This window comes from Protomyctophum parallelum (assembly GCF_964188405.1).
Source record: "Protomyctophum parallelum genome assembly, chromosome: 4".
Taxonomy (NCBI): Eukaryota; Metazoa; Chordata; class Actinopteri; order Myctophiformes; family Myctophidae; genus Protomyctophum; species Protomyctophum parallelum.
Window position 1 is genome coordinate 8,072,387 of NC_139700.1, and position 265,115 is coordinate 8,337,501.

A 265,115-nucleotide genomic window follows, 5' to 3' on the forward strand; every position below is an offset into this window, starting at 1 on the left:
GTGACTTTTGACGTGCCTATAGAGCTGCCATTGAGCCCCATGTTAAATGTCTCAAATTTGAAAGCACTATATTTCTAAAACTATGAAACATTTCAAAGATTCCTTTTCAGGCAAACATGTCCACCGTAAGATGAAGCTAAGTAGGCTAGAATGGGGTTGCTAGGTGTAAGTATGTAGGACTAGTAGCATGGCAAAGTTTGTGCTATTGCCATAGAGAATGCATTGGGCGTTTAAGTTAAATAACTCATAAACTACAAAACATAAAAATAAAAAAAAGTTCCAGCATGTGTCTCCACAGTAAGCTGAATAATAAAAAGTGTGAATGGAGTTTCTAGGTGAAAGTGACTTTTGACGTGCCTATAGAGCTGCCATTGAGCCCCATGTTAAATGTCTCAAATTTGAAAGCACTATATTTCTAAAACTATGAAACATTTCAAAGATTCCTTTTCAGGCAAACATGTCCACCGTAAGATGAACCTAAGTAGGCTAGAATGGGGTTGCTAGGTGTAAGTATGTAGGACTAGTAGCATGGCAAAGTTTGTGCTATTGCCATAGAGAATGCATTGGGCGTTTAAGTTAAATAACTCATAAACTACAAACATAAAAATAAAAAAAAGTTCCAGCATGTGTCTCCACAGTAAGCTGAATAATAAAAAGTGTGAATGGAGTTTCTAGGTGAAAGTGACTTTTGACGTGCCTATAGAGCTGCCATTGAGCCCCATGTTAAATGTCTCAAATTTGAAAGCACTATATTTCTAAAACTATGAAACATTTCAAAGATTCCTTTTCAGGCAAACATGTCCACCGTAAGATGAACCTAAGTAGGCTAGAATGGGGTTGCTAGGTGTAAGTATGTAGGACTAGTAGCATGGCAAAGTTTGTGCTATTGCCATAGAGAATGCATTGGGCGTTTAAGTTAAATAACTCATAAACTACAAAACATAAAAATAAAAAAAAGTTCCAGCATGTGTCTCCACAGTAAGCTGAATAATAAAAAGTGTGAATGGAGTTTCTAGGTGAAAGTGACTTTTGACGTGCCTATAGAGCTGCCATTGAGCCCCATGTTAAATGTCTCAAATTTGAAAGCACTATATTTCTAAAACTATGAAACATTTCAAAGATTCCTTTTCAGGCAAACATGTCCACCGTAAGATGAAGCTAAGTAGGCTAGAATGGGGTTGCTAGGTGTAAGTATGTAGGACTAGTAGCATGGCAAAGTTTGTGCTATTGCCATAGAGAATGCATTGGGCGTTTAAGTTAAATAACTCATAAACTACAAAACATAAAAATAAAAAAAAGTTCCAGCATGTGTCTCCACAGTAAGCTGAATAATAAAAAGTGTGAATGGAGTTTCTAGGTGAAAGTGACTTTTGACGTGCCTATAGAGCTGCCATTGAGCCCCATGTTAAATGTCTCAAATTTGAAAGCACTATATTTCTAAAACTATGAAACATTTCAAAGATTCCTTTTCAGGCAAACATGTCCACCGTAAGATGAACCTAAGTAGGCTAGAATGGGGTTGCTAGGTGTAAGTATGTAGGACTAGTAGCATGGCAAAGTTTGTGCTATTGCCATAGAGAATGCATTGGGCGTTTAAGTTAAATAACTCATAAACTACAAACATAAAAATAAAAAAAAGTTCCAGCATGTGTCTCCACAGTAAGCTGAATAATAAAAAGTGTGAATGGAGTTTCTAGGTGAAAGTGACTTTTGACGTGCCTATAGAGCTGCCATTGAGCCCCATGTTAAATGTCTCAAATTTGAAAGCACTATATTTCTAAAACTATGAAACATTTCAAAGATTCCTTTTCAGGCAAACATGTCCACCGTAAGATGAACCTAAGTAGGCTAGAATGGGGTTGCTAGGTGTAAGTATGTAGGACTAGTAGCATGGCAAAGTTTGTGCTATTGCCATAGAGAATGCATTGGGCGTTTAAGTTAAATAACTCATAAACTACAAAACATAAAAATAAAAAAAAGTTCCAGCATGTGTCTCCACAGTAAGCTGAATAATAAAAAGTGTGAATGGAGTTTCTAGGTGAAAGTGACTTTTGACGTGCCTATAGAGCTGCCATTGAGCCCCATGTTAAATGTCTCAAATTTGAAAGCACTATATTTCTAAAACTATGAAACATTTTAAAGATTCCTTTTCAGGCAAACATGTCCACCGTAAGATGAACCTAAGTAGGCTAGAATGGGGTTGCTAGGTGTAAGTATGTAGGACTAGTAGCATGGCAAAGTTTGTGCTATTGCCATAGAGAATGCATTGGGCGTTTAAGTTAAATAACTCATAAACTACAAAACATAAAAATAAAAAAAAGTTCCAGCATGTGTCTCCACAGTAAGCTGAATAATAAAAAGTGTGAATGGAGTTTCTAGGTGAAAGTGACTTTTGACGTGCCTATAGAGCTGCCATTGAGCCCCATGTTAAATGTCTCAAATTTGAAAGCACTATATTTCTAAAACTATGAAACATTTCAAAGATTCCTTTTCAGGCAAACATGTCCACCGTAAGATGAACCTAAGTAGGCTAGAATGGGGTTGCTAGGTGTAAGTATGTAGGACTAGTAGCATGCCAAAGTTTGTGCTATTGCCATAGAGAATGCATTGTGTTGCGGAGGATGAGAGGAATGGTCTCATCCTCCGCAACACCCATTCTCATACACCGCAATACACCGCGAGGATATGGGCTATAGCCCATATCGTACGGCATACTATACTGTAGCACGCCGTTTTTCATCATTTTTGAGGATTTGAAAAAAATGAAAAAATGAAAAAAACGATGGGTTATAGCCCATTGTTTTTTTTTAATTTTTGAAAAATAAATTATCCTAATTTTTCATCATTTTGGACCATATCATACGGCATACTATAGCACGCCGTTTTTCATCATTTTTGCCATTGAGCCCCATTGTAAATGGAGAGAGAGGGGGAGAGGGGGAGAGAGAGACAGAGAGAGGGGGGGGTGGAGAGAGAGACAGAGAGAGAGGGGGGGGGGGTGGAGAGAGAGGAGAGAGAGAGGGGGGGTGGAGAGAGAGAGAAGACAGAATACACTTATTACACTATTACACTAATACACTAAATACACTTATTACACTATTAGACTTATTACACTATTACACTACTATTACACTTATTACACTATTAAACTTATTACACTTCTTACACTATTACACTACTATTACACTATTACACTATTACACTATTAGACTTATTACACTACTATTACACTACTATTACACTATTACACTACTATTACAATTATATTACACTATTATTACACTATTACACTAAATACACTACTATTACACTTATTACACTATTACACTACTATTACACTTATTACACTATTACAAATGTAGACTTAATACACAATTTCACTATTACACTATTGCACTACTATTACACTTATTACACTATTACACTACTAATACACTATTACACTAAATACACTTATTACACAACCTAAGTAGGCTAGAATGGGGTTGCTAGGTGTAAGTATGTAGGACTAGTAGCATGGAAAAGTTTGTGCTATTGCCATAGAGAATGCATTGGGCGTTTAAGTTAAATAACTCATAAACTACAAAACAGTTCCAGCATGTGTCTCCACAGTAAGCTGAATAATAAAAAGTGTGAATGGAGTTTCTAGGTGAAAGTGACTTTTGACGTGCCTATAGAGCTGCCATTGAGCCCCATGTTAAATGTCTCAAATTTGAAAGCACTATATTTCTAAAACTATGAAACATTTCAAAGATTCCTTTTCAGGCAAACATGTCCACCGTAAGATGAACCTAAGTAGGCTAGAATGGGGTTGCTAGGTGTAAGTATGTAGGACTAGTAGCATGGCAAAGTTTGTGCTATTGCCATAGAGAATGCATTGGGCGTTTAAGTTAAATAACTCATAAACTACAAAACATAAAAATAAAAAAAAGTTCCAGCATGTGTCTCCACAGTAAGCTGAATAATAAAAAGTGTGAATGGAGTTTCTAGGTGAAAGTGACTTTTGACGTGCCTATAGAGCTGCCATTGAGCCCCATGTTAAATGTCTCAAATTTGAAAGCACTATATTTCTAAAACTATGAAACATTTCAAAGATTCCTTTTCAGGCAAACATGTCCACCGTAAGATGAACCTAAGTAGGCTAGAATGGGGTTGCTAGGTGTAAGTATGTAGGACTAGTAGCATGGCAAAGTTTGTGCTATTGCCATAGAGAATGCATTGGGCGTTTAAGTTAAATAACTCATAAACTACAAAACATAAAAATAAAAAAAAGTTCCAGCATGTGTCTCCACAGTAAGCTGAATAATAAAAAGTGTGAATGGAGTTTCTAGGTGAAAGTGACTTTTGACGTGCCTATAGAGCTGCCATTGAGCCCCATGTTAAATGTCTCAAATTTGAAAGCACTATATTTCTAAAACTATGAAACATTTCAAAGATTCCTTTTCAGGCAAACATGTCCACCGTAAGATGAACCTAAGTAGGCTAGAATGGGGTTGCTAGGTGTAAGTATGTAGGACTAGTAGCATGGCAAAGTTTGTGCTATTGCCATAGAGAATGCATTGGGCGTTTAAGTTAAATAACTCATAAACTACAAAACATAAAAATAAAAAAAAGTTCCAGCATGTGTCTCCACAGTAAGCTGAATAATAAAAAGTGTGAATGGAGTTTCTAGGTGAAAGTGACTTTTGACGTGCCTATAGAGCTGCCATTGAGCCCCATGTTAAATGTCTCAAATTTGAAAGCACTATATTTCTAAAACTATGAAACATTTCAAAGATTCCTTTTCAGGCAAACATGTCCACCGTAAGATGAACCTAAGTAGGCTAGAATGGGGTTGCTAGGTGTAAGTATGTAGGACTATAGTCCAGGCAATCTAGCCCATTTTAGACCCAAAAAACAGACTAATTAAAATAGTTTTTTTTTCAACAGATATCATTTCTATGAGGTGTCTAGAATAACATACTAAAAGTCCTAAGAAATCCTAGATGCGGAAATATGTTTAATTCTCATCAATTCAAGATGTGTGATAATACCTCGAGAAAACTAAACACCCTAATGGGCTTTTTTTTTTCTTTTGTTCTATCACAATGAAACTTTCCACAATGAATCTTAACCTGAAAACTAAACTTTTTTGTATTACAAGTTTCTCTGAAACTTAATTTGAATATGCAAATTAGCTTAATATATATTGAATATGCCCACATTTGCATATCACGAAAATTACTTTTCCCCAAAATGTATAATATTTACATTGTTGTTTGTTAATGATATCAAACACACTGATCAGACTTTCATGAACCATTTCATAAAAATATTGTGACTTCATATAATAACATCAAAAACATGTATGACAAATGCATAAATCCGTCAAATCTTCCTCCAACCATCCTACTGCTAATGGTTGATGGCAATGCTGCTTTTGGACTGGCCTCTAACCTGAAACCTGCCGGGCTTGGTTGTACCTACCGGGGGCATAACCCCCACCGGTATAGTCCTCAGGGTCACAGAGGCACACAAGCCTCCCCACCACGACAAGGTAGCAACAACAGGGGAGGTTCCCCTGCTAACGTGGCCCAGGAAAGAGAAGTCTGGAACTCTATGCAACCCGACTTCGGATGAGCGGATGAAGATGAATGGATGGATGAATTTGCAAAACATTAAAGGGATTGTGACATTAAAAATAAATGAATTAATGTCACATGTGAAACCTTTAAGGAGTAGGAAAGACACAACATAATTGTAGCGACAGCTGTGTGATGGAGTCTACCTGGAGGAGACAGAGCTGTGTGATGGAGTCTACCTGGAGGTGACAGAGCTGTGTGATGGAGTCTACCTGGAGGAGACAGAGCTGTGTGATGGAGTCTACCTGGAGGAGACAGAGCTGTGTGATGGAGTCTACCTGGAGGAGACAGAGCTGTGTGATGGAGTCTACCTGGAGGAGACAGAGCTGTGTGATGGAGTCTACCTGGAGGTGGGAGAGCTGTGTGATGGAGTCTACCTGGAGGAGACAGAGCTGTGTGATGGAGTCTACCTGGAGGAGACAGAGCTGTGTGATGGAGTCTACCTGGAGGAGACAGAGCTGTGTGATGGAGTCTACCTGGAGGTGGGAGAGCTGTGTGATGGAGTCTACCTGGAGGAGACAGAGCTGTGTGATGGAGTCTACCTGGAGGAGACAGAGCTGTGTGATCGAGTCTACCTGGAGGTGGGAGAGCTGTGTGATGGAGTCTACCTGGAGGAGACAGAGCTGTGTGATGGAGTCTACCTGGAGGAGACAGAGCTGTGTGATGGAGTCTACCTGGAGGAGACAGAGCTGTGTGATGGAGTCTACCTGGAGGTGGGAGAGCTGTGTGATGGAGTCTACCTGGAGGAGACAGAGCTGTGTGATGGAGTCTACCTGGAGGAGACAGAGCTGTGTGATGGAGTCTACCTGGAGGTGGGAGAGCTGTGTGATCGAGTCTACCTGGAGGTGACAGAGCTGTGTGATGGAGTCTACCTGGAGGTGGGAGAGCTGTGTGATGGAGTCTACCTGGAGGTGACAGAGCTGTGTGATGGAGTCTACCTGGAGGTGGGAGAGCTGTGTGATGGAGTCTACCTGGAGGTGGGAGAGCTGTGTGATGGAGTATACCTGGAGGTGACAGAGCTGTTTGATGGAGTCTACCTGGAGGTGAAAGAGCTGTGTGATGGAGTCTACCTGGAGGTGGGAGATGGCCTGCAACAGCTTCAGGTGCGTCTGCAGAGTACAGGAACAAGAAGACTGGGATGGACTGAGACACTGCTGCAGCCAGGGGATGTCCTCCCAGAGGTAGGTCACCTGGCCTCTGTGACCCTGAGGACTATACCGGTGGGGGTTATGCCCCCAGTAGGTACAACCAAGCCCGGCAGGTTTCAGGTTAGAGGCCAGTCCAAAAGCAGCATTGCCATCAACCATTAGCAGTAGGATGGTTGGAGGAAAATTTGACGGATTTATACATTTGTCATACATATGAATGGTGTTTTTGATGTTATTCTATGAAGTCACAATATTTCGATGAAATGGTTCATGAAAGTCTGATCAGTGTGTTTGATATCATTAACAAACAACAATGTAAATATTATACATTTTGGGGGAAAGTAATTTCCGTGATATGCAAATGTGGGCATATTCAATATATATTAAGCTAATTTGCATATTCAAATTAAGTTTCAGAGAAACTTGTAATACAAAAAAGTTTAGTTTTCATGTTAAGATTCATTGTGGAAAGTTTCATTGTGATAGGACAAAAGAAAAAAAAAGCCCATTAGGGTGTTTAGTTTTCTCGAGGTATTAGCACACATCTTGAATTGATGAGAATTAAACATATTTCCGCATCTAGGATTTCTTAGGACTTTTAGTATGTTGTTCTAGACACCTCATAGAGATGATCTATGGTGAAAAAAATTCTATTTTAATTAGTCTGTCTGGAAATGCTACTTTGCCTGGACTACTAGTAGCATGGCAAAGTTTGTGCTATTGCCATAGAGAATGCATTGGGCGTTTAAGTTAAATAACTCATAAACTACAAAACATAAAAATAAAAAAAAGTTCCAGCATGTGTCTCCACAGTAAGCTGAATAATAAAAAGTGTGAATGGAGTTTCTAGGTGAAAGTGACTTTTGACGTGCCTATAGAGCTGCCATTGAGCCCCATGTTAAATGTCTCAAATTTGAAAGCACTATATTTCTAAAACTATGAAACATTTCAAAGATTCCTTTTCAGGCAAACATGTCCACCGTAAGATGAAGCTAAGTAGGCTAGAATGGGGTTGCTAGGTGTAAGTATGTAGGACTAGTAGCATGGCAAAGTTTGTGCTATTGCCATAGAGAATGCATTGGGCGTTTAAGTTAAATAACTCATAAACTACAAAACATAAAAAAAAAAAAAAGTTCCAGCATGTGTCTCCACAGTAAGCTGAATAATAAAAAGTGTGAATGGAGTTTCTAGGTGAAAGTGACTTTTGACGTGCCTATAGAGCTGCCATTGAGCCCCATGTTAAATGTCTCAAATTTGAAAGCACTATATTTCTAAAACTATGAAACATTTCAAAGATTCCTTTTCAGGCAAACATGTCCACCGTAAGATGAACCTAAGTAGGCTAGAATGGGGTTGCTAGGTGTAAGTATGTAGGACTAGTAGCATGCCAAAGTTTGTGCTATTGCCATAGAGAATGCATTGTGTTGCGGAGGATGAGAGGAATGGTCTCATCCTCCGCAACACCCATTTTCATACACCGCAATACACCGCGAGGATATGGGCTATAGCCCATATCGTACGGCATACTATACTGTAGCACGCCGTTTTTCATCATTTTTGAGGATTTGAAAAAAATGAAAAAATAAAAAAAAACGATGGGTTATAGCCCATTGTTTTTTTTAATTTTTGAAAAATAAATTATCCTAATTTTTCATCATTTTTGACCATGGGCTATAGCCCATATCGTACGGCATACTATAGCACGCCGTTTTTCATAATTTTTGAGGATTTGAAAAAAATTAAAAAATTAAAAAACCGATGGGTTATAGCCCATCGTTTTTTGAATTTTTGAAATTTTTTTTTTAATCCTTGTTTTTCATCATTTTGGACCATGGGCTATAGCCCATATCGTACGGCATACTATAGCACGCCGTTTTTCATCATTTTTGAGGATTTGAAAAAAATGAAAAATTAAAAAAAACGATGGGTTATAGCCCATCGTTTTTTGAATTTAACCTTGTTTTTCATCATTTTGGACCATATCGTACGGCATACTATAGCACGCCGTTTTTCATCATTTTTGCCATTGAGCCCCATTGTAAATGGAGAGAGAGGGGGAGAGGGGGAGAGAGAGACAGAGAGAGGGGGGGGTGGAGAGAGAGACAGAGAGAGAGGGGGGGGGGGGGTGGAGAGAGAGGAGAGAGAGAGGGGGGGTGGAGAGAGAGAGAAGACAGAATACACTTATTACACTATTACACTAATACACTAAATACACTTATTACACTATTAGACTTATTACATTATTACACTACTATTACACTTATTACACTATTAAACTTATTACACTTCTTACACTATTACACTACTATTACACTATTACACTATTAGACTTATTACACTATTACACTACTATTACACTATTACACTTATTACACTACTATTACAATTATATTACACTACTATTACACTATTACACTAAATACACTACTATTACACTTATTACACTATTACACTACTATTACACTTATTACACTATTACAAATTTAGACTTAATACACAATTTCACTATTACACTATTGCACTACTATTACACTTATTACACTATTACACTACTATTACACTTATTACACTATTACACTAAATACACTTATTACACAACCTAAGTAGGCTAGAATGGGGTTGCTAGGTGTAAGTATGTAGGACTAGTAGCATGGCAAAGTTTGTGCTATTGCCATAGAGAATGCATTGGGCGTTTAAGTTAAATAACTCATAAACTACAAAACATAAAAATAAAAAAAAGTTCCAGCATGTGTCTCCACAGTAAGCTGAATAATAAAAAGTGTGAATGGAGTTTCTAGGTGAAAGTGACTTTTGACGTGCCTATAGAGCTGCCATTGAGCCCCATGTTAAATGTCTCAAATTTGAAAGCACTATATTTCTAAAACTATGAAACATTTCAAAGATTCCTTTTCAGGCAAACATGTCCACCGTAAGATGAACCTAAGTAGGCTAGAATGGGGTTGCTAGGTGTAAGTATGTAGGACTAGTAGCATGGCAAAGTTTGTGCTATTGCCATAGAGAATGCATTGGGCGTTTAAGTTAAATAACTCATAAACTACAAAACATAAAAATAAAAAAAAGTTCCAGCATGTGTCTCCACAGTAAGCTGAATAATAAAAAGTGTGAATGGAGTTTCTAGGTGAAAGTGACTTTTGACGTGCCTATAGAGCTCCCATTGAGCCCCATGTTAAATGTCTCAAATTTGAAAGCACTATATTTCTAAAACTATGAAACATTTCAAAGATTCCTTTTCAGGCAAACATGTCCACCGTAAGATGAACCTAAGTAGGCTAGAATGGGGTTGCTAGGTGTAAGTATGTAGGACTAGTAGCATGGCAAAGTTTGTGCTATTGCCATAGAGAATGCATTGGGCGTTTAAGTTAAATAACTCATAAACTACAAAACATAAAAATAAAAAAAAGTTCCAGCATGTGTCTCCACAGTAAGCTGAATAATAAAAAGTGTGAATGGAGTTTCTAGGTGAAAGTGACTTTTGACGTGCCTATAGAGCTGCCATTGAGCCCCATGTTAAATGTCTCAAATTTGAAAGCACTATATTTCTAAAACTATGAAACATTTCAAAGATTCCTTTTCAGGCAAACATGTCCACCGTAAGATGAACCTAAGTAGGCTAGAATGGGGTTGCTAGGTGTAAGTATGTAGGACTAGTAGCATGGCAAAGTTTGTGCTATTGCCATAGAGAATGCATTGGGCGTTTAAGTTAAATAACTCATAAACTACAAAACATAAAAATAAAAAAAAGTTCCAGCATGTGTCTCCACAGTAAGCTGAATAATAAAAAGTGTGAATGGAGTTTCTAGGTGAAAGTGACTTTTGACGTGCCTATAGAGCTGCCATTGAGCCCCATGTTAAATGTCTCAAATTTGAAAGCACTATATTTCTAAAACTATGAAACATTTCAAAGATTCCTTTTCAGGCAAACATGTCCACCGTAAGATGAAGCTAAGTAGGCTAGAATGGGGTTGCTAGGTGTAAGTATGTAGGACTAGTAGCATGGCAAAGTTTGTGCTATTGCCATAGAGAATGCATTGGGGGTTTAAGTTAAATAACTCATAAACTACAAAACTTAAAAATAAAAAAAAGTTCCAGCATGTGTCTCCACAGTAAGCTGAATAATAAAAAGTGTGAATGGAGTTTCTAGGTGAAAGTGACTTTTGACGTGCCTATAGAGCTGCCATTGAGCCCCATGTTAAATGTCTCAAATTTGAAAGCACTATATTTCTAAAACTATGAAACATTTCAAAGATTCCTTTTCAGGCAAACATGTCCACCGTAAGATGAACCTAAGTAGGCTAGAATGGGGTTGCTAGGTGTAAGTATGTAGGACTAGTAGCATGGCAAAGTTTGTGCTATTGCCATAGAGAATGCATTGGGCGTTTAAGTTAAATAACTCATAAACTACAAAACATAAAAATAAAAAAAAGTTCCAGCATGTGTCTCCACAGTAAGCTGAATAATAAAAAGTGTGAATGGAGTTTCTAGGTGAAAGTGACTTTTGACGTGCCTATAGAGCTGCCATTGAGCCCCATGTTAAATGTCTCAAATTTGAAAGCACTATATTTCTAAAACTATGAAACATTTTAAAGATTCCTTTTCAGGCAAACATGTCCACCGTAAGATGAACCTAAGTAGGCTAGAATGGGGTTGCTAGGTGTAAGTATGTAGGACTAGTAGCATGGCAAAGTTTGTGCTATTGCCATAGAGAATGCATTGGGCGTTTAAGTTAAATAACTCATAAACTACAAAACATAAAAATAAAAAAAAGTTCCAGCATGTGTCTCCACAGTAAGCTGAATAATAAAAAGTGTGAATGGAGTTTCTAGGTGAAAGTGACTTTTGACGTGCCTATAGAGCTGCCATTGAGCCCCATGTTAAATGTCTCAAATTTGAAAGCACTATATTTCTAAAACTATGAAACATTTCAAAGATTCCTTTTCAGGCAAACATGTCCACCGTAAGATGAACCTAAGTAGGCTAGAATGGGGTTGCTAGGTGTAAGTATGTAGGACTAGTAGCATGGCAAAGTTTGTGCTATTGCCATAGAGAATGCATTGGGCGTTTAAGTTAAATAACTCATAAACTACAAAACATAAAAATAAAAAAAAGTTCCAGCATGTGTCTCCACAGTAAGCTGAATAATAAAAAGTGTGAATGGAGTTTCTAGGTGAAAGTGACTTTTGACGTGCCTATAGAGCTGCCATTGAGCCCCATGTTAAATGTCTCAAATTTGAAAGCACTATATTTCTAAAACTATGAAACATTTCAAAGATTCCTTTTCAGGCAAACATGTCCACCGTAAGATGAACCTAAGTAGGCTAGAATGGGGTTGCTAGGTGTAAGTATGTAGGACTAGTAGCATGGCAAAGTTTGTGCTATTGCCATAGAGAATGCATTGGGCGTTTAAGTTAAATAACTCATAAACTACAAAACATAAAAATAAAAAAAAGTTCCAGCATGTGTCTCCACAGTAAGCTGAATAATAAAAAGTGTGAATGGAGTTTCTAGGTGAAAGTGACTTTTGACGTGCCTATAGAGCTGCCATTGAGCCCCATGTTAAATGTCTCAAATTTGAAAGCACTATATTTCTAAAACTATGAAACATTTCAAAGATTCCTTTTCAGGCAAACATGTCCACCGTAAGATGAACCTAAGTAGGCTAGAATGGGGTTGCTAGGTGTAAGTATGTAGGACTAGTAGCATGGCAAAGTTTGTGCTATTGCCATAGAGAATGCATTGGGCGTTTAAGTTAAATAACTCATAAACTACAAAACATAAAAATAAAAAAAAGTTCCAGCATGTGTCTCCACAGTAAGCTGAATAATAAAAAGTGTGAATGGAGTTTCTAGGTGAAAGTGACTTTTGACGTGCCTATAGAGCTGCCATTGAGCCCCATGTTAAATGTCTCAAATTTGAAAGCACTATATTTCTAAAACTATGAAACATTTCAAAGATTCCTTTTCAGGCAAACATGTCCACCGTAAGATGAACCTAAGTAGGCTAGAATGGGGTTGCTAGGTGTAAGTATGTAGGACTAGTAGCATGGCAAAGTTTGTGCTATTGCCATAGAGAATGCATTGGGCGTTTAAGTTAAATAACTCATAAACTACAAAACATAAAAATAAAAAAAAGTTCCAGCATGTGTCTCCACAGTAAGCTGAATAATAAAAAGTGTGAATGGAGTTTCTAGGTGAAAGTGACTTTTGACGTGCCTATAGAGCTGCCATTGAGCCCCATGTTAAATGTCTCAAATTTGAAAGCACTATATTTCTAAAACTATGAAACATTTCAAAGATTCCTTTTCAGGCAAACATGTCCACCGTAAGATGAAGCTAAGTAGGCTAGAATGGGGTTGCTAGGTGTAAGTATGTAGGACGAGTAGCATGGCAAAGTTTGTGCTATTGCCATAGAGAATGCATTGGGCGTTTAAGTTAAATAACTCATAAACTACAAAACATAAAAATAAAAAAAAGTTCCAGCATGTGTCTCCACAGTAAGCTGAATAATAAAAAGTGTGAATGGAGTTTCTAGGTGAAAGTGACTTTTGACGTGCCTATAGAGCTGCCATTGAGCCCCATGTTAAATGTCTCAAATTTGAAAGCACTATATTTCTAAAACTATGAAACATTTCAAAGATTCCTTTTCAGGCAAACATGTCCACCGTAAGATGAACCTAAGTAGGCTAGAATGGCGTTGCTAGGTGTAAGTATGTAGGACTAGTAGCATGGCAAAGTTTGTGCTATTGCCATAGAGAATGCATTGGGCGTTTAAGTTAAATAACTCATAAACTACAAAACATAAAAATAAAAAAAAGTTCCAGCATGTGTCTCCACAGTAAGCTGAATAATAAAAAGTGTGAATGGAGTTTCTAGGTGAAAGTGACTTTTGACGTGCCTATAGAGCTGCCATTGAGCCCCATGTTAAATGTCTCAAATTTGAAAGCACTATATTTCTAAAACTATGAAACATTTCAAAGATTCCTTTTCAGGCAAACATGTCCACCGTAAGATGAAGCTAAGTAGGCTAGAATGGGGTTGCTAGGTGTAAGTATGTAGGACTAGTAGCATGGCAAAGTTTGTGCTATTGCCATAGAGAATGCATTGGGCGTTTAAGTTAAATAACTCATAAACTACAAAACATAAAAATAAAAAAAAGTTCCAGCATGTGTCTCCACAGTAAGCTGAATAATAAAAAGTGTGAATGGAGTTTCTAGGTGAAAGTGACTTTTGACGTGCCTATAGAGCTGCCATTGAGCCCCATGTTAAATGTCTCAAATTTGAAAGCACTATATTTCTAAAACTATGAAACATTTCAAAGATTCCTTTTCAGGCAAACATGTCCACCGTAAGATGAACCTAAGTAGGCTAGAATGGGGTTGCTAGGTGTAAGTATGTAGGACTAGTAGCATGGCAAAGTTTGTGCTATTGCCATAGAGAATGCATTGGGCGTTTAAGTTAAATAACTCATAAACTACAAAACATAAAAATAAAAAAAAGTTCCAGCATGTGTCTCCACAGTAAGCTGAATAATAAAAAGTGTGAATGGAGTTTCTAGGTGAAAGTGACTTTTGACGTGCCTATAGAGCTGCCATTGAGCCCCATGTTAAATGTCTCAAATTTGAAAGCACTATATTTCTAAAACTATGAAACATTTTAAAGATTCCTTTTCAGGCAAACATGTCCACCGTAAGATGAACCTAAGTAGGCTAGAATGGGGTTGCTAGGTGTAAGTATGTAGGACTAGTAGCATGGCAAAGTTTGTGCTATTGCCATAGAGAATGCATTGGGCGTTTAAGTTAAATAACTCATAAACTACAAAACATAAAAATAAAAAAAAGTTCCAGCATGTGTCTCCACAGTAAGCTGAATAATAAAAAGTGTGAATGGAGTTTCTAGGTGAAAGTGACTTTTGACGTGCCTATAGAGCTGCCATTGAGCCCCATGTTAAATGTCTCAAATTTGAAAGCACTATATTTCTAAAACTATGAAACATTTCAAAGATTCCTTTTCAGGCAAACATGTCCACCGTAAGATGAACCTAAGTAGGCTAGAATGGGGTTGCTAGGTGTAAGTATGTAGGACTAGTAGCATGGCAAAGTTTGTGCTATTGCCATAGAGAATGCATTGGGCGTTTAAGTTAAATAACTCATAAACTACAAAACATAAAAATAAAAAAAAGTTCCAGCATGTGTCTCCACAGTAAGCTGAATAATAAAAAGTGTGAATGGAGTTTCTAGGTGAAAGTGACTTTTGACGTGCCTATAGAGCTGCCATTGAGCCCCATGTTAAATGTCTCAAATTTGAAAGCACTATATTTCTAAAACTATGAAACATTTCAAAGATTCCTTTTCAGGCAAACATGTCCACCGTAAGATGAACCTAAGTAGGCTAGAATGGGGTTGCTAGGTGTAAGTATGTAGGACTAGTAGCATGGCAAAGTTTGTGCTATTGCCATAGAGAATGCATTGGGCGTTTAAGTTAAATAACTCATAAACTACAAAACATAAAAATAAAAAAAAGTTCCAGCATGTGTCTCCACAGTAAGCTGAATAATAAAAAGTGTGAATGGAGTTTCTAGGTGAAAGTGACTTTTGACGTGCCTATAGAGCTGCCATTGAGCCCCATGTTAAATGTCTCAAATTTGAAAGCACTATATTTCTAAAACTATGAAACATTTCAAAGATTCCTTTTCAGGCAAACATGTCCACCGTAAGATGAACCTAAGTAGGCTAGAATGGGGTTGCTAGGTGTAAGTATGTAGGACTAGTAGCATGGCAAAGTTTGTGCTATTGCCATAGAGAATGCATTGGGCGTTTAAGTTAAATAACTCATAAACTACAAAACATAAAAATAAAAAAAAGTTCCAGCATGTGTCTCCACAGTAAGCTGAATAATAAAAAGTGTGAATGGAGTTTCTAGGTGAAAGTGACTTTTGACGTGCCTATAGAGCTGCCATTGAGCCCCATGTTAAATGTCTCAAATTTGAAAGCACTATATTTCTAAAACTATGAAACATTTCAAAGATTCCTTTTCAGGCAAACATGTCCACCGTAAGATGAAGCTAAGTAGGCTAGAATGGGGTTGCTAGGTGTAAGTATGTAGGACGAGTAGCATGGCAAAGTTTGTGCTATTGCCATAGAGAATGCATTGGGCGTTTAAGTTAAATAACTCATAAACTACAAAACATAAAAATAAAAAAAAGTTCCAGCATGTGTCTCCACAGTAAGCTGAATAATAAAAAGTGTGAATGGAGTTTCTAGGTGAAAGTGACTTTTGACGTGCCTATAGAGCTGCCATTGAGCCCCATGTTAAATGTCTCAAATTTGAAAGCACTATATTTCTAAAACTATGAAACATTTCAAAGATTCCTTTTCAGGCAAACATGTCCACCGTAAGATGAACCTAAGTAGGCTAGAATGGCGTTGCTAGGTGTAAGTATGTAGGACTAGTAGCATGGCAAAGTTTGTGCTATTGCCATAGAGAATGCATTGGGCGTTTAAGTTAAATAACTCATAAACTACAAAACATAAAAATAAAAAAAAGTTCCAGCATGTGTCTCCACAGTAAGCTGAATAATAAAAAGTGTGAATGGAGTTTCTAGGTGAAAGTGACTTTTGACGTGCCTATAGAGCTGCCATTGAGCCCCATGTTAAATGTCTCAAATTTGAAAGCACTATATTTCTAAAACTATGAAACATTTCAAAGATTCCTTTTCAGGCAAACATGTCCACCGTAAGATGAAGCTAAGTAGGCTAGAATGGGGTTGCTAGGTGTAAGTATGTAGGACTAGTAGCATGGCAAAGTTTGTGCTATTGCCATAGAGAATGCATTGGGCGTTTAAGTTAAATAACTCATAAACTACAAAACATAAAAATAAAAAAAAGTTCCAGCATGTGTCTCCACAGTAAGCTGAATAATAAAAAGTGTGAATGGAGTTTCTAGGTGAAAGTGACTTTTGACGTGCCTATAGAGCTGCCATTGAGCCCCATGTTAAATGTCTCAAATTTGAAAGCACTATATTTCTAAAACTATGAAACATTTCAAAGATTCCTTTTCAGGCAAACATGTCCACCGTAAGATGAACCTAAGTAGGCTAGAATGGGGTTGCTAGGTGTAAGTATGTAGGACTAGTAGCATGGCAAAGTTTGTGCTATTGCCATAGAGAATGCATTGGGCGTTTAAGTTAAATAACTCATAAACTACAAAACATAAAAATAAAAAAAAGTTCCAGCATGTGTCTCCACAGTAAGCTGAATAATAAAAAGTGTGAATGGAGTTTCTAGGTGAAAGTGACTTTTGACGTGCCTATAGAGCTGCCATTGAGCCCCATGTTAAATGTCTCAAATTTGAAAGCACTATATTTCTAAAACTATGAAACATTTTAAAGATTCCTTTTCAGGCAAACATGTCCACCGTAAGATGAACCTAAGTAGGCTAGAATGGGGTTGCTAGGTGTAAGTATGTAGGACTAGTAGCATGGCAAAGTTTGTGCTATTGCCATAGAGAATGCATTGGGCGTTTAAGTTAAATAACTCATAAACTACAAAACATAAAAATAAAAAAAAGTTCCAGCATGTGTCTCCACAGTAAGCTGAATAATAAAAAGTGTGAATGGAGTTTCTAGGTGAAAGTGACTTTTGACGTGCCTATAGAGCTGCCATTGAGCCCCATGTTAAATGTCTCAAATTTGAAAGCACTATATTTCTAAAACTATGAAACATTTCAAAGATTCCTTTTCAGGCAAACATGTCCACCGTAAGATGAACCTAAGTAGGCTAGAATGGGGTTGCTAGGTGTAAGTATGTAGGACTAGTAGCATGGCAAAGTTTGTGCTATTGCCATAGAGAATGCATTGGGCGTTTAAGTTAAATAACTCATAAACTACAAAACATAAAAATAAAAAAAAGTTCCAGCATGTGTCTCCACAGTAAGCTGAATAATAAAAAGTGTGAATGGAGTTTCTAGGTGAAAGTGACTTTTGACGTGCCTATAGAGCTGCCATTGAGCCCCATGTTAAATGTCTCAAATTTGAAAGCACTATATTTCTAAAACTATGAAACATTTCAAAGATTCCTTTTCAGGCAAACATGTCCACCGTAAGATGAAGCTAAGTAGGCTAGAATGGGGTTGCTAGGTGTAAGTATGTAGGACTAGTAGCATGGCAAAGTTTGTGCTATTGCCATAGAGAATGCATTGGGCGTTTAAGTTAAATAACTCATAAACTACAAAACATAAAAATAAAAAAAAGTTCCAGCATGTGTCTCCACAGTAAGCTGAATAATAAAAAGTGTGAATGGAGTTTCTAGGTGAAAGTGACTTTTGACGTGCCTATAGAGCTGCCATTGAGCCCCATGTTAAATGTCTCAAATTTGAAAGCACTATATTTCTAAAACTATGAAACATTTCAAAGATTCCTTTTCAGGCAAACATGTCCACCGTAAGATGAACCTAAGTAGGCTAGAATGGCGTTGCTAGGTGTAAGTATGTAGGACTAGTAGCATGGCAAAGTTTGTGCTATTGCCATAGAGAATGCATTGGGCGTTTAAGTTAAATAACTCATAAACTACAAACATAAAAATAAAAAAAAGTTCCAGCATGTGTCTCCACAGTAAGCTGAATAATAAAAAGTGTGAATGGAGTTTCTAGGTGAAAGTGACTTTTGACGTGCCTATAGACCGATTCCGTACCGGTTTCATGGTTGCAGCCTACGTATTTCCTGTAGGCGGACTCGACATAGCTGCGGGAGTAAAACCCTCACCAGGCGCACCTCTTCCACTACAGTGAACGGCAGAGTGACTGATGTTAGTTTGCCTCAAACTTTACTCCTTTACCTGCTTTTTTACTAACACTAACATTACAAAGATGCCCAGAACATCGAGATGAACCTGTGTAGTTTATGGCTGCTCCAACAGTAGTGGCAACATAAAAAAAAAAAAAAAAACGGAATGTCTAATATCCACCTCGGTGGCGGAGACCAGAGCCATTGAGTAATGGTTGAGACAAAGCAGTGAAGGGTCCTGAAAGATACGTAATTTCAGTCTTACCCAATACCCAATCTTTCTGTTTTATGAACACAAGGCTGCTGTATTTTATACCTCATACTAAGCATTTAAAGTATGAGGTATAAAGTACAGCAGCCTTGTGTTAATAAACAGAAAGATTTGGTATTGGGTAAGACTTGCGTTATGTATCTTTCACTGCTTTGTCTCAACCATTACTCAATGGCTCTGGTCTCCGCCACAGCGGTGGATATTAGACATTCCGTTTTTTTTTTTTTTTATGTTGCCACTACTGTTGGAGCAGCCATAAACTACACAGGTTCATCTCGATGTTCTGGGCATCTTTGTAATGTTAGTGTTAGTAAAAAAAGCAGGTAAAGGAGTAAAGTTTGAGGCAAACTAACATCAGTCACTCTGCCGTTCACTGTAGTGGAAGAGGTGCGCCTGGTGAGGGTTTTACTCCCGCAGCTATGTCGAGTCCGCCTACAGGAAATACGTAGGCTGCGACCATGAAACCGGCACGGAATCGGTCTATAGAGCTGCCATTGAGCCCCATGTTAAATGTCTCAAATTTGAAAGCACTATATTTCTAAAACTATTAAACATTTCAAAGATTCCTTTTCAGGCAAACATGTCCACCGTAAGATGAACCTAAGTAGGCTAGAATGGGGTTGCTAGGTGTAAGTATGTAGGACTAGTAGCATGCCAAAGTTTGTGCTATTGCCATAGAGAATGCATTGTGTTGCGGAGGATGAGAGGAATGGTCTCATCCTCCGCAACACCCATTTTCATACACCGCAATACACCGCGAGGATATGGGCTATAGCCCATATCGTACGGCATACTATACTGTAGCACGCCGTTTTTCATCATTTTTGAGGATTTGAAAAAAATGAAAAAAAAAAAAAAAACGATGGGTTATAGCCCATTGTTTTTTTTAATTTTTGAAAAATAAATTATCCTAATTTTTCATCATTTTTGACCATGGGCTATAGCCCATATCGTACGGCATACTATAGCACGCCGTTTTTCATAATTTTTGAGGATTTGAAAAAAATAAAAAAATTAAAAAACTGATGGGTTATAGCCCATCGTTTTTTGAATTTTTGAATTTTTTTTTTTAATCCTTGTTTTTCATCATTTTGGACCATGGGCTATAGCCCATATCGTACGGCATACTATAGCACGCCGTTTTTCATCATTTTTGAGGATTTGAAAAAAATGAAAAATTAAAAAAAACGATGGGTTATAGCCCATCGTTTTTTGAATTTAACCTTGTTTTTCATCATTTTGGACCATATCGTACGGCATACTATAGCACGCCGTTTTTCATCATTTTTGCCATTGAGCCCCATTGTAAATGGAGAGAGAGGGGGAGAGGGGGAGAGAGAGACAGAGAGAGGGGGGGGGTGGAGAGAGAGACAGAGAGAGAGGGGGGGGGGTGGAGAGAGAGGAGAGAGAGAGGGGGGGTGGAGAGAGAGAGAAGACAGAATACACTTATTACACTATTACACTAATACACTAAATACACTTATTACACTATTAGACTTATTACATTATTACACTACTATTACACTTATTACACTATTAAACTTATTACACTTCTTACACTATTACACTACTATTACACTATTACACTATTAGACTTATTACACTATTACACTACTATTACACTATTACACTTATTACACTACTATTACAATTATATTACACTACTATTACACTATTACACTAAATACACTACTATTACACTTATTACACTATTACACTACTATTACACTTATTACACTATTACAAATTTAGACTTAATACACAATTTCACTATTACACTATTGCACTACTATTACACTTATTACACTATTACACTACTATTACACTTATTACACTATTACACTAAATACACTTATTACACAACCTAAGTAGGCTAGAATGGGGTTGCTAGGTGTAAGTATGTAGGACTAGTAGCATGGCAAAGTTTGTGCTATTGCCATAGAGAATGCATTGGGCGTTTAAGTTAAATAACTCATAAACTACAAAACATAAAAATAAAAAAAAGTTCCAGCATGTGTCTCCACAGTAAGCTGAATAATAAAAAGTGTGAATGGAGTTTCTAGGTGAAAGTGACTTTTGACGTGCCTATAGAGCTGCCATTGAGCCCCATGTTAAATGTCTCAAATTTGAAAGCACTATATTTCTAAAACTATGAAACATTTCAAAGATTCCTTTTCAGGCAAACATGTCCACCGTAAGATGAACCTAAGTAGGCTAGAATGGGGTTGCTAGGTGTAAGTATGTAGGACTAGTAGCATGGCAAAGTTTGTGCTATTGCCATAGAGAATGCATTGGGCGTTTAAGTTAAATAACTCATAAACTACAAAACATAAAAATAAAAAAAAGTTCCAGCATGTGTCTCCACAGTAAGCTGAATAATAAAAAGTGTGAATGGAGTTTCTAGGTGAAAGTGACTTTTGACGTGCCTATAGAGCTCCCATTGAGCCCCATGTTAAATGTCTCAAATTTGAAAGCACTATATTTCTAAAACTATGAAACATTTCAAAGATTCCTTTTCAGGCAAACATGTCCACCGTAAGATGAACCTAAGTAGGCTAGAATGGGGTTGCTAGGTGTAAGTATGTAGGACTAGTAGCATGGCAAAGTTTGTGCTATTGCCATAGAGAATGCATTGGGCGTTTAAGTTAAATAACTCATAAACTACAAAACATAAAAATAAAAAAAAGTTCCAGCATGTGTCTCCACAGTAAGCTGAATAATAAAAAGTGTGAATGGAGTTTCTAGGTGAAAGTGACTTTTGACGTGCCTATAGAGCTGCCATTGAGCCCCATGTTAAATGTCTCAAATTTGAAAGCACTATATTTCTAAAACTATGAAACATTTCAAAGATTCCTTTTCAGGCAAACATGTCCACCGTAAGATGAACCTAAGTAGGCTAGAATGGGGTTGCTAGGTGTAAGTATGTAGGACTAGTAGCATGGCAAAGTTTGTGCTATTGCCATAGAGAATGCATTGGGCGTTTAAGTTAAATAACTCATAAACTACAAAACATAAAAATAAAAAAAAGTTCCAGCATGTGTCTCCACAGTAAGCTGAATAATAAAAAGTGTGAATGGAGTTTCTAGGTGAAAGTGACTTTTGACGTGCCTATAGAGCTGCCATTGAGCCCCATGTTAAATGTCTCAAATTTGAAAGCACTATATTTCTAAAACTATGAAACATTTCAAAGATTCCTTTTCAGGCAAACATGTCCACCGTAAGATGAAGCTAAGTAGGCTAGAATGGGGTTGCTAGGTGTAAGTATGTAGGACTAGTAGCATGGCAAAGTTTGTGCTATTGCCATAGAGAATGCATTGGGCGTTTAAGTTAAATAACTCATAAACTACAAAACATAAAAATAAAAAAAAGTTCCAGCATGTGTCTCCACAGTAACCTGAATAATAAAAAGTGTGAATGGAGTTTCTAGGTGAAAGTGACTTTTGACGTGCCTATAGAGCTGCCATTGAGCCCCATGTTAAATGTCTCAAATTTGAAAGCACTATATTTCTAAAACTATGAAACATTTTAAAGATTCCTTTTCAGGCAAACATGTCCACCGTAAGATGAACCTAAGTAGGCTAGAATGGGGTTGCTAGGTGTAAGTATGTAGGACTAGTAGCATGGCAAAGTTTGTGCTATTGCCATAGAGAATGCATTGGGCGTTTAAGTTAAATAACTCATAAACTACAAAACATAAAAATAAAAAAAAGTTCCAGCATGTGTCTCCACAGTAAGCTGAATAATAAAAAGTGTGAATGGAGTTTCTAGGTGAAAGTGACTTTTGACGTGCCTATAGAGCTGCCATTGAGCCCCATGTTAAATGTCTCAAATTTGAAAGCACTATATTTCTAAAACTATGAAACATTTCAAAGATTCCTTTTCAGGCAAACATGTCCACCGTAAGATGAACCTAAGTAGGCTAGAATGGGGTTGCTAGGTGTAAGTATGTAGGACTAGTAGCATGGCAAAGTTTGTGCTATTGCCATAGAGAATGCATTGGGCGTTTAAGTTAAATAACTCATAAACTACAAAACATAAAAATAAAAAAAAGTTCCAGCATGTGTCTCCACAGTAAGCTGAATAATAAAAAGTGTGAATGGAGTTTCTAGGTGAAAGTGACTTTTGACGTGCCTATAGAGCTGCCATTGAGCCCCATGTTAAATGTCTCAAATTTGAAAGCACTATATTTCTAAAACTATGAAACATTTCAAAGATTCCTTTTCAGGCAAACATGTCCACCGTAAGATGAACCTAAGTAGGCTAGAATGGGGTTGCTAGGTGTAAGTATGTAGGACTAGTAGCATGGCAAAGTTTGTGCTATTGCCATAGAGAATGCATTGGGCGTTTAAGTTAAATAACTCATAAACTACAAAACATAAAAATAAAAAAAAGTTCCAGCATGTGTCTCCACAGTAAGCTGAATAATAAAAAGTGTGAATGGAGTTTCTAGGTGAAAGTGACTTTTGACGTGCCTATAGAGCTGCCATTGAGCCCCATGTTAAATGTCTCAAATTTGAAAGCACTATATTTCTAAAACTATGAAACATTTCAAAGATTCCTTTTCAGGCAAACATGTCCACCGTAAGATGAACCTAAGTAGGCTAGAATGGGGTTGCTAGGTGTAAGTATGTAGGACTAGTAGCATGGCAAAGTTTGTGCTATTGCCATAGAGAATGCATTGGGCGTTTAAGTTAAATAACTCATAAACTACAAACATAAAAATAAAAAAAGGTTCCAGCATGTGTCTCCACAGTAAGCTGAATAATAAAAAGTGTGAATGGAGTTTCTAGGTGAAAGTGACTTTTGACGTGCCTATAGAGCTGCCATTGAGCCCCATGTTAAATGTCTCAAATTTGAAAGCACTATATTTCTAAAACTATGAAACATTTCAAAGATTCCTTTTCAGGCAAACATGTCCACCGTAAGATGAACCTAAGTAGGCTAGAATGGGGTTGCTAGGTGTAAGTATGTAGGACTAGTAGCATGGCAAAGTTTGTGCTATTGCCATAGAGAATGCATTGGGCGTTTAAGTTAAATAACTCATAAACTACAAAACATAAAAATAAAAAAAAGTTCCAGCATGTGTCTCCACAGTAAGCTGAATAATAAAAAGTGTGAATGGAGTTTCTAGGTGAAAGTGACTTTTGACGTGCCTATAGAGCTGCCATTGAGCCCCATGTTAAATGTCTCAAATTTGAAAGCACTATATTTCTAAAACTATGAAACATTTTAAAGATTCCTTTTCAGGCAAACATGTCCACCGTAAGATGAACCTAAGTAGGCTAGAATGGGGTTGCTAGGTGTAAGTATGTAGGACTAGTAGCATGGCAAAGTTTGTGCTATTGCCATAGAGAATGCATTGGGCGTTTAAGTTAAATAACTCATAAACTACAAAACATAAAAATAAAAAAAAGTTCCAGCATGTGTCTCCACAGTAAGCTGAATAATAAAAAGTGTGAATGGAGTTTCTAGGTGAAAGTGACTTTTGACGTGCCTATAGAGCTGCCATTGAGCCCCATGTTAAATGTCTCAAATTTGAAAGCACTATATTTCTAAAACTATGAAACATTTCAAAGATTCCTTTTCAGGCAAACATGTCCACCGTAAGATGAACCTAAGTAGGCTAGAATGGGGTTGCTAGGTGTAAGTATGTAGGACTAGTAGCATGGCAAAGTTTGTGCTATTGCCATAGAGAATGCATTGGGCGTTTAAGTTAAATAACTCATAAACTACAAAACATAAAAATAAAAAAAAGTTCCAGCATGTGTCTCCACAGTAAGCTGAATAATAAAAAGTGTGAATGGAGTTTCTAGGTGAAAGTGACTTTTGACGTGCCTATAGAGCTGCCATTGAGCCCCATGTTAAATGTCTCAAATTTGAAAGCACTATATTTCTAAAACTATGAAACATTTCAAAGATTCCTTTTCAGGCAAACATGTCCACCGTAAGATGAACCTAAGTAGGCTAGAATGGGGTTGCTAGGTGTAAGTATGTAGGACTAGTAGCATGGCAAAGTTTGTGCTATTGCCATAGAGAATGCATTGGGCGTTTAAGTTAAATAACTCATAAACTACAAACATAAAAATAAAAAAAAGTTCCAGCATGTGTCTCCACAGTAAGCTGAATAATAAAAAGTGTGAATGGAGTTTCTAGGTGAAAGTGACTTTTGACGTGCCTATAGAGCTGCCATTGAGCCCCATGTTAAATGTCTCAAATTTGAAAGCACTATATTTCTAAAACTATGAAACATTTCAAAGATTCCTTTTCAGGCAAACATGTCCACCGTAAGATGAACCTAAGTAGGCTAGAATGGGGTTGCTAGGTGTAAGTATGTAGGACTAGTAGCATGGCAAAGTTTGTGCTATTGCCATAGAGAATGCATTGGGCGTTTAAGTTAAATAACTCATAAACTACAAAACATAAAAATAAAAAAAAGTTCCAGCATGTGTCTCCACAGTAAGCTGAATAATAAAAAGTGTGAATGGAGTTTCTAGGTGAAAGTGACTTTTGACGTGCCTATAGAGCTGCCATTGAGCCCCATGTTAAATGTCTCAAATTTGAAAGCACTATATTTCTAAAACTATGAAACATTTTAAAGATTCCTTTTCAGGCAAACATGTCCACCGTAAGATGAACCTAAGTAGGCTAGAATGGGGTTGCTAGGTGTAAGTATGTAGGACTAGTAGCATGGCAAAGTTTGTGCTATTGCCATAGAGAATGCATTGGGCGTTTAAGTTAAATAACTCATAAACTACAAAACATAAAAATAAAAAAAAGTTCCAGCATGTGTCTCCACAGTAAGCTGAATAATAAAAAGTGTGAATGGAGTTTCTAGGTGAAAGTGACTTTTGACGTGCCTATAGAGCTGCCATTGAGCCCCATGTTAAATGTCTCAAATTTGAAAGCACTATATTTCTAAAACTATGAAACATTTCAAAGATTCCTTTTCAGGCAAACATGTCCACCGTAAGATGAACCTAAGTAGGCTAGAATGGGGTTGCTAGGTGTAAGTATGTAGGACTAGTAGCATGCCAAAGTTTGTGCTATTGCCATAGAGAATGCATTGTGTTGCGGAGGATGAGAGGAATGGTCTCATCCTCCGCAACACCCATTCTCATACACCGCAATACACCGCGAGGATATGGGCTATAGCCCATATCGTACGGCATACTATACTGTAGCACGCCGTTTTTCATCATTTTTGAGGATTTGAAAAAAATGAAAAAATGAAAAAAACGATGGGTTATAGCCCATTGTTTTTTTTTAATTTTTGAAAAATAAATTATCCTAATTTTTCATCATTTTGGACCATATCATACGGCATACTATAGCACGCCGTTTTTCATCATTTTTGCCATTGAGCCCCATTGTAAATGGAGAGAGAGGGGGAGAGGGGGAGAGAGAGACAGAGAGAGGGGGGGGGGTGGAGAGAGAGACAGAGAGAGAGGGGGGGGGTGGAGAGAGAGGAGAGAGAGAGGGGGGGTGGAGAGAGAGAGAAGACAGAATACACTTATTACACTATTACACTAATACACTAAATACACTTATTACACTATTAGACTTATTACACTATTACACTACTATTACACTTATTACACTATTAAACTTATTACACTTCTTACACTATTACACTACTATTACACTATTACACTATTAGACTTATTACACTACTATTACACTACTATTACACTATTACACTACTATTACAATTATATTACACTACTATTACACTATTACACTAAATACACTACTATTACACTTATTACACTATTACACTACTATTACACTTATTACACTATTACAAATTTAGACTTAATACACAATTTCACTATTACACTATTGCACTACTATTACACTTATTACACTATTACACTACTATTACACTTATTACACTATTACACTAAATACACTTATTACACAACCTAAGTAGGCTAGAATGGGGTTGCTAGGTGTAAGTATGTAGGACTAGTAGCATGGAAAAGTTTGTGCTATTGCCCTAGAGAATGCATTGGGCGTTTAAGTTAAATAACTCATAAACTACAAAACAGTTCCAGCATGTGTCTCCACAGTAAGCTGAATAATGAAAAGTGTGAATGGAGTTTCTAGGTGAAAGTGACTTTTGACGTGCCTATAGAGCTGCCATTGAGCCCCATGTTAAATGTCTCAAATTTGAAAGCACTATATTTCTAAAACTATGAAACATTTCAAAGATTCCTTTTCAGGCAAACATGTCCACCGTAAGATGAACCTAAGTAGGCTAGAATGGGGTTGCTAGGTGTAAGTATGTAGGACTAGTAGCATGGCAAAGTTTGTGCTATTGCCATAGAGAATGCATTGGGCGTTTAAGTTAAATAACTCATAAACTACAAAACATAAAAATAAAAAAAAGTTCCAGCATGTGTCTCCACAGTAAGCTGAATAATAAAAAGTGTGAATGGAGTTTCTAGGTGAAAGTGACTTTTGACGTGCCTATAGAGCTGCCATTGAGCCCCATGTTAAATGTCTCAAATTTGAAAGCACTATATTTCTAAAACTATGAAACATTTCAAAGATTCCTTTTCAGGCAAACATGTCCACCGTAAGATGAACCTAAGTAGGCTAGAATGGGGTTGCTAGGTGTAAGTATGTAGGACTAGTAGCATGGCAAAGTTTGTGCTATTGCCATAGAGAATGCATTGGGCGTTTAAGTTAAATAACTCATAAACTACAAAACATAAAAATAAAAAAAAGTTCCAGCATGTGTCTCCACAGTAAGCTGAATAATAAAAAGTGTGAATGGAGTTTCTAGGTGAAAGTGACTTTTGACGTGCCTATAGAGCTGCCATTGAGCCCCATGTTAAATGTCTCAAATTTGAAAGCACTATATTTCTAAAACTATGAAACATTTCAAAGATTCCTTTTCAGGCAAACATGTCCACCGTAAGATGAACCTAAGTAGGCTAGAATGGGGTTGCTAGGTGTAAGTATGTAGGACTAGTAGCATGGCAAAGTTTGTGCTATTGCCATAGAGAATGCATTGGGCGTTTAAGTTAAATAACTCATAAACTACAAAACATAAAAATAAAAAAAAGTTCCAGCATGTGTCTCCACAGTAAGCTGAATAATAAAAAGTGTGAATGGAGTTTCTAGGTGAAAGTGACTTTTGACGTGCCTATAGAGCTGCCATTGAGCCCCATGTTAAATGTCTCAAATTTGAAAGCACTATATTTCTAAAACTATGAAACATTTCAAAGATTCCTTTTCAGGCAAACATGTCCACCGTAAGATGAACCTAAGTAGGCTAGAATGGGGTTGCTAGGTGTAAGTATGTAGGACTAGTAGCATGGCAAAGTTTGTGCTATTGCCATAGAGAATGCATTGGGCGTTTAAGTTAAATAACTCATAAACTACAAAACATAAAAATAAAAAAAAGTTCCAGCATGTGTCTCCACAGTAAGCTGAATAATAAAAAGTGTGAATGGAGTTTCTAGGTGAAAGTGACTTTTGACGTGCCTATAGAGCTGCCATTGAGCCCCATGTTAAATGTCTCAAATTTGAAAGCACTATATTTCTAAAACTATGAAACATTTCAAAGATTCCTTTTCAGGCAAACATGTCCACCGTAAGATGAACCTAAGTAGGCTAGAATGGGGTTGCTAGGTGTAAGTATGTAGGACTAGTAGCATGGCAAAGTTTGTGCTATTGCCATAGAGAATGCATTGGGCGTTTAAGTTAAATAACTCATAAACTACAAAACATAAAAATAAAAAAAAGTTCCAGCATGTGTCTCCACAGTAAGCTGAATAATAAAAAGTGTGAATGGAGTTTCTAGGTGAAAGTGACTTTTGACGTGTCTATAGAGCTGCCATTGAGCCCCATGTTAAATGTCTCAAATTTGAAAGCACTATATTTCTAAAACTATGAAACATTTCAAAGATTCCTTTTCAGGCAAACATGTCCACCGTAAGATGAAGCTAAGTAGGCTAGAATGGGGTTGCTAGGTGTAAGTATGTAGGACTAGTAGCATGGCAAAGTTTGTGCTATTGCCATAGAGAATGCATTGGGCGTTTAAGTTAAATAACTCATAAACTACAAAACATAAAAATAAAAAAAAGTTCCAGCATGTGTCTCCACAGTAAGCTGAATAATAAAAAGTGTGAATGGAGTTTCTAGGTGAAAGTGACTTTTGACGTGCCTATAGAGCTGCCATTGAGCCCCATGTTAAATGTCTCAAATTTGAAAGCACTATATTTCTAAAACTATGAAACATTTCAAAGATTCCTTTTCAGGCAAACATGTCCACCGTAAGATGAACCTAAGTAGGCTAGAATGGGGTTGCTAGGTGTAAGTATGTAGGACTAGTAGCATGGCAAAGTTTGTGCTATTGCCATTGAGAATGCATTGGGCGTTTAAGTTAAATAACTCATAAACTACAAACATAAAAATAAAAAAAAGTTCCAGCATGTGTCTCCACAGTAAGCTGAATAATAAAAAGTGTGAATGGAGTTTCTAGGTGAAAGTGACTTTTGACGTGCCTATAGAGCTGCCATTGAGCCCCATGTTAAATGTCTCAAATTTGAAAGCACTATATTTCTAAAACTATGAAACATTTCAAAGATTCCTTTTCAGGCAAACATGTCCACCGTAAGATGAACCTAAGTAGGCTAGAATGGGGTTGCTAGGTGTAAGTATGTAGGACTAGTAGCATGGCAAAGTTTGTGCTATTGCCATAGAGAATGCATTGGGCGTTTAAGTTAAATAACTCATAAACTACAAAACATAAAAATAAAAAAAAGTTCCAGCATGTGTCTCCACAGTAAGCTGAATAATACAAAGTGTGAATGGAGTTTCTAGGTGAAAGTGACTTTTGACGTGCCTATAGAGCTGCCATTGAGCCCCATGTTAAATGTCTCAAATTTGAAAGCACTATATTTCTAAAACTATGAAACATTTTAAAGATTCCTTTTCAGGCAAACATGTCCACCGTAAGATGAACCTAAGTAGGCTAGAATGGGGTTGCTAGGTGTAAGTATGTAGGACTAGTAGCATGGCAAAGTTTGTGCTATTGCCATAGAGAATGCATTGGGCGTTTAAGTTAAATAACTCATAAACTTCAAAACATAAAAATAAAAAAAAGTTCCAGCATGTGTCTCCACAGTAAGCTGAATAATACAAAGTGTGAATGGAGTTTCTAGGTGAAAGTGACTTTTGACGTGCCTATAGAGCTGCCATTGAGCCCCATGTTAAATGTCTCAAATTTGAAAGCACTATATTTCTAAAACTATGAAACATTTTAAAGATTCCTTTTCAGGCAAACATGTCCACCGTAAGATGAACCTAAGTAGGCTAGAATGGGGTTGCTAGGTGTAAGTATGTAGGACTAGTAGCATGGCAAAGTTTGTGCTATTGCCATAGAGAATGCATTGGGCGTTTAAGTTAAATAACTCATAAACGCCCAGGCCGTAGCGTAACGGTCTGGGCACCGGACTGGTAATCCAGTCGCAGTGTGCCGCGGGTTCGACTCCCGGACCCGACACGGCCTTTACTGCATGTCATCCCCCCATCTCTCTCCCGTTTCCTGTCAGCCTACTGTCTGTCCCTTCAAAAATCAATAAAAGGCGTAAGCCGCAAAAAAATATCTTAAAAAAAAAAAAAAAACTCATAAACTACAAAACATAAAAATAAAAAAAAGTTCCAGCATGTGTCTCCACAGTAAGCTGAATAATAAAAAGTGTGAATGGAGTTTCTAGGTGAAAGTGACTTTTGACGTGCCTATAGAGCTGCCATTGAGCCCCATGTTAAATGTCTCAAATTTGAAAGCACTATATTTCTAAAACTATGAAACATTTCAAAGATTCCTTTTCAGGCAAACATGTCCACCGTAAGATGAACCTAAGTAGGCTAGAATGGGGTTGCTAGGTGTAAGTATGTAGGACTAGTAGCATGGCAAAGTTTGTGCTATTGCCATAGAGAATGCATTGGGCGTTTAAGTTAAATAACTCATAAACTACAAAACATAAAAATAAAAAAAAGTTCCAGCATGTGTCTCCACAGTAAGCTGAATAATAAAAAGTGTGAATGGAGTTTCTAGGTGAAAGTGACTTTTGACGTGCCTATAGAGCTGCCATTGAGCCCCATGTTAAATGTCTCAAATTTGAAAGCACTATATTTCTAAAACTATGAAACATTTCAAAGATTCCTTTTCAGGCAAACATGTCCACCGTAAGATGAAGCTAAGTAGGCTAGAATGGGGTTGCTAGGTGTAAGTATGTAGGACTAGTAGCATGGCAAAGTTTGTGCTATTGCCATAGAGAATGCATTGGGCGTTTAAGTTAAATAACTCATAAACTACAAAACATAAAAATAAAAAAAAGTTCCAGCATGTGTCTCCACAGTAAGCTGAATAATAAAAAGTGTGAATGGAGTTTCTAGGTGAAAGTGACTTTTGACGTGCCTATAGAGCTGCCATTGAGCCCCATGTTAAATGTCTCAAATTTGAAAGCACTATATTTCTAAAACTATGAAACATTTCAAAGATTCCTTTTCAGGCAAACATGTCCACCGTAAGATGAACCTAAGTAGGCTAGAATGGGGTTGCTAGGTGTAAGTATGTAGGACTAGTAGCATGGCAAAGTTTGTGCTATTGCCATAGAGAATGCATTGGGCGTTTAAGTTAAATAACTCATAAACTACAAACATAAAAATAAAAAAAAGTTCCAGCATGTGTCTCCACAGTAAGCTGAATAATAAAAAGTGTGAATGGAGTTTCTAGGTGAAAGTGACTTTTGACGTGCCTATAGAGCTGCCATTGAGCCCCATGTTAAATGTCTCAAATTTGAAAGCACTATATTTCTAAAACTATGAAACATTTCAAAGATTCCTTTTCAGGCAAACATGTCCACCGTAAGATGAACCTAAGTAGGCTAGAATGGGGTTGCTAGGTGTAAGTATGTAGGACTAGTAGCATGGCAAAGTTTGTGCTATTGCCATAGAGAATGCATTGGGCGTTTAAGTTAAATAACTCATAAACTACAAAACATAAAAATAAAAAAAAGTTCCAGCATGTGTCTCCACAGTAAGCTGAATAATACAAAGTGTGAATGGAGTTTCTAGGTGAAAGTGACTTTTGACGTGCCTATAGAGCTGCCATTGAGCCCCATGTTAAATGTCTCAAATTTGAAAGCACTATATTTCTAAAACTATGAAACATTTTAAAGATTCCTTTTCAGGCAAACATGTCCACCGTAAGATGAACCTAAGTAGGCTAGAATGGGGTTGCTAGGTGTAAGTATGTAGGACTAGTAGCATGGCAAAGTTTGTGCTATTGCCATAGAGAATGCATTGGGCGTTTAAGTTAAATAACTCATAAACTACAAAACATAAAAATAAAAAAAAGTTCCAGCATGTGTCTCCACAGTAAGCTGAATAATACAAAGTGTGAATGGAGTTTCTAGGTGAAAGTGACTTTTGACGTGCCTATAGAGCTGCCATTGAGCCCCATGTTAAATGTCTCAAATTTGAAAGCACTATATTTCTAAAACTATGAAACATTTTAAAGATTCCTTTTCAGGCAAACATGTCCACCGTAAGATGAACCTAAGTAGGCTAGAATGGGGTTGCTAGGTGTAAGTATGTAGGACTAGTAGCATGGCAAAGTTTGTGCTATTGCCATAGAGAATGCATTGGGCGTTTAAGTTAAATAACTCATAAACGCCCAGGCCGTAGCGTAACGGTCTGGGCACCGGACTGGTAATCCAGTCGCAGTGTGCCGCGGGTTCGACTCCCGGACCCGACACGGCCTTTACTGCATGTCATCCCCCCATCTCTCTCCCGTTTCCTGTCAGCCTACTGTCTGTCCCTTCAAAAATCAATAAAAGGCGTAAGCCGCAAAAAAATATCTTAAAAAAAAAAAAAAACTCATAAACTACAAAACATAAAAATAAAAAAAAGTTCCAGCATGTGTCTCCACAGTAAGCTGAATAATAAAAAGTGTGAATGGAGTTTCTAGGTGAAATTGACTTTTGACGTGCCTATAGAGCTGCCATTGAGCCCCATGTTAAATGTCTCAAATTTGAAAGCACTATATTTCTAAAACTATGAAACATTTCAAAGATTCCTTTTCAGGCAAACATGTCCACCGTAAGATGAACCTAAGTAGGCTAGAATGGGGTTGCTAGGTGTAAGTATGTAGGACTAGTAGCATGCCAAAGTTTGTGCTATTGCCATAGAGAATGCATTGTGTTGCGGAGGATGAGAGGAATGGTCTCATCCTCCGCAAAACCCATTCTCATACACCGCAATACACCGCGAGGATATGGGCTATAGCCCATATCGTACGGCATACTATACTGTAGCACGCCGTTTTTCATCATTTTTGAGGATTTGAAAAAAATGAAAAAATGAAAAAAACGATGGGTTATAGCCCATTGTTTTTTTTTAATTTTTGAAAAATAAATTATCCTAATTTTTCATCATTTTGGACCATATCGTACGGCATACTATAGCACGCCGTTTTTCATCATTTTTGCCATTGAGCCCCATTGTAAATGGAGAGAGAGGGGGAGAGGGGGAGAGAGAGACAGAGAGAGGGGGGGGTGGAGAGAGAGACAGAGAGAGAGGGGGGGGGTGGAGAGAGAGGAGAGAGAGAGGGGGGGTGGAGAGAGAGAGAAGACAGAATACACTTATTACACTATTACACTAATACACTAAATACACTTATTACACTATTAGACTTATTACACTATTACACTACTATTACACTTATTACACTATTAAACTTATTACACTTCTTACACTATTACACTACTATTACACTATTACACTATTAGACTTATTACACTATTACACTACTATTACACTATTACACTTATTACACTACTATTACAATTATATTACACTACTATTACACTATTACACTAAATACACTACTATTACACTTATTACACTATTACACTACTATTACACTTATTACAATATTACAAATTTAGACTTAATACACAATTTCACTATTACACTATTGCACTACTATTACACTTATTACACTATTACACTACTATTACACTTATTACACTATTACACTAAATACACTTATTACACAACCTAAGTAGGCTAGAATGGGGTTGCTAGGTGTAAGTATGTAGGACTAGTAGCATGGCAAAGTTTGTGCTATTGCCATAGAGAATGCATTGGGCGTTTAAGTTAAATAACTCATAAACTACAAAACATAAAAATAAAAAAAAGTTCCAGCATGTGTCTCCACAGTAAGCTGAATAATAAAAAGTGTGAATGGAGTTTCTAGGTGAAAGTGACTTTTGACGTGCCTATAGAGCTGCCATTGAGCCCCATGTTAAATGTCTCAAATTTGAAAGCACTATATTTCTAAAACTATGAAACATTTCAAAGATTCCTTTTCAGGCAAACATGTCCACCGTAAGATGAACCTAAGTAGGCTAGAATGGGGTTGCTAGGTGTAAGTATGTAGGACTAGTAGCATGGCAAAGTTTGTGCTATTGCCATAGAGAATGCATTGGGCGTTTAAGTTAAATAACTCATAAACTACAAAACATAAAAATAAAAAAAAGTTCCAGCATGTGTCTCCACAGTAAGCTGAATAATAAAAAGTGTGAATGGAGTTTCTAGGTGAAAGTGACTTTTGACGTGCCTATAGAGCTGCCATTGAGCCCCATGTTAAATGTCTCAAATTTGAAAGCACTATATTTCTAAAACTATGAAACATTTCAAAGATTCCTTTTCAGGCAAACATGTCCACCGTAAGATGAACCTAAGTAGGCTAGAATGGGGTTGCTAGGTGTAAGTATGTAGGACTAGTAGCATGGCAAAGTTTGTGCTATTGCCATAGAGAATGCATTGGGCGTTTAAGTTAAATAACTCATAAACTACAAAACATAAAAATAAAAATAAGTTCCAGCATGTGTCTCCACAGTAAGCTGAATAATAAAAAGTGTGAATGGAGTTTCTAGGTGAAAGTGACTTTTGACGTGCCTATAGAGCTGCCATTGAGCCCCATGTTAAATGTCTCAAATTTGAAAGCACTATATTTCTAAAACTATGAAACATTTCAAAGATTCCTTTTCAGGCAAACATGTCCACCGTAAGATGAACCTAAGTAGGCTAGAATGGGGTTGCTAGGTGTAAGTATGTAGGACTAGTAGCATGGCAAAGTTTGTGCTATTGCCATAGAGAATGCATTGGGCGTTTAAGTTAAATAACTCATAAACTACAAAACATAAAAATAAAAAAAAGTTCCAGCATGTGTCTCCACAGTAAGCTGAATAATAAAAAGTGTGAATGGAGTTTCTAGGTGAAAGTGACTTTTGACGTGCCTATAGAGCTGCCATTGAGCCCCATGTTAAATGTCTCAAATTTGAAAGCACTATATTTCTAAAACTATGAAACATTTCAAAGATTCCTTTTCAGGCAAACATGTCCACCGTAAGATGAACCTAAGTAGGCTAGAATGGGGTTGCTAGGTGTAAGTATGTAGGACTAGTAGCATGGCAAAGTTTGTGCTATTGCCATAGAGAATGCATTGGGCGTTTAAGTTAAATAACTCATAAACTACAAAACATAAAAATAAAAAAAAGTTCCAGCATGTGTCTCCACAGTAAGCTGAATAATAAAAAGTGTGAATGGAGTTTCTAGGTGAAAGTGACTTTTGACGTGCCTATAGAGCTGCCATTGAGCCCCATGTTAAATGTCTCAAATTTGAAAGCACTATATTTCTAAAACTATGAAACATTTCAAAGATTCCTTTTCAGGCAAACATGTCCACCGTAAGATGAACCTAAGTAGGCTAGAATGGGGTTGCTAGGTGTAAGTATGTAGGACTAGTAGCATGGCAAAGTTTGTGCTATTGCCATAGAGAATGCATTGGGCGTTTAAGTTAAATAACTCATAAACTACAAAACATAAAAATAAAAATAAGTTCCAGCATGTGTCTCCACAGTAAGCTGAATAATAAAAAGTGTGAATGGAGTTTCTAGGTGAAAGTGACTTTTGACGTGCCTATAGAGCTGCCATTGAGCCCCATGTTAAATGTCTCAAATTTGAAAGCACTATATTTCTAAAACTATGAAACATTTCAAAGATTCCTTTTCAGGCAAACATGTCCACCGTAAGATGAACCTAAGTAGGCTAGAATGGGGTTGCTAGGTGTAAGTATGTAGGACTAGTAGCATGGCAAAGTTTGTGCTATTGCCATAGAGAATGCATTGGGCGTTTAAGTTAAATAACTCATAAACTACAAAACATAAAAATAAAAAAAAGTTCCAGCATGTGTCTCCACAGTAAGCTGAATAATAAAAAGTGTGAATGGAGTTTCTAGGTGAAAGTGACTTTTGACGTGCCTATAGAGCTGCCATTGAGCCCCATGTTAAATGTCTCAAATTTGAAAGCACTATATTTCTAAAACTATGAAACATTTCAAAGATTCCTTTTCAGGCAAACATGTCCACCGTAAGATGAACCTAAGTAGGCTAGAATGGGGTTGCTAGGTGTAAGTATGTAGGACTAGTAGCATGGCAAAGTTTGTGCTATTGCCATAGAGAATGCATTGGGCGTTTAAGTTAAATAACTCATAAACTACAAACATAAAAATTAAAAAAAGTTCCAGCATGTGTCTCCACAGTAAGCTGAATAATAAAAAGTGTGAATGGAGTTTCTAGGTGAAAGTGACTTTTGACGTGCCTATAGAGCTGCCATTGAGCCCCATGTTAAATGTCTCAAATTTGAAAGCACTATATTTCTAAAACTATGAAACATTTCAAAGATTCCTTTTCAGGCAAACATGTCCACCGTAAGATGAACCTAAGTAGGCTAGAATGGGGTTGCTAGGTGTAAGTATGTAGGACTAGTAGCATGGCAAAGTTTGTGCTATTGCCATAGAGAATGCATTGGGCGTTTAAGTTAAATAACTCATAAACTACAAAACATAAAAATAAAAAAAAGTTCCAGCATGTGTCTCCACAGTAAGCTGAATAATAAAAAGTGTGAATGGAGTTTCTAGGTGAAAGTGACTTTTGACGTGCCTATAGAGCTGCCATTGAGCCCCATGTTAAATGTCTCAAATTTGAAAGCACTATATTTCTAAAACTATGAAACATTTCAAAGATTCCTTTTCAGGCAAACATGTCCACCGTAAGATGAACCTAAGTAGGCTAGAATGGGGTTGCTAGGTGTAAGTATGTAGGACTAGTAGCATGCCAAAGTTTGTGCTATTGCCATAGAGAATGCATTGTGTTGCGGAGGATGAGAGGAATGGTCTCATCCTCCGCAACACCCATTCTCATACACCGCAATACACCGCGAGGATATGGGCTATAGCCCATATCGTACGGCATACTATACTGTAGCACGCCGTTTTTCATCATTTTTGAGGATTTGAAAAAAATGAAAAAATGAAAAAAACGATGGGTTATAGCCCATTGTTTTTTTTTAATTTTTGAAAAATAAATTATCCTAATGTTTCATCATTTTGGACCATATCGTACGGCATACTATAGCACGCCGTTTTTCATCATTTTTGCCATTGAGCCCCATTGTAAATGGAGAGAGAGGGGGAGAGGGGGAGAGAGAGACAGAGAGAGGGGGGGGTGGAGAGAGAGACAGAGAGAGAGGGGGGGGGGGTGGAGAGAGAGGAGAGAGAGGGGGGTGGAGAGAGAGAGAAGACAGAATACACTTATTACACTATTACACTAATACACTAAATACACTTATTACACTATTAGACTTATTACACTATTACACTACTATTACACTTATTACACTATTAAACTTATTACACTTCTTACACTATTACACTACTATTACACTATTACACTATTAGACTTATTACACTATTACACTACTATTACACTATTACACTTATTACACTACTATTACAATTATATTACACTACTATTACACTATTACACTAAATACACTACTATTACACTTATTACACTATTACACTACTATTACACTTATTACACTATTACAAATTTAGACTTAATACACAATTTCACTATTACACTATTGCACTACTATTACACTTATTACACTATTACACTACTATTACACTTATTACACTATTACACTAAATACACTTATTACACAACCTAAGTAGGCTAGAATGGGGTTGCTAGGTGTAAGTATGTAGGACTAGTAGCATGGCAAAGTTTGTGCTATTGCCATAGAGAATGCATTGGGCGTTTAAGTTAAATAACTCATAAACTACAAAACATAAAAATAAAAAAAAGTTCCAGCATGTGTCTCCACAGTAAGCTGAATAATAAAAAGTGTGAATGGAGTTTCTAGGTGAAAGTGACTTTTGACGTGCCTATAGAGCTGCCATTGAGCCCCATGTTAAATGTCTCAAATTTGAAAGCACTATATTTCTAAAACTATGAAACATTTCAAAGATTCCTTTTCAGGCAAACATGTCCACCGTAAGATGAACCTAAGTAGGCTAGAATGGGGTTGCTAGGTGTAAGTATGTAGGACTAGTAGCATGGCAAAGTTTGTGCTATTGCCATAGAGAATGCATTGGGCGTTTAAGTTAAATAACTCATAAACGCCCAGGCCGTAGCGTAACGGTCTGGGCACCGGACTGGTAATCCAGTCGCAGTGTGCCGCGGGTTCGACTCCCGGACCCGACACGGCCTTTACTGCATGTCATCCCCCCATCTCTCTCCCGTTTCCTGTCAGCCTACTGTCTGTCCCTTCAAAAATCAATAAAAGGCGTAAGCCGCAAAAAAATATCTTAAAAAAAAAAAAAAAACTCATAAACTACAAAACATAAAAATAAAAAAAAGTTCCAGCATGTGTCTCCACAGTAAGCTGAATAATAAAAAGTGTGAATGGAGTTTCTAGGTGAAAGTGACTTTTGACGTGCCTATAGAGCTGCCATTGAGCCCCATGTTAAATGTCTCAAATTTGAAAGCACTATATTTCTAAAACTATGAAACATTTCAAAGATTCCTTTTCAGGCAAACATGTCCACCGTAAGATGAACCTAAGTAGGCTAGAATGGGGTTGCTAGGTGTAAGTATGTAGGACTAGTAGCATGGCAAAGTTTGTGCTATTGCCATAGAGAATGCATTGGGCGTTTAAGTTAAATAACTCATAAACTACAAAACATAAAAATAAAAAAAAGTTCCAGCATGTGTCTCCACAGTAAGCTGAATAATAAAAAGTGTGAATGGAGTTTCTAGGTGAAAGTGACTTTTGACGTGCCTATAGAGCTGCCATTGAGCCCCATGTTAAATGTCTCAAATTTGAAAGCACTATATTTCTAAAACTATGAAACATTTCAAAGATTCCTTTTCAGGCAAACATGTCCACCGTAAGATGAAGCTAAGTAGGCTAGAATGGGGTTGCTAGGTGTAAGTATGTAGGACTAGTAGCATGGCAAAGTTTGTGCTATTGCCATAGAGAATGCATTGGGCGTTTAAGTTAAATAACTCATAAACTACAAAACATAAAAATAAAAAAAAGTTCCAGCATGTGTCTCCACAGTAAGCTGAATAATAAAAAGTGTGAATGGAGTTTCTAGGTGAAAGTGACTTTTGACGTGCCTATAGAGCTGCCATTGAGCCCCATGTTAAATGTCTCAAATTTGAAAGCACTATATTTCTAAAACTATGAAACATTTCAAAGATTCCTTTTCAGGCAAACATGTCCACCGTAAGATGAACCTAAGTAGGCTAGAATGGGGTTGCTAGGTGTAAGTATGTAGGACTAGTAGCATGGCAAAGTTTGTGCTATTGCCATAGAGAATGCATTGGGCGTTTAAGTTAAATAACTCATAAACTACAAACATAAAAATAAAAAAAAGTTCCAGCATGTGTCTCCACAGTAAGCTGAATAATAAAAAGTGTGAATGGAGTTTCTAGGTGAAAGTGACTTTTGACGTGCCTATAGAGCTGCCATTGAGCCCCATGTTAAATGTCTCAAATTTGAAAGCACTATATTTCTAAAACTATGAAACATTTCAAAGATTCCTTTTCAGGCAAACATGTCCACCGTAAGATGAACCTAAGTAGGCTAGAATGGGGTTGCTAGGTGTAAGTATGTAGGACTAGTAGCATGGCAAAGTTTGTGCTATTGCCATAGAGAATGCATTGGGCGTTTAAGTTAAATAACTCATAAACTACAAAACATAAAAATAAAAAAAAGTTCCAGCATGTGTCTCCACAGTAAGCTGAATAATACAAAGTGTGAATGGAGTTTCTAGGTGAAAGTGACTTTTGACGTGCCTATAGAGCTGCCATTGAGCCCCATGTTAAATGTCTCAAATTTGAAAGCACTATATTTCTAAAACTATGAAACATTTTAAAGATTCCTTTTCAGGCAAACATGTCCACCGTAAGATGAACCTAAGTAGGCTAGAATGGGGTTGCTAGGTGTAAGTATGTAGGACTAGTAGCATGGCAAAGTTTGTGCTATTGCCATAGAGAATGCATTGGGCGTTTAAGTTAAATAACTCATAAACTACAAAACATAAAAATAAAAAAAAGTTCCAGCATGTGTCTCCACAGTAAGCTGAATAATACAAAGTGTGAATGGAGTTTCTAGGTGAAAGTGACTTTTGACGTGCCTATAGAGCTGCCATTGAGCCCCATGTTAAATGTCTCAAATTTGAAAGCACTATATTTCTAAAACTATGAAACATTTTAAAGATTCCTTTTTAGGCAAACATGTCCACCGTAAGATGAACCTAAGTAGGCTAGAATGGGGTTGCTAGGTGTAAGTATGTAGGACTAGTAGCATGGCAAAGTTTGTGCTATTGCCATAGAGAATGCATTGGGCGTTTAAGTTAAATAACTCATAAACTACAAAACATAAAAATAAAAAAAAGTTCCAGCATGTGTCTCCACAGTAAGCTGAATAATAAAAAGTGTGAATGGAGTTTCTAGGTGAAAGTGACTTTTGACGTGCCTATAGAGCTGCCATTGAGCCCCATGTTAAATGTCTCAAATTTGAAAGCACTATATTTCTAAAACTATGAAACATTTCAAAGATTCCTTTTCAGGCAAACATGTCCACCGTAAGATGAACCTAAGTAGGCTAGAATGGGGTTGCTAGGTGTAAGTATGTAGGACTAGTAGCATGGCAAAGTTTGTGCTATTGCCATAGAGAATGCATTGGGCGTTTAAGTTAAATAACTCATAAACTACAAAACATAAAAATAAAAAAAAGTTCCAGCATGTGTCTCCACAGTAAGCTGAATAATAAAAAGTGTGAATGGAGTTTCTAGGTGAAAGTGACTTTTGACGTGCCTATAGAGCTGCCATTGAGCCCCATGTTAAATGTCTCAAATTTGAAAGCACTATATTTCTAAAACTATGAAACATTTCAAAGATTCCTTTTCAGGCAAACATGTCCACCGTAAGATGAAGCTAAGTAGGCTAGAATGGGGTTGCTAGGTATAAGTATGTAGGACTAGTAGCATGGCAAAGTTTGTGCTATTGCCATAGAGAATGCATTGGGCGTTTAAGTTAAATAACTCATAAACTACAAAACATAAAAATAAAAAAAAGTTCCAGCATGTGTCTCCACAGTAAGCTGAATAATAAAAAGTGTGAATGGAGTTTCTAGGTGAAAGTGACTTTTGACGTGCCTATAGAGCTGCCATTGAGCCCCATGTTAAATGTCTCAAATTTGAAAGCACTATATTTCTAAAACTATGAAACATTTCAAAGATTCCTTTTCAGGCAAACATGTCCACCGTAAGATGAACCTAAGTAGGCTAGAATGGGGTTGCTAGGTGTAAGTATGTAGGACTAGTAGCATGGCAAAGTTTGTGCTATTGCCATAGAGAATGCATTGGGCGTTTAAGTTAAATAACTCATAAACTACAAACATAAAAATTAAAAAAAGTTCCAGCATGTGTCTCCACAGTAAGCTGAATAATAAAAAGTGTGAATGGAGTTTCTAGGTGAAAGTGACTTTTGACGTGCCTATAGAGCTGCCATTGAGCCCCATGTTAAATGTCTCAAATTTGAAAGCACTATATTTCTAAAACTATGAAACATTTCAAAGATTCCTTTTCAGGCAAACATGTCCACCGTAAGATGAACCTAAGTAGGCTAGAATGGGGTTGCTAGGTGTAAGTATGTAGGACTAGTAGCATGGCAAAGTTTGTGCTATTGCCATAGAGAATGCATTGGGCGTTTAAGTTAAATAACTCATAAACTACAAAACATAAAAATAAAAAAAAGTTCCAGCATGTGTCTCCACAGTAAGCTGAATAATAAAAAGTGTGAATGGAGTTTCTAGGTGAAAGTGACTTTTGACGTGCCTATAGAGCTGCCATTGAGCCCCATGTTAAATGTCTCAAATTTGAAAGCACTATATTTCTAAAACTATGAAACATTTCAAAGATTCCTTTTCAGGCAAACATGTCCACCGTAAGATGAACCTAAGTAGGCTAGAATGGGGTTGCTAGGTGTAAGTATGTAGGACTAGTAGCATGGCAAAGTTTGTGCTATTGCCATAGAGAATGCATTGGGCGTTTAAGTTAAATAACTCATAAACTACAAACATAAAAATAAAAAAAAGTTCCAGCATGTGTCTCCACAGTAAGCTGAATAATAAAAAGTGTGAATGGAGTTTCTAGGTGAAAGTGACTTTTGACGTGCCTATAGAGCTGCCATTGAGCCCCATGTTAAATGTCTCAAATTTGAAAGCACTATATTTCTAAAACTATGAAACATTTCAAAGATTCCTTTTCAGGCAAACATGTCCACCGTAAGATGAACCTAAGTAGGCTAGAATGGGGTTGCTAGGTGTAAGTATGTAGGACTAGTAGCATGGCAAAGTTTGTGCTATTGCCATAGAGAATGCATTGGGCGTTTAAGTTAAATAACTCATAAACTACAAAACATAAAAATAAAAAAAAGTTCCAGCATGTGTCTCCACAGTAAGCTGAATAATACAAAGTGTGAATGGAGTTTCTAGGTGAAAGTGACTTTTGACGTGCCTATAGAGCTGCCATTGAGCCCCATGTTAAATGTCTCAAATTTGAAAGCACTATATTTCTAAAACTATGAAACATTTTAAAGATTCCTTTTCAGGCAAACATGTCCACCGTAAGATGAACCTAAGTAGGCTAGAATGGGGTTGCTAGGTGTAAGTATGTAGGACTAGTAGCATGGCAAAGTTTGTGCTATTGCCATAGAGAATGCATTGGGCGTTTAAGTTAAATAACTCATAAACTACAAAACATAAAAATAAAAAAAAGTTCCAGCATGTGTCTCCACAGTAAGCTGAATAATACAAAGTGTGAATGGAGTTTCTAGGTGAAAGTGACTTTTGACGTGCCTATAGAGCTGCCATTGAGCCCCATGTTAAATGTCTCAAATTTGAAAGCACTATATTTCTAAAACTATGAAACATTTTAAAGATTCCTTTTTAGGCAAACATGTCCACCGTAAGATGAACCTAAGTAGGCTAGAATGGGGTTGCTAGGTGTAAGTATGTAGGACTAGTAGCATGGCAAAGTTTGTGCTATTGCCATAGAGAATGCATTGGGCGTTTAAGTTAAATAACTCATAAACTACAAAACATAAAAATAAAAAAAAGTTCCAGCATGTGTCTCCACAGTAAGCTGAATAATAAAAAGTGTGAATGGAGTTTCTAGGTGAAAGTGACTTTTGACGTGCCTATAGAGCTGCCATTGAGCCCCATGTTAAATGTCTCAAATTTGAAAGCACTATATTTCTAAAACTATGAAACATTTCAAAGATTCCTTTTCAGGCAAACATGTCCACCGTAAGATGAACCTAAGTAGGCTAGAATGGGGTTGCTAGGTGTAAGTATGTAGGACTAGTAGCATGGCAAAGTTTGTGCTATTGCCATAGAGAATGCATTGGGCGTTTAAGTTAAATAACTCATAAACTACAAAACATAAAAATAAAAAAAAGTTCCAGCATGTGTCTCCACAGTAAGCTGAATAATAAAAAGTGTGAATGGAGTTTCTAGGTGAAAGTGACTTTTGACGTGCCTATAGAGCTGCCATTGAGCCCCATGTTAAATGTCTCAAATTTGAAAGCACTATATTTCTAAAACTATGAAACATTTCAAAGATTCCTTTTCAGGCAAACATGTCCACCGTAAGATGAACCTAAGTAGGCTAGAATGGGGTTGCTAGGTGTAAGTATGTAGGACTAGTAGCATGGCAAAGTTTGTGCTATTGCCATAGAGAATGCATTGGGCGTTTAAGTTAAATAACTCATAAACTACAAAACATAAAAATAAAAAAAAGTTCCAGCATGTGTCTCCACAGTAAGCTGAATAATAAAAAGTGTGAATGGAGTTTCTAGGTGAAAGTGACTTTTGACGTGCCTATAGAGCTGCCATTGAGCCCCATGTTAAATGTCTCAAATTTGAAAGCACTATATTTCTAAAACTATGAAACATTTCAAAGATTCCTTTTCAGGCAAACATGTCCACCGTAAGATGAAGCTAAGTAGGCTAGAATGGGGTTGCTAGGTATAAGTATGTAGGACTAGTAGCATGGCAAAGTTTGTGCTATTGCCATAGAGAATGCATTGGGCGTTTAAGTTAAATAACTCATAAACTACAAAACATAAAAATAAAAAAAAGTTCCAGCATGTGTCTCCACAGTAAGCTGAATAATAAAAAGTGTGAATGGAGTTTCTAGGTGAAAGTGACTTTTGACGTGCCTATAGAGCTGCCATTGAGCCCCATGTTAAATGTCTCAAATTTGAAAGCACTATATTTCTAAAACTATGAAACATTTCAAAGATTCCTTTTCAGGCAAACATGTCCACCGTAAGATGAACCTAAGTAGGCTAGAATGGGGTTGCTAGGTGTAAGTATGTAGGACTAGTAGCATGGCAAAGTTTGTGCTATTGCCATAGAGAATGCATTGGGCGTTTAAGTTAAATAACTCATAAACTACAAACATAAAAATTAAAAAAAGTTCCAGCATGTGTCTCCACAGTAAGCTGAATAATAAAAAGTGTGAATGGAGTTTCTAGGTGAAAGTGACTTTTGACGTGCCTATAGAGCTGCCATTGAGCCCCATGTTAAATGTCTCAAATTTGAAAGCACTATATTTCTAAAACTATGAAACATTTCAAAGATTCCTTTTCAGGCAAACATGTCCACCGTAAGATGAACCTAAGTAGGCTAGAATGGGGTTGCTAGGTGTAAGTATGTAGGACTAGTAGCATGGCAAAGTTTGTGCTATTGCCATAGAGAATGCATTGGGCGTTTAAGTTAAATAACTCATAAACTACAAAACATAAAAATAAAAAAAAGTTCCAGCATGTGTCTCCACAGTAAGCTGAATAATAAAAAGTGTGAATGGAGTTTCTAGGTGAAAGTGACTTTTGACGTGCCTATAGAGCTGCCATTGAGCCCCATGTTAAATGTCTCAAATTTGAAAGCACTATATTTCTAAAACTATGAAACATTTCAAAGATTCCTTTTCAGGCAAACATGTCCACCGTAAGATGAACCTAAGTAGGCTAGAATGGGGTTGCTAGGTGTAAGTATGTAGGACTAGTAGCATGGCAAAGTTTGTGCTATTGCCATAGAGAATGCATTGGGCGTTTAAGTTAAATAACTCATAAACTACAAACATAAAAATTAAAAAAAGTTCCAGCATGTGTCTCCACAGTAAGCTGAATAATAAAAAGTGTGAATGGAGTTTCTAGGTGAAAGTGACTTTTGACGTGCCTATAGAGCTGCCATTGAGCCCCATGTTAAATGTCTCAAATTTGAAAGCACTATATTTCTAAAACTATGAAACATTTCAAAGATTCCTTTTCAGGCAAACATGTCCACCGTAAGATGAACCTAAGTAGGCTAGAATGGGGTTGCTAGGTGTAAGTATGTAGGACTAGTAGCATGGCAAAGTTTGTGCTATTGCCATAGAGAATGCATTGGGCGTTTAAGTTAAATAACTCATAAACTACAAAACATAAAAATAAAAAAAAGTTCCAGCATGTGTCTCCACAGTAAGCTGAATAATACAAAGTGTGAATGGAGTTTCTAGGTGAAAGTGACTTTTGACGTGCCTATAGAGCTGCCATTGAGCCCCATGTTAAATGTCTCAAATTTGAAAGCACTATATTTCTAAAACTATGAAACATTTTAAAGATTCCTTTTCAGGCAAACATGTCCACCGTAAGATGAACCTAAGTAGGCTAGAATGGGGTTGCTAGGTGTAAGTATGTAGGACTAGTAGCATGGCAAAGTTTGTGCTATTGCCATAGAGAATGCATTGGGCGTTTAAGTTAAATAACTCATAAACTACAAAACATAAAAATAAAAAAAAGTTCCAGCATGTGTCTCCACAGTAAGCTGAATAATAAAAAGTGTGAATGGAGTTTCTAGGTGAAAGTGACTTTTGACGTGCCTATAGAGCTGCCATTGAGCCCCATGTTAAATGTCTCAAATTTGAAAGCACTATATTTCTAAAACTATGAAACATTTCAAAGATTCCTTTTCAGGCAAACATGTCCACCGTAAGATGAACCTAAGTAGGCTAGAATGGGGTTGCTAGGTGTAAGTATGTAGGACTAGTAGCATGCCAAAGTTTGTGCTATTGCCATAGAGAATGCATTGTGTTGCGGAGGATGAGAGGAATGGTCTCATCCTCCGCAACACCCATTCTCATACACCGCAATACACCGCGAGGATATGGGCTATAGCCCATATCGTACGGCATACTATACTGTAGCACGCCGTTTTTCATCATTTTTGAGGATTTGAAAAAAATGAAAAAATGAAAAAAACGATGGGTTATAGCCCATTGGTTTTTTTTAATTTTTGAAAAATAAATTATCCTAATGTTTCATCATTTTGGACCATATCGTACGGCATACTATAGCACGCCGTTTTTCATCATTTTTGCCATTGAGCCCCATTGTAAATGGAGAGAGAGGGGGAGAGGGGGAGAGAGAGACAGAGAGAGGGGGGGGGTGGAGAGAGAGACAGAGAGAGAGGGGGGGGGGGTGGAGAGAGAGGAGAGAGAGGGGGGGTGGAGAGAGAGAGAAGACAGAATACACTTATTACACTATTACACTAATACACTAAATACACTTATTACACTATTAGACTTATTACACTATTACACTACTATTACACTTATTACACTATTAAACTTATTACACTTCTTACACTATTACACTACTATTACACTATTACACTATTAGACTTATTACACTATTACACTATTACACTTATTACACTACTATTACAATTATATTACACTACTATTACACTATTACACTAAATACACTACTATTACACTTATTACACTATTACACTACTATTACACTTATTACACTATTACAAATTTAGACTTAATACACAATTTCACTATTACACTATTGCACTACTATTACACTTATTACACTATTACACTACTATTACACTTATTACACTATTACACTAAATACACTTATTACACAACCTAAGTAGGCTAGAATGGGGTTGCTAGGTGTAAGTATGTAGGACTAGTAGCATGGCAAAGTTTGTGCTATTGCCATAGAGAATGCATTGGGCGTTTAAGTTAAATAACTCATAAACTACAAAACATAAAAATAAAAAAAAGTTCCAGCATGTGTCTCCACAGTAAGCTGAATAATAAAAAGTGTGAATGGAGTTTCTAGGTGAAAGTGACTTTTGACGTGCCTATAGAGCTGCCATTGAGCCCCATGTTAAATGTCTCAAATTTGAAAGCACTATATTTCTAAAACTATGAAACATTTCAAAGATTCCTTTTCAGGCAAACATGTCCACCGTAAGATGAACCTAAGTAGGCTAGAATGGGGTTGCTAGGTGTAAGTATGTAGGACTAGTAGCATGGCAAAGTTTGTGCTATTGCCATAGAGAATGCATTGGGCGTTTAAGTTAAATAACTCATAAACTACAAAACATAAAAATAAAAAAAAGTTCCAGCATGTGTCTCCACAGTAAGCTGAATAATAAAAAGTGTGAATGGAGTTTCTAGGTGAAAGTGACTTTTGACGTGCCTGTAGAGCTGCCATTGAGCCCCATGATAAATGTCTCAAATTTGAAAGCACTATATTTCTAAAACTATGAAACATTTCAAAGATTCCTTTTCAGGCAAACATGTCCACCGTAAGATGAACCTAAGTAGGCTAGAATGGGGTTGCTAGGTGTAAGTATGTAGAACTAGTAGCATGGCAAAGTTTGTGCTATTGCCATAGAGAATGCATTGGGCGTTTAAGTTAAATAACTCATAAACTACAAAACATAAAAATAAAAAAAGTTCCAGCATGTGTCTCCACAGTAAGCTGAATAATAAAAAGTGTGAATGGAGTTTCTAGGTGAAAGTGACTTTTGACGTGCCTATAGAGCTGCCATTGAGCCCCATGTTAAATGTCTCAAATTTGAAAGCACTATATTTCTAAAACTATGAAACATTTCAAAGATTCCTTTTCAGGCAAACATGTCCACCGTAAGATGAACCTAAGTAGGCTAGAATGGGGTTGCTAGGTGTAAGTATGTAGGACTAGTAGCATGCCAAAGTTTGTGCTATTGCCATAGAGAATGCATTGGGCGTTTAGGTTAAATAACTCATAAACTACAAAACATAAAAATAAAAAAAAGTTCCAGCATGTGTCTCCACAGTAAGCTGAATAATAAAAAGTGTGAATGGAGTTTCTAGGTGAAAGTGACTTTTGACGTGCCTATAGAGCTGCCATTGAGCCCCATGTTAAATGTCTCAAATTTGAAAGCACTATATTTCTAAAACTATGAAACATTTCAAAGATTCCTTTTCAGGCAAACATGTCCACCGTAAGATGAACCTAAGTAGGCTAGAATGGGGTTGCTAGGTGTAAGTATGTAGGACTAGTAGCATGGCAAAGTTTGTGCTATTGCCATAGAGAATGCATTGGGCGTTTAAGTTAAATAACTCATAAACTACAAAACATAAAAATAAAAAAAGTTCCAGCATGTGTCTCCACAGTAAGCTGAATAATAAAAAGTGTGAATGGAGTTTCTAGGTGAAAGTGACTTTTGACGTGCCTATAGAGCTGCCATTGAGCCCCATGTTAAATGTCTCAAATTTGAAAGCACTATATTTCTAAAACTATGAAACATTTCAAAGATTCCTTTTCAGGCAAACATGTCCACCGTAAGATGAACCTAAGTAGGCTAGAATGGGGTTGCTAGGTGTAAGTATGTAGGACTAGTAGCATGGCAAAGTTTGTGCTATTGCCATAGAGAATGCATTGGGCGTTTAAGTTAAATAACTCATAAACTACAAAACATAAAAATAAAAAAAAGTTCCAGCATGTGTCTCCACAGTAAGCTGAATAATAAAAAGTGTGAATGGAGTTTCTAGGTGAAAGTGACTTTTGACGTGCCTATAGAGCTGCCATTGAGCCCCATGTTAAATGTCTCAAATTTGAAAGCACTATATTTCTAAAACTATGAAACATTTCAAAGATTCCTTTTCAGGCAAACATGTCCACCGTAAGATGAACCTAAGTAGGCTAGAATGGGGTTGCTAGGTGTAAGTATGTAGGACTAGTAGCATGGCAAAGTTTGTGCTATTGCCATAGAGAATGCATTGGGCGTTTAAGTTAAATAACTCATAAACTACAAAACATAAAAATAAAAAAAGTTCCAGCATGTGTCTCCACAGTAAGCTGAATAATAAAAAGTGTGAATGGAGTTTCTAGGTGAAAGTGACTTTTGACGTGCCTATAGAGCTGCCATTGAGCCCCATGTTAAATGTCTCAAATTTGAAAGCACTATATTTCTAAAACTATGAAACATTTCAAAGATTCCTTTTCAGGCAAACATGTCCACCGTAAGATGAACCTAAGTAGGCTAGAATGGGGTTGCTAGGTGTAAGTATGTAGGACTAGTAGCATGGCAAAGTTTGTGCTATTGCCATAGAGAATGCATTGGGCGTTTAAGTTAAATAACTCATAAACTACAAAACATAAAAATAAAAAAAAGTTCCAGCATGTGTCTCCACAGTAAGCTGAATAATAAAAAGTGTGAATGGAGTTTCTAGGTGAAAGTGACTTTTGACGTGCCTATAGAGCTGCCATTGAGCCCCATGTTAAATGTCTCAAATTTGAAAGCACTATATTTCTAAAACTATGAAACATTTCAAAGATTCCTTTTCAGGCAAACATGTCCACCGTAAGATGAACCTAAGTAGGCTAGAATGGGGTTGCTAGGTGTAAGTATGTAGGACTAGTAGCATGGCAAAGTTTGTGCTATTGCCATAGAGAATGCATTGGGCGTTTAAGTTAAATAACTCATAAACTACAAAACATAAAAATAAAAAAAAGTTCCAGCATGTGTCTCCACAGTAAGCTGAATAATAAAAAGTGTGAATGGAGTTTCTAGGTGAAAGTGACTTTTGACGTGCCTGTAGAGCTGCCATTGAGCCCCATGATAAATGTCTCAAATTTGAAAGCACTATATTTCTAAAACTATGAAACATTTCAAAGATTCCTTTTCAGGCAAACATGTCCACCGTAAGATGAACCTAAGTAGGCTAGAATGGGGTTGCTAGGTGTAAGTATGTAGGACTAGTAGCATGGCAAAGTTTGTGCTATTGCCATAGAGAATGCATTGGGCGTTTAAGTTAAATAACTCATAAACTACAAAACATAAAAATAAAAAAAGTTCCAGCATGTGTCTCCACAGTAAGCTGAATAATAAAAAGTGTGAATGGAGTTTCTAGGTGAAAGTGACTTTTGACGTGCCTATAGAGCTGCCATTGAGCCCCATGTTAAATGTCTCAAATTTGAAAGCACTATATTTCTAAAACTATGAAACATTTCAAAGATTCCTTTTCAGGCAAACATGTCCACCGTAAGATGAACCTAAGTAGGCTAGAATGGGGTTGCTAGGTGTAAGTATGTAGGACTAGTAGCATGCCAAAGTTTGTGCTATTGCCATAGAGAATGCATTGGGCGTTTAGGTTAAATAACTCATAAACTACAAAACATAAAAATAAAAAAAAGTTCCAGCATGTGTCTCCACAGTAAGCTGAATAATAAAAAGTGTGAATGGAGTTTCTAGGTGAAAGTGACTTTTGACGTGCCTGTAGAGCTGCCATTGAGCCCCATGATAAATGTCTCAAATTTGAAAGCACTATATTTCTAAAACTATGAAACATTTCAAAGATTCCTTTTCAGGCAAACATGTCCACCGTAAGATGAACCTAAGTAGGCTAGAATGGGGTTGCTAGGTGTAAGTATGTAGGACTAGTAGCATGGCAAAGTTTGTGCTATTGCCATAGAGAATGCATTGGGCGTTTAAGTTAAATAACTCATAAACTACAAAACATAAAAATAAAAAAAGTTCCAGCATGTGTCTCCACAGTAAGCTGAATAATAAAAAGTGTGAATGGAGTTTCTAGGTGAAAGTGACTTTTGACGTGCCTATAGAGCTGCCATTGAGCCCCATGTTAAATGTCTCAAATTTGAAAGCACTATATTTCTAAAACTATGAAACATTTCAAAGATTCCTTTTCAGGCAAACATGTCCACCGTAAGATGAACCTAAGTAGGCTAGAATGGGGTTGCTAGGTGTAAGTATGTAGGACTAGTAGCATGCCAAAGTTTGTGCTATTGCCATAGAGAATGCATTGGGCGTTTAGGTTAAATAACTCATAAACTACAAAACATAAAAATAAAAAAAAGTTCCAGCATGTGTCTCCACAGTAAGCTGAATAATAAAAAGTGTGAATGGAGTTTCTAGGTGAAAGTGACTTTTGACGTGCCTATAGAGCTGCCATTGAGCCCCATGTTAAATGTCTCAAATTTGAAAGCACTATATTTCTAAAACTATGAAACATTTCAAAGATTCCTTTTCAGGCAAACATGTCCACCGTAAGATGAACCTAAGTAGGCTAGAATGGGGTTGCTAGGTGTAAGTATGTAGGACTAGTAGCATGGCAAAGTTTGTGCTATTGCCATAGAGAATGCATTGGGCGTTTAAGTTAAATAACTCATAAACTACAAAACATAAAAATAAAAAAAGTTCCAGCATGTGTCTCCACAGTAAGCTGAATAATAAAAAGTGTGAATGGAGTTTCTAGGTGAAAGTGACTTTTGACGTGCCTATAGAGCTGCCATTGAGCCCCATGTTAAATGTCTCAAATTTGAAAGCACTATATTTCTAAAACTATGAAACATTTCAAAGATTCCTTTTCAGGCAAACATGTCCACCGTAAGATGAACCTAAGTAGGCTAGAATGGGGTTGCTAGGTGTAAGTATGTAGGACTAGTAGCATGGCAAAGTTTGTGCTATTGCCATAGAGAATGCATTGGGCGTTTAAGTTAAATAACTCATAAACTACAAAACATAAAAATAAAAAAAAGTTCCAGCATGTGTCTCCACAGTAAGCTGAATAATAAAAAGTGTGAATGGAGTTTCTAGGTGAAAGTGACTTTTGACGTGCCTATAGAGCTGCCATTGAGCCCCATGTTAAATGTCTCAAATTTGAAAGCACTATATTTCTAAAACTATGAAACATTTCAAAGATTCCTTTTCAGGCAAACATGTCCACCGTAAGATGAACCTAAGTAGGCTAGAATGGGGTTGCTAGGTGTAAGTATGTAGGACTAGTAGCATGGCAAAGTTTGTGCTATTGCCATAGAGAATGCATTGGGCGTTTAAGTTAAATAACTCATAAACTACAAAACATAAAAATAAAAAAAGTTCCAGCATGTGTCTCCACAGTAAGCTGAATAATAAAAAGTGTGAATGGAGTTTCTAGGTGAAAGTGACTTTTGACGTGCCTATAGAGCTGCCATTGAGCCCCATGTTAAATGTCTCAAATTTGAAAGCACTATATTTCTAAAACTATGAAACATTTCAAAGATTCCTTTTCAGGCAAACATGTCCACCGTAAGATGAACCTAAGTAGGCTAGAATGGGGTTGCTAGGTGTAAGTATGTAGGACTAGTAGCATGGCAAAGTTTGTGCTATTGCCATAGAGAATGCATTGGGCGTTTAAGTTAAATAACTCATAAACTACAAAACATAAAAATAAAAAAAAGTTCCAGCATGTGTCTCCACAGTAAGCTGAATAATAAAAAGTGTGAATGGAGTTTCTAGGTGAAAGTGACTTTTGACGTGCCTATAGAGCTGCCATTGAGCCCCATGTTAAATGTCTCAAATTTGAAAGCACTATATTTCTAAAACTATGAAACATTTCAAAGATTCCTTTTCAGGCAAACATGTCCACCGTAAGATGAACCTAAGTAGGCTAGAATGGGGTTGCTAGGTGTAAGTATGTAGGACTAGTAGCATGGCAAAGTTTGTGCTATTGCCATAGAGAATGCATTGGGCGTTTAAGTTAAATAACTCATAAACTACAAAACATAAAAATAAAAAAAAGTTCCAGCATGTGTCTCCACAGTAAGCTGAATAATAAAAAGTGTGAATGGAGTTTCTAGGTGAAAGTGACTTTTGACGTGCCTATAGAGCTGCCATTGAGCCCCATGTTAAATGTCTCAAATTTGAAAGCACTATATTTCTAAAACTATGAAACATTTCAAAGATTCCTTTTCAGGCAAACATGTCCACCGTAAGATGAACCTAAGTAGGCTAGAATGGGGTTGCTAGGTGTAAGTATGTAGGACTAGTAGCATGGCAAAGTTTGTGCTATTGCCATAGAGAATGCATTGGGCGTTTAAGTTAAATAACTCATAAACTACAAAACATAAAAATAAAAAAAAGTTCCAGCATGTGTCTCCACAGTAAGCTGAATAATAAAAAGTGTGAATGGAGTTTCTAGGTGAAAGTGACTTTTGACGTGCCTATAGAGCTGCCATTGAGCCCCATGTTAAATGTCTCAAATTTGAAAGCACTATATTTCTAAAACTATGAAACATTTCAAAGATTCCTTTTCAGGCAAACATGTCCACTGTAAGATGAACCTAAGTAGGCTAGAATGGGGTTGCTAGGTGTAAGTATGTAGGACTAGTAGCATGGCAAAGTTTGTGCTATTGCCATAGAGAATGCATTGGGCGTTTAAGTTAAATAACTCATAAACTACAAAACATAAAAATAAAAAAAAGTTCCAGCATGTGTCTCCACAGTAAGCTGAATAATAAAAAGTGTGAATGGAGTTTCTAGGTGAAAGTGACTTTTGACGTGCCTGTAGAGCTGCCATTGAGCCCCATGATAAATGTCTCAAATTTGAAAGCACTATATTTCTAAAACTATGAAACATTTCAAAGATTCCTTTTCAGGCAAACATGTCCACCGTAAGATGAACCTAAGTAGGCTAGAATGGGGTTGCTAGGTGTAAGTATGTAGGACTAGTAGCATGGCAAAGTTTGTGCTATTGCCATAGAGAATGCATTGGGCGTTTAAGTTAAATAACTCATAAACTACAAAACATAAAAATAAAAAAAGTTCCAGCATGTGTCTCCACAGTAAGCTGAATAATAAAAAGTGTGAATGGAGTTTCTAGGTGAAAGTGACTTTTGACGTGCCTATAGAGCTGCCATTGAGCCCCATGTTAAATGTCTCAAATTTGAAAGCACTATATTTCTAAAACTATGAAACATTTCAAAGATTCCTTTTCAGGCAAACATGTCCACCGTAAGATGAACCTAAGTAGGCTAGAATGGGGTTGCTAGGTGTAAGTATGTAGGACTAGTAGCATGCCAAAGTTTGTGCTATTGCCATAGAGAATGCATTGGGCGTTTAAGTTAAATAACTCATAAACTACAAAACATAAAAATAAAAAAAAGTTCCAGCATGTGTCTCCACAGTAAGCTGAATAATAAAAAGTGTGAATGGAGTTTCTAGGTGAAAGTGACTTTTGACGTGCCTATAGAGCTGCCATTGAGCCCCATGTTAAATGTCTCAAATTTGAAAGCACTATATTTCTAAAACTATGAAACATTTCAAAGATTCCTTTTCAGGCAAACATGTCCACCGTAAGATGAACCTAAGTAGGCTAGAATGGGGTTGCTAGGTGTAAGTATGTAGGACTAGTAGCATGCCAAAGTTTGTGCTATTGCCATAGAGAATGCATTGGGCGTTTAAGTTAAATAACTCATAAACTACAAAACATAAAAATAAAAAAAAGTTCCAGCATGTGTCTCCACAGTAAGCTGAATAATAAAAAGTGTGAATGGAGTTTCTAGGTGAAAGTGACTTTTGACGTGCCTGTAGAGCTGCCATTGAGCCCCATGATAAATGTCTCAAATTTGAAAGCACTATATTTCTAAAACTATGAAACATTTCAAAGATTCCTTTTCAGGCAAACATGTCCACCGTAAGATGAACCTAAGTAGGCTAGAATGGGGTTGCTAGGTGTAAGTATGTAGGACTAGTAGCATGGCAAAGTTTGTGCTATTGCCATAGAGAATGCATTGGGCGTTTAAGTTAAATAACTCATAAACTACAAAACATAAAAATAAAAAAAAGTTCCAGCATGTGTCTCCACAGTAAGCTGAATAATAAAAAGTGTGAATGGAGTTTCTAGGTGAAAGTGGCTTTTGACGTGCCTATAGAGCTGCCATTGAGCCCCATGTTAAATGTCTCAAATTTGAAAGCACTATATTTCTAAAACTATGAAACATTTCAAAGATTCCTTTTCAGGCAAACATGTCCACCGTAAGATGAACCTAAGTAGGCTAGAATGGGGTTGCTAGGTGTAAGTATGTAGGACTAGTAGCATGGCAAAGTTTGTGCTATTGCCATAGAGAATGCATTGGGCGTTTAAGTTAAATAACTCATAAACTACAAAACATAAAAATAAAAAAAAGTTCCAGCATGTGTCTCCACAGTAAGCTGAATAATAAAAAGTGTGAATGGAGTTTCTAGGTGAAAGTGACTTTTGACGTGCCTATAGAGCTGCCATTGAGCCCCATGTTAAATGTCTCAAATTTGAAAGCACTATATTTCTAAAACTATGAAACATTTCAAAGATTCCTTTTCAGGCAAACATGTCCACCGTAAGATGAACCTAAGTAGGCTAGAATGGGGTTGCTAGGTGTAAGTATGTAGGACTAGTAGCATGGCAAAGTTTGTGCTATTGCCATAGAGAATGCATTGGGCGTTTAAGTTAAATAACTCATAAACTTCAAAACATAAAAATAAAAAAAAGTTCCAGCATGTGTCTCCACAGTAAGCTGAATAATAAAAAGTGTGAATGGAGTTTCTAGGTGAAAGTGACTTTTGACGTGCCTATAGAGCTGCCATTGAGCCCCATGTTAAATGTCTCAAATTTGAAAGCACTATATTTCTAAAACTATGAAACATTTCAAAGATTCCTTTTCAGGCAAACATGTCCACCGTAAGATGAACCTAAGTAGGCTAGAATGGGGTTGCTAGGTGTAAGTATGTAGGACTAGTAGCATGCCAAAGTTTGTGCTATTGCCATAGAGAATGCATTGGGCGTTTAAGTTAAATAACTCATAAACTACAAAACATAAAAATAAAAAAAAGTTCCAGCATGTGTCTCCACAGTAAGCTGAATAATAAAAAGTGTGAATGGAGTTTCTAGGTGAAAGTGACTTTTGACGTGCCTATAGAGCTGCCATTGAGCCCCATGTTAAATGTCTCAAATTTGAAAGCACTATATTTCTAAAACTATGAAACATTTCAAAGATTCCTTTTCAGGCAAACATGTCCACCGTAAGATGAACCTAAGTAGGCTAGAATGGGGTTGCTAGGTGTAAGTATGTAGGACTAGTAGCATGGCAAAGTTTGTGCTATTGCCATAGAGAATGCATTGGGCGTTTAAGTTAAATAACTCATAAACTACAAAACATAAAAATAAAAAAAAGTTCCAGCATGTGTCTCCACAGTAAGCTGAATAATAAAAAGTGTGAATGGAGTTTCTAGGTGAAAGTGACTTTTGACGTGCCTATAGAGCTGCCATTGAGCCCCATGTTAAATGTCTCAAATTTGAAAGCACTATATTTCTAAAACTATGAAACATTTCAAAGATTCCTTTTCAGGCAAACATGTCCACCGTAAGATGAACCTAAGTAGGCTAGAATGGGGTTGCTAGGTGTAAGTATGTAGGACTAGTAGCATGGCAAAGTTTGTGCTATTGCCATAGAGAATGCATTGGGCGTTTAAGTTAAATAACTCATAAACTACAAAACATAAAAATAAAAAAAAGTTCCAGCATGTGTCTCCACAGTAAGCTGAATAATAAAAAGTGTGAATGGAGTTTCTAGGTGAAAGTGACTTTTGACGTGCCTATAGAGCTGCCATTGAGCCCCATGTTAAATGTCTCAAATTTGAAAGCACTATATTTCTAAAACTATGAAACATTTCAAAGATTCCTTTTCAGGCAAACATGTCCACCGTAAGATGAACCTAAGTAGGCTAGAATGGGGTTGCTAGGTGTAAGTATGTAGGACTAGTAGCATGGCAAAGTTTGTGCTATTGCCATAGAGAATGCATTGGGCGTTTAAGTTAAATAACTCATAAACTTCAAAACATAAAAATAAAAAAAAGTTCCAGCATGTGTCTCCACAGTAAGCTGAATAATAAAAAGTGTGAATGGAGTTTCTAGGTGAAAGTGACTTTTGACGTGCCTATAGAGCTGCCATTGAGCCCCATGTTAAATGTCTCAAATTTGAAAGCACTATATTTCTAAAACTATGAAACATTTCAAAGATTCCTTTTCAGGCAAACATGTCCACCGTAAGATGAACCTAAGTAGGCTAGAATGGGGTTGCTAGGTGTAAGTATGTAGGACTAGTAGCATGGCAAAGTTTGTGCTATTGCCATAGAGAATGCATTGGGCATTTAAGTTAAATAACTCATAAACTACAAAACATAAAAATAAAAAAAAGTTCCAGCATGTGTCTCCACAGTAAGCTGAATAATAAAAAGTGTGAATGGAGTTTCTAGGTGAAAGTGACTTTTGACGTGCCTATAGAGCTGCCATTGAGCCCCATGTTAAATGTCTCAAATTTGAAAGCACTATATTTCTAAAACTATGAAACATTTCAAAGATTCCTTTTCAGGCAAACATGTCCACCGTAAGATGAACCTAAGTAGGCTAGAATGGGGTTGCTAGGTGTAAGTATGTAGGACTAGTAGCATGGCAAAGTTTGTGCTATTGCCATAGAGAATGCATTGGGCGTTTAAGTTAAATAACTCATAAACTACAAAACATAAAAATAAAAAAAAGTTCCAGCATGTGTCTCCACAGTAAGCTGAATAATAAAAAGTGTGAATGGAGTTTCTAGGTGAAAGTGACTTTTGACGTGCCTGTAGAGCTGCCATTGAGCCCCATGATAAATGTCTCAAATTTGAAAGCACTATATTTCTAAAACTATGAAACATTTCAAAGATTCCTTTTCAGGCAAACATGTCCACCGTAAGATGAACCTAAGTAGGCTAGAATGGGGTTGCTAGGTGTAAGTATGTAGGACTAGTAGCATGGCAAAGTTTGTGCTATTGCCATAGAGAATGCATTGGGCGTTTAAGTTAAATAACTCATAAACTACAAAACATAAAAATAAAAAAAAGTTCCAGCATGTGTCTCCACAGTAAGCTGAATAATAAAAAGTGTGAATGGAGTTTCTAGGTGAAAGTGACTTTTGACGTGCCTATAGAGCTGCCATTGAGCCCCATGTTAAATGTCTCAAATTTTAAAGCACTATATTTCTAAAACTATGAAACATTTCAAAGATTCCTTTTCAGGCAAACATGTCCACCGTAAGATGAACCTAAGTAGGCTAGAATGGGGTTGCTAGGTGTAAGTATGTAGGACTAGTAGCATGGCAAAGTTTGTGCTATTGCCATAGAGAATGCATTGGGCGTTTAAGTTAAATAACTCATAAACTACAAAACATAAAAATAAAAAAAAGTTCCAGCATGTGTCTCCACAGTAAGCTGAATAATAAAAAGTGTGAATGGAGTTTCTAGGTGAAAGTGACTTTTGACGTGCCTATAGAGCTGCCATTGAGCCCCATGTTAAATGTCTCAAATTTGAAAGCACTATATTTCTAAAACTATGAAACATTTCAAAGATTCCTTTTCAGGCAAACATGTCCACCGTAAGATGAACCTAAGTAGGCTAGAATGGGGTTGCTAGGTGTAAGTATGTAGGACTAGTAGCATGGCAAAGTTTGTGCTATTGCCATAGAGAATGCATTGGGCGTTTAAGTTAAATAACTCATAAACTACAAAACATAAAAATAAAAAAAAGTTCCAGCATGTGTCTCCACAGTAAGCTGAATAATAAAAAGTGTGAATGGAGTTTCTAGGTGAAAGTGACTTTTGACGTGCCTATAGAGCTGCCATTGAGCCCCATGTTAAATGTCTCAAATTTGAAAGCACTATATTTCTAAAACTATGAAACATTTCAAAGATTCCTTTTCAGGCAAACATGTCCACCGTAAGATCAACCTAAGTAGGCTAGAATGGGGTTGCTAGGTGTAAGTATGTAGGACTAGTAGCATGGCAAAGTTTGTGCTATTGCCATAGAGAATGCATTGGGCGTTTAAGTTAAATAACTCATAAACTACAAAACATAAAAATAAAAAAAGTTCCAGCATGTGTCTCCACAGTAAGCTGAATAATAAAAAGTGTGAATGGAGTTTCTAGGTGAAAGTGACTTTTGACGTGCCTATAGAGCTGCCATTGAGCCCCATGTTAAATGTCTCAAATTTGAAAGCACTATATTTCTAAAACTATGAAACATTTCAAAGATTCCTTTTCAGGCAAACATGTCCACCGTAAGATGAACCTAAGTAGGCTAGAATGGGGTTGCTAGGTGTAAGTATGTAGGACTAGTAGCATGCCAAAGTTTGTGCTATTGCCATAGAGAATGCATTGGGCGTTTAAGTTAAATAACTCATAAACTACAAAACATAAAAATAAAAAAAAGTTCCAGCATGTGTCTCCACAGTAAGCTGAATAATAAAAAGTGTGAATGGAGTTTCTAGGTGAAAGTGACTTTTGACGTGCCTATAGAGCTGCCATTGAGCCCCATGTTAAATGTCTCAAATTTGAAAGCACTATATTTCTAAAACTATGAAACATTTCAAAGATTCCTTTTCAGGCAAACATGTCCACCGTAAGATGAACCTAAGTAGGCTAGAATGGGGTTGCTAGGTGTAAGTATGTAGGACTAGTAGCATGGCAAAGTTTGTGCTATTGCCATAGAGAATGCATTGGGCGTTTAAGTTAAATAACTCATAAACTACAAAACATAAAAATAAAAAAAAGTTCCAGCATGTGTCTCCACAGTAAGCTGAATAATAAAAAGTGTGAATGGAGTTTCTAGGTGAAAGTGACTTTTGACGTGCCTATAGAGCTGCCATTGAGCCCCATGTTAAATGTCTCAAATTTGAAAGCACTATATTTCTAAAACTATGAAACATTTCAAAGATTCCTTTTCAGGCAAACATGTCCACCGTAAGATGAACCTAAGTAGGCTAGAATGGGGTTGCTAGGTGTAAGTATGTAGGACTAGTAGCATGCCAAAGTTTGTGCTATTGCCATAGAGAATGCATTGTGTTGCGGAGGATGAGAGGAATGGTCTCATCCTCCGCAACACCCATTCTCATACACCGCTATACACCGCGAGGATATGGGCTATAGCCCATATCGTACGGCATACTATACTGTAGCACGCCGTTTTTCATCATTTTTGAGGATTTGAAAAAATGAAAAAAACGATGGGTTATAGCCCATTGTTTTTTTTAATTCTTGAAAAAAGAATTATCCTCATTTTTCATCATTTTTTACCATGGGCTATAGCCCATATCGTACGGCATACTATAGAACGCCGTTTTTCATAATTTTTGAGGATTTGAAAAAAATGAAAAAATGAAAAAAACGATGGGTTATAGCCCATCGTTGTTTGAATTTTAGATTTTTTTTTTTATCCTCGTTTTTCATCATTTTGGACCATGGGCTATAGCCCATATCGTACGGCATACTATAGAACGCCGTTTTTCATAATTTTTGAGGATTTGAAAAAAATGAAAAAATGAAAAAAACGATGGGTTATAGCCCATGGTTTTTTGATTTTTTTTTTTTTTTTTTTAATCCTCGTTTTTCATCATTTTGGACCATGGGCTATAGCCCATATCGTACGGCATACTATAGCACGCCGTTTTTCATCATTTTTGAGGATTTGAAAAAAATGAAAAAAATGAAAAAAACGATGGGTTATAGCCCATTGTTTTCTTTTTATTTAAAAAAAAGATTATCCTGGTTTTTCATCATTTTGGACCATGGGCTATAGCCCATATCGTACAGCATACTATAGCACGCCGTTTTTCATCATTTTGGACCATATCGTACGGCATACTATAGCAATCCGTTTTTCATCATTTTTGCCATTGAGCCCCATTGTAAATTTGAAAGCACTATATTTCTAAAACTATGAAACATTTCAAAGATTCCTTATCAGGCAAACATGTCCACCGTAAGATGAACCTAAGTAGGCTAGAATGGGGTTGCTAGGTGTAAGTATGTAGGACTAGTAGCATGCCAAAGTTTGTGCTATTGCCATAGAGAATGGGCATCCTCTGCAACACCCATTCTCATACACCGCTATACTTTTAAGTATGTTGCGGTAGAGAGAACGTCTGTTTCGGTAATGATAATTTAATAATGTCAGATTTAATCCTCGTTCTTCATCATTTTGGACCATGGGCTATAGCCCATATCGTACGGCATACTATAGCACGCCGTTTTTCATCATTTTTGAGGATTTGCAAAAAAAAAAAAAAAAAAAAAAACGATGGGTTATAGCCCCTCGTTTTTTGAATTTTTGAAAAAAAACATTATCCTCGTTTTTCATCATTTTGGACCATGGGCTATAGCCCATATCGTACGGCATACTATATCACACCGTTTTTCATCATTTTTGAGGATTTGAAAAAAACGATAGGTTATAGCCCATCGTTTTTTTGAATTTTTGATTTTTTTTTTTATCCTCGTTTTTCATCATTTTGTATGTAGGACTAGTAGCATGCCAAAGTTTGTGCTATTGCCATTGAGAATGCATTGGGCGAAACATTTCAAAGATTTCTTTTAAGATGAACCTAAGTAGGCTAGAATTGGGTTGGTAGGTTTAAGTATGTGGGAGAGTTCTAACACACTGAGCCACTGGTTCCAGACAAGTCACATTGCATTTTTGTTTGTTTTCTTCTTCTGAAAACGGTCTCGAAAGTAAAGACTTGAGTGGGGTTTGAACTCACCATCTCCCGGTCATGTGGCAGCGTTCTAACACACTGAGCCACTGGTTCCAGACAATTCACACTGCTTTTTTGTTTGTTTTCTTCTTCTGAAAACGGTCTCGAGAGTAAAGACTTGAGTGGGGTTTGAACTCACCATCTCCCGGGCATGTTGCAGCGTTCTAACACACTGAGCCACTGGTTCCAGACAATTCACACTGCTTTTTTGTTTGTTTTTTCTTTCTGAAATCGGTCTCGAAAGTAAAGACTTGAGTGGGGTTTGAACTCACCATCTCCTGTTTAGCTTTTCCTTGATTTTCACCTTTTTTCAAATCCTCAACAATGATGAAGAATTGCGCACTATAGCGCGCCGCTCAATGACCTTGACCAATATCAATGACCTTGAGCGAAGTGGGGTTTGAACCCACCATCTCCCGATCTACTAGTCTTATGACCTTCATAAGACTAGTAAATGACCTTGACCAGTATAAATGACCTTCACCAGTATAAATAACCTTGACCAGTATAAATGACCTTGACCAGTATGCGGTCTGTGATCATGGACTTTTGCTTTTCTGAGATTTTCACCTTCTTTTTAAATCCTCCGAAATCGTAAAAAACGATGGATTATAGCCTCTCTTTTCCACGATTTTCACCTTTTTTTCAAATCCTCCGAAATCGTGAAAAACGACATATGCATGCCCTCTGAGACAATGGCCGCTCAATGACCTCTGAGACCATGGACCAATGAACCATGTAAACACAACACATTGAGCAGGGCACTGCAGGGAGTTGAACCCCGTTCCGGTAAACCAGAAGTACGACACCAGTGCCTTAGTTTTTGTGTTGTTGTTTACAGGTCCTTTCGTTGAAATGTAAATTTTACATTTCAACAGTAAAGTAAGAAGAGAAACACAAAAGCACAAAAATAACATTTTCGAATTACCGGTATTTGCTTTGATTTTTTAAACTTTCTCTTGCCGACCTCCCACATTTCATTCTGTTAGGATCCATTTGGTTACACGTGTGTGCGTGTGTGTGTCAATTTGGTGTTACACTCTCAGACTTACAGACATGGACCAAATGGTCCATTTGGTTACACAGTTAGTACACTAGACCTGTACGTGCCCGTCGGCCACCATACATACTCTCAGAGTTAGACCTGTAAGGGTCTATTTGGTTGCATGTGTGTTACACTCTCAGAGTTACAGACCTGTAAGTGTCCATTTGGTTACATGTGTTACACTCTCAGAGTTACATTTGGTTAGCGACTTAGCATGTGCATGCGCCTGTGCGTGTGTGCATGTGTGCGTGCGTGTGTGTGTGTGTGCACGCTTCAATGACCACTTTTGGACCCCATGGGGATCAGGGACCTCAGGGAGCCACCCATAATTCACAACGATCACAGCGAACTCTGTTGCATCACAACTGGTGGCCAACAGTCGTAACCAACATCGCCGCCGACCCACAGGAGAATACCATCGCACAGTGGTATCAGACCAACCACAATCAGCCAGCCCTCAAACCAAACCCTTCGACCTAGATGAACTCAAAACTGCAATGGGAAAGTTGAAACCCTGGGATTGATGACATACTGGCAGAAATGATACAGCACCTGGGACCTAACGCAAATACCTGGCTCGTGGGGATACTGAATACATGCATGGCACAGAAAACCATCCCTTCTGTCTGGAAAAAGGCCAAAGTGGTTGCAATCCCCAAACCTGGCAAAGACCCATCATCCCCAAAGAGCTACCGACCCATTTCCCTCCTCTGCATCACCTACAAGAGAGGCTATACTACTCCAACGCCTCATGCCACTAATAGACACCAAGCTGACTAAAGACCAAGCTGGTTTCCTTCCCGGCCGCTCTTGTGCTGGACATAGCTCAACCTCACCCAACACATTGAGGAGGGGTTTGAGGGAAAACAAATAACTGGAGCAGCATTCAGAGATCTCTCTGCTGCCTACGACACTGTCCAACACCGCACAATGGTGCCGCTTCTATGTCCAGTTAAATGACCAGAGGAGTAAATGGAAAGCCCAAAAGAACGGCCTCCCACAAGGTAGTGTGCTCGCCCCCCTCCTTTTCAATATCTACACAAACGACCAGCCACTACCCACAGAATGCCAGCATTTCATCTACGCCGACGACCTCTGCATTACCACCCAACAAGCAGACTTCCAGAAGATTGAATCTGTCCTTGAAAGTGCCCTCCAAGAAATGTCAAGCTACTACAATACAACCACCTGAAACCCAACCCATCAAAAACCCAACTATGCAGCTTCCACCTGAAGAACCGAGACGCGAAAAAAGAACTGAGCGTCACTTGGGATGGTCACAAACTCTCCAACCATACCCACCCCATGTAACTTGGAGTTACACTGGACAGGACACTCCTTCAAAAAAACACCTGGAGAACACAAAAGCCAAGGTCAACACCCACTCCCGTGAAATAAATGTTTACACACCTCATTCAAGTAGCAGGCAGGCAGGCAGGAAGACCGAGGCAGGCAGGCAAGGCCAGGAAGGCAACAAAGTGCAGGCAGGGGGACTATCCGACCTAAGGCTGCGCTGCAAGGGTTGGAGCCTGTCTGAGCTGACTGAGAAAGGCTGGCTGGCTGCGTTGGCTGACTGGGAGGGCTTGCTGGCTAGCTGTCTACCTTGATCTCCGTCCTAAGAAAGAAAGACAGAAAAAGAAACGCACAAATTTAGAACGACTTAAACCCTCTTAGTCTATATTTAATAAAACTATTCTGGACAGGAATCCTGTATTGCAGGGGTGCACAAAAGGTACATTGTGATCTACCAGTAGATCACAAAGGCTGTGCAGGTAGACCACATGGCATGCCTAGCCCCTCTCGGGACCCTACGTAAAGTATTCTGACATTTGGATGACTTTACATAGGGTCCCTCTCCAGTTCATAAGCCCACAATAGGACACAGCTGTACATAAGACGTTGCGGCCGTGCTGCAGCGTTTTGATGGTTGATGTTTCAAAAGAAGCATATATCGGCTAACGGAAACGTCAGAGAATTTTCATTTGGCGCAGAAGCCGTTAAGTATTTTTGTTTGACCGTTCTGTGCCAAATGAAAATTCTCTGACGTTTCTGTTGTCTCCTATAGCTCCTATATGCTTCTTTTGAAACATCTCACAACCATCAAAACGCTGCAGCATGGCCGCAACGGAGGTTATGTACAGCTGCGTCCTATTGTAGGCTTACAAACTGGAGAGGGACCCTATGTAAAGTCATCCAAATGTCAGGAAACTTTACGTAGGGTACCGAGAGGGGCTAATGGCATGCCCCTGTATATAATCTATCACTTGAATTACGGTGATTTGATTGATTGACATAAAAAGGCCTGTCAGCTCAAATGTTGCACACAAACATCAGTAGCATAGATAAAGCTCACATGTTACCCAAATAGTTACACAAATTAATCAATCAACTTCAAGTCTTTATTTGTAGAGTACATTCCTTCTTATATTTCACAACAAAATTCTAATCTGATAATATAGGTTTATTTACTAAAGTTTTGCTGTGTCCTGTAGTAAGTGTTTCACTGTCTCTGCTGCCTAAATTAAATGCAGTCTAGTATTTCGCCAGCAGATGTCACTATTCACTGAAGCTTCAAAGCTTAACACATTTTTGAACCAATTGGTTCAAGTGGTTCAGAGGTTCATAAAAGCTTCATTGGCCCATCACTAATGTTTGAACAAAAACAACAACAACGTTAAGTATTAAATAACATTTCATTATTTACCTGCTGCCTGCAGACGACGACGGACACGATGCGTGACGTCGCACTATCAAACAAACACTGACCAAACCCCCCTCCACGCGTCTGCGCCGTATTTGAGGTGGGCGTCACTTCTTTCCGGTGTGAGGCCACGCCTGCGACTTCTTTGCCGCGAGTTTCCATAGAGTATTAAAAGGATAGAGACTGAACTGGTCGCGAAGCTCCGCCCCCTCCGCTATTCATGTCAGTGGAAGTTGCTCAGTGGCGTTTTGAAGCACCCGGAAGGCTGCCGGAAGGACCGTCTATTTCCGCATTTTTTCGCTGATTCAGCTTTTGGGCATCAAATTTTGGTGCCCAAATGCGGAAGTGCAGCTGGGCTTTAACATTGAGCGCTCGGTTGCACGGGGTTTCCTCGTCAAGAATCCACGGGTCCGCCTGCAGTCCTTCCTCTTACCACTTACCAGCGCTTCAACACTGGGCCTAGCTGGCCCCTTGGGCGAGTTTCTTGTAGTCATATTATAGTCCTCCTACGTTCCATCCGGGTCCCGTCCGCTTCTCATTGTAAATACTAAATAGCTACATATGAACGCGTGAATCCTTTTTTTACAATAACGTTATTTTTCAGAAAGGAAGGTCTTAATGCTTCCAACTCGAGTATAATTATTAATGTAACTGTAAAGTGTCCACGACAAAGAAAATATATGACGGAAGTTTCCTAGAGTAGAACCCGGAAGTGGCTGACGTCACGGCTTAAATACACAATACAGACGGTGATCTCCAACCTGATAATGTCTTCAGTGGTCTAGTGGGCTAGTCATCCGTCTTTGAGTCTCATCATCGTAATTTTGCCAGTTCAAGCCCCGTTGGTAATTTTCGGACTACTTGTTTTTGTCATGTTATGTTTAGGGCTAGTTTGACAATGCATTGATTGATTGATTGAAATATTTATTAAACAGTTTGCAGAATTACAGTACATTTCAAGCACAAACTCAATACAAAGACTGTTAACTGTGAGTGGACAACCCAATTAAGCATTACACTTGTTTACAACAGGGTCCACCATGTTCAATTCATCAAAACATTTAGAGACGTACAAATAGACACTTCTATATAGTTAAAGAACAGAACAGGAATTCATCATAAAGGAAGCAAAAAGGGAAAAGAAACATACAGTGAGGGGAAAAAGGGGGGTAGGGGGGATTCAGACAGGCCAGTTTCGAATTGCAGCCGTCCGTAGGTGCCCTTTGAGAGCGGTTTTGAAGGAGTCAAGGGATTCACATGTCTTAATGACTGTTGGTAGGGCGTTCCACATTTTGGTGGCATAGGAGCGAAAATAATTTAGTCTCTTGTTTGTGCCGAATCTGGGTTGTACATGGTTTGTTGCACTCCCTCTGGTGTTGTGGGTGTGGACTTTGTTTACATTAAGGAAGTATTTAGACAGGTACATGGGTATCTTGGTGGTGTATTGAATCTTGTGGACCAGACCCATTGCAAGATGCTGTACTCTGTCGTCGACCCTAAGCCATCCCAGCCTGTCAAAGTGGGCAGGGGTGAGGTGGGTTCGGGGGGTGAGGCCAAGTAGGAGCCTGACCAGTTTGTTTTGGGAGGTCTGGAGCCTTGTTTTAAGGGCCTTTGAGGTGCTGTGGTACGAAGAGGTGCATGCATAGTCAAAGAAACCTTGTACGAGGGCTCCTGCATTAGGCTACGGACCCCCATTTAGTGGCATTTCTATCTCTGGGACCCCCAGCAACTGACAGGTAGGTACTGCAGGGGTTCCCCGGACCCCCCAGTCTGAGACCCACTTAGATCTGGTCCATAGCTCTAATGCGTTGCATTTAGACATTAGAGCTATGGATCAGAGCTAAGACTCACTGTGCTATTGTAGGCTATAGGCCTATTGTTATTATAGGTCAGTCCGTAAACACTGAAGTTGGTGCTTTGCATGAAAGTAAGGATAGCACTCAATTAATTGATTCACAATACACTTCTAATTATATTACATGAAGCAGACAGCCCTGTGATTAAACATTTAGCATTACACTGCAACCACACTGTGGTTAATAATGTTTTTTATTCACAATGGAATGTTATTGTATTCCTAATATATCATGGAGGTGTGGTCAGCACAGTAGATTCATATTTCAATCGATCTGGGACATTAAAATTGTGCAAAACTCTGTTCAATTAATTGCCTCTTCTGCTACATTAAACATTACTAAACATTAAACGTTACTTATACCTGTTATTGAGACTCCTATAGAGCATGTTGACATGGATAGCTTGGTTAGTAGTATCTCTGTTAGTTAATGCAGTTTGATTGATTAAATGAATAGCCTATTTTGCACACACACACACACACACACACACACACACACACACACACACACACACACACACACACACACACACACACACACACACACACACACACACACACACACACACACACACACACACACACACACACACACACAGCTTATTCTGCTGTTGCCATCGTTCTGCGTGATTCCTTGTTTGACCCGGAAAAAACGTGCATGCGTGTCTAATATGATTGTCAGAATCGCAGAAGGATTTGAATTATGGATGTTAATAGTTAATCGCCGTTAAAAAAAAAGTCGATTAAACGTAACAGTTAATAAGTAATCAAATTAATCGAAAAGTCTCTGCTTTTGCATGTGATGTGACAGACAAGACAGCTAGTGCACTTTTGATTTGCTGTGTTGTGTACACCCAACGAAGAAATTGCGGCTTCGGCCAAGTTCCAAAGTACCCTTATTTCTATTTATGTCAGATGATATTTATGACTCAAAGAACTTGACTCTTGTTTGGTGGATTGGATGATTGTAAAAAAATAATATTGAAAAGTCAAAAGTATGTTGCATTAAAACCTTTACTATATTATATTCAAGAAGTTGTGTATAAGTATCGACTACTCATCTGGATGGTATCAAGGTACACGTACGTGGGTGTGTCCAGGTTAGTAGCTGTCATAAGAACCACATCTTTATCCTGCTCTGTGAGTCCTGCATATAGACAAAGGTCACACCAAGGACTCACAGCAACAGAGTGGACGTTATGACAACAACTGAACTCTTCCGTGCACTCTTCTCTACTCGAACTGAAGAAACAACTTGTTAAAATGGTGAAGGGGAGCCTATTCAAGAACCCCCTCTTCCTCCTCCTCCTCATCATCAGCATCATCATTGAGGCTCATGTCCCGATGAAAACATTTCACTATGTGGATGAGTTGAAAAGCTGGTATGATGCTCAACAGTACTGCAAGGAGAAGTTCAATGACTTGGCTTCTGCTAGTGATCATAGAGAAGACCTGCTACATGAGTTTCAGAAGAACGGAGGCGTGAAGGCGTGGATCGGCCTGTACAGAGACCCCGGGGACCCTTCTGTCTGGAGGTGGACCGGAGAAAGGCTAGTCTTGTTTTTAATCACTTTCAGCCTGATGCCCCTATTATAGGAAACTTTAAGTATAAAAATATGTACTGTGGTTAAAGCCAATTATTAATTACATTAGCATTCATATTTCTAGAACCCCAATCCAAGTATTCGTTGTGAAGTAGCATTATATCACCATTCAATAAGTAAACAGACACCCCCGAATGTAAGATAGTCATGTAAATGACCAATGAGGTTTGAATATTTGGGGTTGAGGGATGACATTGTAGGTAGAACATTTTGTTGAAATGAATGCAGGAAACTGAATTTCCTGCATAATTGTGACCGCACCCCACGTTAATGTGCATTTCTTGAACCCCTAACATAACCATAATATTAACACTAATCCTAACCCTAACGGTAACACAAACAGTAATATTGACAATAAAGTTTGCTTCATTCAGAATCTAAAACAATGTTTAAAGACCTAGTGAAATGAATGGAATGTGCCCATGGGGAAGGGCCGGTTCCGGCGAGCCGCCCCATGTCCGAAACGGTTGAAAAATGACAGTTACCGTGTGGGGTCCGTCTACTTACCCTCTACTGTACTGTACTGTCACTCATCATATATACAGTTAATATATGCGTGTGTGTTTGTGTGTGTGTCAGGTTGCACACAGGTGGTGAAAAACAACCATGCTGTTTTCGTGCTCAGACCCAGCCACCCACACACATAGCTCCGTAAGGGAGTGGTTGCACCACTCAAAAAGTACATGAACCCATGGACTTAGTGCCCTCTACCGATATTGACGTCAGATTCCGGTGCTCTATAAGCAGCTTGGGAAATAATAGTAAGGTTGACTAAATGTCTAGTCCTAATTATGACACAGATGTTTGACATTGATGTTTTTGCTTTCCATGTTGTCCCCAGGTGTGGACAGCTCTGCGTTTCCTGGCGGGCCAGTGGCTCTGGGTGGACGGGGAACCACAGCAGTACCAGAACCTGCCACTGTGTCCGGCACTGTGGAACCCAACCCAAAGACGACAGCGCCCAGTGGCAGATCAGGGACTGCATGGAGAGAAGAAACTTCCTATGCATCAAAACGCCATAGAACAGACACAATACACACTACTACCAGGCATAGCTGGAATTTGTGGTAATTTATATGAAGAATACTACTGCCGTACTATGCAGATATACTGTAGGTTGGTTATTTCTTCCCATAATTGTTTGTTAGAGTGACAGTCTACTGTTAATCTAGGTTTCCTAAGCCTAGATACAGTGTATCACGTTGTTTTCTTTGCTTTCTTATGTGACTCAGTGTTTGTCAATTGTTCTACCGTTTACTCTGATGTTGCTCTTCAGAATTCACTGTGGATAAGAGTGTCTGCTACTGCATATATGTGTACATTTTCAAATTGAATAAGACCGTTATCATTGTTGTGATTTTCTTTTCTTAATGCCAACTGCCCTGCAAAACTAAAATGTAACCTAAGTACGGTCCATGCAACCAACACCTTATGAAGCTCATATCCGGCTTTCTGTTTTCTTCTAAATGGTTAATCATGCAGCTGAAGTGTCTCAATGAACTAAGTGTGTAGGAAGAGGTGGGTGTTTGGATTATGTAGGCCTACCGAACAGAAGGTTGTGCCATTGATTGATTGATTGATTGATTGATTGAAATATTTTGCAGAATTACAGTACATTTCAAGCACAAACTCAATACAAAGACTGTTAACTGAGTGGACGACCCAATTAAGCATTACACTTGTTTACAAGAGGGTCCACCTTGTTCAATTCATCAAAACATTTAGAGACGTACAAATAGATACTTCTACTGTAGTCAAAGAACAGAACAGGAATTCATCATAAATGAGGTAAAAAGGGAAAAGAAACATATACAGTTAGTGGAAAAAGGGGTGGGGGGATTCAGATTCAGGCCCTCGATTGCCTTGATAGGTCATCACAGTGTACGTCATTCTGGTGGCAAATGACCGAATTGTGAAAACAAAGTGAGTTTTGCATGACTACTCAAATTAAATCTCCATGTTGTCTTGTGACGGGCCATCGCATTTTCACACACACACACACACACACACACACACACACACACACACACACACACACACACACACACACACACACACACACACACACACACACACACACACACACACACACACACAAACCTTCTCCACCCCGAACATCGTATTCTGCTGTTGATATTGACTATTTGGTGGATCGGATCATTGAAAAAGTCAATGTTGCATTAAAAGTTTTATAATAATATTTTCAAGAAGTTACTTTTCATGGGTGTGAAAAGTTGCTGACTAGGCAATAAATGAGACTGAATGGAAGGCAGACAAATAGGCTACACAAAGTACACATACACAATAACACGTATTTGGCAATCTATACATTCTGTGTATGTTTATCAGAGTAACTGTATTGCCAGTGAGAGGTTGGACCATGGAATCACAACATTTTTTGGTTTTCAATTAACTTTCAGATGACAGTTCGATCTCTAGAGTGCACTATTTCTGCAACAAATTGATGTAGGATGTTATCATTTCTGTGCTGTTATTTTGAAAAAATTTAATTCACACACACACACACACACACACACACACACACACACACACACACACACACACACACACACACACACACACACACACACACACACACACACACAGTGTGTTATTTATTATTACATTTGTCTGTACTCAATGCATAATACTTCACAACAACCAGTCATGGACTCCAGTTTTGTAGTTTTATTGAATTGCATCACTCTACATCATCTAGAATTTCAACAAAGTAGTTTATAGACCAAATATGTTTACTTGCATCTCTGCAATAAGTCTCTAAACTTAAGGAGAGAAAGATGTATTATTGAAACATACATAGGAATTAGAATATTTCATTAAACATTGCCATAAAAGTGAATGTTCATTCTTGTATGCCATTTTCTAGTCTCATATATATATAGTCTTCTTCATATCGTCTTCTTTTTTAATATAATAGGATTTAGTTTATTTTGTCTCCTTTTTATTGGAATACTAGAAAAGAAACAGGAAAATAAGGTAAGAAATGCACAAAACCCATTGAAGAGTAGCATGGCCTAATACTACGGCAAAGAAGTTACTGGACATTCAGTTGACATGCACTCAGGTGGAGGATAGAAAAACAACAGCCATAGAAGGAGAGAGTTATGTCAGTCGTCAGTTTGGCAAATTCCAATAACTCTTAGTTTAAACCTGTCAACACAAATTCTGTATAGCAAGCTCTGGAGTGTTATTTTATCGTTATTTGTATTTATTTATTTTATCCCATGAATTTGTAACCCATTCTTTCACCCGGTGCCAATTCCTGCTACTCTCCCTCTGGTTGGACGTAGCGCGTGGAAGGAACACGTTATTCCAACCAGTTCCTGTCCAGGGGGTCAGGAGGCTGACCAGGGGGAGGCAGTATAGAGAGGGTACCTACCCTAGGGGTCATGGGGAGAACATGCAAACTCCACACAGGAAGGCCCTTTCGCCAGCCCCACCTAGGGTATGGGTGCTGATGACGCGGACCAGAGAATACGCCCACAGCGTCCCCGGTGGGGAACGAACCCGGGACCTTCTAGCTGTGAGGCGACAGCGGTACTGACTGCGCCACCGTGCCCCCTGGAGTGTTATTTTAAATGAAAGTGTAAACATTGAAAGGGACAATTTCCCCCACATGACATTCTACCAAGGCAGCAGCTGCCCCTTCCTTATAATAAACCTTACCCAATGGGAAGGCTTGTTTTATACACTTACAATTCCTTTATTGGACATTATTGCCAGATTACGTCAGAATGTTGAACATTCAAATGTGGACTCTGACCGTATTCTACATTTCAATGACATAACTCTTTCATTGTATGACGAAGCACAGGTTGCACTGAAGAGTAGGAGGATAGAAAAGAACAGGTTGCACAGTCTCAGGAGCGTTAAGGAATGTATCAACGATGTAAAATAACAGTATTGGCATCTTTGACCTGTCCACGTCATATCCATAGAGATATAGGTCATATCCAGAACCCACACAAAGCTGGGCACAACAAAGAGTGAGAGCCTTTAGATCTCATGGGTTGCATTCAGCTGGGCACAGTATACTTTTAAAACTATGGCTATATGTCATTAACATGTAAACTTCAACCCATGCATTATGGCTTTTTGTGTCGTCGTAATGGGATGGCCCCTGCCTGGGCTCTGGGAAACAAACGAGAACCGGACACAGTTTGGGCTGACACGGGAGTCTAAACAGTCTGTTACTAATTAATACATGAGTGGATAACACATCCCGGTGCTTGTTAATAAACATTGCTCAAAGAGATACAGCATAAAAGTTAGTCCATGCTTGTTCTGTAGGCATAGCAACATTTATTTATTCATATATAAATCAGGTCTCTCTTATGTCATAACATTATACACTTCCACATTCCACATTATCATGCCCAGCTCAATGCATCCCAGAAGCTCAAGGGAGTAGAATAGTAGTATCAGTTTAGCTGGATATCTCCATTAACCCATTCTGACCTGAGATCAGATTCTAAAAATGTCTATTACATCCTGACAGTTAAAATTTTAACCCATTCTGACCTGAGATCAGATTCTAAAAGTGTCTTAGATTTTTCAAAAATAGCAGACCTACAAGCTCGTATCGCGCCACTCGGTGGCGCGATATGAGCTTGTAGATCTGCTATTTTTAAATAGCTAAAGCATAACATGATGCTGACACCAAAATGGGTGCCCGGTCAGAATGGGTTAATAGTTGTTCCCAGAACAGTAATGAACTATCACAGGGTCCATTACAGTACATACAGTAAACTGGAAGGTGACAAAGCTAGTTGTCACTCACAGGTAAAATTGGAGATACATTGATCAGTGTTATATGGATGGCAGATGGAAAGTTATATTAGAACTATAAAGCGTGGAGTGAATCATAAACAATCATATCTTCAACAAGAAAAAATATGTTTAAACAGTATATTATATAGTTCAACCATTTCTAAATACTCTCGTCATACTCAATAAGCAATATATATCTTTAAGTCACAATAATCATTATATATTTTTTTACATTGTGCTTTCGGAGTGAGAGTCCTGATTGTGTTTACGTTCATGGGCTCGTGGGGGGCGGTGTTTGGGGGGCGGGGGTTGAAATCTGTGTGCTGTAGTTGAAACAGAGGTGGGCTTAATTTCCTGGATAGACACTAGGAACAATAACGAAGGAACACTCACAGGGCGCGTCACGGAACAGGAACTGTCAACAGGAACTGCGACGATGGAGTGTTCCAGCAGAGGTGCTAGATAGACGTGGTTTGCTTTCCCCCAAAATATTATTTATTATTATTACAGCCTACTGCTGCAAGTGTGAGAGCCCCTCTATATGTCGTCCGTCAGACTGCCATTTCTATCTTGGACCAAACACATACTGTACTAGCAATAGCACCTCCTGCTGTAACACTCCATCATCGCAGTTCTTGTTTACACTGTGCATGTGCAAACCTCCCGCAGGAGTGTTCCTTCTTTATTGTTCCTAGGATAGACACAGGTTATGATTATGGGGTTTTCCATAGCAGGATCGATGCACAGAACTTGGCTCTGCCCAGATTTGGACCTCGTAAGATTTGAGTTAAAAATAATTTATATTTATATTTATTTGATTATATTTCTAGTAAACTTGTTACTTCACAGGTGGTGTACAACACTGTTGTTATTGCAAAATATTGTTCACTGTTCATTAATAATCTGCTAGAGCCGAGTTTAACACATTGTGTGAATCTTATTCTTGAATTAGGTACACCAAATACCGTATATCATCACAAATATAAATTAAACCTGTTCAACACAAGTGATTTGAAGTCACACTTCGAGGGCTGTTAATGACGCAGAGATGCTTCAAACCTCTTATAAAAACATTGTGATCTGTGGTTTATGGGACTGTTTTGGTACCATAGTGGCAACAACACAAGGCTAGTGCTGCACAGTCATATGTCAGTATACTTTAACATCACAACAAACAAACAAGTCATCCTTTTAAAAACCCTGTACAACCTCCTCAACCATGTGGTGACGTTTAAGGCTTTAACATTAATGTCATTCAGATGGGAAGCTGTCTAACATTTCTTATAATAATGAGGAGTTTTCATCACTTTGAACAAAGATGTGTGTAGCTATTAGTGAGTAGGAAAATTTGCACCGTAGCACTAAAGACGTCAATAATACGAATATAATAATAATAGAACAATGTCTTTTATATGTAAAATCTCTACTAGACTTATACAGCTAATATACTGTAGGCTACCAATCGCCAATTCAGACATTTTATACATAAAAAAGGAAGGCAAAAAAGAACACAAACTTTAGCTGCATGATGGAGAATACAGAGATGCTATCCCTAGTTCCTACCTCCCTAAGTATTCACTTATTCTCCAGCCCAAAGGTAGCAGCTCAATTATTGTTGTTTAAGACAAAACATGCTCACGATGTGTAACCATTCATTTCACTTCTAAAATGACTCTGATGCCGACAACTTCTCACCATTATGCCTACACCGGTAACATGACAAGAAAGCTAAACGAATGAGTCTACCCCAGTGATTCACTTAGAACTTTAAACTGCTACTTGTACTGTCTCAGCTGAGCACCACATGGGGAAAGAAACTGTGCTGGCTGTGTGCGTTGTGTCGAGCCAAACACATTGGATATGCTGGAAAGTGGCAAAGTGTGAATTGAATAGCGACACGTTTTTAATATGCGTGTCGATTTTCCAAGACACCTGTATGCGTTCGGCCGGGTACAACACATCACGTGTCCATATCTACCATGAAATGACAGCTACATTAACTAACTCTACTTTCTCTATCTGCTACCTATGGTGAACTCATCACAAAAGGATAGGGAAAGAAAACTCAATTCAATGACAATACCCAAATAAAATCACCCCAAAAAGCTAACTGCTACATGAGAAAGCTAACCCCATGTTCCTTGCTACATGAAACAAATCTGCCTTAACGTGACCCAGAGCTAATTCCATTCAGTACATGAAACCGGCCTAACATCTCAGGCTAGCTAGCTACCACGGTGAGATGCAAACGCGAAGAAGTTTTTTTTAAATGTACTGTTCAATATTCACTGCAGTTGACACCATTCATTTGCACTGTGTAAACATGTACTTACAAAAGTGAAAGGGTGAGGGGAGGAGTGATGCCGGGGTGGGGGGGTGGGCGGTTGGTTGGGTGAGGGTGGTAGTGATAGCAGGGGGGAGATAAGGGGGAGATAAACGGTTTAAGGAGGACGTTCCAGGAATCACGGCGCACGGTCGGACCTCTCCGCCATCAGTCCCTGTTCAGGCTGCACCAAGCAGCTGCATGAGGAGAGGATGGGCAGATGGATGGAAAGAGGGATAGATTGAAGAGGTGAAATGAAACAAGACGTGTCAAGGAAAAGGTAAGTGGAAACGCAGAGGTAGAGCATGAATGAAAGCAAACATGAGGAAGAAAATGAGATAGGATACGTGATCATGTTCAGGATATGGAGATAAGTGAGAACAGAGAGCGAGGGGAAAGAGAAGAGAATAAAGATCAGGGAGGGAAGAGGCAAAGAAAGACATTAGAAGTCAGAAAACAGAACCAGACACGTACAGCTATCAGTGGCTGTCTGCCAAGCATCACATCAAGCTATCGACTCTCTTTGCTTTGCCTCGAGGCTATGGACATAGGCCTACAGTATGCCAGCATTGATTATTTTGATTACTGCCATTTACAATAAAGTACAAAGAGTACAAGGGAGTTTTTCACATCTGCTTGGAGCTTAAAAGTAATAAATATTACACCTAAATAGCCTCCCAGGGTTATCTGAGGGCACTGCATTATCAGCCATTCTGAGCCGTTAATACCGAATGAGTGTTATTCTGCACAGTTCACAAAGAGGACACATCTTTTTTATCTTTATTTAGGCACACGCTTCGAATGTTATCAACCGATAATCACCAATATGTTCTTATCAAGACCATGCAATGGTGCAATATGGACATTTCCTACATACTGCCTCAGCGAGTAAGTGACTAGGAAACACGGAAGTGAAGTTACTGCCGCCGAAGCGAAAACATTGTGAAACTGTGCTATAGGCCTACAACAACTTCGCTTTATGTTTACTTATGTGGCCGGTTAAGGTTAGAGTTAGGGCTAGATTTAGGGTTACAGTTAGTAGTCGGACAACGTGCCAAACGCGACGTCGGACAACAACGTCAATATGTAGGAAATGTCCATACTGGCTTGATAAGGGCTGATGGTGGAGATTAAATCATCTGATAAAATCCGAAACCGCTAATTTAGGCCAGGTGCTGGATGTCAAGGCATCAAGGAAAAGGGAAGGAACATCCACACACTTGTTTATAGAGCTCCAGAGGTCTTCATCAGAATTTGCCTGATGAACGATCGAAACGTTCTCTAGGAAACAAGTGTGCGGATGTTCCTTCCTTCTGTTCGATCTGCACTGAACATTGGATTGTATTTCTCTCAGTCCCTTCCCTCCCTCCTCTGATCTGTTGCATTGCAGCACTGACCTGGCACTGCTACAGTAGAAAGAGCCTCCGGCTGGCACAGTGTGTCCACCTTCACATGCTGAAAGGCTTTGGTGGGGGAAGACTGGAGGTGCCTGTATACACAAGACATTAAAACAGGGTTAAGAAATCACCCGCACACATCCACAGTTTCTGTGAAATGAACAATAAGGCCATCACACGGCTAGCACTTTCAATCAAAATGACACTGATCATCCCCTGTATCGCTTCTTTAACCTCATGCCATCTGGACAAAGATACATAATCTTGCCATGGAAAAAGGTTTTAGTTTTAATGGGAGTTGTGTTCCCTCAGCCATCGCGACATTAAACAAATAGGATGGTTCTGTATACTGTGGGGACCTCTTGCTTATCCTCTGTGTTGTTTTTGATGCGAGTGTTTGGAACAGACTGTGAAGACGAATATCCTTCTGGACAATGAAGATTATTATTATTATTATACACACCCACGTCTAATGTATACTTGTATGACCTCTGTGTCCCTGAGGCTGGGTCATCACCATGCTGGCTTGTGGTGGACATTTTTGTCAAATATCCATTTTTGCCACGGACATTGGACATACACAATGAAAGACGGACAATAATATTACCACCAGAAACACTAAATAGCCTAAATGTGTCCATTTGGTTCTATTTGTGCACTCTCTGGGCTCCATTAAGCAATTCATATAATATGACATATAATATTACAGTTTTATGAGCTGGGGGCGTGTTGTATGTCATATTGCAATTTTGGGCATGTTAAGAAGCGCTTTCGACACCCCGTGGATTGCGCAAAACGGCCTTGAATTAGTCATGGGTGTGTTTAAGGAGTGTTTGAGACGTACCCAATCAACATGTCCGTACTATTCTCTTTACCAGTCAGCTGATGTCACATACGGAATGCGCACTTTGGGGATCGTGGTATTACATTTCTTCAGGCTGGCACCATAGAAGACATGACATGACTTTGTCACATTTGGGTTAATTATTCCTATTGCACTGCATGCTGTCACCTTTATGCCTCAAAATAATTTGTTTCTATTGAAAAACACCAGTAAAATAACGTTTATTATATTTTATTTCATTCAAGTCATGATGAAGGAATGAGTTGAATGCTGCTGCTTAATGCTGTGCCTGTGGCCCCGATGGTATATGGCCTTCGATCGTAGCATTTTATTGAAGAATACTTGAATCGGGTGTGATACAGCATATGAAAGCAAACTTCCCAAGGATTATGGAGATGTTTTTATTTATTTTTAAGGTTGAGAAATGAAAGAATTATGGCCATTTCTAATCTCAACATTTTACAAAAAAAGACGCAAAAAGAGGCTGTTGCCATGTCTCATAGAAACAAGTAAATAGGTCTATAAAAATAAGGGCATATAACAGGGGTCTGTAACCTATTTTAAATGAAGTGCCATGTTTTTATTTTCTAGATAGTGAGTCTGCCATATCCAGATTAATTTTAATGACACCACATTAAAATAAAAAAACATATTTTGATTGTCCACAAATATAAAGTTCTTCCTTCTTTTTAAATATGTTCTTGCACATTGTTATAATGATCATTATAGATATCCCCCTGCAGTCAGAGTTCATAGTTTTAATGAATGAATGTGATGCATTGTGAGCTGGTATAGATCTGCTATTTTCAAAAGTAATCTTGGAAATTTTTAATTTAATTTTTGGATTAGCCGTCCTTAGTTGGGCAAATGCATTCATCTGGGGATCCTTGACATGGGAATGTGCTGTGTGAGGATCACTGGTTTAAACAACATTAGGAGAAAAGCCCAAATAACCACTTTAGAAACAAGAAAAGCAACCACAACTAGTAGGCTACAACTACCAATATTTACAAGCAACTTTACAGAAAAAGAAGCCGCTTATAATAAACAGACATGGCAACACTCCAGCAGCCTCCCAGAGCCGCTCAAGTGTAAAATCAAACAGTGCTTTTTGCGTTTATGAGTGTTTTTAGGTCAAGGGGCTTAATAGCAAATTGCGCAAAGCGAAAATAATTAACATATGGACACTCCCACAATGCTAAAATATTCATGAACGCCGTATGCCATATGTGTGTGCGTTCAACACGGGCCGATATGCCTTTCATAATACGATTGTGCGCAGAGCGAGGGCAATTTATGTATTACCCCATTGTAAAACGGATCTTCAAAATGGCACCCTCAGAGTTAAGGGGGTCCTTGCAAATAAAACATTTGAGAACCACTAGCACTAGTTGGCCTCTATAATACTAATACGGTATGTTAATAATATGTAATTCTGGCTTTTAGTTGATCCTTTAACATCTTTGTTGTTATTCATGTCCTCACTGTATGGCATTACTGCTATTTTAATGTTGTTTTATGCCTTGTTTTTTATAGATTTTTCCTCCATTGCTCTGAAAAGCAGTTTGAGTTGCATTATGTCATGAAAGGTGCTAAAATACGGAAGTGTTATACATATTCAGAAGAAAACCTGGAGACTTGACATTCAGTAATTGGGTCTTCAAAATAAGAACATTATAATGGTGTGTTGTAGACTGGCATGACACATCTGTCCGTGTAAGGACATATCGATGACCCCTGCTCTGAGGAGATACAGTTTCAACTGAAAAGCAGAATCTTCCATCTACTGTACAGACAGCTAGGTCAGCAGTCTCTAGACTCCATCCCCACCAGACCACCTGCACCATCACTAAATCATGACGACCTCAACTAACTCCAGTGCTTCAGCAATTCTGTGGCAGAGTGAATGTCTGAAGACTCCTAATTACATTTCAAAGATGCTGCACATTTTCCAGTTCATGGCGCCTACTCCTACATTAATGGATGTATTAATGACCACATTAAATAAAGGGCTTTCACTTTCACGTTGGCGTATTGGGCAAGATTTACTCAAATAAAATGACAGAGGGTGTGTGGGCTGTGGGTGCTAGGCCAAGGACACTAATATTAAACTAGGTAGAGCCCACACACCATCTTCAGAAAAATGATACATCATTGAAATGTTTTGAATAAGGCTTAAATGGCTAATGTGAAGCAGAAGTGAGAAAGAAACGTATGGAGCCAGCAACAAGCGTTACACCGGGGCTCCACCGGGCGCGTCAGCGTCGCGTCTCTGTCACCGCCACAGAATGTTCCCTTTTTAATCAATGAAGAGTGGCTCCACTGCCCGCGTTGCGTCGCATCTCCGTCACCATTAAAATTGCCCCGGTTCGTTTTTTTACGCACGCGACGGAGACGCAACGCGGCCGGTGGAGCCCTGGCGTTAACTTACAATGGAACACAGATACTGACTCAACACAAACCAGTCAAACTTTAGCTTAAATACTTTCATCCTCTCCTCAGGGAGACACTGAGACACTTCTCTCAGTCCATTTCTGAACCACAGGTCAAATGTCAACAAAGATAGACAGCTGACACTACTAAACTAATCTTGCCTAAGGCAACACAAAACAGGATTGGCACTAGGAGACAATAATTAAAACACAGCTTTGAGAGGAATAGAAAACAGCTGCAGTTCTTTAGTTCTTTAGTTGCTCATGTGTTCTTTAGTTCTTCCTAAAATGAATAACATTACTTCCAAATTTCCTCGACAGCCTTCGTACATTTGTGGACTTTTCTTCCGCCCCTTTTTGTTATGACCAGATGTCAAAGGTAAATTATTTAAACTTGAACTGAAATGAAATGAAGATGCTGAAAAAGGGTGGCCTGCTTAAAGCAAACATCAAAAGTGCATAGACTTGGCTGCCACATGGTGCCCCTGTTTTTTTTAATTAGGCTCTAAACAAAGTCCATAGACTTGGCAGCCACATGGCATGACGTAATATCGGAAAGCCATGCATTGGAGGCGGGCTATAGCGCCCCTCAAAACAAATCAGCCAATAATGATTTTGTTCAACAGTCAAGACGGTTAAGCTCACCTCTTCCATTCCTCCTCTCCATCCCAGAACTCATAGACCACGAAGGACAGGCCGTCTGGCAGACGCACCGCAGTCACACTGGAGTGGAGAGAGAGAGAGTGTTAGGATGGATGGGAAGGCAGGGCGGTGCAAAGGGAGAGTCGCAGATAGGATGGTGGTGGGTAGAAGAGCATGAAGAGTGGAGAGGAGAGGAGGAGTGGGAAGATGAGAGGAAGATACGAGAGAAGCAGAGAGGAGGTGAGATGGAGGGAGAGAGAGGTAGGGACATGTAAGTCACTAAAGCACACATTAAATAAAGACATATTGCTGTAATAAAAACAAGACACAGAACAGACGACAGAGAATGTGGGAAAAGAACACATGACTTGTTTTCTAGCCCTGTGCTGTGGCTGCAGCACATTTTGCACTTGCAGTAAAAGTATCAATAATGCAATAGTATTGGTATACCAAAATGTGCTTAACGTACCAAAAGTAGAAAGTACTTTTTATGCAGAATGTCTCATTTCGAGTTTTCAAATGTATACAAATCCTTTGAAAGTAGCAGATCTATAAGCTCAAAATGTGTCCCACCGTGACTCATTGTGAGCTTGTAGATTGGCTATTTTCGAATTGCTGAAATGTATAGGGCTGAAGGTGGTTAATGTATGTTTTGTAATAATAATCCAAATCTACAAAGTAAAGTATTAAAGTTTTCAAAAAAATGTATAGTGGAGTAAAAGTACAAATACCTCAAAACTGTACTTAAGTACAGTAAAATGTACTTAGTTACTTTGCACCACTGCTACTTATGTCATAAGATGATGGCAAAGTATAAACTAAACTAACCATCATCACTCTGTCGAGGCACCTTCAATAACACCCAAATAGGAAAACAGAAAGCTTTTATAACATTATAATGTAATGTGATTAAGTGACACGTCTGTTTGGCATGCAGGACGTTAGCTTGGCAGGACACTCCAGATCACCACACAGAATTTCACCACTAGAAGAAATTGCAGTCACTCAATGTGTTAGTAGCCTATTTGTAGTAGATAACAGTAAATGCTGAAAATTTGAATGGACAGAAAAATAATGAAGTCTAGGGTTTGACTGGATTGTTGAATTCCTACAATGCCCATAATGCTTTAGTGCACTTCCCCTCCTTGTGGAGAGGACGGAGGCTGCATGGAGGTGTGACTTTGTAGTACACGAAGGAAGTGAGACCACGCTTTCTTTTTTGCTCATGAACATGGCTTCATGACTTACAAAAAACATATTACACACATAAAACCCACAGGAAAGTGTTTCTTGTGCCCTAAACATCATTAGAATAAGCTCTGGTTGCCAAAGGGCTGAAGTGTCCCTCTGACACACATTGACAATTTAGCTAAGAATGCAAAATAATTTAATGTGATCAGAGGATGGGATTCAATTACATGGCTTGCACAAAGTTTCACAGCCTCTCTACCCTCAGTTATCCATCTCGGTCGTCTTTGTCTAAAAAGAATGAAGAAAAATTGGATTATTACTTAATCCATCCATCTATGCAGTTCCTCTATGAACCTGAAGGGGGCAGTTGAGGGACAGTTAACTACAAAGCTCTAGTCTAGTTTAGATGAAGAACTGGAGATTGTGATTGTGTGTGTGTGTGAGTGTGTGGCCGCGCGCGCTTCACTATTTTGAAAATATTTTAAAATAGTGAAAATAGACGATCTACATGGACACGCTGTGAGCTTGTAGATCGTCTTTTTTAACTATTTAAGTAAATAAGGGGTAAGGCTACCGAAATGCAAGTACACAGAGTTGTTCCTTACTTAGATTAACCTTGATTTGTATGGTCCCGTTAATATTAACCTTCCAGCAATATATTTTTAAAAGATGCATCACTGAATGTTGACCTTATCCCCAAATTCAATTTCCTGATGTTCCAGCAGGATTGGGCCCCGAGTGAGAGGACAACAACCCACAGCGCTACAGTAGACACAGACGGCTACTCCTTGATCCATTATTTACCACACAGCTAACCCCCTCTGCTGACCAACCTACTGGACCTTTTGGTGGTATTTTCCCCCTCCTATATACAGGTTTGATGTCTGTTTTTAGTTCAATGTTTGTTATAAAAACGCCATTGACAATGAAGGGAAAATTTACATCATCTTGTCCCTAACACAAACATTAAAATGCCATTAATATTAAAGTATGCCATTAATATTATATATTCACACGCGTGTGATTTTTTAAACTTGAGTGGCAGCTGTTTCCAGTGGGCCGCTGTGCGACTGTGTGTCTATGTAAGGACCGCCCTCGAAGGGGCGGCGGTGGCTCAGGGGTAGAGTGCCTGGATGGTAACCGTAAGGTCGCCAGTTCGAACCCGGGCTCCCCCAGAGTTACTGTCGAAGTGTCCTTGAGCAAGACACTGAACCCCTAATTGCTCCCGATGTGCTAGTTGGTGCCTTGCATGGTTTCCGCTGCCATCGGTGTATGAATGTGTAGTGTGTGAATGGGTGAATGTAATGCACAATCTCTGTAAAGCGCCTTGGATAAAGGCGCTATATAAATGCACCATTTACCATTTACCATTTAAGAGGTGTTCCAAAACATTGCAAACTCAGCACTGTTCCGCAGGACTGGGCAGGAAGCCACACCTGCCAGTCCATACAAATTCTAGTACATATATGTACATAGAACAGGAAACTGAGCTTAATAATAATGCATTTTCAGTTTTAAATGCATTTACTTTCTTGCTTATTTGCCTGGGACGTCCTCCTGACCGCGGTGCCAGTGTGTTGAAACACAGTCCGGCCCTCGACTTCTACCAATTTCTTTATTTTGGCCCACTGTGTATTTGAGTTTGACATCCCTGTTCTAGTATCATTAAAGGACGACTTCACCACGTCGTTTCATATAATTGGTCCTCACTAATGTTCATGATTAAATAGCACAATTTCTTTCTACTCGGTCTGTGTCTCATTGTTATGGCCCTGTGGGTCATATGTCTATATTCCTGTGTTGCTGTCTTTTTCTCTCAGTGCGGTGTGTGTTAATGAGGGAGGAGTGACTGATAAAGCGTCGCAGTCCTGCTCCCTTTCATGACGACGACGGGCCCAGGACATAATTCTCTCTCTATTCATTTCACCCCATAGACATTTCCAAAAGTATTTATTTAAAGATCTGAAACGCTCAAACAAACCCAACTCGGATCGTGAGAAATCATGACAACAAACAAACAAACAAATAATTAGAAAGAAGAAAAAAAGGGCAAGTTACACCTTTTTGTTGTTTTTCTTCTTTGTAATTATTTGTTCGGCCCAAAATATTGTGTTTGTTGTCAAGATTTGTCACGATCCGAGTTGGCTTTGTTCGAGGCTTACAGATCTTTAAATAAATACTTTACGCGTTGTCGTCATGAAAGGGGCACTCGAGAGGAGGTGTGAGTGGTTTCCAGCTTGTGTGAGTAGACAGCGCAGGCACACCTGAACTTCCATGCGCGGCCAAAAGCCGCTGTCTGCCGGCGTCTCTTCCTGGTTTTTAGGCGTGATTTCTTTCTACGTCCGAGCATAGACATGGTAACGCCCCGCCTGCCTCTGATTGGCCTACCGACACTGCCTGTCTTGCCTGTCCTCCGAGATGCAAGGGTACTCCGTGGTGGGAAATAATACAAGTACAAGAGAATGGCAACACGTGACAGTAACTTGTAACTTAACTTTTTGTAGAAGAGCTCCCAACCGGATCATACAGACTTTTGAAACAGAGATCAGGCTTTCCTCCGAGGTGGTGGAAAGCCTGGTGAGGCAAGGTTACATACTGGATAGTCTGCCGGAGGTTTTCTTTTTGCAGATAAGTAAGCATGGGATGGGACCGAGGCTACGAGGTTACTCCGTGGTGGGAAATAAATAAATAATACAAGTACGATATAATAGAAGAGAATTATAGCTTGGCACGCGCGACAGTAACTTTTATTTTTGTTGAAGAGGCAAACTAATATTGTTTATGCCGTTGCCCTGTTTACTTGTATACATGTGTAAACTTGAAACATTATTGTACTGTAAAAAGGTCTCTTTTCCCTTGATCTTTATCTTTTTTGTATTAGTTTACTATAATTAGATTAATACACGATAATCAACACCAATACTTTAATTTAGAACACAGCGGCCTTTGGACGCGCATGGAATACTAGGTGTGCTTACACCCCGAGTCGTGTATGAATGTGCTGGCTGACTAGTCCTCGCAGGTGATTGGCTCCTGGGAGAAGCTCAACTGTAAGGCTGGCTGGAACCAGCATTCAGATGTCTTCGTCCTTGTGAATGTCAGCCTCAAACCAAACCAACCCTGTGTTTGCCAGTGTTTTTAGATGTTAGTGTTTATTCAAAGTAGCCAGTTTTTACATTTTACAGGTTATTTTACATCCTCGGTATGGTAGGGGTGGGTGGCCTTTATGTTTGTTTTCTAATCCTTTTGATTGGGTTTCCTGAGTTTAAGTGATGGGTAAGATCTACAGTATGCATTTCTGTCTGGGGCAGGTGAGCATATGCTTTTGTTTTATAGTCTTTTTATGTACAGGTTCCCACCCTGAGGTAATTTAGCCATGTTTTTAGTTCATGAGTTGTTTGGGAACTTGGTAGGAGGGAGTCAATTTTGTTGTTGCGGCTTAGGTTCCCCTAGGCCGGGTCATAACACTCATAGCAGGTCTGTGGGCAGTTCAGAAACCCGTCTTCCAGTGACATCATCGATGGGAAATCCAAGCTAATAGAAACTACAGGCTTTTTATTCATGAAAAGTTGCAATGTGATAATGGAAGCCATCATTCTCGCGATAAAGAAAAAATAAATACAAAATAAAATAAATACAAATATAAATTGTTCAAAAAAGAAATCTGCCTAAAGATGATGTCACTGGAAGACGGGTTTATGAACTGCCCACAGACCTATGAGACACAGACCGAGTAGAAAATATGTGTGCCATTTTAATGCCCGGCAGCAATAGTTCCACTTACTGGAAGCAGTCCCTTTGAGCAGAGACGTTCTTCAAGTACTGCTTAAGAGCCTCGCAGAAATCACCGAGCTTCTTCTGGGATACCACCACCTCCTGACGCACCAACAACAGGGACTGGAGAGAGAGAGAGAGAGAGAGAGAGAGAGAGAGAGAGAGAGAGAGAGAGAGAGAGAGAGATAGAGAGAGAGAGAGAGAGAGAGAGAGGGGTAGAGAAGACAGAGATATTAGTTGTCATATGCTTATTGTCACTGTCAGCCAGACATCTTGTATGTCCAAAATCTGTACGACGAAAGAGTAACTCTTCACGTTCAGAGTTCTCATGACTTCCTTCCACTTTCTGTCCCACAAGCATACAGTAAGGAACTTGGAGAAAGGGCTTTTGCATTTTCAGCCCCTTCGGCGTGGAATGATCTGCAACGTACCTAGAAATTAGATCCGATGATCCTGTTAAACGCTTTTAAATCCAAATTGAAGGAGCTGGAGGCAGTTTCTATAGAACTGTCAATGCTTTTAGTTGCTAGGTTTTGAAATATAGTTTTATTAGTGTGGTTGACCATAGGGCAACCAGACTATTATTATTGTTAGTTTATTATGTTATGTTTTATTGCTTCAATATATTAAGTTTCTAGAGTAACTTCTGACTATGAGGTTTTCCATTATTATGTTATCATGCTGATGCCATAAGAATCAATATGATTATATATATATATATATATATATATCTTCATATGGATTCAATGAATGATATGGATTCAATGCTGTAATAACCGTTGAAGCCTGTAGCCCAAAGTCTGCAATATTGACACAATATGATGCCTATTGATATGAGTTAAAACTCAATATCTGTTGCTTAATGTGAAGTGCTTGGTTATACCCTCCTACTGCGTCTGTGAGTGATTTCCCTAAGGGCCAATCACACTGCACTCTCGCTGCCTGATGCCCTCCCGCCTCCTCGTCTCCTGCACAGTATGAAGCTCATAATAACCTCATGAAAGAAATGCAATAGAAGTGTGTGTGTGTGTGTGTGTGTGTGTGTGTGTGTGTGTGTGTGTGTGTGTGCGCGCGGCCCGCGCGCGCGTGCGTGCGTGCATGTGTGCGTGCGTGTGTGCGCATGCGTGCATGACATCAGAAACACATACCTCCCACAGATTAAGATCACCCAAGGAGAGTTTGAATACTTTACTAATGACAAAAAAAACCTCTCATATCTGCTGGGCGAAGTGTGACAATGTGCAAACACAGCAGCAATATTCGTGAGCTGCTGTGATAGGAGAAGTATATCAAATGGAACACAACCACCAAAGACCACTAATCATTGTGTGTTATTCCTGCACGATAAATTGGATATTCTGACTTTCAATTGCACATACTGTAATGTCTTGATTGTATTTTTTGCTTTGGCAATGTAAACAAATGTAAAATTCCAGTCGCGTCTGTCCTGAGTGTAAGTCGGAAAGCAATCCAACCAAACGGTCTCAAACCTGCCGTGCGTATCCGATTTGACACAACACACAGCGTGCGCACACGCACACGGCACTCACACACATGGCCCTGTCACATGAATGACAGGGCCATCATATGCCTAGTAAACACACAATATATAATAGCCAATGACATGGATCACACCCTCAATCATTACACACTACAATGACTACATTACTGCCACCTGTATGGAGATAAATGGAGGAGAGCGATTAAGCACACGTTTGTTGAAGCACTAAATTAATGGCCTGGCAATATTGTTTGTTGATATGTATGATACATTTACTGTATGGAGACTATGTATTACCCTTATCTCTATACTTATCTCTATATAAAGTCAAAATCAGTCTCTCTCTCTTCTCATCAGGTCTCCCATTTCTTCATCTCTCAACTCCATCTTCACCCCCCCCCCACTCACCAATTCCTCTCATCTCGTTCCCTTTCCTGTCCCTTCTCACTATGTCTCCTTTGCTCTTGCCCACTTCCTAAACCCCTCCTCTCCCCCTCTTTCTCCTAACTCTCTCTCTCTCAGCTCTCTCTCTCTCTCAGCTCCTTAGCTGTCTCTCCTTACCAAAAAAGAGAAGTAGTTCTGCATTCATCTCTCTAGCTGCTAGAGTACAAATGTAATTAAATTCCACTTATCTGTATGAGAATGCTGCTGTTGTTAACAAGAAGTCTCTTTGCTGGGCTCTGCATATCTTAGGGCAGATTTTTACAATACCATTTATACTAGTCCTGTCCTTCACAGGCCATTAAACCACCAAATAAATGAGCCAGAATTGCACATATTCTAGTTATTTATTGTACTGTATTGTTCATGCCGAATGTGTTGTGGGGTAGAACATGGCTTCTAAGGTTCGGGCAAAATTATTAAAGGGACACTTCACCCTTTTTGCAAAACAATACATGTTAATGTCGTTTAGAACACTTTCCTGGGGGTCTTTATGTGTGTAATATGTGGTTTTAGATATTTTAGCAGTGAGCCCAGTGTCTCTGATGTTATCAATACTGGGCTCACTTCCTTCCTGGACTACAATTCCCATAATGCGTTGGTGCACTGCTCCTCCTTGTGGATAGGGGGATGTAGGGGGATGTAGTCCAGGAAGTAAGTGAGCCCAGTGTCCATAACATCAGAGGCTCACTGCGCTGCTGAAATCTAAAATTACTTAAAACACATATTACACACATAGACCACCAGGAAAGTGGCGTAGAAGTCCTCTGAGGTGTGCCAAACTACCGTATATTCTGAAGAGAGCAGAGGAAGCAACTTGGCTTTCACCCTGCAAGGTCCTGATTCATGAAGATGATGTTTTGGGCAGCAAGTGGTGGGTTGGAATGGAGCAGCAAGAATCTGCGTGAGACACGGCGGCACCACATAGGGAGCATGGTAGCGCTGCACAGACGCAGCAGTAGATTGCATAGGTTTGTGTGGGTGTGCGTGTGTATGCACAGTGTGTGTGTGAGAGAGTCCTTCCCCTGTGAATGACTAGAAGGCCTGAAACATCAGCTGAGCTCGTATAGCGATGTGAAACTGCCCTTTTTGGGATCAATAAACTTGTCTGAATCTGAATCATGTTCACGAGTATGTATGCTTTGGCAGGTTAACCATGTACACAACAACAACCCGTCGAGCCTTGAGGGTTGCCGTTCTCATTAAAATGTTCCTGCTCTCCCCAGTAAAAAGAAAATGCATGTTTGGTTGGTTTTCACAACCAAGTGTCACTGTTGTGCAGTACAGTACAGTTCAGTACAGTACAGTACAGTAAAGTACAGTACAGTACAGTGACCCGCACACGGTAACTCTGTCATTTCTGAACCGTTTTCGGACGCGAACACGTTATCGGCCCAACCCACTGGGCGTGTTCCTGGGCGTCTGGGTGTTTCCGGGGACGCATTTTGGGCGGGGCGTTAGCATTATGTTACGCTTTAGCTATTGAAAAATAGCAGATCTACAAGCTCATAGTGCGCCACCGAGTGGCGCGCTACGAGCTTGTAGGTCTGCTATTTTTGAAAAATCGAAGGACGACTGACATAGAAACATAGCTTTTTCAGAAAACTGTCAGGATGTAGAAGAATTATTTTTAATCTGATCTCAGGTCAAAAATGCTTAAACGGTAATCCAGGGCGCTACTCTCCCTCCTCACAGCTGGGGAGAGTCCCGGCCCTCATTCAATGTATGAGCAGGACGTATAGCATGTGGAGGGAACACACGGCTGAGGGAGGCAACATAGAGGCATAAAGAAAATGCATTTTTATGTCTCAGAGTCCAGATATTACTGTGTGCCTTCCCCAGAGAGTGAACAAACAGGCACAGAAATGATTTGTTATTGCGATGATACACATTAATGCCGCTGTTGAATACCTGGAAATAGTTCGCCATTAATGATCACAGCAGTGATTTTTTTTCCTGTGCTATACAAAGAAACACAGGGAAAGGCAGAGACAGAAACGGATCTATATTTAGAGATCATAATATCTTGCATAACATACATGCAATAGCTTTGAGTTTGTGGTTTTGAGCCCAAAGCACTTAGAGCACAGAGAGTGAGAGAGAGAGACCATCTACGCACAGGCGTGCGTGTGCGTGTGTGTGTGTGTGTGTGTGTGTGTGCATGCACAACCAACCACTGCTGTGACTGTGTGCTTTATTGCCATGTAAATTAGTGTATCTGTCGACAGTCGACACTACTGTTTATCTGTTGCCAATTTGCCATTACCTAAAACTGCTACTGTCATGGGAAGACAACATTAGTGCAACATAACAATTGTGCTGCCAAAATCTACTTTTAGATGAGCGTCAGCAACTGTGTGCATGTGTATATACAGTCTGTGTGTGTGTGAGTACATGCCTGTGAGCATGTGTGCGTGCACACTCTCACAAATTATTATTCTGGTATATTCTGTCACATAATCTATAGGACCTATAGGACAAACACATACACACATGTGCAAGTATACTCAAACACAAACAAATTCAAGCAGACTGCACAGAGACACGATTGTTCTACCCACTGCAGTCTCTCGCTCTTGTTATATACACACCCATACACACATCGAGTTACTCTTCTCACACACGCACGCACGCGCGCGCACACGCACACGCACACACACTACCAACTCAATTAGAAACACTACATTGCCCAGCAGCAGCTTCTCGAAATCTAATCAGTGCCACTCCATTAGCCATTGCCCCTCCCTGACCGAATCACTGGCATCAGATCACCCCCCCCCCCCCCCCCGTTGAGCGATTTACAGTAAGCAAGACAACACATGGTAATACATCAAATACATAGAAATAGTCATCAAGGAGCTAAGAGGAGCTAACGCTAACCAAACATCTGTCTAACAGTAGAATATCTGTACAATGAATACTACAGTATACACTATAGAGCATATATGTCAAACTCAAGGCCCGGGGGCCAAATCAGGCCCGTGAATGAATTATCTTTGGCCCGCGGGATGATATTTAATTAGTATTAGAACTGGCCCTCTGGTATATTGCACGGACCACCACAATACTACAAGTCCCACAATGCACTGCGAGTGCATTGTCACGGCCCGCAAGCGCAAGCATGCGTCTTCTCTTCACTATTGATCAGCAGTGAAAGTATATCACTTGTGGTCGACTTTCAGCTACCCCTCTACACAAAAATGGCCCGTGTGTTGAAACACAGTCCGGCCCTCGACTTGTACCAATTTCTTTATTTTGGCCCACTGTGTATTTGAGTTTGACATCCCTGCTATAGAGTGATATGTCTATATAACATGCTATCTAAATTAGATATGTTTAGCCTTTGCATATGCCTGTAAGGTCGTCAGGGCTGGTGCAAGCACTGCTGCAAGTGCTAAGATGAAGTGCTTCAGACTATACGGCAGAATATTGGGAGTGAGTTTGCAGTTCTGTTTGCAATGGGAAGTTCTTTCCATAGTTTTGGAGCCAGGAGGGAAAAGAGTCCGGGAGCCAATGGAGTGAGCAGAGAAGGGGGCTATGTGATCATTTTGGCTGGTTGAAGACCAAGCCTTCTGCGGCATTCTGGATCAATTGGAGAGGCTTAAGTGCACATCATGCCGGAAGGCCAGTACGGAGAGCGTTACATATTACATAACTGACCTTAAGCTCCAGTAGCCCTGCTAGCCAGGTCACTGACATTGTGTTAGCTAATTAAGTAGATAATATATTATGTACTTTACCATTATCTACTTAATTATCTGCCTTCATAGATAGCATACTGTATGCAGTGATTCTCAACCTTCATGGACCCCAATTTGATATGCATAGACTATGGATTTGATATGCGGCCTTTCTGTAATGTACAATTACAGAAAGGCCATAAGGGTCCATTCTGTTCCTAATTAATTATCGACCATTTGGGTCCTGGAGTCCTGCGGAACTATTCAAAGACCCCCAGAGGGTCCCTGACCCCACGCTGAGTGAGAACCAGTGGTACTGTATATTAGGATGAATTTGTTTGGAGCAAACTTATACTGTCGTATCAGTAGTCTGATACCTTTCAGCTTTACATGAATGAAAGCCATCCTGCTCTAAGGCTGCGTTCACACGGGCAGTTGCAAAAGAAGCAAAGACACAAAGCTACACAGCGTCTATTTTGTAGCTACAAAGGTTGGATATATATTTGCTGGCTTCCATTGAAAATGTATGGTAGACTGTATCTTTGCACCTGCCCGTATGAACGCAGCATTAGGTTTGTGTTTTATAAAATAAATAAAAAATACAAACACATATAAATGGTTTCATTTGCATCCAATAGTTTTAAAATGTATGTAATGTAACTTAATGTAATGTAATGCTGTAAGCCAAACCCGTTTAGTTAAAGGAATCGGGCAGTTCAATAATAAAATGTTCTGCAACCATAGCAATAAAATCTATGATAAAGCTACGATAGCTATGCTTAGGCTATAATAATAACCTTTGATGCTGCTAGAGGACAAGTTGTGCTCTCTGTGTGGGCAGGTGATTCAGGAGTGAAATGATTGCTTTCCTCCAGTTATATCTCCTCCTTGGTGACCTTTATTGTGCTTGTACAAGGTTTTTGAATTGAACACTGTGGTGGTTTCGAATTTAATATGTTATTATGACAGCTACACAATTTGAATTAAATTATAACTTCCACAGCTGAGCTAAGCACATGCTATAGCCTGGCCCAGCCTGTATGATGTATGGTCTAGAGGGGCGGATGGCTGGTCGAAAAAATGCGGTGGATCCTATTGGTTCACTGATCTGAGCCATCTGTTGCCAGGACTACGGAGTGGCAGCCTGGGCAGCCAGACAACCCAATGGACAGAGAGAGGCCTCATCCCAGATGAATGTCTTGCGACCATGGCCATGACCAACCTTGGGCCGTCTGGAAAACTTTGAACCGTCTGCGGGTCGGCGAAGGACGCTGCAAGGCATCCATGAAAAAATGGAAATGAACATGCTCTGATGCATGCGTGTGCGGTGAACCCCAAACAATGGACCATATCATGAGATGTATCTCTGCTCCACAATGTACTGGAGCTGACCTGGCCGAGCCAAATGCCGCTGCACTCGTCTAAGCCAACCACTGGAAAGACGTGGCTGGACACGAAGAAGAAGAACATCTTCATTGTCACTGTACACTAATCCCGCCCCCTCTGCTCCCCGCCCCGTCCCCTATGCTTCAGTCCCTAGGGGGGTGGGCGGAGCAGAGGCCATGATTGACAGGCAAAATCCCTCAGCAGTGACATCTGCTGGCAAATTAAAGCAATAAGCCACAAGAGGTGTGAGGTTACCTTGTATTTTATAATGGCTGAGAGGCATGGTGAGGCACGAGACGAAGTCAGATATGATGGATCACTGTAACGCACCTGGGATTGATATAAGCTGATTTAAGGTGTCGATTATCGTGAGACTTAGAAGAGCTGTTGCCAAACTCACCAGACAGGCGTGAACGTTTTCTCTGTCGGCCAGCGACTTTTCCGGGTTTTTGGACAGCTGGTGGATGGAAATTAAGCTCCACCCACGCGGCTGATGGCTGTGGGGGCAAGCGTTTCCGGGAATCTGGCCGACGCGGCATACAGCCGCGTGGGTGGAGCTTCTTTTCCATCCACCAGCTGTCAGACAGAGAAAACGTCCGCGGCTGTCTGGTCTAATCAGAATTCAGAAACCAGCCAATCAGAATTAAGTATTGGAACTACCCGTTTTAGAATGGTATTTTTTTCATTGCAGCTCAAAAGGCTTCAGAACACACAGATCCACTGCATGTTCAAAGTCCTGGTTGTTTTTGGGTGTAATTGAGATTGAGAAACGAAAAATGAAAATGAATGTCATGGAACGTTTAAATGTCTGAAACAGCATGTCTTGAGACCTTTAAACAATACCTGACAGAAGTTCGATTGGATGTGCAGGTTCCCGAGGCTGTTGAAAACGTGGCATTTAAAATATTTACTGACCCTTTCACGGTGGTCTTCACGTCACATAAAATGGGCCTCTGGTTTACTATCTGCCATGGTATAATGGATCTGTCACGCAGCATGTTGTGCTCGTGCGTGTGCACGTGTGTATTGTGTCAGCAGGGACGCCGATAAAACTTTTTTCCCTTGCTGAATGACTATAATGCCTGGAAATGATTGCCTGCTCACTACTCACGCATAATGATGTGTGTGTGTGCGCGCGCGTGTGTGCACTTGCACGCAGTAAAACATTTATGTGTGTTTAATGGGACATACAGTATGTCCAGCTAGTCAATAAATCACATTTATTCATTTTTTCCTCTCTCTGTCTGTCATACGTGGTTCTCTTTGTTTCCTTCTTGCTCTTTGTGTTCTCCTAAAAAGTCCTTCCATGTTACGTTATTTTTAACACAATGTTCAGAGAGAGAGAGAGAGCGAGAGCGAGAGAGAGAGCGAGAGAGGAAAATAATATGCCACAAAGGCATAACAAGTCCAGGCGCTCAATGTGGATTTGTAAGAAAAGGGACATTCTTTAAAAATATGGGCTACAAACATTAAAAAACACCAAACGGATTGCGCCTTCTTCAGGGTGTGATGAACAATGAGTATATTACAACAATAGTATAAACAATATTCACGTTGTTAAAGAGTACAAATGTATACGTTGACTCAACACAGAACCATTTAAATACCTATATGCCCTATGTTACTGTGTGTGTGTGTGTGTGTGTGTGTGTGTGTGTGTGTGTGTGTGTGTCTTTCTCTCTCTGTGTATATACGTGTAGCACAAACAGTGGCATTGCATTGACAACTAGATAAAATATTCAGAAATAGCTATCAATCATGGGTGCATACATACATACAGTATGTATGTATGCATGTATGTATTAGAGGTGTGTGTGTGTGTGTGTGTGTGTGTGTGTGTGTGTGTGTGTGTGTGTGTGTGTGTGTGTGTGTGCGCGTGTGTTCAGGAGGTCATCCCGCTGTGTATGAAAACGGGAACAACAGTGGGATGCTGGGAGGTGGAGGAGGATGGGGGGGATGGAATCACATCAGTACCGTTACCATGGGAACTGGGAAATACCAGTTACCCTCATTCAGGACCTCTCTCTCTCTCTCTCTCTCTCTCTCTCTTTCAAGGGGCTTTATTGGCATGAGAAAACGTACGTTTACATTGGCAAAGCAGAAGTGGTACAAGACAATCAAAATAAAACTATGTATTTACAAATAAGTATTGGATATAAATAGGAATTAATTAAAGGTGTAAACAGAGCTGTGATACATTAACACTTTGGGTAATACCATCTTGTGAAACTATAAAAAGGTTGTGCATTTTCTGTCAGAGATGGTAACAATATACATCCAGGAGACGTTAGCTTTATACTTTTGATCTTTGTATTCCTAAAGGTGCTTGTATTCCATTTAATATAAATAGGTAGGTGGCTAGCGCACATCCAGTTCCTGTCTGGTGCTGGACTAAGGTAAGTACAGTGAAGAGAGGAGAGTCCGCACACAGGTTTTCTCCAAGGTGTTTGCTTTTTATTCAATACACCATAAATAAGACAACGTTTCGGCCGTGAACTCTCCTCTCTTTGCTTGTATTCCATTTGACATCCTTCTCCTGTCACAGAAGCTCACAAATCTCGCTGCTGTGTTTGCACATTGTTGTACTTCAACCAACAGATATGGGAGTCTTTTGTCACTAGTCATGCTTTCAAACTCTCCTTGGGTGATTGTAATCTGTGTATAAAGTATAATATGTCTCTGATGTCTTGGTACATTGGGCAGACGGTTAGGAAGTGTAGCTCAGTCTCTACCTCGTTTTGTGTGCAAGTTCAATATCTCCATCATCTTCCCTTGTCTCCCGCCCCTAACTCGGCATCAACCCCCTCCCGTCTCACCATCACATGCAATCCCCTCAGGCCTCTTTTAGAGACTTACAACAATGCCCCTTAATTCTCCCTTTCAACCTCTCCTCCCACTATCTCCTCCACCCGACACCTGACACCTCTTGGCACCAGTGAAGGCAAGATTTTGATTTAGTTTTAGTCATAGTCCATTGAATAATACAATTCCATGTCGTTTTAGTCGTATTTTTTTGTCTTGAAATGTTTTAGTGTTAGTCTAGTTTCAGTTGACTAAATATCGTAAGATTTTAGTTGCAAAAAAGCTTCTTTCCCCGAACAACTGAACAAAATGATAAGAACCAGAGCGAAACAGGGCAAAGAAATAGATGTTGTCTTCTATGCCACTGCATTGTCTGAAGGAAGCCAAACTAAAATAAATTGTATTACTCTTAATGTACCCGTACACAAGATGTAACAATAAAGTACAACCCTGAACCTTGACTAAATCTAAATCTATAGATTTAAAAATGTTTTTTGGCGGACCTTGATGGTGTGGTAATAGCCGTTTTTTGTTTGCATGCTGAAAACAGCCGATCTACAAGCTCACAGTCACAACACACGTCGCAGCTTATTTAAAGGTCTTCATTCATAGCTTAGTTTTTATGTAGTGTGAAAAAAAGGTAGTCGACGCACATTTTCCGTCAATAGTTTTTAAGTCAACAAAATCATCTTCTCCCTTTCAATCTCTCTCTCTCCTCCTTTTCAGACCTCTTAACACCCGACACCTCTTAGCTCCAGTGACCTGCTTCTTTCCTTGAATCAGCCCGCCTCACCTCACCCATCTCCCTGCATTAGTTCCACTCTGTCTCCACATTAATTGGGGCATATTGTCGAACGTCCTGTCTCCTCCAACTCTGCGGCTTTCCTCCTCTCTCCGTCTCAATTTCTCTTACGCACGCACAGATGCACGCACATGCACGCACGCACACACGTATATGTAGTACTCCCTCTGGTACTCCCTCTGAAGAATCGCACACATAACGCTGTGTGTGTGTGTGTGTGTGTGTGTGGGGGGGGGGTCCTTCAGAAAACGAGAAGGCATATTCCGAAGAGATAAGACAGGAGAGCTCATTAATTCAGGGTGTTATCTCTCTCTAGTATCATTCCCTATAGGGGGTGCAGTGCTACAGTGATGGGTTGGTGTAACAGAGTGGCTACAGTACAGTAGCATGCTGACCTGCTGAGATGTGAACTGTTCTCACCGTATATTTATATTCATGAATAATGTACTCTCATGCTAAACTAAAGAGGTGACATCATCTTTAACAAAAGAAAGAAAGGCAAGAGCCATGCCTCGTCGGCTAAACATGTCGTCTCTCTGTATTTCAGCAGTCCATTGATAGGTAACGTGCCTTGTGGGCTAAACATGTCGTCTCTCTGTATTTCAGCAGTCCATTGATAGGTAACGTGCCTCGTCGGCTAAACATGTTGTCTCTCTGTATTTCAGCTATACATTGATAGGTGACGTGCCTCATCGGCTAAACATGTTGTCTCTCTGTATTTCAGCTATACATTGATAGGTGACGTGCCTCATCGGCTAAACATGTTGTCTCTCTGTATTTCAGCTATACATTGATAGGTGACGTGCCGTATACCAGTCCAGATGTTTTATACCTATTCATCAGAGTTGCTGCCACTCAGTCTGCACGATTCTATATTCTTACTGTCTTCTCCATCTGTCTTTGCATAATATTGTCATTCCACTGTGCATTTTTTCCAACTCGTATACTGTAGCCCTCATTATGCAAAACAGCATGAGATATACTGTATACTGTCAGCTATACTGTGGCTGCAGTGAGATATATCCTCACCCCCATATATATATATATATATATATATATATATATAGGGATGTCCCGATTTTTTGCTCCCGATCAGATTCCGATCATTTGAGACATAGGCCTACCGATACTTCCCGACCCGATCTTCATATTTTTATATAACACTTATGCCATATCACATTCACAATAGCAAATATCCTAATGCATGACACTCTAGTGTAGTCTGCTGTGTTGCCTTTCAATTGTTGAAAGGCAAAATGTGACTATACTTTTATTAGAATGAATCAAAAATAATGATGTATTGGTTAATTAGAGTGAATGCAGTTCTACAGCTTATAGAACTGAAGTCAAGTTAAATCTCTTAAGGAGTATCTCTCTCGTTCAGAGAGAGTACTACAGACACCTATGCCATCATGCATAGCAGGGGTTGCATTTCCTTTGTTTTCATCACAGGTGTCTTTCACGCCTCTGAGTGTGACTAGTCTTTGTTTGATGATCTCTGACTGCAGCCCCCCTGGTGGCCAAAAAAAGTTAAATATATATATTTTTGTCAATTGTAACTTCATACTTTTGCATCATTAAATGATTGACATGACTCACATACTGATTGGCTATAGTATGCTCCAAAATGAGTAAATAAATCATATAGTGTCATATAGTACTTGTCTTGCATATTTAGTTGTTTATATTCTATAACTTAAACATTAAACACCGTACAACACTTGTTGTACAAGAACGTATGAGACAGCTAGGGCTGTTTTTAGAAAAATCTTGAAAGTGTGTACTGATTTAGAATGCTTTTTTAACCCATTTTGGGGCGGGAACCCCTTTTGGTGTTAGCATTATGTTATGCTTTAGCTATTGAAAAATAGCAGATCTACAAGCTCGTAGCGCGCCACTGAGTGGCAAATGGGTTAAATTGGCCTCAGGTCTGATTAATGGCTTAACGGTGTGTAAAAAAGTTAAAATATGGAGATTCAAGGTTTGTGTCCGACACATACGGTATGTGTGCACAAACTGGCAGAGCTACCAGGCACCCCCAAGAGTCCAGCGCGCGCGCGCGCGCACGCACGCACGCACGCACGCACACACACACACACACACACACACACACACACACACACACACACACACACACACACACACACACACACACACACACACACACACACACACACACACACACACACACACACACACACACACACACACACACACACACACACACACACACACACACACACACACACACACACACACACACACACACACACACACACACACACACACACACACACACACACACACACACACACACACACACACACACACACACACACACACACACACACACACACACACACACACACACACACACACACACCCCCAAGAGTCCTATTAACGTCTATCCTTTTCACTCTGTCCTCCCTCTTTACATCTATCTCCTCCTGCCCATCTTCTTCTCTTGTTCCCCGTCACTTACAAACTTCTACTTCCTTTCTCTCGCCTGTTAAATTTGTCCTATTAAGAGTCCTATTAACGTCTATCCTTTTCACTCTGTCCCCCCTCTCCCCCTCCCCCCCTCTCCCTCTCCCCCTCGCTCTGCCTTATTCCATCTTATTCACTCTCTCTGGATCTATATATCTAACTTACTGCCCCCCCCCCCTCCCCTATCCGTCTGTGTTGTCCACGGTACAGTGGTTCTATTGACAGCACTGTGATTGAGCTTCACTGAGAACCGTACGTGTGAATGAATGCCGTCCAAAAGGCTATTAAACTCACCGGGACAGACTGAACCAAAACAGAACAGCTGACACCGTGCTGCGTGCGTGCATGCGTGCGTGTGTTTTAAGGCCTTGATCCTGACATTCTTTAATCTACTGACTGATTATGGAATAGAAAAAGTTTTGACTTGTTGCCATGACTTTTGTTTTATTTTGTATTTATTGTGTTATGAGAATTTATATTTTATATTTTGTTAACTCATTATTTCTCTAATAATAATAATATTAAAGGACACCCTGTTCGTACAGGTCAAACAGCGTGTTGGATACAAGTAGTGTAGTCAATTTGTGACTTGTTGGGGGTTTTAAGTCTAAGCGACACAATAGCCACAAAAAGTACACTGAAACAGATGCGAGTTGACATACTGAGTCTGTCACCACTTTTTGTTACGCTACAATGCAACCGTATGTTGTGTGGCAAACAAGATAGACAGAGAGACAGAGTCAACAGAGTGCAGTGTGGGCTCTGGCTGATAAATGGACGGAAGTAGGATTGCATTTCCAGAGAAAATCTCCCCACAGTCCAATAACACAAACGGACAACGGGGACCGTCCACGGCATCGGGGGACCAGGTGTCACCGATTGTATACCGCACGTCATTATACCAAACACCGGGAAGCTCTGTGATCGTTATATAAACCTGTCATGTGATTCATTTGACTGCCTCACCCTTAAATGGATCAGTTATACGTTAATTAAACTGGATAACTTCCCCAATTTCATACCAGGGTTAAATAACATAGTGAACAGTCAGTCAGTCAGTCAGCTGTGATTTCGCAGACTAAAACTATGACGAAAAATGTTCGCCGACTACCTTTTTTCCCCTGACAAAACCTAAATAAGAACCAAGCTATGATGACTAAAGACTAATACTAAATATATTGACAATTTCGTCAAATAAAAACTACACTCAAAATGTTAAGACTAGTGGAGAAGAGATCCAGTAGAACTAAAATAAAAGTGATTTTATGTTTGGTTGCATTCTGGAAATAGCGGATCTACAAGCTCACAACACGTTGCAGTGTGACACCAGTCGACTAAAACTAGACTAATACAAAATAAATCAGTTCACTAAAATGTGACTAAAATTAAATGAAAGTTTATTCAAAAGATAAAAACATCATTTTCTGTCAAAATCAGTCAGTCTGTCCTACGGCATTCACCAACAGTTATTTTTGGTATTTGACTCAAATACCATAATTAGAGCCAAATAGTCAATTATTTGCCAGTGAAATATATATATATATCTTTTTAAAATCAAATGCAATCATTAAAACACTGTGTTGGAAGCCTTGAAAGCAAACCAGCCAGTAAATGGTTAACTACACATTGGACTAAACTCACAGCAGCTGTGAAGAAACAATTCCACATTGCCTCATGTATGGACGTGTTGTGAGTTTGTAGATCTGCTATTTTCAATGTGCAACACCCTTCTACGACGCAGCATAGCATAACATGTGACCTTGTTTTTGGTGAGCGTTCCCACGACAACGGATAGCAGCGTGACGCAACAGCAGTGATGTCAAACCAAGTATAAGGTCTACCCTGGAGATTGAGAATTAGACAGAGTACTTCCAGACACATAGCATGAACAGCTTGTAGCATCAAGCAATAAGAAGTTCTTAATCCCACGGCTCAACGTTTATACAACCCCGGCCTCCAGAGATAATCTACTGTACATAGATAGACTAGCATAGCTTCCTTCTACCTCCAATACCATGTGACTATAGGCTCCTAGAGAGAGAGAGCCTTGGTTACAGTGAGAGCCACACGGCTTGGTTGAAAAGAAACGCAGCGATCTTATTCATTCAGTTAATTTAACTTGGAATAACTCCAAAATCTTTGTTCAAGCCTATCCTATAATAATATGTTCAACAACAACCACAGTTATGTCCATCCTCCGGTCTTTACAAGGCTAAGATGGGTTATGATTCGCTCTGGTCCATAGCATTAGAAGGAACGTCTCCTTCTAAGGATATGGACCAGAGCTAGGTTATATGCAGGCAATGAAAAACAAGATCAACTTCACTCCATTGCGACCTAGCGGTTTGTGTTTAATAATGCTGCATGCTTGCACATTTGTTGGATTTAATAGTCCTTCAGGCTGACAGCCTGTTGGTGATTTATCATAAACAATGACCACTCAGCCATACATTATCCCTTACATAGCACTATAGCACCGTAGTATATACTCAGTTTCATTGTACAGATATTCTACTGTTAGACGGATGTTAGGTCCTTAGCTTGATGACTATTTCTACTGTATGTATTTGATGTATTACCATGTGCGTCTGCTAAATTGTAAATTATAGCCTCATGACTCACAACACTTCTCCAATCTAAATTGTTGAACAAACTACAGTAATAAACTCACCAACAGTAATAAACTAAAGTGAACTGTAGTTGTCACCATTGAGAGTAGAGGCATGCTTTTTCCTAAGAAAATCTTTCTGTCATGACTGCTACCATTTCAGCACCCCACCTACAGTACATTGAGTGACTGTGATGGCAAAACCCATGTACAGTACGGCAGTGCATGACGGCCTATATGATATGACAATAATAACTTATATGATATGACAATAATAACTACCAAAACCAGAGCTCATACAATAGCTGCATGTCTGCTGTAGGAAAAACCCCCAGAAAATGTACATGTAAATATATATATTAGACTAATCGACCTTTGATGTACAGTGTTGAATACTGTTTTGATAGTCCAATATTTGACTATTCTGTGAATGCCCTAGTCTGTCCTCTTCTGATCTCACCTCAACTAGCCTGTCATGGCTTCTCTTGTCTTTTATGTCATGTAATCTCCATTATGCATGTCTGAATGATACAGCTTTTTTTTGATCGCTTTTGCAATTCTGGGCTGAATTCACCAAAATGAATAAAAAAAAGGAAAAGAGACAATTTGTTCAGTGTTTCCTAAACATGTTAAGTATCATTTCTCTGATCAACGGTTAATCTTATTATAAAGTCGTCTGCACTGCAGTCTGCAGAGAAGCCTGGCAATACAGAATTATTGCATTCGCACTGCTGTCCATATGCTTTCCTGCACGCAATGGAAATTATGTATACGAGACATCCATGTCTGATCATAAACAGTGTAAATTTATATAGCGCTTTTATCCAAAGCGATTAACATTGATTGGGCATCAGGCTACATTCACCCACTCACACACACACCGATGGCGGAGGAAACCATGCAAGGAACCCACCTCCACATCGGGAGCAATTAGGGGTTCAGCGTCTTGCTCAAGAACACTTCGACACTAACTCTGGGGGAGCCCGGGATTGAACGTTTTCCCATCCGACCGCTCTACCGACCACTCTACCCCCTGAGCCACTGCCGCCCCTTAACGAAATACACCATCGTGTATCATTTGTTATGATTCTTGATGTTGATAGTCTTCCAGAGATGACTTATGGGGTATTAATAGTGCCCTCAGGACTAAACGGGATCGGGCTAAAGCTCACAAATGAGGATATCTTGTCATATTATGAGAAAACTGATATCTTCCTCAGTGATGTATTATCCACCCAAAGGTGCAATTGCGTGCTCTGATCTGTGCTGCGCACATTGTGGGAGCTGTGTATGAGGCCATTAGATACATCATAACACTTTACTTCATCTGATAAAGGCACACACCATCGAGCGAGGTTACTCGGAATAGGCCCAGACAGGGGCCTTATTCATGGCTCCAATGCCGACCCTGACTTTGGAGATTACCGACTGTAATTCATTTTAAAAAACAACGTTTTGATGGGTTTTTCAAAAATAGTAGAGGAAATCTTGAAAAAACAAGAGGGTGGCCGCACACGCCAATAGCCAGAGTGCCAATATATTTATTAGGACAGCAGGTAAGATCAAAATTAATCCAACGTTTCGGCGGTTAAGCCTTCATCAGGGAATAGAGAGCACAAAATGGTTCACACTTAAGTATGGTGCCAGAGAGTCATGCAACCAATCAGAATAAGGGGTTAGGGGAGCGCGGGTTAAGTAAGACCTGTCCCTGTGATATGAGAGGTCGGGATCATGGTCATGTGGTGTCTCAAGTTCAAATGCAAGAGGACTTTATCACTAAAATGACTATAAGGCCTCATAAGAGGCTCTGGAATATAAATTCCTTGTCATAGAGACACTAAAATGTATCTGAGAAATACAACAGATATGCAATTGTGAAATATAGAACCATACAACAGCAAAGTCTATACAAAATTAAATACGTAAGTAAGTAAGTGTGAACCATTGTGTGCTCTCTATTCCCTGCTGTCCCAATACAATATTGGCACTCTGGCTATTGGCGTGTGCGGTCACCCTCTTGTTTTTTCAAGATTTCCTCTACAGTTTTCTCCCGTGTGCCGGCACCGCTACAAGGACTTTGGTGTGCGTTATCTTCTTTGTACACAGTATTTTTCAAAAATAGAACATTTAAAATAATTGTTAGTGTTTGAAAACATAATGAAATGCATACTAATAGAGCATTTGACTTTTGTGACAGTATCTGACACGGCAATTATCTGGCCGACGTGTTCCAATATTAAACAAAAGCTCACAACGTGTCACAACACAATGCGTTGTGACACGTTGTGAGCTTTTGTTTTACAAAAACGTTTAGAAAATTGTCAGCTATATGGCATGCCCAAAATAGCGGCAGGTGGTTAAATATTGGAACACGTCCGCCAGATAATTGCCGTGTCAGATACTGTCATAAAAGTCAAATGTTCTAGTATCTCTAGTATGCATTTCATTATGTTTGCAAACACTAACACGTTATAAGTATGACTTCAAAACTGCTTTAGTTTACTTTTGGAAGGAGGTGAAAAGAGGCAAAATACGGCTAGCATGATCTGGGGAGTTAAAAAGTAGCCCCTGCGAAATGGGTAATATTGCCAACAGTGATAAACTGAGAAAGGCAACTAATTAAGTCTATAGAGCAATAACACTGCTATCGGATAATAAAGCAAGTGATTCAGATCAAATCACTGCAGAGCGTCTCAAGTTTGCAGGTGCAAAGTTTGCAGCGCTTGCCATTTTGTTTGACTAGTTTTAAGACTCATGGAGTGCTGCCAGACTGTACAGTATATGTTGTCTATTACCCTCCTGCTTGTCATCAACAGTGGTGGAAAGAACATACTGTAAGTACAGTAGGCTACTTAACCAATTTTGACCTGAGATCAGATAAAAAAAAATGAGACTACATCCTGACAGTTTTCTGAAAAAAGCTATGTTTCTATGGCAGTCGTTCTTCGATTTAATTTTCTTTAGCAGACCTACAAGCTTGCATGAGCTTGTATATCTGCTATTTTTCAATAGCTAAAGCATGGGGGGTTCCCGCCCAAAATGGGTTAAGTACAAGTTTGAGGTACTTGTACTTAAGTAGTTTCGATTTCCAATACTTTTACTGCAGTACAGTAGATCTCAGATCCAAATATTGTACTTAATTTACTCCACAACATTTATTTGGAAATTTGAGTTACTATAGTTACTTTGTAGATTTGGATTATTATTACAAAACAACTACTTCAACCCTACAGTAGTATATACTGTACATTTCGAGCCTTTTGAAAATAGCCGATCTACAAGCTCACAATGCATCACAGATCTGCTATTTTCAAAAGATTTTCAAATGAGTAATTTAACATTTGGTACTTTTTTACTAGGTACATTTTCATACAAATACTTTTGTACTTTTACTCAAGTAAATGTTGAATTCTGCATTGCAGTATAGATACTTTTACTTACTTTTAGAATGTGATATTTTTCTCCACCACTGGTCATCAAGGACAACAACGCTGGCCAGGTTGGGATTCTGGATGACAATTGGCTTTATTTGATGCCTCTAAGGCTTTTTCACTGAGTTTATTTGATGCCTCTAAGGCTTTTTCACTGAGTTTATTTGATGCCTCTAAGGCTTTTTCACTGAGTTTATTTGATGCCTCTAAGGCTTTTTCACTGAGTTTATTTGATGCCTCTAAGGCTTTTTCACTGAGTCAATCACCTAAAGATTTTAAAGAGGCATGCCTGACAGCATGGGGAGAATTCTGGCACACTGGTACGACGACCAGAGTATGCAGGTCAAATGAGATTCAGCTCCCTTTGGCATTGGTAATAATGGAGTACAACAGGGGGGAATAAGCCCTCTTTAATGAGTCCATGAATGATTTATCTGACCAAACTATATGAGGCTACAAAAATGGTTACGACTGGCAACACCCTAATAAGCCATCTTAGGTGTGCCGACGGCGATCTGTAAAGTAATGGGCTTCAACTGCAACTACTGAACTATATTTGCTATTATCATGGGGTCAAACATAATGGGGGAATACACAGCTAAAAGTGAAAAGAGTGTTGCTATGAATTATGCAGAACAAACGGGAATATAAGGAACTCAACTTTACAGATTTGTATCTCTCAGGGCAAGTGGCAATTCATTACAGATCTAATGTCTGATGGTTATGACATGTATTATAGGCAACGATGCCATATAGACACTTATTTTGACCCTCCCGCAGGGCGGTGCCATTGCGCTTGTCTGGCGTGAGTCTATTAGTCATGGCAGGCACACCTTGTGCAGTGCCTGGCTGTGCTTACACACAGAGATGCCTGAATGAGTGGTTCGTACAAAGAGTGTGTCCATCAACAAAATGGCAATGTCTCCGTCCATCAAAATGGCAAAAAGCACTTACAGAAAATCTTTAACCTGAACAGTGGGTGGGATATGAGCTATACCTCGCCAGAAAACGAGTCTGTGACACACTGGATAAAGGACGTTTAGATCGCTGCCTACTGTATGTTTTCTGTCAGTCTCTGATCAAAACTTTAATCTAAAATTCGTTCCTGTTCATGGACCATTGAATTACTTCAAAATATTACGCTACTATACATTGATGAATACATACAGTGCCTTGTTTTATCTCCTGTGAACCAAAGCATTTTTATCTGGAAGCAGAAATGGATTGCCATGCACCATTCTCAATGTAATTTCAATACAGTAATTATACATAATACACATACTGTACACATGTCTATGATAAGGAGGGGAACGGTTGGGGGCTTTCAAAACTTTGTATATCGTATATCGTTATTGAGGCAATGGTTTAAAGCAATATTTCTTGTTTAGGGAGGGAGGGAGAGTGAGGGCCGATTCATACTCCTATTTTACCGCTGTTTCGGTGCTGTAGTTTCGAAATGATTTCGGCTCGTCAGAAACTTTCAGTAGCACCGAAGAGCCGACTTGAGCCCGAACCTCAAATGACGTCACATTGTAGGCTCTACAGAGCCGAACCGACTTTTATTCGGCGGAGTATGAATCGGCCCTGAGCCTGTTAAACCCACGCAAAAAACCTGGCTAATGCTGAAACCTGTCTTAGAAAAGATCACAAGGACTCACTTTTAGTATCTTTTATCTATTGAAAAACCCAGCAGCAGGGTCAAACACGGACGTTTTGGCCAACTTGCCTTCCTCTACTGAGAACCTGAACACACTGATCGATGTCAGGCTCAGTGCAATAACCATAGCAAGCTGATAACCGCCTGTAGGTATATATTATATGCTTGTGAATTTTTATACTACCGGTAATAATATCGGCTCTCACAAAACTGAGGAAGGCCCATCTGGCCGAAACGTGTCCGTCAGAGGTAATAAACCATGTGAAAAGGACATTTATTGTGTGCTGGCTAGTTTCCATTTGAGCCTTGCACCTATATTAATGACAAATTGAATTGCATTTCTATAGCGCTTTTTCAAGTGCTCAAAGCGCTTTACAATGGTTCATTCATTCATACATTGGGAGGTGAAGCGGCGAACAGTCGACGCCAGCGTCCTCACTTCCCACATTCACACACCAATGGTGGCGAGCTCAGACCGACCAAGTCATTGGAGGCAATGTAGGGTTCAGTGTCTTGCCCAAGGACACTTCGACATGTGGACAGGAGGAGCCGGGATTCGAACCGCCCACCCAGGGATGATTGGGCGACCTGCTCTACCTCCTGAGCCACAGCCGCCCATAATAAGATTACTAATTTGGAGTCTTGGCTTCTGCAGTCTCTCTTCCTCTATGTATATTTTTAACCCATTTGTGTTTTAAACATTATGTTATAATTTAGCTATTGAAAAATAGCAGATCTACAAGCTCATAGCGTGCCACTGACTGGCGCGCTACGAGCTTGTAGGTCTGCTATTTTTTTCAGAATACTGGAGGATTTAGAAGATCTTTTTTAAATTTCGATGTCGGGCCTAAACACCATGCTTTGTATCGCCTTCTTGCCATTTCCCGTTTCTTCTGCATCCATAAGTACGCCCTCCTGTTGTCTAATTGGTTTCCAATCACACCCATGGTCAGATTGAAATAGTTGCCTCGCTGATGCACAATCATATCACTGTTCAAAAGCCTCCATCACATGTAAATGCTAATGTGGCTCCCGAATTGCAGTCTGAAGAGAAAAAGGAGTCATTCACCGTCCTATACATATACAATCTGCTCAAACAAAACACATCAAGTGTGCCCTTCACACAGAGACGGGGGGGGAGAATCATTGCTTTTGGATGAGCCTGGAATTGGGTGCAGGCTCAGATTTAATCAAGCTCAGATCATTGCACTGTGCAGAGAACAAAAGGTCATGTATGATGGACTGATGGAGTGGCGGGCAGGAGGGAGGAAGGAAATCTCATGAGGGTTGAGGAAGGACTTTAAATTGAGGCATCAGGGTTGCGACGCTATGGCGGGAGGTTGCCGTGGTGTGTAGGGTTCAAGGGAAGCTGCTTGCTCAACCAGCGAGAGACAGCGAAATCCTTTCGGGGCGGAGACGTAGGTCCCAGCGTATTATCTTCCGTCGTGGCTTAATATTCAATAGGTCGCTGTTTAAATATTAATTCGTCCCGACGGTTTAATAATTCGCCCCAACGCTTTATTTCGTCGGGGCTATATATGAATCCGTCGGCGTTCGCGACGTATTTTATTATAGGTCGCGGCGGTTTGATAATAATTCATAAATACACTTTGTATAGAAGCTGCGTATAGCCTCATACTGAAAAAAATACTATTTTACGCATAGCGCAAGGCAATGTGATTACGATCGTCCTTCTATAACTGTCGTTATAGGAACCTTCTGCCCTTGCCTATAGAGCCAATGAACGGGGCGCATTTATCTCTCTCTCTCTCTCTCTCCCCCCATCTGCCGTGCACATGCAAAGAGCGCGCCGCTGTTGTCAAACTTCCCCCCCCCCCCCCCCCCCTATCTGTCTATCTGCATGCGCTACGACGCACAGAACGCAATGCGAGAACTCACTCTTTTAGGCCTATACTCTGTCTGGGTGCGATTACTTTAATAAAGTACTTGTAGTCTATATTATCCGCCTAAGGCGAGTCATTGAGACACAGACAGACAGACAGACAGACAGACAGACCTGTCAATGCGCTATACGAGCGAGGTGAGCTTTGATGATCGGCTAAATTAATATAGCCTTGTATATAAATGTATATGGCACACGGATAGGAGCACAAGCGCTCAGACTGTATAGGTGCGAGAATATAGTTGCACACATGGCTACACACACATTTGAATTCTTTTATTTGGATCTGCACAAGAGGCGTAATACAATAGACCCAAACAATGATCAGAATTAGGTTATACATTATATGGTCCAACCAGATATAGCTGCTGCACATGCTTAACACACAGAGGGAAAAGAAGAGAGAAAAAAAAATATATATAGCACATTGTTTACATACTATTACTTGACACTACTAGACAGGATGTTTTTTTTTTTTTTTTTTTTTTTTTTTAAGCCACCTAGGGATAAATGAAACAACGCCTTCTCCAGACAGACAGACTGCCCATAGTAGCTGAGACAGAACAGTATTTAGCCAGCTTTTTTGCATTTGTTTTTAACAATCCACCCAATTGCAGACCCCTGAGCACAAGTTTATGAACATGGCCCAGACTTCCAAATACAAGGACAATAAGTTGACAGTTATATCCCAAGGCCATAATACGTTCCACCAGAAGCTGATATTTCATAAGTTTGGATGTAAAGCAAGTGTCCATATACAAATCAAATGGGCAGCCTATTTCAAATATAGTAACAGTTTTTCTAATTTCATTGATGAACACAATATCTGGGGTATTTGGAATATTTTGTAGTGAATTGGCATGCGTGTCATTGTGATCAAACCAGTCTATTTTTACAGTGCTGTGTTTATACATTCTTGTTGTCCTGTCCTGTACTCCTCTGATCTTGTCTGAGACCAGGTCCACCAGACGGTCATGTCTGGCAATGTACAGTCCTTTATAGTGGCTGCAACCATTTAATATGTGTGCGACTGTTTCTTTGTCATGTGGTACTGGATGTAGGATGCAGTGTGGGTCATGTGCTGATGGGTACCAGGTTGCCAAGTTAAACTTGGTCGGCAACACCTGTAAACGGGCTTTAATAGTGAAAATGAGAATGTCCTCACCTATGGTGTTATTTGACAGTATAGAGTGTGATAATGAGTGGTTTGCAAAGGGAAGGGAACACACACACACACACACACACACACACACACACACACACACACACACTCACACACACACTCACACACTCTCGTCGCTCCTATGCGGACCTCCGTGATCCCCCAAGGGTCCCCCAGGGACCCCCCCACCCCCCCAGGGGTTCACGGACGAGGGTCCCTCCACGGAACCGGACCGCGGTGGTGCACCGATCGCACAGCTACTATGGTTCAGTAGCTGTCTTGGTACATTGAGGATTTAACTCATTTTAAAGATAAAGACAGCACTACATTTGGGTTTTCTGGCTGAGCTATCCTTTATAATCAGCAGTATTCATTTAGGTATCAATTTATACCTTTGGATCCTCCGAGCCTCCTTTAACGAGTATTAGACCATTTTTATCCTCCTCATCCTTTTCAGCAAAAGGCTGATGCACACCTCAGAAGGCTAGCGACAGGTGCGTAGGGCAATAAAGCATACTTAAAAAGGTTATCTTTGAAAAACAAAGAAGCACACTGACACACTGTCAGAAAACTTGCCAAAAATGTTGCTCTTTATTCAACGTTTCGGGACAGACAATCTGTTCATCAGGACATTGTCTGTCCTGATGAAGGTCGAATAGACCGAAACGTTGAATAAAGAGCAACATTTTTGGCAAGTTTGGCAGACAGTGTGCGGGACCCTTCTTTGTTTTTCAAAGACAACCTTTTTAAGTATCCTCCTCATCCTGCAATCTGAATGAGATTAAGATTATGGACCATAATTTATGGTGCTAGAGGAAAGGTCATGGAGTTAGTAAGTGGAGTTAGTTCATTCATCCTCCAGGCCATGCCATTAAATGGGGGTCCGTAGCCTATTGCATGTCAAACTGGGGGTCCTTGACATTAAAAAGGTTGAGAATCACTGCTAGAGCTGTAAAAAAAATCTTCTCTAATGGGGGTCCGTGGGCTAATTAGTGTCAATTTGGGGGTCCTTGACATGAAAAGGTTTGCCTTAGAGAACTGCTAGCAGGTTTAAAAGGAAAGGAGGCGAGAGAAAAGCACTAATCAATGAGGTGAGAGTCCTTCTATCTTAAGATATTTACCTTTGGTAGATCGTTCTTGTTTTTGTCCTTTTACTCTCAAATAAATGAGTGCATGAATAAGTGATCGTAGTGAGTCTATGTAATGTATGTGAAGTGGAAAGCCACCGCAGAGGTGGCTATCTATTCTGAATTAACCCATTCTGAACGGGCACCCATTTTGGTGTCGGCATCATGTTATGCTTTAGCTATTTAAAAATAGCAGATCTACAAGCTCATATCGCGCCACCGAGTGGCGCGATACGAGCTTGTAGGTCTGCTATTTTTGAAAAAAATCGAAGAACGACTGACATTTTTAGAATCTGATCTCAGGTCAGAATGGGTTCATCAGACCAGTGTGTGTCCGGCGGAAACCCTCGTATGAATCTGATCTCAGGTCAGAATGGGTTAAATTGTAATTACGGTGGGATTGCTAGACAACTCCCCTGAGGGGTAGGAGGACAGCCATCCAGCAAGTGTACCAAAGTGGCAACATTTCTGACGGCTAAATGTGCTATAGCTATGAACAGATGGAGAGCCCAGAGACTGGAAACGCCATGCCCACGGTGTAGTAAAAAGGAACCATTCAGTAAACCTTTTGAAGTTTTGGAGCATCATCTAGTGTGCGGACCTTTTTTTTTTTTTTACTGGTTGGAATAATGTGTCCCTTCCACGTGCTACGTCCGGCCGGGGAAACTTCCCCCCCTGCCAGGTGAAAAGAAGCGGCTTGGACTCCTCTTGCATAGAAGGAAGCTTGAGGTCAGTCCGCTGCCCCCCCCCCCCCCCCCCCCCCCCAGATTGGCAGAGGAAGTGTGTAGCGTCCATGATTACTTTAGCTAATTGACACTGGGTGAAAATTATGGGTTGCAAACTTGTGGGATAAAGATTTTAGATTATAACAAAATATATATAAAGCTAAGAGCAGTGCCATAATTATTACAGACGGTAATGCATGAAGCCAGAAGCCAAAATGCAGAGCCAACACAGGGGAAATCTATTCAGTATTTGGTTTTCTTCTTTCTTTGTACACACTCTTACTTATATTAATGGACATTAATTACATAAATGCAATGTATATACACCGGATCTAACTAAAATGCTCATTTTCATCGGCAGTCCCCACATAAACAAAACAAGCAAGGTGGACCTTACATTAGGAAACAAAGTATTTAAAAACATACGTACTCAAGGAGGGTGTGTTTTTGTTTTAGTCGTCATAATTCAGTCTAATTCAGTCTAAATCATTTGTAATATAAATTCACAGCGTTTGTAATATTATTACAAACGCTGTGAATTTATATTACAAATGAATTAGACTCGCTCTATTGATCCACGAGGGAAAATGTATGCATTACTGTATCCAAGATAATACAAAAGGTGCATTGAAAAGCAAAACAAAAAAGGCTTGTATATAATTCCTATGTATGTATGAGCAAATTTGAAATGTGATTTGATTTTGTAATGACCTTATATGACAATGACAATGTTGTTAGTAATGGTATGGTTTTCTCTCTTTTAGTACTAATTGCTTACTTCTTCTAACTTACGAGTATACATAGCGAGCATGAGCCATTACTGGACTACTACTGGAGCTGTTTGTGTCAAAGATATTTTCCTCTGCTATCGATAATAATAAAATGGAGAGACCATATTCATTCTTTCTGTGCTATCTACGATTATAATCAAAACCAAATGCACCTGTAAAGGACCAGAGTTAAATGAAGAGTCGGGAGTTTGCAGTGTACTGAGCTCAATCGGTTTACTTTAGGAGGCCACAAATTGCTGCTCTGCAGTAACAACTTCAAGTTAAGTGTGCACTTGTGCATTCCTGGCAAGGAGGGCTGTCTTCCTTTATGTATGTCCGTATCAAATAAATATGTATTGTTATGAGATAGTGTTATGTATCAATTCTGACTATGTCCGCAGGTGCCAGGCACTGCAAGCTGACATTATTATTGGACTGGATTTATTTCCACTATCTCCTTTGCTCACAGCTAGCACTCTTACATCTTCACTCTAGGGCAAGTGCAGATAAGACAGCATACAATATCAAACACCTCCATTCCATGTTTGTGTCCCTTATAAAACCCCTGCTGATTTTTGAAAGGCTCAAACCTATAGTGTGCCCTTTTCACAGACCACAACACAGCTAAATCGGAGTGCTAATTTAATCCTTAAACTGCGTTCAGACGTGAAGATATATATTCGGATCGTCCCGTTTGTGCTGCGCCAGGTCGCGCCACGCCCGCTCGTGCAATTCTCGCCTTTGCATTGACTTTGTATGTAATCGCGCCGCTCTAACCATCCACGTCTGAACACACCTTTGGAGTGTAAAAACAGACCTGCAGGGTTCAGTTTGAGCTCTGAATTAAAGGGCCACTTCAGCCTTTTGCAGCCAAATCTTATTTTAATGATGTTTAGGACACAAGACACACTTTCTGGGGTTATGCGTGTGTGTAATATGTGTTTTTAGATAGTCATGACGCCATCTTCATTGACCAAAATGTGTTATGAAAATGTGGTCTCACTTCCTTCCTGGACTACAAGTCACACCCTAGTCAAATACACAGTCTACATTATTTTTCTGGCCATAGGGTGCAAATTTCAAATTGAGCTACTGTTATCTACTACGGGAAACTTTGACAGAAAAAGACTCGCTCACCGTATAGAAAATAGAAGTAAAACTCTAGACTAAGACTGAGACTTAAGAGAATATTTTTTATTTCATTTTATCATGCTCATAAAGTGCTCTGTGCTCAAAGTGAAATTAAAAAGCAAACGTTTCGGTCCTAAGACCTTCGTCAGTGCTATAGCAAAACATCAGTCTAAGGAGTTTTACTTCCATTTTCTATCCGGTTTCGGAAAGTTTGGGGGAAAAAGGATGAAGAAAGGAGCAACAGTTTTCTCAGTGCTTCACTGTTATCTACTACAAATACTATTAACAATGAGTGACTGCAGTTTCTTCCAAGGTCCCCTTAACTCTCTGGTTTGACAGTGAATACACAACACGCTAAAGTGGCTGATCTCCACAACCCCATGAAACTACCAGCTGCATTATTATCTCTGACTAAGATAATAATGATAGGTCTGTCTGGCCTTTATTCTCTTCCTGGTCTTTTTTTTATCAATTAATCTCAATTTTAAACGCTGCATGGTTCCACAGAGGTGAGCCATCAAGAAAGAGGGCCTGTCTCTGCATTTGTCTCAGCGCGTGTCCGCCCGGAGAAAATCTCGCAAACCACTTAACCCATTCAGGCCTGACGTCGAAATTAAAAAAAAAAAGTTTTCTAAATCATGACAATTTTCCGAAAGATTAGAGGCATATTTTAACGATTTTTCAAAAATAGCAGACCTACAAGTTGTACAAGCTTGTAGATCTGCTATTTTTCAATAGCTAAATTATAACGTGGTCCAGGCTCCTTCAGTTAATACTTTTAAGAATAGGCTTGACAAATTTTGGTCAACAAAAGGTTTTTTGTATAACTATAGGGCTGGCTTGTAACTAAGGTCATATACTGGAAAATACAGGACTTGAAAGTGTATTATGTATAAGATATAAGAAAAAAACCAAAGAGGGCGGGTCCACATGAACTTGGTTTGTTTAAAAAAAAAAGAAAAAAAAAAGAATACGAATGTATTTATGTATGTATGTATGTACTTGTGAATTTTATGTCGGTTGTGAGTCTGGCGTAGAGGATTTCATCCTGTGCTGGAAATCTTTTCAATAAATTTCAATAACATAATGTTTAAAACACCAAAAGGGTTCCCGCCAAGAATGGGTTAAGTGATTAGCATCCCATTTATTGTGCACACTAGCTGCCACTCGTCCGTCTGTCTGAGTCCCTTTTGTCTGTGTGTGGGTTTTACGAATATTGAACTAATGAAGAGTATTAAAAAAAAGAGCTCCATTGAATCTTCAAACTGTCGGTCAAACCACTTTTTTCCGTTTGACGTCACATTCTCCACATTCACTTTATTCAAAGAATATATAAAAATCCTATCTCTAAACTCTAAATTCCTAACTTTCTAACTACGGCTTTAAGCAACTAGTCGACTATTCAACTAGTCGACTATTCAACTAGTCGACTAGTGAATCCACTAGTCAACCTTGTTGGTCGACTAGCTAGTTGATAAGAAAAAAATAATAATCATAAATTATGAATAATAACCAGCAGCTTCCGTATAGATGTGTGTTTAATATAAGGGGGTCCCTGCGGAGGTTGGTGCGGTGGTCCGCGGCAATGTTCCCTCTAATTTGTTTTCGGTCTGAGTAAACACTCAAACCTCCTGAGCAGACATCAGCAACTGCTGAGCAAACATACGTCACCTTGACACCAACTAGCCCAATGTGAGAATGCGAAGCGAGCGCCCCACACTTCACACATGTGTGATTTAAAAATAAAAAAAAGATTTAAAAAAAGAGATTGTACAATTTGTGTAGGACACATATGATGTAAATTCTCCATTCATTGTCAATGGCATTTAATGTTTGTGTTAGGACAGACATCTACACTATAGCTGAATATAGGAGGGGGTAGCGCCCTTCAAAGAAATTGGACCAGTCACACTGACAGTTCCGCAGATGTGCAGCGATAGATTTGGTGTCAGTTCTTATTTTTCTGAGTGCTGTGCAATAGATTATATCTGACAATATGTCTGGAAAATATCACTCGGTATCCAGTGTGAATCCGCCGTATTCTCCCTGGATATACTTGCTCACTGTCTATGAATGCCCACAACAAAAGGCATTATTGTTTTGCTAAATGGATGGTGTAGACAAGAGGACCTGACCCATGCCACGTTCCTGGGCAGGCCATTTCTCAACCTTATGAATTGCAACATCAACCGGCCAGCACATTCCTTATGCATTATGGATGGCAGCTACTGGCGTTCACAAGCACACGTTGAGAAATGCAGTGTGTCGGTTGAACAGTGAACTCGGTTCCTTGGGCTGAGCATGTAGGATTAAGCCTGAGTGTTGTACTTAGTTAGTGCGTGGGTGGGTGCTGTGCGCCAAGAGCCAATCTTGTGAGCTAGTGTTGATTTCGACAGCAAATTTTGATGTAGTTTTAGTCATAGTCTTGTGAATAAAATTCCTATTAGGTTTTATTCATATTTTAGTCATCTAAAATGTTTTGGTGTTAAGTCTAGTTTTATAATCTACAGTTGATTTTGTCGACTAAAAAGTATTTTGGCGGCCTTGATGATGGCGTCGTAATTCCTGATTTTTACACTTGGTTGCACTTTGGAAATAGCAGATCTACAGGCTCTCAATGCACTGCGATGCGTTTTGAGATTGTAGATCTGCCATTTTCAGAGGGCAACCAAGTGTAAAATGACTTGTCTTTTAGTTCCACTAGTCGTCGCCCCCTAGTCTCTCAAGGGCCACTGTTTTCCCGAATATTTGACGATGGGATTCTCAGATTTGTCGCCCCCTAACATTTTTGTTAGACAGTATATTTAGTCTTACGGCGGGGCTCCACCGGGCACGTTGCGTCTCTGTCGCGTGCGTCAAAAAACTAATTTTAATGCAGTCACGCAACGCAACGTGGGCAGTGGAGCCACCCTTCATTGATTAAAAAGGGAACATTCCCTGACGGTGATGGAGACGCGACGCTGACGCGCCGGGTGGAGCCCCGGTAAATGGTAAATGGTGCATTTATAAAGCACCTTTATCCAAGGGGCTTTACATAGATTGTGCCTTACATTCACCCATTCACACACACATTGATACACCGATGGTGGCGGAAGCCATGCAAGGTACCAACCTGCACATCGGGAGCAATTTGGGGTTCAGTGTCTTGCCCAAGGACACTTCGATAGGAGGAGCCGGGATTCGAACCGCCGACCCATGGATCATTGGACGACCTGCTCTACCTCTTGAGCCACAGTCGCCCCGGTGTTAGTTTTAGTCATCGTAGCTTAGTTTTAGCTTAGTACAGTAGTAGACAAACATTTTCCGTCATAGTTTTGGTCGACACATTCATCACTGTTGTGAGCTTGTAGAAGCGTGGCACCGGTTAGGGTTAGGGTTAGCTTGTAGAAGCGTGACACCGGTTAGGGTTAGCTTGTAGAAGCGTGACACCGGTTAGGGTTAGCTTGTAGAAGCGTGACACCGGTTAGGGTTAGGGTTAGCTTGTAGAAGCGTGACACCGGTTAGGGTTAGGGTTAGCTTGTAGAAGCTTGACACCGGTTAGGGTTAGCTTGTAGAAGCGTGACACCGGTTAGGGTTAGGGTTAGCTTGTAGAAGCGTGACACCGGTTAGGGTTAGCTTGTAGAAGCGTGACACCGGTTAGGGTTAGCTTGTAGAAGCGTGACACCGGTTAGGGTTAGCTTGTAGAAGCGTGACACCGGTTAGGGTTAGGGTTAGCTTGTAGAAACGTGACACCGGTTAGGGTTAGGGTTAGCTTGTAGAAACGTGACACCGGTTAGGGTTAGGGTGAGCGTGTAGAATAGGGTGGCCAGACGTCCGGTTTCACGACGGACAGTCCGGTTTTAGACCCACCTGTCCTTCTCCCACCTCAACCTCCGGCCGGACACATAATTGTCCAGTTTTTTGTGATATACAGTGCTTGTGTCATAACTGTCATTTACGTCGTCTGGGTATTAAAATCGCAGCGCTGCTCAGCTCCGCAGCGAGCCGGCCATACTCCCTCTGTCAAGAGAGAGGAGACGTTCGGAGACGTGTTTAATTGCAAGTGCAATAGTAGTAGTAATAATAATAATATCTGGGAGGGGGGGGGGGGGGAGCGAATCTGGGAGGGGGGGGGGGGGTCGGGGGAGCGGGCCCCGCAAAAGTGTCCTCCTTTCTGAGGTCTTGCAGGTGGCCACCCTAGTGTAGAAGCGTGACACCGGTGGGATGCAATGCAACCTAGTGTGGTTATGATATAATGCCTACTTACTGCGCCGGTGGTGCCGTCTGTGTCTGTTAGTCTCTGATGAAGATCAAACCAGACTGTCTGCAACGAGAAGCACAACAACAACAACAGGCATTCACGCATCAATCAAACAGAATGACCACAAGCAACAAAAACTGTAAAGCAACAAGCAGACGACATTCAGTCGTTGACAATGGCAACTCGAACCATTTCATTCACAGTCAGACTCTGAACACACTGACCGAGGAAGCCTGACACAGAATGTTCATTTCGTTTCACTTCATTATTCAGACTGAAAGTGGAAGCCCTTCCCACGGCAGCCGTTCCTGGGATGGGCATTGCCAAAGCAGCAGTCTTCGGCGATTGGTTCACACCAACCAATCGAAATAGTAGCAGAGCAGATGTTGTCGTTGTCAATGTGGCCAGCCCGGTTGCTAACCAAACATACACATAGTAACGAGTGCTACTGTCATGTAAACAAATACGGTAAAACAATATGGTGGCTGATAGGGCGATTTAAGAGCCAGATCGATACGGTCGTAAGTTACCACGGTGGGGGCAGCCATGTTTGTTGTTTGACGTCATCGACTTGAAATGGCGGGTGATTGGCTGAGTTGACCTCACGTCTAGAATGTGTGTGTGTGTGTGTGTGTGTGTGTGTGTGTGTGTGGGGTGGGGTTAAAGCAATCCTGGTAAGGAGTCAAAAGGAATAAGGAGGGTATCGGGTCAATAAAACAGAGGAAATGAAATGGATCATATCAGAGTGAAAGATTCACAAACTACCAGAGATATTATTATTAAAATGACGAAACATTATGATGCAGGGCAAGAAGAAGTGATTGGAGCCATTTTTTTTAACGGCAAATAAGCCTGCATGACAAATGTGGCATTAGAGCTCATAATCATACGGTTTTAAACATCTACAGCAGGGATTTATTAATTAAAGACTGGAGGCTTCAATGTGGTTGGAGACTTATAATAATAATAATAATAATAACTGTGGCTATTTATGTGGCACATCTCTCTCTATCTCTCTATCTCATTGTACGTTTGAATGTTCGCGCATGTGTGTGCGCGCGTGTGAGAGAGAGAGAGAAAGAGAGAGAGAGAGACACAGAGAGTGAGTGCGCTCTGTGTATGTCAGTGTGGAGATAGGTCCATGTTTTTGACATGCAGAGACATCCGAGCGCCGTCTGGCTCAGCCACTGTCAGTCAGCCCTTTCTAGAAGGCAACCGTCATTTATCAAAGTCAGCACCGGGTGTCCTGTGGTCGCGAGCTGCTGTCACCCAGAAGGTGAAGGATAAGTGCCGCGGTCACTACTGCAATTATTGTGGCACCTGCGCTGCAAGTGTAAGGTGGTCAGGGCTTTTACCAAACAGGTGAGTGAAGGCAGGACGGGCACGCACACACACGCACGCACACGCACACACACAGTGCCCGTTGACAGCCTCTCACCTCCTACTGAAAACATACTTCGACAGGGTGTTAAAGGATAACAAATTTCAGTCAGATGGGACACAAGCTATTCACAAATTTCACAGCGGGGGTTTTCAAAGGAGAAACAATGTGCGTTCTGTTCTTCTCTCACGCGAGACATACAGTACAGTAATGAGTATTTCAGAGGCATGCTGGGCACACACAGCCTATATCTTGGAATACGAGTGAGTTGAGGAGCACCTCACTCGTCTCACGTATACCACACTGCGGCGTCAAACCGCATCACTCCTCCATGAAGCTTTTTCATCAGTTCCTCATTTTGATTTGTGCAGTATCTGTACTTTATGACGGACAGCATCGTATGTGTGTCAAAAATAAGTACGTCATCTTGTCTGCAGCAGTGAGTGTGTGCGTGAGAGAGTGAGAGAGAGAAGACGAGCCACCTAGACTCATTGTCTTCCTCACGACACGCTGCTAACAGGATTCTACATATCACACATTTTAATCTCACAAGGTGCCCGTGCACAACTCAATTGGAAGCTTGTTTGTTCTCCAGCGCAACAACTCACGTTCCACTGTTACAGTAACAAAGTATAATTTAACTTTTCCTGAATGGTAGCAACTGAAAACCACAAGATACTGAAAAGTCTAAAGGTCAGAAGCTTGCCCTTCAGAATATCAGAAGCTAATTCTCTAGCTCTAAAGCAAATGGCATACAGTCAACATCACTGATTTAGTGCTTCAGCCCAGCCAAGGATACCACAGTACAGGCCAAGAACTCCACGACGTATCACACCAAACTCTGAGTATAAGGGCTAATTAACCTACTGCAAACAGTCTCATTGACTGGCTTGATCTCGGTTAACCTACTGCAAATAGAGTTCGGTGTGATACGTGGAGTTCTCGCCGCCTCGCCCGGGCGGTGCCGTGTATTCTTGGCTGGGCTGAAGCTCAGAACTCAGAACTTGAATATCAGTGGTGATGAATACACATTCCAGTTGTAGGTACTAGCTGCTATTCAACTACAGTATGTGTGATATGAAATAGCTAGCGTAAGCTGTGTTTTCTCCTTGTGGCTGCTGATGCAATATTCTATATGCTTATTGCTCCCTCGCGTGAGAACCACGTTGCTTTGTTCTTATTTCATTGATATGCATTTCATTTTATTTCTTTATATACTTGTCTCTCAACCACAGAGAGATCTTTGAGAGCTTGCGTGTCGGCATGAAACACAAGTTTGCTGCAATACAATAATAATCCCTCACTCACAACACTGCCTGTCAATATGGAGTCATCATAACAGACTCTCTATGATGTATGATAGTTTCTTAGTGCTTTGACAACCCTGGCGGAGACAATTAGTTTGTTCGTTTCTTGCCAGAAATCAGGAGTCTGTGTGAGTCCCGGCCGACATCAATGTTGGAACCAAATATCGACATTTGTCAGAATAAAATTAGCATTGACAATTTTACTGTGTAGCAGAGAAAGTTTGAACAGATAAAAGTTTCAACAAAAATTCCATTGAAGATACACAAATAAATGCACATACACACGCACGTGCGTGCACATATTCTCGCACACCTGATTCCCAGTTAGTCATTAGCTCTCTCATGGTCTTATTCCTCATTCTCTGGTTCCCGCTGCTGACCCCCACTCTATCAACTAATCTTCACTCTCCCAGCAGTAACAGCATGTTTAGTTATTCTTAGCTCATGGAGCTGTGGTATAGCCTGCTCTCCCAGAGACTGCTGGGACCTCCATTAGGCCAACATGTTAGACTACTAGACCAGACACACAGGCAGCGGCCGGGGAGAAATGTGGAGAGAGGGATGGAGAGATAAAGCAGTGGTGGGAAAATGTTTCCAGTATTTCCAGTATTGATACTTTTACTTGAGTAAAATTATCAAAACTGCAAATACTGGAAATTGGAAATACTCAAGTACAAAGTACAAACACCGCAAAAGTGTAGTGCAGTATTTAGTTACTTAGTTTACACCACTGGGGGGAGGGAAGGAGAGAGAAAGAGAGGCAGAGAGAGAAAGAGAGGCAGAGAAAGAGAGGCAGAGAAAGAGAGGCAGAGAGAAAGAGAGGCAGAGAGAGAAAGAGAGGCAAAGAAAGAGAGGCAGAGAGAGAAAGAGAGGCAGAGAAAGAAAGAGAGGCAGAGAGAGAAAGAGAGGCAGAGAAAGAAAGAGAGGCAGAGAAAGAAAGAGAGGCAGAGAGATGGAGAGGCAGAGAGAAAGAGAGGCAGAGAAAGAGAGGCAGAGAAAGAAAGAGAGGCAGAGAGATGGAGAGGCAGAGAGAAAGAGAGGCAGAGAAAGAGAGGCAGAGAGAGAAAGAGAGGCAGAGAAAGAAAGAGAGGCAGAGAGAGAAAGAGAGGCAGAGAAAGAGAGGCAGAGAGAGAAAGAGAGGCAGAGAAAGAGAGGCAGAGAAAGAAAGAGAGGCAGAGAAAGAAAGAGAGGCAGAGAAAGAAAGAGAGGCAGAGAAAGAAAGAGAGGCAGAGAAAGAAAGAGAGGCAGAGAGATGGAGAGGCAGAGAGAAAGAGAGGCAAAGAAAGAGAGGCAGAGAGAGAAAGAGAGGCAGAGAAAGAAAGAGAGGCAGAGAAAGAAAGAGAGGCAGAGAGATGGAGAGGCAGAGAGAAAGAGAGGCAAAGAAAGAGAGGCAGAGAGAGAAAGAGAGGCAGAGAAAGAAAGAGAGGCAGAGAAAGAGAGGCAGAGAAAGAAAGAGAGGCAGAGAAAGAGAGGCAGAGAAAGAGAGGCAGAGAAAGAAAGAGAGAAAGAGAGGCAGAGAGAAAGAGAGGCAGAGAGAAAGAGAGGCAGAGAGAAAGAGAGGCAGAGAGAGAAAGAGAGGCAGAGAGAGAAAGAGAGGCAGAGAGAGAAAGAGAGGCAGAGAGAGAAAGAGAGGCAGAGAAAGAGAGGCAGAGAGAGAAAGAGAGGCAGAGAGAGAAAGAGAGGCAGAGAGAAAGAGAGGCAGAGAGAGAAAGAGAGGCAGAGAGAGAAAGAGAGGCAGAGAAAGAAAGAGAGGCAGAGAAAGAAAGAGAGGCAGAGAGATGGAGAGGCAGAGAGAAAGAGAGGCAAAGAAAGAGAGGCAGAGAGAGAAAGAGAGGCAGAGAAAGAAAGAGAGGCAGAGAGAGAAAGAGAGGCAGAGAAAGAAAGAGAGGCAGAGAAAGAAAGAGAGGCAGAGAGAGAAAGAGAGGCAGAGAAAGAAAGAGAGGCAGAGAAAGAAAGAGAGGCAGAGAGAGAAAGAGAGGCAGAGAAAGAAAGAGAGGCAGAGAAAGAAAGAGAGGCAGAGAAAGAAAGAGAGGCAGAGAGAGAAAGAGAGGCAGAGAGAGAAAGAGAGGCAGAGAAAGAAAGAGAGGCAGAGAGAGAAAGAGAGGCAGAGAAAGAAAGAGAGGCAGAGAAAGAAAGAGAGGCAGAGAAAGAAAGAGAGGCAGAGAGAAAGAGAGGCAGAGAGAAAGAGAGGCAGAGAAAGAAAGAGAGGCAGAGAGAAAGAGAGGCAGAGAAAGAGAGGCAGAGAAAGAAAGAGAGGCAGAGAGAAAGAGAGGCAGAGAGAAAGAGAGGCAGAGAGAGAAAGAGAGGCAGAGAAAGAGAGGCAGAGAAAGAAAGAGAGGCAGAGAAAGAAAGAGAGGCAGAGAGAGAAAGAGAGGCAGAGAGAGAAAGAGAGGCAAAGAAAGAGAGGCAGAGAGAGAAAGAGAGGCAGAGAAAGAAAGAGAGGCAGAGAAAGAGAGGCAGAGAGAAAGAGAGGCAGAGAGAAAGAGAGGCAGAGAAAGAGAGGCAGAGAAAGAGAGGCAGAGAAAGAGAGGCAGAGAGAAAGAGAGGCAGAGAGAGAAAGAGAGGCAGAGAAAGAAAGAGAGGCAGAGAAAGAGAGGCAGAGAGAGAAAGAGAGGCAGAGAAAGAGAGGCAGAGAAAGAAAGAGAGGCAGAGAAAGAGAGGCAGAGAAAGAGAGGCAGAGAGAGAAAGAGAGGCAGAGAGAGAAAGAGAGGCAAAGAAAGAAAGAGAGGCAGAGAGAGAAAGAGAGGCAGAGAAAGAAAGAGAGGCAGAGAAAGAAAGAGAGGCAGAGAAAGAAAGAGAGGCAGAGAAAGAAAGAGAGGCAGAGAGAAAGAGAGGCAGAGAAAGAGAGGCAGAGAGAAAGAGAGGCAGAGAGAGAAAGAGAGGCAGAGAAAGAGAGGCAGAGAAAGAAAGAGAGGCAGAGAAAGAAAGAGAGGCAGAGAGAAAGAGAGGCAGAGAAAGAGAGGCAGAGAAAGAGAGGCAGAGAGAGAAAGAGAGGCAAAGAAAGAGAGGCAGAGAGATGGAGAGGCAAAGAAAGAGAGGCAGAGAGAGAAAGAGAGGCAGAGAAAGAAAGAGAGGCAGAGAGAGAAAGAGAGGCAGAGAAAGAAAGAGAGGCAGAGAAAGAAAGAGAGGCAGAGAGAGAAAGAGAGGCAGAGAAAGAAAGAGAGGCAGAGAGAGAAAGAGAGGCAGAGAAAGAAAGAGAGGCAGAGAAAGAAAGAGAGGCAGAGAGAAAGAGAGGCAGAGAGAGAAAGAGAGGCAGAGAAAGAGAGGCAGAGAAAGAAAGAGAGGCAGAGAAAGAAAGAGAGGCAGAGAGAAAGAGAGGCAGAGAAAGAGAGGCAGAGAAAGAGAGGCAGAGAGAGAAAGAGAGGCAAAGAAAGAGAGGCAGAGAGATGGAGAGGCAAAGAAAGAGAGGCAGAGAGAGAAAGAGAGGCAGAGAAAGAAAGAGAGGCAGAGAGAGAAAGAGAGGCAGAGAAAGAAAGAGAGGCAGAGAAAGAAAGAGAGGCAGAGAGAGAAAGAGAGGCAGAGAGAGAAAGAGAGGCAGAGAAAGAAAGAGAGGCAGAGAAAGAAAGAGAGGCAGAGAAAGAAAGAGAGGCAGAGAAAGAAAGAGAGGCAGAGAGAGAAAGAGAGGCAGAGAGAGAAAGAGAGGCAGAGAAAGAAAGAGAGGCAGAGAGAGAAAGAGAGGCAGAGAAAGAAAGAGAGGCAGAGAAAGAAAGAGAGGCAGAGAAAGAAAGAGAGGCAGAGAAAGAAAGAGAGGCAGAGAAAGAGAGGCAGAGAGAGAAAGAGAGGCAGAGAAAGAAAGAGAGGCAGAGAAAGAAAGAGAGGCAGAGAAAGAAAGAGAGGCAGAGAGAGAAAGAGAGGCAGAGAGAGAAAGAGAGGCAGAGAAAGAAAGAGAGGCAGAGAGAGAAAGAGAGGCAGAGAAAGAAAGAGAGGCAGAGAAAGAAAGAGAGGCAGAGAAAGAAAGAGAGGCAGAGAGAAAGAGAGGCAGAGAGAAAGAGAGGCAGAGAAAGAAAGAGAGGCAGAGAGAAAGAGAGGCAGAGAAAGAGAGGCAGAGAAAGAAAGAGAGGCAGAGAGAAAGAGAGGCAGAGAGAAAGAGAGGCAGAGAGAGAAAGAGAGGCAGAGAAAGAGAGGCAGAGAAAGAAAGAGAGGCAGAGAAAGAAAGAGAGGCAGAGAGAGAAAGAGAGGCAGAGAGAGAAAGAGAGGCAGAGAGAGAAAGAGAGGCAAAGAAAGAGAGGCAGAGAGAGAAAGAGAGGCAGAGAAAGAAAGAGAGGCAGAGAAAGAGAGGCAGAGAGAAAGAGAGGCAGAGAGAAAGAGAGGCAGAGAAAGAGAGGCAGAGAAAGAGAGGCAGAGAGAGAAAGAGAGGCAGAGAAAGAAAGAGAGGCAGAGAAAGAGAGGCAGAGAGAGAAAGAGAGGCAGAGAAAGAGAGGCAGAGAAAGAAAGAGAGGCAGAGAAAGAGAGGCAGAGAAAGAGAGGCAGAGAGAGAAAGAGAGGCAGAGAGAGAAAGAGAGGCAAAGAAAGAAAGAGAGGCAGAGAGAGAAAGAGAGGCAGAGAAAGAAAGAGAGGCAGAGAAAGAAAGAGAGGCAGAGAAAGAAAGAGAGGCAGAGAAAGAAAGAGAGGCAGAGAGAAAGAGAGGCAGAGAAAGAGAGGCAGAGAGAAAGAGAGGCAGAGAGAGAAAGAGAGGCAGAGAAAGAGAGGCAGAGAAAGAGAGGCAGAGAAAGAGAGGCAGAGAAAGAGAGGCAGAGAAAGAGAGGCAGAGAGAAAGAGAGGCAGAGAAAGAAAGAGAGGCAGAGAAAGAAAGAGAGGCAGAGAGAAAGAGAGGCAGAGAAAGAGAGGCAGAGAAAGAGAGGCAGAGAGAGAAAGAGAGGCAAAGAAAGAGAGGCAGAGAGATGGAGAGGCAGAGAGAGAAAGAGAGGCAAAGAAAGAGAGGCAGAGAGATGGAGAGGCAGAGAGAGAAAGAGAGGCAGAGAGAGAAAGAGAGGCAGAGAGAAAGAGAGGCAGAGAAAGAGAGGCAGAGAGAAAGAGAGGCAGAGAGAGAAAGAGAGGCAGAGAAAGAAAGAGAGGCAGAGAAAGAGAGGCAGAGAGAAAGAGAGGCAGAGAGAGAAAGAGAGGCAGAGAAAGAAAGAGAGGCAGAGAAAGAGAGGCAGAGAGAGAAAGAGAGGTAGAGAGATGGAGAGGCAGAGAGAGAAAGAGAGGCAGAGAGAGAAAGAGAGGCAGAGAGATGGAGAGAGGAGGGGAAGGAAGGAAGAAAGAGGTCAGGGAGGAGAATGGAGAGCAAGAGTGAGCATTAGCGAGTGAAGAAGTGAGGAGGAGGAGGGACAGATGGAGGTGTTTGTCTACACGTGAGGGTGGCTGCGTAGTGCGCGTGTGTGTGCACGCTGTGCGGTCCACAAGCTGTGCGGTCCACTCGCATGTGTATGTGTGTGTGAGAAAATCGGGGGAAGACCGTGAAAGGAAAAATAACAAGACACATCGCCATATTGGCTGTCAGGCCTTTGTAATTGCTGTCACTGCTTTCGCTTTTCTCCCCCGGCCTCCCACACAGCCCACCATCTCTTCTCTCACCCTCCCTCCCCCCTCCCACACAGCCCACCATCTCTTCTCTCACCCTCCCTCCCCCCTCCCACACAGCCCACCATCTCTTCTCTCACCCTCCCTCCCCCCTCCCACACAGCCCACCATCTCTTCTCTCACCCTCCCTCCCCCCGTCCCACACAGCCCACCATCTCTTCTCTCCCCCTCCCTCCCCCCTCCCACACAGCCCACCATCTCTTCTCTCCCCCTCCCCCCCCCCTCCCACACAGCCCACCATCTCTTCTCTCCCCCTCCCCCCCCCTCCCACACAGCCCACCATCTCTTCTCTCCCCCTCCCCCCCCCCCCTCCCACACAGCCCACCATCTCTTCTCTTCTCTCCCCTCCCTCCCCCCCTCCCTCCCACCCCCCATCATCTCTTCTCTCTCCCCCTCCCCCTGCAGCCCACCATCTCTTCTCTCCCCTCCCTCCCTCCCACCCCCCACCATCTCTTCTCTCCCCTCCCTCCCCCCCTCCCTCCCACCATCTCTTCTCTCCCCTCCCTCCCCCCCTCCACCCCACCATCTCTTCTCTCTCCCCCTCCCCCTGCACCCCACCATCTCTTCTCATTTTACTGTTCCATTAATACTGAACGTAACTGGAAGTCATTTGACTGTTCCATTAATACTGAACGTAACTGGAAGTCATTTGACTGTTCCATTAATACTGAACGTAACTGGAAGTCATTTGACTGTTCCATTAATACTGAACGTAACTGGAAGTCATTTGACTGTTCCATTAATACTGAACGTAACTGGAAGTCATTTTACTGTTCCATTAATACTGAACGTAACTGGAAGTCATTTTACTGTTCCATTAATACTGAACGTAACTGGAAGTCATTTTACTGTTCCATTAATACTGAACGTAACTGGAAGTCATTTTACTGTTCCATTAATACTGAACGTAACTGGAAGTCATTTTACTGTTCCATTAATACTGAACGTAACTGGAAGTCATTTGACTGTTCCATTAATACTGAACGTAACTGGAAGTCCTTTTACGGTTCCATTAATACTGAACGTAACTGGAAGTCATTTTACTGTTCCATTAATACTGAACGTAACTGGAAGTCATTTGACGGTTCCATTAATACTGAACGTAACTGGAAGTCATTTGACTGTTCCATTAATACTGAACGTAACTGGAAGTAATTTTACTGTTCCATTAATACTGAACGTAACTGGAAGTCATTTGACTGTTCCACTGATACTGAACGTAACCACGTAAGCATGTTCAGGTGACCACCACACCCCGCCCCATATCCCACATTATAATACAACGTACAGTGTACAAGTGGAAGGGTTGAGGTCAGGAAGGATTATATACAGTAGTAAGCATGCAGCATGATGCTTAATGTACTGTGTATACTGTGTTGTATGACTGTATGAATGAGGATTTAAAGAATGCAGTGTGCAGGGTGTGTGTGTGTGCAGGGTGTGTGTGTGTTCCTCACCTTGTTTTCCAGTCGTCCGATTAGTTCAGCCAGACGATTTATCTGAGTATCCAATCCCTCTTTCCTCACCTCCACCACCCCTGCACACACACACACACACACACACACACACACACACACACACACACACACACACACACACACACACACACACACACACACACACACACACACACACACACACACACACACACACACACACACACACACACACACACACACACACACACACACACGATGCAAGAAGATCAATACACAATGAGCTTAAAAAAATATATACTGTATATAGTGTCACAGTCTTCGCTCCATAGAAGCCTCTCAACATGTGATTCCAATTTGGAGATGATTGAACATTGCGAACGGATGCCCAAAGCCGCTACGCTCCACTGTAATACCAAGAAAGTGGAACACTTCACTCCAGTTCTTCAATCCTCACACTGGCTCCCTGTGAGTCAAATCATTGATTTCTCTCCCTAGAATCCGAACTAACATGCAGAAGCAGCATTTAGTATTTATACTGCCCATTATCTGGAACGAACTCCCAGAAAACTGCTGCACTGCTGCCACTATTAGTTATTTAAAATCACTGCTGCCACTATTAGTTATTTAAAATCACTGCTGCCACTATTAGTTATTTTAAATCACAGCTAAAGCCCTTTGTTTGTTGCTTTTGATTGATAGATTTTTGTATATATATACAGGTTTAATGTTTGTCTTGTCTAGACAAACATTAAAAACGCCATTGACAATGGACAGAGTTTAATGTTTGTTTTGTCACTAACACAAACATCAAATATCATTAACAATGGACAGAGTTTAATGTTTGTTTTGTCACCAACACAAACATTAAATATCATTAACAATGGACAGAGTTTAATGTTTGTTTTGTCACCAACACAAACATTAAATATCATTAACAATGGACAGAGTTTAATGTTTGTTTTGTCACCAACACAAACATTAAATATCATTAACAATGAACAGAGTTTACTGCTTGTTTTGTCTGTCACTGAGCAAATCGGCATATGATGTTATACGTATATATGATATACGATATATGATATCGCGGTGATCTAAGAGGATAAGGGCTGGTAAAGCGCCCCTCACTTCACACGAGTGTGATTTTATTCACAGTATGTAGAATGGGTACATTTCAAACAAAAGCACAAGTCAATACAAAAACTGCACCATGATTAAGCATTATACTCGTTTACAACAGGGTCCACCATTTTCAATTCATCAGAACATTTAGAGACGTACAAATATTCACTTATATAAAAAAAAACAGGAAATCATCATATAATGGAAGTAAAAAGGGAAAAACATACAGTACATGTATACAGTAAGGGGACAATTAAGGGGGTGGTGGGAGGGACTCAGGATTTACGGGGGTGACTTGCAGCCGTCCGTATAGGAGTCAAGGGATTCACATGCTGTTCCACATTTTGGTGGCATAGGAGCAAAATGAATTTAGTCCCTTGGGCCTTGCTGGATTTCATTGAGTTTTTCTTTTCTTTTTGTTCTGCACTGTGATTTTATTCCTCTGAGCTTCAAGGTTTAGTTCCTGACCACTCCAGTAATGGTACGACGAGTCTAAAAAGTCAATACTGTCACATAAAAAGGAATCCTTCATTTGCTGTAGCAATGAGAAACAGTGCGTGCGTGCAAAGTACATCATCGAATCTGCTGTGCAGGTGGGGCTTTTGCAAAGCTTCGTAAAAGAGTCTTTGAAAACTCCGACCTAAGACGAAGCTCCTTGTCTATAAGGCAGCTATCCTGCCCACGCTCCTATATGGTGCAGAGACATGGACCACCTACAGCAGACACATAAGAGCCCTGAAGCACATGGAGGAAAAGTCTGTATGAGGGAGCCATATTCCACGAACACAATCTCCGCCGGGCTGCCACAGTCAAGACTCGGCAGCAACAAAAGGAGAGAGCAGCAACCACATTCAGAGAGGCCGTTCCACATCCCAACCCCAGCAGCTCACACCCATGCCCACACAATTATAACTGTGCATGTATTATTAGCATGTCCCTCTCTCTGTCCGTCTCCCTCTCTCAGTTCAGTTCAGTTCAGTGGGCATGAAAGTTCAAATCAATGTTGTCATAGCATCCAGATAAAATATCGACATTTCCCTCCATATATAGGCTCCATTGCACGTTCTCTCTCTCCCTCTGTCTCACTCCCTATCTGTCTCTCTCTGTCTCTCTCCCTGTCGGTCTCTCTCTGTCTCTCTCTCCCTCTGTCTCTCTTCCTCGGTCTCTGTCTCTCTCCCTCTGGCTCTGGCTCTCCCTCTATCTGGCTCTGTCTCTCTCCGTCTCCACTCCTGTTAATTTCCTCCATTTCGATTTGGTTCGTCATGAATATTTCATCAAAACCTTTCCAACATGGCTGATAAATAGGCAATTAGACTTGTTTATCAGCAAGAAGCATGACCTGTTCAAACAGCATAATGAAGATATAAGGATGGGAACCCACCAGGTCCTTCCTTTGAGGTTGGTCTGTATTAGTGGCTGTTTATATTCTGATGTGACTTTTTACTGTAGATATCCAGGTGTGCTGGGGGCTTGACTTAGACTTTTTTAAAATACTTCATATTTTCAAAACACATTCCCTGCCGTTGACGGAGATCTCCTTCATGTGGTTCAGTCAGTGGTTTACAGTATGATAGATGGAGCTCTTCGCCAACGTATGAACGGTTCTAGGTTACTAGGCGACAGATATGACCGGAAATCAACTGGAAGTGAAAAATTCGCCTTCTGTCGACCTCCACGTTATCAAATTAAAAAAAATACATTTATCTCTTAAACATTCGTTTATGGAATTTCTTCTATTTTACTTAAATTTCTTTACTGAAAAAAATACAATTATTCTTTGTAAATGTTTTGAAATAACAATTAAAAACAAAATGTAGGAAATACAAAATTAAGGGACCATACAAATGTGTCCGCGACTCACAAATGGGTTCCGAACTTCCGACCCAGTGTTTGGGAACCTAGTGTGCTAAAAGAGGATCATTAAAAAAGAATGACGAGCAGATTGTTAAATGACTAGGACGATAGTGAACATTCTGCCTCTGGTCCCTTTCATTTTATCCTCTCCCTCCCTATCTCATACCTTCCCCCCTCTTCTTCTCTATGTGACGTCTATCCCCCTGAAATGCAACATCATTCTTTACTCCCCCCCCTCCACCTTTCCCCTCATTAATATAGTAACCCCTCACCCCCCCAGTTTCCACTGACTACCACTTCAGAGTTAATTAGGGAGCCAGTAGTCTCCTCCACTTAAGTATCAGTACTGCAATGCAGAAAAATACTCCTTGACAAGTGAACATCCGGAATTCAAAATGCAATTAAAAAGTATTATTGGCGTCAAAAGGTACCTAACTAAAGGACCAAAAGTAAAAGTACTCATTATGCAGAATGTCCCATTTCTATATCAAATGTATAAGAATCTTGTGGCTCCTGTGGCTCAGGAGGTAGAACAGGTCGTCCAATGATCTGTTGGTTGGCGGTTCGAATCCCTTCTCCTGCTGTCTACATGCCAAAGTGTCCTTGGGCAAGACAAGGTCACCTCCCAATGAATTAATGAGCCATTCATTGTAAAGCGCTTTGAGCACTTGGAAAAGTGCTATGAAAATGCCATTCATTATTGTGAAAACAGCAGATCTACAATGTGACACATTGTTTCAAACGGCCGAAATGTATATAGGGCTGAAGTGGATAGTGTGTGTTTTGTAAAATCTACAGTGTCACTAAAGTTTTCAAATAAATGTAGTAGAGTAAAAGTACAATATGTGGATCCAAGATGTAGAGTGGAGTAGATAAGTAAAAGTATTGGAAATTAAATACCTCAACAAGTCAAAGTTGTACTTGTAAGTACAGTACTTGAGTAAATGTACTTAGTTACTTTACACCACTGGTGACTACCACTTCAGAGCTAATTAGGGAGCCTCTGTTCTTCCTCATAGATTTGAGAGCAAACCAATTAGGACCCGGTGCCCCTCCCCCCTGCAATGGTCAACTAACCAATTAGGACCCGGTGCCTCCCCCCTGCAATGGTCAACTAACCAATTAGGACCCGGTGCCTCCCCCCTGCAATGGTCAACTAACCAATTAGGACCCGGTGCCCCTCCCCCCTGCAATGGTCAACTAACCAATTAGGACCCGGTGCCTCCCCCCTGCAATGGTCAACTAACCAATTAGGACCCGGTGCCCCTCCCCCCTGCAATGGTCAACTAACCAATTAGGACCCGGTGCCTCCCCCCTGCAATGGTCAACTAACAGCGCTCTGTTGCTATGGCGATAGCTGGAGATCGCAGGCCGATTTGTCATTTGTAAAGGAAACTGTCCTGATACTGTCCTTGAATAAACAAATTCTCATAAATATGTCACTACTCCAAGCAAAGCGCACAATTGCTCTAACATGGAAAAACACTCCGAGACCACGAGCGAGCCAATGGCTCAGGGAAATGAGCATCTGTTGTGCTATGGAGCCAGGACAGATTCTTATTTGTTACATTTGTCATTACCTGCAGTAACTGTGGTTAGTATTCACACAATCCTTTGTTAAGCAAAAAGCAACATTTGTTAACAAATGACAAATGGTTGCACAGGTATTTCAACTATTGCAAAGCAAAAAGCAACATTTGTTAACAAATGACAAATGGTTGCACAGGTATTTCAACTATTGGACAGGAAACTCCTGTGGGAAAAGTCCTTAATGTAAAAAAAAATCACATTATTGTGGAAAACAAGGGAGCAGCAGCTTATTGTGTTTGTGATAATAGCTTTCACTATTATTATTATTATTATTATTATTATTATTATCACGAGTTGTTGTTCCCACTTCCCACCAAATAGGAGTGGACACACAGAATGAGCATATATAGAGATATGTGAACAATGTAGGATTATTACTAGCAAAACTATTACCTGCTCCATTCTAGATGACTTGCTGGATCCGTGGCAATTTGCATATAGTCAAAAAAGAGACACCAAAATGTATATTACATATCGGTATATATTACATGCCGTGACCCGGATGGGGTTTCCCCGTGGGAGGAGGTCAAAAGGGGGGGGTAAGTGTAGCAGTGGCTCAGAGCCTCAGCCTGAAGGCCTCAAAAGGATAACAACAACAGCAGCTCAACATTCAACACCATTATAGTCCCAGAAAGGCAGAAAGACATAAAGCCTCGAGACCTCGAGCTGCACCCAAGCATGTGCGACTGGACACTAAGACGTCCTGACAAACAACATGGCCAACAACATCCCATCTGACCCCGTGACCCTCAGCACAGGACCCCCCCCCCCCCCCCCCCCCCCCCCCCCGGGATGCGTGCTGGGCCCTCTCCTTTACTTACTCATGACTGCATCGCCACATACAGCTCCAATGTCAATGTCATCCACATGACATTGACAGGCCTATATGTTCATCGATGGCGTTGCAGCGAGAAAAAGGTCAGTGAGTTCAATTTCCTTGGAGTGCACATCGAGGAAGAAGGAGCCGATTTAGGACACGCACCACGCACGAGGAACAAAGCTCATTGGCGAGTGGCGACTATGCTGGCTTCGTCGCCTGAAGAGGTTCAGCACAAGCACCCGCATAAACAACTTCCATAACTCATTCTGACCTGAGATCAGATTCATGCGAGGTATCCACTGGACACACACACTGGTCTGATTAACCCATTCTGACCTGAGAGCAGATTCTAAAAATGTCAGTCGTTCTTCGATTATTCAAAAATAGCAGACCTACAAGCTCGTATCGCGCCACTCGGTGGCGCGATATGAGCTTGTAGATCTGCTATTTTTCAATAGCTAAAGCATGACATGATGCTGACACCAAAATGGGTGCCCGTTCAGAATAGGATAAAGACTGCGTCACTGCCTGGTGTGGAAACAAGGACCGCCCATGAACAGAAGAACCTTGAAGAAGAACAGAAGAATGGTGTGGTCGACCGGGAGACGCAAAGTCTCTGGTGGATATTTACTTCACGTATGCTGTGGAGCTGTCCATGCTTTGTTCTAGCTAAAACAATGTCAGAAATAGTATAGGGGTGTGACATAATACCGGATCCTATAGGATCTGGATTTTGGGAGAACGTACTGTGTACAGGGGCTCACATTAAGCCATCATAAGACATACTTTGTTTCATTAATTTGATGGCTGGTACAGCTGGGAAAATTTTTTATTCCTATTGTACTCAAGAGTGTATACAATGTAAGGAGGAATCCAGCAACTTATGAGAAAATATGGCTTTATTACCATCATTAAATGGGATATTGTATCATGTATTTTTTCATGCAAATGTAAAGATGGAACTTGTACTGTACTTGGGGTGGGTGTGGGTGGGTTGTTTTTGTCATTGTTTTTTGTCATTGTAAAAAAAAAAGACTTGCTGCGACCGCATTTTCTATGAAAACCTGCATTTCCGTGTGTCACGTCACACCTACAAATATGGTCACGCGTTGTGACATCATGCCTCCATCTCCATGATTGGAGCTGACCTGTTCTGTCATCAAACCCTGCATGTACACTCAAGACACTGCCCCCTCTGCCACCTTTAGATCTCCATATACGGAGCTGACCTGTTCTGATCCCACCCTAGACGGTATGTGTCTTTCAAAGAACACCACAGCCATCTCCCCGGTGGTAATGGAGGTCAGGCAGAATCCGTAGAAATACTGGCTTAATATCCGCCCAAAAAATGATTTCACCCACTTCTTTGACCTGTAAACCAGTGATGTGACAATAAAAGACGATATGTGTGAATGAAAGAGCCCTGAATCCAGGGCACTCACAGGCACAATATCTAGGGCAACGGCCTTCGCTTGTAAATCACTTTGAATTGCATACGACTTGTCTGAAAGGTGCAATATAATAAATAACGTTTGTTTGATTTATGGATTGAATGATCCCTCGATCTCCTCTCAAATGGCACCGTGCAACTTCCAACCTCACTGCAAATACCATCCATGAATCAAAGCAGCTCTGTGCAGTGTTGATTTTGACAGCCAATTTAGTCATTTATTTGTCATTTAATGTAATTTAATTTTACACTTGAGCGCAACCAAATCTCTTCTCCACTAGTCCATCCCTATCTCTAGTCCATCCCTAACAGTTTTGTCAATATATTTAGTCGCAGTTTTAGCCCCATAGCTTAGGTTCTGTTTTTAGTACAACAAAATCAACAAAAGGCTCCATGGCGTCGACTATAAACGGGGCATCCGGACGGACAATAAATAATGAGCGTGACTGATTGGCATTAATTGTATCCTGTTGTTTGACGATGATATCCGTCTCGCTGTGTCTCCTGCCGGTACAGACAGCTGTCTCAGCAGACTGGGAAACCATATGGAGACAATAATAGCTAACATACTGTTCTCCATGACAGTCACTCATTATAACGCTGGTGACGAACATATTCACATCTTTTGTGTAAACAACACACACGCACGCACACACACACGCACGCACGCACGCACGCACGCACGCACGCACGCACGCGCCCGACCTGCTTTCCTTCCGGCAAATTAGACTTGGAGCGGAGCCTGAACCTGACGTGTTGTTGAACAATAACAGCTCATTTACAATTAGGACTCGTCAGTACAGTGTGTGCCTCAACCATGTAATGTTCAGCTCAAAGTGACCAGTGTTCTATTTTTAGCTCACACATTTCGCTTTCACTCGCGCTCTCCGCCTTTACTTCACCACGTTTCAACCTATATTCATAGAATTGGTCCTCACTAATGTTCATGATAAAATAGCACAAGTTTGTTCTACTCGGCCTGTATCTTAGAGGAGGGCTGTGCATCTCCCGTCAGTCAGTCAGTCCGTCACGCCTCGTGACATGCTCCATATTATGGCCAATACAGAATTCATTCCATATGTTGATCTGACCTCATCAAACCCTGTACACTCAATACCCGCTCCATATATATATATGGCCAGTACATAATTCATTCCATATGTTGATCTGACCACATCAAATGTTCTGTACTGACATCACAATCGACCAGCTCAACAGAATGATTGATCTTGAATGATCCCAAAACTCCAGAAATCTACCTTCAAAACTCTTCACAGGACACCAAACAGAACAAATACCTCTTCAGGTTTCTACCTTTAAGACAGTAGGATTAAAAAAAAAAAAAAAAAAAAAAGAAGGTCAAAGTTGACCCCATGCCAAAGCGCCAGCGCTCGCCCAGCAGTCTGTCGTCACCCAGGCGGATGCGTGCAAGCGCCAATTAGTGGCCCCCAGTAGATAATTGCCTCTGACCTCCAAGCAGGACTTGCATACCTTGATATATGGATCTCTCTTTATATGAAGATCACGACACTGACATCATCAAACCCTGGATAGCCATACATGGAAAAGACTCATGGATCATCACCTACTCGACACCTAGATCTGCATATATCGAGCCGGCAAGCAACTCTACATCTGACCTCACAGACACCAGATTAATAGTTTAACTCCTGCTTCTTAACTGTGCCATATTAGGAAGCTCTGTTGTTGCAGCGTCTCGCCCTCAGGGCGTCTTACTGGGATATTTATACATATTTAGATTTTTATGACGACAAGAACGGTGGCTTCCATTACTGCATTGTAACTTTTCAAGAATAGAAAGCCTGCCGTTTCTATTAGCTTAGATTCCCCATCGCAATCCTGGGCGCTACACTCTTTTCCTCTGCCAACCTGGGGAGAGCCCCGAACTGAGCTCATGCTTCCTTCAATGCATGAGTAGTGAGCAGGCCGCTTCTTATCAACTGACGGGGGGAGTGGACGTATAGCGCATGGACGTCTTCTGTGAGAAAGACTTAAAAAGGCTACAGGGAGCCATTAATCAGTACAGCTGTCTAGGCTGTGGACACAGCTGATACCGAGGCCTTCAGAGATCTCAAAACTACATTACGCTCTGTACTGTAACCCTACGCGGTAGGGAGAGAGAGAGCGCGAGAGAGCGCGAGAGAGAGAAAGTGAGAGAGAGAGAGAGAGAGAGAGAGAGAGAGAGAGAGAGAGAGCGAGAGCGAAAGCGAGAGCGAAAGAGGGGGGGGGGGCAAGGAGGATAAAAGCAGAGGGCGTGAGGATACGAGTAGGAAGGGTGATGGAGGGGGAACGTGTGGCAGGCAGTACAGTGGAATGTAGCAGGAGAAAATTATATGTACAGTAAGATACTGTAAGTGTAATGAAAATAAAAGTGAGGCGGAGAGAGAGGGGGGGGGGGGGGGGGTTGGGGGGTTAGGTGGGACCGGGGAGCAATGCGGTGCAAGAGAGAAAAGTGATGTAACGAGGGAGAAACGCAATGAGAGAGAACACACACACACACGCAAACGCACACACACACGGTCTGTCCTTCCCCAACCATTACCACTGCCATGTCTTTGATAGCTGGACTGAAAGAAGCAAACAGCAACGTGTGTATGTTGGCACTGCCTGTCAGGTTGAAATCTCGTATGTCCATAAACCGTTCCTTTTCAGGAAAACATGTTGTTCGAATAGATAATAGAGAAGATGTGGATATACTGAATAGCATTGTGTGTGTGTGTGTGTGTGTGTGTGTGTGTGTGTGTGTGTGTGTCTTATTGTCAGTAAAGCAGTAGAATTAGCAAGGCTAATGAGTGAATAAAACCTCCAGGAAAAACATGCATTTTAAAAAAACCTCCAGGAAAAGATCTGGAAAGCATTGTTATGGCACATCTGTGCTGTAAATAGGCTACAGCTTGCATCATAAAATGAGCTTTTTTTATACAGCCGCAAGACATTTGTAGAGAAAATCGAGAGAGACGAGGCAGAGAAACCAGTTTTGGCAACTCTGAAATGTGACAGTGCAGTTCACTCAACTTCCCGGCGAAACCTGCAGATGTGCCATTTCACACAACTGTCACATTTCATTAAAGGTTGACTACTAAAGAAAGGGAAAGCAAATACAGGCAGTAGCTGGCAACAACATACAGTACAGTAGCATCCAAACAAATAGTAGAAGCAGTATTTCATTCCTTGTATTTCTTATGGCAACATGCCTCCTGTCAGCCCCTAAGCAACGATTAGTTAAACACAAGGATATCACCGGTGGACAACCCCAATGAGTGCAGCCTAACAGCATAGAGTTAAGCTAGCACTGCAATGAGGGAATTACTGTAGGTGTATGCCTGCAAGCAGTTTAAATATTCTATGAGTGTGTGAGTGTGAGTGTGTGTGTGAGTGTGTGTGTGTGTGTGTGTGTGTGTGTGTGTGTGTACAATCCTGTGCATGCGTGTGTGTGTCTCTGTGCATGCATGAATGTCAAGTCATGAAATTATTACATAAAATAATCCCATTTTCTGAATGAGACAAATACAAAGCAGTACAAAACTAGATTATGTGACCAAGACCTTTCTAATGATGCTCCAAAGATACATTGTGTACACACGATGTACATTATGGCAAAGATTTGCTGTAATGCACCACAATGGCGGGCCGATTGGCTTTCCTCCTCCCTCCCTCCCTCCCTCTCCCCGTGAACATCACCGGCCCATGTAAAGAGCCTTTTCCTAATGCTTTGAGGAAAAGGCTGTGAGAATATCATCCAGCGTTGTGTCTAAAACCTCTTTAACGGATTAGCCAACACAATGACCCGAGGGTTTATGTCTACTACACTGCTACACTATTAAACTGCAGAAAAACCTTACAGTGGCCACACAATCTGAAAACGGCAAGTATACATTCTGAAATCCTGCTTTGAATGTCAAACGTAAGACAATATTGTTTTTTTTTTAAATAATAATATCTGCTATGAAAATGTGATGAATGAACCAATAGGAGACATTTGTTTTTGCTTACTCTACAAAAAACACAAAAGGAAGTAAAAAACAAAGTCATATATTCTGGATATGGCACACTCCCCTGAGTGTTTTCCAGCTCATACTCCATCAGAGTAAGCTGCACTGATGAATAAGCATTAGCTCCCAAAGTTGTTCTATAAATTCTATCCACGAATGGAGTTTACCATCCTGAACGTTCATTTTTCACAGCCTTTTTCCGTGGATTGAGCACCCCTAGTCAAACCATCATTGCCCTGCATTTTGTGGCAGCCTATTTTTTATGCCAATTGCACATTACACATTCTTCAAACCTGGCTGGTTCTTTGTCATGAAGGGTGAAAGCACAGGACATTATCTTTTATTCCAGAGACGGTTATCAGACCATGTTATAGTCAGATTTTAGCTACCCCAGTGAAAACCACATTTTATAGAAGCTAGCCTACTTTAGGCAACAAAGGTATGTTAAGTTGTAAGATCAGAAATCTTTTATTTTACATTATTATTATTTGCGTATAGTGTATACTAGGGAGTGTATACTATAGGGATGTCCCGATCCGATCCGATACTACAATTGCTGTGTTACCGGAGAATAATATATATAATAATAAAAAAAATAAAAAACTCTAACTAAACGAAAAACTAGCTATATATCTTGTGTTGTGTTTATAGCAGACTCCTCATTCAAATGTGAACTTGCAGTTTGGGCAACTCCAAAGCAAACTCCACATGCCCCAGGTTTTATTTACCTGCCACAGTGTAAAATGGTAAATGGTGCATTTATATAGCGCCTTTATCCAAAGCGCTTTACAGAGATTGTGCATTACATTCACCCATTCACACACACACATTCATACACCGATGGCAGCGGAAACCATGCAAGGCACCAACTAGCACATCGGGAGCAATTAGGGGTTCAGTGTCTTGCTCAAGGACACTTCGACAGTAACTCTGGGGGAGCCCGGGTTAGAACTGGCAACCTTACGGTTACCATCCAGGCACTCTACCCCTGAGCCACCGCCGCCCATGTCAACCCCTTACCCCTGTGTCGGATCGGTGGTTAGACTATGACGATATCACCAAATAAGGGCCGATCCGATACTTTTCCGATACCGATACAGTATCGGGACATCTCTAGTGTATACCTATGCCAAAGACATTTACAATATTTACTATAGGGGACTTTATTACCAGTCATGTTTGTATTGTTTGATGTTTGATGTCTGGGGACTGCAGATGGAAATTAGCATGTTTTGCTAAATCTGGTATATTTACACTGCATTTGTAATGTAATGTTCATCAATATACATTGTCCCGACTAAATAAACGAATAAAGAAAGAACCTAACCCTGACTTTGGGCACTAGGGCAGACATTATTGGGGCTCTATGTCATTTTCAATGTATGTATATGCCCAAGACCATAGACACATAAACGTAGACGCCCTTTCCGGCTAAATCTCTTCTAAATAAGAAAGCTGCGGAGAACTGTTGCTTTGTGTTCACTCTTTAATGTTTTATCATGTTTTAATGTCATCTAATCCCCCCTGGCTCTGATGTTGTATTGTTGTATTAATAACTTTGTTGTTTGTGTTTGTTTGTTTGTCTTGTTTTGTATTGTAATGTAATGTCAGTGTATTGACTGTTATAAAGATTTGTTAAAAAAAGAAAAAGCCTTCAGCACTGCACTTCCTGCCTTCATTGGGATACACGTTGCTCCAATGAACTGCAACGGCCAGTGAGGCATCTATTTTTTATAATATCTATGCCCAAGACAGGCTATTAAAAGACCTCAGCTTCACCATTACTCCCAGATGGTCTACGTCGCGACAGTCTACGAGGCACCCTTGTGGAATCCCTGACAGACCTGCACTACAGTGATGAGATCTGCCTTCTATCTAATCAAGTAGAACAGGCATAGTCGAATTAAGAGTGTGCCAAGCTCGCCCTCATGCTAAACGCAAAGAAAACCGAGGTCATAACCTACAACCCCCAGGAAAATCACCAATTGAAGGCACTCAGTGACTTTTGACTTGCTCCTTTGAGGACGACGTAGAGATGCCGCCTAGACAAGGCTTTTTATTTCATTTTTAACCTTTATTAATACAGGTGAAAATCCCATTGAGATCAAGATTTTTACGAGGGAGCCCTGCATTTTTTTGGTCACATTGTCTCTTTCAATTCACAACATGAAGGTCAAGAACCACACATCAAATATTGAGTCACAAAAGCAATGCTGCTGAGCTCCAAAAAATAAGCTTTAATCTATTTAATTTCTGCAGGCTGTGGCAGTTCAATAAAGATGTGTCAACTCAAGCATGTCTCACCTAAAGCGAGAAACCAGCTAGCAAATATTCTGGCATTCTGTGAGATGAGCGTCCTAAAGGAAGATACAATTATAGAATCCAGAGTGTTCATTCTGAAAGCTTACAAATTGTCTATTTTCGATCATATTGATGACATCAGTGTACTCCATACACTATATACAGTATATGGCAGGGGCATTCAACAGGCGGCCCGCAGGCTCTTTTTTTTAGAGAGAGCTAATGAGAGTAACAGGTATGGTGTTTGCGATATGAAGTGTGAAATTATCATAATGATATCCTTAATTATATTCAAGGGCTTTTGGAGAGAAATGAGACAGATACCACTTTAGACTAGAGTACTGCTGGTGTGTGTGTGTGTGTGTGTGTGTGTGTGTGTGTGTGTGTGTGTGTGTGTGTGTTTACAGCTGTTGCCCGTTGACGCTCGTTAATGTCAAGGCAATTCTGTTTATGCACTGTCAAATAGGTCTACATCTATTCTAAGGTAGCATATACATATTAGAACCCTGTGCTCATACTGTGCACAAATGTATTACATAAATCTTTGTGTTTGAACACAAAATGCATTTTGAGAACCCACAAATCTTCACGCTGTGCAACCCCCCAAACACAATCATTCTACAGTTGTGGCCCCCGGCCTAATCTAGTTGAATACCCCTGGTATATGCGGATAGAAAGTTTTATCAAAATATTTTTTAGATCCACTGATCTGACGACGTTCCACTCGGCACATCCCGTCCTCGGGTCGGTTGGACAGAGAATAGATTCAGTATAGACGAATTCAGAAACGGGTCTCATGGTCGCAGCTTACGCATTTCCTGTAGGCGGAGACGACATAGCTGCGGTTTAAACCTGCACCTCTTCTACTACATACATTGAATGGTAGAGTGACTGATGTTAGTCTGCTCAAACGTTACTCTTTTACCTGCTTTTTACTAACACCAACTTTACAAAGATGCCCAGAACATCGGAATGAACCTGTGTAGTTTATGGCTGCTCCAACAGTAGTGGCAACATTCAACTTTGGAGAAAAACGGAATGTCAAAAAATACACAGCGGTGGCTGAGACCAGAGCCATAGAGTAATGGTTGAGACGAAGCAGTGAAAGGTCCTGAAATACGCACGTATCAATGTCTATCATCTCCAAATTTGGGCACAGTTTCAGTCTGGATCGATCCAAGCCCCATTGACATCCATTATACCAAACACATGAGAAATTAGTGCATCTACCATGTTAGTGGCACTGCCTCCTGGCAGTGTGCACAAGACATTTGACATATACTGTATCAGTCCAGCCATTTGCGAGATTAGTTCCGTGTAAGCAGACATGAACGCACGCACAGAGATGTATGTGCTCAGAGCTGTGTTGTCTTTAATTCATGTTTAATGGAGTCTGAAATTAGGAAGGGGTGACAATAATTTGCTCTGCTTTGTAGATATAGAAACTATTTACAGTAATGGGAATTGAGCCATGCATGACAGTACTATCAATAAAACTGTCTTGTATAGTGTCAACATCAGGATAGATAGATATATTTCCAAGGTGGTAACTTTTTATACGTTTCACTGGATCGGTTCGCAGTCGAGTGTACGGCGGCAGGGATGCGGATCAGCATCTCAAAATCTGAGGCCATGGTTCTCAGCAGGAAACTAACCAAAGCAACAAAAATTAATATTTTTAAATCATTTTTAATGAAATCTCGTGTTTGTAGTGGAAGGCCCAGGTGACCTTAATATCTTTTTGCGAGATAAAGTATACGTTTGGCACAGATACGGTTAAGTATCTCGGGGGCTTGTTCATGAGTGAGGGGAGGACGGAGAAGGAGATCAGCCGGAGAATAGGAGCACCAGAAGGTGCTCTGTCTACAGAGCAATCTGCCTTCCTACTCTCACCTATGGTCATAAAGTGTGGGTCATGACTCATGACCGAAAGAATAAGGTTGCGGACACAAGCGGCCGAAATGAGTTTTCTCAGACGGGTGGCTGGCATCTCCCTTAGAGAGAAGGTGAGAAGTTCAATCACGTGAGAGAGACTCGGAGTAGACCTGCTGTTTCTTCCCTTAGAAAGGAACCAGCTTAGGTGGTTCGGGCATCTTGTAAGGACGCCTCCAGAGCGTCTCCCTGTAGGGAGGTCCTTGATGCATGTCCCACTGGGAGGAGACCCCCGAGCAGAACAGATGGATGGATTATCTCCAAACTGGCCATGGAACGCCTCGGGATCCCCCAGAATGTTGCTCTGGAGAGGGAAGTCTGGAGCTCTCTACTGGAGCTGTCGGCGTGGTTAACCGACTACAGATAAGTGGTTGAAGATGGATGGATGGATAGAAGTTTCAAAATATTATAATTTCAGTATGGGTCAGGCAAACGTGTCAAAGACTATAATGGAGATGCGTAAGGTCATTCCCATTTCTCTTTTCCCTTTTAGTCATTCAATAAATCAATAATGGCTCTGACACCAGTAGCTTCTGATCGCTCCATAACACTCACTAACAAGCCCCTGAGAATGTGACTGACCACCAGAGAACACTGTAAGTACATGTGTTTTCTTTATTTTTTTTGAAGAAAAACAGAAAGAAAGAAAAAAAAAACGGACTAAATGCTAATAAATTCTAATAAATAAGTTGATGCAGTAAGTTGTCCGTCTCTGTTCCCTGGAGTGTGCAGTACCATCCTTGGAAGGTTTTTTTTCTCTTTTTGATGTCTATACGTATATATATATATATATATATATATAAATAAATAATTTAGTTTATTGTATTTTACAATCGTTCAAAAACAATAGGACAATCGGACCGCAAACGGCGGATGCAGGATCAATGCATTATTGTCATCCATGACGGCCACTATACATTCTATGTCAATATAAGCTCCAGGGTGAGGTCACTCTGGAGTGCTCAGGGGTCAGCTTTCTTGTTTCCTTTTCAAACCTTTGTTTTGAGAGGACAGCAGCCAGGGGAGCTCATTCCGTGTGAGCCTCACTGGACCCCTTCATCTTAGCACCTGTCAATGGAGGAATGATTGCCTTCTATACTGCTGCCTGCCCCCCCCCCCCCCCCCCCCTGTCTACAGTATTCATTGGATCTGTTCTCCTGCTTTCAAGTTTGTGTTGATGTGACAGTACATTCCGACAACCTTTGAAGTGAAAAAATAAGAGAGAGAGAGCGAGAGAGCGAGAGAGAGAGAGAGACCAGTACTAGTGTGCCCACTACTATAGAAGTGAAAGTGCTTCTGGTGGTGACCTCCTCTGAGGCCCCTCGATACACCACTTACTTTAGGGTCAATTGGACATTGTAGACTATAGATCATACCACAAAGCAAATGTATTATTGAATAACAAAAATCAGTTTGATACATGTGCCAAAAGTGGGTTTTTTTAAGAAAATTCTAAATGCTGGAAATCCAAGTTAAGCGGAAAAGGGTATGGCCTAGATAGGTATAGGTAAAAAGGGGCGGCCGGTGGCTGAGGAGTAGTGGCCGGATGGGAACCGCAAGGTTGCCAGTTCGAACCCGGGCTCGCCCAGAGTTAGTGTTGAAGTGTCCTTGAGCAACACTCACAACAAGGTTGGTGCCTTGCATGGTTTAAGCTGCCATCGGTGTATGAATGTGTGTGTGAATGGGTGAATGTAATGCACAATCTATGAAAAGTGCCTTGGATAAAGGCGCTATATAAATGCACCATTTATCATTTAGGTAGGTGCGTGATGCGTCCTGACTGAGTCACGATGTAACAAATCTATATGTAAAAAATACACTGTGAAAGATTTAATGGGCACTTAATGGAGAAAATATACATATTGTGGGCAATTATCAAGCCCCCAGAACCACGGTAGAACAGTGAAGCTGCCGTCGCCTGGTGGTCAAATCCGGGATAGCAACACTTCCACATTTAAAACGCTACTGAGCATGCTTCTACCTACTTATTTTTTGAAAGAGTTTTTTAAAAGTCTACAACTTGACAGCAAGGTCTTTCTTAGCCTGAGCTAATGTGTTAGGTTTCTGGTCTAGAGGGGCGGGTCGCGGCAGAGATTTGCGCACGCCCTGATTTGATTTCACCGATCTGTCAGTCACCCCCGGCTCCTCCTCTCCCCCACTAGTGCAGCGCTACGTCACATCATTTCACTCACTTATCACGTGCGCTACGTACAGTACACTAAACTGTATATGATCAACAATATCAGGAATTACACCTCACTTCTTTTTTTTTTATCCCACGATTTCTATAACCCATTTCCTTCCACCCAGTGTCAATTGTCTAGTGCAGGGACATTTTGTGCTCAAACACGAAGATGTATGTATACATTTCTGTCCAGTGATGAGCAGGATAATGTCTATACGGGTTACGGTATATGCTATACCGTAGAATAGATGTAGACCTATTTGACAGGGGATTAACATAATTGCCTTGACATTAACGACCGAAAACGAGCACCATCTGGACATGCACGCACGCACTATGCAGTGCTCTAATCTAAAGTCTGGAGTCTCTAACTGGAGGCAGTCTCTCCAAAAGCCCTTGGATATGATTAAGGATTACTGTAAAAATCTATAATTTTTATCCCACAATTTTTCAACCCATTATACTCTTGTTCAAGGCCACCAGAGACTCACATTAGGCAAAACTGTGCTGGTTTATAATTTGAACCACAGCAATATTCCTTCTGACATACTGTAGTCTGTAAATGAGCTATTGTAACTACGTACATGGATTACTGAAAGACACCTTGTATAATTACTTTAATTATACAGTGGATAGAATAATGTTGAAAATATGTGCGATTGTTTTCATTAGAAATGCTCCTTTCATGAACCCGCAAGGACGCTTTACAAAATGAACTGGATTTTCAAGGCAGCATTCAATTATTTCAGTGTTGCTTGAGTGGGTGTTAAGAAAAAAACTCAAAGGGAATCATTATCCTCTATGCTGTTTGTGTATATTAATGCAATGTGGCACAACATCGATGGCCTCAGCATAAAAAGCAACGAAGGGGATAAAATGAGAAGGGGTAGAGGAAGGGAGCAGAGGGCGATAGGAAGCGTACATCGTCGAGTAACAGATATTGGAAGGGACGGTTCGTGAAAAGCCACGGCTGTGTAAATCATTAGTGTAATGTTGAAAGGGTACATTTTGAAAGGAGAATAATTTTGTTTACCGTTGCACAATTGCATAACGCTTGGTCCAGCATTTTCTTTTTTGCATACATTGATTGGAAAAAATTTAAAATACATGTGTGCTTCAAACAGCATTAATGGTGGGCAGGAAAATCATTAATTAATTAATTATGTGTTTGTAAAAAATCTAAAATAAAGTACTGATCATAAAAAAAAATACATGGGTGCTTCAATCAGTTTTCTCAGTTGAATCCCAACCAGGCCAATCAGCATCCATACTTTGAACTCAACATCGGAATTCAACTGTGTGAGATGTTCAGTGTGACAGTTATGGTGCCAGGGATTTTTTTCAGAATAAAGGCGTTGGGGTGCCAAGCAGATGAGGCAGATGTTACTCTGAAAACCCCCACCTTCCATTTCCCCCCGATGGTAGGTGAAATCTTCCATTACTACATTGTTAACGTAAAACTGATCCATCTTTAGAAGCGTTCATATTCTAACCGAGATGCATGATGAAGTCAGAAATTAGGGCAAACCCTTATTTGAATCATATTGGAACCACACTGTCTGCCACGATACTTGGAGGTTTTCCGTACCAACCTTAGATATCTTATATGCCAGCATTCTTCCCTAGTGGGTGCTCTGCTTTGGGGCGGGGGCTTGTCTGCCCTTTGGGTATGGGGGGGTGGTCGCCCGGGCAGGGGTCTCGATGCGTTGCGTCGGGGCCGCTTCTTGGGGCGGTGGCCCTGCCGCCTGGAGGGGTGGCGGTTGCCGCCTTTGAGTGGAGCATGCATGGGTCTGCTCTTGTTGTAATGATTTGGTGCCTATGATAACTGTTGTCTGCCTTTTTAATATATGTATTAATGTACTGTATGGATGTATTCCCTGATTGGGAGTCTATGAAAATTCGAAAGTCACTTGTCATTATGGTTCATTGTCCTTGTCATGTCTTTGTATATTCAATCTTTTTATTTATAATAGTGTTGTGCCTGAGCTGTTTTTCTTTTATTTTCTTTTGTTTGTTATTATGTTCTTGTTGTGTAATGTCCGTTTGTCTTTAAAAAACCAATAAATATACTTTATAATAAAAAAATAAAGAAAAATAGGGCAAAACATCAGCGTTATGATCAACGCAGAGAAAATAAGGACGTTTGTCCGGCCGTAAACCAGGAAGTAAACCATGTCCGGGAGGGGCTGAGCAAGGCATTGCCTAGCTACGGCCGCTGTAAAAAAAATGGATGTTGATGAAATGCTGATGAAGTGTTTTATATCGATAAAAAATACATTAAGACGTCCCCACACGTCCCAGGTTTTATTTGATAGGACGTCCATACGTGTTAATACAGAAAGTCTCCTCAAATCATCATCCTCAAATAAAGCATTTATTTTCCCCTTAACCCATTCTGACCTGAGATCAGATTCATACGAGGTTTCCACTGGACACACACTGGTCTGATTAACCCATTCTGACCTGAGATCAGATTCTAAAAATGTCAGTCGTTCTTCGATTTTTCAAAAATGGCAGACCTACAAGCTCGTATCGCGCCACTCGGTGGCGCGATATGAGCTTGTAGATCTGCTATTTTTCAATAGATAAAGCATAACATGATGCTGACACCAAAATGGATGCCCGGTCAGAATGGGTTAACCTCTCTCCCTGTGTGTGAGGGTGTGTGAGCACTACGTATATCATCTTAAACTGTTTCACCTACAGCAGTATTGATGTTGCTTGTAGATAAGTAGGGACATTCCGTGGCATTTAATCAGGCTTTTTTCAAGCTGTATTCTATTTTGAATCAACGGAATGTTTGTGTGCGCGCAGTCGCGCACGCGTGTGTAACTGGTAAATGGTGCATTTACATAGCGCCTTTATCCAAGGCGCTTTACATAGATTGTGCATTACATTCACCCATTCACACACACACATTCATACACCGATTGCGGCGGAAGCCATGCAAGGTACCAACCAGCACATCGGGAGCAATTTGGGGTTCAGCGTCTTGCCCAAGGACACTTCGACATGTAGACAGGAGGAGCCGGGATTCGAACCGCCGACCCATGGATCATTGGAAGACCTGCTGTGTGTGTGTGTGTGTGTGTGTGTGTGTGCGACCCGTGCGCGCGCGTGTATTATGTCACTACGGCGTGCCTGTTTCTCACCTGACGCCATGTTGATGTTCCGTGCATCCTTGGCACTAACCCTGTTGTTGGGCGGGTAGTCCGGGACCACATTGTCATAACGCCTCTCTGGCGCCTGTGGGTTCGTCTTGGGGGGGTAGTGACTGCAGAGGAACAGAGAGGAGAGGGGGATGTGGTTTATTGGAAAGGAAGAGCGCGAGGAATGCAAAATGCACAGGGGATGGATGCCTTAAGGATTTGGAAAGAAGGACAACATGACAGCATGTGGAAAGTCGGATGACGAAAGGACGCACGAGGGATAGGAGAGAGACATGAGAGATGCTGCAGAGCCCGACAATGAGGAGGGTGAGAAGTGGTGTGTGTGTGCGTGCATGCGCATGCGTGCGTGCATGCTGGTTAATGTAAACAGTAGAGACTCATTCTTGAAAGACAGGCAGACTGGTGACACTCCAGAGTTCTAAACTTAATACCCAGATAGATGCGCGCACACACACACACACACACACACACACACACACACACACACACACACACACACACACACACACACACACACACACACACACACACACACACACACACACACACACACACACACACACACACACACAAGAATGCATCTGAGCATGACATGCAGCACGGCACAGTATTGACACTCACGATTGGCTATGCTGCTCGTCAATCGCATCCACAGCACTCTCCACAGAGTTCAGCAGGGACTGAATCTGATTGGCCGACTCCTTCAGCAGGAAGCGAGTCACAAACTGCTCCACGTTGGTCCCTCGCTCATAGACCTGGAGGAAGGCGGGGGTGGGGCAATGAGAGGCAAGGGAGAGAACAAGAGAAACTCTTTATTGTCGTTTTCATTGTGTTTTAGACGTCACAGAAATGCACTTGATGTGTCCCTCATTTGTTCCCCTGACACTTTCATTTGACAGGTTGTATACCTTTTGGGGAGAGCCCAGGTGCTCCCAAGCAGTCTTAAAGGAACATTGAGTGATTTGGAAAAAAACCCGGTCCGCCCTGGTAACAAGATGTGCACATGCACAGACGCTCTACAGGGGGGGGGGGGGGGGGGGGGGGGGGGGGGGCACAACAGGCCAACAGCACGTGCACCAAGGCCCGCCCACACTCGATCGTGATTGGAGGAAGGCCCCTCTCATCCTGATTGGATGAAGGCTGGCCAAAAACGAAACATACTCCTTATATGGTCAGCACACTCTATAGTAGGGAGGATTATAAAAATAAATAAAAAAGAAACTCACTGAATATACATACTGTTATGTTATAATCATGAGTTGCCCATCTAAGTCTATGTACTTGAACTTGAGATACAGTGTACTTGATATGTATTGTGTACTGCCTGAACTGTAGCATACTTAGATATAGGCTACGAGAGACATCTCAGCGGCAGCAAGGTCAGCCTTGCTGCAGTAGGCACGTTATTTTGTCTCATATCGTATTGTCACATCATTATGATCCAGCATTATATATGTTCCCTTTTGTGTAATAAACTTTGTGAACCTTTAGCGTGATACTGACTCGTGTCGCGTTATTGTTCTCCCGGGCACGCCGCCGCAGTCGCCGTACCGAAGGAATACTTCAACCGGATTATCACACACCACCCCGCCTGCACACACTACCTGTCTGTCAGAACCAGACGAGGGTCCAGTACTTAGAGATTACAGCACATGCCTTTAAGAGTATGACTTGGCAATATAATGGATGTTGTTTCAGATTCAGCAGTAAAACAGTTTGTTTTTGTTCTTCCTCTCCCATTTTATTTGATGTAATCATGGTGAAGTAATGGTGGCTGGTAGCAGAGCATCATTTTTCTTTTCATTTTATGGCATATGTAAAGATTACACCCATGCGATGTGTGTGTGTGTGTGTGTGTGTGTGTGTGTGTGTGTGTGCATGTGCGTGTGTGTGTGTGTGTGTGCGTGCGCACGCTAGGCTGCTGGACAGTAACTACTATGGTATTGCAGCTGTTTTTACTCTAAAACAGACATACTGTACAAAGAGACACGGCCAGTTATTAAAGCGTTGCGCACCGCTCAAAAAAAGGGTAAAATAAATTAAATTAAATAAATAAAGATAAAAACTATTGACAAAATTGCATTTATATGCTTTACAGAGCTTGTGCATTACATTCACCCATTCACACACACACATTCACACACCGATGCCGGAGGAAACCATGCAAGGCACCAACCAGCACATCGGGAGCAATTAGTGGTTCAGAGTCTTGCTCAAGGACACTTCGACAGTATCTCTGGGGGAGCCGGGGTTCGAACTGGGAACCTTGCGGTTACCATCCGGTCACTCTAGCCCTGAGCCACTGCCGCCCCACGTTGACCACCTGGCCTTAATAAAACGTTAACTTACAGTTGTCATTAATGATCCATCCATAATCAATCCATCCATCTGTCTAAGTATCTCTGCTGTTTCCACAGCACAGTTTTATAATGCGTTGCAAATGTTCACACATTGACAGTAGTCAACACCAATTATTAATGTCATTAGCTGCAGCTGCATCGCTGCTAATCCCCTTTAATAAAGTCCTCAAGGGACAAACCACAGACCTGCTCCACTGAGCATGAATATTGGAGTCCTTTGTGAAATTGTGAAAGAGTTCGAAGTGCTTCAAATAGTGGTGGTGGAACCCTCGCAACAACTCTGCTAATCAACACCACCAGCTGCAGTTAAGTGCAACAGCACGTCGAGATGTACCGCACGGCACACGCAGGTAACTTAGATGTATGAATAAAATACAAGTGGAGCTGAAGTTACACTCTTTAGTCTTTACTGTATGCTGCCAGCACTGCATACTATTGTGTGTAGTTATATTCAGAGAGCCATACCATAGATTCAAGTTTCACTTGGCCAACAATCTCCCACACGAATAACCAGGAAGTCAACTTTAAGAGACTCTACTGTCAACGGGGCTACTGTAATGGGTTATGCATGGTGAAAATCCATTCAGCCAGGTCAGCTTTATTGTCAGAAGTCACGGCACAATGGTTCAGGGAGACAATTAAAGTTCCTGTGCACTCAGCCCCTCTGCTGCTCACTAATCAAAGTGCAAAGGCTCCCACGAGAAGAAGCAGGAACACACACGAAGAAGCCGTATTGACTTTCATTATTACAGCCAATTACTTTTGTTGTATATTACTATACATGCCCATACACACACCTGTGTGCATACCGACATGTGTGCGACCCACTTACAGATGACACAGACAAACACATATACACACACACGCAGATAAAGACTAATAAGAATCTGTGCAGAGCAATCCATCTACGTTATTCCTGTCAGCACTACAGCGTGATTAGATCCTTCTGCAAATCCATGGGAGTAGAAAACAATTTAAAATTTTAAATATAAATAAAGTATACACTGAAATACAGTCAATGGGGCTCGACATCAAGAATGACCTTACAGCGGACGTGCTGATTTAAGAACCGACAACACTCGGTGATTCAATTACCACCGGCAAAGTGGAATATGAGTCTGCATAAACAGACATGAGGAATATTACATTTTGTCCAGAACCTATTTGAAGTGCCCCTGCAAGGCATAACAAGCAGCACATAATTCGGCGTTAAAATGAGTGAATTATTAAATATTCATGTAATCACATCTGGAAATTCAATCTGCAAATACTGCTATTTATTCTAACGTGTAGCCTACTGTATGTATGTATACGTACGTGTAAGCTCGTTATTTTCTGCGAAAGCTTTCCCCATGGTAACAGAAAACAGTAAAGACACTAGCATAGAGCACATAGGGACTCACTCTACTGAAGTGGTGTGCATGGGTGCGTGTGCGAGAGAGTGAGGTGAAAGGTGAAACTCAACTCTGAGATTACATCCTGGTCTCTATACTGCCTCCCCCTGGTCAGCCGGGGCGCCAGATGGAGGGGAAAGGAACTGATTGGAATAACGTGTTCCTTCCGTGCGCTACGTCCAACCAGGGAAACTCCCCCCCCTGTCAGGTGAAAAGCAGCGGCTTGGACTCCTCATGCATAGGATGGAGGCATGAGGTCAGTGACTCTGTTGCGCTCCCCAGGCAGAGGAACTGCCTGGGGTAGCACCCAGGATTACATTAGATAACTGACACTGGGTGAAAAAATGGGTTGCAAAATCTTGGGAATACGAGACTGCTCGCCCCTTTACCAACTCGCCCCGGGCGTACAGCCGGCGGAACAGCGCGGCCGGTTATTCCTAAAGTAATCCAAGCACTGAGAATTGGTTCTCAGTCATATACTCGTCATATAGCACTGACGAAGGTCTTAGGACCGAAACGTTTGCTTTTGAATTGCTATTCCTAACCTCAACCTCAGTAAAACGATGCCTAAACCTAACCCTATTCCTAAACGTAACCCCAGTAAAACTATGCCTAACCCTAAACTTATGTCTAACCTTATTCTCAGTAAAACAAAATAAAGAATGCAAGAACCGCCGCACCGAGCTGTCGGCGTGAGGTCGGCGGAAAAAAGCTGGGTGCGAGATGGAATTGGGGCGACATGACCCGTTACCGCATCAAGTAGCTTGATGGACACCATTGTTCCTCTCTAGTCTATAAGCGCCAAGACAGCAATCTAGATCTTATCTATAGATACATGACTTGAGGCTGAGATTGTCTAGAGAGAAATTGATAGAGAAAGTGGGTATAAGCGCGCACGCATATCGTATCCATGCACAGCACACATGCACGCATGTGCAGTGCACGGCCCACATCTGTGAAGGTGTGCGCAGTGCAGCGGCCTGTGGGTCTGCCTCCATTAAAGTATGTGTCCATCATGTAGTTCCCGTTCCTGCGTCGCAGGGTCCCAGCGGGACTACTGGCACCAAACCATGGATAGAACACTGATCTATAATTCACACAGCACACTGACCCTCTGAGGAAATGGAAACTCTGTCCCTCTCGTGATTGCCTCTATTGTTTATTTTGTGTGTGCTCCTTTCTGCATCCACGTATATAGCTCTGCATGATGAAAGAACACAACAGAGCTCATCGCATTATACTTTACCGTTTCGTTAACCATGCAGTATATTGTACGTATATATATTAGCTATTGAAAAATAGCAGATCTACAAGCTCATAGCGCGCCACCAAGTGGCGCGCTACGAGCTTGTAGGTCTGCTATTTTTTTAAAATCTAAAAACCACTGACATAGAAACATAGCTTTTTCAGAAAACTGTCAGGATGTAGAAGACATTTTCAGAATCTGATCTCAGTTCAAAGTGGGTTAAGATAATGCAGGCTTCATTTGAAATAGCCTGCCATTAAACACTGCATGGTGCAGAATGGCCTTTTGTCAGCCTCAATCAGCGCTTTTATCGCACAATGGAGCTGACAAGATATACGAGATCAGATTTGAGGAGAAATTGCATCTGTGAAGGGCAATTGACCGAGGCGGCTGGGTCAATAAGCCTTTGTGTGCATGATTGTTGATGCGTTGTGTGTGCATGTGTGCTTGCCTGTGTGTGTGTGTGTGTGTGTGTGGCATTTGTTTGTGAACTTTGTATTTTCACGTAGTGTGTGTGTGCACGAACACACACACACACACACACACACACACACACACACACACACACACACACACACACACACACACACACACACACAGTATGATTACTGGTGGCAGTGGTGGTAATCAGTGATTACACCTTCAACACCCTTCTACAGAGAGAGAGAGAGAGAGAGAGAGAGAGAGATAGTTAGTTAAGGCTAGTGGAGGGAGGTGGCGTGGGTGCAGATGATGAAGTGGGTATATCAGTTGAAGAAAGGAGATAGATTGAATCAGAAAGGGAGGGAGTGTTTTTTTCAGCGATGGAGGGAGAGAGGATGGGAGAGATGATATCGTACATCTACAGTACATCACTGTGAGTACAACTGCAGTGATGGAGGGCGAGAGGGCTTTGTAACTCTGGCCAACTACTCTATTGCAGTGGTTCCCAACAATGGATTTTGGGTCGACTCGTGAGTAAATATGTCCTGTCACTGTTCAGTAATAACATTTTGCGTCAAGAGCTGCAAAGGTTCGGGGCATATCTTTGGTCCGACGTCCTAACAGTCCGACACACAGTAGTCTGACAGACACCCTACCCCAAACCCTAAGCTAACCCTAACCGCACGTGGTGGTCGGAGCCACTGGTGAGTCCATGTATGTGTCTTAACCGGCCACGTATGTGTCTTAACCGGCCACGTATGTGTCTTAACCGGCCACGTATGTGTCTAAAGCCCAACACACACCGTCTGTGAAGCGGGTGCGCAGCGACGCGGCACAGTGTTGCCGCGCGTCATAGCCGCACAGCAACACCCACAGGACACGGCGTGCTAGTACAGACCTGCCAGCCACGCCCACAGATACCCGAATGGAGGCCATGCGGCAACGTCTCGAAAATAGAACAGCGGCGCATCGGAGCGTCGGGCGAGAGAGAGAGAGAGAGAGAGAGAGAGAGAGAGAGAGAGAGAGAGAGAGAGAGAGAGAGACAGAGAGAGAGAGAGAGAGAGAGACAGACAGAGAGAGTACTGCCTACAACATGAATTTGAGAGAGAGAGAGAGAGAGAGAGAGAGAGAGAGCACTTGTACTGCCTACAACATGAATTTGAGAGAGAGTGCGCGTGTACACAACGGTACGTGAGTGCCACTGTGACCACCTGGACCAAAGTTTCTATTTACAGACCTCGTTACAGCTGTTGCCTAAGAACTCCCTTTTGCTAGTATTGCAAGTTTTGTGCTCAGAAGTTTTACAATAATTAGAGCCCACAATATGAAACCATTCCTTCCTAAAGAAAATACGAGACCACTTTTTTTTAAACAGATGGGACATGCCATGTTTCAGACAGCTTTGACAGTAACCTTTTTTTATTGCTTGCACATTGACACGCACGGACGCACACACGCAATGTTCTTTTTTTTTTACCATTTGCACGGACATCGATTCCACAGAGGCAGCAATAGACGTGATCTAATAACAGCTAATTCCATTCATCTTCCCAAACCGAGGTGTGATAAAATCAATGTATAGCAGCCTTCAGCCTGTGGGGCCATCCATCACACTCTGCATATCGTAATACATCACGACCATGTATTGGATAACGGTGGGTGTTTCCGTCCTGCAGGGAATGCAGGAAAACCCCCTCAGACTTTATAAGAGTGTCCTATTATTAGATCTGTTGGTTTCAATCAAGAACATCATCGGAATAATCCAGTCCTTCCAATCAGGATGCATATCTGGGTGAGGTAGTAAAGGCAATGCCCAGTACAGTTCAGCAAGACGTGTGGCCGATACAATTACATATTATTTTTACACAATAACAGTTTAACCCTCTAAGACACAGCGTTGCTTTATAGCAGGGGTGTCAAACTGGTGATCCGTCGTCTTATGCTTGTTAAGTGCCTGCCAGACAGACAATCAGATGAAATTAAGGCAGGTGTAGAGTAGAGTGTAGAATAGTGAACTGAACATGTTCTCTTTATATCAAGTACTTCATACCAGCCCCTTATGAAACTACTTCTCCCCAAATCCAAATGGATTTCATTTTCCATCCTGAATGGCAGTAACTAGCATACAATGAGAACTGAGAAGATCTCCACAAAGGTTTAATGATTATAAAACTGTAACCATCAAAGCATGCACTCAACTCAAGCTGTCGACTATTGTCAACATAATTATTCCCCAATTTCCACTGAGATTATGGGGTGAATGAATGTGGCCAGACCCATCTTCTCTTTCTGTCATAGTGACATTGTCCTGCATCAGATCATGTCCAAATCAGGTTCTCCAATCTACAGTAGCCTCTTCAGTTTTTTGAAGATTTTTTGAGTGGTGCAACCACTCCCTTACGGAGCTATGTGTGTGGCTGGCTGGGTCTGAGCATACATAGATAGATAGATAGATATTATAGCAGTGACTGACTGAGACATCGAGCATGCGTGCGCAACTGGTTGTGCCCCCATCAAGTGACCTTTTGACCAATGCGGCCCTCGCCCCAAGTTGAGTTCGACACCCCTGCTTTATAGCAACAAGTTATATTTTAATTAATTACTTGATTATTATTTTTATTTTTATTTTCACCTAAACGTCATCAGTGATGTTCATTGCAATGCCATTTGATTTCAATGCCATTGGTCATGATATTTGCATACAAATACCCCCCGCAGAGGCTGAAATTCACACAAATTAAAAGTTTCTGGACTGTGCAATTTTGAACATTTTGTAACCTATGACTTTTGACCTTTAACCCTAATAAAGGTAAGTAAAATAATTGTAATATATGTTTTTTTGTGATCTTTAGAATGTCTAGAACATGTTTTATTCATTGTGAAAGATATCCCCCAAATGTAAATTATTAATTTATTATATTATATAATTATTATACATTTTTCATCAAACTTTTTTTTTTTTTTTTTTTAACATATTTTTTTTTGTCTTAGTCCTAGTAGTACAAAGTAGTAGTAAGGTAGTTGCAAGTTGCAAGTAGAAATTAATGCGGGTCTTAGAGGGTTAAAGGAGTGAGGCGTGCCTCACCTCACACTAGTGTGATTTTCTTTTTGTGATAGAACCAAAGAGTGTGATCAGTGACAGTTGCTTTCATTTACAGGACGACCTGAAGGAGAGTGAGACGACCTGAAGGAGAGTGAGACGACCTGAAGGAGAGTGAGACGACCTGAAGGAGAGAGCCGTTGGCAAACGGGGAGAGGAATGAATGGGCCTGGCTATCTGAAGCAGCAGTAGCAGTCATATCGGGGCCCGCGGGGGGGTGGGCCCGACGGCCACTCCTGCTGTGGTAGTAAATTGTAAACTTCCTCTATCTCTCTCTCTCTCTCTCTGGCTCTCTCTCCCACAAACACAAGCTGTTAAACAACCACTCCAACTTCTGGCCATTATCTTCCCAGGATTCTTTTCCTCACTAACCCTGGTGGCCTGGAGACTGAAGTCAGTTGAGTGGCTTAATTTGTTCAATTACAAAGAAGTTGAGTATAACGTATAGAGCTGTTGTTTTACGCTGAACTTTAAAGGGATAGTTCAGATTTTTTTACATTAATGTAGTGGTTGCAACGGTATTCATTGATTGCCCGAGTCCCGTGGTGGGAGTTAAAATTTTGACCCCTCTATCACACGGAACTATGTTTTTTGTGTCCAAAATATGAATTAATTTACTTTTACTGCGTGGCCCCAGTGCACCCCCACAAAATGACCGGAACTACTTAATATTTACCAAAACCAGAGCTGAACTCCCACGGGACTAATGCAATCAATTAATACAGTTGCAACCACTATATTATTTAATTCATCTTAAGTTAAAATAATCTGAATAATAACCTTAACGGTGGATTCATGTCGCAGTGGGTCCTCTCCGTGCTCAGATCAGAGGTGTTTTGGATGTGTGTGTGTGTGTGTGCGGGGGAGGGAAGGGGGGGGGGGGGGGGGAGGGGGGCACAACACCACAAACTCAGCTCCCTCCAGCTAATTTTAAAACCCCCACAATTCGGGCGCCACTTCACACATGAGCCAATTAGCACAGTCTCCTAGCAACCGTTCAATGTTTCTTAGCAACACCACCTTAGCAATTTGCAGGAATTCATATCTGAGCAGACTGTAGTGTTTAAATAACACATTAATTCTTTGGAACTTCACTCTCCGTCTTTCACTTGCGTTCTCCCCCCTACTGGCCCTCACAGGTATCGGCTCTCAGTCGTTTGTGATGTAGCATCGTTAACGATGTAGCATCGTTAACGACTTAGCATCGTTAACGACGTAGCATCGTTAACATAAATCCTATATGGTGTACTTCACCGAGTCCCCCAGGGGGTCTATGCTTAGCTGCCTCAGTTTCCCCCTCTACGCTAAATCACTTGCCCAGAATAATAGGGATGCAAGGGTTCATTAAGCCAGGTAAGGACACTACCGACTACTATGCATGGGCGCACACACACACACACACACACACACACACACACACACACACACACACACACACACACACACACACACACACACACACACACACACACACACACACACACACACACACACACACACACACACACACACACACACACACACACACACACACACACACACACACACACACACACACACACACACCCCCCTTTAACCTCAGTCTCTCTCCCTCTGTCACTCAAGCTGATGTTCCTCTTCACTAGATGGGAGACATGGCTGCTGTACAGAAGAGTGTGTGCGTGCGTGAGTGTGTGCAAGCATGCGTGCGTGCCTCCGGAGACACATATAGTAGCTCCATTAGCAAGGCTCTGAACTGAGACACACATACACATGTGCGTAATCACACGTGCGCACATTCGCACACACATTTCTACCACTTTTCTCAGCATCCTCTCTTCCACCTCTTCTCCTTTGCTCCCTCCTTCGCCCTCTCTTCCTCCTCTCCATCTCTACCTCACTTTCTCTTTTCTCATAACTTAGGGATCACCGGTCTTTCCCCCGATCAGATTACCATCTTTTGATTTTGAGTATATGCTGATACCGATTTTTCCCGATCTGATATTATTATAGAACACTTATCATATCACTTATCAATATCCAAAATCACAGACAATATCCAGTCTAAGATCATGATATGGATATAATGTTGATACTAGGGATTATTACTAGAGATTGATCACGTTTTTTTTTTGCTCCAGATCCGATTCCGATCATTTGAAAATGTCGTGATCGGCCCCGATTTCCGATCACGCGATCGGATCGGGACAACCCTACTTCCACTTCCTGCATGCGTTTCCTCTCACCAAATGGTAGGTGGGTGGAGTGGAGTTGAGGTGAGACCCAGCAGCTAGCATGGCTCTCACGGTTCTCACCTCTCCTCCTCAACAACACCTTCATACTGTTCCTCCACTGCCTAACACCCCGGTTCCCTCAGCCACCCCCCACCCTACCACCACCCCCATTACTTCCTCCCTCCTTCCGACTATCCCTTTGTCCCCCATCTCTCTCGTGCTCCTCGCCATGCTGTCATGAAAGCTGTCGGAACTGGCATAACATCTGAAGGCTCCGTTTCTGACTGGGCACAGTCAGTCACTCAGTCACTCAGGCACACAGCTCATTCACTGCCAGCCCTTCCCCGCTACGTGTTCTCCCCTTGCCAGCTGTTTTCGATATATCTTTTATACCTTTTCATGACATGCTACGTTTAGCGTTTTTTTATCGCTCCGCCGGTCGATCATCAACACTAAAATATTCCATTTGGAGCATGCATACTCGTTCTAGAGTTATCGTTTGAAAACAGCATGCCTCGCCCAAAAAACATTGCGTGGAAAAAACACACGAAATACAGCCATTTCCGTGAATTTGTTTGTATTATGTTACCCACCCGCTCCACTGCCTGCATGATAACCTATGAAATAGCTTCCATCATTCCACATGTACTCAAGTCACACTTCAGAGTGGGACTGATTTGAGGGAAATTGTCAATGGATTCAGGTATAGAAGAGGGTTTCCCCAGTGTGCTGGGGGCCATCGATGGCACACACTTGTCAATGATAGCCCCACAAGACAATAAAGCAGATTACTACAATCGTATAAGGGCAATTATTCAGTGATTATGAAAAAATGGCAAAAGGCGAACTCCCTTTTTAGCAAAAGGCCGATGCACACCTCAGAAGGCTAGTGACAGGTGCGTAGGGCAATAAAGCATACTCTATTCGACCTTCATCAGGACAGACAATCTGATGAAGGCGAACTCCCCTCAGCTCCCACCAGAAGTGAACGTGGAGCTCTTTGTATTCACATTATGCACAGTTCAAGTGAACTGCACCGGGCACAAGAAGCAAACCCAACTCAATACGGTTTGAACTGCACCGGGCACAAGAAGCAAACCCAACTCAATACGGTTTGAACTGCACCGGGCACAAGAAGCAAACCCAACTCAATACGGTTTGCTTCAAAGTGGTCTTAGTTTGTTTGGAGTGCTATATGTGCAAAATAGAATCTCCCTAAACAGTCCCAGTTTGTTTTGAGGGCTGAAAGGGGACGTGAAAACAAAGAGTAACAGCTGCTCATCTATCTATCTAGCCATCCATCCATCTCTCTGCCCGTGGGCGTGTCCATGGGACCCCCTTTCACCGCGTTTCCCCACATATCTTGACTGTCAAAACAACATAACAACAGGCAGCAGTGGCTCAGGGTGAGAAAGACACTTAAGGCTCCATTTTCGTCTCTGCCGTTACCCCGCGACACAGCCCGCAAGTCAGCCGCTGCCCGAAAACTACGAGTATAGGAGCTTGCTCTGTCCCGAAATGGTATTTTGGTCCAGCGTCACCCGCTATCTATTATGCCGACACCAGGTATTTGCACCTAGAGGTGTGGTCATGGGCGTGTTGGTTATTCTCCTACGCATCTCTTTGTAATTTTCCTATAATCAGTAGGAGTGAGTGCCTCTCACTTCCTTGTGTCCATTGTGTTTATATAACTAGCCCTTACTCGTTGTGAGATATTGCCCCCCACACCTTGTGGCCGCTGGGGGTACTGCGCCCTGGGTGCGTTCTCTCATTTTTAATTCACTAATAAATTCATTATTAATTTATAATTTGTTAAATTGGAAAAAAGACCTCCATATTATTATGGTCAATGTCTGTGTGATAAATGGGAGCGGTTGGTGCAGGCGGTGAGGAGCTACGGCAGTTACAGTGACACACAGACACACATTCATTCATTCAGACAGAGGCTTAATTATAGTATGATTGTCTAGTCAAAGAAGTTATTTGCCTTGTGCCATGCAGGCATTGTGATTCCATTTGCTCGTTCAGTTTCATCACCCCGTAGCGCAGAAAATGTGCTTTGGATAAAAGTGCTGAATAAATGCACCAATTACCATTTACAATATGACACCACAGTACATGACGTCATAGACTGGCCTAGTGTAAGTACTGTATACATAATAATGGGTACCGTTAAGCACTCTGACAACAGGTACAATGGGTATTGCATAATGGGAGGGGCACACGTTCCCAACGGGCATCGTTCCCAACGGGCATCGGCAAAGTATCTTCAAACACCCAAACCGGGGCCGTTCAATGAGTGTGCATGTTCATTCATGTACTGTATACACATGGCCGTGCCTGCACATTGACGCACTGTACACAAACATGTATGTGCAACATATTGTAGGTGTTTTCAACAGGATGGGGGACTAGCATTTTAGCTTCAAGCGCACACAATGCCTGCCCCTTTCAAAAGAAAATAAATCAATATCTATGTAAGCACAGAAAACAAGAACAATTTCGTATGGTGAATGTTGAGAAGCGGGACATTTGAATGATCTAGAGTGGAAACATAAGGGGTACTGGTATAGAGCCCTGCACGGGAGACTCCAAAGTTAAGTGGTTAAACTTCCTTCCTCACACAAACTAAATGTTTAGAAGGAGCAGGTTATAAATAAATCCTGCCAGATGGGCTTCGCTGCGTCTCAAAACACCAAGGCTGGTTGTTTGGGATCAGGTCCCATTTGGATTGGAATCACAACACATTCCGCCTGCCATGGTGTGTATTCCACACCGCCACTGGGAATCAAGGAATGGCAGGAGTATGAATATTCAGCTGCATACAGTATGTGGCTGTTGGCCATGTGACAAAGGGAAGCTTTTCCCTCATCTTTTACAGTAAGCACATGCATTGCCACGCTTACCGTACTCTCACATGTTCAATAGCTGCTAAATGACATGTGAACAGAATGTGTGCATGTGTGTGTGCATCTATCCATCTATCTGTCATCCCATGCTCGTCCTCTCAAACCATTCCCCCTCACTTTTCTGCCTTTCTTTTCCATCTTACCCTCTTTTCTTCCCTCTCTCTCTCACAACACACACACACTCCTGCATTCTTCTGCATTATTCATGCGTTGGGTTGGGTGTAGCCTCATCAGTCAATGCACCCAGCTGATAATACAAACACTATATCTCTCTTCTATCTCTGTGTCACTCTCTCGCTCAATCTCTCTTTCTTTCTTTCTTTCTCTCTTTCTTTCTCAGATGCATGTACTGTGCGCACGCAAGCACGCACACACAAATTATTCATGCTCACATCATTAAGAGATGTGGGGAGCTGCAGAAAAAAGGGTACAGTCGGATAGTCACCTATTACGGTGTGCCTACTTATACGCAGCATGAAACTGGAACTGGAACAGAACAATATCTACAGAGGAATAATTTGTGTACAGACGACATATAAAAGCTGCCCACATTTTGCCATACACGGTCGCTGCACTTCGGTTGCACTATTGGGTTCATTTCAACCTCAAGAGATGGAGAAGAGAACTTTTCTGGTAAAGTTAATGTATGGTTAAGATGCCTTTTTAGATCCTGGGTCGTTCCAACATTGAGTTGAAGTGTCTTTGAGCAATTAAGGCACTGAACTATAACTGCTCCCCAGGCACGGTTCAATATCTGCCCATTGCTTAAATTGGTTCATTAGTTACGGACGGTAATTCTGGATAAACAGCCACAGCCTGTTCAATCCGCTGCCGCAGCCTCGCTCCACCCGTTTCGACTGTTATCAATAGACAAGACCGCAGTGATCACTTAGGATCAGTACGATTGTTTTCGACGAGTACGGGCATGCTCTGCCCGACAGGATTAAGGTTGGCGAACATGCTTGCTGTTACTGTTAAGTTTAGGGGAGGGTATGAGGAGGCTTGTCGTTTTTAGTAGGCAGTAGACCAAAACGACAGGATTAATTAAGGTTGGCGAACATGCGTTAATATTAGGACAGGCCAGGCAACCGTTACCGGAGCATTGGGAGCAGTACCACCAGACTCTTGAACAGATACTTGTCAGCAATCAGACTGCTGAACAAGAGCCGAGTCTAGTGACACTGCACAGACTGAACTGATTTGTGTTTTAATAGGGACTCCCTATATTTATACACATACATTCATCACCTTCATTATGCACTCAAAATTGTATAATGTAGTTATATTATGCACTTTACACAGCCTTCTCTCTCTCCATCCTTTTTAACTCCAATGATGGTGTCACGGTACACTCCTCTGCCCATGGACTTTGTCTGTGTTTTTGGACTTTTACTTGTAGTAGTGTTGTGTGATTTCCTGTCTGCCTTGTTTGCCGTCCCCTGCCTTGTCTCACCTCCCTGTATTAGTGTAACCCTAGCCACATGTGTTCTGTTGCCCGTTAGCCTATGCCAGTGTTGATTGTGTGTTTCAGTTCACCTGTGTGTTACCTAAGTTAATGTTCTACAAGTATTTCTACTCCTTGAGTTATTTTGTTCCTCGTGGCTTTGAAGGCTTTCCCAGTGTGGGTTCTTTGTTAATAAAAACTCTTTGGATTCTCACTGCTCTGCCTGTGGCTGGTCGTTCTGTGACAGATGGTCTTACACGGGCATGTTTTTCACCTGCCTTACTTGTAATGTAATGTGACAATAAAGTCCGATTATGATTGGGCTTGGCCTTCACATGTTATGAACAATATAAACAGCTATGACAACTAGCAAAACCTCTTAAATCACTTTGGTATGGCGCTTTTTAGATTTTCTTTCCGGAGTGCCCAGTGCAGCCTGACTACACGAGCAGTCACCGTGCAACAGCAACTGATCACCCTGGAAATGGGTGTTGTTCACCACCAGCACACACAAGCTTATCTCTTCAGATCCTTTTTAACCGCAGCTATAAATCGGGAGCACACACACACACACACACACACACACACACACACACACACACACACACACACACACACACACACACACACACACACACACACACACACACACACACACACACACACACACACACACACACACACACACACACCTCGGTTGACTTTTAATGAAACGTCAGATCATGGCCATAAATGTCTACACAAACCAGAAAACCTGTATTGGTGATAGACAGTTCATAACCCCATGCAGGCTTAAATCTGCCAAAAACATCAAACACAGGGGGCTATGCAGCATTTGTCCAAGGCAGAATGCCACGCCATATAGTGAAATACATCACCGGAGGTGACTGATGAAGGCTCGCAGTCTGAGAGCATTCCACTCCTTGCAGTCAACTCTGCTCTTCAGCTGCCATCCGCTCCGATAATGACGGCAGTTAGGATGAAAGATCTATCGCTGCGTGCCAAACGCTGCCTCACCTCTAGCACTCCTTCTAGCCTCTCCACCTCCACGTCTCATTATTCTCCAGCCGTGGGGTCCTGTGGCAGCCTTCAGGTTACCAGGGAAACGGTAACACCCGACCGCAAGGTTCCAGAAGCCGAAGCATGCCGGTGTCGACAGACCAGAATCAGCTTTATCGTCACGTCAGTTTTACGTAAAAACTTTTTTTAAGTAAAAGAAGTGGGCGAAATGTGTTTTTGTGCACAGTTCCCATAGTGTTGTTTTTCCAAGAAAACAAAGAAAGGGAATAAGAGGAAAAAGGGTGGGGGGGATCAAGGCAGTAAAGACGAAAGTGTAAAAAAAAAGTACAAGTAAATGTGTTTCAGATATTTAGTATCTCTCTGAGCTTTACAGGCTGTAGAGCTATAATCCAAGTCAACTTGTCCCTGACTGGGGGCGCACCTCAGTGAGGAGACACACTTCAAACTGCGCGCGCCACTGCAGCATATGCTACACATCCAGTGCATGCAATTACACGCAAACTCATTACAGCGCACATGCAGAGAAACAGATGCGGACATGCCAGCAGTGTTGGCATGTCAGCAGACAGATGGTGAACAGGGCGAAGCCAGAGGAAACTCTGGTGGAGGGCCGCAGCGGTCCTGGCGTGCAAATCAGTCGTATAGGACTAATTGACTAACAAAAGACTAATTGAACCATGGATGGTCCCCTCCAACCGGGCCCCGGCTGGGAGAGTCGACTCTCAGAGAAAATCTGATGTTAGTAGCCCGTAGCCCAAACTAAATAGCAGATATACAAGTCACTACTGCTATTTACAACATCTTAGACATTTTTGTTTTATTAAATTAAATTAAAGAATATATCTTAAAATAAAAATAAATCCTAAATGTTTTAATTATACAAAGTTTAGGGAACACAAAGATAAAGGGATTTTCATTCTCTGCCATTATCCGTGACCGACAGATGTGTTTGGAGTTTCGACCCACTGAAAGCCTTCACGTCAAAGCTCCGCTGCAGCCATCGGGCGTCCGTCAAAGTCGCGGTAACTTAAACGCAGAGAATGTTCCCTTTTTAATCAATGAACGGTACGTGCTCCACTGCCGACGGTCGTGTCTGGACAGTGTGTCACCCGTTCGCCACGGTTAATTTTAAATCACTCAGTAGAGCCCCGGCCTTAAACAGCCAGACAAGAAGATATATAGGCAGGCAGACCCATAGCCATGCTCACATACTGGCACGCACGGTCGCACGCGCACACACACACACACACACACACACACACACACACACACACACACACACACACACACACACACACACACACACACACACACACACACACACACACACACACACACACACACACACACACACACACACACACACACACACACACACACACACACACACACACACACACACACTTACTGTGCAACACCTATTTAAGTGGCCTTGCTTTGGACAGGCCTTCTTGAACCCTGTGAACTCTTAAGTGATGCTGAATAAAAGATGGGGACACTACTGCACTGCACTGTGACATCCCACTGACTGAACCAGACATTTACTATCACTGCAGTCTCCCTGCAGTCCGCACGCCTCGTTCACTGAACCAGAAATGTACCATCGCCGTCTCCCTGCTCCCTCCCCACGGCTTCCTATTCATCAGCATCCTTGCCGATTTGAAGCAAATTTTGATTTAGTCTTTTGAATATAACCTAATCCTGTTTTGGCCACATATTAGTCGTCTGCAATGTTTTAGTGTTAGTCAACAAAATATACAGTTGATTTTGGTAACTAAAATGTATTATTCAAGACCCCCCCCCCCTCCCCCGAGTGTAGATAAAAGTGTAGATTATGACCAGGAGCTGATCTGTGTGTGTACAGTGTCCTCCCATGAGGAGCCAGATACGTGTCCAGCATTTCATCATCCAGTAGTTTGAGACAAGAGGCGTAAGCTTGGATTCGTAACCTGTGGCTCCAACTCTAAAAATAACCTAAAGTTGCTGCTGGAAATGTTACGCAAGGAAAGAAAGAGACAAACAAATAAAATACTAAACAGAAATGTTCTAAGGATCACTCAAAAGCAGTGTGAGATTGTACCACACAGTGCACGGGCGTGTGTGTGTGATTGAAATCTTGAATAAATAAGGAGATAATGAGTGGGTCTCGTTAAAGACAGTGTGTATGCAGGACAGACATGACATGGGGTGATGCTTAACGAGTTCACACTTTTCACAACTTTTTGTTTTTATGCTCTTTCTCTCTCTCTCTCTCTTTCACTCTCTCCCGGGAGATTCCACTCTTCATCTCCACCTGTTAATATAATAGCCAATTAAATGTGTTTTGTGAAACTGCTCGGTATCTGCAATAAGCCTGAAAGCTTTAGCTAAAAGGCAAGAAAAGTCGGAAAAATAACCCTGTGTGTTTCTGTTTCCCCAAAGTGTATGTTTCTCCATTGCCATTTGAATGGTTTTGAGCGCTGTCATCTGCTGGATTGAGAAACAGGATGTTAGCAAGGTTGGTAGCCAAGAAGAGCAGATGGAGCTCTTCAGACATGGGTTTAATCCAAAACATGTCCTTACCTAAACTACTTCACCATCAGTCTCGCTTTCAAACACTACTGGCAAATTATGAACCACAATATCTTGGATCGTGTTTTCAAAGACGCCTCATCATTCTGAGTGAATGCATAGATGTTATCGTGGCGGATGAACTGGGGTGCTGCAGATGTGCGCTTTGGCCGGGATTGTCCCGATTTCAAGCGAGTGTGTCCAGAGGGGGGGCGGGTACCGTCCTAAAGTCGGCTATTCGGTGCTACTGAAAATGTCTGACTAGCCGAAATCATTTCGGCACTACAGCGCCGAAACAGCGGTAAAATAGGAGTATGAATCGGCCCTTACTGTACAGTTAGTCTGTGTAGCAGAATGTTTTGTTTGTTAACACCAGCATGACTGAACTCATCTCACCTACTACTCTGACGGCTGAAAGGTCAAGATTACCGTGTTTTTCGTGCAATTCCATTGGCCGCTCTCTCCCTGCATCTCTTCTAATGATCTTCAGACCTCTCCCATGCACCGCGGGGGGGTTGGTGACTTGTTATTGTCTTCTAAATGTTACATTCCAACTAATTAAAGGCAGCACCAGCGGGCACTGTTTCAACTCTTTTTCTTTTCAGTTTACAGTTAACAGTTTTATTAAGGAAAGATTGACATGTCAACGTGTTACTGTTTGGGTGTCAATCAAATCCACTGCGTGAGTGAGTCGGACTGACTCGGATAACTCCCACTGTTAAAAAAAACGGAATTGACATAATTTCTCAAGTTGAGCGTCTTTTTCCTGAGATTCACTGACAACAACAACAGAAACATTTAGAGGTGGGCACTGGGTCAGGGTTGGAGTAGTAATTTACACTGTGCGACTGTCCATGAACATTGCATGGATGAGACGTGCCTCCGCGAGAGAGGGAAGGAGAGAGAAAAGGAGAGAGCTGTGCGTCAGACACGTATATTGTTATTGCTCCATAAGTAATATAACCTCTAAAACAACATTTAGTCTAAATGTTGAGTACAATTGTAATGTACTAAGTAGGCCCTACATATTTACACTTATGGAATTAGTTGGTATGCAGGGCTGCAGGCATTGGCAGTTGAAATGCAAATGACCCATTAGTTTAAACAACGCCCGTCTCCAGCTGTCGGGAGTTGTGAACGGTCCTTTTGGGCAAAAACTAGCAGACATATAGTACAATTATGCCTAAAATCATATTTAGAAAACGTTTCAGATGAAAAAAAAAGAGATGATTTGAATCGAATATTTAGGAAAAGGCATGGAAGGGGGACCTTCTCAGAACTTCATGGGCAAATAAAATCCACTTCAAAATCTAGAAATGGGTCAGATTGACTGCTTAGACATGCTAGTGTTAAGTTGAATGAGTCATGTGGTGTGTTATTAAAATGTGTCTCACTGACAGTGCTGTTGACAAGCAAGCAAGTTGATGGCTTTTTTTCACGTCTTGTTTATACATTTGAAATGTTAATTTATTTCTGATTTTAGCACGTTGGTATGGTCCCTGAAATTCGTAATATTAAAGCAGCGTCTATCTGTAATGCTATCAGACATCCTCAATCAAAAGGAATTATAAAATCGTTCCTTCATTGTCTCCAACAGGCCGAAGGCAGTCCTTATTGGTCGCGTTATTAAACGTTCTCCCTTTGAGCTTATTCGGTAGTGGGTACTGTATTTATGAGCATTGTATGTCTGTCCTGTTTTTTTGTTGTGTATGTTTTTGTTACTGGCAGAGCTGTGTCACTTATTTTACCTCTTGTCTTGGCCAGTTTACACTTGTAAAAGACACTTCTGTCTCAATGTGGTTTTTACTGGTTAAATAAAGGTTAAATAAAAATAAAGAAAAGTCCGTCTCTCTGTGTGTCCGTCCATTTGTGGACAGCTAATCTCGTGGCGCGCACGCACGCGTGCACGCACTCTCGCTCACTCTCTGGATGCCAGAGCAGAACATAAGTAAATCTACTTAGTTACTTTCCACCACTGGAAACGGGGAACCTACTATAGCACATAATTGCGCTCGGTGGCGCGATATGAGCTTGTAGATCTGCTATTTTTCAATAGATAAAGCATAACATGATGCAGACACCAAAACGGGTGCCCGCCCAAAATGGGTTAAGAAACGGTACTGGGCTCGGACCGCCTGCTAGAAACTATCAAGAGCCGCTGTGACTGGCTGATCAGGGGTCAGATTAGGCTATTGCAGCGGACCGTCCCCATCAGTTAAAGTGAAAGCCGAGAGAGCACGCACGCAAAGCACATAAAACCTCCATGGACTCAATGGTGTGAGTGATTATTACTTTACTTATTCATTGAGGTGAAAACATGCAATTTAATGTCATTCTATTAAATAATGGGTGCGGCAGGTGCGTCTTTCTTGTCTCTTTATGTAGGCTCCACTGATCTCAGAACCAATTTCATGGGTCCATTAGGGTTTGGGTCAAATTTTTCTTTCTTGCCTTGATCTCTATTTTTGGCCTTTTTATCCCTTTATTGATATTTCAGTAATTGGACAGGAAATGGGGAGAGATGGGAAACCGAACAACCTTTGGTGAAATTAATGTTGGTGTTTCAAAGACATACAGTAGTTACAGTTTGACTAATTTGTCAAAACTCTGACTCGTCTGAAGTGGTGCTGTGTGTGTATGTGTGTACTACACGCGTACTGTACAAGCCCTCCTCCCTAGCCTTTGTGTGTGTGTGTGTGTGTGTGTGTGTGTGTGTGCACGCGCATAATCTGCTGATCCCCTCATACAGTACATATTAACAATATTACAATACAATATTACAACAATAACAATCAAGCTTGGACTAAGCTGCTGAGGCCAAATGGCATCCATTTATTTAATCACCACTATAATTGCTTTCTGTATGATCTGTATGATCATTTGCATAATTTAATTTGCTGTCTTAAGACAGGTGGCGAGTGGCGACAATGATCGCTTTTCCCCCTAAATGATACTTTGGCTGACAAAACCATGAATACTGCAGGAAGTGAATGGAAATGCCACATTTCCATGAATTATTAGTGTGTTGTTCATCATCCCTTGGGTAACACGGGGAAGGAGATGCTGAGTAATGTTAACATTACTCAGAAAACTCCTTTTTACGCAGCCTGTTCAAGTTAATACGGAATACTGCGACATCATTCCGCCTCACTGTTCCGTACAAGAGGTACGGACATGGAAGGGAGGGAGCACAGTTCTTCCATACTCACGGAGACCAATCAACATCTGTGTGCAAAGGGACAGATGGGTAGGGTAGGACAGGGATGTGATGTTTTGAACACACTCCACTCCCCATTCTTCTTTCAGAAACCAGACCGAATAGAGCGTCGCAGTCCCGCCCCCTCGAGAGACCCGGAAAAGAAATCCCCGTTCATTTTCCTCATAGACTTTTCAGAAAGTATTTATTTAAAGACGTTTACGCAGCGGAAAAGCCAACTCTTGTCGTGACAAATCATGACAACAAACACAACTTTTCGGGCCAAACAAAGACGGAAGGTTTTAACATTTTTTTTGTTTTTTTTCTTCTTTGTAATTATTTGTTTGGTCTAAAATATTGTGTGTGTTGTCATGATTTGTCACGACAAGAGTTGGCTTCGTACGACGCTTAAAGGTCTTTAAATAAATAAGTTTTGAAATGTCTATGGGAAAAATGCATTGAGATTAATTTCCTGGGCCTGGCGTCGTCATGAAAGGGGGCGGGACTGCGACGCTCTATAAGAACCGAAACTTCTCCCTGATGGCATCTAAGGTCTAAGGTCTTTCTGCCATGAACCATTCAACGCTTCTCTTCGGATTCTCCTCGAATGCATTTCTGATCGCAAATTCTTTGTGCACACGAATCCACCTTCGTTATGTTACATATAACTATGTTCTATACGACACAGAACATCTCATTGAGTTTGAAGCTATAAATGTGCATGGCTATAGCCAAAGCTAAAGCAGAGAGATTTAAAGTAAGCAAGAACAACACATGGTAATATATGAAATACATTACAAAATAAATAAAATAGTTATCAAGAATCATAAGGAAGCTAAGAACCTAGCATCTACCAGTAGAAAATCTGTACAGTAAAGCTATGAGTATACACTATAGAGTGCTATGTCTACATACAATTATATCTAAATGACATAACTTTAGCCGGCTATAGGGCAAGTGCTACGGGTTAAGATGGAGTCTGAAGAGGTGGGTTTTCAGACGACGGCAGAATATTGAGAGTGAGTCTGCAGTTGTGACTGCAATGGGAAGTGCATTCCATAGTTTTGGAGCCAGAAGGGAGTAGAGTCTGGTATGTGTGGAGCGTTGTCCCGGCTGTTTTAATGAATGTTCTGCCAGCCTCCCTGTGTTGGCCGATCTGAGCATGCAGGGCGGGTTGTAGGGTCCGATCAGACTTTGAAGATATGGGGTTGCCGTATCTTTGGTTTGACATATCTTTGGTTTGATGCTGGCCTTCAAAGGCCAGAATCAGACTTCTGGGCTCTGTGCAGGCAGCAACTGGGAGTGGATAAGGGGGGAGACATGTGAGAATTTTGGATGGTTGAAGACAGAGCATTCTGGATCAACATTCAGATGCATGTCGATGACACCGTTCTGCATTCATTCAACTAGACTTGTACGTGCCCGTCGGCAACCGGCCTACTTGGGAACGATGCAACTTATGGGAACCTAATAATAACCGTTGTCAACTTGTCATAGCACCCGTTTTAACTATCTGTCGGTGTCCCTTTTGTGCCCATACTGTATATGGAGATATCTGTAGTATGCAATACCTGTCGTCATAGCAGCACCCATTTTAACTGTCTGTGTCCCACATGGGGATCTCTGTATCTGTCTGTCTGCCTGTGTGTGAAGAGTGCAAATTGACTGTGAAAAGTGGAGAGATTAAGTAATCAATTGGCAGGTGTGGGGTTGCCATGGAAATCAATTGGCAGCGGCTGGAAATTGCACAGGTGAGGGGATTTAGGCTGATTAGGCCCACTGGCAGAGCCTGAGCAGAGCCTTTTGTGGTGGTTCTGGAGAATCGTGGGTCCGACCGACTCGATACCGGGGACTGCACTCCCTGCGGGGGTGTGGAACGTGTGTCGAATTTGATTTGTCGGTGGGGCAAACGGTTCTGCAGTTACGTGCATTACAACCGTACACACATACACACACACACACACACACACACACACACACACGCATGCACGCACACAAAGAAGTGGCACATTTATAGTAGGATTTGATTAAGCCACCAGATCTGTACTCTGCTGCCAATCTAGCTGGCAGCTCTGTATTTTATAAACCATTTCTCAAATGATTCGTGATTTCCAAAAGATATTTCTGAAACCTATTAAAGTTATTGTTGTCAGGGGAGGCCGTAGCTAAGAGAGGCCCGTTATAATATATATATATACTACAGTGAAGTGTCCCTGAGCAAGACACTTATCCCAGAACAGCTCTTCATGGCCGTCTGAGCAGCCATAAGCTCGTGGCGCTGAAAATAAATTTCCCCCGTGGGATTAATAAACGTCTACCATTTACTTTTTGACACAAAATGAGCCCCCGATTTTAGTCACGCCCCATCCAACCCCATCCTATAGTCTTTTGTTCAGTCCATTTTACGTTGCAAGGGACTTGGAATGAACAGGCATTTATCTTCCTCTGACCTAGACTTGGTTTTCAACAAAGTGCTTTAGTGTCATTATTCCCGCAGCAGTTAACCCATTCTGACCCGAGATCAGATTCATACAAGGTTTCCGCCGGACACACACTGGTCTGATGAACCCATTCTGACCTGAGATCAGATTCTAAAAAATGTCAGTCGTTCTTCGATTTTTTTCAAAAATAGCAGACCTACAAGCTCGTATCGCGCCACTCGGTGGCGCGATATGAGCTTGTAGATCTGCTATTTTTAAATAGCTAAAGCACGACATGATGCCAACACCAAAATGGGTGCCCAGTCAGAATGGGTTAATGTCCAGAGAACAGAGACAGTATTCTAGCCCCTATTCATCCATTCTCATCCATGCCAGTGTTCATTGGAGAACAGACACAGCTGATCAATCCTCGCTGGATAGTAAACGCTAAGTGCTCCCGCTAGAAGGGGCTGCAGAGGACTGAGGCTAACATTACTCTGCAAACATCCCCCAGTCTGTCTCTTTACATCTGGTTCACCATGCAGTGACACACACACACACACACACACACACACACACACACAGTGATCAAGTGATCAAGAAAGGGCTACACGCTACACCTGAGCGTAGTGTTCCATCTCTTGACCACACTGGATATCTTAATTAATTAATTGCATTTTTAGAGCACTTTTCTATGCACTATGTGCCTATTCCAAGCACTTACAATGGTCCATTCATTCATACGAACGGACCTGAAGCCACAGAGTCATCGCCAGTGGTCAACGGGGTCTAACGTGAGAAACACATGTAGTACTAGAGCGGCGCTTCCACATTCATTTCCCATTCATTCCTTCCTCACACTCCATCCATCCTTCCATCTCTACAGCCGCCGCCCATTGTTAACCCATTCTGACCTGAGATCAGATTCATACGAAATTTCCACTGGACACACACTGGTCTGATTAACCCATTCTGACCTGAGATCAGATTCTAAAAATGTCAGTCGCTCTTTGATTTTTCAAAAATAGCAGACCTACAAGCTCGTAGCGCGCCACTCGGTGGCGCGCTATGAGCTTGTAGATCTGCTATTTTTCAATAGCTAAAGCATAACATGATGCTAACACCAAAATGGGTGCCCGTTCAGAATGGGTTAAGAGCTGGGTGTGGGGCGGGCTGCATGGGCTATGGAGGGAAGCGCAGAACCGGCCGATGTGCCAGTGAGACAGAGAGACAGAGGGACAGAGAGAAAAGAGAGAGGGATAGAGAGAAAGGGCAGAACAAGGAGTGGCAGAGAGTGTGCGCGCCAGCAAGGGAGAATAACAGAAGAATACGGTATATAAATAGAAGTTGCTAAATCATTCAGCTATAGCAGGGCACTCCTACAGTATTTACAGACATTCTACTGTACTGAATCAAAGGCTCCCACAACCTCCCCCTTTCACTGTCAGCCACGGGATTCTGCTGCAAAAACTCTTATTTTCTCTTCCTCTCTGGCTCACACATGACAACGACACACACACACACACACACACACACACACACACACACACACACACACACACACACACACACACACACACACACACACACACACACACACACACACACACACACACACACACACACACACACACACACACACACACACACACACACACACACACACACACACACACACACACACACACACACACACCATCAATATTTTAGCAGTCAATAGGGGCTGTGCACAGTGCACCGTCTCAACACATTACTGTTAAAGCTCTCACACATTGGACAGCATAATGATACACACACGTGTGTGTGTGTGTGTGTGTGCGCGCGCTTGTGTGCATGTGTGTTTAAGATACCGAGACAGAGTAGTGATGGAGAAAGTGTGGGCTAAATTGATTAAACAATGGCTGCTCATTGGAAATTAGCTAGCCAAGGGCTGTGTGTGTAACTCAGATACTGTGTGTGTGTGTGTGTGTGTGTGTGTGTGTGTGTGTGCGCCTGCGTCCGTGCGCCTGCGTCCGTGCGCATTTGTGTACGCACACAAATGTGTGCACCACACTCTAAATGCCCTGCAGCTGAAAATGAGATCTGGAACATGGAGACGCTGTAGCGAGAAACGGAAGGGTAACATAGTGCCATGTTGCGAGTGCGCAAATGCGCACACACCCACACCCACATCCACACTGAAGCCCCTGTGGATTCCCGGCGCCAGGGATCCACACAGGCTTCAGTGTGGATCCGAGACTTCACGTGGCCGTCCTCTGAGTTAAGTCCATCCATGACGTACCCAGCTCATTGCCTGCCCAATGACGAGATTTCTCGTCATATTCTTCCAAGGCTCACATTGCCAATGACGAGATTCTCGTCATCATGATGTGTTTGCAGTGGCTTTACACGAGATGGCGCCCTTCGCCAACCTATGATTCACCGTTTGAATCTCATTGAAACCAGGAAATCACGGGGTCGCAAGAAAACACAGCCCCCTGCTGCACGTTGAGAGCATTTATAAAAACACAGCCCCCGCCCCCTGCTCCAGGCTGAGAGCATTTATAAAAACACAGCCCCCGCCCCCCTGCTGCACGTTGAGAGCATTTATAAAAACACAGCTCCTGCCGACTACTGCACGGTAAAGGGCAAGACCACTTTTTTTTAAGTTTGGGTTGTGTATACTCTAGGGATGTCCCAATCATGTTTTTTTGCTCACGATCCGCTCCTATGCCACCAAAATGTGGAACGCCCTACCAAAAGTCATTAAGACATGCAAATCCCTTGACTCCTTCAAAACCGCTCTCAAAGGGCTGCAATTAGATTTTTTTTTAGAAAAAGTTTATTTTCCCTTTTTTACCTCCTTTATGATGAATTCCTGTTCCGTTCTTTGACTATATATAAGTGTCTATTTGTACGTCTCTAAATGTTTCGATTAATTGAACAAGGTGGACCCTCGGATGCTTAATTGGGTCGTCCACTCACAGTTAACAGTCTTTGTATTGAGTTTGTGCTTGAAATGTACTGTAATTCTGCAAACTGTTAATAAATATTTCAATCAATCAATCAAACCCCTGTCACCCTTTCTCTCCCACGGCAATGAGCTTCACACCTCCAGACAGCCCATTGTTCAAGCAGTCGATATTTAACCCATTCTGACCTGAGATCAGATTCATACGAGTTTTCCACTGGACACACACTGGTCTGATTAACCCATTCTGACCTGAGATCAGATTCTAGAAATGTCAGTCGCTCTTCGATTTAAAAAAAATAGCAGACCTACAAGCTCGTATCGCGCCACTCGGTGGCGCGATATGAGCTTGTAGATCTGATATTTTTCAATAGCTAAAGCATAACATGATGCTGACACCAAAATGGGGGCCCGGACAGAATGGGTTAAAAGACAATGGCTCTATCCCGCTGGGGGGAGAATGTGTCAAGGCGTCTCCAAGGGGAGACAGTAGCTAATAACATCACAGGAAGAAAAAGGTCATTTTGACCCGAAGTCAGCTTGTGTGGTACCTGGCAGTTTGTTTCTAGAGCCTGGAGTAGAAGACAATCACAGCTCTTCAAGTAGGTACATGTGTCTCCTGTCACAGGCCTAATGGTGTATTTTATTTTATGGTATTTTATTTTATGTTGCATATTATGTAATCTGCCATGTAAGGATCTGGAGTGTATTAGTCAGTTTGGTATTCATTTGATCACTGTTTGCAAACCGTCATGTCGGTTTATTGTCATTGTTTATGTAAACTGTAAAAAGTGTCCTGTAAGTCCATAATGGGCTGGGCTTCTTCAGAAGCATGACACTTAAATAAAGAATCAATCAATCAATCAAAAACTACAGTCATGCGAGTGTAAAGGGAGAAGATATGCTAGAGACAGAGTTTAATCAATACTAGTGTTAAACACATTCAACACTGTTGACATAGGTTTATGTCAAGTTGCCTTTATAGTGGTTTATGAAAAATTGCGCTCTTCGCCAACGTCTACATGGCTCCAAGGAGAAGCTAAGCAACAGATACAACAGGAAATTAACCGGAAGTGAAGATTTCGCTTGCTTCTACGTTATCAGATACAGAAAACAAAAAATATATATATCTCAGATTCCTTTCCCAGACTGCGTCCCTGGTCAAAACAAGCTTTATTCAACGGCCCATAAGCAAAGAACCGACGATCACGGCCACAAAATGTATTTTCTGGGTGAAAGAAAAGGCGAGCTATACATTCACGTTCACGTTTCGGATTCCGACGCAACCGTCAAAATAAGGGTTTCAGTTGCTGACGGTTAAGCAAGAATTGATGAGTTAATACCTGGCAGTGAGTGCGTCGACATACAGTACATGCAGTACAGTACACTGACCTTCTTAGTGAAGTCCATGGCTTTGAGGATGGACAGGTTGAGAGTCTCCAGAGACGCCAGCACTCCCTCATAGTCTCCCATGTGCTTGGCAAAGTAATCTTAAAACACGCACGCACGCACACACGCACACACACACACACGCATGCACGCACACACATTACAAAGACAGACGGGAACAGGATATGAGCCGATATATTAGTGCTTAAGTGAGCAGCTGAGTCTGATTGAAACAGAGTACAATCTATGTTTGATCTTTCATGTTTTATGTTATTGATTTAATCTGTAATGAAGCGGTACTCGGACGACGAGTGTGTGTGCATGTGTGTGTGTGTGTGTGTGTGTGTGTGACAGTGTGACTATACTTTTGAGGACTTAACGATAGTACAATTTGAGAAACAGACATTAGCATTTTCCTGGTCCTCATAAGAAAATATTTGGTTTCATGGTTAAAAGAGATTTTTAGAGTTAGGTCTACAGAACATTCAGGTTGGATTTAGGGATAGGATTAAGCATTTATTCGTTAGGTTTAAGTAAGAGTCGGGGTTAGAGTTATCCATATTTTTGCGACCATAGGTTGCATTTACTATGAAAACGTGCAAATTCCCAGTCAGTCAGTCAGTGTGTCACTCAAACTCGCCATACATGGGAAAGCCCCCATATGGTGCCCAGGTCTCGTGACATCACTATGACATCTGATGTCATAGTAAATGCGATCTGCTGTCGCAATTAAGCCCATATGGAATGTCAGAACAGGTTCTGACATTCCATGTTGATCCATCCATCCATCCATCCTTCTTTTTCGATGTCTCTCTTTTGACTGATACCTGTCCATTCAAACTCTAGACCTGCCCCTCAAACTCTTGAGTGTACACACACACTCAAGAGAATGTCCCCGCTACCACCCTTAGATCTCCATATATATGGGGCTGACCTGTTCTGACATTCCATATGTTGATCTGACCTCACAGACTCTCATTAATGTCTTATATACTGTAACTCCCTGTGCAGGTTTGTATTGAGATGTCCAGATGATATGCAGCCTAAATCAAGACGGCAATTGGATTGGTTTCTATTCATTTATAAATGAAGGCCCCCAGCCTGGTACGCTAGTCAAAATATGGCCCTTGAGGAAAATTAATTGGGGAACCCTGCACTAAGACATCTACAATACCCCTACTTTAAAGATGGAGTGCCGTTTTTTTTCAACTAAAACATGATCCTCAGGTACTAGAGTTTAGAGTTTATTTATTTTGGTCATTATAACAAATCAATACAGTGCCTGCTTTTTTTTTTTTTGCAAAAGAAACAGACCAAAAAGGTGTAGGCTGAAGCCTAAGCTTATAGTGCCTACCCTTCTAAAAAATAAATGGCTTGCATAGGCTTGCACTATGATACTAGGAGGAAGATTTCTTTCAATAAAGTGTACAGAAAGTGTTAAAACTATGTTTTTATGTGGCCACACCCACCCGTTCATTAAGTATGCCTGGTTTTCACCTCACCTCTCACCAGCTGTTGTTGTATGATAATGTGGGGTTAGGGTTATGAAAAATGGTGTTATTTTGATTGGGCCTTTTGACTCAAAGGCTTTCAGCTTTCAGGAAGAAACCAAAAATACACAGGGAAGACACATTTGAATATTATAACCACACCTGGGTGTTTATTAGAATAATTTACAAAAAATCACGGCACTCCATCTTTAAAATCCCCCAAATCTCCAATGTGGTTGGACGGAGGTCTTTCTGCTACAAACTAAGCCCCATTTGACTCAGATTGATGAGATGGATCGATTTCTTAGATCCCATCTCATGATCAATCAGTAGCTTCAGGACGTCCTTATATTCATATCTAGGCTCAACTTGTCTATGCTTCCTAATCTGTCACGTACCAGTAATGACAATGAAGTATTTGCACTGTGCCCTTCTTTCTCCATTGTGTAACAGCTGATGACTGTGGTGGTTGGTGAGGTGGGTGGAAGAGGAGTGTGTGTGTGTGTGTGTGTGTGTGTGTGTGTGTGTGTGTGTGTGTGTGTGTGTGTGTGTGTGTGTGTGTGTGTGTGTGTGTGAGAGAGTGTGAGTGAGAGTGAGAGTGTGAGTGTGAGTGTGAGTGTGAGTGTGAGTGTGAGTGTGTGTGTGTGCACACACTGCACGCGTGCGTATTGCATTGTATGCATGCATGTGCACTTGCACTTCACTTACCGCAGAGCTCCTTAGTGTCAACATTACTAGTACATCACAGCACAGGGGCAGCGGAAGGAGGAGAGAACGGGAAGGAAGGAAGGTAGGAAAGGAGAGAAGGGAAGAGGGCAGGAAAAGAGGATGGAAAAGAGCAGGATCAGAAACAGAGGAACAGCTTTGGCATGCCGTCAGATAGGGACAGAGTAGACACACACGCACGCCGTCAGATAGACACACACACGCACGGTCGCACGCACGCACAGTTGGCAGGCAGGGGCTATCGAACAAGACTGACTGGAATGGGACTGGACCGTTGCAGTGCAGTGCATCAGGACTCATTTGGCAGTGGATGTTCCACTAGCACAAAGAGCTACAGACCGAGCACAGGAGCTCGGAGGAGGTCCCTGCTCGCTCGGCCAACTGTCTGGCACAGATGGAGCGTGCGTGCAGATGGAGAGATAAAAAAGCAAAAAAAAGAGGACGAGTAACTCGTCTCCCTACAGTACGCAGAAGAATCTTCAGTGTTACTGAAAACTCTGTGAGCAAATGGAAGCAAATGGATCCGCAACTCTCCCGAGTTACAAATGGATAAATGGACACCAAGGATTTGACCCTTCATGTGCAAGCACTCCTAATCATAATTCCACTTGCGGTAAAAGTTTTAGGCAGTTAGATCAGATGGAGTAATTTATTTGCAATGATAAACAAACAAACGCCTCAGGCTGAACAGAGTAAATGCTGCAAAAGGCCAGTAGATCAAGTTGAGCTGGGCGTTCCGAACGCGCTGCCATACCACTATATATGCATTGAGTTATTGACGTTATGATGCTGAGAGCAGTGGAAGAAAAAGTACCCGCATTTTGTACTTAGGATTAAGAAGAATTTGTTTTAGAATCGGCCTCAGTCCTAACAGTTTTCTGAAAAATCTATGTTTCTATGTCAGTGCCAGTGGTGCTCAACCTTTATTATGTCAAGGACCCCCAGAATTATCTGTATTTGGCTGCGGACCCCCATCTGAAAGTATGTTGTTCCAGGGACCCCCCCAGAAGCAAAGATTTGAGTTACAAACGTTCTCTCTGAAAGAATATATATATATATTCAAAGATTTGTGCCACATTGTCACGATTAAAAAAAATAGCAAATCTACAAATAGCTAAAGTATAACATAAGTAATGCTTAAAACGGCCAAAAGGGGTCCCCGTCCTGAATGGGTTAAGTATCAATACTGCAATGTAGAAGACTGTTACAAGTAAAAGCCCGGAATTCAAAAATGTACAAAGGTATTGGCATCAAAATGTACCAAAAGGAGAAAGTACTCATTATACAGAAAGTCCAATTTCACAACTTTTCAAATGAATACAAAATGAGCCACACCAAAATTTAACTCAAGAGCTCACTGCGTAGCGTGCTCCGCATTGCCTTATTTTCCACTAAACTCCCAGCAAATGCACACATGATTAATCCCTTTCTCTTACACATGCAGTGGGCATGGAAGAGAGTGGAATTATGTTGTTGTTGCTCCAAAAGAATATCAAATATCTGAATATTGAATCGAGCAACTTAAAAACTGTCTGGAGTGTTCACATAAGCCTGAGTAGACGATGAAATGACCAAAAGTTGTTTATTTTTAACGTGAAATATCCCTTTAACCCATTCTGACCGGGCACCCATTTTGGTGTCGGCATCATGTTATGCTTTAGCTATTGAAAAATAGCAGATCTACAAGCTCGTATCGCGCCACCGAGTGGCGCGATACGAGCTTGTAGGTCTGCTATTTTTGAAAAAAATCGAAGAACGACTGACATTTTTAGAATCTGATCTCAGGTCAGAATGGGTTCGTCAGACCGGCGTGTGTCCGGCGGAAACCTCGTATGAATCTGATCTCAGGTCAGAATGGGTTAACTCCTAAACATTGCATATGAACATCTGGAGACCATGGGTCGGTACTCGGTAGGGGTGTCATGGTGCATGAGGAGCTCTATGACCGCAGTACATGATGTAAGGTTCTAATATCCATTATCCACGACCCACCTAACTTTTGGAAACACTTTGGGGTCTTCGACACATCCAAAAGATGTCCCAAGGAACTCAAAACCAGGCTCATTAAACTCAAGATCAATAGGACTTTAATACTGGACATCATTACTCATGTTAAATGGGGTCAAATTGACTGGAAAGAGGAGAGGTCGCACAGCTCGTAGTCACGATGCAAGTTTTTATTTCCAACGTTTCGGCAAACAGAGTTGCCTTCTTCAGGGAATGGAAATAAAAACTTGCATCGTGACTACGAGCTGTGCGACCTCTCCTCTTTCCAGTCAATTTTATCTCCCGCGGTCAGCACCTCTTTACTACTGGTGTGCGCTCCAACCTCCTTGTTTGTTTAAATGGGGTCAAATGAACACATTATTTTTGTTAAATATATATATAAAACTTGCCATCTTGTGTATATGAGAACAATTATGTTGTTCTGGTTTCAAATACATTGTAGCAGCTGTGTGGTGGTGTGTGTGTGTGTGTGTGTGTGGAAAACGTGTGTGTGTGTGTGTGTGTGTGTGTGTGTGTGTGTGTGTGTGTGTATGTATATATATATATATATATATATATATATATATATACATACATATACACAACCCCCCCCCACCCCCCGTATATCTAGGTGTGCCCTGGGATTTTTTGGCTATGAAAAGTGTGCCCTGGCAGAAAAAAGGTTGGGAAACACTGAGCTAGGGCATATCCTCTATTTTTCATTGTTTACATTTGCTCTGTATTATTGATGCTTCTTCTTATTGAGTTTTATTTTTCCTTGTTTTTGCTGTACACAACAGTACTTTTTCATTTTCATACTCTTATCGTAAGCTGTAACCTTTATATACGGCTGTGAATGTATTATTTTGGAATGGAAAGTCTCCTGACCTCCACCCCCCTGTCTAGCTGCAATGGAGGTCATATCATTATTATTCAGACTCATGTATAAGGTCATTTTAAATGGGACTAGACTTGGGCCTGGCGCCCTTGTCAAGTGACCTTGAGCAAGGCATTGAACCCCTACCATGAAATGTTCTATGAGCAGGGTGTGGCTGTAAACAAGCATCTCGAGCTTAGTCCACTTCCCTGGGTAAACAAAGAACTTTGCTTTGCTTTTTTTTTTTTTTCCCCACCCACGTCCCCCCCACCCCACCCTTTTTAGTAAATCTGGTTTAGGCTGTATTGTACTAATTGTCTATTATTAGCCTTGTTTCATCATGATGAAAGCTTTAGATTGTGTTAATTCCATTTGTTGTTATTATTTCAGGGGAGGGGAGGGGAGGGGAGGGGGTGTAGTGTTCTGTGTTTTAATGTACAAATAAATATACAGTACATGTAAATATTGTTTATTATGAAAAAACGCCGTAGCGGGAATGAGAGAGGGCGAGAAAACAGGAGAAATATGTAAACAAATAATAACTGAGGTGAATTTGTTTCAGAATCAGTCTGAAAATCCTCATTGTCAGCAGTTGTATTTGTTTTCTGTGGCCGTCTCTGCATGCATATGTCATGTGCGGCCCTATTACCTTCAGAGCAGGTGTATTGTCTGTAATGTGTCCCATCTCCCTCACAAGGTCAAAGATAAATAAACACATAAATGAGAGCTGGGGAGACAGAAAGAGAGAGGGGACGTCAGAGGCGAAAGGACAGAAATTAATACAACAACAATACAGAACATATATGTGTTCTACAAACCCTTTTTACGTATTCATAACTTTAACCTCGATTATTCAGTATTTCTATTGTAGTGAATATTTAATGAATAATATGTTTTTATGTCAACTCGGCTCGTGTTGAAACGCAGGCGCCATTGCCCAGGCCTGCTCCTTCAAGCATGAGACCGTTTACACTGGGAAGTGTTTTAAATATTAAAGTTTGAGCAAACGTGCAGTGTTTGGGAAATACTGAACATACGACAGTATGCAGGACATTGTGAGAGTTGTGTGAATTTATATCATTTTGCAATTGCTAATATTTTCCTCATTTTGGGATTGTTCATTTACCATGGAGGCATGTGACAGAAACAAACAAAAAATCTCAATAAATTCAAGGCCTTCACTTGCATGATAAGGTCTTATTAGAACCATAATCATTGTTTAACTCACTTTATTGAATGGCTGCTAGTCCTTCAGGTTGCTGGATGCCAGATCTGTCCTGGAAAGCTCAGAACCTTTGGCACCGTATTACCGATTGGGCATTTTAGGAGCTAGAACTCAAAGGGGTCGGTGAATGGGGAATTTGTGATGTAATTTGCATCACAGCGAAATGTTGCGCAATAACAGTGTATCAGACAAGAGTTATATTTGTACAGTAAATATGACAGTTGTGTGGAAGCAATGTAGTGCATATGGATCCAGGTGGCATGCAGGATGTTTTTGTGCATGGAGAGATGTGTGCTAACGGAGTGGTTTGGTAGGAGAAGGCGGACGCCGGACGGATAAACGGGCATATTGCTTAATTTGCACCCCCTTGCCATTAGGTTAGAAGCTAGAAGGATTTACTTAACTGATTGTTATCAACATACACTACAGTATTCTCTTTCTTTGTCGTTCTTATATTACTGTATGTGTAATCTCTGCATCATTGTAAATGACCCAGTAGAAGTATGTACCAACATTAAAATGAGCTCTACCTTTAAAAGATGCCATACATATTAAAGTAATTTTAGTATACAAGCTCATAGCGTGCCACCGAGTCGCGCGCTACGAGCTTGTATGTCTGCTATTTTCTTTAAATCGAAGAACGACTGACATAGAAAGACAGCTTTTTCAGAAAATTGTCAGGAAGTAGAAGACATTTTTAGAATCTGATCTCAGGTCAAAATGGGTTAAGTCAAAGATCCGAGTACTTCTTCCTCCCCTGCATACCAGCTCTGACACCTGGCACCTCGGCGTGATCTGTATTCTGTACCGCTACTCTAATGAGAGGAAACTTTGGTGAGTCAAACTTTCAGACTGAATTCACTTCACGCAGGATTGTTGGCGGCTGTTGAAAGAAAAGACAAGACAAGACAAGACAAGACAAGACAAGAAAAGAAAAGAAAAGAAAAGAAGTGTGGAGTTTGCATGTTCTCCCCGTGCCCCCATAGACTACTATAGGTATAGTAAGGGCATTTTATCAGGTATTTGACCAATCTGGGAACTAAATCGTTACCAATGTGTTTCTAAAGGAGTCCAATAACATGTACTAAAAGTTTGAAATTCAACTCCCGGGGGAAATTGAGTTATTAGCATAATATGTGACCATACCCATAACATCCTATATAAAGAAAAAAAGTCCAAATTTCATCATTCTTTCAGTAGCATGTGACATATGAAACTAGGGGGTTTTCATGATTCTGAATCCATTCCAAGCATTAGTTTTGCACAAAAAACACTCCTTGGGAGGAAAACGGCCATAGCCGTCATCACAAACGTGATGAGGTCAGCAGTGGATATGGCCTAATTTAGCCCAAGGAGTGTTTTTTGTGCAAAACTAATGCTTGGAATGGATTCAGAATCCTGAAAAACCCCTAGTTTCATATGTCACATGCTACTGAAAGAATGATGAAATTTGGACTTTTTGGCCTTATATAGGATGTTAATGGTATGGTCACATATGCTAATAACTCAATTTCCCACAGGAGTTGAATTTCAAACTTTTAGTACATGTTATTAGACACCTTTAGAAACACATTGGTGAAGAAATTTCTTGGTAACGATTTAGTTCCCAGATTTTCATAGATTTCTCTTACTAGTAGTAGGTACCCTCACAAAAAACATGCAGTAATCCTGGTCTCTAAACTGCCTCCCACTGGCCAACCGGGGCGCCTGATCTTAGAGTATATATTAATATACGGCACATTAGATAATTGATTACACAGGGGTGAAAAATGGGTTACAAAATTGTGAAAAAAAAACTACTCTAATAATGGCAATTGGCCAAATTTCACTCATCCGTAAAAGGTGAGCTTTACGGATGAGTCTATTCTGTTTGATTCCATTTCACGTCCAGCAGGATTCATAAATGATGCAAATTAACACGTCTATTCTGATGCATAATAGCAAAAGAGCAGACATCCCACTGTGTCAAAGCACTTTCCCTGATTACAGCTATGCTGTCGCTGAGGTGACTTAATGGCATAATAAATGCTTGCGTTAATGATGGCCAATCAATCAAAACAAAGAATGGCCCCGTCTGTCACAATGGTGTGTCAGACAGAGCAGTGACAGAACCATTGACAAAATGACATTGTCCATCGTATTGTTTTCAGTGCCCTTGCCATTGGGAAATGATTCTCCATTGCAAATTAGAGCCTTAAAAGGCCTGTATGCTGGATAAATTATACATATTTTCAGCAGTACACAAGACAGTGGAGCAGGAAAATAACTTCATCTCTGTTCATTTCTATAATTCATAGTGAGAACAGCAGCCTTGGTGGAAAGAGCATGCACGCACGCACACACACACACACACACACACACACAAACAAACACACACACACACACACACACACACACACACAGGGAGCGCTAACCTGGTATTATCAGAGTCGATGGTGTGAAACAGCTTTTCCAGTTCTTTTTCGTTCAGCGTTCCATCTGAGAAGAATGCCTGGAACTCATCCAGAGACAGCTTACCATCATCTACAAGACACAGGGAAACACACACACACACACACACACACACACACACACACACACACACACACACACACACACACACACACACACACACACACACACACACACACACACACACACACACACACACACACACACACATTAAAAAAAATAGATGCCTCACTGGCCGTTGCTGTTCATTGGAGCGACGTGTCTCCCAATTTTTTTAACAAATCTTTTATAACAGTCATGACAATATACCTGGTCCTGTACATTACAATACAAAATAAGACAAGCAACAAAGTTATTAATACAACATCAGAGCCATGGGGGATTACCAACAGAAAACATTAAAGAGTGAACACAAAGCAAAAGTACTCCACAGCTTTCTGATTTAGACGTGCTGAAGGGCATTTGCTGAAGGCTACTGGCCAATCACATTCACAGCGTGTCTTTTCCGGGACTTATGTTACACACACTCATTGAAGGCAAATGCTTTGCAACACACGCACACGCGCGCGCGCGCACACACACACACACACACACACACACCCTTTTTTAATATGAATAAATTTATCGCCAAAATCGCTTTTTCACGCCCGTTTTCTAATGGCGCTCAGCGACGAGATCGCATTTTTAATTAATTAAAATTAATTAATCAATTAATTATGATGATCAGGCCCAGGCCGTAGCGTAACGGTCTGGGCACCGGACTGGTAATCCAGTCGCAGTGTGCCGCGGGTTCGACTCCCGGACCCGACACGGCCTTTACTGCATGTCATCCCCCCATCTCTCTCCCGTTTCCTGTCAGCCTACTGTCTGTCCCTTCAAAAAATCAATAAAAGGCGTAAGCCGCAAAAAAAAAAAAAAAAAAAAAAAATGACGATGATCAACTCAATCAAGTGCCCTGTATGGTAGCAGTCCTAAAATCTGCGTCCCCATAGACAGCATAAGACCGGCAGATTTTCAAACGTTAATATCTCAGATTCTTTCTTTTTTTTTGACCAAAAATGAGCTTGATTTTCAACTCATTTCTCTAATCGATAGTTTACAGAAAGTATGTTTTGGGATTAAATGACATTCGTGGGACATGTCACATACCGGGTTTTTACTTCCCCATTCTCAGTTTCCGACCAAATCGGCTTTCAATTTAAAGGGATAGTTCACCATTTTTGAACTTGAGTTGTATGAAAAACTTGCCAGACATCAAATAAGAGTAGTACCGCCTGAATAACATTGTTGAAACATGAACTAGAGTAGTACCGCATGCCTGCCAGCACACAGTCATAGGAAGCGCTTATTCCTCACACTGGGTGGGATTCTTCAATACAGTAGTATAAATACACCTCAACAGTCAAGCCACCGGGAACCAATTCCTTTTCTAATAAGCTCCTGTTGGGAATGGACTTATGAAACATTTTTAAACTATTCAAATTGTAACTTATAGTTAATAAAACATCTACTGATGCACAAACTTGGACACATCATCAGCGTCGTTTCCTGGAGTCACTGGGTGTTATCGGGACTTGCAAAACAGACACCCTCCCCCAGGCGACCCGACCGAGGCCTGTGTCCAAGTGGCATGCTGCTGTCTCTTGGGGGATTTAGGGTGGCTGGTGAGACGTCAGCAGCAGGTGCTGGTGACACTAGGAGGCTCCAGGCACTGTGGGTTGCCCCCGGGCCTGGCTCCTCCTTCGTCTGACCAGAAGTGATTTCTGTGCCGTTGTGTCGTTGTTGCCGCTGAACAAAACAGTATAATAAATGTATAATAAATTGTATTTTTAACGCAGGTTACTTATAGTTTTGAATATTTGACGAAATTGCACTTTTGCAGGAGGGGTTAAGATGGGCTTGCTGTTACCCAAAGTATAAGTAGAGGGACGATGGTCCCACTGCATTTGGGTTTAACATGGTAGCAGTTTCTACTGAGAGAGGGCCCAATTAAAACTGCACAGCTGCACATGAGTTCTTTCCGTTAATGTGATGGCTACACATCCATGACTAACTGGCGTAAACAATAGCTCGTATTGTCATCAGGGTTAGGGTGAAGTTGCCCAATTAGATCGATGCCGAGTTTAAACGGGAGGCATTTCAATAAATATCAAATTCATCCTCGCCGATTCATCCAGCTGACACCGAGCTGTCAGCTGCAAGAACTGAGTCTGCTTGGGGCCCGGACCACTGGCGTAGCGTTCCGGGCCCCTTCAGTGGTCCGGGCCCCTACAGTAAGCAGCCTAACAGCTGCTCTTGACTCAGACTGTGCTCGGAACCTCATGTGTCAATATAGAGGTGACCGAGCCTTTGCCGTGGCTGGTGCCAGTCCCACACTGTGGACTGACCTGCCTCTTCCCATTCACTCTGCCCAGACCCTGGCTGTTTAAAAACTTTTTCTCCCTGTGGAAGGTTTAAAGATTTTATTGAATGAATGAATGAATGATGAGGAGGAGAGTGGGGGGGGGCGGGGCGTGGGTTCCGGGGGGGGGGGGGGGGGGGGTCGCCAACCCTGGAGTCTTTGGGGAGGGGGTCGTGTGGCGGTCAGCCCGCGGTACACGTGAAGACTTGATCCCCCCGTGGGAACTGCGAGGAAGGGAGGAGGTGAGGAGAGCGGGAGGAGGAGGTGGAGCAGTGGAGATGCTGCTGGGCCTATACAACCCAGCATAGAGGATGCTGGGTTGTATTGGGCGGGTATATAAGTAGGCTCAGGTAGATTGGCGTGGAGGGCGGAGAGTGGCGTGAAGGTGTGGTCGAGGTGTGTTCCTCCGCCTCCTGAACATCTGTTGTTCCAACTCCATTTGATGTTGTTTGACTATATGTGACTACCATGTACTGTATGTTGGTTTTGGCTTCCTTCGGGGTTATTTTAACTTTATTAATTTATGATTTCTTCTGCTCAGTTTGCTCTTCAACGTAATTTATCGTTTGTACATGTTCTTGTTCAGCACTTGGTTTGCCCTCGGTCGATGTGAATGTGTACGATGAATAACCTTTGATTTGATATCAATTGCCATAAAAAGGTAGACCGTTCGAAACCTATTACTACTACATAGCTCTGCATAATAACTCCTTCCTATAGTGCGTTTATTTGCCAGGATCCCTGTCTGAAAGTCATATCTTTATATGAACCGTCTTGGTGATCAATGGTCAATACAGTTTCAGAAAAGCCATAAATGGACCCATATGAACCTGGTCTGAATACTTAAGTGGGCTGTTTCAATAGGCGTTTACTGCAATATGAAACCACAGACGCTTTGTCATGCGGAGTCATGTCTCCTTTATTGTCAGCCGTTATGCTTATGAATATAAATCGGGGTCCCAGATATAAAAATGCCAATAAATAGCCTAATGAATGTCACACTAGGCGGTCCTTGAAATTAAAATGGTTGAGAATCACTGCTAGAGCCGTAAAAATCTTCTCTTATGGGGGGGGTGGCATATCTCTTCAAATGGGGGTCCGCGGGCTAATTCGTATCAATTCGGGGGTCCTTGATATGAAAAAGTTTGGGAACCACTGCTATGAATTGTGCACTCGAGGACACATCTCTTTGTGTGGCACACTTTGCCCCTCTCTGTGTAAAAGCACCTCCGCCCTGCAGTGCCTGATCTGATCAGTGGCATGATGTCATTCTGCTGCTCTCTGTTCTGTTCTGCAGTATAGCCAGCATGGCTCGTCTTGCTGCTCTCCCTGAAAGTGTTGATTTTGACGACTAAAACTATGGCGTGAAAAGAATGTTTGTCGACTACCTTGTTTCACTGTCAAAAATTAAATAAGAACTAAGCTGTGATGACTAAAACCAAGACTAAATATATTGACAATTTTGTCAACAAAAATGCACTAAAATGTTAGGGACGGACTAGTGGAGAAGAGATCCAGTAGAACTAAAAGACAAGTCATTGTTTGGTTGTGCTCGGGTGTTGCGCTGTGAAAATCAAATCAGATCTACAAGCTCGCAACATGAAAATATGACTAAAACTAGCCTAAATTAAATTGTATTCAAGACTATGAGACCAAAATTTGCTATCAAAATGAACACCGCTCTGTTCCATATGCGCCTGGAAAGGCAGGTAGATCCCACTATATAGCCATGCCACCGCACATAAAATACTGCTGTGTTTTGCAATAATTACTATTTTACGATGCAATAAAAAAAAGTAGTAATACTGAATTACAGTAAATGAAACATCTTTCATTAATTGATTTGAAACTAGACTACCATATTGCCATCTGGTGTGTAGAAGAAATGGAGGCACAGTCAGGTGTGACCATAATAGTTAGCTATTTTTATTGGCTTTCCATCATGTAACTATGGTTTCCATTATGTTGTTTGATCGTATTGCAGTTGTTTATGTCAGAGAAAGGGAAAGACAAAGGCAGACAGACAGACAGACTAGTCGCTGAATGAATGCAGCCACTAGTGCACATATGCAGTTTTACAGTATGTAAATGTGCTCTATGAAATCACAGTAAGAGAGATGAGCAATAAAGAAAGAGTAAAGCCACTAATAGTGCACTAATGCAGTTAACAGTTTTACAGCAAACAGCAGACAGACAGACATGACAGACAGACACTATAGTCGCACATGCACAGCGACATGTGCGACATTGGCTATCCCACAACACAGTGTCACTGTCTGCAGTGCAGACAGCAGAGCAGAAACTCTCAATGTTTTAACCATAATACTAAATGTACAATAACTAAATATAAATCTCACTTGAATTGGATTGCAAAGCTTTACAATTTCAAATGATTGTCTCCACCAGGCCGAAGGCATGGGGGGAGAGTATGTTTTGCACTCCGTCCGTCCGTGTGTCCGTCCGTGTGTCCGTCCGTGTGTGTGTCCATCCGTGTGTGTGTGTGTGTGTGTCCGTCCGTGTGTGTGTCCGTGAGCAGCTATATCTCGGCCACCGTTAACCCGGTCGATGCCAGAACGGCCTGTTATAGCGCCACCAGTAGGCCGCTTTGTGCAAAACAAGTTTTTGCACAGTACACCTACAGATTTTGTCCAAACATCACGCAAATTGGTACACAGTCTCTCTACAGCCATTCAACGAAACCGGTCTTTCAGATTTCTCAGACTCCATCCTGATTGGTTAAGATTGGCTTCCAAAGTTCACAGGAGTGCTCAGTTTCAAACAAAATGCTGCAAATCATGAACACATCGCGTGATTTCCGTGAAATTGTGCACCCACATTCTCACTAGGCCGAGGACGAAATGCCACATGAACAATTTCAACTCAGCCTCAAGGTGGCGCTATAACTGGCCGAAAAGTGTTTTTACCTCTAACTGCACGGATCTGTGGATAACTTTGTATGCCAACTCCCTAGAGGCCAAGGAAAAACCTTTGCCTGGAATTTTTCACATCTGCTCTTTATAGCGCCACCAGGAGGCCGACATATGTAAAACACATTTTCTATTATTACTCCTTCAGATTTTATCCAAATTTCACGCAAATCGGTACACATGATCTTCATAGTCATGTGATCAAGACAGGTTTGTTTGATTTCTCATATTCCATCCTGATTGGCCACGATTGGCTCCTACAGTTTTCAGGAGTATCCCGCTTTGTACAAATCGCCACAACTCCTCAACGCAGCGTCCGATTGCGATGAAACTGTGCACGCATATTCCCACTAGGCTGAGGAAGAAATCCTGGTGGAGACCTGTGCCCAGAAGGGCACTTTTTCTAGTTATTATTCTTTTTTATTTTTGAGGGGGGCCCCCCAGTCGAGGGCCTCCGGGCTGCAGCCCACCCTAGCCCAACAGTAAGTCCGGCCCTGATACAGACATACACATGCGGCCAATCATTGGAGCAGTTAGGCACCGCTCAAAAATAAATTCTCAGCCTGGTTACGGCTGATAAGACTATTCTGCCGTAAATGTTAATTCAGTCAGACACTCTTGTCCAGATTAAACCAATTTATTGCTCTGATATTGCATTGGATTTGGCAGTTTGGCTCTGATCCCACGATGCTCCAGGCGCACGCACACACACACACACACACACACACACACACACACACACACACACAAATCACAAACCCCAGAAGCAGGACCAAAAACAGATATAACAGTTATATATTATTATTATCTCCAACAAGCCGTCATGTGTGGTAGTGGCGAGCACTGCTGGGCATGAAAGAGCAAGAGACGGTCTGCTGACCTGAGATCAGATTCTACAAATGTCTTCTACATCCTGACAGTTTTCTGAAAAAGCTATGTTTCTATGTCAGTTGTAATTCGATTTTTCAAAAATAGCAGACCTACAAGCTCGTAGCTTGTATGAGATTGGATAGATCTGCTATTTTTCAATAGCTAAAGCATAACATAATGCTAACACCAAAAGGGGTTCCCGCCCAAAATGTGTTAAATAGACAGTGTAGATTGAACCATGAGGATCGTGGCCGTATATGACTGTTCCTGGGATCGGCTTGATTTCCGTGCCTGCCCAAACGACACCCCATGAGTTTGATGCATTGGTAAAAACCTATTTGAAGACTACGAGCCTGCATGGATGTACCACTTTTGAGTGACCTGACTGGTACTGTCACAGTCACAGTTACAGTCATGCTGAACTTGACTCCTTCAAATCCGCTCTCAAAGGGCACCTACGGACGGCTGCAATTCAAAACTGGCCCCCGTAAAATCTGAATCCCCCCACCCACCCCTTTTCCCCTCACTGAATGTTTTTTTCTCCCCCTTTTTACCTCCTTTAATGATGATTTCCTGTTTTTGGCTAAATAGAAGTTTATATCTGTACGTCTCTAAATGTTCTGATGAATTGAAAATGGTGGACCCTATTGTAAACAACTGTAATGCTTTATGGCGTCGTCTCACAGTTAACAGGTTTTATATGGAGTTGCGCATGAAATGTACTGTAGTTCTGCAAAACTGCTAATAAATACTTAAATCAATCAACTGCAGTGACCAGTGGGGTTTGAGTAGGTCACAAACTCACAGGGCTTAAAGCCAAGACTGAAAATGATTTTTTTTGCAAATCTGCACTGATCAAATTAAATGACCGATATGAAATCCTCAGGACTGAAATGCGTCCCCAGGACTGAGAACTTCAAGCCCTGAGGTCATGTGAGTTTAGGATAGGGCTTGAATACCTCCTCTAATGCTTCCTCTTTTGCCTGGTCAGCCCTCGGATCTCACTGTGCAGAGATGAAGATATAACATAGTAACCACCCCCCCCCCCCACCACCACCACACCACACCCTCACAGCGTGGCTGACTGTACACATGAGTAGGTTTGGAAAACTGCAGTGCTCTGAGAAACCAGGACGAAGTGTTTGGTTTGAAGAATCATATGCATATTTTTATACTGAGTGATTAAGTCTGTACTGCACAGCCTTCTCAACACGCACGAGCAAACAAAACCTCTTTCATTCACATGTATCAAATACTAATCAAGCTAATGTTTTTTTTGTTTTTTTAGGCCACCACAACAAACATTTGTGATTCATTGCTGATTGCTGGTGGTGTTCTGCCCCCCCCCCCCCCCCGATCAAACAAAAATGTTTGGTCAAACCATGTGACTCCCATTGGAAAAGCATTGTGGTGGCCTAAAAAAAAAACCAAAACGACCAAACATTTGCTTGATTAGTGTATGATACGTGTGAATGAGGCCTCACTCTCTACAGTTTGTTCCAATTCCATTCTATACTCCATCGTTACAGCGGTGGCTGTCAATCTCACGCCTCACACTCAAAAAGCAATAGCAGACACAAAGCGTTGTGTTTTGGCATTGTGATTCGGCATGGCCTCTCCGTCGTTGGCGCAAGCATTCATTTTGTTCAGCAGAGACGCAGCTTTCAATGGCACTCCTTGTTTTATACTGAGCCAATTCCACTCTCCCTCTGGAGCCACTACTGTAGTCGCGTAGTTACCCAGCCCACCCCGTTCCAGTGCAGCCATAATGAAAGTAGAAGCAGTGGTATTTAATTCAGCTTTGACCCAGTTTGCTGCATGCTAGAAGCTATGTAGCCCTGTTACTATAAGAATAATGTCTGCAGCAACACAGCAACACAAATATCATTCCCATATAGGTAGTGCGGACCGGATACCCCTGCGCATACTCCCTTAACCCATTTAGGCCTGACATTTAAAAAATGTCTTCTAAATCATGCCAATCTTCTGGAAAAAAAACATGTTTCTATGTCAGTAGTTTCCAATATTTCATGTAAAGGACCCCCAAAAATATATGTAATTGGCTGAAAATATGTTGTTCTAGGAACCTCTCAGAAGCAAAGATTTGAGTTAAAACGTTCGCTCTGAAAGAATATATATTCAAAGCTTTGCGCCACATTTAAAAAAAATAGCAGACCTACAAGATCATGAGCTATGAGCTTGTAGATCTGCTATTTTCCAATAGCTAAATTATAACAATGTTTAAAACACCAAAAGGGGTTCCTGCACAAAACGGATTAACGGGTACACTGTTGGGCACACTGTTTTAATGACATCATGGGGCCCAGTTGCATGTGCAGTATAGTGCAGCCTATAGTGTCCTTTATGCGTCTATGTCACAAACTACCTCTGCGCACAAGCCTGTGAGTCGAGCTCATTTCATTGGTCCAAAACAAACGTTTCGCTCGTTCGTGTTGCGGGCCCCAACCAGCCCAAACTTGCGATACCACATTTGGCCACTTGGAAATCAGTGCTTCAATAATTATCCCCCTGTCCTGGGGGCTTGGTGCATCGTCGTGCTGACTTTGAAATGCCTCCAATTAATGCACGTGTCTTATTAGGGATACAGACACATTCAAGCTGAAGAGGTCTCCCACATTACCATATCCACATTGTAGGCTCCATCTAGCCATTTTCTTATTCATTATTTTTCGACTAGAAGGCTAGAAGTTAGCTACACAACTTTTTTTTTGTTTTTTTTCGTCATCAAACGAAAGCCTAGAAGTTAGCAATGCTTCTCCCATATCCTGCTGCTAAAATACATACTTACTCAGTACCATATCCACATTGTAGGCTCCATTTAGCCATTTTCGTATTCATTATTTTTCCCTCCACGACTCAGAAGTTAGCTACACAAGTTTTTTTTTTCTTTTTTTTCTGTCATCATACTGCCAAAAGCCTATAAGTTAACAATGCTTAAAAGATATACACTTGGCCCAGGCCGTAGCGTAACGGTCTGGGCACCGGACTGGTGATCCAGTCGCGGTGTGCCGCGGGTTCGACTCCCGGACCCGACACGGCCTTTACCGCATGTCATCCCCCCATCTCTCTCCCGTTTCCTGTCAGCCTACTTTCTATCCCTTAAAAAATCAATAAAGGCGTAAGCCGCAAAAAAATATCTTAAAAAAAATATATATATATATACACTTACTCAATAACCAGTGAGTGGAGGTGGGTGAAAGTGGGTGAAGGTGCACCATTATTCAGAAAAATACATTTCGGAATGGCGAGGTTTCGGAATGGTGGGTTTTCGGAATGGAGGCCTGTCCCCTCGGGGGAAATGTGACGCATGCATATACTCAGTGAACCCTAGTCTAATCCAGGGGTTCGCAAACCTTTTTATACCACGGCAGCCATATCATGAGGGACATTTTTTGGTAGACTGCTGCTGCTGTGTTTGCCCAAAATAAAACAAGTTCAGAAGAAACTACTCTGCGGATATTCCTTTCTCTGTATATCTAATTCAAGATTAGCTGCACACAGCTATTGTAAGAGTCTACTCCTTATTAAGACTCCCCCTGGCCTGAGTTGAGGTTTTTGGTCCGTTGGGAGAGTTGTCCTACTTTTTTTGGTGACCCCACCAACAGCACACACCTCCCCATGCACGTACTCGCCCCCCATATACGCAGCCAGCTAAAACCGCTCGTGTGCCTCAGTTTCTGCATTAGGGCTTGTGTGCGTCTTGCATTTCTGCTTGTTCTTGTAGATCTGCTATTTTCAGAGTTTGGGGGTCTGGCAGGGCAAACATCTAATCTCTCTTTTGTGTCTTGGCCTGACATTTTTGGGAACCACTGGTCTATGGGGGCCGAAGGAACAACCACCATACACCGCTTATTAAAAAATAAGTCTCTCTCCTCCATAAAACCTTTGGCTAAGGGAGAGAAACAAATCCATGTTCATCCTGCTCTGGGTCGGTTGGTTCAATGTCTTACGAGCACCCAGGGAGGCCATGTGTCCTGAAGCCGACAGGATACCACGGGGTTTAGACGGCTCTCTTTCTCTCTGTGTGTGTGTGTGTGTGTGTGTGTGGGGGGTAGGCAGGCTAATGGGAGCAATTATATTTTCCGTCTACCTACTGAGAAACACATGGAGTAAAAAGGACACAGCACACTTTTACTTGGAAACAGTTGTCTTGCTTTTTCTGTCATGCTCGTCATTTCTCCTCTCTTTGTCATGTGTGTCTCTCCCTCTATGCTCGTTGTCGCTCCGAGCTCATTCGCTTTCCTCTCCGTTTAGCATTATTTTGGGGCACTGGATGCTGGGTCGTCATGGCAACAAGAGGGGTATTGACCCAGCTTTCAGGATGTCAGAATCTTTCCTGTCGCCCCACACACATACACATGCACGCACGCACATATTGATTCCTTCACTCCTTTTGTTCATTTCACCTCTGCACTCAGTAACCAATACACATGCATCAGTAACATGCACATGACAGATACACATTTCAATTTGTCTATTCTTTTAAATTTGTGCTCAAGGGCGCATACATATACTCGAGGGGTTAATACAGTATGCTGCATGTGGGTGTATACACGTCATACGCTGATGTGGCAGTCAGCTGACCAATTGGGCGGGGTATTTAAGCTCACCTAGACGGCATGCTCTTCTGCATATGGTTCCTGGTGATGTTTGCTCCCACCACCACCCCAGCACCACCGGTGGGCTCTGTTATTTCTGTTCCCCACGGGGGGGTTGTTATTGTATATCTATCTCCCTGCTCTTAATGTTAATGATGGTGTTTCATTGTGCCGAGCAGGGAGAAAACAGACTACAGATAAGCGGTTGAAGATGGATGGATGGATGGTTATTACATAACATACATCGACCACGTCAGCCCGGCCATTTGAAAATAGCCGATCTACAAGCTCACAATACTTGTAGCTTGTATTCAAATGTTAAGTAAAACATTTGAATACTTTGTTCCACCACTGGGGTCACAGCTGTACAACAAGGCCTGCCGGACGGACGGTATTCACGCTTTCATCATCATCATCATCATCATCATCATCATCATCACCATCATCACAGACAGCCTTCTGCTAAACGTGCTGACCGATTGAATGCTCTGTATACTTTCACTGCTGGAGGTTGCCGACTAACTTATATGCCCAGAGGTTTGTTTTAACTGCATACGTTTCCTTAATAATTCATAGCAGAGCTTTCGGCCGTGACATAAGCATTACGAGTAACTGAGTAACTATGATTAATTCATTATACAGGGTCAGGAGCCGTTTATTGATTTAAGAAGTATATATGTTTGTAATTATAGACGTGGAAAGTGTCCATAAAATGCAAGGAAGCCATGTCATAATTAGTGCTATCATCATCATCACCTACTCCTTGGTGACAGAGGTTACCTCGGGGTAAGTAGGACTGTCTGCATGAGAACATTAGTGGCATGGAGGAACATTAGTCTCTCTTATCTACAGTCTTCTCTGCCACAGTGGGGGAATGGGACGACACGTAATTATCATCAATCTCCCGGAAGAATGTAATGTTATTTATTAGAAATGTGTGAATAGTGTGTGCATGTGCGTGTGTGTGTGTGTAGAGGTGAAATTCATGTGTCTATGTGCAAATATTATGATGAGTCACACACACACACACACACACACACGCGTGCACACACACGTGCACACAAATTGAAAAAACTGTCCTCGATATTCTTTTATGCAGCTTAATGGAATATAATAGAACAGGGGTCCTCAACTAGAAATGCTGAAGGTCCACAAATCATTTTTGAATAAGGCCATGGTCCAGTCTCATGCGCGCGCAAATACAATTGCGGGTCTCGGCCCTCTCGGGACACGTGGGCCCCACAGGGTGGGGCTGCCCCCCTCGCCCCCCACCCCTAGAAACAGCTATGCCTGTTTAGTACAGTCAAACCAAGCTTATACAAATCGGGTCCCATCCAACCAACCAATACTGGGGTGCAGAGTATGATTTATGTTTTTCTTTTCACTTTGACAAATATTCATTATTCATCTCCAAAAATCAAATTTTGTTCACACATTCACACATTCAACTGAATGTGTGAATGTGTCACTGCGACCCCAGCTAACAGCTACTAGTGAGCCAGTCAGCGCAACATTGTCATCATGACATGCAGGCCCATAATACACAGGCACACACGTCGTGCACACACACAATCAGTCGGTTCAAATTCAGAGCGTTAATTGCGTTGCTCGGCATTGAGCGGAGAATTCAACTCGCGGTCACGGTGACTTTTTTTCTTCTCTTTATTCTATCATTTCTCCAGGGTCCGCAGAGAGGTGTGCCGTGGTCCGGTCATGGACCTGTTGAGGACCACTGTAATAGAATGTCAAGTTGCTAAATGGGATCAAAGTTGTGCAACGTCATTCATTTTGTCACATGGAACCCCAGCAGTTCTGCAGTTTTTGGTCTTTTGGTGTTTTAAGCATTATGTTATACTTTAGCTATTGAAAAATAGCAGATCTGCAAGCTCGTAGCGCGGAACTCTGTGCAGCGCTACGAGCCCGTAGATCTGCTATTATTTTTAAATATCGTGAAAATGTGGTGGATATCTTTGAATATATATTATTTCAGAGCGTCGACGGCTAATTACATGTTTTTGTGGGTCCTTGACATGTTTGAGAACCACTGACATAGAAACATGGGTTTTTCAGAATACGGTCAGGATTTAGATGGCATTTTGTAGAACCAGACTAAATGGGTCATCGAACTGCCTGCCAGTGAGGCTGTGCATGATCTTTTTGAGTGCATGCGGGACAGGAGTTCAGATGGCATGTTTTCTGCCTTCCAATTCTGCCTTGCAAAATGTCATGCGAAACATGCAGAAATAAATAGTGGCATATAAAGTACTTGAAAGCAATCGTGAAAGCAAAATGTCCGTGAGTGCAGTTCATCCATCACATGCCATCTCCGTCAATTTGGAGCTGCTGTATTCCTGCGTTTTGAGAGGATGTTGTCCAATTACAATGAAAGAACAATGCGTTCGTTTTAACTCGGCAACCTAAACCTCTGTTACAGAAACACAGATACTGTACGTATTTTGGATCTCTAGACTTGAAAATCTAAATGCTCACGGCATGTGTCCATTTGATTGACTATAGGACTGGCATCCACTCTACGCAGCGCAAGGAATCAACACAATCCAAACATAATGAACAACAAATAATCCACATAATAGTTTGATTTAAGCGCAATGTGCCCCATTCAGCAGATGAATCACCTTATGGACTCTAGGTTGAACAGGAATCCAATGATCTTTGGATGAGCTTTAGATAACCACATTTTAGGGGCCAAGCCCGAAGGCGCCGTGGCCCCCATTGTTTTTCTACCCTAACTCTAAACCAAAACCGGGAGGTGAAATCTTCCATTATTATTGCCAGCGTAAACCTGATCTCTCTTTAGAAGCGTTCATATTCTAACCGAGATGCATTATGAAGTCGGACCCTGAACCATGCAGTAAATGGCTGCGCACGCAGCAAAACAGGTCCGGGCGGGGCTGAGCAAGAATTGATCTTAGCAATCCCGTTTTATATTGATAGAAAAAGACGTCCCCACAGGTTCCAGGCACCCCCACCATTTCATTATGATAGGATGTGTGTGGACGTCCCAGGCATCATAAGTGTGGTTAAAGGGACACCCTTTTTCAGATGGTTTCACACAAGACATATTCATCTACGCAACAAAAGTGGTGGTAAACCAAATGGTAGGAATCGTTTCAGCACAGAGAGCGCCATGACAGTGCCAATTAAATGCTATGGCCTGCCATTAAAGTGCACTTCTTCTTGTCCCGTTGACAAAAAGTGTGCACTCTCTCTCTCTCACCTGGCAATCACACATTGTCAGGTGAAAAGAAGTGCACTGGGCGTAGAGATAGAGATCCAAAGAGCGAGACTATAAACGGAAGGAGTCCTGGGGAAAGATGTGATGGACACTATATATGAAATAGAAAATGGAGGAGTGAAAATGAAACTAGACAAAGTGCCCCTCGGGGCACAGGTCTCCACCAGGGCAGGTCAGGTTGTGGCCTCCTGGTGGCGCTACAAAAGGCCAATGTGAAAATGGTGCCATTTCTTCTTACGCCTTGGATGTCAATTGGATGATTTGAGGCATTTTGTTTCAAAAATGTGTTTTGCAAAAACCCCCCCGTTGGTAGCGCTATAACAGGCCAATGTGAAATGGGTGGGATATATTCCGGACAGACGGACACACACACGGACGGACGGACACACACACGGACGGAGTGCAAAACATACTCTCTCCCCATGCCTTCGGCCTGGTGGAGACCATAATTGCAAAGTATAAATATACACGGTCATTAATTGCTCCCCCACTCTCTCTCTCTCTTGCCCTGAAAACTCACAACTCCCTTTTATATATATCTCCTTCCACCCACCTCCTCCATTCTTCTGTTCATTTTCATCGACTCCCCACCATCTCACACTCTCTCCATCATCCTGCATCTCACCTCCAGTATATCAGCCCCCCACCCTTTTCTCCATCACACCCCCCTCTCCCCCTTCCCCACCAGGTCCTGCACCACGGTCCACGACTAATCAAATACTGTCCCTTTCATTTGCACGGAGGATGGAAGCCGTTTCAATTACATGTTCTCATTCTCTGCACCTTCTCGGCTCTCTCTCTCTCTCTCTCTCTCTCTCTCTCTCTCTTTCTGTGTTTTCCAGTACCACCTTTCCTTCTCATAACCCTTTCGTCAAACTCTTTCCTTCTCATAACCCTTTCTTCACAAACTCTCTTTCCTTCTCATAACCCTTTCTTCACAAACTCTCTCGCTCCTGCATTTCTCTAAGAGATGGAAGATTACAAGTGGGAGAGAGAGATGGAGAGAGAGAGGAAGGGGTAGAACTAGAAGTGTCTGTATTAGACAATCAAATCCTTTGGACTACCAGCAGACAGGGGTGACGGAATGTTCCAGCAGAGGTTTGGGGTTTGGTTGTCCGGGGAGATAAAAGATGGCATTTGGATGGGTTCTGGATAATGATATACGGTCTGATACAATAACGCTGAGAGTCGACTGTCATACGGTGTCATACAGTAACAGCAGAGCTCTTTGTGCCATAAATAGCAGCTCACTGGCATGTCCTGTACTGCTCGTTCTATAGAATAATCTTGCTATTGCAGTTTGGAGAATCACTTTAATCATTCCACACCCGACTTCACTTCAGGCGTTGCAGCTTCGCCATAATTTATACAGTTTACTAAGTCTACAATGGCGTAGCGTGCCACAAATGGCAGATATTTTATCTCTGACTCGTTGTGACTCTGTGAGCTTGTAGATCTGTCATCAAATTAAGCAGTACTGTACAATTTAGGCATTTAGCAGACGCTATTAATCCAGTTGCGGGGGTGAGTTGTAAGGTTGGATGAGACTTTGAAGATATGGGGGTGCCATACCTTTAGCAACAACCGGGAGCCAATGGAGGGAGCGGAGAAGGGGGGAGCCATGTGAGAATTGGAGAGGCTTAAGTGCACTGCATGCCGGTAGGCCAGTAAGGAGGCTCCCCCTCTCTTGTGCCTTGCAGTAGAGCATATATGGGCCACATTGCTATTTTTGAAACATTGTAAAGTGACATGACCAACGTAGGGTGGCTATAAGTCCGTCTGTGGGTTTTGAAAATTATTTAAAGCTCACTTTGGTATTTAAAGCTCACTTTGGTAGAGGTTTGGGTCGCGCTGGATGTTGGAACTAGTCCATTTGGCGAGATATCTTGCATAGGGACTCGCTACCTTCTGAAGGAAGCAATGTCTGCGGTTTATTCTTAAGTGAGCCAATGCAACAGACGCTGTAGCAGATGCCAGCTGCGAGGTGAACAGTACATCAGCTGTTGCGTATCCACAGTAGAGGAAACAGCTGTGATATCCTGCCAAAATATGAGCGTGCACTCTGACCGTACAGTATGGAATATACAAGATCTGAGACGAATAACACCGTTTCAGCAAGAAGGTGGTTTTATCAAGTTGCGCTGAGTAATTATCAAGGTGAGTATAGTGGCGATGGCTCAGGAGGTAGAGCGGCCGTCTTGGAATCAGAGGGTTCCAGCCAGGCTCGATTCCCGGATCCCCCAAGTGTCCAAATGTCTTTGAGCAAGACACTGAACCCCACCCATAGGCCATTGTCCATTCATTGTCAATGGAAATTTAATGTTTGTGTAAGACGAGAATCTACACCAATAGCGCCCCTAAAAAATACAAAAAACGCCCCCAAAATGACCGCGCCCTAACTGATGACCGATGAGCAGGTTGGTGCCTTGCATGCTTTCCTCCGCCATCGCTGTGTGAATGGATGAAGTTCATTGTAGTGTGTGTGTGTGTGTGTGTGTGTGTGTGTGTGTGTGTGTGTGTGTGTGTGTGTGTGTGTGTGTGTGCAGTCAATTTACGTGTTTACATTTTACATTTTATTTGTGTGTTACTACAAATCAGATCATCAAATTTGGGAATTCACAAACGAAAAACTGAAATGTAAAAAGAAAAAAGCAGTATTGTTTTGGACACCTTCAATGTTTTTACCACACCCCCTTAAGCGCTGCAGAATTTACTTCATTGTGCGATAAATCATTTAGCTATAATAGCTGATCTACATTAAAAAAGCTCACAACATTTTGGGAAAATTGAACTCTTGTACTGCGGGTCTAATCAATACCAATCCTGACGAGTAATGTCTTAATAATATAAAAGGTATGTACTGTACTCAAAACTCAGCTGTACAATATTTCCGCATACAGAAAGTCTACAGTGTGGAAACATTTTAGAACTGCATCAAATTTGCAGAAAGTAGCAGTGCAGAAAGTAGCACAATAACCTATTAACCTAACCCAAAAAATATGTTACTATATGGAAATAGGGATAACATATCAAAGGATTTCTTTTTTACTTTCAGATTGGGGCTGGGCGCTCATTAGTGTTGTGTGTTCTTTTCTGGAAACAGGCCTTCAGAAGAAGCTTTCATGCATATGGCACGCACACACACACACACACACACACACACACACACACACACACACAGTGTTAATGATGAGCCATCTAAATGTCATCTGTTAAAGGTCCCTGGTGCTACCAGGCTTGTAACTGAACACTTGAAAAAGCAAACATGTGCGTGCGACTGTGCGACACACACACACAGTTGCCGTCGAGCAGAAACCTTGTATCTCCATATTTCAACTTTTTAGGTTTTTTCGTCAGAATGTCCTACGTCGTCCTACTGTATAAGCAAGAGTAGTGAAAATAGCTGCTCTACAAGCTCGTCTATGCACGCGACTGCGACACGTTGCGAGCTTAATGTAGATCTTTTTTTTTCACCATCTCTGAAAAGTTTTGTACCATTTCCCGAAAGAAATAAAAAACACACGAGGTTTTCCAGCCGACAGCGACGATGATTATGTAACTACTGTATGAGAAACGCACACAGCTGTACCACCTGAGTGATTATGTAACACTACTGTACGTGTGCATGAGAAGCATACACAGCCGTACCACCTGAGTGATTATGCAACTACTGTACGTGTGTACAGTAAACTCACAGCCGTACCACCTCCATGAGCCGTGCTCATTAGTGGAGAAGCAGCCAGGCATTAGCAGCCGCTGCCAGATCATCATCCCCCAGGATGGAGGCTCATAGAAGAACAAACAGACAGAGCGGTGGCTCTGCATCTGTTTATCTGGCCTGTCAATCAGGCCATTTTAGCCGGTGGGGTCACCATGGTTACTGTACCCTGCACGCACGCACTAGGAAAGTAACTAAGTACATTTACTTGAAGGACAACTTTAGTTTTTATGTTTTAGGTTGTTATTAGAGAAAGTAAAAGATGAGTGTCATTTGCTGCTTTCTATCGTTTTTGCGATTTTACAGGGAAGCAGGGGCATTCGAAATGGGGCCAAATAATATAATTTTGAGGTATTTGTATTTTACTTGACTATTGCCAATAGCTTTACTTCTATACTACACTACATCTCAGAAGCAAATATTGTACTTTTACTCCACTACAATTTTTTGAAAACTTGAGTTACTAGTTAGATTTAGATTATTAGCCCATTACAAAACATTCACATAACCACTTCAGCCACATTTCAGCCATTTGAAAATAGCCGATCTCCAAGCTTACAATGCATTGCAGTGCGACACATCGTGTGCTTGTAGATCTGCTATTTTTTAAAGATTTTTATAAAACATGAAATGGGATATTCTGCAATCTGCATAACGAATACTTTCTACTTTTGGTACATCAAGTACATTTCGATGCCAACACTTTTGTACTTTTACTCAGTACATTTTGAATTCCAGACTTTTAGTTGTAACGAAGTAGTTCTACACTGCAGTACTGAGCCTTTTACTTAACCCATTTTGGGCAGGAACCCCTTTTGGCGTTTTAAACATTATGTTATAATTTAGCTATTGAAAACTAGCAGATCTACAAGCTCATAGCGTAAATGTGCCTCAAATCTTTTAGAAACATGTCATGATTTAATTTCGACATCAGGCCTAAATGGGTTAAGCAAGTTGGTTAAATTAAAAGTTTGAGTACTTTTTTCACCTCCGCTACTTGACACAGAGCTTTCTGACTTGGTCACGCGCCGAAGGAGAAAGCACTTCCCCCCCTGTTAGGGAAACGGTGCAAACTATCTGGAAGGAGGCCTGCGATGGCAGGTGGTTGTTCCTTCCACTTTGTTGACTGGGCCATGACTAATTGCTTTCTCTGTCAAAAAAATCTACATCCTCCGGTTGGAGCCGGTTCAGTAATTAGTCTTCACATGCAGGGGCCGGACGGACGTTTGCTTTTTTTCCTTCTCCTTTCTTGTTTGTACGCCAACCTGACGGGACAGACAGGCGCCGCCAAGTAATGAGCAAACACTAGTTGACTGGTGACATTAAACATGTCGCCGCTGTCGGGTGGAAACCGTGCATGTCCAAACCCATTCCTTCTTTTTTTAATTTGTCCTTCACACATTAAAACACCTTGAGGGCCCGGGCCTATTTAATCCATCAATAAAATGTGCCCATCGTCAGCAAGCGCCTCTAGGCTGTAGAGCGATGCGATCAGTTTTCATAGCACTAATTTGACGGAGATTATCAATCTCCGTCTCGGGGCACATGACCGTGCACTTGCACTTGGCAGTGATTTACGTCATGGGCCCGGATGGTGTTAACTCTTTGGACGCCAGAGGGCGGTAGATGCTTCAGCAGGTGCCAGCCGAATTTGCAACATGGCCTATAATAGCGATGCGATCAGTGTTTTCATTAGCGGGAGGTTGGATTAATGATTTATTACGCGCCGATCATGCCTACAGTATCTCATCTCATTTTGAGCCATAAATACTAAATAATTAATTAATTCTGAACTGATTGCTGCCATTCTAATTCCACTCTATTCAATGCTAATTGTAAAGTTAATTATTTGTGTCAGTTATCAGCGTGAGCGGAGAGCCAACATGAGAGCCTCCTTGAGCGTGGAGCGGCTTTTCCTCCCACTCCACTCCGCTCGCTTCTAATCTGGACTGTAGGCTCTGCAGCACGTACTGTATAAACTGACCGGAGTCCACTGAGCAGGGGTTGACACCTTACTGTCCCCTGGGCAGAGTCCCCTGAGCAGGGGTTGACACCTTACTGTCCCCTGGGCAGAGTCCCCTGAGCAGGGGTTGACACCTTACTGTCCCCTGGGCAGAGTCCCCGGGGCAGGGGTTGACACCTTACTGTCCCCTGGGCAGAGTCCCCGGGGCAGGGGTTGACACCTTACTGTCCCCTGGGCAGAGTCCCCGGGGCAGGGGTTGACACCTTACTGTCCCCTGGGCAGAGTCCCCAGGGCAGGGGTTGACACCTTACTGTCCCCTGGGCAGAGTCCCCAGGGCAGGGGTTGACACCTTACTGTCCCCTGGGCAGAGTCCCCTGAGCAGGGGTTGACACCTTACTGTCCCCTGGGCAGAGTCCCCTGAGCAGGAGTTGACACCTTACTGTCCCCTGGGCAGAGTCCCTTGGGCAGGGGTTGACACCTTACTGTCCCCTGGGCAGAGTCCCTTGGGCAGGGGTTGATACCTTACTGTCCCCTGGGCAGAGTCCCCGGGGCAGGGGTTGACACTAAGGTCTTAGAGGCAATTGCCTGTAGGGCATTGGGCAAGTACGCCAAGTAGAGGTCATGTTCTACTTTGCCAAAGTGGGCAAGTGGGGGCCCAGGCCGTGGCGTAACGGTCTGGGCACCTGACTGGTAATCCAGTCGCAGTGTGCCGCGGGTTCGACTCCCGAGCCCGACACGGCCTTTACTGCATGTCATCCCCCCATCTCTCTCCCGTTTCCTGTCAGCCTACTGTCTGTCCCTTCAAAAAATCAATAAAAGGCGTAAGCCGAAAAAAAAAAAAAGAAAAGTGGGCAAGTGGGCATGACACCCACTTGCCTGAAAAGTAAACTATCCATTACAATATGATAGATACAAATTGTAATTACTGTTCAATTTAACACATTTTCTTCCCTTTCTGGGACTGTGCGATAAAATATGTCACACCTTAATCTTTATGCCAAATACCTACTATTGTATGAATATGACTATGGGTTCACACTTTTTTTATTCAGTGAATACAGCACAGTAGATAAACAGTGCTCTTATATTACATTCCACAGACCAGAAGACTGGCCACGTTCAGGTGTTTAGACAGATCTCTAGACGGTTGCGTCCCCTCTCAAACGAGCACAGGTCAGGCAACCTTAACTCCCCCTGAACTCCCCCTGCCCGAATGTTTTATTTATCTGCCAGGGGCAGGTGGGCAATTAACCCTTAGTGTCAAGGTCTTTCTTCGGTGCTATCCTTTTGGACTATTTGTGCTTGACTGTACCCCTGCCCTGTTTGCATTTCATTGTCTAATACAATTATCAATCAATCAAAATGCCTGCCTGGGGGTTTGTACTATAGCAGGCTCCCTCCTTTCCCCCCCCACTAACCCAAATCTCTTTGCTGAAAATAGCCGATGGACAAGCTCACAATCCGTTGCTATACATTGTTGTGAGTTTGTAGATCTTCTATTTGGGTTCATGTGGTTAATGTGCAAATATTGTCACATCAGGAATAAACGCATCAATGCTGCAGAAACCTCATATCCCCATACTTTGCATGTTAAAAATGTATGCCCTACTTTATATCACTTCAATGCTTTTTAAGAGATCAAGAATGTGCGTTGTGCACTCATTGTCGAAAACGTCCCCGCGACCGGGCAAGCTCAAACATACGGTGACGAACGGCCCCGGGCGGAGTGGCTCGGAGCACGCAGGCGTTCCCATCAGCTCCGAGTTCCGCTCCAACCTTTCCATAAACTCACTCCCCCGCTTAAAAAATCCAATCTTTCCAAACCGCTCCAGTGCCGCCTACTCACACACGCCCCGATACAGGTCGTACACTACAGCTGTCACTTTTCTATCGACGGTATCTACTGTAACAGATATGATATGCTGCTGACACACGTGAGATGATAGCCAAATATTCTTTAAAAGAACTGAAGATGTTAACAGCCGAGTGTATATTGCATGTCTCCATCCCTTAGCCAGTTTCTACAAAATATCTTCTGAAATCCTGATAGTTTTCTGAAAAACTCAGTGGTTCTCAAACCTGTTAGGGACCCCCAGAATTATCTGTATTATCCGTATTTTGTTCCAGGGAATCACCCCCAGAAGCAAATATTTGTGTTCTGTGAAAGAATACACATCCAAAGATTTGCACACATTTTCACGATTTTAAAAGAATAGCACATCTTCAAGCTCATACTGAGTGCCGCGCTATGAGCTTGTAGATCTGCAATTTTTCAACAGCTCAAGTTTAAAATAATGGTTAGAGTGGTTAAAAGCTAAGGAGACACATATACGTACCAGGTCTAAATAGGTTACCTATTTAGACCTGGTACGTATATGTGTCGCCTTAGATTTTAACCACTTTAACCATTATTCCCTATGGATCCTCATCTAGTTCTAGTCATACTATTTTCTGTTCTTTTTTAATAACAGAAATAATGACGCTGCAACGTCCCAAGGATTTTATTGTCCTTATATTTGTAATCTATTATATAATAGGATGCAACATAAAAAAAAGTGAATCTTGAATCATTCACTGAAAACCGTAACGTAAACTTTTCTCTCTGTCCCCCTCTTGCGTGTGCACCCCCTCCCCCACACACGGGCATCTGGGGAGTGTTATCACACACAGGTCTGATCTCATAACGCTTTAGATTCTCAAGAAGGTCATTATGGGCATGTACGTGTGTGTGTGTGTGTGTGTGTGCACATGCGTGCGTGCGTGCGTGCGTGCGTGCGTGCGTTGATCAACAGGGAGCTGGATGTGTGTTTGTGTGTAAAATGATTTGAGCTGAAAGGTCAGATCAGTGATTCAATGATTGCACTGGAGGAGAGACTGATCACAGGGTTGGAGCACATTGGTTTAGTCCTTTCATCTCCTCAACCTTTAGTTTGATCCCGTTATCTCTTCAGACATCTTGCCCCCGTCAACACGTGCGCCTCTGTTCGTCTTCTCCTACCAAACCTCACCGTTTGCACACATCTCACCGTGCACAACACCTACAGCATGCCTGTCCACTTGTCCAGACATAACACTGTTTCACCCATACAATTGTCATAACTATACTGTACTGTACATTTGCATGAAATGTCATGTTATTGCGCAACATTTCACGGTGATGCAAATTACATCACATTTTAGGCCACACCCCGCTCCACTGCGCGTGCACACACACACACACACACACCGGTGTGTCCCTGGGGGTCCCCGGGGGGGTCCCTGGAACTTCCAGACCCACAGGAACGAGCCCAGGGGGCTGGGCCGGTTCCGGCGAGCCGCCCCACGTTCGGAACGGTTGAGAAATGACAGAGTTACCGCGTGTACTGTACTGTCACTGTACTGTACTGTCCCCCCTGCGCAACAGTGACACTTGGTGATGGAAACCAACCAAACGCTATTTCCGTGCTCGGACACACCCAGGGACACACCCAGGGACACAGCCAGCCAGAGACACACAAAGCTCCATATAGGAGTGGAGTGGTTGCACCACGCAAAAACGTGGAAAGTAGGCTTTCGACTCCACGAAACAGAGAGAGAGAGAGAGAGAGAGAGAGAGAGAGAGATTTGTAATGATGGGGAGGTGCTCCCCGGTGCTCCAGATCTTCCGTTGTATCTAATCATGCATTGTCTGGCCTCTCTCTAGAGTGGAAATGCACACTGCCAGGGAGAAAGGCCAGGGAAGACGCCTGGGCAGGGTGAAAAAGCGAAGAAGAATGAGAGGCGATCATGAAAAGCCTGGGCACAGCGGAGGCTGGAGAGAGAGAGATGGAAGGCAGATAAGAGGAAGACGATGGCAGGAAGAGAAAGAAAACAATTTGTGCCAAAGGCCCACTCATCCCCCACAGGGGAGAGCACAGTTCACATGCAGAAACGGTTGCCAAGTGCGCGGCTGGTCGTAGGGCTCCTGCCACACGAGTGCCAGGACCCAATTAAACCCCCTCCGTTATGTAAAAGACAACTCCCTGCTGCACCTCATACTGCGGATACTGGGAAAGGGAGGGGCTCAGTGGGAGGGGGGGGGGGGCTTTAGACTGATAAACAGGCAGAGGAATAGAGCGAAGGAGGAGGAAGGAATGGAGTAGCAGAGGAGAGATGAAAGGGGGCGATGGAGGGGGTATGAAATAGAGGAGGGCAGTGTAGTGGCGGTGGTGGTGAAGTCAACTTACGTTACGAGGAGACGATTGGAATGAGCACTTTTAGATATCCTTTTAGATATTGATATCCAGAGAGAGAGAGAGAGAGCTCTTAAACCATTTTGACCTGAGATCAGATTTAAAAAATGTCTTCTACATCCTGACAGTTTTCTGAAAAAGCTTTCTGTCAGTCGTTCTTTGATTTTTCAAAAATAGCAGACCTACAAGCTCGTAGCGCGCCACTCAGTGGCACGCTATGAGCTTGTAGATCTGCTATTGTTCAATAGCTTAAGCATATCATAATGCTAACAACAAAAGGGGTTCCCGCCCCAAAATTGGTTAAAGGACAACTTTAGTTTTTTTTCAACCAAGGTTCATGTTTTAGGTTGTTATTAGAGAAAGTAAAATATGAGTCTTAATTTTTTTTCATTTGCTGCTTTCTTTCGTTTTAGTGATTTTAGCTCTTTTTGACAGGGGGGCGGGGGCATTCGAGCATGGGGCTAAATATGTATTTTTTAATTTTTTTACAACATTTTATGGTGATTTATTTTTGTATTATTTACTATAGTCCTAATAAGCCCCAGGAAATTACATCTGGCCACAGCAGATCACAGGATCTACTGAATGTGAAGGTAGCCTACTGGGGGAAGGCTTATACTGTGTGTATAGGCTGAATATGTCAGTTTGTCACATTCAATAGATCCCGTGATCTTTTGTGGTCAGATGTAATTTCTTGGGGTTTATTAGGACTATAGTAAATAATTAAAAAAATGAATCGCCATAATATTTTGTAAAAATATACATATTTAGCCCCATGCTCGAATGCCCCCGCCCCCCTGTCAAAAACAGCTAAAATCCCCAAAAGAAAGCAGCAAATGAAAGAAAATTAACACTCACCTTTTAGTTTCTCTAATAACATCCTACAACATGAACCTTGGTTGAAAAAAACTAAAGTTGTCCTTTAACAGAGAATACACAGTAGCAGAATAACTGATCCAAAACTAAGGAAAACATTAACTCGATATGGACTCAGTGAACGGTGACTGAACCTCTCACCCCATCTCTCTAAGGGAGATGCCAGCCACCGAAAACTCATTTCGGCCGCTTGTATTTGCGACCTTGTTCTTTCGGTCATGCTGTCAACTTTCAAAAGTATAAAGCTAAAGTCTCCTATATGGATGTACAACTATCTCTGACAGAAAATGCACGATATTCTCACTCTCTCACACACACACACACACACACACACTAAGGCTGTCCCCAAACATTCAAGGTTCGAATGTTCGCTCATTAGGGCTGGCACTCGAATCTTAATTAATGGGTTTGAACCATTCGTCTTTTTTATTTTAATTTTTTTATAAAAATAAATATTATTATTATTTTCTTTTTTTTATTAACTCGAAAATATATCTCGGCGAGAATGTGATACGAGCATGTAAAAAAAAGTAAGTTTCTAGTGCATTCCTGTCAGAAGTTATGTCTATCTCCCTTGTTGTACTGTCCCTCTCCTTGACCAACCTTGACCAACAAGCCAATCACACAACAGACAAAATGATTTTCCTTCTCTTATTCGCGCTGCTTGCGTTCCCTTCTCTGACTCTGCCTCAATCAGGTTTACACACACACACACACACACACGATACAGAAAGACAACGGGCGCAAGCCTTTGATATGAGCAGCACGTGCTCTCATCGCGGCACGCACGCACGCAAACACACACACACACAGAGAGAGACGACTTTACGATGATCCCCGTTCCAATGCGTTGTGGTGAAAAGGGTAGATCGCTCACCGTTTGGGGGCCGCGGTGCGAAGCCCCCAAACGGTGAGCGATCTACCCATTGCTCGAGCGAGGGAACCATGCGAGCAGCATGTGCTCTCACAATTTGAGAAAAAGGTTAGTTATCTCTCTCTCTCTCTCTCGCTGCGCTGTGTTGCACTGCCCTCGACAGAACCGAAAGTGCTATATACTTACAGTAGGCCTACAGCAGTGCAGAACCGAGAGAGTGGATGTAAACTGCGCAGCTTTTATGATCACACACACACGCACAGAAAATAATTCGTCCCTGTGTGCAGCCGCGTCAACTCCGGGGGTGCCGAGGCGCAGCTGCACCCACTGGCATTCTGTTTTAAACTTTTAATAGCAGAATATGCACCCACTGTATAGTGACTGTCCTGAATGAAAATGTCACGTAGTCACATACCAGCTTGTGCAGCGTCGGGTGCGGGCCAGAGGTGTTGGGCCGCCGCCCATGGGCATTCAAATGCTAATAAGGTGGCTTTTGTTCTGCTGCCAGGTAGAGAGTATAAATGTCCATACATTACAGTACACGATTCATTTCCAAATCCATTTGACTACGAAACTACGATGATGAAGCCACCTCCTGCAAAGAAGCGAGTCCAGTCCATCCTACAATTCGGCGCCGCTGCTGCCGCCTCAAAGACCCGGCTGCTCGCACCAGAGCCCGCTGCTACATCGACTCCAGTGCCACTGCCCGGCGCTCCTGCGCCTGCCGCCGCCAAGACCCGTCTCCCAGTCTGGCGGGATCTGGGAGTCCCAGAGGAGCTCGCTGTCGCCACACCGACTCTACAAGTAGCTGCCGAGGCTGACAGCACTATCAGCGCCAACACAACGGCTCTTTTAAGAGCTAATAGCAGCCAGCCGCCGAGCAAAAGCCGCAAATATGCCGAAAATATCAACCCTACTGGAAAGAGACATTTACCTGGATCACGTACGACTCTACTAAAGACAAAGTGTTTTGTAGCATTTGCTCTGAAGCTGTGGAGCTGGGTATTCCACTACTATCCAAATCAACACGCGAACAAGATACATTGAATGCGTTTACACGCAATGGGTTTTCCTCCTGGCAAAAAGGCATTGAACGCTTCAAAAGGCACGAGAAATGTGATATGCATCGAGATGCCGCCCTAGGCATCAATCAGAGGCGGAAGGTTGGCGGGGATGTGGAGGCGTCAATTTCGACTGGTAAAGCAAAGCAAATGGCTGAAGCAAGAATCGCTTTGCTGGAGATCCTGAACACGATCAAGGTACTGTCTGAACAGGGAATGGCCCTTAGAGGACACGAGGACAACAATTCGAACTTTTCTGCCATCCTACGCCGCGTCACTGCGACTAGAAGCCCAGAGATGCAAGCCTGGCTGGGTCGAGCAGAATACAAATGGCTGTCCCCCGTCGTACTGAACGAAATGATCGAGATGATCGCTCATGCTTTGCTGAGAACTCTACTAAAGGACATACATGCTGCAGAGTTTTACGCTGTGATTATGGACGAGACAGCTGACATCACAGTCAAGGAGCAAGCATCTATCTGTGTTTGTTTTGTGAATGCCGACCTGCAGACAGAGGAACTTTTTCTTGGTTTTTACGAGACGGCGAGCACAACATCCGAGGCACTTTTCCTGCTGTTACAAGACGCGTTGACGAGATTCTCACTGCCGATAAGTAAACTCCGAGGACAGTGTTATGACGGCGCAGCGAACATGTCTGGTTCCAAAACAGGCTTGCAAGCCCGAATGCAGGCGCTGGAGCCTCGGGCTCTTTACATTCACTGCACCGCACATGTCCTGAATTTAGTAGTGCAGGATGTTGTCGTAAACGTCAAAGTGTGTCGTGATTTCATGGTAGTTATTCGTGACCTAATAACATTGATCAGAAATTCACCAAAGCGACTGGCTGCGTTTAAGGCGTTACAGGACGACGATGCGCCGGCGTTGAAATCGCTGTGCCCAACACGCTGGACAGTGAGAGCTGCGTCGCTACAATCGGTGATTTCCAACTACAGTGCAATCATGGACTTCCTCGATGCTATGTACCACTCCAACGACGCAGCAGCTACGAAGGCTGGTGGCCTGTTTTCGCTGCTAGAGAAGTTTACCACCCTTTTCTCCCTGCAAATGCTGGTGACTTTTTTTTCACGAGTGGAAATAGTCAATGCTGCTCTCCAAAGCCACGATTTGCATCTCCATCAGGCTGCAGACATGTTGGACATGCTCAGAGGAGACATAACGTCCCTTCGTGAAGGTTTCCAGCCACTTTGGGAAAAGACAGTTGCAGCAGCAAGGGAGTTGGGCATAGAAAGCCCGTCTTTACCGAAACCACAGAGAAAAGGACCCAGCCGATTCGACACAGGAGGGGCTCCTCCACACGTCTTCCAGACAGCAGAGGACATGCACCGACAGCAATACCTTGAAGTCATGGACATGGCATCATCATCCCTGAACTGCAGATTTAGTGCTTCGGCGCACCAACACATGGGAGATGTAGAGGACTTTCTTGTCGGGAAGGGCGACTGCAAAAGCATAGTGCAGTTCTACTATGGGAGTGATTTTGACAGTGAGCTGCTGACACTGCATCGTGACATGTTGCTTGCCATGGCAAAGCGGCATAGAGTTCCATGGTCTACTTTTCATGATGTCGTGGAGTTCCTCAAAAGTGAGGACGGGAGGAGCGCCAGATCTAGTTTAGCAGAGGCCGTAAGACTGGTGAAACAAGTGCTGACTGTCCCTGTCACATCATGCACCGCAGAAAGGTCATTTTCAGGGCTAAAGAGACTAAAGACATATTTGCGATCCACAATGGGACAAGCAAGACTCAATCACCTGGTTCTGATAAACTGTCACAGCGACATGGTGCAGGAATTGGACATGGATGCTATAGCCAACGAGTTCATCAGCCGTGCAGCTGTTAGGAGAAACACTTTCCTCGTACGTTAAATGGTACGTCAATAAGCGACCGCCACAAAGCGACTGCTAGCTGTTTATCATTGATCATGCTGAAATGTTGAAACAATTTAATGTTATAGCTGTAATGTAAGGACTCTAGAAACACTTTCCTCGTAAGCGACCGCCACAAAGCGACTGCTTTACTGTTTATCATTGATCATGTTGAAACAAGATACTGAAACAATTGAATGTATTCGTTGTGAACTGAAACACTGTGTTCATTAGCAAACTGTAAATAAATTACCAACCGAAAAACAAAACTCGTTTTTTTTCCACCGCTGGGGGGGGGGGGGGGGGTTATTTGTTTTATTCGCATTACAACACTTACAACAAAATTAAATGCTTGTTACATTTTGTCATTGTAGCTTGTAGTTCAGCTATTTTTTTAATCATGATTTGTAAATGTATGCTAAAAAAATCACACCCGTGTGAAGTGAATATAGCATAGCACAGTACCAAATGCCACCCTACAATCTTGTAGATGGGGGGGGGGGGGGGGGGGGGAGGAGGGGGAGGAGGGGGGGGGGGGGAGGAGGGCGGGGGTGGCACCCACCGCCGTTATAGGAACGTGACGCGTCTGCCTGTGTGTGTGTGTGTGTGTGTGTGTGTGTGTGTGTGTGTGTGTGTGTGTGTGTGTGTGTGTGTGTGTGTTGAGAGAGACGAGAGAGATTGATAAAGAGCGGGGGAGACGCGCTGTGCGCTCTGATCGAGACGGTTATTTTTTTAATTAATTAGAAACAAATGGTCCGAATGTTCACTCGAAAATTCCTGCCGAAGTTCGAGTCCTAAAATAAGGGTTAGGGTACAGCCTTAACACACACACACACACACACACACACACACACACACACACACCATTTGATTGAGATTTAATCTGTCACTACAGTGGCTCCAAAACGGCATACAGCCACTTCGGTCTTGGGAAAAGATCAATCATATTCATAAATTCATTTTCAAGTGAAATCAATGTACAATTGTCACACCCACAGGCCGAGGGATGTTTTATTTTAAATGTAATACTTTTGCTAAGGACCCTTAGCCGTTAGGAAAATCGATAGAGTTGTGCCAACATCCATAAATAACAGGCATCTCATACCAGACAACAAGGCCATGATGTATTAGAATCGGCATCAGGTCCTATTTTTTTGGCTGGCAGATTGGCATGAGCCAAGAGGCTAATTGACAATTTCCAGAGGCGACTGGTGGGTTGTGTCCTGCCGTGCCCCGCATGTGTTTTGCATTTTGAAGACCCACCGGTGTGCGCGGGGCGGTGCGGCAGAGGGACGGAACGTGTGTTGTTTGCGAAACAGCAACGCAACGCAAATTTGGGGTCGAGGAGGAGCAGAATTAGCATCATCCATCATGGTCAAAGACACAAGAAATGACCTTCGACATCTAGACCAGCGTCTGAGTCAGGGCAGTGTGACCCTGAGAAGCCTGCCAAGGAGGTCGTTCCGCAGACATCTGCCCGTGTGGGTTATTTCGATTGTTAATTGGGCTGATTAACTGGCCTTTAGTTTTCAGAGGAACGCTTCTTAACGCATTTTGACCTGACGTTGATATTTAAAAAAAGGCTTTTTTCGCCTGAAATACCTATGTTTCTGTATCAGTGGTGCTCAATATTTCATGCCAAGCCCCCAAAAATATATGTAATTGGCCGCCGACCCCCATCTGAAAATATGTTGTTCCAGGGACCTCCCCCCCCCCAGAAGCAAAGATTTTAGTTAAAAACGTTCTGTCTGAAAGAATATATATTCAAAGATTTGCACCACATTTTCACGACTTTTCAAAAGTAGCAGACCTACAAGCTTGTAGCGCGCCACTCGGTGGCGCGCTACGAGCTTGTAGATCTGCTATATAGTATAATGTAACACTTAAAACACCAAAAGGGGTTCCCGCCGAAAATGGGTTAAGTTCTTACATATACCTGCTGGAACACATCTGTGTCACCTCAGCTTTTAACCATCCATTATTTTAAACTTTAGATATTGGAAAATAGCAGATCTACAAGCTCATAGTGTGGCACTGTGCTACGAGCTTGTAGATCTGCTTTCGTTTGTTTTTTATCATGAAAACGTGTGCAAATATTTGAATATAATTATATTCTTTCAGAGCAAACGTTTTTAACACATATCTTTGCTTTTGGGGGGGGGGGGGGGGGGTCCGGTGGCCAAATACATAATATTTGGGCTCCTTGATATGAAAAGGTTTGAGCACCACCGACATAGAAACATACTTTTTTTCAGAAAACAGTTAGGATTTAGATTAGAAGATCTTTATTTATTTATTTATTTTTTACATCAGTCTCAGGTCTTAATGGGTCAACTGACAAACTAAGATCATTTAGCTCTTAGTTTGAGGTGCTGTAGACGGGTGCAGTACGTAGTTCAGACTAGTCATTGGTCCGACAAACGACAACCTACCTCAAAGCCCGGGAGCAGCGCATGTCGGAATTCCATGCGCTCCCCGCTGTAGACCACTCTGCCCCGGGCTGTAGACCACTCTGCCCCGGGCTGTAGACCACTCTGCCCCGGGCTGTAGACCACTCTGCCCCGGGCTGTAGACCACTCTGCCCCGCTGTAGACCACTCTGCCCCGCTGTAGACCACTCTGCCCCGGGCTGTAGACCACTCTGCCCCGCTGTAGACCACTCTGCCCCGGGCTGTAGACCACTCTGCCCCGCTGTAGACCACTCTGCCCCGCTGTAGACCACTCTGCCCCGCTGTAGACCACTCTGCCCCGCTGTAGACCACTCTGCCCCGGGCTGTAGACTACTCTGCCCCGGGCTGTAGACCACTCTGCCCCGCTGTAGACCACTCTGCCCCGCTGTAGACCACTCTGCCCCGGGCTGTAGACCACTCTGCCCCGGGCTGTAGACCACTCTGCCCCGGGCTGTAGACCACTCTGCCCCAGGCTGTAGACCACTCTGCCCCGCTGTAGACCACTCTGCCCCGGGCTGTAGACCACTCTGCCCCAGGCTGTAGACCACTCTGCCCCGCTGTAGACCACTCTGCCCCGCTGTAGACCACTCTGCCCCGGGCTGTAGACCACTCTGCCCCGGGCTGTAGACCACTCTGCCCCGGGCTGTAGACCACTCTGCCCCAGGCTGTAGACCACTCTGCCCCAGGCTGTAGACCACTCTGCCCCGGGCTGTAGACCACTCTGCCCCGGGCTGTAGACCACTCTGCCCCGGAGCTGTAGACCACTCTGCCCCGGGCTGTAGACCACTCTGCCCCAGGCTGTAGACCACTCTGCCCCGGAGCTGTAGACCACTCTGCCCCGCCGTCTACCACGTGTCTCTCTCAACGTCCCACCCACCCCACCATTGACTGTGCTTCACGCCAGTTCACCCGTTTCCCCAAAATAGGGCCCGAAGTGTTTGTTTTTTTCCCCACCTACAAAATGTACTCACAGTGCATTTGAATTGAAAGAGCCTTTCAGCCTTTTCTGATGTTATACAAACGTTTTACGCAAATGCCCCCACAATGGGTTGAAAGGAGGCTGGATCCACCCGGGCCCAGCAAGAGGGCTCAAGGTGTCTGGATGAGGAAATCGTCTTAGTTCAAACGGGTTTCTTAGCTCCCTTTCCCTTTGATCCGAATCCACAGAGCCAAACAAAGAGACCTCAAACCCCCTCGGTCTCCTCCTCCATCTACCTTTCCCTGTCTCTCCGTTCCAGTCTTAACCCACACATCACCAGGCATACCACAGTACCTATAGCAGCTATAGCACTAGAGCCATGCTTGCAGACCAATATAAAGGTCAGCCCGATTGGTGGTTCAGCAGTTGGGTTCTAGTTATTGATCCGAGTTGAAATTCTAAAAATGTCTTCTACATCCCGACAGTTTTCTGAAAAAGCCATGTTTCTATGTCAAGTCGATTTTTCAAAAACAGCTAAAGCATAACGTGATGCTAACACCAAAAGGGGTTCCCGCCCAGAATGGTTTAAGTACTGCGATTCTCGCCTCTCATCTTCATCCTGTAATGCTGCCACTTAAGTTTAAATGTGAAAATGAAGTAATCTTTGCAGTATTAGACGTTTAAGCACGCACGCACACACACACACACACGTAGTGCTGCACGATTCTTCCAGATGTGAATCCAGGTTTTTTTCCATGAAAATATTTATCGTCTTTAGTCTAGTAGTGACTGAACACTCAAAATTTGGCACCTGGAGCCAACTACTGTGGCTTTATACAGACAACATGCTTGACCTCTCTTAAAAGCAAAAACATAAGGGTAACTAAAATGGATCGGACAGCCGACAAATACCTGCACCATTCTTGCTCAAATTTAGAAATGAGACCGCATAGGTGTCTGAATCTAGATCTGGATCTTTATTAGATTAATTGTGCAGCACTACACACCTGTGTGAAGTGAGTGGTGCAACTGTACCGGTGTGTGGGGGTCCACGGAGGTCCCCGCAAACATCCAGACCCCCAGGAACACGGCCAGGGGGCCTGCCCGGTTCACAAACATCCAGACCCCCAGGAACACGGCCAGGGGGCCTGCCCGGTTCACAAACACCCAGACCCCCAGGAACACGGCCAGGGGGCCTGCCCGGTTCACAAACATCCAGACCCCCAGGAACACGGCCAGGGGGCCTGCCCGGTTCACAAACATCCAGACCCCCAGGAACACGGCCAGGGGGCCTGCCCGGTTCCGGAGAGCCTTCCCGCGTCCGAAACGGTCAAGAAATGACAGAGTTACTGTGTTGCAGCTTTCCGTGCTCAGAGAAGGACATGTGTGTGTCTGTGCGTGCAAGAGCACAGAAGGAGAGAAGAAAAGACTTAACAAAGAAAAAAAGCAGAGCCCAGAGCTTTAGGCAGCCAATTGGATTGTGACTTCAGTGCTCCAAACCCACAGTGAGTTTTAATTAAGCAAAGCCTCCGGGATCAAACCAAGCTCCCCTCCACAGCCCTGTAGCGCACACACACACACACCCAACCTCCCCTCCACAGCCCTGTAACACACACACACACACACACCCAACCTCCCCTCCACAGCCCTGTAGCCAGCACGCACACACACACACACACACACACACACGCACACACACACACACCTTTGCCCATACAAAACAGATTTCAACGCTATTATAGCATAGAACACGATGACTCCAACGATCCCCTACTTCCCTGTATTGAAGATGATGTAATGACGTTTCCCAGCTGTTATGAGGGCTTTGACGTTTGAACAAGTCCTTGCCATCGCATAGGAACTCCGTAAAACTCCCAATTTTATCTCATACATTGTTAATGAACACTGCCCATAATGAACGGTGCAGACAGACATTGTCCTCTTTGTCCAATTCCACATCCACAGAGCAGTTAAAAAAACATTTATATATATATATATATATATATATATATATATATATATATTTATTGTCTCCACCAGGCCGAAGGCATGGGGGGAGAGTATGTTTTGCACTCCGTCCGTCCGTCCGTCCGTGTGTCCGTCCGTGTGTCCGTCCGTGTGTGTGTCCGTGAGCAGCTAATCTCGGCCACCGTTAACCCGGTCGATGCCAAATTTTGCACACACACTCCCTGGATGCCAACGATGAACCTCTGCCCCAAACTTTCCAGAACGGCCTGTTATAGCGCCACCAGGAGGCCGCTTTGTGCAAAACAGGTTTTTGCACAGTACACCTACAGATTTTGTCCAAACATCACGCAAATTGGTACACAGTCTCTCTAGAGCCATTCAATGAAACCGGTCTTTCAGATTTCTCAGACTCCATCCTGATTGGTTAAGATTGGCTTCCAAAGTTCACAGGAGTGCTCAGTTTCAAACAAAATGCTGCAAATCATGAACACATCGCGTGATTTCCGTGAAATTGTGCACCCACATTCCCACTAGGCCGAGGACGAAATGCCACATGAACAATTTCAACTCAGCCTCAAGGTGGCGCTATAACTGGCTGAAAAGTGTTTTTACCTCTAACTGCACGGATCTGTGGATAACTTTGTATGCCAACTCCCTAGAGGCCAAGGAAAAACCTTTGCCTGGAATTTTTCACATCTGCTCTTTATAGCGCCACCAGGAGGCCGACATATGTAAAACACATTTTCTATTATTACTCCTTCAGATTTTATCCAAATGTCACGCAAATCGGTACACATGATCTCCATAGTCATATTCCATCCTGATTGGCCACGATTGGCTCCTACAGTTTTCAGGAGTAGCCCGCTTTGTACAAATCGCCACAACTCCTCAACGCAGCGTCCGATTGCGATGAAACTGTGCACGCATATTCCCACTAGGCTGAGGAAGAAATCCTGGTGGAGACCTGTGCCCAGAAGGGCACTTTTTCTAGTTTAATATAAAAATGGAGAGCTTTTCTTCATGCTTGAAAGGATGACTTGTCTAGAGCAGCTGTTTTAACCCATTCTGAACGGGCACCCATTTCGGTGTTAGCATCATGTTATGCTTTAGCTATTGAAAAATAGCAGATCTACAAGCTCGTAGCGCGCCACCGAGTGGCGCGCTACGAGCTTGTAGGTCTGCTATTTTTGAAAAATCGAAGAACGACTGACATTTTTAGAATCTGATCTCAGGTCAGAATGGGTTCATCAGACCAGTGTGTGTCCCAGTGGAAACCTCGTAAGGAATCTGATCTCAGGTCAGAATGGGTTAAAGGGTGTGGTCCAGGGACCTCCAGGGGTCCTTGAGGGGGTTCCACATGGGGTCCCCTGCATGCAGCACAAGTAGACCATCTCTAGCATCATGCTTCTACATGGCCTACTGGAGTGAGTGCGTGTCCAAGTGTTATGCTCATCCGTCCGATGAGCATAAAAGAACGAGATTAGAGCTCAGGTTCCAGACACAATCACATATAGACGAACAGACAGACAGACGGACGGACCGAGGCGAAAACATTATCTCCCGGATGGCTGGGAGACAGTGTTGATTTTGTGCAACCACTTCATTACGGAGCTTTGTGTGTCTCTGGGTCTGTCCCTGGCTGCCTGCGTCTGTCCGAGCACGAAAATAGCGTTTGGTTGGTTTTCACAACCAAGTGTCACTGTTGCGCAGCCTAACACACATATTAACGGATATGTTACATGATGGTTTTGGGTGTGACAGTACAGTACACGGGGCAGCTCGCCGGAACCCGGGCCGGAACCCGGGCCGGCACCCTGGGCGCGTTCCTGTGGGTCTGGAAGTTCCCGGGACCCCCCCCCACACGGAGTTGCACCACTTACTTCACACGGGTGTGATTTCTTTTCCTTCGACTACCTTTTTTCATTTTCGAAAACTTGACTAAAGCCATGACTAAATATACTGAGAATTTCGTCAACAGATAAACTAAACTAAAATGTTAGGGAGACAAGACATCCAGTAGAAAGACATGTCATATGTTTGGTTGAAAATAGCAGATCTACAAGCTCTGATGCGTCGTGAGCTTGTAGATCAGCTAAATTCAGCATGCAACTAAATCAGACATTACGACGCCACTAAGGCCAGCCAAAAGACATTTCAGCCAGACGGTAGGACAGGGTTTCTCAAAGTGGGTGCTGTGGCACCTCGGTTGCCAAGACGCCAGTCTGAGGGTTGCCTCAGAATACTTTGATCACATTTGGAATTCATCAATATCACTTCAGTTAAATCACTTAGACCCTCTAGGCTTAGTAAACATACCAGAGTTGCACTGTACTTGAGTTATCTTTCCATCCATCCCCCCCAAAATGAGGAGTGGGATCACTTGAAAGCTGCTTGGAGCTCAACATGTGATGAGGCCTTGGGGAGAAGATCCCCAAAACACAAGGAATGGATAACACCAGAAACACTCTACATAATCCAGCAGAGGAGAGAACTGAAAGAAAAAGTGAACAACTCAAGAACAAGAGCCGAAAAAGCCTCAACACAAAAGGAGTACAATAGGTGCCATAAGGAAGTGCGACAGAACATCAGGAGGGACAAGAGATCACAGGTAGAGAGGTTAGCCAAGGAGGCAGAACTCGCAGCGGCTCAAAGGAACATGAAGGAACTGTACAACATCACAAGGAAGCTGTCTGGAACGTATCGACATAGCAACAAACCAATCACAGACAAGAATGGCCAACTGCTTTCAACCCCGGAGGAACAGTGGGTAGAGCACTTCAAAGAGGTTCTGAACAGGCCACCACCAGCAGAACAGCCAGATATCCCTAAGGCCAGGATACCACTAAAAATCAAGTGTCACAGACCAACAAAAACTGAAATAAAAGCTGCAATCAAGCAACAGAAAACCGGCAAGGCTGCTGGCCCTGACAATATCCCACCTGAAGCCCTTAAAGTGGACATAAACACATCCACTGACATACTCCACAGCCTCTTTAGGAGAATTTGGAACACGTCCTTGTACATCAACTTTATTGACTTTGAGAAAGCTTTCGACAGTTTAGACACTATGGCAACTAATGGACCACTATGGAATCCCCACCAACTTGGTCTCACTCCCAATATAGCAAAAACACAGTTGATCAAGATCCATGCCAAAACCACCAATCCTATCCGTAAGAACAACACTGCCCTAGAGGAGGTAGAAGCTTTTACCTACCTAGGCAGTGTTGTGGACACCACCGGAGGGACAGACGCTGACATAAAAAGCAGAACCAACAAGGCTAGAGTGGTGTTCAACATGCTCAGGAGGATCTGGAGCTCAAAGAACATCTCCATCAACACCAAAATGCGCATCTTCAACTCCAGTGTGAAACAGGTGCTTCTGTATGGAGCAGAGACCTGGAGGACAACAACACTTACAACACACAGGCTGCAAACATTTACAAACACATGCCTCAGGAGAATCCTCCACATCTGGTGGAGGGACAAAGTAAGCAATGTGGACCTGTGGAAAAGAACAAGCCAGGACCCCATTGACTTACAGATCCGAAAAAGAAAGTGGAGTTGGATTGGCCACACCCTCAGAAAACCTGCGACAAACATCACCAGACAAGCCCTGAAATGGAACCCCCAAGGAAAAAGGAAACGAGGTCGCCCCAGGAACAGCTGGAGAAGAAGTATCGAGGCAGAAATGGCAGAGAGAGGGCTTAACTGGGGAGATCTCGAAAGAACGGCTAAAAACCGAGTGAAATGGAGGACATTTGTCAACGGCCTATGCACCCTAGAGGAGCAACGGGCTTAAGTCAAAAGTAAGTCATTCCCCCCCAGAATAGCAATGCTGGGGTTCAAGCATTGCGTCCCGCGCCCCTCATGAGCAGACCTGTCGCTGATCCAGGCGACAACGCCTGCGTCACTCGCTCCCTGTCTGAAAGGACCTCAGGGATTCAGGGGTGCCGTGGATGTAAACGTTATTTACAGGGGTGCCCCGAGTCAAAAATGTTTGAGAGAACCACTGCAGTAGGACACACAGATATGAAGGGTCTACAGTTACGAGGCATAGAGGAGAGAGAGAGCACTTTGAGAGAAGAAAAGGAAAATCCCGCAGCGAATCTCAAATTGCAGAGCAAGTCTAACATTGATCTATACATGATTTCCCTGATGAACTAACTCAATTTGTTGAGTTTCTCAAGCAGTGCAAGTCAATGCGGAATCTTCATATTAACCCATTTTGGGTGGGAACCCCTTTTTGGTGTTATTATGTTATGCTTTAGCTATTGAAAAATAGCAGATCTACAAGCTCATAGCGCGCCACCGAGTGGTGCGCTATGAGCTTGTATCTTTGAATATATATTCTTTGAGTTTCCGTTTTTTTTTTACGCAAATCTTTGCTTCTGGCGGGTACCTGGAACAACATATTTTCAGACGGGGGTCGGCGGCCAATTACATATCGTTTTTTGGGGTCAGAAAGATGAGGTTTTTCAGAAAAAAAAAATACATTTTAAAAAGACGCTTTTAAATTTCCGACGTCAGGCCTAAATGCGTTAACAAAGAGTGAAATGGCTCCAACGTGCTTCCCCCACTGTTGACAAGAGCACTCAGTCAGGCCATAGCTGTAACTTACTGCCTGCCAGAAAAGCCACCGGGGAAAGATCCCTTTCCAAGTGGGCGATTATCAAACATAGACAGAGGATCTCAATCACTGACGGCCAGACAGTTTGACGGTGCTCAACGGTCAGCTGAGGCATGATCTACTGCGCTAATCACATTCTGAAGGCCCTCGTTGGTGACTTTGCCTCCAGGAAGAAGCAAGAAGGGGGAAATAAAAAAAGGCCCTTTAGGACATTACCGGTATATGAGTCAGGTATAATTTATTCACGTTCATGAGTATAAATAGTTCTAAGTGCTGACAGGCTGTTTCATCATGGCTATATGAAGCTGACAGCCGCCTAGAAGCTAGTCTAATAGAGAACTCTGTCTTAATGCAGCACGACTGCGTGTGAGTGTGTGTGTGTGTGTGTGTGTGTGTGTGTGTGTGTGTGTGTGTGTGTTTGCGTGTGTGTTGGGGACAGCAGGGCACCAAGACAGGGATAGGCCAGGCAGTGGCGAATTACATTTTGGGCAGGCAAGATGTGTTAATCGTCGTCCCCCCCGTCCGCGCACAATCGTTTTTCAAAGAGATATACCTGCCAGACGAGTAGGACACAAAGGCACGCATTTGCATTCCAATGGGTGACTGAGCGTCCATCCATTAATAGTTCTCGGGTCTTGTTTTCTCATTGTATGGATTTAGGCCAGGCCAGAAATGGATTTGGATAGGCGCCCTTATTGTAGCTACACCTGAGCCCAGGGTCATGGAATGGCTTGATGTGGCCCTGGTTGCACTGAATAAACCATGAACTGGCTGTCTGTCAGTCTGTCTTCCATCGTACGCCCGTCTCTCCGTCTCTCCCTCTCCTGTCCGTCACCTCTTGTTACTCTCTGCGCTGAATTATTGCTCCTTTTCAATCTCACCCTTTCATTCTGCCCTTCACTGTCCCCTCACTATCTATCCATCTTTTTGTCGTCGCCATCACTCACTCCTATATTTTTGAATCTATTTTATTCTGTGGGGCATACTCTGTATGGGGCCGCTAGAGGCGGGATCAACGCGAGACTTATGACATATTGAAGCGCTGCCACAGCTCAATGTAAACACAACCTAACAAGACTACAACTCGAGATTATTATGGAGATATCAGATTTTGGTCCCGCTGCTTCCGGGTTCATCGTTTCTGCCTGAGAGATCCCAGATGCAGGCAGGAGGAGGGAACTGGTGAACTCAGTACTGCCGCAATCTGGAGGAGTCAGGTTAGGCTGAGGAAGCAATGCCACTTAACTTTTTTTCAAATCAGCCTCATGGTGGCGCTATAACAGGCCAAGTAACCTCTTTACATGCATTAATCTGCATAAAACTTTGTGTGCACAAAATGTGTGCACACTCCCTACGGGCGGGCGGCTGTGGCTCAGGAGGTAGAGCAGGTCGCCCAATGATCCCTGGGTGGGCGGTTCGAATCCCGGCTCCTCCTCCTCCTGTCCACATGTCGAAGTGTCCTTGGGCAAGACACTGAACCCCACATTGCCTCCAATGAGTCGGTCGGTGTGAACTTGCCACCATTGGTGTGTGAATGTGGGAACTGAGGACGCTGGTGTCGACTGTTCGCCGCTTCACCTCCCAATGTATGAATGAATTAACCATTGTAAAGCACTTTGAGCACTTGGAAAAGCGCTATAAAAAATGCAATTCATAAAAATGCAATTCATTACAGCCCAAGGAAAAACATCTGGCCTGCATTTTTCAATTCTTCCTTTTCGAGCTCCACCAGGAGGCCCATTTTTTATATTAGTACTTCAGATTTTATGCAAATATCAATCCTGGTGGAGACCTGTGCCCTGAGGGCCACTTCATCTATAGTTATCTCTCCTATGGTACCAACATCAATACAGAATGGACATGTGGACAACAAAATATTCAATGTTTTGCATCTGAGAGGCAAGATCTGATCAAATGGGCTCACATAAAATGGCAAATAAATAATGGTTTTTGATATGCAAAGGGTTGAAAACCACTGATATTTTCAGTTAATCGTAGCAATTAATTATAGCAGTTAATTATAGCAAAAATAATTGCAATTTTGCTATAATCCCATTTTGTTATAAACGTCATAATTGTTTCCAAAACGTTCCATGTTGAAAAATGTTCATACATTAAAAAAGCTACAAGCTAATTTATCAGCTATTTACACTATATTACAGTGTAATATTACAATGTAAACACCGAGTGGCGCGCTACGAGCTTGTAGGTCTGCTATTTTTGAAAAATCGAAGAACGACTGACATAGAAACATAGCTTTTTCAGAAAACTGTCAGGATGTAGAAGACATTTTTAGAATCTGATCTCAGGTCAAAATGGGTTAATTACCAGGCAAACAGAAATGTATTCTTCATCCATATGTTCCAATCAGGGGGGCAGTCAGACAGATATTTTGTGAAGCCACAAGGAAATCGGGATTTCCTGAAAGTTCATATAATGGCCTGTTGTGGCGCTGTCATTGGGCCCAAAAAAACCCATAGCCCCATAGAAGTCCATGTATTTGGGCCCAACTTCACCTAGACTGTATTACCTTAATAAACATGGTCATGAATACTTTTTGCTTCCAGTCACTAGTTTAAAGTCTCATTTCTAATGTCATAATATTCTTTTTGGAGAATTCTGGTCCCATTTATAAAAAAAATGACCATAAAGCATGTTCTGAGGGGCGTGGCTACCGTTACAGTCTATGATCGGGATTCCCCACCCACTCGAGTCAAAATAAAAACCAACGAAGAAGAAGGGGGGGAAGTCCCGCCTCGTTGTCTGGGCCAGCCAATGGGCCAGCTGGGCCCAAAGCCCCAAACGGATCTAGAAAGATGGCGATTTACAATTCAAGGACTGACAGGCTTCATTTTACGTCCATGTTAGACCCGGGGAACGCTTTGTCCATATTTTTTTACAGTCTATGGTTCCAATGCTCCATGCCAAAAAAAAAACCACAATCAAATCGTTAATAGCAATATTTTTTGTGACAATTACATCGTCAACTTAAAATGTGTAACGGTGACAGCCCTAGTGTTGGTTAGAAACGTATGACCAGAGGCTGCTCTCACTCCCACGAGTGTACTGCAATGTAGGCTAAGGCGATTGATGTCCCCTCAACCAGAACCACAACCCCCCCCTCCCCAACAGCCTGAGTGGAGCCGTGTAGGGGCTGCCTTTACAAGCTCTGGGAATGTCTGAGTGAGTGTGAATTTGTATGTATACAGTATGGAAACCTCCTCCTGCAACCATCCACTCCCCAATAATAATAATAATAATAATAATGCACTCTCAGTTAACTTGCCCAGGTAAATGTAGACTACTGGAGCACTGGTTCCCAAACAGCAGTGCTTTTTCGAGGGCGGTCCCGCGAGATGGGTGGCCAGCCTGCAAATCAAAGTTCAGTCAAATAACTCACAAGTACAAGTGTGCTGCGTGCGTAGAATATTTTATCTTGGCGATCGGCTCTGCTACATTATTCTCCCTGCTCGGCACAATTAAACACCATCATTAAAAATTAACACAATCAGCAACGGGATTTCATTCAAAATAGAAGCCCGGGGTGCCGGGAAGATACGGCCGCTTTTACTCTGTAAAGACATATTTTTGCTTGCTTACCGTGATCTAAAAGCCGCTGAATAATCGCTCGTGTTCATATTTTTAACGAAAGGCAGGTCAGAAGACAGAAATTAAGAGCTTAGTATAATTATCCATCTGATCAAAACCACAGCATGAAGCCGCTCAAGTATACCTGACTGAACTAACTCCGCAAGATACGCATCATATATGGGGAAATAATTGAGCATGCAATAGCATAATCACAATAATCTTGAATCATATTCCATCATATTCGAGGGCTTTTGGAGATAAATTACTCCAGACCCAGTGGGTGTCTGTCTGTATACAGCTGTGATGCTCGGTGATGTTCGTTATGCATCAAGGCAATTATGTCTCTGCACTGCACTGTCAAATAGGACTACATCTGGCTTTTGTTCAAGCTGTTATTAATAACTGAAACGCTTTGTGATTTAAAAAATAAAGCACTTTGAAAGCACTTTTTTCTTTTTTTTCAGGGACCACCGGTTGAAAACCCATGCCGTAATTGTATAAATTTTAAAACAACAAATCAAAGCATGAATGAAGAAAGCAGTGAAAATAGCCGATCTGAGAGATTTCTTCCTTAGAGTTCAGTTAAGTTTATTTACTAGTTTATTAGGGTCAAATCGTGATACCGCACACGTGCGCGTACATACACAGCAGGATGGAAAACAACAGGCATCTTCAATAGGAATACAGTGGAGGTGTACCTTATGTCCCAGAGGCCTGTGTCTTGAGAGTAGACATCACAGGCGTAATTAATCGTCCTGTAAGCACGCCGCAGTGATTCAAGTTGTCCGCCTCTATTTTGCGCCAGCTGTGTTAGTTAAAGTTTGAACACAATTTAGGCTTGACTGAACATTAATAAACACCGTCCGCCTCCTCCTACTGGCGTCGAGGAGAGTAATGGTAATTAGCAGATGGCTGACGAGGCACCACAAATATAGTAAACACACTAATGGGCTGACAGTCAGTCAGCACTTCATGACTGGGCCACCTGGGCAGTGGTGACATCGTAACCACTGAACAGTCAGGCAACTATACACAACGCAGAGACAAGCCTATTACTCTTACACGCAAATCTCATTGAAGGGGACGTTTTTATTTATTTAATTAGTGATTCATTACAAAATGCAAAATGTAACTGTGTTATTATGCACAGTTACATTCAAGTAATTAGGTGCATGCGTGCGTGCGATAATGTACACATACTGCATTATTCAGTGATGTCTACATCAATGAATAATGGATATGTGTGTCTGGCTTACACCAGACTTTGTTTGCGCTCCTGTTGGTCCTTGTGTACGTCCATCTGTCTGTGAACAACTAATCTCCGGCACCGCTTGTGCTGATCGTGTTGATTGCCATAGCGAGTTTTCTTCCAAGCACCCTTTCTGCTACTAAACTCCTGCAATGTTGTCCAAGACCTACATGTAGTTTGCGGGACCTGGGTATAGGGTAAGCAACCCGGCGTGGCGGAGACCTGTGCTCCAATAAGGAGACACCTTTTCCAGTTGCAACCGGCATACACTCGTATAGGCATTAAGTCTGTGAAAACATACCTCCAAGCGTGCACACACACACGCTGCATGCATACGCATTACCTTCAGACACACAGAGCTTATAGGGTCAGAGTGGACATCCCTCGCACAGCTCTGCTCTGAACGGACCGACAGAATGGAGCCAATTAAGCGTCCATTAGCGCCTGCTGGGCAAGTAGCGCCTACATGATACTGGCCTCCTCTTTCTCGCTCTTACGGCTCCTTCTTATGCTCGCTTTCTCTCCTCCCCTAAGTTCTTCTCCCCCCACCGCCTGCACTCTCCTCTTTAGAAATATTTCTCCGTTAGCCTCTCTTCTCTCTCTCTCTCATTAGAGCAGTACCAGCCTTCCTTCCCAGGAGAGCAAGGGTTGAGGATAAAAATAGTTCTTCATAGCTCAGTCAGTCGCCCATTTTTCTTTCTCTCTCTCTCTCTCTCTCTCTCTCTCTATCCCCTATAACCAGGTTTCTCTTTAACACTTGCAGCGCTGGCATTTATTGAAAAATTAGGATCTAATTCACGCCAGCATTTTTTCCAGCCGAGCTCATCATTTGACTAAATGTTAGTTTCCCCAGGCTAACGTAAGTAGCATTATGGCTCGATCGATCGAATGCACTATAAAAGCGCAATTGCCATTAATCAACGGCAATGGCAGTAAGCGTAGTATCAAAAGCTCTCTCTCTCTCTCTCTAAGTCAGCAACAAAAGTTCAGAAACTTCGGTTAATCATTTCTCCACTGGTTGATTAGTCACCTTTACAACAATGTATAGATTGTCAGGATTGGGTGTTCGTGGAATGAGTAACACAATTAACAAAATGTGGGTTAGCGCCTCCAAAAGAATTGCCAAAATGGCAAGTGGTTGGTATTCATCCTTGCTTTGAGTTGCTTAGTGGATTGGATGATTGCACTCTCACACAGTAATAAGGAATGAAAAACAGATATTGGCCAGTTTTACACTATTATCCAAAAGCAGCTGCAGCTTGGCACCATGCTGGTCACCAAACCTAGCCACATTTTGCTGTGGGATGGGATGGCATCCCATTCCTCAGCCATGTTTTGTTGCAAGTCCTCCAACGTGGTTCTGTTGGTCACTCTAGCACATACAGCACGTCCAAACTGATCCCACAAGTGTTCAAATGGGTTGAGGTCTGGACTGACAGCAGTCCATTCCATCTACTTCACTCCCAAATTCTGTAGGTAGGCTACACTGTGATGACCCTGGCTCTGTAGGGGCGAGCGTTGTCATCCTGGAGGATGGCGTTAGGTCCCAGATTCTGAAGATATGGGATCGCCACTGGCTCCAGAATCTCCTCCCGATATCTCACTGCATTTGATATTGCCTTCAATGATGACAACCTCAAGTTCTGTCTTGCCTGTGAGAGAGATACTGCTCCATACTATGCCTACGTAGCTGATGCAGCTGCTTTTGATCTTCAACCCGCTACTGAGTTCCCTAACAATGAGTGTAAAATATGAATAAAGTGTAAAAATATGTGTTGTTTTTCCCTCCATAACTTGTGTGAGAGTGCAATCCACTAAGCAACTTGAAGAAAGGCTAAAGGTATCTGCCAGTCTGCCTGTGTTTTAACTATCTGTGTCCCACATGGAGATCTCTGTATCTGCCAGTCTGCCTGTGTCTGGAGAGTGCAAACTGACTGTGAAGTGGTTAAAGCGTTATTCATAGTCTGGATTTTCGGTGGTGAGGTGACCACCGAACTACAACATGACATCACTGAGCCGCGGTGAAGAGCAAACCACCGCCACCGCCCTTCTCTCTGTCTTTACTCACCACCGCTCAATGTTAATTCAGCTCCGGTGGTTACCTCACCACTATGAATGAGCCTTTAGTAATCAATTTGCAGGTGTGGGGTTGCCATGGCAATCAATTGGCTGAGGCAGAGGCTGGAAATTGCACATGTGAGGGAACTTTGGCCCACTGGCAGAGCCTGAGCAGAGCATTTTGTGGTGGTTCTGGAGAACCGTGGGTCCGACCGACTCGATACCGGGCACTGTACTCCCTGCGAGGGTGTGGAATTTAAGGTATTATTAGTGAGGACCTAGTATATGAAGATAGGTTTAAAAGTGGTGAAGTGGTCCTTTAAGATCCGTGGTGACATAATCAGTCCCTAACCAGTCAGTTTGCTGACCGAGGCAGAATGAGTGAACTATTGAAATGTCACGTCAAAAGAATGTGTCGGTCCATTCACTTAATTCTGGAGAACGTGTTGCAGTTTTTATTTTATTATATTTATTTTATGCATGTCAAATCAGGACACATAATTTCAGATATATGGGTCTGGCTCTTCCTGAAAGGATCAAGTCAACGACATTGGACAGGATGTTTCTGGTAAGTTCACAAACAGTATGTTGGCAACAACTGGGTGGTAAACAGCCGCTGTCAATGTTGAGTCACAAATTGGTATGTTTAAACAAAATGCCAAAGTATACCAATTAGACCATACTGGCTGTGTGTGTGCAGTCATTATCTTCTCAATGGTGGGGGTTTATCTGACTCAGAGAGTAGGCAAGGAAGAATCTCCAGTGCATGTTCTGCTGCCATCTCTTTCTCCACAGAAACACACAAGTTAAAACACACACATGCACGCACGCACGCACGCGCCATCTGGCTGATATGAAAGCAAAGCTTTTTAAGCTGTCTCCTCATTAGTTTTTATATTCTTTCCCGTCAAACGCACACAGAACGCGGACGAGCAAGAAGAACGTAGTGAGAGAGGATAGAAGGAGATGAGAGAGATCTACACAAGATATAGAGGAATGAGAATAGAGAGAAAGAAGGAGAGAGAGAATGCAAGAGGGGATATACAAACTGCTCCCCGCATGGCACAACAACAGTGATACAAACTTTACCCGTTAAGAATACTTTAAGAAACAAGTTAAAAATACACTGTCTGCCATTCACAGCCAGTCACCGGGAGCTCGGTTGGCAGCCTGGGTGTTGCTGGAGGACACGTTGATGTGTTTCTGGCTGCAAACCAACCACAGATACATTGAAAGTTGATATTTCTGAACCACCCAAAAACATATCAACGTTTCCAGAAGTCACCTCAATCCTAACAACCCACCCACACACACACCTGCGCCCACCCATTTTAATATAGGATTATGAACGATTGTAGAGTATAGCAGCAGCAGTTAATTTAACTACCTATTTAATTGATTACAAAACAATAATGTTTATCAAATATATATAAATATATACTGTGTAGTGTATATATGTTTTAATTTTCAAAAATAAAAGCATTCTAGTAGTTCTGTAACTACAATCTCTCTACATTCAGGGGATGACGTCGTGACGTCCACTGTTTTTCGTGTAGCTCAGAAGAGTGTAACCAAATGGATGAGTCCTCCTCGGAATTGAATTTACTAACTATAATAATAAGGGACATTCAAGCTTGTTGGCCTACTCTAAAACTACATGAAACATTGGATTGCATAAGAATCACTTATAGTAGCTTAAACCATTTTGACCTGAGATCAGATTCTAAAGTGGTTCAGTGGTTCTTCGATTTTTCAAAAATAGCAGACCTACAAGCTCGTAGCTTGTAGATATGCTAAAGCATAACGTGCTAACACCAAAAGGGGTTAATATGGAAGTCAGACTCAGAATAAATAATGAACATATTAGAATTAGACAGACAGACAGACAGACAGACAGACAGACCTTCACAGGTTCAAAATGACAGACCCAAACCCTAATTGACCCCTGAAATTGGTTCCGAGATCCGAGTGGAGCCAGCATAAAAAAAAAAGAAAGACGCACCCGCGGTACCCATTATTTAATGGAATAACATTAAATCACATGTTTTCACCTCGATGAATAAGTGATGTCATGCAATACATGATGATCACACCATTGATTCCACAGAGGTTTGATGCGCTTTGTGCATGCATGCTCTCTCGGATTTCACTTTAACTGATGGGGAAATAACTTTGTTCCCCCCCATACAGTATAATGCGCTGCCGTTATCTGATCCCTGGTCAGCCCGTTTATCACAGCAGCCCGATCCCCACAGGCATCTGCTGTTTTCATACCGTACTTTGTTTTAGCTTGTTTGACACCTTGATCGGGTTGAGAGAGCGACTGTGAAGAATGGTCATTGCCGTCAATTACGCAAACAAAAGGAGAACAGTGCTAGAACAGCGCCGGTTAAATAATAAATACACCAGTCATCCCCCAATAGTGCGGGGACATTCAGACCCTTCTGAACTAACGATAACGGCGTGTCTGGATCTACCCCAAGTTATGGACATGCCATATCATGTCATGTTCCTAGTCTCCTAGAGTATATGATAAATCATATTACATCATACATTGTACCATATCAACATTATAGTACAATTGCACAAACATCCCTTTCACTTAATTAGCCCAAACTGTACCAAAATGGGACCATGGCTCGTTCATAAAACATCAAGACATGGGCAAAGAAGAGCTGTGAATATTTTTCAGATATTCAAACATGAATGAGGATAGCCCCGATAAGCCATTCTCTGCCTGGTTATAGTCAATTAAACAGTTTTCACTCCAGCACTTCAAACTGCCATATTCACATAATGTTGGAGAAAATGAATTCACTTCACTCACCATCCTTATCGGCTCTTCGGAATATCTGTGGACAGAGAGAGAGAGAATGGTGTTAAATGGAGATTAACATAAAATATTCTGCATTCAAAACATAAAAGCGAAACATATCGATAATAAAGTTTCTAGAACTATTATTCAGTATATCAGCCTTCCTCTCAAAAAATAAAATAGAATACAATACTAGAAAAAGTGCCCTTCTGGGCACAGGTCTCCACCAGGATAGGAATGTAGGACATTGCAGCTTGCCTTCATCTGGTGGTTGGATAAAAGGGCAACAAAAGTAAAAAATCACGCGATGTGTTCATGATTTGCAGCATTTTGTTTGAAACTGAGCACTCCTCTGAACTTTGGAAGCCAATCTTAACCAATCAGGATGGAGTCTGAGAAATCTGAAAGACCCGTTTCGTTGAATGGCTCTAGAGAGACTGTGTACCAATTTGCGCGATGTTTGGACAAAATCTGTAGGTGTACTGTGCAAAAACTTGTTTTGCACAAAGCGGCCTCCTGGTGGCGCTATAACAGGCCGTTCTGGAAATTTTGGGGCAGAGGTTCATCGTTGGCATCCAGGGAGTGTGTGTGCAAAATTTGGCATCGACCGGGTTAACGGTGCCGGAGATTAGCTGCTCACGGACACACACACGGACGGACGGACGGACGGACACACGGACGGACGGAGTGCAAAACATACTCTCCCCCCATGCCTTCGGCCTGGTGGAGACAATAATGGGTGTCTTAGTTCTAGTAGTGGAACTATTATCCCATCTGATCCTAATAATCTGTACGTCTCACCAACTAAGCTGGCAGCATACTGCAGTACACTATGGCTCTGAAATACAGGTGCAATCATTATTAATGTCATGTCAGAGAACAACATTGCTGTGAAAACAGCTATATTAACACTACAGACTGACAATGATGATGCTTTTCATTGAGATTTAGTTTAGTACATTAGTTTGAAATTGGGTATATTGGCCCATGAATCTTTATGCAGCGCCTCGGGGGATATGTGACTCTCTAATAATTCAAGCAGAGGACCATTAAAGACTTTCCCAGCCGCCGAAACACTCATCCACGCATGCATTACATCCCGGATTGATTACTGCAACAGTATCCTCAAACGGCACCGCCTCCAAAGTCCTCAACAAACTCCAACGCGTCAGCTGCCCAGTACACGCTCCAGAGACCACCATAGACATAAGGTAGGCTCTGGGGCGTCTGTATTTCAAGGGAAGGTCAACGGGAGGCGATATTGGCCATAGCTTTCCCGAGATTCCTTGTGAAGCATAGGGGAAGGAAAACGGAAGAGCGGAAGGGGACGTTCGTTATAGGCCAATCGGAGTCGCGACTCCCTCTTTCCCAGCAGCACTTCAGGATTCCACTTGACTTCCTCCTCCCGTCTGAGACGGGTCGCTCCAACGACCTGCAGCGACCAATGAGGCATCTACGGTATATATTTTTAACCCATTCAGACCTGAGATCAGATTCTAGACAGTTTTCTGAAAAAGCTATGTTTCTATGTCAGTCGTTCTTCGATTAAAAAATAATAGCAGACCTACAAGCTCGTAGCGCGGCACTCGGTGGTGCGCTATAAGCTTGTAGATCTGCTATTATTCAATAGCTAAAGCATAACATGATGCTAACACCAAAAGGGGTTCCCGCCCCAAAAGGGGTTAATATCTATGGAGACCACATTACACCTGTCCTCCACGACCTACACTGGCTCCCCGTCAAAACAAAGAATTCACTACAAGATTCTGCTCACCACCGACAAAGCACTCAACAACCAACAATTGCCTTTCAATTCAATTGCCTTTATCTCGGATTCCTTTCCCAGATTGCACCCCTAGTCAAAATGAGCTTTATTCCACGGCCCATAATGAAAGAACCCCTGATGGCGTCCACAAAGTGTCTTCTCCTGGTGAAAGAAAAGACGAGCGTCTGTCACAACACAAATCAGGTTTCGGAGGAACCTTCAAAATAACAGGTTTCATTGAAAAAAATTGGTGGTTTTGGAATGGCAGGGGATGTGTTGAATAAATATGTACGAAGAGAGTAAACACACTCATGCACACATTATACTACCGTATTTGGTACGGTAGTATAAAAGGTAGGTGGCTAGCGCACATCCAGTTCTTGTCTGGTGCTGGACTAAGGTAAGTACAGTGAAGAGAGGAGAGTCCGCACACAGATTTGCTCCAAGGTGTTTGCTTAATTAATTGTGTATTAATTATGGTGTTTTGAATAAAAAGCAAACACCTTGGAGCAAATCTGTGTGCGGACTCTCCTCTCTTCACTATTTGGTACGGTGCCAGAATATAATTCAGTGATTCTCAAACATTTGTATATCAACGACCCACAAATTGATAGTCTTTTTTTCAAAATAGCCGATCTTCAACTTCACAATGCAACGCATAGACTGCGTGAAAAGAGGAGTTAACGGGCAATTATGGGCACTAGATTTGCCCGTAAACCTCAAGTTTAGCGGGCATATACAGTAATATACGGTAATATACAGGTGTGATGGTACAATTCGGGAGTTTACCAGAGTTTGTTGAAAAGTTTAATGGGAGTTTCCTGTAATATACACATCCGTATTCCATGCTTTTTGCGCAGATAGGTTGTCCTTTTCTCCACTTTCAGAACCAGTAATATAAACTCTATGTTAATGTTATGTATGTAAACATGCATTTCAATATGATATGGCCCAGTTCCACCACCCACACACACACACACACGTGTGTGAAATGTTCCTGAATTATACCTAGGTGACGGTTTGCAGCATGTCACATCTGAAAGGTGCTTTGCACAACAATGGCAGTGTACACACAATTATACAGAGTTGATGAGTACAGAACCTGAACCTAATTTATGTAAAATAGCATTTTGAATTTCCACACTTCCCAAACAGTTCGACACTTCACACAATGTCAGAATGACACTTCACAAACAATATGGAAAAAATACATTCCTTTGCTTCACTTGGTGAGAGCTGAAGGAAAGTCATTAGAGAAATGCAATTTGCTTGTCAGACAAATGTCCTTTTCTCAGCTACAGGAGGTGCATGTATGTACAACATTTGGAACAATGTAGGTGGACAACCTCTGATGCCATTTAGTCAGAGAAAGTTGTCAGAATCATGTCAAATCTGGGAATACATTTCTTACCAAGAAATGTCTACACCAATGTATTTGTAAAGGTGTGTACTGTCTACTAACATATCCCACATTGTAATTTATTCAGCCACCCTAGGGGAATTTTTGACAGCTGCTGAAAGTTGGGGTACCATTAACAACCTATATAAAGACAAATGTTCTAAATTCCATTATTCTCTAAGTAGCATGTGATGTGTCAAACTAGGGGGTTTTCATTATTCTGAATCAGTTTTGCACAAAAAACACTCATTGGGCTAAAGACGGCCATAGCCATCATCACAAATGTGATGAGGTCAAGTGGATATGAATGAAGAATCATGAAAATCCCCTAGTTTGACACGTCACATGCTACTTAAAGTATAATTAAATTTAGAACATTTTGCCTAATATTGGTTGTTGATGGTAGCCCAACTTTCAGCAGCTGTCAACAATTCCCTTAGGGTGGCGGAATAGAAACCAATGTGGGATGTGTTAGTAGACACCTTTACAAACACATTGGTGAAGACATTTCTTAGTAAGAAATGCATTCCCAGATTGTATTAACATCGCCTAATTATGTTCATAATAATTTAACTACTAGCTCAGATCCAACTGTGACATTATGGGGCTGAGTCTGAAGCATATGACCTGACCTACATAGACTAAGGTCTATTGTACATTGTCCCCAATCTTCCTCCAAGAAAAGAAACCCTAGTATCTTTACTATACTCACTTCTTATACAAGAAACGGATGGTTTGTTCATCTTGGAGTGAGACCAAACGACCTAGTGTCAGTAGCAGCTCAAATGAGCGATGTTCCCACTTATTCCCAGTGACAAACTGTTCAGAGTTGTGAATGTGACTGCACCCACTGGTCATGTACTGTAGACAGACAGACAGAGAACTACAAGCCTGAGAGGAAGCATACTGTTCCAGAGAAGGGCTGAACTCTAGTCTCTCTCTGATGCACTAGTGGCCACCATTACGTGTACTGTACATGTTGAGACTAGAGAGAGAGAGAGAGAGAGAGAGAGAGAGAGAGAGAGAGAGAGAGAGCAAAGTTAAAATACCCCAATATTATCGGCTGAAAAGTCAGAGAAAGAAAGATTGTTCTATAGGAGAGATGCAGGGAGAGAAGAGTGGAGAGTAGAGGCGAGGAGACGGTGAGGAGAGATTAGAGGAGAGGAGATGGTGAGGAGAGATGGTGAGGAGAGGAGATGGTGAGGAGAGATGGTGAGGAGAGATTAGAGGAGACTAGGAGATGGGGCAGAGGATAAATGAGAAGAGACTGAAAGGAAAGGAAAGGAAAGGAAAGGAAAGGAAAGGAAAGGAAAGGAAAGGAAAGGAAAGGAAAGGAAAGGAAAGGAAAGGAAAGGAAAGGAAAGGAAAGGAAAGGAAAGGAAAGGAAAGGAAAGGAAAGGAAAGGAAAGGAAAGGAAAGGAAAGGAAAGGAAAGGAAAGGAAAGGAAAGGAAAGGAAAGGAAAGGTGGATTAAGAAAACATGCAGTAGAAGGGGAGTTTGGGGAAGCCGCAAGGACCAAACAAAGAGAGGAAACAAAGGCGGAGAACACTGAAATTAGGACAACAGCAAGCGTATCACAGCAGCACAGCAGAGGAGAGGGGAAGGCAAGCGTATCACAGCAGCACAGCAGAGGAGAGGGGAAGGCAAGCAGCGTAGTACAGCTATAGACCGATTCCGTACCGGTTTCATGGTCGCAGCCTACGTATTTCCTGTAGGCGGACTCGACGTAGCTGCGGGGGTAAAACCCTCACCAGGCGCACATCTTCCACTACAGTGAACGGCAGAGTGACTGATGTTAGTTTGCCTCAAACTTTACTCCTTTACCTGCTTTTTTACTAACACTAACATTACAAAGATGCCCAGAACATCGAGATGAACCTGTGTAGTTTATGGCTGCTCCAACAGTAGTGGCAACATAACAAATCAAATAAAACGGAATGTCTAATATCCACCGCGATGGCTGAGACCAGAGCCATTGAGTAATGGTTGAGACAAAGCAGTGAAGAATCCTGCAAGATACATAATTTCAGTCTTACCCAATACCCAATCTTTCTGTTTTATGAACACAAGGCTGCTGTATTTTATACCTCATACTAAGCATTTAAAGTATGAGGTATAAAGTACAGCAGCCTTGTGTTAATAAAACAGAAATATTTGGTATTGGGTAAGACTGGCGTTATGTATCTTTCACTGCTTTGTCTCAACCATTGCTCAATGGCTCTGGTCTCAGCCATCGCGGTGGATATTAGACATTCCGTTTTATTTTATTTGTTATGTTGCCACTACTGTTGGAGCAGCCATAAACTACACAGGTTCATCTCGATGTTCTGGGCATCTTTGTAATGTTAGTGTTAGTAAAAAAGCAGGTAAAGGAGTAAAGTTTGAGGCAAACTAACATCAGTCACTCTGCCGTTCACTGTAGTGGAAGATGTGCGCCTGGTGAGGGTTTTACCCCCGCAGCTACGTCGAGTCCGCCTACAGGAAATACGTAGGCTGCGACCATGAAACCGGTACGGAATCGGTCTATACTGAGAAGACAGGCCCACGGGCACACGCACGCACGCACACCCTAGCCCTGTTTTTAGGACTCGGACTTAGTCAGGAATTTTCGATCGAACTTCCGAACCATTAGTTTCTAATTAATTATAAAAATAACTGGGAGCGCACTGTCTGGGAACTGTCTGGGGAGGCAATGGGGGGACACTGACTGGGGAGGCAGTGGGGGGACACTGGGAGGGCACTGGGGGGACACTGTCTGGGGAGGCAGTGGGGGGGGGCACTGTCTGGGGAGGCAGTGGGGGGACACTGTCTGGGGAGGCAGTGGGGGGGGGGACACTGAAGGCACTGGGGGGACACTGTCTGGGGAGGCAGTGGGGGGGGGGCACTGTCTGGGGAGGCAGTGGGGGGACACTGTCTGGGGAGGCAGTGGGGGGGGGGGGCACTGTCTGGGGAGGCAGTGGGGGGACACTGTCTGGGGAGGCAGTGGGGGGGGGACACTGAAGGCACTGGGGGGACACTGTCTGGGGAGGCAGTGGGGGGGGGGGACACTGTGAAGGCACTGGGGGGACACTGTCTGGGGAGGCAGTGGGGGGACACTGTCTGGGGAGGCAGTGGGGGGGGGGGACACTGAAGGCACTGGGGGGACACTGTCTGGGGAGGCAGTGGGGGGGGGGGACACTGTGAAGGCACTGGGGGGACACTGTCTGGGGAGGCAGTGGGGGGACACTGTCTGGGGAGGCAGTGGGGGGGACACTGGGAGGGCACTGGGGGGGAACTGTCTGGGGAGGAACTGGGGGACACTGGGGGGGCACTGTCTGGGGAGTCAGTGGGGGGACACTGTCTGGGGAGGCACTGGGGGGGGGGGACACTGGGCGGCAAAAAAAAACGAATGGTTAAAGCCCATTAATTAAGATTCGAGTGCCAACCCTATCGAGCGAATGTTCAAACACAGCACACACACACACAGTGAACACACACACACACACACACACACACACTTTGTCACAGTGAATAATTCGGATAACATCAAAACTTTGACATTGACATTTGAATGTTTGAGGGAATGGGCAAAGCCATATAGGAGAGTGAAATGCCAAAAGAAGAGTATGTTGTCACAAATTGAAGATGTTAACTTGTGATATGTACAGTAGGACCTTTGTGCAGAGAGCTGGGGAATGCTGGAGAATTTTGACAATCTGTTATCTAGGACCTCACGAGGGTCCTAGATAACAGATTCATATCTCTATATAGGCTGGAAGACATCATTCTGTCTCTTATGTCAAATAAGGAGGCTCAAAATCAACCTTCTATCCTCCTTATCTGCCTCACCCATACTGCTAACAAATGTGTCTTGCAAAAAGGAACGTGCATGCGCGCGCGCACACACACACACACACACACACACACACACACACACACACACACAAACACACCCACACACACACACACACACAGAGAGAACTATAGATATAGGTCAGTGAGTGTACTCAGAAACTGCTTTTATTCTACGTTTTTATCCCCCTAAATCCATTGAAGCTTTACAGGCTGATCTCTGAGGAAAATCATTTTTAGGGCAGCGAATATGATAAACACCTAAATCAATAATGCGCTGATCGCAGCCTCAGCAGCCTTCCCCGCAGCGTAATTGCCCCGCACTCTGGAATAGCTTCATCAATTATTAAGTTTAGCTATGGCTGTCAAAGACGGCATTAGGATGAAGGTGCGTATCTATCGTATGCATTAGGTCACTGCCAGAGATTAATATATATGCACAGAGCTGGTAAAAACAGCAGGCACATAAGGGATTATGCGTGATTATTTTCTATAAGGCTAGAAGTAATGGGAGTGTCATGTCAATAATATACATTGCGAAATAAACGTATAGCTTTATGTGAACTTCAGACTTATTATTACTCTACCAGAGTCATACAGCCTACTACAATACTATTCAGTATATAGGCTAGGGAGTAGGGCGGCTACTTGTCTGGGATGACTATAATTGATTATTCTAACAAGGAACAACAAGTTACATATAGGGACAGTTGCAGGTATAATAGGAATTATCTTATTCTTGCTTCTTTTTATTTGTGGAATATGTAAAAGAAAAAAGGAGGGGGGGAAGTAGCCCATTATGAATCATGTCATCATGTAAAACCATATTTTCAGTCAGGGTTTTACATTATGACATTCATAAAAGGCTACTTTTCGTAGTTTGATAGATGGAGTAAAGATGATGCAGATCAGACCAGATCATGATATGGAGTTTGTTTGGACGATTCAAGTGCAGCTGTTTCCAGTTACAACTACTAATTGTGGAGGAAACAGCATATCTTTCTCAACAAGGTGTGTTAGTGCAGCTAATCATAATGTATCTCATCTTTCTGTGTGCGTTAGGTGCGCAGTCAGCGCACCGTCCGGTCTGGTCCAAGACAAGACAAGCCACAAGCGCACGGCACGCACCCCCCCAAAAAACAAACAAACCCTCGACTCGACGTGAACCGGACCAACTGCCCCACACAGGTGTCTGTAGTTTTCTCTAATACTCACATCCAATATGACGGAGATGCCTTTACGCGGCTCGGGGGCGAAGAACTGCTCCTGCGCCACGGCCACCTCCTCCTTGCTGCCGGCGTACTCCCGGCTGGAGATGTTCTTGTTGTCGCTCATCTTGGTGACGATCCAGCGGACGAGCCCGTCGATACCACCGCCGGGCTGCACGCCGCTGCTGTTCCCGGACTGCGCTGCCGTCGCGGACTCCTCGCTCTCCTCCTGGCTGGGCTGTGGAGGGTCGTTGGGTGGCTGGTGGTCGCTGCTGTCCTGGCTGGCCCGGAGGACTTTATTGGCTTGTTCCTTGTTGAGCAGTTTGTGGACGCCGTCCCTGCAGTAGCGCGCTGCCTGCTCACACATCCTTTTGCCGCGGAGCGCTCATGCTGCGCTCTATGGGGGGAAGCACTGCCCCCCCCGCTCCTCCTCCCCTTCCCACCTGACATCACAGCACAACGACCCGAAAACACACCCACCAAACCCTGCCTAGTCCTACCTACCCCCTCTCGCATCAGCTTGTGTGTGTGTGTGTGTGTGTGTGTGTGTGTGTGTGTGTGTGTGTGTGTGTGTGTGTGTGTGTGTGTGTGTGTGTGTGTGTGTGTGTGTGTGTGTGTGTGTGTGTGTGTGTGTGTGTGTGTGTGTGTGTGTCTTAATGTATGCATGCAGTGCTGTAGGCCTACTACAGTACAGTGTATGCAGCACCATACTCTCGTCTCTTATCTGTATTGTATCACATTCACAGGTTTGAATTGATTGATTGAACACTTTGCAGAAAAAATATCAGAGTTCAATACAAGGTCTGCTAAGATCACTTAACCCATTAACCCAAGAAAGCACAATGGCATATTCAATTCATCTGAACATTTAATGCCATATAAAATACAGTACTATGCAAAAACATCATATAAACTGTTTGACTTTTTTTTTTTTACTGGGGCCAGTCTCGAAATGCAGCCACTCGTAAGTGCTCTGTGATAGCTGGTTTGAAGGAGTCTAGGGATTCACATTCCTTTACGACTGTTGATAGGTTCCACATGTTTGTGCGGCATAGGAGCTAATTTAACCCCTTGTTTGAGCCAAATCTGGGTTGAGCTTGATTTGAGGAGCTCCCCCTCTGGTGTTGTGATTGTGGACAGCGTTGACATTAAAGGACCTACCGGACCGGTATAACATAAAATTCAACTTGTTCCATTTCTTTTGTGCTTTTGAGGCTCCCATATAGTGTTTTCTAGCCCCACAAATAACCAATTTTGAACAATCAGGCTTTCATATCATATAGGTGCTTTAATTGAAATTGCTCTCAGGAACAGTTCAACATCATCGTGATGTCATCAATGTCACCCTACTACTTGTAACCAAAGGTATGGCTCCCCCATATCTTGCAAGTATGATTGAACCCTACAAACCGTCCCGCGCACTCAGATCAGCCAACGCAGGGAAACTGGAAGTACCCTCACTAAAAACGCCGGGACAACGCTCCACACGTCCCAAACTCTTCTCCCTTCTGGCTCCAAAACTGTGGAATGCACTTCCCATTGCAGTCAGAACTGCAGCATCACTCCCAATCTTCCGCCGTAGCCTGAAAACCCACCTTTTCAGATTCCATCATGGCCCATAGCACTTACCCTAACCCCTTAGATAGCATTTCTGTTGGCTTAGATAGCATTTGACACAGACTTATAGCATGTTATGTAGACAGCACTATAATTGTATTGTATATAGTCATAGCACGCCATTGTACATATGTATAGCATAGTAGTAAATATGTATAGTTTATATGTATAGTGTATGTATAGTTTCATTATATAGATATTCCACTGTTACTTTCTTAGCTTACGCATGTTTCATGATAAATGCTTTTATGTGATGTATTCCCATGCTTTTGTTCTTGCTTAAATGTAAGTCGCTCTGGATTAAGAGCGTCTGCTAAATGCCTAAATTGTAAATTGTATAATTCCTCCTCTTCTTCAGTCTTCAGTTCCAAATTTGCATTTCCACTTTATTTACAATGTCCACCATTGTTGATTTTCCCAGCTGGCATGGAATGGAAACAAGCCTGGTTTTATCTAGCATCAGTATTATAATATCTCAAATAATAAATAATCTGCATAACAGCACCACCACCTCAGGACATTGTGGTACTGCAGCTAAAACTGTTTTCAAAGTCCAGAAAGAAATGACAAGGGCTGGTTATTAGAGTGCAGGTGATTGAGGCTCAAACCATTATAAATAAGTAACTTTGAGGGACATAGACAATATGATATTAAATGTTAAAAGCAGTTTTAAAATGCATGTTATTTGCGCTTTAAGTCAGTATTTTGTCAATTAGGCCTACATGGGTATCTTAGTGGTGTAGGCAGCGTATCTTGTAGACTATAGTGTAGACATTATAGACCAGGCCCATTGCAAGTTGCTGTACTCTATCGTCTTTCTACCCTAAGCCATCCCAACCTATCAAAATGAGCAAGGGGGAGCAGAGGTGAGTTATACGAGTCCAAGCAGTAGCCCGACCAGTTTGTTTTGGGATGCCTGGAGTAGGGCCATTGTGATTCTTCTGTGGTACCATGTTGGTGTTGTTGCTGACTGACTGAGTGACGAACCACCGCTGTGATTCCCATTACATTCTTATTTGCAAGCAAATGTGTCGTTTCTTCAAGCTGCAATCAGTGTATTATTTTCCGCCTCATTTAAGGTAAGATCAACAGAACAAAACATTGGCCAGCAGCACAACTCACTGAACCATTCATGCATAGCAGTGTATCAGCCCCCCCCCCACTGTGCTGCAGTTGATGAGTGATGGGGACAGATCAGATGAAAAGATGACTTCTGGACTAGGGCCTCATTCACACGTACCAAACGCAATCATGCAAATGTTTGGTCGTTTTGGGGTTTTTTTTTTGGGGCCACCACAATGCTTTTCCAATGGGAGTCACATGGTTTGACCAAACATTTTAGTTTGATGAGGGGGGAGGGGCAGAACACCACCAGCAATCAGCAATCAAACACAAATGTCTGATCAAACCATGTGACTCCCATTGGAAAAGCATTGTGGTGGCCCAAAAAAACGACCAAACATTTGCTTGATTGGTGTTTGGTACTTGTGAATGAGGCCTAAGATGTGTGTATCAGTCTCGCTGCTCATTAGAGGTGTGTGTGTGTGTGTGTGTGTGTGTGTGTGTGTGTGTGTGTGTGTGTGTGTGTGTGTGTGTGTGTGTGTGTGTGTGTGTGTGTGTGTGTCATTTATGAACATTATTCGCGCGCACACACACACACACACACACACACACACGTCTAACCTTTGTTAATGAGTCTCCACTTCAGCTCTGCCCTTTTAGCGGAGCAGCAAGCCCACCACACACAGTTATTTTCAAGTATAAAATAGAGGTTATAAAAGGTATGACTGAATGCAGGTTGGCATAGACACATTTACACCCACGAGTGACAAGGAGTGACAGATTGTGACATAGGGGTTAAAGATTATAAGGATTTGCATAGTTAATTATGTTTATATCCCTGAACCACCATACCTCACCTGAGGGAGAAACTATTTTTGGAGGCTAGTGTTTATGGTGACTGCTTGACATGAACGCCCCCATGTGGACAACAGCGTAATGACAGGCTCGTGCTGGTTTTCACAGTTGCCTTTATAAATTCAATCACACATTATTTTGTATGAGCGAGAGCACATTGAAAACATTAAATACCAATGTGTTTAATGTAGTGCTACAGTATGTACATCTGGGTACTATTCTTTGGCTCGAACATGTGCTGTATGGTTCTGGATAATTGATAAAACACAATTACACACAATATAGAAAAGCATTAAGTTAAAATGTGTATTCATTTAACTCTAGATTGTAAAAAATAAAAAAGTCGACTTGAGAGTCAAATGAACACTTTTGCAGTGTATGTTCTTGTATTTTCTCTGTTTTGGACATGTTTCTGATTGTGCACCTGTTTGGTGTCAAGGTCACTGGCTCTCAATGTGGGGTCCTCCTGGGACCCTCAGCGGTCCTTGAGGTACTTCCCGGCTAAATGAGGCAATGACTGCTAATTAGGATACCAAATGGACCCTTAAATGGATCTATAACCCAGAGAGCATACAAATTGAAATGGCTCCTTACAGGTCGATTTGGTTCCACTTGAGTAAAATCAACGTGGGGAATGTTATAGTGTTATAGTGATCTACAGATAAAGACCCAGAGATAAAATGTTATATATGAAATGGGGTCCAATAATACATATCAAACTGGGGGTCCTTCTTCAAATGAAAAAGGTTGAGAATCACATCACGTCTATCTAGTGGTTACCAAACAGTGTTTTTTTTTGTGTCACGACTCAGATTAAAAATGCCATTTTCATTTCCTACATTTAAAAAATATATATACTTCAAAACATTTTTATAAATAGAAAACATAGAAAAAAAAAAGTTCTTAAAACAAACAAATCTAAGAAATACAATAAATAATAAATAATATTAATTAAGAAGTAGTGAAAATAACCGATCTACAATCTCACAATGTGGTGCGAAGCGACCCGTTGTGAGCTTGTAGATCTGCTAATTTCACTAGTTTGGGTCCCGGGCAAATGCTATTTTTTTTGGGTCTGACCTAGAAAGTTTGGGAAGCAACAAGTGGTCTAGACAATGTTGTCCCTGTCCCTCTGGCCTGAATCAGGGCAGTACCCTTTGAGGTAGTAGAGCCAGCAGCAGGGCTGGCCGTGGCCCTCCGAGCGCGGACTGCAGATGGTCAGCTTGCCGAAGCAGGGAGCCCGGGCAGAGCCCGCCGGTGGCTCAAATGAGACCAGGATGTTGTGGGTCTTTTTAGAGCGCATGGAGTCCACACCTTTCACACTGAAGCATGGGTTGTCCACCTAGGAGGAGCCACATTCATTAAGGGTCTGATTAATGAAACCATAGCGTCCCGATTCTGGGCATGTCAGAATAATAGGCAAACATTCTGCCAACATTAGGCAAGAATAGGATTTGGTGTTGATGGAAAACAGGAGGGGTTTAATGCTAAAATCCTGGGGGGTCAACAAATAATTTATGTTGCTCTGGAAAGGGAAGGCTGGCAATGTAACCCCCACGACCCGACTCCGGATAACCGGGTGAAGATGGATGGAGATGGATGTTTAAGTCAAGTTGTATGAATTTGCGTATCAAGCTCACCAAGCTAGTCCAAAATGTTCGACTATTTTCGCAGAATGTTGCCCAAATGTTGCCAGGTTAACAAGTTTAGTAAGGCAAGGCAAGTGCATTTATATAGCACTTGGGGGAGTGGTAAAGGTTAAAAAACCAAGCTACCTTTCACCAGTGGTGGAAAGTAACTATAAGTACATTTACTTTACTTAAGTAAAATTTAGAGGTATTTGTACTTTCCTTGAGTATGTTACATTTTCACTACTTTTACATACAATATTTGCCTCTGAAATGTAGTGGACTACATTTCAGAGGCAAATATTGTACTTTTACTTTCAATTATTTGAAAACTTTAGTTACTAGTTACTTTGGAGATTTTAATTTTGATTAGAAAACATACATTAACCACCTCAACTCTATACATTTCGGCTATTTGAAAATCGATCGACAAGCTCACAATGCGTCGTGATGTGATGCATTGTGAGCTTGTAGATCGGCTATTTTCAAAGGATTTTGTACACATTTTGAACTTCTGTAATGGGACATTCTGCAATATATACTTTTACTTTTAGTACTTGAAGTAAATTTGGATGCCGATACTTTTGCACTTTTACTTGAGTACATTCTGAGTACGGGACTTCTACTTGTAACGGAGTAGGCCTACATCTACATTGCAGTATTTATACTTTTACTTAAGTAAAACATTTGAGTACTTTTTCCAACACTGCCTTTCACCAAGGAAATTCAAAGTGCGTTACATAAAACATTAATTAAGACGTCATGGCACAGAGGAAAATAAACACATTATAAAAAGGACAAAAAAAATAAAATATAAGTAGAAATTAATTAAGTGAATTATCTGTGCTCCATCTTCTTATTAAGAAATGTAGAGCGCAAAGCCTTGTTCAATGAAAATTAATTAATTTGTGAAACTAGAGGGAGGGAAGTTGGTGTGGGGCATCATAAGCCCTTTGATCACATTTCAAGATTTCCATTGTAATAATGAGCAACTGAGTGTGTGCATGCATGATGTGTGTGCGTGTGTGTGTGTGTGTGTGTGCGTGCATGCATGTGTGTGTGTGTGTGTGTGCGTGCGTGCACCCGCACATTTCCATTACAGTTCTGAGAATGTGAAAGACATTACTATGCAAGAGTAACAGAGCAAGTTACGGTACTACTGCTGCCAGAAATATGTATGTCTTTACACGATACACCCAGATTCTAACCACCCTGGGCAAGACCTATACGCTGTAGAGGCTATCATTTGTTTGGGGCGGAAGTTGCGGGATTTTAGCGGAAGTATCGCCCCAAGGAAATGACGTTGACGCTTTACAAATCAGTTTACATTCTCCGCAAATGAAACAAGTGTTGCGATTGGTCGGGAAAATATCGTATCCGGGGGAAATACATCTGACGGATGTCCCGGACGATACATCCGCCGATAGCTTCTCTGCCTTACGTTGTGACCAGGCTTTACTTTATGCTTCTCTGCCTTACGTTGTGACCAGGCTTTTCTTTATGCTTCTCTGCCTTACGTTGTGACCAGGCTTTTCTTTATGCTTCTCTGCCTTACGTTGTGACCAGGCTTTTCTTTTCGCAGATAAGTAAGCCTGGGACCGAGGCTAGATTCTAACAGTCAATCAGTATAAACTACTTGGAACGAAGCAAGTTGTAAATGCATGATTCACCCAGTTATTATATGTGTCCCTTTCATGCCCATATATGGAGTTCTTGTAACGATGGAAGTTGGAGATCTATGCTATACCCGTTGTACCCGTGTCAATATGGAGATGTCTGTATCTGTCTCTCTGTGTCCCTTTATTCCTATGTATGTGTCCCGTTGTACCAGTGTCAGAGTACCCCTTCCAGAGGCAGAGGCCTTTTGTGGCGGTTCTGGACAACCGTGGGTCCGGCCGACTCGACACCGGGCACTGCACTCCCTGTGGGGGTGTGGAACGCGTGTGTTGATTTTGAAGTCGGTGGGGTGAACGCTTCTCCAGATACGTGCATTTCAGCCTTTCACACAGACAGAGACATGCATTTATAGATAGATAGAAGATATGGTAAATGGTGCATTTATATAGGGCCTTTATCCAAGGCGCTTTACATAGATGGCAGCAGAAACCATGCAAGGCACCAACCAGCACATCGGGAGCAATTAGGGGTTCAGTGTCTTGCTCAAGGACACTTCGACAGTAACTCTGGGGGAGCCCGGGTTCGAACTGGCAACCTTGCGGTTCCCATCAAGGCACTCTACCCCTGAGCCTCCGCCGCCCCATATGGTCATGCCCTTGTGTGCCATCTTCCACTGCCAATTGCCATGGTGCAACTAACTACCTTAGTAATCAGTCTCCTACACTGCACACTAGTGCACACACACCGTCCCATTTCCATCTGGCGCTCTGACAGATTGTTTGCGTTCTTTCCCTCGGGTGTTCATTGTTCTCCAGAACCGTTCGGAGGGTTTGTTACGTTGGTTTTGATCTTGTTTTGTTTTCCCTGGTTATTGGATTTCGTTTCCCCCCCCCCCCTGCCTGGATATGTTTTGCTTTGATTTCGTAAGGAATGCTTTTACCTTTTTTTAGTCTACACTAAATGCATTTACTCAAATTCTGAGGTATCTTTTACCTTACTTGAGTATTTCCAATTTTCATTGTGAGCTTGTAGATCCGCTATTTTCAAAAGATTTGTATACCTTTTGAAATCGTTCTGCACCACGAGTACTTTTAATTTTGGTACTTTAAGTACATTTTGATACCAAATAATACTTTTGTACTTCCACTCAAGTAAATTTAAAATGTAAAGTCCGGACTTTCACTTGTAACAGAGTACCTTTGGCATTGCAGCGCACTGGTACTTTTACTTAAGTAAAACATTTGAGTACTTCTTCCCACCGGCCGCCGTTTACCTGGAAGGAGAAGACGGTGGTCTGCAGGAAGACGTTCTTGAAGGGTATGGAGACGTTGGAGCCGGCCCTGATGCTGAAGGGGCCCTGGGCCTTGGGCGGTCCGCACGTCCCGCGGAGGGGGAACACGTACTCGCCGCCGACAGCCGAGGACAGGGTGAGCTGGCCCCTCGCCTCGCCCTGCTGGTGGGGCTCAAAGACCACCTCCACGCTGACCTCCGACCCCGCCTGGAACCCAGGCCACGCACTGACGTTCTTGTCCACAGTGAAGTTGGAGCAGTCCGTCTGAGAGAGAGAGACAGAGAGAAAGACAGAGAGAGAGAGAGAGAGAGAGAGAGAGAGAGAGATGTATCGGTTAACCTAAACATCAGGCTTAAACATTTTTGAGGGGCTATAGCTAGGGCAGCCTAGTCATATATATGGCAGCCAAATCTATGGACTTTTTATGTTTGCTTTAACACTTCAAATAAAACCTCTCAAATAAAACCGTGGGGTGCTAATGACGTGTGTGGACACGTCCTTAGGTCATTTTTAATGATATTAAACTCTAAAATCAATTTTTTGACAGCGGCCGTTGCTAGGCAACACCTTGCCTTGTCCGTCCCGGACAAGGACAAGGTTCAAAAGAGAGATCAGACTTATTAGCGTGAGGTAGTAATGGAATATTTCACCTCCCGGTTTCGGGGGGAAATGGAAGTCTTAAGCATCCCCATCATCATATCTGGCCAGCAAAAAAGGTTAGAGGTATTCAAGGTTGCACAATAAATTGTACACGTATTCATGAGGCAATTCTTATGCCCAAAAACAGTGGCTGATTTGATCAACCCCAAAAAGTTTACTTCACTCTTTTGCATTGCCTTAAATAGCTCCAGTACCAATGAAACAGCAAAGCACAGTAACTGAAATTGTATTATTGCTGGTCTTTTATAATGATAGTATTTATCAAAGCTTAATTATGTGTGCATGTTTACTGTTTAATTAAGTCTGATCAAATAAAATAAAAATAGACGTGACATTTACAAATATAATAAATATATAATTAAATTATTATTTGTACTTATCTGACATATCTTCAATGGTGATCAATTAAACTTTGCATCATCAACATTATTAACTTCTATTATCCTTTCTCATTTGACACGATGGATAAATGCAAGGCTACACTGAATCATAGTAAAATGTTTTTTTTAAATCCACTACCTTCAATTTAGAAATGAGATGTGAATGAAAAACTTTAAAAAAAAATCTTAAAATATTATTAGTGTTTTATTTTAGTATTATTAGAATAATAAAGAAATAAAGAAAGTTTGAGCAAAACTTTTACCACAAACTGTACAAGTAAAGGGTTTCCCCTAGCCTTTGCTACAAAACCATGCAAATAACGTTTTTTATTTTCTTTCTTTTCTTTTTTTAGCTTTTACCACAAACATTTTACAAGGTCCAAAAAATAAATCCCAACATATTTACATACAGTATAGTACCTGAGAAAAGACATGATCTGACTTTAATAAAATAAATCCCAACATATTTACATACAGTATAGTACCTGAGATAAGACATGATCTGACTTTCCTAGTCCTATAGTCTGTACTTATTGTGTAATATTTCATAACATCATTGTTATAGAGCGTCGCAGTCCCGCCCCCTCGATCCCCGGAAAAGAAACCCCAGTTCATTTTCCTCATAGACTTTTCAGAAAGTATTTATTTAAAGACGTTTATGCCGCGGACAAAGCCAACTCTTGTTGTGACAAATCAACAACAAACGGGCCAAACAAAGAATTAGAAAGTAGAAAAAAAACGGCAGGTTTCTCTTGTTTGTAATTATTTCTTTGGTCCAAAATATTGTGTGTGTTGTCATGATTTGTCACGACAAGAGTTGGCTTCGTACGACGCTTAAAAGGTCTTTAACCCATTCTGACCGGGCACCCATTTTGGTGTCAGCATCATGTTATGCTTTAGCTATTTAAAAATAGCAGATCTACAAGCTCATATCGCGCCACCGAGTGGCGCGATACGAGCTTGTAGGTCTGCTATTTTTTGAAAAATCGAAGACACTTTTAGAATCTGATCTCAGGTCAGAATGGGTTAATAATGAAACTGTCAGGATGTAATAGACATTTTTAGAATCTGATCTCAGGTCAGAATGGGTTAAATAAATACGTTTTGAAATGTCTATGAGAAAAATGCATTGAGATTCATTTCCTGGGCTTGGCGTCGTCATGAAAGGGGGCGGGACTGCGACGCTCTATTGACATTGTCCTTCTTACCTTGCAGGAGTACTCTGCCTTGACGCGGGAGTAGTTGCTGAACTTGACGGGCGCGGAGTGGCTGCTGCCCAGCGGGCAGGAGAAGAACACGTCCTTCTCTGGAGGCGCGGGCAGCGCTCTGAGACGCAGCTCGTAGTGGAAGGAACCCAGCTCACTGCTGTGGAGGCTGAGCCGCGCCGTGGACTGGCCTGCCCGCAGAGGCTGGAACTCAAAACTCAAGGTTCCCTGTTCGGATTGAGAGGAAGACATGAACGCATCTAAACCCTGCATTTTGACCTGAGATCAGATTTAAAAAATGTCTTCTACATCCTGACAGTTTTCTGAAAAAGTTTCTATGTCAGTCGTTCGTCGATTTTTCAAAAATAGCAGACCTACAAGCTCGTAGCGCGCCACTCGGTGGCGCGCTATGAGCTTGTAGATCTGCTATTTTTCAATAGCTAAAGTATAACATAATGCTAACACCAAAAGGGGTTCCTGCCCCAAAAACGGGTTACCATTACAGGTTGACGATTAATGGTCACGCAAATAATAGCGACTAAATTATTTCATTGTGTTTGGCCGTTGAACATTACGGAACATAAAGAATACATTTCTGTTTGCCTGGTAATCATTTGAGGAAGATATATGACAAATAACTGAAATATAAAAATAAATTACTGACATATTCATTATTTTTCTATAATATTTTATTTAAAACGCATCACTTGTAGTTGTTTCTTTCAATCATTTTATTTTTCGTTTTTGTTTTTTTTCATCACTTGTAAGCTTGTAGATCTGCTATTTCAACTTTTGTATGAAAACGTACGATTATGACAAAACAATTGTGATGATCTCAAATAATTGCGATTTAGACCATTATGTAATTTTGGGGGTCTTGAGCTAAAAAGTGTTATTACGGCAATAAGAGACAAAACCAGTGTTATTAATAAGGGATGTCCCAACCTTAGACTGCCCCGGCACGGTGCGTTGAGGCGGGACACTGACGTCCAGGCACTTGCACTCGGCAGAGAGGCAGACGGCCGCCGCCAGGGGGTTGTCCACCTCCACGCTGGCCGACACCGTCCCGCGGACCGCCGTCACCAGCTCCACGCTGGACGCCACGCCCGGAGGCGTGGCCTTGAAGCTCACGCTGTAGAACAGGAACTCGGCGGACGCCTCGTTGCGGAAGGTCACCTGGAGAACGGAGGAACCGGGGTCAGCGCCATCCATGCATGCTGGCCTTGTGGCGGACATTTTTGTCAAAAATTCCATGTTTACAAAATGAGTGGACCAGAAATACAAAGAGCTACGGTAGCCCTGAATGACCAGGGTCCATTTGGTTCCATTTGTACACTCTGAGAGTTAATGGGGTCATTGCAAATCAAACGTTTGAGAACCACTAGTACTAGTTGGGCTCCTAAATATGCCGTATAGTGTCGTGGTAAATAAGTGTCATACATACAGTATATACAGAAGAAAACCTGGAGACTTGGCTTTCAGAAAATTGAAATGATAAAAGCAAAGAAAAGAACATTATAATATAATAAGCCACGGTCCACGTCGGACACACATACAGTATATCTGTGTATGGGCCTATTGATGACCTATTGATGACCCCTGACCCCTGCGGAGGCTTCATTAAAGGCCTGGGTGAGAGGAGAAGCTCAGCAGAATGACTACATGACCCGTTGAGTGTGCGTGCGTGCGTGCGTGCGTGCGTGCGTGCGTGCGTGCGTGGGTGCCACTGAAAGCGTGTTCCAGAGGTCCAGACCTTAGCGTTGAACGTCCCCTCCTTATACGTGAAGAAAGTCAACCTGTAGTCCCTCGTGGCCAGAGGAGGAACGTCGATATAATCCAGGCCCTTCAGGGCCACCGTAGCGTCAGGCCTCTCAGGCTTCAGAAGCTCTATCAGCACGCGGAACCTGCACGGGGATTGAAATGACAGACCTGTGAATGTGCAGAGCAGACTTTCCACCTTTCAGCAGGCCTAGGGGAGAGGAAATGATCACTTCTCCTTCACTCTTCACTCTTCTTTATTTGTGTGTTTTACTGTACTCTACTGTCTAATAAACTATTCAATCAATCAATCAGTGTTCTCCCCATGAGGTGTGTCTTATATAGGGCCTGCGATCCTTTTCTCACTTTTACTGGAACGTGACGTGTTGGGACTTAAAAAATGTATTACGCTATACACTTTACAGTACCATATTCTGTAACGTAAATAGCAAAAACAAAGGTTCCCTGGCAGTGCAGTACACACACGTACGAGAGTGTGCCGTACAGGCGATATTGATGTGTGAGCGTTGGTACTGTACCTCTGCGGCTTGGTGAGCCAGTTGTGTACGGCGAGCAGCTCCGCGTGCTGCGTCTTGGCAGGCAGCTCGTGGCTGACGACGGCCTCGGGCCTCGGGGGGTCGGCGGTGCCCTGCAGGGCGTACAGCACGCCCGTACCATCGGGGAAGGACAGGAACACGGAGCCCTGGAGGAGACGGAGACGGAAGGAGATGTGTGCTTTAACGCTTGACATTATAGGATGGTTTTTTTTGATTGATTGAAATATTTATTAACAGTTTGTAGAATTTACAGTACATTTTAAGCACAAACTCAATACAAAGACTGTCAACTGTGAGTGGACGACCCAATTAAGCATTACACTTGTTTACAACAGGGTCCACATTGTTCAATTCATCAAAACATTTAAAGACATACAAACATTTAGAGACATACAAATAGACATTTCTATGTAGCTAAATTCATCATATGGGAAGCAAAAAAGGGAAAAGATACAATATACAGTGAGGGAAAATGGGGTGGGGGGGGTGGGGGGGGATTCAGATTTTACAGAGGCCAGTTTCGAATTGCAGCCATCCGTAGGTGCCCTTTGAGAGCGGTTTTGAAGGAGTCAAGGGATTCACATGTCTTAATGACTGTTGGTAGGGCGTTCCACATTTTGGTGGCATAGGAGCGAAAAGAATTTAGTCCCTTGTTTGTGCCGAATCTGGGTTGTACATGGTTTGTTGTACTCCCTCTGGTGTTGTGGGTGTGGACTTCGTTTACACTAAGGAAGTATTTAGACAGGTACATGGGTATCTTGGTGGTGTATCGAATCTTGTGGACCAGACCCATTGCAAGATGCTGTACTCTGTCGTCGACCCTAAGCCATCCCAGCCTGTCAAAGTGGGCAGGGGTGAGGTGGGTTCGGGGGGTGAGGCCAAGTAGGAGCCTGACCAGTTTGTTTTGGGAGGTCTGGAGCCTTGTTTTAAGGGCCTTTGAGGTGCTGTGGTACCAAGAGGTGGATGCATAGTCAAAGAAACCTTGTACGAGGGCTCCTGTTAAGGTCTTCAAGGTGTTTTTGCTGACCAGTGAGGAGATCCTGTAAAGGAATCTTGTTCTTTGATTGACTTTTTTGATTACGTTGGTGGCCATCTTATCACCGGAAAGATTGGCCTCCAGGATGGAACCTAGGTAGGTAATTTGATCTTTTCGTGTGATAATATTGTCACCCACTCTAACCAAGAAGCCATCTGCCTTGCTGAGATTACTATTTGATCCGAAGAGGATGGATTCAGTTTTTCCCAGGTGTAAGGATAGTTTGTTATCAGCGAGCCAGGTGCAGATTCTACCGAGTTCAGAGCTGAGGGTCTTTTCAACCTGCAGTTTGTTCCTGTCCGAGACCAGCAGTGCTGAGTCATCTGCGAACAGGAACAAGTTGCAGTCACAAGCTGAAGTCATGTCGTTAACATATATTAGGAACAGTAAAGGCCCTAGTATGCTTCCTTGTGGGACGCCACAGTTCACTGGGAGGGGAGGGGACAGTGTTCCGTTCACCTCCACCATCTGTTCTCTCCCCTCCAGGTAGGATTGCATCCAGCTCACTGATGTGCTATCAAAACCAATAGCTTTAAGCTTGTTAACCAGTATGGAGTGGTTCACGGTGTCAAAAGCCTTTTGGAGGTCCAGCATGACCATGCCGCAGTATTTTCCAGCGTCCACCTCGTGTTTGATGTGGTCGCTCAAATAGAGGAGGCATGTGTCAGTGGAGTGGGATGTTCTGAAACCAGATTGGAACTCGTACAGCAATTTATTAGTGGCAAGATACTTTTCAACCTGTTCATAGACTATTTTTTCCATCACTTTCGAGATGGAGCTTAGAATAGAAATAGGGCGGTAGTTGCCGGGTTCTAATTTACTCCCTTTTTTGAACAAGGGGGTTACTTTGGCCAGTTTAAAATCTTGGGGGACCTGTCCCTGTTTGATGGAGAGGTTAACTATGTGGGTGATGACTGGAGCTATGGAAAAAGCTGAGTCTCTGAGAAATTTGGAGGGGATATTGTCATGGCCAGTGGCCTTGTGGGGTTGTAGGGCACTCAGTTTTTTAAGTACCTCCTCGGTTGTTACCATTGCCATTTTGAAATCATCTTTACAAACACCAAGGTTTTTGTAGAAGGCTTTGATGTGCTCTACACCAAAACGCCCAGAGTGGGAGGGCAGTTTGCTAACCAGCTTTGTTGCAATGTTTGTAAAGAAGATGTTCAGGTGGTTGGCTACATCAAGCTTATCAGTGATGAGGGTGTTATTCGATTTGATGTTTATGTTAGTAAACCTGGTTTTTAGTTTCTGACCACAGCCTAGTTGGTTGTTTAGTAACTTCCAGAGTTCCCGAGGATTGTTTTTGATTTCCTCGGCTTTATCATTGATAAAGTTACATTTGGCAGATTTGGTCATGGCAATTACACCGTTTCTTAGCTTGTTACACTGGGTTTTTAGGTTGCACAGTTTGGTTTGGAGATTACTGTCGAAGCGCTTGGCTAGCATGGACTTGCATTTAAGAAGTTCAGAGCATTTGTTGTCTCTGGCTTTCATTGCAGTCAGTATGTCCGAATTCATCCATGGCTCCGAGCGGGTTTTGACCCTGATGGTTCTCAAAGGAGCCATGATGTTTAGTACTGATGTAAATTTGGTTTTAAAGCCAAGCCATGCTTCTTCGACTAGTGAGCTCCTGAGCACATCGGACCAATCCAGACTCTCCAGTTCAAGGTTAAAGGCCTCACTAGAGTAGGTTTTGAGGTCCCTAGATATGACTGTTTTGTGACAGTCAAACTTTAGTTTTTGTATTTTGCGGGTACAGAAAATCATAAAATGATCACTGAGCCCACATACAATAACCCCTTTCTTGGAGATTCTGGATTTGTCCGAGGTCAGAATGAGATCAATGACAGTTTGAGTAGAATCACACACTCTTGTGGGTTGGGTAATTAGCTGACTGACACCATGCAGATCACAAAACCGACTTAATGGTGATGGGGACAGACAGCGACTGCACACTTGCACAGAGGCTTGGAAGTCCCATAGCGTTATGGTGGAGAAGTCCTTCTAAGGCAGTGGTAACCAACCTTTTCAAGCCCAAGAGCCCATTTTATTTCCAATTGTAAGCCATGATCTACCACTAAAATGTGTTAAAAAAACACTTGTTTTTTGCGATTTCTGACAGGCTCAATTCATGTGCACACATCCAGAGACTATAGTTTACGAATAAATAACTGATAGTTATATAATTAATGGCTAAATATTAAGACAAATGTATTAGAAATATACATATTATTATCTTATTTGTTGAGTTTCTTTTAAATAAAACAAAACGCAAAGGACATGAAATTAATTGCTTATATAGCACACTATTCAGTTCGATGAATATTCATATTTACAGATGTTCAAATGACAAATGCATACAGTACATGATCATATATTTGAACAGTTATGGTGACTGGTACAATACTTTCAGACAGTGTCAGCCCACCTTTAATGAGACTGCTGTGACTGCACATTATCTGCAAGCGTTTTGAAATCTGGTTCATACTAGTTAGTGATTGCCAGTCTGAGGCTGTCATTAAGATGTGAGTCAGTCATACGAGTTCTAAACTTGGATTTAATTTTCATTTGTGAAAAGGCCATTTCACTTAACATAAGTGGAGCCAAAGTAGGCATTTGAGTGCACAAGACACAATCAGGGGATACTTCTCTCTGCTCACAAGTGAACAAAAAAGTCCTGCTTTTTAGCTCTGTCCTCCAGTGGATAGTCAGTTACCAGTTCATAAATCTCCATTTTATCCGTTGTCAATGGCTACGTTTACATGAAGGGTGATCATTCCGAATAAATACTTCCGAATAAAATACATCCGATGTAATGTTTTTTGCCGCGAGTTTACATGGGAAATGGTCATTCCGAACGAATGTTTACATGGACGTTGCCGTCGGTGTGATATAAGCCATGACACATGTTATTTCACGTGAAACTACACCATCTGTTGGACACATAAAATATAGGCAGTTCATTCAGAACACCAGTAGACCATATACTTTGAAATCCCATCATTTCATCTCTCGCTTGCTGTAAGCACTGGACCAGAGAGAGAGAGAGAAAGAGAGAGAGAGAGAGAGAGAGAGAGAGAACGCACACACACACACACACAGTCACACACACACACACACACACACACACACACACACACACACACACACACACACACAGTCACACACAAAGCAGTAAAACATCGCATTTATCAACTTTTCGCTGCGCGCCTCACAAGGCTATTGGATTTATTTGTGCTTCGTCTTTGCACAATGCACGTATAGGCATACATTGTGTAAGTAAGAGCTGATCTACAGGCTGACAATGTGCCCCACATAATAGCGTATTCTTTCTTGGGACTGCGTGTGTGTGTGTGTGTGTGTGTGTGTGTGTGTGTGTGTGTGTGTGTGTGTGCGTGTGCGTGCGCGGGCTGACGGCATTGTGTCCTCTCTCCACTGTCTTTCTGTGAGTCCCCGATGCACTATATAATTTGAAAATGATCAGTGATCATGATCAACTCGGGACGGTTGGATCTTTGAACACTCACAGGGGGATCATCAATCATCACTGCATGCTGCAGCCTGCTCCACGTTTTTTGGGGGGGATTTCGGAGCTGCAAAATGCAAGAAATAACGCACTCTATGTGCAAACTCCTCGGTGCGCCTTGGATATGAGCGCCTTGGAGTTGGAGCGCAATGGAAATGAGCATGCTCAGAAAGACCAGAATGAACTTACATCCGAAGCAGCGTATACATGAGTCCAATTTTCTTTCAATCGCAATGAACATCGGAGTAATCCGGCCAGTGACATCGGAATGGTTTTTAGATCGCATCGAGCGTTTTCATTCGGATGTCAGTTTTTGTAGGTGTTTACATAACAACGTTTAATAGGATTGAACTTCTATTCGGAATGAAAAGGGGATTTAACTGCTCATGTAAACGTAGCCATTGATAGGATTTTATGAAGAGGAATCTTGTCCTCACGCAATTAAATCGTTGAATGCATTGTACACATCCTCACCCCGGGTCCTTTTTTTCCAACAGAATCAGGGCTAGAAAGTCCTCTTTGGTGGTAAAATCAGGGAAAAACACAATTAGCTGGGCGGTGTCCGTGGCATATCAGTGGACTTGTCGAACTGAAGTGAAAACTATTCACATATTGACAAGGCTTTGAATACGTTTATCAATGCTTTAAATTCCTCCTTGTTTTTATGGTTAGAAAACAAGCAGGACACCGTGACATTCAGCAATTCTTAAACCATGTCCCTGTCCGTAAATGGTTCCTTGCACTGAGCCAAAACATGGCTAAGTCGGAAGGATGCATGCTCCCAATTCCTGGTGGAAATGATTATTGATGTTTATGATTTCTTTCCGCCAGATCTTCCATAGTCAGAGTAGAGTAGTCACTGCATGCTTGCCTGTGTAGGTATAGTAGTGAGTGAGAGGCTGTTTAGCTCTGTGGGTTTTTATACTGTTCTGTTCTGACTATTATGCACAAGTTGTGCATAATAGTCAGACAAACAAACACCGCAGTTGATGGCCCAACACATGTCTGGGGCCATCACGGCGAGCTATTCTAAATGCACGTTCTGTGTATTGGTAGTGATGGACTGGCTGCCTGTCAGTCTGACACCCGCTGACTCCGGGATCTACTTGAATGGCTCGTGCGAGCTACTGGTAGCTCGCGAACCCCTGGTTGGTTACCCCTGTTGTAAGGCTATATGGACCACATTCAGACCGCAGCCATCTTGCCAGCCTAGGTGATAGTTCCCATAGACAGCCCATTCATCCAAACAGAAAAGCCCTATCTAATTATATGAACGCATTTTGACCTGAGATCAGATTCTAAAAAATGTCTTCTACATCCTGACAGTTTTCTGAAAAAGCTATGTTTCTATGTCGGTCGTTCTTCGATTTTTCAGAAATAGCAGACCTACAAGCTCGTAGCGCGCCACTCGGTGGCGTGCTATGAGCTTGTAGATCTGCTATTTTTCAATAGCTAAAGCAAAACATAATGCTAACACCAAAAGGGGTTCCCGCCCCAAAATGGGGAGAAGTCCTTCTAAGGCTATATTAGACATTTTATGAGCTACTTCGTGTCAAGAAATTCCTTGCAAATGATTTTTTTCTAAGTGTTGGAGTTTGGAAGCGCTCGTTGAATATCACTCAACGGCCCATGCGTACCACCTGTTTTTAATGTGCACATAATGCAGGAGGCAGCAGGAGGTTCTTTACTGATAACGAGCGCTTCCATACTCTGATACTTAGAAAATAATCATCTGCAAGGAATTTCTTGACAGGAAGTAGTAACTCATAACATGTCTATGGTGGATTTTTATTAAACAAACACATTGCCGATAGAAAGAGGATAATTCAAGCTTTCCCTACAGCTGCAATGTTGGTGATTTTGACGTTGTTTAATATAATTAGAGAGGACTTTTCTGTTACTGTATACCGTACACTGTAGGGTATATAATATGTTTGGACACCCCTGCCCTACAGTATATATCTTCCACTACCTGGTGCTTCTTGCCCTCGGTGACCATGGTCAGCGGCCGGTAGGTGATGTCGTAGGCCTTGGCCTGGTAAGCCTCCAGGACAACAGAGGGCGCTGCGCTCCAGTGCTCCCCCTCGAGGACGGGCCTGAGGCTCCAGCGTTGGCCGCTGGGGTTGGACAGGCTCAGCGGCAGGGTGTGAGACCCACGCACCGCGCACGCAAACGAGAGCACCTGGAGACAGGAAACAGGAAGTTGAAATGATCTTGGTGCACTTGTGGAGAGGGGGGGAAGCTGCGTGGCGGTGTGACTTGTAGTCCGGGAAGGAAGTGAGACCACATTTTCATGATCATGACTAAAATATCTAAAAACACATAAAAAAAACCCAGGAAATTGTTTCTTGTGTCATCATTAAAATAAGCAAAAGGGGTGAAGTGGCCCTTTAAGGAGTCTGTTTTTGTGACAGTGCACTGCCTATAGAGAGGCTATGGGAGTGACATCATCGTACCAATAAATGTATTTACAGAAGGAAGGCTGACGTCACGGTATGCAGACACTTCCATGGGAGGCAAACCTCGCACCGGAAGTTCCATGAATACATGGCAGTGAATGGAGCCAGCTGGACCAGCTCGTCAACAAACTTTATTTCGGAAAACAAATCTGGGACCTTTGTCATATAACCGGTTCAGGAATATAAAAGACTATAGGACATGTCACAGGTTGTTTTCGAAATCACTTCATTTTCAATGTGCAGAGTACATTTATTTGAGGATCTAAACAGCGAGAGGTATCGTTTCTGTCTCGGCGGTATCGCGAGATTTGGCTGCCAGACAGGAGACGGTGGACAGTCTTGTGATACTTGGTACGTTGGCAGATGCAGCAGACCTACCTCTAATACCTCTTTAGTAATGGGGGCTGTGATGCAGCAGACCTACCTCTAATACCCCTTTAGTAATGGGGGCTGTGATGCAGCAGACCTACCTCTTTAGTAATGGGGGCTGTGATGCAGCAGACCTACCTCTTTAGTAATGGGGGCTGTGATGCAGCAGACCTACCTCTTTAGTAATGGGGGCTGTGATGCAGCAGACCTACCTCTAATACCTCTTTAGTAATGGGGGCTGTGATGCAGCAGACCTACCTCTTTAGTAATGGGGGCTGTGATGCAGCAGACCTACCTCTAATACCTCTTTAGTAACGGGGGCTGTGATGCAGCAGACCTACCTCTTTCATGACGGGGGCTGTGATGCAGCAGACCTACCTCTTTAATAATGGGGGCTGTGATGCAGCAGACCTACCTCTAATACCTCTTTAGTAATGGGGGCTGTGATGCAGCAGACCTACCTCTTTAGTGACGGGGGCTGTGATGCAGCAGACCTACCTCTTTCATGACGGGGGCTGTGATGCAGCAGACCTACCTCTTTCATGACGGGGGCTGTGATGCAGCAGACCTACCTCTTTAGTAATGGGGGCTGTGATGCAGCAGACCTACCTCTTTCATGACGGGGGCTGTGATGCAGCAGACCTACCTCTTTAGTAATGGGGGCTGTGATGCAGCAGACCTACCTCTTTAGTAATGGGGGCTGTGATGCAGCAGACCTACCTCTTTAGTAATGGGGGCTGTGATGCAGCAGACCTACCTCTTTAGTAATGGGGGCTGTGATGCAGCAGACCTACCTCTTTAGTAATGGGGGCTGTGATGCAGCAGACCTACCTCTTTCATGACGGGGGCTGTGATGCAGCAGACCTACCTCTTTCGTGACGGGGGCTGTGATGCAGCAGACCTACCTCTTTCGTGACGGGGGCTGTGATGCAGGAGCCGGTCAGGGTGAGCGTGAGGGGTGCGGGGAAACCCTCGACGAAGCAAGGCAAGTTGTCGTATCTGGTGTCGTTGCTCAGCTCCACGGGGGCAAAGGTCACGTCGAAGGGAACGTCCATGCCGGGGCAGATGTAGCCCTTGCTCGGCACGATGGAGACCTCAGACGGGAAACCCTCTACATCCCAACGGAAGCTGATATATACAGTAGGTAACAATACAAGTAAAGACAGTAAATTACACAGCTCTAATAATCTGAAATAAACTGTATGGTCATTTCGCTTGTAAAAATGTGGTAAGTCTGCATGCAATATATTCCGACCAGACAAGACTGTGTATCCGGTTAGAATATTATTCTACACTCCCAAAAACAAACATACATACACTGTAGAGTAGACAGACAAATGGATGGATGGATGGATGGATAGATGGACAGGTGGACAGACAGACAGACAGACAGACAGACAGACAGACAGACAGACAGAGGACCCTACTTGGCTCCTATGTCTCCAGTGTTCATCATGATGGCTCTCTTGCTGGCCTTGCAGCGTTGGGCCACAGCCCCGAAGGCCAGGTAGTCCTGGTCCAACTGAACCTCCACGTCCTGCAGACAACATGGACTTTATGTATGCTGTAACCTCCAACACCCTGTATCCAAACTTTGAAAGCTAAAGTTTTAAATGGCTAAAAGTGGTTTCAAGCTAAGGCGACGGAGATGAGTTCCAATATACTAGAGATGCATGATATAATCGGTAGCGTACCAAAATCAGCCATAACTAAATGCCATATCGGTATCGAATCGCTTTATTATTTTCACCAATATTGATGGCGCAATAATAACGTGACCGTCAATGGCTTTGTACTGACAGTCCTGGCAGTTTTCTGTATCAGTGGTGCTCAATATTTGAGTACCACAGATGAAAAACAGTCTAAGTCCAAATTTCATTCTGACCCCTCCACGAAAAGGCCTCGTTGTCCTGAACCCTTATCTATAATTTATACATTATGGATCAATAGTGTGGACCTTAGACTGTTTTTCATCTGTGGCATTCATTTCATGTCAAGGACCCCAAAAATTATATGTAATATGCCTCCGCCCCCCCCCCCCCCCCCATCTGAAAATATGTTGTTCCAAGGAACCCCCCCATAAGCAAAGATTTGAGTTTAAAAACATTCGCTCTGAAAGAATATATATTCAAAGAGCTCGGACCCTGCAAATAATCTGTTATCGGTCTTAATTTCAATATTGTGCATTTCTAGAATAGGCCTATACTTTTTCTCTCTTTGAGAGGAGAAGGGCGCAGAGAGGACACCGTTTCACTTCCACGGGCATATTGCATGTGGTGAGAGTCGGAGTCAGCTTGTTGGCACATTCACCATTATTTGGATTATAAATGAACAGATCCATGCCAAGCCTATACCTGGCAGCAGCCATGGATAGTCAGCAGGGGGCGCAACATGCCAAACACTCTGCCTGCAGGTCAGCTGTGAAGGGAGCCATGCGCTGGTGGGGCGCGTACGAGATCTGAACAACACACCGCCGCTGTACGCTTTCAGCAGCAGCTCCCCCGCAGGGTTGAAGGACAGCACCTGATAGGAGCAGGAGAGAGGAGGGGCACGGGAGGGGAGGGGAGGAGAGGAGAGGAGGGGAGGGGAGGGGAGGGGAGGGGAGGGGAGGGGAGGGGC

General features: G+C 42.3%; 2 protein-coding genes across 2 annotated transcripts in view; both read right to left on the bottom strand.

Annotated features, from left to right (window-relative positions):
* Positions 1 to 73,943: 73,943 nt before the first annotated feature.
* necab2 (N-terminal EF-hand calcium binding protein 2) lies at positions 73,944 to 242,843 on the bottom strand (the record flags this gene model as incomplete). The annotated part of the gene is made up of 13 exons (XM_083763985.1): positions 73,944 to 76,506; positions 77,707 to 77,798; positions 81,628 to 81,705; positions 86,600 to 86,712; positions 118,449 to 118,505; positions 128,150 to 128,229; positions 148,548 to 148,669; positions 149,187 to 149,320; positions 177,183 to 177,280; positions 179,378 to 179,403; positions 185,898 to 186,006; positions 234,286 to 234,310; positions 242,484 to 242,843. The coding sequence occupies 13 exons, from the start codon at positions 242,841 to 242,843 to the stop codon at positions 76,478 to 76,480; spliced, it is 1,323 nt and encodes a 440-aa protein (XP_083620111.1). The 3' UTR covers positions 73,944 to 76,477.
* Positions 242,844 to 247,118: 4,275 nt separating this feature from the next.
* The window catches only part of hydin (HYDIN axonemal central pair apparatus protein), a gene marked incomplete at both ends in the record, with an annotated part of 178,481 nt that continues 160,484 nt past the window's right edge, over positions 247,119 to 265,115 (bottom strand). The window contains 11 exon segments of the mRNA XM_083764015.1: positions 247,119 to 247,352; positions 250,529 to 250,810; positions 252,795 to 253,019; positions 253,737 to 253,967; positions 254,545 to 254,695; positions 255,089 to 255,252; positions 261,641 to 261,850; positions 263,402 to 263,624; positions 263,924 to 264,033; positions 264,851 to 264,894; positions 264,897 to 264,933. Of these exon segments, the coding sequence (XP_083620141.1) occupies positions 247,119 to 247,352; positions 250,529 to 250,810; positions 252,795 to 253,019; positions 253,737 to 253,967; positions 254,545 to 254,695; positions 255,089 to 255,252; positions 261,641 to 261,850; positions 263,402 to 263,624; positions 263,924 to 264,033; positions 264,851 to 264,894; positions 264,897 to 264,933 (1,911 nt within the window).